Source organism: Rhinopithecus roxellana, chromosome 2, assembly GCF_007565055.1.
Source record: "Rhinopithecus roxellana isolate Shanxi Qingling chromosome 2, ASM756505v1, whole genome shotgun sequence".
Taxonomy (NCBI): domain Eukaryota; kingdom Metazoa; phylum Chordata; class Mammalia; order Primates; family Cercopithecidae; genus Rhinopithecus; species Rhinopithecus roxellana.
The window spans coordinates 81,793,028-82,081,385 of record NC_044550.1 but is presented as its reverse complement, the minus strand read 5'-3'; the positions used below and the strand labels follow the sequence as shown (position 1 = coordinate 82,081,385).

General features: G+C 38.5%; 3 protein-coding genes and 3 pseudogenes across 5 annotated transcripts; 4 read left to right on the top strand and 2 right to left on the bottom strand.

The window, feature by feature from the left end:
• The first annotated feature begins 21,985 nt into the window (after positions 1-21,985).
• On the top strand, positions 21,986-22,279 carry LOC104660786 (annotated as a pseudogene).
• A 23,952-nt stretch (positions 22,280-46,231) lies between these two features.
• LOC115893882 lies at positions 46,232-46,632 on the top strand (annotated as a pseudogene).
• Positions 46,633-53,774: 7,142 nt separating this feature from the next.
• Positions 53,775-102,563, top strand: OTUD4 (OTU deubiquitinase 4). 2 transcript variants are annotated; one of them, XM_030917407.1, is made up of 21 exons: positions 53,775-54,551; positions 59,922-60,005; positions 62,977-63,027; positions 71,381-71,427; positions 72,355-72,427; positions 73,856-73,937; positions 76,600-76,732; positions 79,399-79,456; positions 79,708-79,822; positions 79,915-79,979; positions 83,100-83,194; positions 84,841-84,944; positions 85,047-85,233; positions 89,366-89,528; positions 91,815-91,938; positions 92,248-92,303; positions 92,795-92,875; positions 93,890-94,028; positions 94,586-94,846; positions 96,207-96,247; positions 97,537-102,563. In XM_030917407.1, the coding sequence occupies exons 1-21, from the start codon at positions 54,393-54,395 to the stop codon at positions 98,755-98,757; spliced, it is 3,339 nt and encodes a 1,112-aa protein (XP_030773267.1). In that variant the 5' UTR covers positions 53,775-54,392; the 3' UTR covers positions 98,758-102,563. The 2 variants fall into 2 exon arrangements, with proteins under 2 accessions (XP_030773267.1, XP_030773265.1); XM_030917405.1 differs by having other exon boundaries at positions 79,705-79,822.
• Positions 102,564-106,947: 4,384 nt separating this feature from the next.
• On the bottom strand, positions 106,948-138,880 carry ABCE1 (ATP binding cassette subfamily E member 1). 2 transcript variants are annotated; one of them, XM_010361213.2, is made up of 18 exons: positions 138,632-138,880; positions 132,243-132,372; positions 131,081-131,166; positions 128,640-128,737; positions 127,542-127,659; positions 126,562-126,699; positions 126,357-126,426; positions 125,670-125,766; positions 124,386-124,475; positions 119,363-119,484; positions 116,003-116,224; positions 114,926-114,985; positions 114,768-114,826; positions 113,019-113,129; positions 112,793-112,935; positions 112,550-112,672; positions 111,065-111,176; positions 106,948-108,578 (listed from the first exon to the last, which is right to left on the bottom strand). In XM_010361213.2, the coding sequence occupies exons 2-18, from the start codon at positions 132,343-132,345 to the stop codon at positions 108,531-108,533; spliced, it is 1,800 nt and encodes a 599-aa protein (XP_010359515.1). In that variant the 5' UTR covers positions 132,346-132,372; positions 138,632-138,880; the 3' UTR covers positions 106,948-108,530. The 2 variants fall into 2 exon arrangements, with proteins under 2 accessions (XP_010359515.1, XP_010359524.1); XM_010361222.2 differs by having other exon boundaries at positions 132,243-132,369; positions 138,632-138,763.
• Positions 138,842-270,998, top strand: ANAPC10 (anaphase promoting complex subunit 10). The gene is made up of 5 exons (XM_010361250.2): positions 138,842-138,967; positions 140,968-141,094; positions 155,710-155,800; positions 173,260-173,380; positions 270,552-270,998. Exons 2-5 carry the CDS (start codon positions 140,980-140,982, stop codon positions 270,780-270,782), a joined length of 558 nt encoding a protein of 185 aa, XP_010359552.1. The 5' UTR covers positions 138,842-138,967; positions 140,968-140,979; the 3' UTR covers positions 270,783-270,998.
• LOC104660765 lies at positions 263,156-263,525 on the bottom strand (annotated as a pseudogene).
• Positions 270,999-288,358: the final 17,360 nt, after the last annotated feature.

The window sequence follows — 288,358 nt, the reverse complement described above, 5'->3', positions numbered from 1 at the left end:
GAAATAAATATTCTCTCAGATGTGCAAATAGTCGATCTTGATACACAAAAACTCCTGAGAGATTCATCATAATTTCAGAGAAACATTGGGGTTTTTTAAAAAAAGTCTGGAGAAAGGGGAGGAAATGGCAAAGGGAAAGATGAGTTTTTTCCAGGGGGCCATCAGTGTTCCTTTGCACCACAGTTTAGAAATTGCTGCTCCAGGTTATTTTAATTATTTTCTGTCTCACTTCAGACAATTATACTTAATAGATAAAGGTGAAAGTGAAGAGATAGATTAGTATCAGAAGATTAAAGCCTTATTGATAGATGAGGTTGTTAGCCCTTGGTTTATAAATCAGAGAACTAATGGATAACTTCCAGAGGATCCACAAACCTGGGAAAAAATATACTTTTTTTGTATGTCTTCCCCAATATTTAAAACTACAGTTGGAGGAGAAAAACTTTTTGTATAACATATTTTTATGAAAGCATTGTTTATAATAAACAAGTAAAAAGCAGTATGTAGAATTACAGTTTGTTGTCATTGGCCTATTATAATATCTACCAGGCCATTCTTTGACATGAATTGAAAATGAAACATTATGATTATAAACATCTGTTTATCTATACCTTAATATCAGTTTAGGCTAGGATATATCACCAAAAAGAGAATCTCTCTCTTTTTTTTTTTTTTTTTTTTTGAGACAGTGTCTCGCTCTGTTGCCCAGGCTGCAGTGCAGTGGTGCAATCTCACCTCACTGCAACCTCTGCCTCCGGGTTCAGGCAATTCTCCTGCCTCGGCCTCCTGAGTAGCTGGGACTACAGACGCCCGCCACCATGCTCGGATAACTTTTTTTATTTTTAGTAGAGAAGAAGTTTCACCATGTTGGTTAGGATGGTCTCGATCTCCTGACCTCATGATCTCCCACCTTGGCCTCTCGAAGTGCTGGGATTACAGGCATGAGCTACCATGCCCGGCAAGAATCTCTCTTTCTCTCTGCACTTGGATTTTGCTTGCATGGTTGAACATATTACCTATGGAAGTAGGAACTCAACAAAGCTGAAGTGATCCCTTACATCCTGAAAATACACTGCACAGTCTGCCTCTTTTGCCTTAGTAAAAGGGTCAATTGGAAAGCATTAAAAACTTGAATTTTCTCCAACACAAAGATGTACTGTCTTGAGTCATCCTGCAAGATCGCTTGCTGCACAACTAAATAAAAGACCTTGCTGAAGCAAAATGTCCTGGAAATGGTTACGCTGATTTGTAATTTGAAGAAAAATTTAAAAAGTAAAACAATGCTCTGTCAAATCTTCTCATCCATTCCAGAATCACTAAAATCTATTCCAATATTTTGAAGCAGATCGTAAAGGAATTGCTATTTCTCTTCATCGTGAAAGTATTGACCTCTGTTGGCAGAACCAAGTCCAGTTCACATGTTATCTGCATAAGAACAGCATCGAATGAGGATTTCTATTTTGGGAGCACTTTTAGAAAGTTCGAAGGCCTCCTGTGGTGTTGAAATTATAAAAACTTTATTTGCCAAACAAAATTTCAACTCAAAGAAACATTGGTACTATGCATGCTTGGAGAACTAGCAATGAGATTCATTTCACTCTAGATTGTCTCACATTAGTGTCAAAGGTAAATCCCAAATAAAATTTTGCTTACAACCACAAAAGTCTTCAACCTATTTAGCTTCAGAACCTTGCATTTCTGTCTTTTCAAGAAGTTTTCTTAGAAAAGCAGATTATGAAGTTGTCTTTTGCTTTATGGAAATTTATCAGCTGTCTGGAAGTTAAGTCTAATAGAACTTAATTGAACTTGGGGTAAGTAACTCTTCAATAACTTCTACTGAGTCTTAAGATTGCTGATTAGGCCGGGCGCGGTGGCTCAAGCCTGTAATCCCAGCACTTTGGGAGGCCGAGGCGGGTGGATCACGAGGTCAGGAGATCGAGACCATCCTGGCTAACATGGTGAAACCCCGTCTCTACTAAAAATACAAAAAACTAGCCGGGCGTAGTGGCGGGCGCCTGTAGTCCCAGCTACTCGGAGGCTGAGGCGGGAGAATAGCGTGAACCTGGGAAGCGGAGCTTGCAGTGAGCCGAGATCGCGCCACTGCACTCCAGCCTGGGCGACACAGCGAGACTCCGTCTCAAAAAAAAAAAAAAAAAAAAAAAAAAAGATTGCTGATTAAATAATGCTTTCTTATTAGTTAAGTCTCCATTATTTTTTCTCACAGAACAATGTACCTTTTCTCCGCAGCAACTTTACATGTGTGTTTGTGATTATTTGATTAATATCTGTCTTCCCCATTAGCTAGAGTCTGTAGTGGCCATCTCTGCAGGAAGAAACTACAGCAGTTGGAAACACTGTAAAACCCTGCTCAAAATACCATCTAGACAGTGCCAGTAACAAAGATGTTCTCAATGATCTGAGGGAAAAAAAAGGCATAAATAGAATCCAACTCAGAAACTGAGAATTCTGGTATTTTTTTGATACAAGCCAATCCTTACTTGAAAAAGCAAGCAAGCAATGGGAATTTTGATTCCATCTGCAATTGAAAGTCAAAGATTTCATAACTTTCTATCATTAGTGTTAGAGTTGACATCTGTGGAATGTCAAAGTTGAAAAAGTTGGCATGTTAACATGTCAGTGACTGCTCCAAAAGTTGTTCTTACTGAAGTTAAAAAAAAAAAAAAAAATCCATATACCTTTGGAAAGTCCTTGTTAACAGAAATTTCCTATTGAATTTCTTTTTTTTTAATTTTAAATACACAATTTCGATTTATTTTTTAAATTGTTACATATTGGCCACTATTTTTTCTGAGAATATAAGTGAAAAAAAATCAAATTCTTTATTTACTAAAATATTATCTGTCTCTGAGGAGGCAAAATATTGTACATAAATTTGTTTGAGTACTTAGATGCACATCTTAAAGTCTGTGACCCCAAAGGAATTAAGAACCACCAGTCTCTCTCTCTCTTTGTTTTTTGTTTGTTTGTCTGTTTGTTTGTTTGTTTGTTTTTGGTTTTTTTGAGACAGAGTCTTGGTCTGTCACCCAGGATGGAGTGCACTGGTGCAATCTCAGTTCACTGCAACCTCCACCTACCAGATTCAAGCGATTCTCCAGTCTCAGCCTCCCAAGTAGCTGGTACCACCATGCCCGGCTAATTTTTTGGCATTTCTTGACATTTCTAGTAGAGACAGGATTTCACCATGTTGCCCAGGCTGGTCTCGAAACTCCTGGCCTCAAGTGATCTGCCTGCTTTGGCCTCCCAAAGTGCTGGGATTACAGGCATAAGCCATTGCACCAGGCCTTCTTTTTCCTTTTCTTTTTTTTTAATGTATAACAAATAGAATTTGTTTCTCACAACTCTGGATGCTGGGAAGTCCAAGGTCAATGTGCCAGGAGGTTCTGTGTCTGGTGAAGTCAGCTCTCTGCTTCATAGGTGGTGCTTTGTTGTTGCATACTCACATGGTGGGAGGAAGATGGGCAAGAGGGCCTGACTAGTTCTCCCCACCCCGAAAGTCACTAATGAGAGCTCCATCCTCATGACCTAATCAGCTTCTACAGGCCCTCTACCTAATTCCATTGCATTGGGTATTTAAGTTTCAATATGAATTTTGAAGGGGACGCAAGCTTTCAAACCATAGCGCCTCCCAAATGAATAAGTTTCTTGTATGTATTTTATTTTTTCTTCCAATGCAAGTATTTCTGTTTCTATGAGCTCTCTAAATAGTGATTCAAGGACTCAGACTTCATCCATCTGTGACCTTTTCAAATTCAACATGTGATTCCTAACATCATAATAGTAAAGTTTGCCTTCATTCCAGCCAATTTAAAAAGGAAAAAGCATGGATGATCAAATATGCAGTTTTTCATGAGCCAAGCTTGAAAGAGGGATAAACCCTTTATACTCACCTCCCATTGGTAATACATTGAGACTCAATTCAGTCTCAATGTATTACCTACATAGAAGGGGACAGGAAATGTGCCTCCTGGCTGAGTGTTCGCTTCCCAGATTAATCTTACATTAGGAAAGTATAGAAAAAAAATTTGAGAACCACCAGTCTCTAGACTGAAACCATGTATTATGACTTTCTAGATCAGAAGTGACTAGTTTAATGCATTAATGTATAAGGAGAACAGGGTTTTGTTGGAAGTCTGTACGTGGATATTCTCTATGTGCTCCTCCAGACCCACTATCTATTCTTTCTGGCTCTTCTTTGAACCTCTGGTGACCGAGCTGTGCAGAATGTATCATGGATCCCTGTCTTCTGGCTTCCAGTTGGTTCCAGAAGTAACCAGGCAGGAGCAGAGGTCTGGCTAGCTTCCTGCAGGGCTGCAGTATGTCAATAGTTGTGTGCCTCCTGCTAAGATCCTACTTTAGTCTGGCAGATTCAGCCTTTGCCAGCTTCCAATTGCTAATCCCTCATATTGCCCCCTTAGCCCTTAGATTTATTTGACTCATAGTTCTGCAGACTGGGAAGTCCAAAAGCATGGTGCTCCAGCATCTGGCAAGGGTCATCCCACAGTAGAAGGCAGAGTGACAAGCAAGCATACAAGGCAGAGAGAAAATTAAGTCAAACTCATCTATTTATCAGGAGCCCACTCCCAAGATAATGGCATTAATCTTTCACCTCTTAGAGGCCCCACTTCTTAATACTGTTACAAAGGCAATTAAGTTTCCAACACATGAAATTTTGGGGGACACATTAAAACCATAATATAGGCATTTGCCAAAATGTATCTAAATTGGGGTTCCATTCCAAGACGGTTGAATAGGAAAACCTCCAGTCTGCAGCTCCCAGCATGATCGATGCAGAAGACAGGTGATTTCTACATTTCCAACTGAGCTCTGAAGAGAGCAGTGGTTCTCCCAGCATGGCTTTTGAGCTCTGAGAATGGACAGACTGCCTCCTCATGTGGGTCCCTGAACCCCCTGTAGCCTAACTGGGAGACACGTCACAGTAGGGACCGACAGACACCTCACACAGGCAGGGGCCCCTCTGGGACGAAGCTTCCAGAGGAAAGATCAGGCAGCAATATTTGCTGTTCTGCAGCCTCTGCTGGTGATACCCAGGCAAACAGGGTCTGGTGATACCTCCAGCAAACTCCAACAGACCTGTGGCTGAGGGACCTGACTGTTAGAAGGAAAACTAAGAAACAGAAAGTAATAGCATCAACATCAAAAAAAGGACATCCACACCAAAACGCCACCTGTAAGTCACCAACATCAAAGACCAAAGGTAGATAAAACCACAAAGATGGGGAGAAAAGTTGAAAAATCTAAAAACCAGAGCGCCTCTTCTCCTCCAAAGTATCACAGCTCCTTGCCAGCAACATAACAAAGCTGGATGGGGAGTGACTTTGACTAGTTGACAGAAGTAGACTTCAGAAGGTCAGTAATAACAAACTTCTCCAAGCTAAAGGAGCATGTTCTAACCCATCACGAGGAAGCTAAAATCCTTGAAAAAAGGTTAGACAGATGGCTAACTAGAATAAATAGGGTAGAGAAGACCTTAAATGACCTGATGGAGCTGAAAACAATGGCACAAGTACTTTGTGATCCATGCACAAGCTTCAATAGCCACTTAGATCAAGTGGAAGAAATGGTATCAGTGATTGAAGATCAAATGAATGAAACAAAGTGAGAAAACAAGGTTAGAGAAAAAAGAGTAAAAAGAAATGAACAAAGCCTCCAAGAAATATGGGACTATACGAAAAGACCAAATGTACATTTGACTGGTGTACCTGAAAGTGACAGGAAGAATGGAACCAAGTTGGAAAACACTCTTCAGGATATTATCCAGGTAAATGTCCCCAACCTAGCAAGGCAGGCCAACATTCAAATTCAGGACATACAGAGGAACATCACAGGGACACTCCTCGAGAAGAGCAACTCCAAGACACACAATTGTCAGATTCACCAAGGTTGAAATAAAGGAAAAAATGTTAGGGGCAGCCAGAAAGAAAGGTTGGGTTACCCACAAAGGGAAGCCCATCAGACTAACAGCAGATTTATCCACAGAAACCCTACAAACCAGAAAAGAGTGGGGGTCAATATTCAACATTCCTAAAGAAAAGAATTTTCAACCCAGAATTTCATATCCAGCCAAACTAAGCTTCATAAGAGAAGGAGAAATAAAATCCATTACAGACAAGCAAATGCTGAGAGACTTTGTCACCACCAGGTCTGCCTTACAAGAGCTCCTGAAGGAAGCACTAAACATAGAAAGAAACAACTGGTACCAGCCACTGCAAAAACATGCCAAATTGTAAAGACCATCTATGCTAGGGAGAAACTGTATCAATTAACGGGCAAATAACCAGCTAACATCATAATGACAGGATCAAATTCACACATAACAATATTAACCTTAAATGTAAATGGGCTAAATACCCCAATTAAAAGACACAGATTGCCAAATTGGATCAAGAGTCAAGACCCATCAGTGGACTGTATTCAGGAGACCCATCTCATGTGCAGAGACACACATAGGCTCAAAATAAAGGGATGGAGGAATATTTACCAAGCAAATAGAAAGCACAAAAAGCAGGGGTTGCAATCCTAGTCTCTGATAAAACAGACTTTAAACCAACAAAGATCAAAAGAGACAAAGAAGGCCATTACATAATGGTAAAGGGGTCAATTTAACAAGAAGAGTTAACTATCCTAAATATATATGCACCCAATACAGGAGCACCCAGATTCATAAAGCAAGTCCTTAGAGACCTACAAAGAGATTTAGACTCCCACACAATAATAATGGGAGACTTTAAAACCCCACTGTCAATATTAGATCAACAAGACAGAAGGTTAACAAGGATATTCAGGACTTGAACTCAACTCTGCACCAAGCACACCTAACAGACATCTAAAGAACTCTCCATCCCAAATCAACATAATATACATTTTTCTCACACTTATTCTAAAATTGACCAGATAATTGGAAGTAAAGCACTCTTCAGCAAATGTATAAGAATAGAAATCACAACAAAGTATCTCTCAGACCACAGTGCAATCAAATTGGAACTCAGGATTAAGAAACTCACTCAAAACCACACAACTACATGGAAACTGAACAACCTGCTCCTGAATGACTACTGGGTAAATAACAAAATGAAGGCAGAAACAAAGATGTTCTTTGAAACCAATGACAACAAAGACACAACATACCAGAATCTCTGGTACACATTTAAAGCAGTGTGTAGAGGGAAATTTATAACACTAAGCTGACAAGAGAAAGCAGAAAAGATCTAGAACTGACACCCTAACATCACAATTAAAAGAACTAGAGAAGCAAGAGCAAACAAATTCAAAAGCTAGCAGAAGAGAAGAAATAACTAAGATCAGAGCAGAACTGAAGGAGATAGAGACACAAAAAAAACCTTCAAAAAAAAAATCAATGAATCCAGGAACTGGTCTTTTGAAAAAAATCAGCAAAATAGATAGGCTGCTAGCAAGTCTAATAAAGAAGAAAAGAGAAAAGAATCAAATAGATGCAATAAAAGATGATAAAGGGGATATCACCACCGATCTCACAGAAATACAAACTACCATAAGAGAATACTATAAACACCTCTATGCAAATAAACTAGAAAATCTAGAAGAAATGGATAAATTCCAGGACACATACACCCTCCCAAGACTAAACCAGGAAGAAGTTGAATCTCTGAATAGAACAATAACAGGCTCTGAAATTGAGGCAGTAATTAATAGCCTACCAACTAAAGAAAATCCAGGACCAGAGGGATTCACAGCCAGATTCTACCAGAGGTACAAAGAGGAGTTGGTACCATTCCTTCTGAAATGATTCCAATCAATAGAAAAAGAGGGAATCCTACCTAAGTCATTTTATGAAACCAGCATCATCCTGATACCAAAGCCTGGCAGAGACACAAGAAAAGAGAATTTTACACCAATATCCCTGATGAACATCGGTCCAAAAATCCTCAATAAAATACTGGCAAACTGAATCCAGCAGCACATCAAAAAGCTTATCCACCATGATCAAGTCCGCTTCATCCCTGGGATGCAAGGCTGGTTCAACATATGCAAATCAATAAACATAATCCATCACATACACAGAACCAATGACAAAAACTACGTGATTATCTCAATAGATGCAGAAAAGGCCTTGGACAAAATTCAACAGCCCTTCAACTCTCTCAATACCTAGTTTATTGAGAGCCCTAAAAACTCTCAGTAAACTAGGTATTGATGGAACGTATCTCAAAATGATAAGAACTACTTATGACAAACCCACAGTCAATATCATATGAATGGGCAAAAACTGGAAGCATTCCCTTTGAAAACTGGCACAAGACAAGGATGCCCTCTCTCACCATTCCTATTCAACACAGTGTTGGAAGTTCTGGCCAAGGCAATTGGTCAAGAGAAAGAAATAAAGGGTTATTCAATTAGGAAAAGAGGAAGTCAAATTGTCCCTGTTTGCAGATGACATGATTGTATATTTAGAAAACTCCATCATCTCAGCTCAAAGTCTCCTTCAGCTGATAAGCAACTTCAGCAAAGTCTCAGGATACAAAATCAATGTGCAAAAATCACAAGCATTCCTATACACCAATAATACACAAATAACCAGTTCATGAGTGAACGCCCATTCACAATGGCTACAAAGAGAATACAATACCTAGGAATCCAATTTACAAGGGCTGTGAAGGACCTCTTCAAGAGGAACTACAAACCACTGCTCAACAAAATAAAAGAGGATACAAACAAATGGAAGAACATTTCATGCTCATGGATAGGAAGAACAAATATCATGAAAATGGCCATCCTGCCCAAGGTAATTTATAGATTCAATGCCATGCCCATCAAGCTACCAATGACTTTCTTCACAGAATTGGAAAAAACTACTTTAAAGTTCATATGGAACCAAAAAAGAGTCTGCATTGCCAAGACAATCCCAAGCAAACAGAACAAAACCGGTGGCATCATGCTACCTGACTTCAAACTATACTACAAGGTGACAGTAATAAAAACAGCATGGTACTGGTACCAAAACAGATATATAGACCAATGGAACAGAACAGAGGCCTCAGAAATAACACCACACATCTACAACCATCTGATCTTTTACAAGCCTGACAAAAACAAGAAATGGGGAAAGGATTCCCTATTTAATAAATGGTGCTGGAAAAACTGGCTAGCCATATGTAGAAAGCTGAAACTGGATCCCTTCCTTACACCATATACAAAAATTAATTCAAGATGTATTAAAGATTTAAATGTCAGACCTAAAACCATAAAAACCCTAGAAGAAAACCTAGGCAATACCATTCAGGACATAGGCATGGGCAAGGACTTCATGACTAAAACACCAAAGCAATGGCAACAAAAGCCAAAATAGACAAACAAGATCTAATTAAACTAAAGAGCTTCTGTACAGAGAAAGAAACTACCATCAGACTGAACAGGCAACCTACAGAATGGGAGAAAGTTTTTGCAATCTACCTAAAGGGTAATATCCATAATCTACAAAGAACTTAAACAAATGTACAAGAAAAAACCCCATCAAAAAGTGGGCAAAGGATATCAACAGACACTTCTCAAAAGAAGACATTTACACAACCAACAGACAAACTAAAACATGCTCATCATCACTGGTCAAGAGAAATGCAAATCAAAAACCACAATGAGATACCATCTCATGCTGGTTGGAATGGCGATCATTAAAAAGTCAGGAAACAACAGATGTTGGAGAGGATATGGAAAAATAGGAACACTTTGACACTGTTGGTGGGAGTGTAAATTAGGTCAACCATTGTGGAAGACAGTGTGGCGATTCCTCAAGGATCTAGAACTGGAAATAGCATTTGACCCAGTGATCTCATTACTGGATATATACCCAAAGAATTGTAAATCATGCTACTATAAAGACACATGCACACGTATGTTTATTGTGGCACTATTTACAATAGCAAAGACTTGGAACCAACCCAAAAGTCCATCAATGATAGACTGGATTAGGAAAATGTGGCACATATGTAGTCCCAGCTACTTGGGAGGCTGAGGCAGGAGAATGACGTGAACCCGGAAGGCAGAGCTTGCAATGAGCCAAGATCACGCCACTGCACTCCAGCCTGCGCAACAGAGGAAGACTCCGTCTCAAAAAAAGAAAAGAAAAGAAAAGAGAAGAAAGAAAATGTGGCACATATACACCATGTGCATACACTATGCAGCCATAAAAAAGGATGAGTTCATGTCTTTTGCAGGGACATGGATGAAGCTGGAAACCATCATTCTCAACAAACTATCACAAGAACAGAAAACCAAACACCACATGTTCTCATTCATAGGTGAGTATTGAACAATGAGAAATCTTAGACACAGGGAATATCACACACCAGGGCCTGTCGCGGGGTGGAGGGCTGGGGGAGGGATAGAATTAGGAGAAATAGTTGATGGATGCAGCAAACCAACATGGCACATGTATACCTATGTAACAAACCTGCAGGTTGTGCCCACGTACCCTAGAAATTAAAGTATTTTTTAAAAAGTATCGGCCGGGTGCGGTGGCTTACGCCTGTAATCCCAGCACTTTGGGAGGCCGAGACAGGTGGATCACAAGGTCAGGAGATCGAGACCATCCTGGCCAACACGGTGAAACCCTGTCACTACTAAAAAATATAAAAAAATTTGCCAGGCATGGTGGTGGGCACCTGTAGTCCCAGCTACTCTGGAGGCTGAGGTAGGAGAATGGCGTGAACTCGGGAGGTGGAGCTTGCAGTGAGCCGAGATCGCGCCCCTGCACTCCAGCCTGGGTGACAGAGCGAGACTGTCTCAAAATAAATAAATAAATAAATAAATAAATAAATAAATAAATAAATAAATAAAATAAAAAATAAAAAGTAACTGGACACTTAAAAAAATGCATTTATTATATTATTTTCTATTATATTATATATTATTATAACTGCTTTATTGAGGTATTACCTCTGTTTAAAAATAGAGATAACAAAAGACACACAATGTTGCAATTTGTTTTTAGGCAATGTTTATGTTTTTTCTAATGTAAAGTAGGTGAAGGGCACAATTAAGGTCAGTTTTACTAAAGAAAATGCTCAGGCATAAAAAGAAACCACCTTGTTGTTCAACAAATGAATGTGTTACTAGATTATCTTTTTTTGCATGTTTCCATAGTGTTATCTACAAAGTTTCTCAAAGACTTAAGATGGTAAAAATTGAAATTGATATTTATAAATTAAAAAATGAGTTATTCTGTAAGTTTTGTTATCCTTTTCAAGTATTTTTTAAATTATTTTATTTTTTGGTTTACACATGAAGGGGGTAAAAGTATAGGTATTTTACATGTGCATAACGTGTAGTGGTAAAGTAGGGGCTTTTAGTGCACACATCAGCCAAATAGTGAATGCTGTACTCAATATGTAATTTTTTCACCCCTCACTCCCCTTTCACCCTCCCACCTTTTAGAGTCTCCAGTGTCTATTATTTCAGTCTGTATGTCCATGTGTGTCTATTTCTTAGTTCTCACTTGTAATGGAGGACATGCAGTATTTCTGTTTCTGGGTTATTTCACTTAGAATAATAGCCTCCAGTCCCATTCTTGTTGCTGCAAAAGACATGATTTTATTCCTTTCTATGGTTGAGTAGTGTTCATACACATATATCACATTTTCTTTATCCAGTCCTCTGTTGATGGAGACTTAAGTTGATTCCATGTCTTTGCTGTTGTGAATAGTGCTGCAATAAACATATGAGTACTGGTATCCTTTTGATACAATGATTTCTTTTCCTTTGGGTATATACCCAATAATGAGATTGCTGGATGGAATGGTAGTTCTATATTGAGGTCTTTGAGAAATCTGCATACTGTTTTGTATAACAGTTGTACTAATTTACAGTCTCACTAATAGTGTACAAACATTCCCTTTTCTTTATTTTGTTTGTTTGTTTGTTTGTTTGTTTATTTATTTATTTATTTATTTTGAGACAGTCTCTCTGTGTCACCAAGGCTGGAGTGCAGTGGCACAATCTTGGCTCAGTGCAACCTCTGCCTCCCAGATTAAAGCAATTTGTGTGACTCAGCCTCCCAAGTAGCTGGGATTACAGGCCTGTGCCACCATGCCCACTAGGCTGGTCTTGAACTCCTGCCCCCAAGTGATCCACCTGCCTCAGCCTCCCCAGTGCTGGGATTACAGGTGTGAGCCACTGTGCCAGCCACCTTTTCTTCACATTCTCACTAACATCTGTTGTTTTTTGACTTTTTAAAAACATCCATTCTGACTGGTGTGAGATGGTTTTTTTTTTTTTTTTTTTTTTTTTTTGAGACGGAGTCTCGCTCTGTCGCCCAGGCTGGAGTGCTGTGGCCGGATCTCAGCTCACTGCAAGCTCCGCCTCCCGGGTTCACGCCATTCTCCTGCCTCAGCCTCCCGAGTAGCTGGGACTACAGGCGCCGCCACCTCGCCCGGCTAGTTTTTTGCAGTTTTTAGTAGAGACGGGGTTTCACCGTGTTAGCCAGGATGGTCTCGATCTCCTGACCTCGTGATCCACCCGTCTCGGCCTCCCAAAGTGCTGGGATTACAGGCTTGAGCCACCGCGCCCGGCCGGAGATGGTATTTTACTGTGGTTTTAATTAGCATTTCTCTGATGATTAGTGATGTTAAGCATTTTTTCGTATGTTTGTTGGTCACTTGTATGTCTTCCTTTGGAAAATGTCTGTTCATGTCCTTTGCCCACTTTATAGCAGGGTTATTTGCTTTTTTCTTGCTGAGTTGTTTGAATTCCTTGTAGATTCTGGATATTAGCCCTCATGGATGCATTGTTTGCAAAAAAAAGTTTTCCCATTCGTAGGTAGTCTGTTTATTCAGTTGATTTTATTTGTTTGTTTATTTACTTATTTATTTACTGCTGTGCAGAAGTTTTTTAGTTTAATTCAGTTCCATTTGTCTGTTTTTGTTGCATTTTCTTTTGAGGACTTAGTCATAAATTTTTGCCTAGGCCAGCGTCCAAAAGAGTTTTTCTTCTAGGATTTCTACAGTTTCAGGTATCGGATTTAAGTCTTTAATTGATCTTAAGTTTTGTATATGGTGAGAGATAGCAGTCCAGTTTCATTCTTCTGCATATGGCTCTCCAATATTCCCAGCACCGTTTCTTGAGTAGGGTGTCCTTTCTCCAGTGTATATTTTTGTTGACTGTCAAAGATCAGTTGGTTGTAAGTCTGTGCCTTTATTTCTGGGTTCTCTATTCTGTTCCACTGATTATTGTGTCTATTTTTATACCAGCCCCATGCTGTTTCGGCTACTATAATCCTATATAATTTGAAGTTAGGTAATGTAATGCCTTCAGCTTTGTTTTTTTTGCTTAGGATTGCTTTGGCTATTTGGCTCTTTTATGGTTTCATGTGATTTTTACGATTGCTTTTTCTAATTCTGTGAAAAAATGACATTGGTAATTTGATAGGGATTGTATTAAATCTATAGATTGCTTTGGACTTTATGATCATTTTAACAATATTGATTCTTCTAATCCATGAGCATGGGATATTTTTCCATTTGATTGTGTCGTCTACGATTTCTTTCATCAGTGTTTTGTAGTTCTCCTTATGGAGATCTTTCACCTCCTTGGTTAAATGTATTCCTAGGTATTTCATTACTATTTTTAGCTATTATAAATGGAATTGCCTTCTTGATTTGGTCCTTAGCTAGATTCGGTTTGGTGTATAGAAATGCCAGTGATTCTGTACATTAATTTTGTATCCTGAAACTTGACTAAATTTATTTATCAAATCCAAGAATTTGTGGTGGCATCTTTAGGGTTTTCTAGATATAAAATCATATCATCAGTGAATAGGAATAATTTGACTTTCTCTCTTCCAATTTGGATGCCTTTTATTTCTTTATCTTGCCTGATTGCTCTGGCAAAGACTTCCAGTAGTGTGTTGAATAAGAGTGGTGAAAGTGGGCATTCTTGTCTTGTTCCAGTTCTTAGAGGAAATGCTTCGACTTTTTCTTATTAAGTGTGATATTGGCTGTGGGTTTATCATACACAGCCTTTCTTATGTTGAGGTATGTTACTTTTAAGCCTAATTTGTCAAAAATTTTTATCATGAAGGGATGTTGAATTTTATCTTTTAAAATTCATTTTAGATGCATTTTCTGTGTCTATTGAGATGATCATATGGTTTTTGTCCTGAATTCTGTTTTTGTGATGTATCACATTTATTGATTCCTTTTCAAATATTTAAAAATCTCTAATTGGTTTAATGCAATTTCTGTCTTAGTATTATTTAAAAGGGAAATGGTTATTGATATATTTTTTAAATGCTAATAATTTCAATGCCCATATTTCAAAGTCAAACAGATCTCAATTTGGATCATCACTTTAATCATAGGTAGAGCCTCCTAGCTCATTTAGAGTACTCATCAATAAAAAAGAAAAAAACAATTCCTATTTTTTAGGGTTTTCATGAAGAGTAAATGTGGTAATTCATATAATATACTCAACAAATGTTAGTTCCCATTTGTTCCTCATAAGCATATTTTTCTAGTCCAGTAAATAATCTTCTATATAAATCATAGAATGACAAGTGGGATAGTTCCTGGGAATCTTAGAGGGTCCGTTCAGCCCTCAAATTTGAGATTGGTGATAAAAGTGGCCACACATTCAAAGAGAGAAATTAAACACATTCCTTTCAAGGTAGCCACACTGGTCCAACAACCATTGCCCACGAAAAGCCTAGTAATTCATTTGATAGCAGATTTCTTTCATGGAATCTGAAGGGTAGAGAATCACTGCAGATGCACAGACCCAAGGTACAACCAGATCACAATGCAGCGTACAGTAAGAGTTCTTACAGAAACGTGACACGTGCCCCCTGAAATTTGGAAGCACAGAAGCTGGTGCCTGGATGAGCCTCAACACAGGAGGATGCCTGGAGCTGCCAGCAACATCAGGGCCAGCATGCCAAAGAGCAGAGGGCCCACGGTCTTACATAGCTGTAAATATTCTGAGTTCCAATTAAACTAGTAACTTCTCATAGCAAAATAGGAATTGCTTTCACAAACCAAAGACAAACATATATATATATATACACACAAAATGGAAAAGGAGTTTAAGGTTTTATTATACTTTTCATCAATATTTATGTAATTCAAACATATATGGATAAAAAGTAATTAAACATGTTACTGCTATCAAATATGAATCCTTAGGTGGCTCTAGCTGGAGGCAGAAATATTTGAATATGTTATTCAATTCTTTGGAATAAAATTGTGCTCATTTCGGCAGCATATATACTAGAAACTGGAATAAAATTATATTTGAAGATAGGGGTACTTACTTTCCTTTATAGTATTTGTTCTGTATACAAGTATAAGTAAATAAAACCACAGAGAGTAATATCATTGAACTAATAAACTATTAGTTTAGTTGAATCACATAATTTCTATGATCAAAAGCTATTCTCTGTTCCCAGAACAACTAAATACTTCTGGTGCCTTGGGATAGGCTGTTACATAAATCAGCCAAAGATAGCCTCTGTACATTATCCCCAAAGTTGGTTGTTTCTCCACTGCAGGCTGAGACCCATTAGCTCAAAAGCCCACTGACACCAAACTTAAATTTTTACACATCCACTTATTTTAAAAATAGCCTGACCAAGAAAATGTTAGCCGCTTAAGAGCCTGTCTGCTTTACATACCCCGCAAAACCTCACCCAACAGCTGTTACTTATTCATAAGACAGGGCTGTGCAGTTATAAGGCCTCAAGCCAAAGCTGCATGTCAGGGCTCTCTGACCCAGAGACTCTATGTAAGCTTCCTCTCCAATCCCTCTCTCTGTTGTCCTCCTCCCTCACCAGTAAGGCTATGAGGGACTTCTCCTCTCATGCAACCCTGGCCAAGCACCAACAAACTTGTCACTGCCTCTCTTGCAGACATCCTTTTCCTTGATCAGCCCCATATCCCTTGAACCCCTACACAGACTAATTACAAATTCAGTGAAAAATTATAAGATGCTGCTGATTATAATGAAGATATAACTATAGAAAAGAAAAAAATTGTGAATTACATCTAAAATTCATTAATTGTAATCTGAGACTATTAAGAAAAGAAAAGGTATGAAATTTTATAAGGATTCAAAAGATGTTAATTTGGGATAGACAATGAAATACGTCTCAAACTTAAATAAATTCTTCCTATTTCCACATGTATTCAATAGGAATGGACCATGATCTTGATTCTCTCATTTACTAGTTGTGGGAATTTGAACAAGTTTTTCTTTTTGAAGAAAAATCTCTCTGAACTTCTAGTTCTGTTCCAATGAAATGGAATTAGTCGTTTTATTTGCAATGTTACTGTGGGTCACTGTGAATATTATTTGAGATAACAAGTGTAAGGCACTTGCCACATAATGGGTTTTCAAAGTTTGTTAGCTCTCCACCCTAGATATGATGAAAACACGTTTTTCTTGAAAAGAAAAACTTGGCCGGGCGCGGTGGCTCAAGCCTGTAATCCCAGCACTTTGGAAGGCCGAGACGGGTGGATCACGAGGTCAGGAGATCGAGACCATCCTGGTCTACACGGTGAAACCCCGTCTCTACTAAAAAATACAAAAAAAAACTAGCCGGGCGAGATGGCGGGCGCCTGTAGTCCCAGCTACTCGGGAGGCTGAGGCAGGAGAATGGCGTAAACCCGGGAGGCGGAGCTTGCAGTGAGCTGAGATCCCGCCACTGCACTCCAGCCTGGGCGACAGAGCGAGACTCCGTCTCAAAAAAAAAAAAAAAAAAAAAAAAAAAAGAAAAGAAAAACTATCACTAACATATATAGGAAATATTTCATTGATCTTTACAAACGAGTATTTTCAGGAGTAATTCATTAAAGAAAAAGCTAACATTCAAAAGGTAGAGATGGCTCAAGTCACTCACCTGTGAAAAAGGCTATTCTTACTGTTCCCTGTTCTTTCCTGAAAAGAAATCTTTATTTAAAAAGTGAGTTGAGGCCGGGCGCGGTGGCTCACGCCTGTATTCCCAGCACTTTGGGAGGCCGAAGCGGGTGGATCACGAGGTCAGGAGATCGAGACCATCCTGGCTAACACGGTGAAACCCCGTCTCTACTAAAAAATATTTAAAAATTTGCCAGGCGTGGTGGCAGGCACCTGTAGTCCCAGCTACTCGGGAGGCTGAGGCAGGAGAATGGCGTGAACCCAGGAGGCGAAGCTTGCAGTGAGCTGAGATCACGCCACTGCACTCCAGCCTGGGTGACAGAGCGAGACACAGTCTAAAAAAAAAATTAAAAAAAAAGTGAGTTGAAGAGTTTCCTTCCTGCTTTCAGCACTACTGTGGTTTCATTTGGAAGACAATGTGGTCTAGTGGGAAGACAGAACAAGGATCTTGGAGCCAGCCAATTCCAACACAGTGTAGAGGAGGCTAGCCACGAAGCCACCAACCTGAGACCCCAGGCAAATCCCTTGACCCCCGCAAGCCCCATTCAAACCCACGACAAGCAAGTAAAATGTGCTAAAATCTGCTCTCTTTTCCTGAAAGAAAGACATCTTTTAAAGGAACAAAAGTGCCTTGAGAATTTTTTAAGTGTCTTTCAGAAACATGAATTCTGAATGAAGTAGCAAAAAATGATAATATGAATGATAATATGTATGATTCCAAATACCAGAATCCATACAGATGGCAATTTCTCCACACCTTTTATTGCTAAATATTTGGCTTGCTTCCATTATGCCAACCACAGTAAATTCTGATGTCTGAAGTGTTGATTCAGAAAAATGGGTATAAGAGATTTCTTACATACATGAAAGAACTCCCTTTCAATCCAAATTTTTACAAAATTTGGGCCAAAGAATAGTTTCCATTTTGCTTAGAACCTCACGTTGAACTTCAAAACATTTTTAAGATTGTTGTTCTAAAATTATCTAATCCAAGGCAAAGAACTGGAGAATATTTGTTGTCGAACCAAAAGGAAGACATCATTTAGTCAGCATGAAGTTGCATAATGAAAGAGGTCTCAGGATGCCTAGCTTCTATATTAATTTATATGTCATTCTAGACCTCAAATAACATTTGGATCAGCTTTTAAGTCCATCAAGCTGTCAAAATATACATATACACATCCAAGAACCAAAAATCTCTGTAACACATGCTTAAGTATCTAATGCCACCTAAAGGCAACCGTAGCTAATTGCAAAAACAAAACAAAACAAAAAATGGATACATGACAAGATATTAAAACTTTTCTCCCTGGATATAAACATAAATGATATGTTCTTAGCTTAATACTCTCCTATGTTGCTTACAGTCAATATCTACTAAAGTCAATGACACATTTAGCATAATCAATATTAAAATACAAATAGCTACTCGGGGGGAAAAATGTGTGTGTTTGTGTGTGTGTGTATGTGTTCAGTATTACAATAAATCAAATAAATACAATTAAAACTAGGGAAGAGTCTTTTTAAAATTTGATGCTGAATAGCCAAAAGGTGAAAGCAACCCCAGTCTCCATTGAAAGATGAATGGAAAAACAAAATGTGCTATATACATACAATGAAATGTTATTCAACCCTAAAAAGGAAGGAAATTCTGACACATGCCACAACATGGATGAACCTTGAAGGCAGTTAATTAAATAAACCAGTCACAATGAGAGATATGATTCCACCCATATGAGGTACCTAGAGTAGTTAAATTCATACAAACAGAAAGTAGAAGGGGGTTGCCTGTGGCTGTGGGGAGAAGGGAAAGTTAGTGTTTCATGTGGATGGAGTTTCAATTTAGGAAGAGGAAAAAGTTCTGGAGATGGATGGTGATGGTGGTTTCACAACAATGTGAATATACTTAATGTCACAGAACTGTACACTTAAAAATGGCTAAAATGGTAAACATTATGCTACCATATGTTTATGGTATACTTCACCACAATAAAAAAATTCAATGCTGATATGAGAGGGATGAGATGCACCAATATATTGCTAATAGAAGTAAAAAGTGATGCAACTTTTCTGCAAAATGTGACAATTGCGGAGCAAGAAAATTTTAAATGCTTATATCATTTGATTAATTAATTCTATACCTAGGACTCTGGCCAAAATATATATATAACAGAGATAACATTCAAAGAATTATGTCCTAGGATGATCATCAAAGTCTTACTTGTAACAGAGAAAAGCAGGCCGGGTGTAGTGGCTCACGCCTGTAATCCCAGCACTTTGGGAGGTTGACGTGGGTGGATCACAAAGTTGGGAATTCAAGACCAGCCTGTCCAAGATGGTGAAACCCCATCTCTACTTAAAATACAAAAAAAAATTAGCCGGGTGTGGTGGCAGGCGCCTGTAATCCCAGCTACTCAGGAGACTGAAGCAGAGAATTGCTTAAACCCAGAAGGCGGAGGTTGCAGTGAGCTGAGATCGTGCCACTGCACTTCAACCTGGGTGACAGAGCAAGTCTCTGCTTCAAAAAAAAAAAAAAAAAAAGAGAAAAATAGACAATAGTCTACAAATCTTATGACAGGAGACTATAAAACTAAATTGTAGAAAAGCAATATGGATTTGTTTGTTACAATTACAACCGTATTTATAAAGAATACTCAATGACATGCAGCATTAAATGGAAAAAGGAGATTTTTGTGTATTTTATCAATATTCTCTAAGTATTTCTCATGACCAGTGGGAACAAATGTGTACGTATATTTAATAATTTGTAACATGAAGAAAGAGTTGAATTAATTTGCTCTTTGAAATATATCAGGAGGTTATTTTACTTAACTAAAGCCTAGGAACAACTCATGATCACATTATACTAATAGCCAAAACTATATTCTGTTTTAATTTAATGAGAAATATGTTGAGAATGTTTAAGAATTTTTAAGGCTTATGTTGAGATATTATTATCTTTTATTTTACAAAAAAATTTTTGAATTTATTAAAAATTCACATCATATCTACCACTGTAAGAATCCACTGTGAGTGGAAATGTAATAGGCCCTTAACAGATTAAAATACAATTTATTTAAAACCATCAACTCTCTCCAGCTACGCTTAGACTTCATTTGAACTTAAATGATATGATACAACTTTTAGATGAACAGAATGCTTGCTCTGTCACAACAAATAAAATAAGCATTTGTCTCTATGCCAAAGATAATGCTTTAAAACGTTGATTGCGAGCCAGATGCACACCTATAATCCCAGCTACTTGGGAGGCTGAGGCAAGAGGAAGGATCGCTTGAGCCCAAGTGTTCAAAGCTATTGTGTGCCATTATCACACCTGTGAATAGTCACTGCACTCCAGCCTAAGCAACACAGTGAGACTTTGTCTCTAAAAGCAAATAATTATAACAAAATATATGTTGACAGTTTTATTCAATCCAGTAACATTTACCAAGTATGATATAGGTATTAGAGCTATAGCAGTGATGGCAACAGAAGGAAGCCAAATGCCCAGGCAGATACGGGTGGGTCCCCAGTGAAACCACCTTCAAGCCAAAAAGAGCCTGAAGGCTGAAAGACCAGACTGCTGGTTCCAGATGGAACCTACAACCCAGAGAACTTCTGTTTCTGTTTGCCTGCCCTTTCCCAGTTGATTCTTTCTGAATAATGCCTTTTAACTAATCGAATATTGCCTTTTCCAATACTACTTACGGCCTGCCCCTCCCCATTCTGAGCCCATAAAAGCCCCAGACTCAGCCATACACAGGGCACTTTCCTGTCCTAAGGTAGGAGGACCACCCCCACATCCCCTCTCCCCTGAAAGCTATTTCAACACTCAAGAAAACTCCCCACCTTGCTTACTTTTCAATTGTCAACATATTCTCATTCTTCCTGGATGTGAAAAAAGAACTCGGGAAATGATGTGCAAGCATGACTTGGCCCAGACAGGCCAAGTGAGCAGGCCATCTCCTGCAGCAGGTAGCATGCCCCAAGCGAGGCCCAGGTAGGGGCATCACCAGCCAGAGGTCCTTGACTGGCAAAGGGACTGAGAAAAATCCTGCATCAGCAGTAAACAAAACAGACAAAAATCGTTGCTTTTACAGGATTTACAATCTAGTGAAGAAGAGAGAAAATAAATGAAATAGATAAGTAAAATAAAAAGTATGTTAGATTATGATAAGTGCTTTGGAAAAAGATAAAACAGAGTAAAAGAATACAGAGTACTAGAGGGGAGTAAGTAGTGTGATGAGGAAAAGTGACCTTTGAGGAGGCATGAGGAAAGTGAGGGATGTGTGTGTGTTAGCCCATTGCTATAAAGAACAGCCCACTGCTATAAAGAAATACCTGAGGCTGGGTGATTTATAAAGAAAAGAAGTTTAATTGGCTCACAGTTCTGCAGGCTTTACTAGAAGCATGGTTCTGGTGTCTGCTTCTAGTGAGGCCTCAGGAAGCTTATAATTGTGGCAGAAGGTGACCAGGAGTAAGGCATGTCACATGGAGAGAGCAAGAGCAAGAGAGAGATGGGGGGAAGTGCCACACTCTTTCAAACAACCAGACCTCACATGAACTCAGAGTGAGAACTCACTTATCACCAAGGAGATGATGTTAAGCCATCCATGAGGGAATCACCCCAGTGACCCAAACACCTCCCACCAGGCCCCATCTCCAACACTGGGGATTACATTTCAACATGAGATTTGGGGAGACCAATATTCAAACCACTTCACTGGGGATATTTGGGTAAAGGGCAAAGGCATTTCAGGCACATGAAAAGGAGCCTAGTGTGCCTGGAGCAGCATGAACAAGAGAGAGAACAGGGGATCAGAGAGGTGGGGAGAGTAGGAAATCATGTAGAGCCTCTTGTAGATGATCATAAGGATTTTGGCTTTTGTTCTACAAGACTGTCCATGAAGCCTGGAAACGTAAATAATTATGTGATTTTATTTTTTACAGATTGAAGATGTCCTGGATAGTATTATGTATATGAGCCTATGTTTTCAGACTCCATGAACACCTTGAAATGAGATAGAAAGTCATTTGGGGTCTCTCTGGTCTCAACTGCAGAAGCGAGATGATGAAGGGAACGTCATCGTTTGGAAAGCGTCGCAATAAGACACACACATTGTGCCACCGCTGTGACTCTAAGGCCTACCACCTTCGGAAGTCGACCTGTGGCAAATGTGGCTACCCTGCCAAGCGCAAGAGAAAGTATAACTGGAGTGCCAAGGCTAAAAGACGAAATACCACCGGAACTGGTCAAATGAGGCACCTAAAAATTGTATACTGCAGATTCAGGCATGGATTCTGTGAAGGAACAACACCTAAACCCAAGAGGGCAGCTGTTGCAGCATCCAGTTTATCTTAAGAATGTCAACGATTAGTCATGTAATAAATTTTTTTTTTTTTTTTTTTTTTTAAAAAAAGAAAAGTAATTTGGAGGGACAACTGAATGACACACTTCTGGTAGGTCCAAATGTTATCCTTCCTCAGGTTAGCCTAGGATGTTCCCATTGTGAAGGCAGAGGAACCAAACAGTGAGTGGAAATGTGCAAGCGCTTTTTCTTTTTTTTTTTTTTTTTTTTTTTTTTTTTTTGAGACGGAGTCTCGCTCTGTCGCCCAGGCTGGAGTGCAGTGGCCGGATCTCAGGTCACTGCAAGCTCCGCCTCCCGGGTTTACGCCATTCTCCTGCCTCAGCCTCCCGAGTAGCTGGGACTACAGGCGCCCGCCACCTCGCCCGGCTAGTTTTTTGTATTTTTTTAGTAGAGACGGGGTTTCACCGTGTTAGCCAGGATGGTCTCAATCTCCTGACCTCGTGATCCGCCCGTCTCGGCCTCCCAAAGTGCTGGGATTACAGGCTTGAGCCACCGCGCCCGGCCGCAAGCGCTTTTTCAAGCCCCTACTTGAAAAACATCCCATTGGTCATATCAGATCACATGGCTGAGACCAGAACAAAATCCCGAGGCAGATCATCTCATCCAGAATGGGAGGGTATTGCAGTTACAAGGACATGGATATAGGGAGGGGTGAAGCACTGGGGCCAATAATGAGCACAACTCCCTGAGGGAGGGAGCTACTGCAGGAACTTCTTCTTTCTCAGCCAGATGAGAGCCTAAGACTAACACTAGAGAACACCAATGCTAGAATGTGATCCATAGTTCCTGTGGAAACCGTGGCTCTCAAAGGTCAGCAGACCACTGGGAGGAAGGAAAATATATTAGGTCTAGCAGCCAAGGAGATTAATACTCAGAAGAATCCCTTATTAGAAAGAGAGTGACTGGAAGAGAGTTAAAAGTATCATGAGAACTCTTAAAAGAGTTTCATGAATAGCATGGAATGAACTAGGAATTCAGCATCTCAATTCAAAGAGATGTTTAAAATTGAAATTCAAGTTACTGGCCTGAAGTTCAAGTGAAAGAGATCTTGAAGCAAAGAACAAAATTACAAAGAGATGAAAATCATTAGGGAAATGATGAAGGATTCGAAGGATAGATCCAGAAGATTCAACGTGTAAGTAATAGGCATTCCATAGGGGAATAAAATGAAATAATGGAAAAAAGAAAATAATTAAATATAGAAGAAGAAAATTACCTTGAGCTGAAGAAAGATATGCATCTGCAGACTGTAAGGGCTCACTGAATTCCAGATGGTTTTAACAAGAAAACACACATTGCTGGGCATGCTCTTGTAAACTTAAAACTTCAAGAATGATGAAAAACTCATAAAACTTTAAGGCAGAAAAAAAATTTACTTATAAAGGAAGAAAGACAATCTCTCATTTGACTTCAAATCTACAATGTCAGAAGCTAGAAATTAGTAGAATAACATCTACCCATTACTGTGAGGAAAGGGCTGGCATGCTACTTTACATAGACAAAGAATAAAAACAAAGCAAAACAATTGGCTAACCAGGAAAGAAAGTTATATGCAGGGATGCAGAGAATGTACTACCCTTGTATTTGATCTGAGAACAATACTTGAAAAATAACTCTAACCAAGCAATACACAAATCAGACAAGAAGCCTTATGAGTGTTGAGCAAACAAGAAAAAATGACTACACAGCACACATATAGTTGCAATCATAGGAGAAGATTCATAGAAACAGAAATCTTAGGAATGTAGATTGTCCCATTGTCCACACATTCTGGGGCAGCACAGAGACTTCTGGCTGTGTCAGCCTGTGGGGAAAAGACCCCAACCCTTGGGCTATGAGGCCTTTTTGCTGCTCATTATTAAGGAAGCAATAGCCTCCTACTCCAAATCCCCATCCCCTACGAGGCATCATCAGAGCCTGGGACACAACAGCAATATGACAGAGCAGAAACATGGATCTAGCTCTGTTTTTCCAGTTCAGCACTATCCTCTCATCTCTTGTTATGAAATGAGTAGAGTCTGGAGTCCAAGCCTGGAAGCTATGTGATATGGTGAGTTGGTTGCCTAACTCAATACCTTAACATTCACAGTTAGGGGAGCACCAATTCATTCCCTGTCATAAATAGGATCGGGGAGCTTGGGTCCAATACTTGTCATTGGCCAATGCCTTATGCACTGAACAATAACCAATTTCCATAAAACTTTTCAGGAAGCCAACTCATTTTCTAAATGGCATCCTGCAAGGGGATTAATCTTGTACAAGTTGACCCTTACCTCTTAGTGCCTCCTCCTGCAACTCCGATCTCCAGGTTTGACTTCTACCATTAATACTTCACTCTGTTGGTACTCTGTTTCAGCCACAGGGCCAGTGAGGCTGGTCACTGACTTTGTAGGTTATACTACAGATAATTAGGAATGACCAAGGGTGAACCCTAGAGTACTCTGTACCCCAGAGCACAGATAATATGTACTCAAAACAGACAGAAGAGGCCATTTGTGAGAACAGCCTGAGAGGTACACATTATCCAGTCTGGAATGTAAAACAAGACAGCACACATTGCTTTAGTCCAGGGATACAGAAAGATTAGACAGAACCTGAGACCTTGCTGTCATGCCTCCTTCAATGATGGGGTATCCCATGTTGACTAGGAAGAGGAAGAGCCATCCTGCATGACTTGACCACCAATCTTTCCTATCTTTCATCTGTCATTGCTTACAGAACCATAAATAGAGTCAGATCCCAGCATGCTCTGGGGGAGAATTGCAGTCTGATCTGGGTGCAGATAGCCTATATACCAAAAGAATTGTCAAATCTTGCTGATTTTCATTAGAATGAGCCCAGGTAAAATGTTTAAAGATAATTTCTTTTCTTTCTTTTTTTTCTTTTCTTTTTTTTTTTTTTGAGATAAGAGTTTTGTTCTTGTTGCCCAGGCTGGAGTGCAGTGGCACCATCTCGGCTCACTGCAACCTCCACCTCCCAGGTCCAAGCAATTCTCCTGCCTCAGCCTCCTACGTAGGTGGGATTACAGGCATGCGCTACCATGCCAGGCTAATTTTGTATTTTTAGTAAAGACAGGGTTTCATCATGTTGGCCAGACTGGTTTCAAACTCCTGACCTCAGGTGATCCACTGGCCTCGGCCTCCCAAAGTGCTGGGATTATAGGCATAAGCCACCATCCCTGGCCTAAAGATAGTTTTTAGAGTGTTAGACCAAAGAGAATGGAATTTAACACCGAATCAAGCCAAATTTATCTATGAGTGCATTTATTCGGTATATAAGATTTGGGGTACATAAATGGGAAATGGCTTAACAGTGTCCTTGGTTGATTGGCTTAAACTTGTATTCAGTAGAGGCCTACCTTTAATGAAGTTAACATGCCAGAACTTCCCTTCAAAATATGGAAGAAGAAATTTTAAAAGCTTAGGGGTATAAGAATGTTGGAGTAGATTAATTCTGTGAAACTCACGCACCCTTTTCCCTATTTTCCTTATTTGCTACTTCACTGAGAAAATGCATTAGCAAAAGGTGCACTGGCATCTTGGAAAAACCTGGTGGTGGCTGTTCTCTGTTGACTGGTTAGGATGCTGGAAGATGCTGCCACGGGGATGAGCTCCACCACTTGAGTGGGAATAATTGGATCCTGGCATGACATAGGCCAGGCGAAAGCTCTTAACTATCAGAAACAAACTGGATGCAATTACCAGAATGAGCAGCAACAGGTGCAGAGTGACAATGAGAGTATTTTGACACCAAGGGATCTGTGGTGGTGGCTGACTGAACACAGTGTTCTTAGGAATGAAATAGATGGCAGCATACTAATATATTTCATCTATACTATCAGAAATATTCTAGGAATGAGGAGCTGAAACCTTACTTGATCACTGCAAAAGGAATTCATAGCCTCTCACATTTCCCAGATCTAAGCCAATTTGACAGTTTGGAGCCCTTTGAAAGGGAGAGTGGGTTTCTTTTCTTTTTTTTCTTTTCTTTCTTGAAACGGAATTTTGCTCTTGTCACCCAGGCTGGAGTGCAATGGCACAATCTTGGCTCACTGCAAGCTCTGCCTCCTGGGTTCAAGCAATTCTCCTGCCTCAGCCTCCCAGGTAGCTAGGATTACAGGCACCCACCACCATGCCCAGCTAATTTTTGTATTTTTAGTAGAGATGGGGTTTCACCATGTTGGCCTAGCTAGTCTCGAACTCCTGACCTCAGGTGATCCACCTGCCTTGGCCTCCCGAAGTGCTGGGATTACAAGTATGAGGCACCGTGCCCAGTCAGGAGAATGGGTTTTATCAGGAAGGATCTGACAACACTACATGCTTGTACTAGAAATCATCCTCCAAACCTACCCCAGTGAGACCTGCAGTCCTTTACCAGGATGACTGTACACTGGAAAAAGACAAGTATCCAAATTTGGGGGAATTAGTAGATTTGAGTTGATGCTAATCAAATTTGAGTTGATGCTAATCCCTGGGAAAAATCACTGTGATCCACCATTCAATCAGAATGGGGGCTTGTAGAGGTCAAGGGGTTAATGGAGTTTGGGGCCGAAACTATGTCACAGTGGGCCCAGTGGGCCCGCAGCCCTGTCCTGTGGTTATATCCTCTGTCTCTGGATAGTTGAGGTAGACATACCTAGCAACTACAGAATCTCACATGTAACTACTCAACTCAGGGTCCAGTAGAGGGGGAGCAAAAAGAAGATAATCGGCACAGCCTCTTTTCTCACCCGTCCTGGTACTTGATTGCATACAAAGTGACCATAGCAGTAGGGATAGAATCAATCATAACAGGGACTTCAATAACAGAGACTTCCCTTAACAAGGCTAATCTGGCTGTAGCCACTGCTGGGTGCCCAACCAGACAACAGCAGAGGCCAACACTGAGTCACTGATATGGCACATTTCCCAGAGAAGACCAGCCAGCTGTTTTGTGGCAGGTAGACAATAGTGAGCTCCTTCCATCACAGAAGGAACAAATTAAGCACATACTGAGGATATGCATTTGTCCTCAATGCCTGCAATAAATCTCCCAACACCATCTATGGGCTCACAGGAGGCCTTATTCAGTAGCATGGTATTCCTTACAATACGACTTCTGGAAACCATTTTACAAAAAACAAAAACAAAAACAAAAAAGAACAATTATTCATTACTCATGATCATGGAGTTCACTGGTCTTACTACCTAAATTATCAGCCAGAAGCAGCTGGCCTAATAGAATGGAAGAATAGCTTACTAAAAAGCCAGTTATGTCATCTGCCAGAAGACAACGTTCTATAATGTAGGGGTGCAGTATATCTCTGACCCAGCTCTCTATTTATGATGTGTTATTTCTCTCATAGCCATAATACATGGGATAGTCCAAGTAATAGAAATGGGAGTGGACTCTCTCCCCGTTAAGCTTAACCCTGTCTCAGAGGTTTTGCCTCTCATTCTCACTCTTGGACACTGCTAGTTTACAGGACTTAGTTCGCAAAGAGGAATACTGGCACCAGAGAATCCAACACAAGTCCCATCAAACTAGAAGCTGAGACTCACCAACAGATAGAGAAGGAAGTTGCTGTAGAGACTGGAAAACTTGATCTGATTAACACATGAAAACTGGGTGGCTGGTGCGTGGTGCCGGTAGGGAGGATCGTGTCTAGAACCCCAGGGATTCTCATTACTTCTGTCCAGTGTAAAGCCACCCAATAAAGTCTGAACTTCTATGGACTAAGATCCTTCAGTATAAAAGTCTTAGTCACCCAATCAGGTAAAGAATCCCAACAAATCCAGGTGCTATATTAGGACAAAGCAATCATGAAATGGGTGGTGGAAGAAGGAAGTAATAAATATCACTCTTGACCTTGTAATCAGTTACAGAAATAAGGATCATAGCAGCTATGCACATACACACACACAATATTTCATATGTGCCAATTTTTTTTTTCAGATTTTCCTGCTATTATCTTCCTTCTTATGTTGAATGAGAGTTGGTAGTGCCTAATTTTACAATTTAGTTCACTGGTAACCAGGAACTACAACAGGGAGGATTACAGGATTTTGTTATCACCTGGAAAATCTTGAGATAGATACTATGGCTCACTTTTCTAGGACTTTGTGTGTCCATTTTCTGGAAAGAAGACAACAGTATCTTTGTTTGCATGATGGATAGTAGACTCATGTTAGGCAGAATCATGGAGTTGCTGTTGTATTGGTATAAGGGTTTTATGGTTTGGTTCTGTGTCCCCACCCAAATCTCACCTTGGATTGTAAAAATCCCCATATGTCGTGGGAGGAACCCATTGAGAGGTAACGGAATCATAGGGGCAGGTTTTCCTCTGCTGTTCTCATGGTAGTAAGTCTCACAAGATCTGACAGTTTTAAAAAGGGGAGATCCCCTGCACACGCTCCCTTGCCTGCCAGCATGTAAGATGTGCTTTTGCTTCCCCTTTGCCTCTGCTATGATTTTGAGGCCTCCCCAGTCATGTGAACAAGTGAGTCCATTAAACTTCTTTCCTTTATAAATTATCCAGTCTCTGGTAAATCTTTATTAGCAGCATGACAACAGACTAATACAAAGAATAAGAATAGATCCTGAATGGCAAAACGGTTAGACTCTCATATAAATTTTCTGCCCTTTTTGTGCCCCATGCTATCTCAGAGGAAAGTACATTTTCCAGGTTCCTTCTTCCTCTGGCTTCCAGACAGGTTCAGCCAGTGAAAAACACTGGCAGAAAATTGAAGTACAGGAGGAAAGGAGAAGGTAAATTACTTGTAACTCTGCTAGGGGTGGTGGTAGCTTCTTGTGGAACCAGTCTCTTGGTTGCCTCAATGTCCTATGCTTAAATTCTCAGCTTTTGTTTCTGACCATTAATTCTCTGTATCAAAACTCCCTCTGGTGAAAGATCTTGAGTGGTTTATACTTTCCTTCCTGGACCTTGAATGAAACTGTATGTGTATATATATATATTTCATTATAAACTACTTCAAACTGTTTTGAAAGTAGGTAGAAGCTTTTTTAATTAAAAGATATTAAAATTGTACTTGAAATGTTGTAAAAATTATCTCTTTAAAAAGTCACAATTATTAATTTTATAAAATGTAAAAACAAAACTTTTTCCTTATATAAGCGAAAAAGTACTTTAATATAAGATGGTGTTATTATTTACATGAATATTGCTGAGTATTTTTCTTGTAATGCAGCAAAGAAATGAACTTTTAAGTTTAATCTCTTTATTTACACAATGAGTATAGATACATTTTTGATAAATAAAACTCCACAAGCCTACCCAAAGAAGTCTATTTTTCAAATTTCATATATGGCCAAGCCTTAAATATATTCTTCCAGGCATTTTATTTTTTCCCTTAAAATTGCATGTGGAGTTGCAAGTAATCCAGATATTACTGATTTGTTTATATTTAACAAGAATTATTTGCTACAAAATATTTAAAGGCCAAAATGCTTTTCAAATGTCGTTATTCTTAGAAAACTAAAGTTGAGTATTGCTGATGCTAAGTGAAACTTGAACTACACAAGGCTTAAGTCCAATGAACCTAACAATTTCCAAATTTTCACATGGCCCAAAGCTAAGTGATATTTTCACATCTGACTCTAGACACTAAGCCACCAAAGACTGGAATTTTTTTAAGTGGTTAATTCTATTCTTGTTGAAGTTCCTATTTTGTCACAAATTATATTTTAATGCCTGTGATTTTAACCAGATGGTTTCAAAATTACACCACATTGGAATGCAAGAATGCAGCCAACATATTTGGCCTCTTTATTCTGAAACATTTTTTACTGATCAAATGAGATAAACTAGTCATCAAATAATACCTATACATTTCCCCTCCCACTTATTCAATTTTATTGTGCTGATGTTCAGCCAAAGTTCATTGAAGAATTCAGGAAAGAAGAAAGAAGAATTCATTGAAGAAGAAAAGAACAGCAGTATGGCAGTGATTAAACACAAGTTTTTGAGTCAATAATACTTGGGTGTCTCTAGTGTTGTTCCTAGTTGTGTTACATCAATGTCTTCCTTCATAACATAATTGTACCTGTCTCATGGAATTGTAGAGATTAATTGAGAAACCATTTGTAAAGATCTGAGTATACTACTTGGCACATAACACATGTTCAGTTATCTACTACTATTTTATACATTTTCCAAAACATACTTTTTCAACGTTGGAAAGGCTTTTTATACAAGATGAAAGATGGAGATTATAAAGCATTCCTAATGGCTAGAACTAATGAAGATTTGTGGGTTCACCTGTGTATATTTAGTTTCAAATGATTTGTGTTTTGAATAGTTAGTACATTTACATGATTTGAAATTCAGAAAGTACTAAAAACTATACAGCGAAAGGTACACACTAAAAGGACCCCCTCCCACCTCTGTATGTCAGTTACCCAGTACCATTTCTCATGAGGCAATCAATGTTAGCACTTGCTGATGAATCCATCCAAAGATATGTTATGCATATACCAACAAATAAATATGAATACAATCTCTCTCTTTTACACAAATAGTAGCATACTCTACACTTTGATTTTTACTACACTCACTATTTTTGCTTCACAGTATACATCTTATACATCATTCCATATTGATATGGCTCTGCAGTATTCCTTATTTTATTTAACCTGTCTTTTATTAATAGAAATGTAGGTTGTTTTCAGGCTTTTGCTATTACAAAAATATGTCACAACAAATAACCTATGTGTGCATGCTTTAGCATGTATGTATATGCTATAAATATCTGTAGGATAAATTCTGTATGTCTGCAGCAGAAATTCCCAGAAGACCTGCGGGGTCATTGGGTATATATAATTGTAATTTTGATGATTATTTGCAAATTATTCCCCATAGAAGTTACATCATCATATATACCAACAAACAATGTATCTGGACATTTAAAATTCCTTTTTTTTGTTGAGACAGAGCGTTGCTCTGTCGCCCAGGCTGGGGTGCAGTGGCGCAATCTCAGCTCAGTGTAAGCTCCGCCTCCCATGTTCATGCCATTTTCCTGCCTCAGCCTCCCAAGTAGCTGGGACTACAGGTGCCCACCACCACGTCTGGCTAATTTTTTGTATTTTTAGTAGAGATGGGGTTTCACCGTGTTAGCCAGGATGGTCTCCATCTCCTGACCTCCTGATCTACCCGCCTCAGCCTCCTAAAGTGCTGGGATTACAGGCGTGAGGCACCACGCCCGGCCTAAAATTCTTTTTCAAAACTACTAACAGACCAAAGGTTCAGCTAGCTCAACAGTCCATGAGTCTGTCTAGATATACTTTGAGCTTCACATCCTTTTTTTAGTAATAAGCTCCACACAGGAGGAGATCTCGGAGAGATTTCTTTTTGTATCCATGGCAACACTTACCTACTTAGAAGCCTCAAATTATTGTTCCTAGGTTACAAAAGTAAAAACTCTGGATTAAAACATTCTGCCCACTCCATGTTTTAAATAGAAAAGAGATAAGAAAAATCTGTGTTGGAAAACAGTGGTACACACACTGCTTCAGGTACTTGAGGATTGCTCAATTTAGGCATTTTCTTAGTGCATTTTGGAATATATTTTTCTGCTTTCTGAGGCTCTCTTCAGTTTTGCTCTCTGGCTTTTGAGAAAGAGACTAATTTATTTGCTTTACTGGCTGAACATAGAGCAGGTCCAGGGTAGGAGTGGGATGATTATGGGTTTGTCCTGAATTCTTAGCCCCTCCTTTAAGCAGGTAAATGTGCTATACTGTGGTATGGTCCTCAATGACTTAAATGCATTTGAATTTATTTTTGCTACTAAGACTTAAATTGGAATTAACAGTATTATCCAAGTACAAAAATGTGTCTACTTATCCAATTATTTTTTATTTAAATAGTAATTAGAAAAAAATCAACTGAGCATTTGGAAAATCTCACAGGGAAGAAGTAAACACATGTATAATCCTTAGTGTTATTAGCTGCAGTTACAAAAAAACAAAGTCCCTTTAAGATGTCCTGCTTTGAAAACATCAGAGGCATGTATGTATGTGCTCCTGCCACTCGGAATCCACAAGTAAAAATCTGCCTATTTGCAGAAATGATTCAATTGACTGTAAACATATTTGTTTGCAACATTGAACAGCCCATTTGTGAATGTGTGCCCATCTCCAGATGAACTGTCTTGCACATAGGCCAAGTCATTGGAAGGTATTTAAAACCAAAAGTTTCTGTGGGGCTAGGCTCTCACTACAATCCACTTCTTTCACAGTGTTGATTTTAAACTCAAATTCAGCATTAAGTGAGGTCTGATTTAGTTGGTCCAGTTTTATAATGCTTTTCAGAGTGAAGCATCAAAAAGCATTGTTGTTTCCTTATTGGTACAAAATTAGTCTTTGAATTGTGGATAACTTGTAATTTCAGTTAAAAGAGAAAAATAAAAGCAAAACTAGCTTATTGTATGACAATAACTCAAATCAGTGATTTGCCACACATAAGAACAAAAACTTGACTGATGTAACAAATGTTTTTTGCTTTTTATCTATATTTTTTAACATCATAAATACAGCTACTGAAACATTTTCTGACTGCAAGTAATCAATACAGCCCCACTGATCTTTTCAAGGTTCTCTCCAGGAACTGATGTAGAGTTGAAACGTGAACTATAGCAAATGAATTGCGGTTACTTTATTTACATGAATAATAGTCCCTTTTTAAAAAAGAAAAAAGAGCCACAAAAACTCCAGCAAATAAATTTTTAGAATAATTGCTCAAAGTAGCTTAGGAAAAAAAGAAATTAATTGGTTCAACTAGCCAAACATGAAAAGTAATTTTGACTTATGACCTAAAATTCAATAACTCCATCTCCAAAGGCCTGGTAATTATTGAAAAAATGCTGCTCTGTGTATCTTTTCTTAATGTACAGTAAGCTTAATTTGACATAAAAATTGAAATGTATCAAACAAATTTTAAAAAAAGAATAAGAGAAGGCAATTTGATCAGAGAACATTCAGACAAGGCTACTTGTATATGTATTTTATTCTATATTTTTCTCAGAAAAATAAAACTAGCTTTAAATAGTCACTGGTTTTATTTCAGGACTATGACTGGAGCTTCTCTTCACTGCAATATAGAACAGCATCAAAGGCAAATAAGACCAATAGAATCACATTGCCAATGCTGCCCTCGTTTCATTGTGTGCACACCATCGAACAGGCAGATGAAGAGGATCCTTGTCTTGGGTAGATTCAGTAGTTTTTTAAAAAGTCCAACAGTGTTCATTGTTTAGTAATAATATTTTTGTACCCTGGGCTCTACCTAATTATTCTTCCTAAACCAATTTTTATATATAGGCAAAGGTTGAACATATACAATACACCTTCAGGGGTTTTCCTTTTAAAATATAATGTATCTACACTACGGGTGAAGCAGCATAGCATAGTAGATGAACTTAGGAGTCAGTGAAGCCTTGGTTCAAGTTTTGTCAAGTTAATATAATTTTAGTATTTTCATATTTGAAATAGAAATAATAAAACTTCCTAGAGTGACAATTAAACAAGATAACATATGCAAAACATAGTTCCTTAAATAAAATGGAGTGTTAACAAATAGAGGCTATCACTATTACAGTATGCTATCTGAATATTTCTTAGGCACCATATACCGTTGGCCCCCTGTATATCCGCAGGTTCTGCATTTGCAGATTCAACCAACCGTGGGTTGAAAATATGTGCAAAAAAAATTTTAAATAGCAATACACCGATAAAAAATACAAATAAAAACAATACAACAAATATTTACATGGCATTTACATTGTATTAGGTATTATGAGTAATCTAGAGATGACCAAGTATACCAGAAGATATGCATAGGTTGCAGGCAAATATGACATCATTTTATACAAGGGACTTGAACACCGTGGATTTTGGTATCTGCGGGGATCTTGGAACCAATTCCCCCTTTCCCGCTCCCCCACCCCATGCCATGGATACTGAGGGAGGGCTATTCTGTAGTACATATTTAAATTAGACCCCTAAAGGGAAACAACCACATCTGTAACGCCATGGAATTTCCATTCATCAATTAAATGGCAAACGACGTGCATGGCACTGTAACAGATGTGCCAATTGCCATCTAATTGGCAATAACAAAATGTATATATGCAAAATATGGCCTTAGATACCGTCAGCTAAAAATGTAAAATTGTGCCATATGGGCGGTTAGGGAAGAAGCACAGTATAAAGTAGCAAATGGTTAGTACATATAAAATATGCTGAAGGAATAAAGAGTGGAAGTGAGAATGCGGTCAAGGGTCCTCAGGAAAGTTAACATTTTAGGATTCTCAATTATAAGCGATAGAAACCTAACACAAAGTAGCTTAGGGGGAAAAATAAATTAGTTGGTACAAGTAACTAAACCGTGGTAAGGGTCAGGGCATATTTGCGCCTGTGGTAATACTAAAACCAGGCACTCTAACGCCAACATTTTTTTTTTTTTTTTCATTTTCCTCCTACTGTTGCTTTTCTCTATATGTCAACTTCATTTTCTTAGACTGACTTTTTCCACGAGGCTAGGAAATTACTAAGCAAAGGGAAAAGTCAAGCCAGGAACTAGGTCAGACAAACCTGCCTCCAATTTTATTTCTAAATAAGATAGCTGCAAAGCTACATACCTCCCTCACAATTTGCCCACAAGGAAATTCCTTGTGGGCCTCAAGATCTTTACCCTAAAACAGTTCTGTTGAACTTCATCCTGTTCGCTTACCTTCACAGATGTGAGCAGAAGCTCATCCCTCTGCTCACCTAAGACAAATGCTTCCTCTGCCCTAATATTCATGTAAAAATGCAGATTCACTGAGCCAGACTAAATTGTGTATTCAGTGAAAGGATGATCAAGGACTCAAAAAGAATGTAACCCTTTGTCTCTCATCTACCAGTGTCCTAGAAGCCCCTTGCTTTGAGTTGTCCCGTCTTTCCAGAACGAACCAATGTACATCTTACATGTATTGATTGATGCCTTATGCCTCCCTAAAATGTATAAAAGCAAGCTGTACCCCGACTACATTGGGCACATGTTGTCAGGACCTCCTGTGACTGTGTCATGGGTGTGTCCTTAACCTTGGCAAAATAAAATTTCTAAATTGATTAAGATCTGTCAGGTATTCTAGGGTTCATATCATGGATAGCAGGTTTAGGGAGTAGCCACTACCAACAGAACCAAGATAAGGAAGCCCATTCAGGGCTGACATCCAGACCTCGTAGAAACAGCAAGGACTTAGCTCACTGGATGGCAGAGAAGTTTGTGGGGGTGCCATACTGATGAAACTTGCTGGAAATCCACCTCATGAAGTGCTGGGGAAGCTGTTCATGGAGAAATACCTTGTTGCCCGCACTTCACTGTCAAGTCACCAAAGAGGTGCCATGAAGAGCTGTTCATAGGGAGGTGCCATATGCTAATAATCACTGGGTGCAACTGGGTGTGGCTGACTGCTGCAGGAGCCTGACAAGAAGAGAACACTGCAACCAGGGAGAGAAACTCTTTTCTTCCCCAGCCAGCGTCCCCCCAACACCCTGTACTGACAAAGCTTAACATCATGCCAACTGGCAAAGGAGAAAGTCCAGCTTCATTATTATGGCGCAGGCAGTGAAGGGTGGATTTGGAGCTAAGAAGCAATAAACTAGTAACTGACATGGAGTATTTATGGAATTTTCTTAAATACCCATCTTGAAGAAATACCATCCATCAGTCTTATGCTGCTCTACTTAAATACAACTTAGCCAGAGAAGGAGAAGGGGATAGAGTGTCTCAAAAGGCTCTGCAAATTCTGCAGGTGGAAGGAAACTACTTAAAAATTAAAAGAGGCCAGGCGCAGTGGCTCACGCCTATAATCCCAGCACTTTGGGAGGCTGAGGTGGGCAGATCACCTGAGGTCGGGAGTTTGAGACCAGCCTGACCGACATGGAGAAACCTCATCTCTACTAAAAATACAGTTAGCCAGCGTGGTGGTGCATACCTGTAATCCCAACTACTCTAAAGGCTGAGGCAGGAGAATCACTTGAACCCGGGAGGTGGAGGCTGCAGTGAGCTGAGATGGCGCCAATGCACTCCAGCCTGGGCAACAAGAGCAAAACTCCGTCTCAAAAAAAGAAAGGGGGGGGGGAAGAGAGAGAGAGAGAAAGAAAAAATTTAAAAGAAAGGGGGCCGGGTGCAGTGGCTCATGCTTGTAATCTCAGCACTTTGGGAGGCTGAGGTGGGCAGATCACCTGAGGTCAGGAGTTCGAGACTAGCCTGACCGACATGGAGAAGCCCTGTCTCTACTAAAATACAAAATTAGCCAGGCGTGGTGACACATGCCTGTAATCCCAGCTACTCAGGAGGATGAGGCAGGAGAATCTCTTGAACCTGAGAGGCGGAGTTTGTGGTGAGCCAAGATCGTGACATTGCACTCTGGCCTGGGCAACAAGAGTGAAACTCCGTCTCAAAAAAAAGAAAAGAAAAGAAAGGAAGAAAGAGAGAAAGGGTTAAATATCTTGCCACTAGAAGAGCTTTTTGGTTCAGGATAGATGACTGAAGATGGACATTTGGTAGTCTCTCTCTTTTATCTGGGGAGTGTTCTGGAAATATATTAATAGAACTTCTGCTCTACAAATAAAATTGGAATTATACTTCTATAATTTTTATTTTACAAGAATGTGTTACATACTCTAAGAAAAAGAGTCTTCAGCATTTATTTTATATGGAAATCCATTCATTAAGACAGGAGGCATTATAGGTGGTGGTTAAGCATGTTGAAAAACAAGTGTATAAGTTCAAACTGAGATGAAAGATGATTTGGGTTGAGTTAACCAAGGAGCAAAACTTAGCCATTTTTTCTTCTTTTTTGGTTCAGTCTTTACTCTTTATAAAAGAAGAAGGGAATGTTGCTGCATGTTACAGATTGCAAAGGGTAGTATTGTATCAGCCACAGTCCAGTCAGGAAGGAAAACAAACAAACAAAAAACAGTGCTAGGTATTTGAACAGGGGAGATTATAGAGAGAGAATTGATTACTCAAGTGCTGTAAAACTGGAAGAGCAAAAATGGAGCCCTGGGGTAACCCAGAGAGAACAGCAGAAACAACTACCTTCAGGTCTCAGGAAATAAAAGGGAAGATATTGAGATGACCACTCATCTCCTCGAAGAAAGGGCCTCCTGAGCTGGGGATAAGGCCTCTGAGAAGTGCACACTGCCTGGCACCTCTGAGAGGGTAATGAGGCTTCTTCTGGGGGTGACAGAAAAAGCTAGGCCAACATAAAAACAGCAAGAAGTCAGAAAAACGTCACTTCTCCTCCCCAACTTTCCAATCTCCCTCTTGCGCCTCGGATTTGCAGAATTTAACAGATTGCCAACTGGCGAAGGAGCTCGGGACATGTAATTTGCAAAGTCCCAGTCCTGGCATCAGTGAGCAGCTACAAAAGGATCTATTTGGGATCGAGAGGCAATAGGTGAATAGTTGTCTTAGTAAGCTCAGGAGCATAACTTACCATTTTTTTGTTCTTTCTTGTTTTTTTCTTTCCATGTTACAGTAAGGGAAGAAGTCACCACACATCCCAGGTGGAGGAGGGAACATGACTTTGGCTCACTTCAGCACCCTCACCATTGTTCCAGATATACAAGGCCCTCCTTGGACCTCAACAAGACTTAAGCCGCTGCAGAGACGGTGTAGATGTGGAGTGGCTGGTTGGGGACAGAGTGAAACTCCTGGAATCAGATGGTGATCTGCTGATAAGCTGGGTCCTTGCCAGCCAACAGAGTCCATGCGTGCAAGAGCCTGGAGTCTCCCCGTGTGAAAGCTTGGGGCTGGTTAGTCAGTAAGCCTCACAGTAATCCTTAGTCCTGTTAGATATGAGTTATAAATTTCTTTTCAAAGAATTAATATGTCAGTATGTTCAATTCTTTGCCTTTTACTTTTAAACTTAACTTCCTCATAAAACAACCTTTTCCGATTACCTACTCCTCCCTGACTCATTCCTATCACCTGCTCCACCCTAATTCATTCTGACCACCTGCCCCACCCTAACTCATTCTGACCACCTGCCCCACCCTAACTCATTCTGACCACCTGCCCCACCCTAACTCATTCTGACCACCTGCTCCACCCTACCTCTTTCCGATTACTTGCTACTTGCTCTGCCCTGACTCCCAGCAAAGCACTCACCCCGTCATTCTCTTTAAATTAGCCAGTTGGAATTAGTTTAGCCTGTGTGGTCTAACCCTAGCCAACAGCAGCCACCACCACGTTGGTCAGGGATACGAACCCCTTCCCCTCCCGTGTCCAACTGTGCACTCACCATTGTTCCATCTGTAAGGGCGCACCATTCTATATAGAAGTAACTTGCCTTGCTGAGAATTAAAAATATTCCAGTGCTATTTCTTTTGCAGCACTGAAACTTTATATATAATAGTCCCCTGCACTTCTTGCGCACCAGGCTCCTACTTTCTATGACATTTTTTCCTACGTTTATGTCCCAAGCACCAGTTCCTATCATCTCACTTCACATGCTTTCTGCTTTTTTTTTTTGTACATAGTAACACACAAATCAAATACCTATTCTTAATTTCTTTCGCAATAGATTTTGTTTTGTTTTGTTTTGTTTTTTGAGACTGACTCTTGCTCTGTCACCCAGGCTGGAGTGCAGTGGTGTGATCTCAGCTCACTGCAACTTCTACCTCCTGGGTTCAAGCAATTCTCTTGCCTCAGCCTCCCAAGTAGCTGGCATTGCAGGCGTGCACCACCACTCCTGGCTAATTTTTGTGGTTTTAGTAGAGACGGGGTTTCACCATGTTGCCCAGGCTAGTCTTGAACTCCTGGGCTCAAGCAGTCCACCCGCCTAGGCCTCCCAAAGTACTCGGATTACAAGCGTGAGCCACAGGCCCCACAATAGATCTTGATGGCTCATTAAAACTTGTGCTTAGAGCAATAGCTTTATAGGCTAGTGGTCAGTCTTCAAACAGGTGAGGGAAATACCTTCATTCCATTCTCAGGCGTGGCAGTAGATGTGCCTTTCCTGGAATGTGTTTATTGCAAAGAAAGAGAAAGAAAACATTAAAACAAGAAGTTCATGTCCTGCTACATTTTCTCATTTTACTAGTGTTTTATCTTTTCTTGTACTTTATTGTCTACTTCTTCATCTTAGATTATCTATGGATAAGATTTTTATAAAAATGGATAATTAGGGGACTGAATGCACTATTTATAAAGTTACAAGTATTTATCCTAGAAGATAATACCAGATAAGCTTATTATATTACCAAATAATGAGTTTAAACATGTTGACTGTTCTTGCTAATTGAGGAAAATGAAACAAACACTTACTGAATTGTTTGGAAACATGGTAGACTTTGGCACAAGAAAATGTTACTCACTTTGTACAACTGAGCCTCGTAGTAGACCCAAAAGCAAATACAGGAGTCTCCCTTTATTTCAGGTTTTGCTTTCCGCAATTTAAGTTCCCCACGGTACAGTACAATAAGATATTTTCAAAGAAAGAAAGGGAAAGACCACATTCACATAACTTTTATTACAGTATTTTGTTATAATTATTCTCTTTTATTTGCCAAGTTTATAAATTAAACTTTATCATAAGTATGCATTAATATGTATAGAAAAAAACAATAGAATGTATTGGTTTCGGTACTGTCTACAGTTTCAGTCATCCACTGGGGTTGTGGAATGTATCTCCCTCCCAGTAAGGGGAGACTACTATAATAAAATGCACTTTAAAAAATTTTAAGTTTATTTGAAATACTTACACTATTTATTTATTTATTTATTTATTTATTTATTTATTTATTTATTTATGTTTTTTGAGACAGAGTCTCATCTATCCCCCAGGCTGGAGTGCAGTGGTGCGATATCAACTCACTGTAACCTCCGCCTCCCGGGTTCAAGTAATTCTCATGACTTAGCCTCCCCCAAGTAGATGGGATTACAGGCGCCTGCCACCACACCTGGCTAATTTTTGTATTTTTAGTAGAGATGAGGTTTCGCCATGTTGACCAGGCTGGTCTTGAACTTCTGATATCAGGTAATCTGCCTGCCTTGGCCTCCCAAAGTGCTAGGATTGCAGGTGTGAGCCCCACTACACCTGGCCCATTTTTATTTATTTTTTATGGCAACTCTATTGAGGTATAATTCGTATCTCACAAAATTCACCTTTTTAAAGTGCACAATTTCACGGTTTTGGTATATTCATAGAGATGCACAACCTTTACCCTGATCTAATTTTAAAATACTTTCACCTGTCCTCAAAAATCTTACCTATTAACAGCCACTCCCCATTCCTCCCACTCCTCAACTCCCTCTACTTTCTGTCTGTATGGATTTGCCTTTTCTTGACATTTCATATAAAGGGGATCACACATGTGGCTTTTTGTGCCAGGCTTGTTTCATTTAGCATATTTTCAAGGTTCACCGTTTTGCTGTTGTATTTGTACTTTCATTTTAATTGTATTATACGGATATACCATATTTATTTATTAATCCATCAGTTGATGGACATTTGGGTTATCTCTACTTTTCAGTTATTATGAATAATGTTGCTATGAACATTAGTATACAATTTTTATCTGGACACATGTTTTTAATTATCTTAAATGTATACCTTGAAGTATAATTGTTTGATCATATGATAATTCTATATTTAAGATTTTAGGAAACTGGCAAACTTGTTTTCCAAAGTGACTGTAACATTTTACAATCCCTCTAGCAAGTGTGAGGGTTCCAATTTCTCCACATCCTTACCAAAACTTGCTATTGTTGCTATTGTCTGTCTTTTTTATTATAACCATCCTAGTATGTGTGAAGTGGCATCTCATCACGGTTTTGATTTGTATTTCCATGATAAGTAATGAAAATCTTTTCATGTGCTTATTTGCTATTTTTACATCTTTTTTGGAGAAATGGCTATTCAAATCTACTGCTTATTTTTAATAGGGTTGTCTTTTTATTCAGTTGTAGCAGTTCTTTATATATTCTCAATAAAATCTCTTACTAGATATATGATTTATAAATATTTTCTCCCAAGAATTATCTTTTGGGCCGGGCGCGGTGGCTCAAGCCTGTAATCCCAGCACTTTGGGAGGCCGAGACGGGCGGATCACAAGGTCAGGAGATCGAGACCATCCTGGCTAACACAGTGAAACCCCGTCTCTACTAAAAATACAAAAAAACTAGCCGGGCGAGGTGGCGGGCTCCTGTAGTCCCAGCCACTCGGGAGGCTGAGGCAGGAGAATGGCGTGAACCCGGGAGGCGGAGCTTGCAGTGAGCTGAGATCCGGCCACTGCACTCCAGCCCCGGCGACAGAGTGAGACTCCGTCTCAAAAAAAAATAATAATAAATAAATAAATAAATAAATTAGAGGATTAGCTTCTCAATTTCTGCCAAGGTAGCTGGGATTTTGGTAGGAATTATGTTGAATTTGTAGATCAATTTTTGTAGTATTGCCATCTTAACAATATTAAGTCTTCTGGCCAGGCACGGTGGCTCACGCCTGTAAACCCAGCACTTTGGGAGGCCGAGGTGGCCGGATCACCAGGTTAGGAGTTCTAGACCAACCTGACCAACATGATGAAACCACATCTCTGTTAAAAAATACAAAAATTATCTGGGCATGGTGGCGCATGCCTGTAATCCCAGCTGCTCAGGAGGCCAAGGCAGGAGAATCACTTGAACCCGGGAGGTAGAGGTTTCAGTGAGCTGAGATCGTGCCACTGCCCTTCAGCCTGGGTGACAGAGCTAAACTCTGTCTCGGAAAAAAAAAAAAATTAAGTCTTCTGATCCATGAGCATTAATATCTTTCTATGTGTTTATATCTCCTTTAATTTCTTTCAACAATGCTTTATATTTTTTAGCATACAATTTTCAAACTTCTTTTGTGAATTATTTTCTAAGATTTTATTCTTTTTGATGCTATTATAAACAGAATTTTTTAAATGTCATTTTTGGATTGTTTATTGCTAGTGTGTAGAAATACAATTGGTTTTGGATTGATCATGTATCTTGCAACCTTACTAAACTCATGTATTGATCCTTACAGTGTTTTGTGGATTCTATTTTATTTTTTCCAGTGTGAAAATGCACCTTTGGTATGTATGTCAAATATGTACTTCCTTCACTTTTAGGAAACTCTTTCTTGGCTGGGCGTGGTGCCTCCTGTCTGTAATCCCAGCACTTTGGGAGGCCAAGGCAGGTGGATCATGAGGGCAGGAGTTCCAGACCAGCCTGACCAACATGGTGAAACCCCATCTCGACTAAAAAGACAAAAAATTAGCCAGGCATGGTGGAGCACACCTGTAATTCCAGCTACTCGGGAGGCTGAGGAAGGAGAATCGCTTGAACCCAGGAGGCGGAGATTGCAGTGAGCCAAGATCGCGCCACACTCCAGCCTGGGTGACAGAGTGGGACTCCATCTCAAAAAACAAACAAACAAACAAACAAACAAACAATTTCTCTCCAGCTGGGTTTGGTGGCTCATTCCTGTAACCCCAGCACTTTGGGAGGCCAAGGCAGACTGATCACTTGAGGTCAGGAGTTCAACACAAGCCTGGCCAACGTGGTGAAACTCTGTCTCTACTAAAAATACAAAAATTAGCCAGGTGTGGCAGCGTGCGCCTGTAGTCTCAGCTTCTCAGGAGGCTGAGGCATGAGAATCGCTTGAACCTGGATGGCAGAGGTGGCAATGAGCCAAGATCACGCCACTGCACTCCAGCCTGGGTGACAGAGTGAGACTTCGTCTCAAAAGAAAAAAAAAAGCAGGGAAACTAGACTTCTTTTGTGGCCCAAACTGAAAAGTTTTGTGAACATAACAATACTCATTGTATTTGTTTTCAAATTTCTGCTTCTGGCCAAGTTGGAGTAATAGAGATCTTACTTACCTTTCCTCCTGAAATGACAAAGAAAAAAAGTCAAGAAAATATATGAAAGAATAATTTTCAAGACACTGGACATTAGACAACAAAGGACAGCAATCACAGAGGTGGGAAACAGATGAAGTAAGCCTATAATTACCTCAGCTTATTGCCTTGAGAGAGTTTTCAGACCATGGCACAGGGAGGGGAAATTCAAGTGAAATACAGGGACTCCCTGAGTTGAGTAGATGGCACTAAGAGTCCCAGAGAGCAAGGCAACTCCAATTCACTGGACACAGTACAATAGAGAAGAGGGCAGCATAGAGAAATAACTGTGACGATTTGTGGAGAATTCTTGTAACCAATGCATGCATGGGAGGAAACCACCCAAGGCCAGGGAAACAACCTCCTGAGAAGATTAGAGAAAACAATGTCCAGTATAGAGACAGTGTAAGGAGAGTGATGGTTCCTCCTAGCCACACTGGAAAATCTCATAATTCATGAGACATTGGTTAGAATACTCAGAAAGGTCTAGCCTCAGTAGTGGATATAAATTAACCCTAAGCTAAATGCTGCTCTGGTCCCACCTAACAAATCCTAAAAGCAAGAGCCCCACCAAACTGAATACTCAACCAAAGAAGAAATACAAATGACATACAAGTACATGAAAGGAGGCTCCACATCATTAGTCATTAAGGAAATACAAAGTAAAACTGCAATGAAATGCCACTGCATACTCATTAGAGTGGTTAATATTTAAAAAGTCTGTCACGCCTGTAATCCCAGCACTTCGGGAGGCTGAGGTGGGTGGATCGTGAGGTCAGAAGATCGAGACCATCCTGGCTAACACGGTGAAACTCCATCTCTACTAAAAATACAAAAAAAAAAAGAAAAAAAAAATTAGCCGGGCATGATGGCGGGTGCCTGTAGTCCCAGCTACTCTGGAGGCTGAGGCAGGAGAATGGCATGAACCTGGGAGGCAGAGCTTGAGGTGAGCCAAGGTCACACCACTGCACTCCAGCCTGGGCCACCGAGTAAGATTCCATCTCAAAGTAAATAAATAAATAAATAAATAAATAAATAAATAAATAAATAAAAAGGCTGACCATACCAAGTGTTGGAGAAGATGTGAAGGAACAGTACTCTTATGTACTGTTGCTGTAACCAATGAAAATAAAATGGTACAACTCACTTGGAACAGTTTGGTAGTTTTTTTTCATTGTTCTTAGAAAGTTAAATGTTCACTTACCATGTGACATATGACCTAGTCATTACACTTCTAGGTAATTTGCCTGAGAAAAGTGAAGAGTGCATTGTAGCTTTATTTTTATAGCCCAAACCTGGAAACAACCCAAATATACAACAGCTGAATGGATAAACAATTTGTGGTATGTTCATACAGTGGAATGCTACTCAGCCAAAAAAAAGAAAAAGAAAAAAACTACTGATACATGAAATGAACAGATCAGTTCAGAATAATTGTGCTGAGTGAAATGTCAGACAAAAAAAGAGCCCATATAGTATAATTCAATTTATATAAAAACTCTAGAAAATACAAACTAATCTACAGTAACAAAGAACAGATCAGTAGTTATCTGGAAACTTGAGGAGTGTGAATGTGTGTGTGTCTGTGTGTGTGTGTTTGTATGTGTGTGTGCATGTGTGTGTGTGATATACAGGGATTACAAAAAAGGATAAGGAAACTTTGAGGGGTGATGGATATGTTCATTAGTTTGATTGTGGTGATAGTTTCATGGGCATATCATTATATCAAGATATCAAAATTTTACACTTTAAATATATACAGTTTATTGTGTCAATTGTATCTCAAAGTTGTTAAAAATTATTTTACTCAGGTTTTACAGTGCTTTTAACAGTAAGACGTTCAGGGCCAGGAGCAGTGACTCACACCTATAATCCCACCAATTTGGGAGGCAGAGGCCACCAATGCCCAGCTAATTTTTTGTGCCACCATACCCAGCTAATTTTTTTTTTTTGAAATGGAGTCTTGCTCTGTTGCCCAGGCTGGAGTGCAGTGGCACAATCTCGGCTCATCACAACCTCTGCCTCCTGGGTTCAAGAGATTCTCCTGCCTCAGTCTCCTGAGTAGCTGGAACTATAGGCACGTGCCACCATGCCTGGCTAATTTTTGTATTTTCAGTAGAGACGAGGTTTCACTGTGTTGGCCAGGCTGGTGTCGAGCTCCTGACCTTGTAATCCACCTGCCTCAGCCTCCCAAAGTGCTTGGATTACAGGAATGAGCCACCATGCCTGGGTTTTTTTTGTTTTTTTTGTTTTTTGTTTTTTGTTTTTGTTTTGAGACAGAGTCTCACTGTTGCCCAGGCTAGAGTACAGTGGTGCGATCTCAGCTCACTGCAACCTCTGCCTTCCAGATTCAAGTGATTCTCCTACTTCAGCCTCCCGAGTAGCTGGGATTACAGGCGCCCACCTCCACACTGGGCTCATTTTTGTATTTTTAGTAGAGACAAGGTTTCACCATGTTGGCCAGGGTGGTCTCGAACTCCTGACCTCCAGTGGTCTGCCCCCCTTGGCCTCCCAAAGTGCTGGGATTACAGGTGTGAGCCACTGTGCCCAGCCTTAATTTTTGTATTTTTAGTAGAGACAGGGTTTCACCACATTGGCCAGGCTGCTCTCAAACTCCTGACCTCAAGTGATCCACCTGACCTCAGGGTCCGAGACCTCATCCAAGGTGATCTACCCACCTTGGCCTCCCAAACTGCTGGGATTACAGGTGTGAACTACCACATCCAGCCTGAAGTAGGATATTAAAAACCCTGTTTTTAAACTTTTTTATTATAGAAAATTCCAAACATGTACAAAGTAAAAGGAATAATATAATGAACTCACGTGTGCTCATTACCTAAGTACAATTATTAATTCATGACGGATCTTTGATTAATTCATCACCATCTTCTACCTTCAATTTCAGTAATCTGCGGTTTTATATAGTTTTCCGGATGATTGTGATATGACACACACACAGAAACATACACATTGTATTTGAAGGCTGAATAGTAATTGTATTGTAATTGTATTGACATATTAGAATGTGTTTGACCAGGGGTGGCATCGCAACTATGGGAGCTCCCGGGGGAAAGATCAACCGGCCCCGAACCGAGCTGAAGAAGAAGTTGTTCAAAGGCCGGCGGGTGCTGAATCGGGAGCGGCGTCTGAGGCACGGGGTGGTTGGGGCTGTGATAGACCAAGGGCTGATCACGCGGCACCATCTCAAGAAGCGGGCGTCCAGTGCACGTGCCAACATTATTCTGTCAGGGAAGAAGCCAGAAAACTCCTCCAGCAGATCCGGCTTCCCCAGAAAGAGAAGGCAGCCATGGAAGTGGAAGCCCCTTCAAAGCCAGCCAGGACTAGTGAACCACAGCTCAAAAGGCAAAAGAAGACAAAAGCTCCCCAGGATGTAGAAATGAAGGACCTTGAAGATGAAAGCTAAACCTCTTCCAGTAGAAGATTCTCAACTGGAGCCAGCCTTCAGACTCAGTGGTTGTTTCAGATGACTTTGACAAAAGCAGTGCCCCTTTTCACTCTCCAGATTTCCTCCTACCTAATGGCCTACTGACCTCCCCTAGAGGGATGTCTTTGGGAGGGAAGACAGTACAGAAGAAAGATTGGAGAAGGGCCTCTCTAGCAGTCAACTCTATTTGTAATAAAGCCCTAGCACTCTTAAAAAAAAATCATAATCATAATCATGTGTTTGACCAAGTCTCTATTTTTAAATTATCTTCAATTTGTTTGGTTAGGAAGACAGTATTAAGTATTACTTAACATATAATCTTGGTCCACTGTTCTATATCAAATATTTAGGCCTCAACCTACAGGTTGAGGTTCCATAACCTGTGGTTATTTATGTATTTTCATTTGAAATACTTTCTTCTTTGAGCATTTCATTGGGAATACATGAAATCATTTAATGAATGTTTATTGAATGTTTAATCTGAATATACAAAAGCAAATATACTATTAGACACTTGAAAAAAAGAATCTTAAATTCTACAAGCTACAGAGAGTTTACAATCCCATTGGGGAGCTAAAGTAAATACCTTGTAATGGGATTTTGTGAGTTTGCTTCTGTCAGGGTGGAATCAAGAGGTAGTGGTGGAAGGAGAGGTAAATGGTTGGAAGTATATGGAAGTTTTATTTGCAGAGATGATGGACTATGACTTAGCTACTAGCTACTTGTGTAAGAGGCTCAGTCTACTGTGAGGTTTATTAACTCATCCAGCTTGGGCATAGCAACATATGGAAGTCATAGCTCTAATAAGAAACTAAATCATAGTTTCACTTCTTTTCATACAGGTTATAGGGTCTCAGGACTGCAGTCCTAGCTCTGGGGTTTGAAACTTATTCAGTGCTAGCTCTGGGGTTTGAAAGTACAGATGGGGGCTCTTTTTTCTTTATTAGGATTGAGTAAGGATCTCATGGCATACACCAACTTCGGTACTACAGAACAGTCAAGCTACAAAGCGCTGGTACAGTTAAGTAACATGGCCAACAAGAGATGCTTCTTCATGTGGAGGCTGAATGGTGAGCTAGAAAGGAGTCAGATATCTGAGCATTTTCAGCCAAGCCCCTTGCAAGGTCCTTCTCTAGGTTAGCTCACTTGGCTGATAGATGGCACCAGGGTCCTGGCCCCTTTACCCTTCCTTGTACTTTCTTCCTTCTTTCCTTTTTTTTTTCTTTTGTAATTTTTTGAATTGATCTTGATGACAAGCCATAGTGAAACTTTAAAAATTACTTTAAAAACTAAGAAAAGTGGTCTTCTTTTCTTTCAAGCCTTGATCTTCAAACATTTTCCTGCAGTGAGAAGTATTTGCTTCCTGTTTTGGGAAATGATGTCTCTCCTCTGCCGTTCTTTTGATCCTTTTGCTGTAGTAAGGAAAAGGTAAACTAACTCATGCAATGTTAAAGTATTTTCTGCTATGCAGGAATGTATATTATTGAAGACTTAGAAGGCTTGTGAAGGACTTTGCTAAGATTGATATTCCAAGTTACCAGAGAAGGCAGGAAATGGGTATAGAATCATAGGTTTATTAGGTAAAGTCTTTTATTACCACCAGCCAGTTCCTCCTTGTGAATAGCTTGCAAATGAAACACAAAAGCTATAGCATACGTTCTCTTCTATCATTTCATTCGATTATTAAATTACAGATGAGATTATTTTTCTGAATGATCATTGCTCCAAAGTATAAATTGGAAATGTAGTCCCATTACATCAGTTTTTTCCTGATTTGACTGAGCATTTAACTAAATGATTTCATTTGCAAAAAGTTGGTTTTTATTACCTTGACTATAACTCCTTATTGTTTCTCATCTATTCCACAGAGAATGGAAAATGATTAAGCAAAAACAAGAGTTAGCTATCAAAATAAATGATATATCATTAAATCATTCAGCAAATGTTGTGTTTTTTGAGTATCTACTATTTAAACCTAATGCTTGATGTTAGAGTGGTTGAGGGGGATGGTTTTAAGAGAAAAATGAGTTTACTTTTAGAAATGCGTTTCAGGTAGAAATACCCTGCATGGACTAGAGATAAGATATTAAAGCTTGGAAAAGAGAACAGGGCTAAATAAAGTTAAAGCTTGAGACCTGGGGCACCCCCACACTTAAGAGATGAGGAGTGGGGGAGAAAAGGAATCAGCAAAGGAGATATAACCAAGACAAGATATTTAAATATCTTGACTACACAAGATATATCACCTTCACAAAAAATGAAGGAGAGTAACAAAATGAAAAGGTGGTCAACACCATCAAATGTAGCAGCTAAAGGGGAATGTGGGTTGGTGAGGCAGAAAGTCATTAGTTGAAATAACACCATTATTTTGATGTTAAAAACTTCATATTTTGAAGCCCTCTAACATTTGGAATCTTGCAATTAAGTCTTTGGCAATTCCCTAATTTCTCAGAAAAAAATTATGGGCTGGGTGTGGTGGCTCACGCCTGTAATCTCAGCACTTTTGGAGGCTGGGGCAGGAGGATTGCTTGACTCAGGAGTTTGAGACCAGCTGGGGCAACATGGCAAAAACCCATCTCTACTAAAAACACACAAAAAATTAGCTGGGAGTGGTGGTGCATGCCTGTAGTCCCAGTTACTCGGGAGGCTAAGATAGGAAGATCACCTGAGCCTGGGGAGGTTGAGGTTACCGTGAGCTGTGATGGCGCCATTGCACTCCCGCCTGGACAACAGACTCTGTCTCAAAAGAGAGAGAGAAAAAAAAGAATTATATTCTGCTCAACTCAGAAACTCTTATAAGTAAATTTAATTTGTCCCAAATATTATCACTTATTTAATATTGGAGGGGGAAATATGCTAGAATACATAGACTAAGTAGTTATAATAACAACAGCGGCAATGGTCAGTAAAATAAGTTTATTTCTCATGAACAGTCTGGAGAGGAGTGGTTCAAGGATCACAGGCTATGAAGTATTCAGGAGCTCCAGTCCTCCGTCTCATTGCTCTGTTATCTTAGGGTGTTGTCTTTGCATGATCAAAGCTGGCTAACTAGTTTCAACCATGTTTGTTTTTTTTTTCTGAGATGGAGTCTCACTCTGTTGCCCAGGCTGGAGTGCAGTTGCGTGATCTCGACTCATTGCAACCTCCACCTCCCAAGTCCACATGATTCTCCTGCCTCAGCCTCTGGAGTAGCTGGGATTATAGGCACCCGCCATCAAGCCTGGCTAATTTTGTATTTTTAGTAGAGACGGGGTTTCACCATGTTAGCCAGGCTGGTCTTGAACTCCTGACCTCAGCTGATCCGCCTGCCTCGTCCTCCCAAAGTGCTGGGATTACAGATGTGAGTCACTCGGACTTCAACCATGTTTTCAGAGCAGCTCATGGGAAGTAGGACAGAGAGTAGAAGGCAGGAGAATCCATCTTTAAGGAGATGAGCTGAAAGTTAAATAATTCTGCTTACATCCCATTGACCTAAACACAATCACAGGGTCACATTTAGTTCCAAGGTAGTTGGGAGATATAGCCCAAAGTTGGGTGCCCATGGGCCCAGCAAAAACTCAGGGGAAATCAAATGGGAAGTGGAGAATGGCAATTAGTAGCCTCTGGCAGGTAAGATACAGAAGATACAGGTCTTTTTTCATAAAATACATTTTTTGAGTAGGATTCCAGTACTTGAATTTTTGTAGAAAATGAAACAATGGCCGGGCGCGGTGGCTCAAGCCTGTAATCCCAGCACTTTGGGAGGCCGAGACGGGCGGATCACGAGGTCAGGTCGAGACCATCCTGGCTAACATGGTGAAACCCCGTCTCTACTAAAAAATACAAAAAAAACTAGCCGGGCGAGGTGGCGGGCGCCTGTAGTCCCAGCTACTCCAGAGGCTGAGGCAGGAGAATGGCGTAAACCCGGGAGGCGGAGCTTGCAGTGAGCTGAGATCCAGCCACTGCACTCCAGCCTGGGCGACAGAGCAAGACTCCGTCTCAAAAAAAAAAAAAAAAAAAAAAAAAAAAAAAAAGAAAATGAAACAATGCTATGTGGTAATAAAGACATTCTTTGGTTACTCTATTTTTGTTAGAGATTTTATAGATTTAAAAAAATCCTATTACTATTTTGACTCTTTGGTAAAATAACCCACCTTTTCATCTTTAGAATTCAGAGAACTGGTAAAACCACTGATACTAAACCAGTGATTATTTTCATGAATTGTCAAAATGCATTCATTCTCTATCTAGTAAAGACAAATAATGAAGAATTATATCTGTATTATTTATCTATTGCCATGTAACAAATTACGACAAAATTTAGGAGCTTAAAACAAACACTCTCTCACCCAGTTTCTGAGGTCAAGAATTTCAGAGCTTATCTGGGTAGTTCTGGGCAGGGTTTCTCCTGAGGTTGTAGTCAAGATTTTGGCCAAGGCTGGAGTTGTCTGAAAGCCTGACTGGGCTGGAGGATTCGCTTCAAAGCTGACTCACATGACTGCTGGAGGAAGGAAGGTTCCAGTTTCTTACCAAGGGAACCTCTCTGTCGGTCTGACACATAGCAGCCAGGTTCCACCAGCATGAGTGACCCATGAGACAGGGAGTACGAGAGGGCAGTCAAAATGCCAAAAGTGTCTCTTATAAACTAATCTCAGAAATGACATACCATTACTTTTGCTCTATTCTATTGGTCACTCAGACCAATCCTGTTACAAGGTGGAGGTGATTATGCGTGTCAATACCAGGAAGTGGGAATCACAGGGTGGGGGTCGGGGGTGGGGCATCTTAGAGGCTGCCTACTACAATACCTAACCTTAGGTTGGAAAAAACAAAACTCCATAAAATCTATCGATCTATGAAGTTTAAAAACAATTTAAAAAATTCTGTCTAGTACAATTATTAGTCCTAAAGTTTGTCAGAGTAAACAAACTTAAGGCATTGACTTTGCACAAGGAAAAAAAGTTGGTTGACTCCTTTGCGTAAGTTTAATTTTATAATTTCATTAGGTCTCAAAAGCATTGAATCTTTCAGGTATTGTTTGATTAAAATGATGTCTGCTTAGAGTTCTTTACACAGGCAGAAATGGCTTCCTTAGAATAAACATTCTGTCAGCTCTGGTTTGTTTTATTGAAAAGGTTCAGAAGTTAATGTCAACAAGTAAAGATCCTTTGAAAGTAAGTGAGTTTCTCTAAGTTTTGGTCCAGTTTAAAGACATAGGATCCTCTAATGTTGCTTTAACACTGAGCTATATTTGGGAAGTTGGCATACAGAGGGTCTATCTTGGATTAGGTCTCAAAATACCTAAAGGATTTCCTTAAACAGGCCCAGGGTCAGAGATAACAGGTGCATCACTTCTAATTTTGGAACCAGAAGCAGCCAGCTTAGAGTTAGGCTGTTCTACATTCATTCAGCAGGATTTTAGGTATTACTTTGAGTTTCTCTTTGAGTTTAAAAGGCAAGCTTTTAAACTCAAAAACAAGGGTAATCCATGTTTTAAGTAGTGGCAATACTCAGGATTTGTTTTTTTGTTTTTTGTTTTTAAGCAGAATGAGAAGTATATGCAATGTAAGTGTATTTTAAAAAGAAAAGCAACAGGTTTGACTTGAAACTATATTTTTCTTTTCCTTTTTTTCTTTTTTTTGAGACGGAGTTTTGATCTTGTTGCCCAGGCTGGAGTGCAATGTTGCGATCTCGGCTCACCGCAAACTCCGCCTCCCAGGTTCAAGCGATTCTCCTGCCTCAGCCTCCCGAGTAGCTGGGATTACAGGCATGCGCCACCACGCCCGGCTAATTTTGCATTTTTAGTAGAGACGGGGTTTCTCCATGTTGGTTAGGCTGGTCTCAAACTCTTGACCTCAGGTGATCGGCCTGCCTCCGCCTCCGAAGTCCTGGGATTACAGGCGTAAGCCACCATGCCCGGCTGAAACTATATTTTTCTAAACGTGATTTCAAAGCGTTTCTTTGCTACAACAAGTAAATTTGAGGCAGGGACATTTTTTTCATTTGGGTAACTATGACGTTTGTATTCTCTAAAAGAAGCATCATTTGAGATAGAGTAAACATTAAGAAATCAATTACGCTCCTAGGAAAGTGAATATATGACTGATTGCTTGCACTGAAAATACTGAAAAGTGTGTAAAGTAGTTTTTAAAAAATTTATGTCGTTGGACCCTCACCACCTGGCCTGCTTTGCCCCCATTCCAACGTATTTGACTACATGTCTAAACCTACAGTAACGCTCCCTTTTCTTCTCCCTCTCCTCCACCATAGCCTAAAGACTGAATTAGTTCTTATGATTAACCATGTATTTAAATAAGGACATCACACGTTGTATTTTAGCGAAATAAAATTCTGGTGCAACAGAAGCATGCTGGATTAATTCTTGGTTCTAAAGCATAATTTGACTTTGTCAATTCTCTGTCATTCATCATCGGAGGGTGGGAAGTTGAGCTGAAGCCTCGAACACTGGTGGAAGCCATGGCCAGTCCAGTTAGCATGTTATCAAGCAATTACAAGATGAATTTTTTAAGAAGGAAAAAAAAAAAACCCTAACGTCTTCCGACAGTGACATGTCTCTGTGATGGGGTGCTCAGCTACAGTGACAGGGTAAACAAAAATGTCTTTGGCAAAGCCTTCATCTTGCCGTACGTGAGCTGTACTTCTAATTTCTAATAGGAATCAGCAGTCCACGGTTGATTTATGGACAGAGTGTGTCGTCCCGCACCGTGTCAGTTCCCGGAGCCTCCGCCAATTAGCTCTATTTTCTGCTTAAGCCGTTAAAGCCACCTCCATGGAAACGCCAGGAGAGCAGGCCGGGGGGAAGGGAGCAGACAGGTGCGCCCTCTGGAAAGAAATACACAAAGGGCCGACACTGCGCCGCCGTGCCCTTGGCAACTCCACGCCAGCCCAGCGCGCGCGTTTCCCGCCGCGCAGCGGCAGGGTTGGCGGGCGGCGCGCGCTGCTAGCCCCACGTCGGCTGGCGGAGCCCCTCGGCCTGCTAGCGGACGCGGCGCCAGAGCAGCGCGAAGTCCGCTTGGGGCGGTGGCGGCGGCGCCCGCGCTGTAGGGACTTGTAGTCCGCGCGCCTCCCAGGCGCCTCCCCCGGGTAGGCCGGCCCGCGCGTCCCCGCCTGCCGCAAGCCGACTTCCTGCGGCTGCCAAGACTACACCTCCCGCCGTCCTCTCCGCTGTCGGGCGGAAAGCGAAAACAAATTCTGGGCTGCGAGGTGCTGTTCTCTCCCGGGCGCCCCCACCCGCTCCCCGCCCCTCCGGCGCCCTCCAGCGAGGTGGGGAAACGAAAGGCTGCGTCTTTCTTTTTTGGTTTCCTCGGCTCCCGGCGTGGGGAGTGCGCGGGGGACGCAGGCCTCGCTTCACCTGAGCCGGCCCAGCGTGCGCGCCAGGGGCGGGGGTTTTCTCGCTTCACACCGGTACGGACGAGGAAACTTGTGGGGGCGGCGAACCCCGGCCTGGGTCCTGAGTCAGGCAGCGAGGCCGTCGGGAAGTGACTGCTCACTCTCGGGGTTTTCCTTAATCCCGCTCCCCCCGTTTGTTGTGGGCGCGTGTTCGCTCTGAGGAGGCGGCCGCGTGCGGACAGCCATGCATTAGGCAGGGCTCCCCTATGCGCCCGGAGAGCGCGGACCGCTGCCTCGGGCCGCCGCCGCCTGCCGCCGCTCGCGGAGCCCGAGCCCCAGCCCGAGCCGCCGCCTGCCCCAGGCCGGGGCGTCGAGCAGCCGGCGGCCTAGCCATGTGGGGCTAGCCCTTGCCGCGCCTGGCCTGCAGCAGGACCAGCAACATGGAGGCGGCTGTCGGCGTCCCCGACGGCGGGGACCAGGGCAGCGCGGGGCCCCGCGAGGACGCGACGCCCATGGACGCCTATCTGCGGAAACTGGGCTTGTATCGGAAACTGGTCGCCAAGGATGGGTCGTGCCTGTTCCGGGCCGTGGCGGAGCAGGTAATTGCGGGGGGGGGGGGGGGGGGATGGTGCGAGGGGAGGCGGAGATGGCCCGGCGGGTCTGGGTGGGGAGGCAGCTACGGGCTGTCCGGGCCGCCCACGGCCGGGGCTGCGCGTGCCCTCGCTGTCGTCACAGCGCCCCATTGTAACGCCGGAGTGGGACGCTGCTTTGCGTCTGAAAGGTGCAAATTGAAACTTCAAAGCTCGCAAATTAACGGGGTGTCTCTCTTCTGATGAAGAGGTAATGGGTTGAGGACAACTTGTGAGGCCTGCTCGGAGCTTGTACAGTTGATTTATTGCTGGGGACCTGGCGACATATTTTTCACTTCTGTTCCGCATTCACCTTCCATCCCTTCGTTTAAGAAGCACCACGCTCACCCCACTCCAGTAAAACAAGTGTTTACTATAAGTGGTGGATCAAACTTGACTTGTGGAACATATTTTGGTTTGCTGCTGGACTTTGGAATGTGGGGTAGGCAAGCTCGCCCATGTCACTTGAATCAAATTTGGGCAAACTGCCGTTTGAGAAAATCAACCTTTTACAAATATAGAATATTTTGAAGGATTTGTCTTTGAGTAGGTTCCACCCTTTATTATGGTCTGCTGGGTTGTGTAGGTATACTAAACAGAACTGACTTTTTTAAAAAAAGCCTGTTTTGATGTTGGTAGTGGAAAGGGTACGTGTAACTGGAGCTTTTCAAAACCACTTTCTAACACAGTTGCTCAGGAAGATTTTTCTGATTTTTGTTTTTGAGCGAGCTTATTCCAGTTATATAACACTGTGTTGTAGGTGTGCTGTCACCAAAACCCATCCTGTATTGAAAAATAGCTGCCGAAGTAGCTGGATAAAAGTTTCTGCTCTGGTGTGTCTTTCAGACCTTTCACATGTGCTTTCGTTTGACCTAGGACCTGCTCTCCACACCCCATCGCACACCGCTTCCCTACCCCCCTGTGGGGTTTTTATGATGTTTCTGTTTTCTTTTCCCTCACCTTTTTTGAATGCTAAATAACTTAAAATTTCTATTTGTGAGTAAATCTTTCACTTAACATCTGGAGGCCAGTCCGTTCTCATATTTTTAAACATTAAAAGGCGAGCCATTTATTTGCCATGGGTAGCGGAAAATCTTTCTTTAAAACAAATTGATTTAAGGGACATAAACCGTTGCTTTATGTTGCGGACATTGTCGTTGAAACATTCTTCCAGAAGCTCCCCAAACCAGGCTCTGTCCGTTAGACTTTTCTCATTTTCAATGTTGCTGTGAGGTATGTTCACACCCACCCACTCCCTCCAGTCCTTATTAGTAGTAGGTAAATAGTTTGCCCCATTTGTGAATTTTCTGAGTCTGTATCTGTCTTGTTTCCTTGAACTCCTCAGCACCTCCAGAAGCCTAGGGAAGAGGTGGAAGTGAATTCAGCCCATATTTATTACGTACTGTCAGACCTAGCAAGAGTTTGGTAAGCAAGGAGGTAGAAATAAATGGCGGTAAGGGAAGCTTGGAATTTACTTGGATTTGAGTTATCTGAGTCCTAGTTTATATTGAAGCAGAAAGGTGTGCCTGATTTCCGTAATGCATACTTGGTGGCCTTGATTATACAGATTATACAGAAGCCTCTCTGTTATTGTAGTGGGATCTCTGTTTTTAACTGGAAAGGGGGCAAGAGCTAGTTTACACTAAGAACTGTTTGTTACATCGGGTAACACATTATATTGTGTTTTGTAGTGGGGCTTAGGTTAGGCATAAGGGACTACCCTTCCCAGTTACGTGACTTCGTTTTAGTCTGATGAGCTTAGCTCAAGACCTTGAATTTTGGGAGAAGTTCAGTTATTCAGTAGACTACAGGTATAGCCATCATCACTAAAGGCAAAGTGTGTGTGTGGGAAAGAGGAAGTAATACCAACGTCAGGCTTCCCTTTTAAAATAAGTACCAAGGATTTATATTTTTGCCAACAATTTCTTCTATAAAATCACAAATATTCATCATTTCTAAGAAGGAATCAGAGTAAATAATCTAAGTGGCAGTTTTTAAAGAGGGGAGGAGACTTGAGTTAGAATTTTGGTCTTTCTGTCCGAATTATCTGATTTAGATAGGCCATTTCCTTTTTACACTTGTGGATTTGGGCCTGCCGGAGGCCTGACCTGAATCAGCTCCACAGCCATGGAGCTAAAAATAGGGCACTCTTAGAGGACTTGCTAAAACAGTGTCTCAGCCTTTCCCAGTATTTATCACTATCTTGTCCCAAGTAAAAATGGGAAAGCCTTCTTGTTTGCTTTCATGTATATATTAATTTGCAGAGGTATTTGTCATATTACTTTAATTCTTCCGGAGTGTTCTCAACCTTGCACAATAATTTACATTTTAAAAAGTTGTCATTTAACCTTGCTTTTCTTGCAGTGCTTGACTTTGTAAATTACCAGCACTCTCACACTTTATAGAAGTTGCTAAGAGTTCTGCTTCTGAGCAAGGGGTTCAGATAGATTGTATGTGCCATAATCTTTGTTAAAAGAGGAGAAGAACCAATAAATATGCCTACCATTGTTTTTGATTGAAAATAAGCTTTACTAACTTAGTTTGCCACCTGTTGCTAGGTAAATGGCTTTAAGACTAGCTCCACTTTGCTAATGGCAGAGGAAAGCCCTATCAGATGACACTGTGGTTTATTTATACTAATAATACCTTGATTCATAATAGTGTCTAACATGGCTTCTGTGAAAGAAGTGTTGCTAAATGTCATTTGTTGAATTGGCAAAAAAAAAATTCTTTTTTTTTTTTTGAGACAGAGTCTTGCTCTGTCGCCCAGGCTGGAGTGCAGTGGCACGATCTCGGCTCACTGCAAGCTCTGCCTCCCGGGTTCACGCCATTCTCCTCCCTCAGCCTCCTGAGTAGCTGGGACTACAGGCACCTGCTACTGTGCCCGGCTAATTTTTTTTTTGTATTTTTTTTTAGTAGAGATGGGGTTTCACTGTGTTAGCCAGGTTGGTCTCAATCTCCTGACCTTGTGATCCACCCGCCTCGGCCTCCCAAAGTGCTGGAATTACAGGTGTGAGCCACTATGCCCGGCTGGCAAAAAAACTCTTTGGTGGTTATTTTTATATATAGATAGTTCTTTTGGTCACGGACTCTTAGAATGTATACGAATACAGTTTAATCGTGTCTGAGAATAGCAGTGAAGATAGAATCGGTTAAACTGAAAACCAGTTATTACAATGAAAACAAACTAATTGCTAACCTCAGTAGGTGCATCTTCGGTGTATCTCAGTGTAATAGGACATACTAGGCATCCAGGCAGTTGTGCCGGTTCTGTGGGTATAAATGAGCCTGGTTGTTACCAGGAGAGCTGTAGAATGCACAGCTGGAGCCTCCCTTTTCCCAAATTCTCTACTCACACTAAACGTAAAGGGAGAACCACTCAATTGGATCTGTAACTTTTTTTTCTTTTTTTTCTTGAAACAGTCTCACTCTGTCACTCAGGCCGGAGTGCCGTGACGCCATCTCGGCTCACTGCAACCTCTGCCTCCTGGTTTCAAGCGATTCTCCTGCCTCAGCCTCCCAAGTAGCTGGGACTACAGGCATGCACCACCACACCTGGCTAATTTTTTTATTTTTTATTTTTTTAGTAGAGATGAGGTTTTACCATGTTGGCCAGGCTAGTCTCGAACTCCTGACCTCAGGTGATCCACCCTCCTTTGCCTCCCAAAGTGCTAGGATTACAGGTGTGAGCCACTGTGCCCGGCCAGGATCTGTAACTCTTAAAGCTACTTTCTATTAATATAAATTCTTAAGAGATCTTGATGGTAGTTTGAAATGTGTTATTTTAAGTGTGTGTGTGTGTGTGTGTGTGTTTAAGCTATAACCCTTTAGAGTACAGGAATATGTTTCAGATACCTAGTAATAGAAAAGAATTTTAATCTCCTTTAAGCATGTTAAAGAATTGGGAGCTAGGCCTGGGCGCGGTGACTCATGCCTGTAATCCCAGCACTTTGAGAGGCTGAGGCTGGTAGGTCACCTGAGGTCAGGAGTTTGAGACCACCCTGGCCACCATCGTGAAACCTTGTTTCTACTAAAAATACAAAAATTAGCTGGACATGGCAGCACCTATAATCCAGCTACTCAGGAAGCTGAGGCAGGACAATCACTTGAACCTGTGAGGCAGAGGTTGCGGTGAACCGAGATTGCACCACTGTACTCCAGCCTGGGCGGACAGAGAAAGACTCTGGGGGGAAGAAAAAAGTTGGGAGCTAGCTAGAAGGAAGCATTGGATAAGAAATAGTTGTTTCAGGCTGGGTGCGGTGGCTCATGCCTGTAATCCCAGCACATTGAGAGGTTGAGGTGGGTGGATCGCGATATCAGGAGTTTGAGACCAGCCTGGCCAAGATGGTGAAACCCTGTCTCTACTAAAAATACAAAAATTAGCCAAGCTCTGTGGTGGGTGCCTGTAATCCCAGCTACTCAGGAGGCTGAGGAAGAATTGCTTGAACCCGGGAGGCGGAGGTTGCAGTGAGCCGAGATTGTGCCACTGCACTCTAACCTGGGCAACAGAGCAAGACTTCGTCTCAAAAAAAAAAAATAATTGTTTCAGTTCACCGTTTTAGAATATTGGTAAAAGACCACATGCCAGTAAGTTATCTTTTTGTTGAACTGGTTGTTTAATAGAAGAAAATGAAAACTACAGAGTGAGAGGATCTGGATCATACTTTGTAGGTTGGTACTTTACAATTTGGGCATAAAAACAAATCCCAAACCTCTTGGGATGACATCACACAACATTTTTGCACCCCTTGTGCTGCCTACTTGTATGTTCTTCCTTGTCTTGTAAGCTTGATCACCAGGGAAAGAATGAGTGCCTTAATTTTTCTGAAACCATAGTGGACTTAAATTTTTATATAGAGCGTCTAAGTGGATTCAGAATTAATGGGAAAAATAAATTGGCCTTTTACAGGCTGAAAGCTTCAAAATACATTCCTACTGAAGTTGCCAGTTTGTCTTTTTCAATATGTATAGGATGAGGTTGAGCGTGGCATAGCATGGATTTTGTTAGCTCTTCTTTGTGAAGAGTGAAGTTATTGTGGAGGGATGGCCAAGGGAAGAGAGCATCCTAAATTTGCAAAAATGTCCTACAGGAGAAAGGCTTTTGAAAATTCTTTTCAAAATTTGGCTTAAGAAGTAGTATTGTTTGTATATGTCATGTTTTTGCTGTGCTTGGTTAGAAGAAGAGGTAGGAATGAATAAAGATACCGAAATTTTAGAAAGGGAAATGGAGGAAGACTGATAATCTATTGGTTGTCAGATTATTTTGGGTGTAAAAGAAGACATTAGGTTCTAACTTTTAACTGAATGCTTAATAGTGTGTTTGTTGCCTTTTGTTTTTAGGTATTGCACTCTCAGTCTCGCCATGTTGAAGTCAGAATGGCCTGTATTCACTATCTTCGAGAGAACAGAGAGAAATTTGAAGCGGTAACTTGTAATTTCAAACATGTAATGGTGTCTTGACTTGGATTTACATTTTGGCTTTTAGAAGTGTTCTAGTAGAAATTTCATAGGCTGGATCTTAATGCAGGTTATGAAAATAACACATAAAAAAACTTCTCTATTGAACTTAATCTAGTTATTCAGTTACGTTATTTTCTAGGCTATTTTATGTTTTGCATTTATTTGGACATGTAGAAAGCTACTATGATGGATAAGACGTTGAGCTGTGGGGGATGAAAAGATGACCTGGACAAGGCTCTTGCATACTAAGAGTGGGCGTTGTCTGACATGGTCAGGGAATTGGGGGTGTTGTGATTAATAGTGGTTTCTGTGATTGGCAACTCCCTATAAATTAAAAAAAAAAATTCAGGCCAGGCATGGTGGCTCACGCCTGTAATCCCAGTACTTTGGGAGGTGAGGAGTTCAAGACTGGCTTGGCCAACATGGCAAAACCCTGTGTCTACTAAAAATACAAAAGAAATTAGCTGGGTGTGGTGGCCCATGCCTGTAGTCCCAGCTACTCTTGAGGCTGAGGCACGAGGATTGCTTGAACCCAGGAGGCAGAGGTTGCAGTGAGCCGAGTTGTGCTGCTCCACCACAGCCTGGGTGACAGAGTGAGACTGTCTCAAAAAAAAAAAAAAAAAAAAAAAAAAATTCAGACTTGCAGTGTAAAAAATACGCCGAGTGTAAGTAATGCTGAACGCTTAATTTTATCAGAAGGCATTTATAGGTTTTTAATTTTCAGGGTTCAATGTGAACTCACATATCAGAACACTGTAATTATGTAAGTAGTGATTAATAGTTAATAAAATGTTGTGTAACAGCTTAATACAATTTTTTCGGTAGTATGTGAAATAAGATGCCACAGTGACCTGTTCTCATTTTACATTCAAAGTCTTATAGGATTTATTACTTACTGGTTTGAAGACCTAGAATTATGTAACCTGACAACTTTGGATGTTGTTTCCCCCAGTTGACTGGTAGAGAACATTGATATAATACTTTACAAATGATAGGCTTGAAACCTTGTTTTATTAAAAAAAACTGGTAACGCAGAGGCTAGATAAGAGAGTACAAAGGTTACAAAGGTGTGGTAGAGAAGGGAAGTGGGGAGGTGGAGTGGTCTTTAAATTAATTCTTATTAATCATTGGCCCCAGAGGGTAAAACTGTTGATAATAATGGACATTGCTAACATTGGTTGAGGTGCTTACTATGTGCCAGGCATTAAGATTAAGTGCTTTGCGTATATTTTTTTAGTCCATATAATTTTTTTTTTTTTTTTTTGAGATGGAATCTCACTCTGTTGCCCAAGCTGGAGTGCAGTGGCGTGATCTCGGCTCACTGCAAGCTCTGCCTCCCAGGTTCATGCCATTCTCCTGTCTCAGCCTCTAAAGTAGCTGGGACTACAGGTGCCCGCCACCACCACGCCAGACTAATTTTTTTGTATTTTTATTAGAGACAGGCTTTCACCATATTAGCCAGGATGGTCTCAATCTTCTGACCTCGTGATCCACCCGCCCTGGCCTCCCAAAGTGCTAGGATTACAGGCATGAGCCACCGCTCCCGGCCTTAGTCCATATAATCTTTTGAGGTATGATCAGAGGTTGAAAGTTCCATGGGGAAAAGTTTCACTTTCTGTATACGAACGTTCAAGCAGTTTCATTTGTCCAGAATTGGAAAGAGATACTGTAGAAAGGATTATGCCTTGTTATGACATTGTTCAGCCATGGCATAGATGGACACTTTCTGCCCAGAAAGAAGACTCTCAAATAGGATGCAGGCTTGCGTCAGAATTCTGCACTCTCTTGTAACTTTAAATGGTTCTGTGTTTTTTTTTTTTCCTTAGACCTATAATCATCTAATATAGAACAGTAGCCCTTGATTGGTGGGCTCTTTAATATATATGGCTCTTTTATTATAAATATGTTTTGAAATTTAAGATTTTTTGGCAATTTGACATATAATCTATAAAAGAATCTCAATCTTAAAATCCAAGGGTGCTTAAAAGATTTTTATAGACTAGGGAGTATACTTTAATGTCTTTAAGTATATTACTTTGCTAAATCAACTGGGACTGTAATTTAAATGCAATTGAATTTGGTGGTTCAACGAATGACATTTGGAGATTTCTCAAATGAGTGCGATTGCTATGAAAGAAACGTAAGAAAGGTTGGGTTATTACACAGCTTGAATAAACTTTGTATTTATGTCAAAGTAACAATGAAGCAAGCTGTATTAGAAAAATCCTGTTGATGCTTCAAAATATTTTTAGCCTTACTAGTTCTCATCGCTCTTTCTAGTATCACTGAACTGAGAGACAATGAGTACTCTTATCTGTATTGTTAAGCTATACTATTTCTTAGCTAGTAAGTCAGCCTTTGTTTTATTCCCTTCCACACACTGGCCACTACCAAGTTAAAGAACTGCTTTCATTATATAATTTCTCAGTTCAGAATGTCACCTGCAGTGGCCTTGAATGGCCTTTCCCATCTAGCCTGTAAGTCCTTCCTGGGCTCAAGGCCCTCTGTAAATATGCCCCCATTTGGGTTCTTCTCCCCCTCAGTTCCACAACAGGTTGTCCTGCTCCAGCTGGGCAGATTGCTTGTCTTCCCAACACAGTGTTCCTCTTTCTCCTCATGCCACATTGGCCCTCTCTGTAGAGTATCAGCTGCCTGTTGCCATCCAGATCCTGTCCAGTATTCATCTTGAGTCACTTTTCTTTCAGGGAACCTTTCCTGACAAAATTTCCTTCTTTACATTCTTTTGCATGTTTGTGGTCTTTAGTGATTGCTATATGTTTTCATAATTAGATTATGTACATATTTTCAAATAATACTGAGGTATTTTAGGTTTATGTACAAACAGTAATTCACAGTGAATGTTGTTTACACAGTGAAGCGGTTAACTTTTGACATATATCTTAGATGACATTTCTAATAGATTTATTTTTTGCAGTTTATAGAAGGATCATTTGAAGAATATTTAAAGCGTTTGGAAAATCCACAGGTATGTCACAATCTTCTAGTATATTTCTATTTTTATATATCCAAATAATGTATTTAAAATTCATTAAAATGGAAGATTACTATTACAGTGTATAGAGAAGTGTAAAAGGCTGAAATAATACTGGGGTGATGATTTTCAGAATGCTACGTTGGTGTCTGTGTAACCTTGGACAGGGTGAAGTTTGATTTCTCTCTTTTTTTTTTTTTATTTTTTGAGACAGAGTCTCGCTTCTCGCCCAGGCTGGAGTGCAGTGGCCGGATCTCAGCTCACTACAAGCTCCATCTCCTGGGTTTACGCCATTCTCCTGCCTCAGCCTCCCGAGTGGCTGGGACTAGAGGCGCCTGCCACCTTGTCCGGCTAGTTTTTTGTATTTTTTAGTAGAGACGGGGTTTCACTGGGTTAGCCAGGATGGATTTCTCTCTTTTTTTTTTGAGATGGAATCTCACTTTGTTGCCAGGCTGGAGTGCATGGCACGATCTTGGCTCACTGCAGCCTCTGCCTCCCAGGTTCAAGCAGTTCTCCTCCCAAGTATCTGGGACTGCAGGTGCGCACCACCATGCCCAGCTAATTGTTTTATTTTTAGTATAGATGGGGTTTCACCCATCTATACCATTGGCCAGGATGGTCTCGATCTCTTGACATCGTGATCTGCCTGCCTCGGCCTCTCAAAGTGCTGGGATTACAGGTGTGAGCCACGACACCCAGCCTGCAAAGTTTTTCTTTCCAGGCAACTGAGAAGGCGGAGTTCTTTCTTTCTTTCTTTTTTTTTTTTTTAATTATACTTTAAGTTCTAGGGTACATGTGCACAACATGCAGATTTGTTACATATGTATACATGTGCCATGTTGGTGTGCTGCGCCCATTAACTTGTCATTTACGTTAGGTATATCTCCTAATGCTATCCTTCCCCCCTTCCCCCACCCCATGACAGGCCCCGTGTGTGATGTTCCCCTCTCTGTGTCCAAGTGTTCTCATTGTTCAATTCCCACCTATGAGTGAGAACATGCGGTGTTTGGTTTTTTGTCCTTGCAATAGTTTCCTGAGAATGATGGTTTCCAGCTTCATCCATGTCCCTGCAAAGGACATGAACTCATCCTTTTTTATGGCTGCATAGTATTCCATGGTGTATATGTGCCACATTTTCTTAATCCAGTCTATCATTGATGGATATTTGGGTTGGTTCCAAGTCTTCGCTATTGTGAATAGTGAGAAGGTAGAATTCTTTCATGCAGGTTCCTATCTCCATGATCATCTCGTAAAGAGGGAAGAGACTGTTGAGACAGAAAAGGATAGCATTTACCTACCAACTCCTGCTGCTATACTTTTTCAGTCACGATGTTAAAAGGATTTTTCTTAATTTTTTTCTGTTTACAAAACTAACGTTCTCACTGTAAAAATCCAGATACCTTGGAATGCCATTTAGAATGTTAAGGTAAAAATAACATTGGCAAAGAAGAAAGCTAAGAAAGTTAAGGAGTAAAGGGAATGTAATATAGGAACCAAGGGTGTTTGATTGATGACTGGTGTATCCATTTGGTTGCCTAACACTAATTTGAGTGCTTGTTATGGGCCAAGAATTCCTAGTCACCCTAGGGATGCAGAGATAACGTAGATGACAAAAAAGTTTCCCTATCATAGGAAAGAAGGTCAATACAAGCTGGAAAAGTGGATTTGTCAAAAGAGTTATATAGATGTGACGCCGTAGGCATTCAAAGTGTTATTTCTAGCTGGGTAGACAAAGCAACACTTTGAGAGTGAGTTTGTATTTGAAGTCTGAATAGATTCTAAATAGGAAATGCCTGGGCCGAAGGGCATTCCAGTCAGTGAAAACTGTGAGCAAGGCAGATTCAGAAAACAGTTCAGATTGTGTGGAGCGTTGAGCATGTGAAGGTAAGAAGCAGTGAGAAAGGAGTTGGAAGGCAGGTTGGGGCCAAACTGTGGGAGAGCCTTCAGTGTTAGGATCAATGGTTTGGAGCTTATGCTTTAGACCCGTGTTTCTCAAAGTGTGATCTGTAGTTTATCTGTATCAAAATCACTTGATGTGCATATGAAAATGCAAATTCCCTGGCCCCTATTCCAGACCTGAATCAGGGCCTCTGGGCCTGGGGCCTAGGCGTCAGGCATTGGGAAGCCATATAAGGTTTTGGGGGAAGTCAGAGTAGTGGTTACCCTATCTAAAATTGTAATTCTCAGCTTCCAACACATTCCCTGTATCACTCTCTGCTTTATTTTTCTCTGTAGTGCTTATACCATTTAATGTACTGTGTATTTCGTTTGTCGTCTTCCTACTTGAATTAAGCTCCATGAACACGGAGTTCTGTATGTTTTGTTCACTGCTATGTTCCTGAGCTGAGGAATTTTGTTGACTGAAGGGTTGGATGGCATTTTGATGACTGAATGGATAGATGAAAGAATATTGTGTAAAAATAGTTTGAGGTGGATGGGATCACAGGCGGAAAGACCCATTTTAAAATAGTTTAAAAAGTATTTAATATGGAAAAATGCTCACATATATTAAGTGTCAAAAGGAACAAGTATTACTCTGGTTTTGGAGACAAATACCATTGAAGGCTTTTTCTCTAAATCCAGTCCTGAATATATTTTTATGTAATTCTGAAACTGAATTTTGCCAATATACTGTGATCACATATGCATTTTCCTGAGGTTTGCATTTTTCTTAGTTTATAAGCCTCTTTGAAGGCAGGCATTGTGTGTATGTTTTTATTGCTTTGGAATTCTCATAGTTACCTTTAAGTTTGGGGTTCCTAATTCATGATCAGTTTGTCTGTGCAGAATGAGTGTTAAGTTCACGTCACATTATATGTAACAGATAGGGAAAATAAACACCAGGATATTAACCGTTGTTATCTCCAGGTGGCAAGTATTATACGTGATTTTTTTTTTTTTTTTTTACTTCCTTTAGAAAAAATGTAAAATGACAAAGGCCATTTATTACTTTGTATTAGGAAAAACCACACAGTGTTGTTTCACAATAATTTCTGTGCAGCAGGTCAGGCTGTTGGACTATGAGAATTTGAGCTAGGCTAGGCATAATGGGAATGAAGAGAAGGGGACAGAGGGAGGAAATGAAGCAGTGAACTGAACAGAGACGGATTTGATTTGGGGTTGTGGGAAAGGGAGGTGTTAATGTTGGTCTGGTTTAGAACACGTGGGACAGGTTGTACCTCTTCCTCACGGTGGAGACTGGCCAGGTTTCTTTCTGATAAACACAAGACTTCTTAGGATCTCCCCAGTCTGATCAAACCTCTTCTTGAGATGTCTTAGGTATCTTCTGAACAGTTGTTTCTTTTTTGTTACTAGCAACAAATATTTATAAATCTTCATTCTTATTTTTTTGCTCTCCTGGGCTGGGCACAGTGGTTTGTGCCCCTAATCCCAACACTATAGGAGGCAGAGGTGGGCGGGTCACTTGAGGTCAGAAGTTCATGATGTTCTGTGAAACCCCATCTCTACCAAAAATACAAAAAAATTAACCGGGTGTGGTGGCGTGCACCTGTGGTCCCAGCTACTCAGGAGGCCAAGGCAGGAGAATTGGCTCGAACCTGGGACGCGGAGGTTGCAGTGAGCTGAGATTGTGCCACTGCATTCCAGCCTGGGCACCAAGGTGAGACTCCATCTCAAAAAATAAATAAATTTTTTTGCTTTCCTGATACGTGGCTGTATAAAATGAAAACAGAAACCATTTGGCGGATAGTTGATGGATAAACTCAGTTGCTTCATCCAGTTCTCAGAGAAAGAATCTTTTTCTTCTTAAAATAATAAGTAACAGTGGAGCATTTTGAAAGGTACCTCAGACTTGTGCAAGAATATGTTTTTGTCTGCTTTGAGGTCAAATTGACATACAATGAAATTAATCACTTTTAAATGTACGATTTGATGAGATTTGACAAATGTATACACTTATGTAACCACCACTACAAACATCATAAAGGACATTTCCATCACTCCAAAAAGTTTCCTTTTGCCTTTTTGCAGTTAATTCCCTTCCCCCTGTCCCCTGGGTCCTGGCAAGCACTGATTTGCTTTCTAAGTTTTGCCATTTCTAGATACATATAAATGGAACGATAGAGTTTGTAGTCTTATGTATTTGGTTTCTTTAACTTAGCCTATTGGAAACACTAAAATTCATTCATGCATTTAGCAGTAGTTCCTTTTTATTGAAGAAGAATAGTCTGTGTATGTATCTATCACAAGCTATGTATACATTTACCAGTTGATATTTAAGTTCTTTACAGTTTTGTATTGTTAAAATTGAAGCTGCTAGGCCAGACGCGGTGGCTCACGCCTGGTAATCCCAGCACTTTGGGAGGCCGAGGCGGGTGGATCACGAGGTCAGAAGATGGAGACCATCCTGGCTAACACGGTGAAACCCCGTCTCTACTAAAAAACAAAAAAAAAAACAAAAAAACCCAAAAAATTAGCCGGGTGTGGTGGCAGTCGCCTATGGTCCCAGCTACTCGGGAGGCTGAGGCAGGAGAATGGCGTGAACCCAGGAGGCGGAGCTTGCAGTGAGCCGAGATCGTGCCAGTGCACTCCAGCCTAGGTGACAGAACAAGACTGTCTCAAAAAAAAAAAAAAAAAAAAAAAAAAAATTGAGGCTGCTGTGAACAATTGCTTATAAATCTTTGTGTAGACATGTGTTTTCTTTTTTCTTGGATTAATACCTTAGAGCAAAATTGCTGGGTCATCTGGTAAACTACATTTTTAAGAGAAACTGCCAAACTTTTCGAAGTGACTGTACCATTTTGCTTTCTGTTCAGCAATATTATGAGAATTTCAGGTTCTCCACATATTTTGCCAGCACTCTTTGTGATTTAACTTGAATTTTTCTAATGATGTTGAGCATCTTTTCATGTGCTTATTTGTCATCCATCTAATTTTGTTGGTGAAATGTCTTTTCATAGGTTTTTGCCCATTTTTTAATTGCTGCTGTTCTTACTGAATTTTACTAGTTCTTTATACTGGATATAAGTCCTGTATTGGATGTACATTTTACAAATACATTCTTCTAATTTGTATTTTGGCTTTCCATTTTCTTTTCTTTTTTTTTTTTAATTTTTAATTTATTTTATTTGTTTTTTTTTTTTTTTTTTTTTGAGGCAGAGTTTTGCTCTGTTGTCCAGGCTGGGGTGAAGTCGCACGATCTCAGTTCACTGAAACCTCTGCCTCCCCGAGTTCAAGCGAGTGCCCTGCCTTAGCCTCCTGAATAGTTGGGATTACAAGCTTGGCTTTTCGTTTACTTAACAATGTCTTTTGAGGAGCAAGAGCTTAATACTGATGACTATTTAAGAACCATATGTAATTTTGATATAATATGGTTAATTAGTTAAAGCATATTTTGAAGGAATTCTTTTTACAAGAAAGATGTATGTGACACATCAAAAATGCTGATTAAGCAAAATTATAGTTTTAAGGTGGCAGACAGTGGTAGTAGAATATTGATTTTTTTTTTTTTTAAATAATAGTGACACTGCTTGGGGAAGATTTTAGGATATCCATTGTTTACCTAACCAGACTACAAAATAACTTATTCTGAAGATTACTTATTAAAAAGTACATTATTCTCATGTAGCATTTTCTTGAGACTGATAGAATTTTTCATTTTTTATTTTTATTTTTTTTAGAGATGGAGTTTTGCTCTTAACACCCAGGCTGGAGTGCAGTGGCGTGATCTCGGCTCACTGCAACCTCCGCCTCCTGGGTTCAAGCAGTCCTCCTGTCTCAGCCTCCTGAGTAGCTGGGATTACAGGCATCTGCCACCACACCTGGCTAATTTTTCTATTTTTTAGTAGAGATGGGGTTTCACCATGTTGGCCAGGGTGGTCCTGAACTCTTGTCCTCAGGTAATCCACCCTCCTCAGCCTCCCAAAGTGCTGGGTTACAGGCATGAGCCACTGTGCCTGGCAGAATTTTTCATGTTTTTAAGTGATGTAATGCTTCTTGTATAAAAATTAGAAACGTAGCTCGGGTGTTTGATCTAAACAGACTCATAGCAGTGGACAGTTTCCTCTACACCAAAGGGTATCACTTCTAGCAGTTTGTGAGAAGCCGTGATTGTTAGGCTGAGGCCTATTTTAAGAGATCTATTTTAATATATGGCACCTATTCCATTTTGAAAATCAGAGCTAACTTTTAGGAACTACTGAAAAGTCTCTGGGGGAAAAGATTGTGCTGGTCTAAGATCAAAACATTGTTTAAAATATTTTCCTTATTTGAGTTTTTCTTTTCTTCCAAAGATTAAGTGGCAACATTCACTTACCCAGAGTTCATTGTTTTTGGTGACTTAATGTATTAAGTCTTTACTGACTTCACAGTACTATAGGAAAATATTCTTATGATAAAAGTTTTAAAATATAGATGTATATAGAATGAAGGGTGAAAATTCTTCATTTTTCCTCATGTTAACTTCCCTGTCTCTATTGTCAGTTTAGGATGTATCCTCCCCATCCACTTTCTATACACGCACGTGTACCAATATGCGTGTCTTTTTGTTTGTTTTTTACAAATAGGATTATTTTACCATGATTTACTTTTAAAATTTGAGTGATTTTTCTAGGTCATTTCATGTGGTTATACCTCATTCTTTTCAATGAATACATGATATTCTATAGTGTGGATGAAACATGAATTATTTATTTTTATTTTTTTTGAGACAGTTTCGCTGTTGTTGCCCAGGCTGGAGTGCAGAGGCGTGATCTTGGCTCACTGCAACGCCTGCCTCCCAGGTTCAAGTGGTTCTCCTCCCTCAGCCCCTGAGTAGCTGGGATTACAGGCATGCGCCACCAAGCCCGGCTAATTTTTTGTATTTTTTGTAGAGACGGGGTTTCACCATGTTGGTCAGGCTGGTCTCGAACTCCTGACATCGTGATTCGCCTGCCTCGGCCTCCCAAAGTATTGGGATTACAGGCATGAGCCACCGTGCCCTGCCTGAAACATGAATTATTTTACTATTCTGTAGGAATCTTAGGGAATTTTTTTTTCCTGTTTCTTTTTTTTTTTTTAACACTGTTACAGATAATCCCCAGTGACATCATTATTTTACGTACACTTTTGTAGACATGAAGTATTTCTTTATGATAGATTTATAGAAGTTGAATTGCTGGGTCAAAGGGTATATGGGACATTTTAAATTTTGAAATATACTGGCCATTTGTCTTTCAGAAAGGCTGGGACTTTTCTAAGGAGTGTAGAATTTCCCTTGTTTTCAAAACGATTGCTAGCACAGTGCTGTCTTTTGTACCTTCATTTACCCTGAAGATAAGAGACCTTCTGCCCTTTTTTATACTTCCCGATTTTCTGCTTCTATTCTTTTTTTTTTTTTTTTTTTTGAGACAGAGTCTCGCTCTGCCCCCAGGCTGGAGTGCAGTGGCGCGATCTCAGCTCACTGCAAACTCCGCCTCCCGGGTTCAGGCCATTCTCCTGCCTCAGCCTCCCGAGTAGCTGGGACTACAGGTGCCCGCCACCTCGCCCGGCTAATTTTTTTGTATTTTTTTAGTAGAGACGGGGTTTCACCGTGTTAGCCAGGATGGTTTCGATCTCCTGACCTCGTGATCCGCCCGTCTCGGCCTCCCAAAGTGCTGGGATTACAGGCTTGAGCCACCGCGCCCGGCCTTCTGCTTCTATTCAATATTTCTTTTTTTATTTTTTGAGATAGAGTTTTGCTCTTGTTGCCCAGGCTGGAGTGCAACGGTGCAATCTTGGCTCACTGCAACCTCCGCTTCCTGCGTTCAAGTGATTCTCCTGCCTCAGCCTCTTGAGTAGCTGGGACTATAGGCATGGGCCATTACACCTGGCTAGTTTTGTATTTTTAGTAGAGATGGGATTTCTCCATGTTGGTCAGGTTGGTCTTGAACTCCCGACCTCAGGTGATCCTCCCTCCTTAGCCTCCCAGAGTGCTGGGATCACAGGTGTGAGCCGCTGCGCCCGGCCTCCTCTATTCAGTATTTCATTTCCCAAGCTTATACCATGTGCCAGCCTCGCTCCTGGGGGCTAGGCTGGAAGATAACTCTTGCCTTCAGTAAGTTATCAACTTGAGCCAGGTGCGGTGGCTCATGCCTGTAATTCCAGCACTTTGGGAGGCAGAGGCGGGCGGATCACCTGAGGTCGGGAGTCGAGACCAGCCTGACCAACATGGAGAAACCCCATCTCTACTAAAAATGCCACATATTGTGATCTGCTTTACATAAACGTTTTTATAATATTCACAGTACTACTAATAATAATGAACTTTAAGAACTCATTACATATGCTGTATAAATGTGTGTATAGAAGTATAAAGTGTAATCTAAAAAGTGTGAGACACTTATATGCCACCTTTTTTTCTTCAATACAGGAATGGGTAGGACAAGTGGAAATAAGTGCCCTTTCTCTTATGTACAGGTAAACACCGTAATAACATAAGTAAAAGAAAATGTTACCAGTGGGAAATTATATTCCATTATATTAAAAATGTTAAAATAGCAAAGCTGTTTTATACTTTGGTTATGAAGCGTCTTTTCTAAGTTTTTTTTTAATCGCATCAATTAGATTTTGACATTTAGATAGGTCAGTGTTGAGAAATTTTAAATCTCAAAATACTTTGGAAAAGGGCACAGAAATTTTTCCGGTCTATGTTCTGTAAGATATCACTTATCAACCTTATAGAGAAATGATTTTCTACTTTCTCAGGGTCAGTGGCATTGAATGGGCCACTAGAACTGTACTAAAATACCATGTTACAAATTGAGTATTCCTTATCTGAATTGGTTGAGTCCAGAAGTTGTTGGATTTTGATTTTTTTTTTTTTTTTTTTTGGAATGTTTACATTACACTTACCCAGTTGAGCATCCCTAATCTGAAAATCTGAAATCCAGAATGCTCCAGTGAGCATTTCCTTTGAGTGTCATGTTGGTGCTCAAAAAGTTTTAGGTTTTGGAACATTTGGGATTTTGGCTTTTTAGATTTGGGATGCTAAACCTGTATTCAATTTTGCCACTTTTGCCCAGTAGAGAAGCAGGTAAATACTTTGTTTTTTCTTTTCAGAATGTTGTTTAAATTTCATCTTCAAAATTTCTTTGATTTTTGAAGTCTCCCTTTAGAATTATATCTGACATTTAAAATATAAACAACTTCGAAATTTTACATGTAAAAAAAGTTACTTTTGTATAGATATTTTACAACTTAGTTATCTCATTGTCTTTTGTATCTCCAGTGGTTGGGACAGTGCCTGGCACATATTAGGTCCTTGAATGAATTAATGAATGAATGATTAAATTCAAATTAATCAAGTATAGTCCATTATAAATAATTTCTAAATGTTATTTTCAGGAAAGATTTTGTAATTTATCGGGAACCAAATGTTTCTCCTTCACAAGTAACTGAAAATAATTTTCCTGAAAAGGTAAGAATTTTTCTTTTTTTTTTTTTTTTTTTTTTTTTTTGAGACGGAGTCTCGCTCTGTCGCCCAGGCTGGAGTGCAGTGGCCGGATCTCAGCTCACTGCAAGCTCCGCCTCCCGGGTTTACGCCATTCTCCTGCCTCAGCCTCCCGAGTAGCTGGGACTACAGGCGCCCGCCACCTCGCCCGGCTAGTTTTTTGTATTTTTTAGTAGAGACGGGGTTTCACCGTGTTAGCCAGGATGGTCTCGATCTCCTGACCTCGTGATCCGCCCGTCTTGGCCTCCCAAAGTGCTGGGATTACAGGCTTGAGCCACCGCGCCCGGCAAGAATTTTTCAAAGTGTTGTAAAATATTTAAGTAGAAGACCCACTTAGTTGCTACCATGACCTCATAAGCTATAATTTTAAATGATTTTTTGAAATATTTCCATATTAAGGTTATAGTATTCTGATTTCTTAAAAGTTCCTATTGTCAGTCGTATTATTTTGTATTTTTTTGCTCCCACAAATTACTGTTTTTAACCCTTTTATAACATTTTAGTAGAAACACTGAAAAGAGATGAGACATTAATATATACAGTGAATTAGAGTGTTAGTTTTTTGTCAATGTAAACATTAAGTACTACAATAACTTGTGAAAATAGGTTCTGCCATTACATCCAGGAATACTTTAGTAATCATATATATTTCCCTGTTGTAAATTTTACTCACAAGGGTGTCGTTGCATTATCTGTCATAAAGCAGAAGCAACTGAAAAATTTTGTGAAGCCTAGAAAGAAAGATCATCTGACTTATTATAAGAGAATTTTTGTCTTAAGTAGCTATTTTGGAGTCATGAAGGCCAAATTGAAGTGACTTGTGTTCCACCATTCTAGTGGTGGTAAGTTAGAGGGGAATTAAGTAAAATACTACTGTTAGAAGAGTTTTGGGGTTTCTGGGATGTTTTAAGGGATCTGGCTTTTTCAAAACAAATTTTGAAATATATTGTTATATTCTAAACAAAATGCTCATTTTTCTTTGTATATCTGATGATTTAGAAAATCACTTATACAAAGAAATTTATCTTTGATTATGCTTGTTTAATTTTGCTTGTTAGAGGTTAGCATTAATAAGGTTTTCAAATATTTTCTTACAGTGTCTTAATTTTCTTCTTTAAGTAGTTGAAAGCATGTTTTCATATATTACTTTTATTTTTTTGTGATCCTGTAAACATTTCCAGAAATCATTTTGAATTTTTTGATTCAATGCTTATATAACATTTCAACATATGGATGTACTGTAGCTTGACAATATTGAAGCTTTAGGTTACTTCTAAAATACTCACTGTCTGTTTGGAAATGATCTAGTAATTCAGAGGCATTGGAGACGTACATTGCTATGTAAATGTCATATATATGAGGGGCTGAAATGTTTCTTTTATTTTTCCCTTTCAGGTATTACTGTGTTTTTCAAATGGAAATCATTATGATATTGTGTATCCCATAAAGTATAAAGAAAGCTCTGCTATGTGTCAGTGTAAGTATCACCTTGTGTTTATATGGGAAATTATATTCCTGAACTTATAAAGTCTTAATATAAACAAATCAGAACAAATAATTCTATTGTGATATGAAAGTTACGTCCTAGAACCTTAAATTACCAAGAGTATTAATATTGTAATAAAAATGTGTTGCAGTAGGAGGAAAGGTAGCTGGGCATGGTGGCACATGCCTGTTTTCCCAACTACTTGGGAGGCTGAGGTGGGAGGATCACTTGAGCTCAGGAAGTCAAGGCTGCAGTGAGCTATGATTGTGTCACTACACTCCAGCTTGGGCAACAGAGTGAGACCTTGTTTCAAACTCAAACAAAACAAAACAAAACAGAAATTGGAGGAAAGGGAGCTTGTGGCTAGAGTTTGACTTGTAAATACCGACTGTTTTTTCCTACAATAATTTCAGTAATAAAGATTTGTATGCATTTTAAAAACTGTTAGTGTATAGCTTGAAAATCCAGGTGACTGAGCAAATCAAACATTTGATTGTGTTTGGCTCCAGGGCAGCATTTTGAACCTTGGCACTATTGATATTTTGGGCCGGATAATCCTCTGTTGTAGGGCTCTCTTGTGAACTTCAGGGATGTTAAGTAGCATCCTTGGCTTCTACCTAGTGGATGGCAGTAACACACACTCTCTCCCTTTGTGACAACTAATAATATCTCCAGATTTTGCCAAATGTTTCTTGGGCATATGAATTCCCCTTGTCCTTCTCTTTGAGAATCCCTGCTATAGAAGAGCAGTGACCCTTCCTACCAGTTTATTTTATATCATCTGTACTGGCAAAGCACAGATCAGTCATACAAAGCAGTGGTACTGGGCTTGTGACAGCTTTTTCCTCTGCTCTTAAGCTAGTGGTAACCAGTAAAGATATGTGCAATACACTATTTAAAAAAATTAATCCATTGTAAGATATGAAAGTGTAGCTTCTGTACCCTGGGGTATGTCTTCTCTCTCTCCTAGCTAGTCACAATCTGGACATTAAACAGCTCTGGGAAAGATAGCTCCTAGAGCTTGTCTTTCCTGTGCTTCTAAGTGCCTGTGGTTTGGGTGATATAAGGGCTGTAACTCCTGTTACTGGAATGTGGAAGAAAGATGGTCTATAAGAGGAAGTCTCTGTGGGAACTCATTTAGAGGTGGACACCCAATGTTTCTTTTGTTGTTGTTGCTACTTTTTTTTTTGAGATAGAGTCTCACTCTGTCGCCTAGTGCAGTGGCTCAGTCTCCGCTCACTGCAACTTCCGCCTCCTGGGTTTAAGCTGTTCTCCTGCCTCAGCCTCCCAGGTAGCTTGGATTACAGGTGCACGCCACCACGTCTGGCTAATTTTTGTATTTTTAGTAGAGATGGAGTTTCACCATCTTGACCAGGCTGGTTTTGAACTCCTGACCTCAACTGATCTGCCCGCCTTAGCCTCCCAAAGTGCTGGGATTACAGGTGTGAGCCCTACCACACCCGGCCTTTTGCTGTTTTTTTAAGACAGGGTCTCGCTCTGTCACCCAGATTGGAGTGCAGTGGCATGATTTCAGTTCACTGCAACCACTGGTTTCTGGGTTCAAGCGATTCTCCTGCCTCAGCCTCTTGAGTAGCTGTAATTACAGATGTGCACCACCACACTTTGCTAATTTGTATATTTTTAGTAGAGACAGGGTTTCACCGTGTTGGCCAGGCTGATCTCGAACTCCTGACCGCCAGTGATCTGCCCGCCTTGGCCTCCCAAAGTGTTGGGATTACAGGTGTGAGCCTCCACACCTGGCCCCATTGTTGGTGAATTCTTAGTACATTTGTTTTCTTAAAGCTCATCGTAATAAAACCAAATGAGAATCCTAAAATCCATGTATTTTTGAATTTTTGTTAAAATATATTTCCCTATATTTGAGACTGGAGTTTTAAAATTTTACTTTATTTAAAGCAACAGAGTTGTCTAAATATGCTTCTTTCATTCAGTGGCTGCTGAGAATATATTTTGTAACAGCTTTTTTTTTTTAGTTGCTTATGTAAAATTAAAATCTGGAGCTAGGTTATGTAGTCAAACATCCTCTTTTTCTATGGAAACCTGAGAAGTGCTTGTCCAAGGGTACAATTAGTGGGAAAGCTTAGACTAGCATCCAAGTCTTCTGAATTGTCAGCTAGTATGTACTATATTCCTCTTTCTAGCAATCTTAATGCTTCTTACTGTTTTTCATCCAAGTCTCTTAAGATTGGGCATGTTGTATGACGTACTTAAGTCTCAGTTTCCTTATCTCTACAATCAGAATAATGCTTCACTGTGCTGGGATTAAACGTAAGGATATATAGAGGTGCACAGTGTGTGGAATGTAGTAGTAATAATTGCTCAGTATGTGTGTGTTGGCTTTTCCTATTGTCCTACTTGTTTCACAGTTGTACCTTTTGGTGATGGTGTTAGTTTTTAAAATGGCACTGTCTTTTGCGATTATTTTAAACTACTTAACTGCACTTACAGAAATTTTAGTTGTACCCTGGGTAACTTTCTGATTAAATTATGTTATTGACCATAAGGTTTAGCAGGTATCTAGTCAGGATTTTAAAAGCCTGAGCAATAGAAAGTTACAATGTTACGGTCTGTTCCTGTTTTTAAAAAACTCCCTATAGTTAATGTTGGAAAATCTGTCTGTCATTAATTGCAGCTCTCCTTTATGAATTGCTGTATGAGAAGGTATTTAAAACTGATGTTAGTAAAATTGTGATGGGACTAGACACGTTGGAAGTAGCTGATGAAGACAACAGTGAAATATCAGATTCAGAGGATGACAGTTGCAAGTAAGAATGAAATCCTAAAATATTTTTCTAGTGCCATACAAGGAAACATTTAAGTAAATGTCTTTACATTTCAGTAAATGTCTTTGCATAAGATATATTGAGGTGTTAATGGTATTCATAAAATATAGCCGTCTGCTGAAGTTTCTTTATCCCTGCCACTATTTTTACCTAATTTCTATTATGGGACTGTTTGGATGTTTATATTAGGATATTATATTAGGATGTTTACTCTTTTATAAGAACCAACCCTATTGTATTCTTATTGAAACTAAAAGTATATATTGTTGTATGAGAGTATGAAAGGATTGTACTTGGTATGTTACACTCTGTGACACTAGAAATATAAATGGAACTTAAGCCTTAGGCTATCTAATTCTTTATTATAAAAATAACTTAAAATATATGTATATCTCTTGATTTGTAATTCCAAGTATTTATTGAATTAAAATTTTCTGATCCTGATTGAAAATTTGGCCACCATTTCTTTCTAACTTGAATCAGTGTCTGCCATTGTAAATTTAATTCTAGAATGGACTGACTTTGCATAGATAGAAATTTTGCTCTATGGTTCTCTCTGAGCACCATGTCATTGAGCATGGGGGGCATTGGAAGAGAGAATGACTAGCTTGTTACAACTTATTACCTGTGATTGGGGTTGGGGGACTTCTAGCACATCCAGCACGTGCCCTTTGGTTGCTGCTGGTGGTAATGGTATTAGAAACAACTGGGTCTTATATGGCATTTGGCAAATGAAGTACAGAGTAGGGGCTAGTAAGCTGGAGAAGTTTACTGGAGATGGTAGAGTAGGTGTATAAGAAGATGTGTTCACTATTGTGTTTAGTTTTTCTTTTTATACCGCACTCTTGTCCTTGGAATGTGGATTACCTTTACATTGCATTATTAAAATTCCTTTTTTTTTTTTTTCTGAGACGGAGTTTTGCTCTGGTTGCCCAGGCTGGAGTGCAATGGTGTGATCTTGGCTGACTGCACCCTCCTCCTCCCGGGTTCAAGCGATTCTCCTGCCTCAGCCTCCTGAGTAGCTGGGATTACAGGCATGCGCCACCAGCCCAGCTAATTTTGTATTTTTAGTAGAGATGGGGTTTCCTCTATGTTGGTCAGGTTGGTCTCGAACTCCCGAACTCAGGTGATCTGACCACCAGGTGATCTGACCACCTCGGCCTCCGAAAGTGCTGGGATTGCAGGCCTGAGGCACTGTGGCCTCTTTTTTATAAAACCATCAGATCTTGTGAGAACTCACGATCATGAGAGCAGTGTGGGGGAACCACCCATGATTCAATTATCTCCACCTGGTCTTGCCCTTGATATGTGGGGAGTATTACAATTCAGGATGAGATTTTGGGTGGGGGCACAAAGCTAAACTGTATCAGCCTACATCTCAACACTCATTTTTGCCTACTTATTTTTTTTTCCTTATTAACAGTTATCAGCATTTAACATACTCATTACTTACTAGTTTTTATCTGTTGTCACCAGATTGTACATTTCATGTAGGCAGAGTTTTTGTTCTCTTAAATGCTAGACCCCAGCACCTAATAATACAGTCATCCCTTGGTGTATACCAGGGGATTTGGGACTCTTGAGTATACCACAGTCTGCACATATTCAGGTCCTGCCACGGGCCCTGTGAATCTGTTTATATGAAAAGCTGGCCCTCTGTGTACTTGGGTGTCACATTCCAAGAATACTGTATTTTCGATCTGCTTTTGGTTGGAAAAAAAGCTGTGTGTAAGTTCAAACCTGTGTTGTTCAAGGGCCAGCTGTGTACAGTGCATGGCACATAGTAGACACTCAAGTTAGTTATTGAGTATATGAATGTGTAGGTATGTATGCGACTGTGAATTTAAAGGGCTGATGATGGTGCTTTCATTGTGCTGAACATTATTTGACGTAGAGTATTTTTTTTTTTTTTTTTTTGAGATGGAGTTTCGCTCTTGTTTCTCCGGGCTGGAGTGCAGTGGTGTGAACTCGGCTCACTGCAGCCTCCTCCCCCCAGGTTCAAGCGATTCTCCTGCCTCAGTCTCCCGAGTAGCTAGGATTATAAGCACGCGCCACCATGCCCAGCTAATTCTGTATTTTTAGTAGAGACGAGGTTTCTCCATGTTGGTCAGGCTGGTCTTGAACTCTCCAACTCAGGTGATCTGCCTGCTTCTGCCTCCCAAAGTGCTGGGATTGCAGGCGTGAGCCACCGCACCCAGCTGATGGAGAGTGTTTTTAATAAACGGGTTGTCGAATCTGCCTATAGATAATTTTGTTGTAAATGGATTTTTTTTTTAAATGGGTATATTGAAAGAAACTGGTATATTGAATTTACAAAACAATGTAAAAACTTGCTTTCAATATACACGTGAGTAAATTCAATTATTCTACCCACCCAAATTTCACTGTTTATTTCTGTTCTCTTACTGATTACTGAGCCAGTTAGAATTACTGTTGTCTTTGACTTCTATCTTATATATATACATTTACATACATATACCCTTTTATATATAGATACATTTATACCAAAACTTGTATGAGCTCACTGGAATATAGCTCTGAGTTTTTGGAGCATAGTTCTGACTTTGAAGACTTTTAGATGAGGTTAGAAGGTAATTACATGCAAATACCTTTTTTCTGCCCCTAATTATGGTTATCTTTCTTTGTAGGAGTAAAACTGCTGCTGCTGCTGATGTGAATGGATTTAAACCTTTGTCAGGCAATGAGGTATTTTTTTTAAAAGTGGTTTTAAAACTAGCTCTTTAATATAAGAAAGCATATACATTAAAATCTTAATTTTTTTTCTTTTTTCTGGTACGTTTCAGTCAAGTCAGGATCATCTAAGAAATTGATTTGGTGGCTTCCTAGTTTTTTGAAGTTTCTTTTCTTCATTTGACTTTAGTTTTACGTGTATCTCAAACAAAAATGTTTTAAAAGACTCGTGTTGATTGGACTTCCTGACTCTGTTTATTTAGCAGCTGAAGAACAATGGGAGCTCTACTAGCCTGCCTTTGTCTAGAAAGGTTCTTAAGTCACTCAATCCTGCAGTCTATAGAAATGTGGAATATGAAATTTGGCTGAAGTCTAAACAAGGTGAGTTAAAAATCTGCATTTTCCATAAATTTGCTTTGTAGCACTTGAAAATAAGTCAACTTTATATTATACTGACCTTTTTTTTTTAACAGCTCAGCAAAAACGTGATTATTCCATTGCTGCTGGCTTACAATATGAAGTTGGAGACAAATGTCAAGTAAGTGACTTATGTAAAATAAGAGATTTTACTTGAAACCTTGCTTTTTCTAATACGAATCGAGAAAACAACTGAGGTGTGAATATGTTGTTAATTTGGGATTTCAGAATATATGTATCATGTATATACATTTTAGTAGTTTACAAGTATTTAGCTTTTTGACTCATTTGAATACATTGTTAAAATTGTATGTATCTGAAACTGTGGCATTCCATCACATGATCTTTAGAAACAGTTCAGCCTGGCCGGGTGCGGTGGCTCAAGCCTGTAATCCCAGCACTTTGGGAGGCCGAGACGGGTGGATCACGAGGTCAGGAGATCGAGACTATCCTGGCTAACACGGTGAAACCCCGTCTCTACTAAAAAATACAAAAAAAACTAGCCGGGCGTGGTGGCGGGTGCCTGTAGTCCCAGCTACTCGGGAGGCTGAGGCAGGAGAATGGCGTGAACCCAGGAGGCGGAGCTTGCAGTGAGCTGAAGTGAGCTGAGATCCGGCCACTGCACTCCAGCCCGGGCGGCAGAGCGAGACTCCATCTCAAAAAAAAAAAAAAAAAAAAAAAAAGAAGAAACAGTTCAGCCTTTGGTGTTACTTGGTTCAAAGAAGTAACGATAATAACGTTTCAGATATTGAGGTTTTTTTTGTTAAAATTGACTGAAATTGTTTCAAAATTGACTATAGGTCATTTAGTTTTGTTTATGAAAATCATCTTGGATGATGTTGATACATAATGTTTATTGGACTGAGGAAGGAAAGTGAACCACAGAGAAGTTTTTGCCAATTAATTTGAATAAGCAGCTGCCCTGGGTTTGAGTAGCTGATTGTTAAAAGGAGAAAGTTGGATTAAAATCAATGTTTCTTAATCTAGTGGTTAACCCCCTCACTCGCCCCCCAGCCCCCCCACCCCCACTGAACATTCAGCAGTGTCGAGAAATTTTTTACTGTCACAACTGGGAGGGTGCTACTGACATCTAGTGGGTAGAGGCCAAAGCTGTGGCCAAATACTCTACAATGCATAGGACAGCCTCCCTCATCTCCCTCCAACAAAGAATACCTAGTCCAAAGTGTCAGTAATGCTTAGGCAGAAGAAATCCTAGGTAAGATAATTTACAAGGTCTCTTCTTGTTTTTTGTTCCTTGTTTATGGAAAAATATTGCTATTTCAAAAACAAAAACAAAGCCACATACACAAAAAATGTTATATGGAAGTTAATTCTCATCAGAAATTATTTCCATCAAAAAATGTTGCCTTTTAAAAAACTACTTTAAAACAGCCATTGACAAACATTTATTTTTGACTTACGGAGGAAACATTTACTTTATGATAAATTGGCTTATGTGAAGTCATCTGATTAGCCAGGATTTTATCTTAAGAACCTTTAATAGTTCTCGTTCTGGGGTATTTAAAGGTGAGGAAAAAGAGAACATGATTCATTCAGGTACTGCCTTATGGGATTGTCATAAATCTGCTCTAATTGTAGAAGGGAATTGTGGAAGCTTTTACTACATTGATAGGAAAACTTGAAAGAGAACAAACTAGATTAAATCCAGGGTTTAAAGGTCTCTCTCCTCACCCTTCTTGACAGAGAAGAGAAGATGGCTTATGCTGTATCACTAAAGTCATGTTATTTTAAGTGAAGCATATTTCCTTTGAGGTTGAAATTGCTTTTGGTAAAGTAGGTGCTTTTGATAAAGTAAATGGTAAAGCACATGCTTTTGTTTTTTTCCTTTTTAGAGTATTTTATTTCCATCTGTACTGCTTGACCATTTTATTTGGATAACATGGTCATTGGGTAATTTGGATAAAATTTTAAGAAACTGAGATGACTCTAAGGTGACTTTTGTTTACTCAAGTGTGTAAAATGTAGTTTAAACTTTTGATTAGAACTAAGTTCAGAAAAGAATTTTTTTATTGTGAAACTTTTGAAGGAAAAATGTCTTGTCATTGATGAAGAATGAAATATCAGCTTGAGGACTTTGGTTTACTACTAAAAGTGGGAGGTTGCTTAAAACATTGTCCTGTATGTTGTACTTGGCAGGTACACAATTCAGTGTGGGCAATTTAACAATAGGAAGAAAACTTAGGCTTATTTCCTCTTTTATCAAGGATTTACAATTGCGTAATATTAATTGTAAGAGAACAGTTAATGGATCTATTTTTAGGGATAAAACTCACAGTTGCACATTTTTAATATAGGAAAAATGGGAAGATAATAATTGTAATAATAGTTGCTCTCACTTGTAGAGTGGTTGCTGTGTGCAAGTTGGTATCTCTTATGTGTATCCTGTGCACCCTCATTCCATCTCCATGAGTTCTGTGACGTAGGTACTATTATTAGCTCCATTTTGCATTATGAGGAAACTGAAAGGAGAGAAAAATAACTTGCCCATGGTTATATTGCTGGCAAGTGGAAAAGCCATACCTGGAAGCCTGGGTTATGTGGGACCATAGCCCTGCCTTCAGAACCAGCGCATGTTGCCTCTTTTGTTTAGAGCCTTAACATATTGTGCTCCTACTTTTTGAACAATATAGAAAATCAGTTTAGAAAAGAATTTAGAGGGACAAAGAAGAAAAGGTTTTCTTTCTTTTAGGTGGGAGATATGGAGGTCTGGGAAGTTAAGGAGATGGATTTTATTGTAGACCTCTTTGTACTTACTTTGTTTTTACTGATAAACTTTATTTTCTGTTTAATTAAAGACAAAATTTTAAAATCTGGGTGTGGTGGCTCATGCCTGTAATCTCAGCACTTTGGGAGGCCGAGGCAGGTGGATCACTTGAGGTCAGGAGTTCGAGACCAGATGGGCCAACACGGTGAAACACTGTCTCTATTGCAAATACAAACAAAACAAAACAAAATAAATGTAGCTGAGTGTGGTGGCACGCACCTGCGATCCCAGCTACTTGGGAGGCTGAGACAGGAGAATCCCAGGCTTGAACTGGGGAGGTGGAGGTTGCAGTGAGCCAAGGTTGCGCCTCTGCACTTCAGCCTGGGTGACAGAGCGAGACCCTGTCTCAAACAAACAAAACAAACAAAAAAACAAAAAAACGCAAAAAACTGATTGATGCAAAGGAAGCAGGTGACTGATTTTTTTTTTCCTTTTCATTTTTGGAATTTTTAACAGGTGAGGTTGGATCACAATGGAAAATTTTTGAATGCAGATGTTCAAGGAGTTCATTCTGAGAATGGACCAGTTTTGGTTGAAGAACTGGGAAAGAAGTATGTACTACTCTTCAGCTAAGGCATTTACTGCCTCTTCCATTTAGCCTAATCATGAGCATTTTAAAATGGCTTTCTATATTTGCAAATTCAATGAAAGATATTGCCCATGTATAGAAAGTGTATTTGGGGGCCGGGGGCGGTGGCTCATGCCTGTAATCCCAGCACTTTGGGAGACCAAGATGGGCGGATCACGAGGTCAGGAGATCGAGACCATCCTGGCCAACATGGTGAAACCCCGTCTCTACTAAAAATATAAAAATTAGCTGGGCGTGGCAGCGTATGCCTGTAAATCCCAGCTACTCGAGAGGCTGAGGGAGGAGAAGGAGAATCGCTTGAACCAGGGAGGCAGAGGTTGCAGTGAGCTGAGATCGTGCCTCTGCTCTCCAGCCTGGTAACAGAGCTAGACTTCGTCTAAAAAAAAAAGGAAAGTACATTTGTTCTGACCTCTAGAAAAGCACTAAATGTGCAAATTTAGTATTTTGCACATTGTCTAACTTTAAATGAAGATTGTTTTGTTGCTTACTGTTTAAAATGTACCATTGTGTGCACAAAGGCAGTTTAAGAAATTGACTAGATCGTAATATGGGAGCTTTGGAGGGATTCATTTTAAATTCATTCAGTACTGCATTGTGTGTAATTAGTGTTCAGTCAGTGTTTGTCAGATGGAGTAGCAAAATATTGTTGGCTTACCTTATACAGTGTTATTTTAGAGCACCTTTGTTTCAGTTGCTGCTGGGCTTTATTAGAGAAAAAGGTAGTAAGTCATACCTTAAACTTCACTGTGGAAAAATTTGAACATACACAAATTAAGAATAGATCCCCAATATAACCAACAGCACAGTTTTTGAATCCCAGTATAACTCAACACCCATTTTTAGCAGCTCACAGCATTTTGACCAATTTTTTAATTTTTTTTTGAGACATAGTCTTTCCTGTCACCCAGGCTGGAGTGCAGTGGCGCAATTTAGGCTCACTGCAACCTCTGCTTCCCGGGTTCAAGTGATTCTTCTGCCTCAGCCTCCCAAGTAGCTTAGATTCCAGGCATGTGTCACTATGTCCGGCTAATCTTTTGTATCTTTAATAGAGACAGGGTTTGACCATGTTGGCCAGGCTGGTCTTGAACCTCTGACCTTGTGATCCGCCCACCTCAGCCTCCCAGAGTGCTGGGATTACAGGCATGAGCTGCCTCACCTGGCCTAGGCAATATTTTCTAATCTATTTTCCCTAATATGTTTTTAAAAAATGAAAATGAAATTGGCATATTTTGAAGGTAATCCAAACATCACACGATTTCTCCAGTGATGTTTATATGTTTCTCTAACAGAATAAAGACTTCCTTCCCTGCCTTAACTACAGTACCATTATCCTATCTAAAAGAATAAGTCATTCTGTATTTAACTTTTGCTTAGATTGTGATTTAGCCTTTTTTTTTTAAATTAGAAAATATGCTTTTGATTAATACCATTTTATTTCATTAGAATTACATCTGGATTGGTAAATGCTGTTTGTACCTTAATTCTAATTTATTTTAATGTAAGAAATAAAACCAGAAATTCTTATATAAGCTGAAAATAAATATGCAGAATATTTAAGTATTCTTACTAGGGTATTTTAAGCTATCACAAGTCTTTTCCCCTTTGAAGGCACACATCAAAGAACCTCAAGGCACCTCCCCCAGAAAGCTGGAACACAGTGTCAGGGAAGAAGATGAAAAAACCTTCCACTTCTGGACAAAATTTCCATTCTGGTAGGAGCACATCAGGCTATCATTCCTTTGGGATTGGGATGATGGTACTTGGGATTGTTTATAATATGAATATTATGATGTACTTTTGGGTTCTTATCACAGATATGGATTACAGAGGGCCAAAGAATCCAAGCAAGCCAATAAAAGCCCCATCAGCACTACCTCCTCGACTGCAGCATCCTTCAGGAGTAAGACAACATGCATTCTCTAGTCATTCTTTAGGGTCACAGTCTCAGAAATTCTCCAGTGAGCACAAAAATCTTAGCCGGACACCTTCACAGATCATAAGGTAACCTTGAATGCAAGAAAAGTATAGAAATCAAGTAAGAGGCATTTGTTGTATTTGCCGCATTATGTGCATTTAAATATTTATAACTTTGTATTCATATAATTGTTCCTACATTAGTATTAAGAGCATTTTGGATAAAACATCATGTGAGGATCTCAATTCTTTATAATTTTCTTCAAACAAAGCAAGGAAGTATATATAGAAAGACCTTTATTTTTTAGTATTTTTTCAAATGGTTTGGGAGATCTTATTCTAGCCCAATGCTATTCTGGCACTTAATTTTCTGGTGGCTTGTAATACGGTAAATACTGGATTCCAGATTGCATTTCTATTTCCTTGAGAGGTGAGGATACTCCCATTTGTACAGGAACTTAAAGCAGCCCAAAATTGTTTACTTTGATAAGTTTTGATTGTGGTAATGTCTTTTAATACTGAATGGGGCTACAATTTTAGGTCTGTGAAATTGTAAATATCAACATTCTAAGTATCCAGAGACAGATGAACTTTGAGCATCACAATTTTCCTGTGCTATGTGGATTTTAATTTTTCCCTAGTCTCCAGTTTCTGTTGAGTAACTTTATAACCCTTTGCAAGAGCTTTATTTGAGAGGCTGTGTCTTACGTTGAAGCTGTCTTTATCATGCAAATATGACTGTGTTTCCTGTGGAGTCTTCATAGGTAACCATGACAAGTACTTTTCCCATCAAAGCACCTTCTCAATTGCCCAAATTGCTGTAGCATCAGCTTATGTGTTTGCTAACCCTCTGGTCTTTAGTTCCTTTATATCTGGCATTTGGATGTTACCTTTTTTGTGAATGCACTTAACATTTTGTCACTGAAGATATATAGGCTGGTGTGAAGGTCATGAGTTATCTCAGTTGATTGTTCACAGTCAGTTACAGATCAAACTCCTTGTTCTACTCTTTCACCTTTTCTCACTACTGTAGTTGGCTTGTCTTAAAAAGAAAGGAAATCAAAAAATATGTTTTATGTAGCATCTTCAAGACAGAATTGTAGTTCTTAAGCTGACATTTATCAATACTATAAGCTGACATTTATCAATACTATTTTAGTTTCTTGGTGCTGTTGTAGCAAAATACCATAAATTGGTCATCTTAAAACAACAGAAATTTATTGTTTCACACTTCTGGTTGCTAGAAGTCTGAAATCAAGTTGTTGCCAGGGCCATGGTCTCTCTGAAGGCTCTAGGGGAGAATCTGTTCCATGCTTGCCTCCTGATTCTGGAGTTAACTGCAGTCCTTGAGGTTCCTTGGCTTGTAAGTGCATCACTCCATTCTCTGCTTCCATCATCGCATGGTGGTCTCCCCATGTGTCTCTGTCTGTCTTTTCTCATAAGGACATTAGTCATACTGGGTTTAGGTCCTATCCTATTCAGTACGACCTCATCTTTACTTGATTACATCTGAGAAGACCCTATTTCTAAATAAGGTCATGTGCACAAGTACTAGAGATTAGGAACATGAACATACCTTTCTGAGAAGCACAGTTCAATCCATAACAAATACTAATGATTCTAATCCGTTACATTACCTCTCCCAAACAGGATTTATGCCACTAATCAACTAGTTTATGGCTGAAGTTTGTTGTTTGGACATTGACCAAACTCTGGTAGCCCCTGGTGGTAGCTTACTCAATGCACGAAGAGTATCTAGATATTAACTTACTTTGAATGTTAACTTTGGAAACCTAGAAATAGAAAGTAACTATGGAAAGGTTATAGGCAGAAATTAATTGTTTAATAATATTCTCATTTTTTGATAGAAAAAGCAATATTATTTTTCCTTGAACACAAGGGTACTCTTTAGTGATTTAAAGATTTAAAAAGAAAATACAGATAGACTACAAAATGGCTAATTATTATGAGTTTATAATCCAGTGTGTTTCTGGTGTTTGATCGCTTGTGAATTGGTACAGTGCTCAGACAGATGTCTTGTACCAATAATACTTTCAATCAAGTTTTTTTTTTTTTTTTTTTGAGACAGTTTCGCTCTTATTGCCCAGGCTTGAGTGCAGTGGCGCAATCTTGGCTCACTGCATCCTCCGTCTCCCGGGTTCAAGTGATTCCCATGCCTTAGCCTCCCGAGTAGCTGGGATTACAGGCGTGCACCACCACACCTGGCTGATTTTGTATTTTTATTAGAGACGAGGTTTCACCATGTTGGTCAGGCTGGTCTTGAACTCCTGACCTTAGGTGATGAGCCCGCCTCTGCCTGATTACAAAGTGCTGGGATTACAGGCATGAGCCATGGCACCCGGCCTCTAATCAACAGTATTTTTAATACTATGAAATAGAGAAGCATATCTTATTAGGATCCTTTTATATATGTTAGCTATATGTGTTACTTGGTATATAAAAATACTTGATGATGTGTGACAAGGCAGTGATAATTAATACCACAAACATGAAACTTCAGAGATTTTTTGACATTGTGACTAATTACATTAGAACCTAGTGGTATTTGCAGTTTGTTGTTAGGTTAGTATGCCTTCTCCATTGTGTGTGAGATGCAGTTTGTTGTTAGGTTAGTATGCCTTCTCCATTGTGTGTGAGAGCGAATTTTACTAACGTATTAAAACAAATTTAAAAACTTTATTGAATATTTAAAGTAAGAACATTTAAAAACCTAGTCAGATTTTAGAATTTTATAGCTAACAATCTAATTGATTTAAGCCCAGTACAGTTAATCTTCACTGTATTTCTGATTTGTAACACATCACTTTTGAATTTCTTCTAGTTATAGAGCAAAAGAGAACTGTAGTGCTGGATATGAGACCTTCATGACCTCTTACTTTTTCCAGTTTTTCCTCATTGATAATTGTTTCTTCCTGTGGAGAAAACACAAAATATAACCAAAAACCAAGCAAGATTGCCATATATGCTTTCATTAATGTGGCTATCCAGGAAATACTGTGGCTATCCAGGAAATACTGTGACTGAATATCTATCTTCAAGCTAGATGAAAATAGACCGTGGTAGCTTCTCTCTGAGGATGAGATGAAAACCATACAATAGTGGTCATTTTTTTGGGGTGATAGGAGATGGTGACAAGGTAGTGCTAATTTGGCAGAGACTCCTGACAGTTGCTGAGTCCTCTTCAAAATTTTTTACCACTGGGATTTGGGAAGGATTAGTCTAAAATAGTGAGAGTCCAGATTTTCTGTCCCTCCCTTTTTTCATCAATACCATTGGGGTTGACATCTGTCCTATTGTAATTAGAGTGTGATTGTAAGTGGGACTGTGTAAGGACGTGAAATGGCTATTTATTTCAGCGGTAAAAAAAAAATCAGATGACATCATAGTGCTCTACTCTGTTGAGGAGGATAATATTTCTTTGTACTGTGACAAAGTATTTTTCTTACAGGTTTTAGATTTTCATGTTCCATTTTTGAAGAACTGTTAGACATGATAGAAATAGTATTCATACTGTCTTTAATAGTTATAAGCCATATAATACATTAGGGTTGGATTATAGGGTACTAAACTCTATTCATGAATTTCTTGTCATCCTTTTTTGACCAAAATTATGTGGAAACGATAGCAGTCTTATCTATGCAATTGGTATCCAGCCTGACATGTTTTAGTTTTTCTTTTTCAGCTCTCTATGTCCCTTGGTGGTGTCATAAACAAGTGGGAAGATGGTCCTTCTGTCTCATTGGACCTTTGGACCATTCCCCTTTACTTAGAACAGAAAGTGAGAATGCTTTTGAGACCTAAACTAATAATTTTCCCTTTGAGAATAAATTCTTAATGAAAATATTGGAATATGGTATAACAAGTATATACAGTTCTCACATTTCTTCCTTGATGAAAAGAAAAAAACCCTCACTAATTTTTGTATCATTTGAAAATAAGTTTTTTTTTCTTTTCCCCTCTACCTCCCATTGTTAAGTTTGTCTTCTTGACTCTCTGTAAGGTAGGCTAATGCTACAGGAGCTTCCATTTGCTGAACATTTATTAACTAGGCTGCCAAATGTTCTAAAATGTCAGTGTAGCTAAATTAGTAAAATGTTTGTATTGCAAAATAGATCATTTTATTTTAGGTACTCAGTACAGTTTGTCTTTTTTTTTTTTTTTTTTTTTTTTAATCTGACAAGAATGTTTTATTTGACAGAAAACCTGATCGTGAAAGAGTTGAGGATTTTGATCACACAAGTCGAGAATCTAACTATTTCGGCCTTTCCCCAGAAGAACGCAGAGAGAAGCAAGCTATAGAAGAATCCCGTTTACTCTATGAGATTCAGAACAGAGATGAACAGGCTTTCCCAGCCCTTTCGGTATGTATGAAAAGACAATTTAAAAGTTATTGTCTAGAAGTTTCTCTTAATACAGTTTTTAGATTAAGCCATAGTTCCCAAGGGTAAACTAATTTTTAAACTTTAAATACTTTAAAGATCACATTTTTTTCACATTTTTCACATTTTTCCTTTTCACGTGTTTAGTAATCTCTCTGGACCTAGAGATATTACTATAAGGTTGATAGACTTGAGGCAAGTAAACTGGTTTGTTCACTTGTAGTTATTCAGCATTTTCTTTTGAACTAAAACGTGTTTAATTTGTTAGCAAAAGTACTGTGTACTAGAGGTTCATGATTTAGTTAATCCATTACAAGATATGTGTGTAAAATCAGGAAGCCTTTTTGAGAGCTGTTTTTCAGGGTGTTTGCTGTTGGAGGTGGTAGCACATGTCATCCTGAGGCTTTGTCCTTTCTCCATGTGTCAGTCACTGGGCTGTGATGGATGCTTCTCTGATAAAAGAAGTGTTCTCTACCTTCAGGTTTCTTAATTCTTTTTGGGAAGTCAGAAGGGAAAACTGTTCTCATGTAGAATGAAGTATGTGCTCTCTGAGGTGGGTTTGTTGGCAGCAAAGAGGAGGGCTACCTAATTCATTCTCATGTCTGGGAGCCTGTGCCTGTGGTCTTTTACATCTTGGTAAGTAGTACCCAAATGACCTATGATCCAGAATGGTGGTTGGACACATTTTCTCTTTAGAGTAGATTAAATAAATAATGGACTGTTACGAGAGGTTACCCAGTATACCAGTATAAAACATTAAAGCCCCACACACTGAGGTCTGTCTGCTGGTCTCTCTGGACTTCCTTAGGAGACTTGAGGAGGAACTCAGTTGAAAACAGGTGATCTGGAATAGCAGTTTAATCTGGCACAGGCATTGGAGTTCAGGAATTATTGGAAGAAGTGCCCGAATCCATTTAGGAATAATTGAAGTGCCCAAATCCGTACATAAATAAGCATCGTTTATGTGCTGCGTACATTTATCTCTCATGTCATATGTTATTATATAAATAACAACTACAGATTGTTTAAGCTTGCATTCATACCTTTTTGCATCTTTTAGTTAGTGAATTGTAAAAGTACAACTACTGTAATGTGGGTACAGATTGTGAAATTTCTTTCTTGTTAAGAATGGGAGGCTGGGCGCGGTGGCTCAAGCCTGTAATCCCAGCACTTTGGGAGGCCGAGACGGGTGGATCACGAGGTCAGCAGATCGAGACCATCCTGGCTAACACGGTGAAACCCCGTCTCTACTAAAAAATATAAAAATCGGCCGGGCACGGTGGCTCAAGCCTGTAATCCCAGCACTTTGGGAGGCCGAGATGGGCAGATCACGAGGTCAGGAGATCGAGACCATCCTGGCTAACACGGTGAAACCCCGTCTCTACTAAAAAAATACAAAAATCTAGCCGGGCGAGGTGGCGGGCGCCTGTAGTCCCAACTACTTGGGAAGCTGAGGCAGGGGAATGGCTTAACCCCAGGAGGCGGAGCTTGCAGCGAGCTGAGATCCGGACACTGCACTCCAGCCTGGGCGACAGAGCGAGACTCTGTCTCAAAAAAAAAAAAAAAAAAAAGAATGGGGTCTTTCGTACTCATCATTTTTAGACTAAGGAGTTTAATACTGATTGCTTTTGATAGTGGCTCAAATTTGTTTTCTAGAAAACTCCTGTTAGAGAAGACCGAGATCCTCCTCTTAGCTGTGTGTAACATTTATTTAGAATACTAAAACAGGAACCTAGAACCTTCAATGATAATTTAGCTTAAAAACCTGACTTGTTTCAGTCCCTGATCTCATGCAGAGTTTAAGTGATTTGCTGAGAGTCAGTAAGCATTTCATTGATAAGAATCCTAGTGCAGTGTATTTGCTAATTTGCACTTAGGTTCTCCCCAACTCCCCACCAAAAAATATGGCACTACAATGACTTTTTTGGAAGGTTGGCACAGAAGATGTTGTTTTTGTAAAGAAAAGTTGTAGGGTAAAGGTTTGGTCAGGGTGGCTTCCTAGAAAATAGGGATATGAAGATTAAGTCTACTAATCTAGGCTGAAATCTGATTGCTTAATCCTTTCGACTTTGTGATAAGACTATTAATCTAGGATGTATAATTAATTATGGACCCTAGATTCTATCTTCTTTAGTTTCAGTTCAAAAATACAGGGCTGTGAATTTTGAGATTTTTAGAAGTATGAAGAATAAGGTTAAATACAGGATTTGTTCGTATATTTGTGGGTAAATCTTTAACACAAAATGTTGGGTTTTGTTCATTTTAAAGAGCTCATCAGTCAGCCAGTCAGCTTCTCAGAGTAGCAACCCGTGTGTCCAGAGAAAATCATCACATGTAAGTGATAGAAAAGGAAGCAGGCGGAGAATGGATACAGAAGAACGAAAAGACAAAGGTAAGTTATCTCATCATTCGAAAGCAGATGCTAGAGATCTTTTTAGATGACTAGCTTAGTGCCATATATTTGGGAAGGAACACTTTTTAAGTTGTTAAGTAGTTTATCTAATGTCACATATTTTGAATGTTGTAGAGAAGCATTGACTCAAACTAAAGCATGTTAAATGCTATTCTAACAACTACATTTTCACTGGCTAAACATGGTTCAAATAATACTTTTGGCTTCTTCTATCTTCGTATTTTGTTGTTCTGTGTTCAGACATGACTGGTGGCTTATGCTGTCTTTTTTAATCTTGATCTGCTGCAGACTCTATTCATGGACATAATCAGTTGGATAAAAAGCCTGAACCAAGCACATTGGAGGTAAAAGTTTTAAACACTACTTGCATCTTTTCTTTTTCTTTAATACTGTGATAGTACAGCAGGAAGAAGTGGAAGAAGGTGAAAATCAAAATTTTATAGCTATGTATTAGGAAAGTAGAAAAGCAGGGAAAAGATGATGGGGATTGAGAAGTCACTCACAAATTATGTCTTCAAGGTACATTAGGGTGCCCTGCCTGAATTGTTAGAAAGTAGCTTTTATTCTCTGTCCCTCTAGAGTGATATTTTTAAAGGAGAAGAGTATACTGTTTGAAGCCTTGCCCCCAGTGAAAACTGCCCAGTAGTTTGATATAATAAAGATGTTCAGGCGAAGTTAGCCTACTTGTTGAAGATAAGATATAATTGGAAAAAATACTCAGTGGTGAGAGGGTTCTGTCGGATACAGGTAGGGTGAATTATAAAAGGAAACCATCAATTATTCCAGAATGTGGGTCTCTGAAATACAAAACTTTGTTTTTTTTTTGCTTCCAAAGAATATTACCGATGATAAATATGCAACAGTTTCGTCACCATCAAAGTCAAAGAAGTTAGAGTGCCCTTCTCCTGCAGAACAAGTAAGTATATTGTTGTATTTAATATTGAATGCTCTACTCTCTGGGTTTCTTTGCTCTGTATATAGGATCATTTAACAACAGAAGACATCAGTATGGGAAATGGAGAATTTTTTCTAGCATCACAATTTGGCCGTGGTTATGATTTTTAAATGTATTCTGATGTTAGTCTAGAATGTTCTTGATATTTATGGAATGTTATAGAAATAACCACCATTTTCTGGACATTGAGACCATTCTTTTGAATTCATTTTTAGTATGTTTATATTTGTTACCGTTATAGTTGATACTTTGTATTACTTTGGTAGATTTGCTTGAAAATTAGATTTTTGAAGGGAAACTATAAATTTCTGCTTTATTTCAAAATTTAAAAGACTTGTCTGCATCAGTTATTTCACAGATGGGAGGGAATGTACTGATTGAAAAGATTTGACAAATCTGCATTAAAAAAATACCAATTTACAAATTTCATGATGAACCTGTGTTCTAGCAGACATTTTAGTTCTTGATCCTAATACAAGAGTAGAGAAAGTTAAATGTTAAATGCCAGGAAGCATATAGTTGTATGAGGAGTTTTTCTAAATAATCATGAATTTCAAGATTTCAATGATTTTGCTCACTTGCCTTAAAAGTATTGTGTTGTATTTAACTCTGCTAGTGGATAGGTGCAGTGACTCACGCCTGAAATTCCATCACTTTGGGATGCCGAGGCGGGTAGAGCCCAACTCTTGAGCCCAAGAGTTTTGAGACTAGCCTGGGCAACATGGTGAAACCCTGTCTGTATTAAAAAATACAGTCCTTGTTGGTAGGCAACCCTTGGTTAGGATCAAATTTGTTTGCATATTATCTTTAGCTTCTGTGTGTTTCTTTTACATTTCTAAGACTATAAAGGGCTATTTGTACTTCATTTGTATAAAAGGCAGGCAACTCAATATGTATCTGGTGGTTAGAATTAGTGTTAAAGTAAAATGACCTCTTGTCTTTTTCTGTCTTCCCCTATTCACCCCCTTCTTGAAGAAGCCAGCAGAACATGTGTCTTTGTCAAATCCAGCTCCCCTTCTAGTTTCTCCAGAGGTACATCTAACTCCTGCGGTGCCTTCTTTACCAGCCACTGTGCCAGCCTGGCCAAGTGAACCTACAACTTTTGGACCAACAGGTTAGAGAAGGGTTTAGAAAATCTAGCCAGCCAAAACACCTTTCTAGTCAGAGACTTCAAATTCTTGAGTGAAAGTTTGACCTCCAAGCAGGGTTAGGTATGTGGAGCCTCACAGAGCTTTCTGTGATACTCTGCTTTGCTCTGCTTCCAGTGTGGAAAGACCATGTTCATTTGGTGTTGTATTCATCTGACATACGCCCTCATAATCTCAGGAGCATGATGTTTGAGCTGGTTGCTTTGGTTGCTCAGCACTAATTAGCACCACGGTTTGATGCTTCCTTCATGGGCCAGCTCTTTATGGCCCCGTAATGAATCCCTTGACCAGCCCCATGTCTTACACGTGCCTGCAAGAGCTACTGTTAGAAGACATTGACTCAAAGCTTGTGTCCTGGGCATATTTCCTTCTTTATGTCCAGGAGGGCCCTTGGTTGATATTAAAAGGTACTACTTTAGATTGGCTATATCAGTTATATACCATTCTTTATAGGTTAATGTAAGCATATTTGTAAAGATTTTCATCTTTTGTCATTTTTTATTCCTTTTCTTCTTGTTTGTAGGTGTCCCTGCTCCAATTCCCGTTTTGTCAGTGACACAGACTTTGACCACTGGACCTGATTCTGCTGTATCCCAAGCTCATTTAACACCCTCTCCAGTTCCTGTGTCAATACAGGCAGTTAACCAGCCCTTGATGCCTTTGCCTCAGACATTGAGCCTTTATCAAGACCCACTCTATCCTGGGTTTCCTTGTAATGAAAAGGGAGATCGAGCCATTGTACCACCTTATTCACTGTGTCACACTGGGGAGGACCTACCTAAAGGTGAGCTCCTCCAAGTTCAAATTGACTATAATGTCCAAACAAGCTTAGTAAGAAATGAAAAGATGTAAGTAGAGGTCAGAGGTCTGGTTTCTTAGTAAGCTCAAGGATGGGAAGGACAGCAGAGGTTTAGCTATTAGTCATTCATTCTTGTTTCAGCTTGATTTATTAGAAAAATGTATTAGAATTTTTTTCTTTTTGAGATGGAGTCTCTGTCTGTCGCCCAAGCTAGAGTGCAGTGGTGTGATCTCGGCTCATTGCAACCTCTGTCTCCTGGATTCAAGCGATTCTCCCATTTCAGCCTCCTGAGTAGCTGGGACTACAGGCACCTGCCACCATGCCTGGCTACGTTTTTTGTATTTTTTAGTAGAGAAAATTTCTACTAACAGGGTTTCACCATGTTAGCCAGGATGGTCTCCATCTCCTGACCTTGTGATCCGCCTGCCTCGGCCTCTCAAAGTGCTGGGATTACAGGCGTGAGCCACCGCGCCTAGCCCAGAAAAAAATTTTTTTAATGTTTCTGGCATACTTGTTAATGCTAATATGCTAAGTAATGATACCTCCTTCTGTGTTTTTTACATAAACGGACTTGAAACCATTCTGAATTAAGATCATAATAATTTTCACTAATTAGATACCTAAACATGGGTCTGCATTTCAGAACTAACACATGCATCCATGAAAAAGTTACAGAGAAAAGCAAATATAGTATGTAGTGGCTGTTAAAGTACTATATTTAATGTCTTATTTTTGTTTAAAAATTCTTTTAAAATTTACTTTCCCCCTTTATTTTTAAGGAATTTGCCCCTCCCTCATTTTTAGTTTGCAAAATTTTATATCTGTAAATCTGAGTAATGCAATGACTACTATATGCTGTTTACCTGGATTATGTGAATGTTTTTATTAGTCAGTATGATGTTTGTGTTTATGGGTAACTGGCTCATGGTAAATGAATACTTGGAATAATATTATCCTAATGATGCTACTAATAAGTTAGGTTTTATGTTGATTTTACCATTCTCAACATTTTCATTTCCTAATTTTTAAACCCCCAGAAAAGTTGAGAAAGAAAGCACCTGAATGTCCTTTACCCAGATTCAGTTTTAGTAAGATAAAAATTTCAATGTAAGCCATTTTGGGATTTACATGCTAACAGACAAAGCATATTGAATCTGGAATTAACCTTTGGTAACAGCCTGTTTTTATGTTATGTTATTACGGTTTTTATCTGTGTTTTGTATCACAGGCTGGAGAAAACAACTATAGTAGGTAAAATTGTCTTTAGAACTATGTATTTAATGAGGATGATAAATAAAAGCTCTGCAGATAACATAATTTTAACAAATGATTACTTTATTTTTAGATAAGAATATTCTTCGATTCTTCTTCAATCTTGGTGTGAAGGTATTTACATTTTATCATGTTAAAGTCAGTTTATTCATTAATACTGTTTTAAATTATTACTAGTGTTAACTCTTATCCTGTCAGTCAGTAACCTAAAATTTGCTAAATCTCGTTATTTTAAAAACCAGCATTTTCAGTACTATATCGTTTGTTTTTAGTGCTAGTAGAGGCTCCAGTTTTACTTGCTTTTTCTCTTGACTGGGGTGGCTTAACCTGTGAGTATATTCAAGACATAGCTTCATCTTTGGGCAGCCTAATGGAAATGCCCTCACTTGGGAATTAATTAGATGCAAATCTAGGCTTGAAGTTCTGCTCCATAGCTGAATTTCCCTGGGCAAGCCATGTAGTGTATCTGGGCCTAATTTTTTCATTTATGAAATGGGGGTAATATTCTTCACCTGCCTCCATTATTGAAAAGATCAAAGGAAGTAACGTGTACATCCTCCTATATAAGATAGTGTGGTTGTTGACTAGAAGAGCAGAGGTTCCTTTGGGAAATGGTCAGTCTAGAAATAGCTTTTCTTAGGTTAGAGAACTCTGTCCTTGTTAAAGTTAGGTTTTCTCCTGTCCTACATTAGTTTCTGTGGGTTTTAGACAGTCAAACTATGAAATGAAGTACCCTACCTTAGCCTGCTGACCACTTTCATAAAAAGAAACTTATTTTACCATCTGCTGCATTAATTGGTTAATTTTATATTTAATGTTGATTTTAATTGGTTAGCCAATTAGCTAACCAGTTATACTTTCTTCATATTTTGGTTTTTAGCTGAAATCTTGCAGAGGAAGGATTTGGAATATTTAATTTTCAACATTATCCCTCCCTGATTAGAGGTCTAACTTAATCCTTACATTTGGAGTACTCTTGGGGGCTCCTAGAATTGTGGAGTCCTAACATTGGAGATCATCTACTCTCATACTGGCATTTTCCCAGTAAAACAAATTCAGATGTTAACTGGCCTGCATGGGGTGGCACAATGAGTTAGTGGTAGAGCCAGAATGTGAATGCAGGTCTAGCTAAACAGTCAGTGATGGAAATACTACCTCCTATCAACTTACGAGGACTTCACATTGGTTTTAGGACAGGAGCAAGCAATGGAGTCTTAAAGCAGTGAATTTTGTAATTCATTTTCATGTTGGTTATTACAGTGATTTGGTATTTGGACTATAGATTATGTGGTCTTTGTAGGCATGAGAAACTTACCTTGAGCCTAGTACTTGTAGATTGATATGCACCCAAACCTCTCTTTTTTTCCCTCTTTTGTTTATTTAACTGTTTTGTGTCTCTTTAGGCATACAGTTGTCCTATGTGGGCCCCACATTCTTACCTGTACCCGCTGCACCAGGCCTACCTGGCAGCCTGCAGGATGTACCCAAAGGTCCCTGTCCCTGTTTATCCTCATAATCCCTGGTTCCAAGAGGCTCCTGCTGCCCAAAATGAAAGTGACTGTACCTGTACTGATGCCCACTTTCCTATGCAGACTGAGGCCAGTGTTAATGGTCAAATGCCACAGCCAGAGATTGGACCACCGACATTTTCTTCACCTCTGGTTATCCCTCCATCTCAGGTGTCCGAAAGTCATGGACAATTGTCTTACCAGGCTGATCTTGAATCTGAGACCCCTGGGCAGCTTCTGCATGCTGATTATGAAGAGTCACTAAGTGGCAAGAATATGTTACCCCAACCATCTTTTGGACCCAATCCATTCTTAGGCCCAGTTCCTATTGCATCTCCTTTCTTTCCTCATGTTTGGTATGGGTACCCTTTTCAGGGATTCATAGAAAATCCAGTAATGAGGCAGAATATTGTCCTGCCCTCTGATGAGAAAGGAGAATTGGATCTGTCTCTGGAAAATCTGGATCTGTCTAAAGATTGTGGTTCAGTTTCAACAGTAGATGAGTTTCCAGAAGCCGGGAGTGAACATGTACATTCTCTCCCTGAAGCAAGTGTGAGCAATAAGCCAGAAGAAGGCCGGACAGAGCAATCATCCCAGACACGAAAGGCAGATATGGCATTGTCTTCCATCCCTCCTGTAGCAGAGGGAAAGGCTCATCCTCCCACTCAGATTCTAAACAGAGAGAGAGAAACTGTGCCTGTTGAACTTGAACCTAAAAGGACCATTCAAAGTCTGAAAGAAAAAACAGAAAAAGTAAAAGATCCTAAGACTGCTGCTGATGTGGTCAGCCCTGGGGCCAACTCTGTGGATAGCAGAGTGCAAAGACCAAAAGAAGAGAGTTCAGAAGATGAAAACGAAGTGTCTAATATTTTGAGAAGTGGTAGATCTAAGCAGTTCTATAATCAAACTTACGGAAGCAGGAAGTACAAAAGTGATTGGGGCTATTCTGGTAGGGGTGGATATCAACATGTGAGAGGTGAGGAGTCCTGGAAAGGACAGCCAAGCAGAAGTCGGGATGAAGGTTATCAGTACCATCGAAATGTCAGAGGACGACCATTTAGGGGAGATAGGAGGAGATCAGGGATGGGAGATGGCCATAGGGGACAGCACACTTGATGGTTGTTGCTGAAGTATTTTCTAACAGAAACTCTTAGGTGGAATGTTTCTGAACGCTTTAAAAAAATACAATAAAGTAAAACCCCAATTGGAACTCTTTCCCCTCCCCAGCCCCCTTACCTTCACTCCCATACTGGACAAGACATTTTGGACATGACTTCAAGGGGACAGGTTAATTCCTGGCATTGCCAGTTATCTTCATTCAGAATCTGTTTGATTTATTTATCAAGTGACTGTCCCCGTAAAAAGTAGAAGATAAGTTTGTTAAAGTATTTTTTATAAACAGCTTAATATAAAACATTATAGATTTAGTGTTTGGCTTTTTCCTTATAAGTTTATAAGTTTGATTTCAGATGTTGGAAATGTGTGCTTTATAGTGTTTACTAAAGTGACAAGAAAATATACCATTTGACACACTATAGATTCCAAACATAACGTTGCACCAAATAGAAATGTATATTTTATTATGCAATGCCTTAGTCATAAACTGGGCTCAAACAATTCTCAGCCTAAAACACTGTTGTCTTTTAAAATGCTTCCAACCCAAAGGCCTTTCATCTCAATATCTGTCAAACTTGAATAATGTCTTCTCTTTAATATTCACATAAGGCAGCCTATTAACTGTGTCTTAGCAATGTTGTATATAGTTCTTTTAATATTCATAAGGTATATTTTTGAATTTTGGTATTTGTTGAGATTGCATAGAAGAATAGTAGGAAATCCAATGAAATGGCTGTTTCCACCAAGAATTCTTAGCACTGGTGTAAATATCATGGTGCCTACTCGAAAGAAATGTAGATGCTATGCATTTTGAAAATAATCTGCATCAGTTAGAACTGCAGAAGTTTTTTTAATGCCACTTTAACACTAATGCACTGACAGATTCTAAATATTTTGTGAGAAGAAATGTTAAAAATTTTTAGCTTGACAGGTTTCTAGAGTTACTGTTTTTTTTTTTGTTTTTTGTTTTTGTTTTTGTTTTTTCCCCCTTGCACCATTGGTTGTGTATCACTTTCACTTTACACTTGCATGTTCTACTTGTCAGGGCTGGAACTATCGTATAGAAGATAATATGATTGTGACTTTCTAGTTCTTTTCTAGAGGATGCTGCTAGAAAATGGTTTTGCTTTGCATTTTATAGCTTGTTACCCTTAGGTGGGTAACAAATTCCATCCTGCTTTCTTCCAGTCTTTGCAGTATTCACTAGAGGTTCCCTTTGCATGTTGCACTCTTCTCATTTGGAGATTGGACTCTCTGAATTAACACAGTATTCACTCATCTGTGTTATTTGTAAAAATAACTGTAGCTTGTATTTCTTATTTGTACATACCAATGTGAAAATCCACTTTTATTATGTTGAGATTATCTTCTGATCAGGAAGTTTGAGTGCTATGCAAATAACACAGTAGTAATTTCTCTTTGCATGCCATGTGTAATATACCTAGCCAAAACCAGATGCGGTGACTTTCTTTTTTTGTAAAGCAAATTACTTAAGAAAATACAATTCACTTGAATTTGACAAACTGAAACAGATGAGTTTTCTGGGTTCTCTGATAACCTATGGGAATGTTTGGATGCCAGCTGGGCTCAGTGAATCGCCACTGTACTGTAATAATGGTTATTTACCTCTGTGCTGTTTTAATTACCTAACGTCTGTGTAACTGCTGATTTGAGTAGTGATTAGCATTTAGATAATGTAACAGGATCTTAGAGAGCACTTTGAAAGATAACATTTTATTATGATGGTGCTAGGTAAAAAATTGTAAAGACTGGGATGGTTGTGTGGAAAAAATTTTTTGAGAGAACCAGTTGAAAGGAATTTGTTGTCACCTTCTAAACTAGAATAGTTGTTGAAGGTACCGCTTAAGCCATTTTTTTCTTAACATCAGTGGCTCAGTTAAGGAATGAGAAGATAGAGGGTCCGCTACTTTCAGCTCATGCTTTTTTATGTAGGACTAGCTTACCTGATTTTAATGAAAATCACATATTGACATAAACACCAGATTTGAAAGTTCAATGTGTTTGATCTCAGGAGTCCAAAATAAGTTGTTGCTTCTAGTGTCCTGCATTTTATTGACTGGGGTTTGATTTCAGCTTCTGAAAATGTTTAAAAATTGGAAATACTATTCATGTCTTCATTGTTACTTTGTCTTACCTCAATTGAGTAACAGAATATAGTTCATGAAGGAAACACTGATTTGCTTTCTGTTTCTCATATCTCACCTCTTGGATATGATGGAAAAAGTGCTTGAAAGAGAATTTTAGTAGATGGTACTTTTCTCAGTGACCTCTGGAATAAAAGAACTGACTTTTGATAGTTTTAAAATTAATCTTTGCAGAAGGTTGGTTTTCTTTTTTTCCTTTGTTTTTAAATGTGTTAATTAGTCCAGGGGATTTTGCCTTATGCTGAGGTCAAACTAAGGCTAAGCAAGCTTTTGTCCTTCATTTTAACTGTTTATGTCATACTGTATGTTGACATATTTCTTTATAAGAGAATAGAGGCAAAAGTATAGAACTGAGGATCATTTGTATTTTTGAGTTGGAAAATTATGAAACTTCACCATATTATGATCACACATATTTTGAAGAACAGACTGACCAAAGCTCACCTGTTTTTTGTGTTAGGTGCTTTGGCTGAACTTGATTCCAGCCCCCTTTTCCTTTTGGTGTTGTGTATGTCTCTTCAAGTTCATTTGCTCTCAAATCTTCAACTCTTGCCCCATGTCCTCCTTGGCAGCAGGATGCTGGCATCTGTGTAGTCCTCATACTGTTTACTGATAACCCACAAATTCATTTTCATGGCAGACCTAAGCTCAGACCCTGCCTTGACCTGGCAAGAGTAGGTTTTCCCAGACCACAATGCCGATATATCTTATTTAATGCAGACTGTATTCTTGCAGTGTGTTGTTTTCTTTGTGACTCAAAGTTGAATTAAAATGCCTGTGAACTGCAAACTTGCTTATGATTGACTTGGTGCAATAAAGTTCCTTTCTAACCATTTCTGGTTTAGAAAACATTCAGCCATCCTAGAAACTAGCAATATTTATTTTTGCCTCTTTTATTTTACCTTCATTTTTAGATGAGGTAATGTTTTGTCTTTTACTTAAGGGTACTCAGCAAGGTCCACTCTAGTGTAGCTGAAGAGAATGCATATTTGGCTACACTATTTCTGTTTACTGTATTTTGCTCCCTACTTTATGTCTAAATGCTATTGTTTTTGTTTAAAATCCTAATAATGTCTCATTTTCCAATATGTTATTTTCAAATAACTAAGGTTTTGCTACTAGTGTCAGCCATTTACTCTCCCACTAATTGGGATTATTTTTTAAAAGAGGTCTTTCTCCCTGAAATAGAAGTTTTAGAAAATCTTAGAAGAGGGGTGGGTGCATGTCTTAATGCTGGGAAGCGGCAACTTTGGGGTTGAACTTACTTGAATGGATTAAAAATTGCATTGTGTTACAGAGCTAGAAAATTTTATGTATGAAAAACGATAATAGCCTTACACTGAGTACAAATAATACTTTAAGAGCATGTGAAGATGTGATCATTTGTGATGTTACTTGTAAAAAAAAGTATATATACATATCTTTTGAAGTGTTAAAAGGAAACTAGTACTTTATATTCTTTATCATATCACTTTTTGTAAGTGTTGAATATATTCCTGTTTATTTTTCTATGTTCTGTTTTGTAGCCTTAAGAAGTGTTTCAAACATATCTGAATGTATAAAATAAGAGTAAATGCCCTACATGGTGTGATGCTGCATTATACATAAAACTGTGTGCATATATTAAATTTTGTCTCTTGATTCTGCTTGTGATTCTTTGGTTCCAGGGTTAACCAGGTGTAATATAGCATGTAAATCTTAAGAATTTTTGTAAACTCCTTAAAATAAATGATTTCCATGACATTTTTCCAGCTAGAACACAAATCTCCTACATGCAACTAAAAGCCATGTAGAATTTATAATCTATAGGTACTGTAATTTCCCCTACTTTATATAATGAAACTGAGGCTAAGTTACTTGCTTAGGGTTATGCAACTAATAAGTGGTAGGACTTGTATTTGAGTCTAGTTTTAAGTGATTTTATAGCTAGTGCTACCATTTTTTCCTGCAATGACTAAATGGGAATGTGCAGAATATCTAAGAATATGGATTAAATTGTTTTTTAATGGTTTTTACATTTAGCATTCAGTGATATTTATGTTGGCTAAAGGTGAAGCAAATTGAATGTTTTGAAAACAGTATACTTACTTTGTATAAAGTATACTTTATACTCTGAAAACTCAATTTCTTAAAGCTTGTTTTCTTTATAAAAGTTACCACAGAATATTATCAAGTCAATACTTGCTTACATACAACATGAACTTTGTTAATCTGGCTTCCTCAGGAGGCCGAACCTGAAACAAGAGCCTCTTTCAGTTCAAGTATCTGACAGAAAAGTGAGTGATCTAGGGACAGGGTCAGCAAGCTGGGAAGGAGGATGAGCCATTTTAAAGATGATGAGAGTCAGCATGTGGAACTTTTATTTGAGACTGCTTTAGGAGCTGAGTAAAATATAGAACCTTGTGGGAAAGAGAGGAAGGAGAAAAAGGGGAAACATTAGTTTCTTGGCAGTATGCCGTGGGTTTATCCATGGAGTCAATAGAGAAGCCAGTGTGGGAGCTGGTTAGTAAGAGGTGTGTTTGTGGCTGGATGGGGGGCTCTTGCAGAACTGGTCACGCCAGAAGTGAATGGGAGTGACCCACATTCAGTCAGTGGTCTCCAAAGTGTCTGATACAAAGGGCCTGCTTTTCACTTTGAATAATTAAACTTTCACTTATCTTTCAAAGACTTAGGTCTGGGACTAGGGCATAGTATGAGAAGGTAAATAACTATGAAAGAGGAAGTTTAAACACAGCTTCCCTTCATAAACTTTTGCACCCTAACAATCTGTGAGTTCTTCATGAAACGCAGACCCCCAGAATAGTTTAATAGGGTTGAGTTTTCTAAGAAAAGCTACAGACATTGGTATAAACATTAGTTTTTGAAACTGATGTTTCTGTAATGAATTCATTAGAGAAACTGAGGCTTTAGAATACATAACATTCCTGTAATTATATTTTATTTTTCACATTTAGTAAAAAACATTATAAAGATGTTAATGGTAGGCCAGGCGCTGTGGCCCACACCTGTAATCCCAGCACTTTGGGAGGCCGAAGCAGGTGGATCACGAGGTCAGGAGCTCAAGACCAGCCTGACCAACATGGTGAAACTCCGTCTCTACTAAAAATACGAAAATTAGCTGGGCGTGGTGGCACGTGCCTGTAATCCCAGCTGAGGCAGGAGAATCACTTGAACCCGGGAGGCGGAAGTTGCAGTGAGCCGAAATCATGCCACTGCACTCCAGCCTAGGCGACAGTGAGGCTCCGTCTCAAAAAAAAAAAAAAAAAAAAAAAAAAGTAAATATAGATGATTGTGGTTCTTAAGGCCTCCTACCCCTATGAATAGTCTTAACTGGCAGGTTAACTGATAACAAAATTCTATGTAGTAAGCCAATTTCTTTTTTAAAAAATGAGAACCTTGGCTTTGGACTAACGCTAAAGTGCAATTTACCTATCTAGGGATATACTTGTTACTTGTTGCATCCTTCCAAACTAGTAGTAAAAGCATTTAAGTCCTTTATCGTTTTATAAGATACTTTTATAAATGGAGACAAGAAAACAGAAGCACAGACATAAAGTGACCATTGACGTGGGAGACTTATACTTAGGCACATGCAAGGTTGGGAGCTGGAACAAACATTTTCATTAAAGCCAGTCATCCCAGCGAAAAGGAGTCAAATTAAAAATTCCCAGACAAAACTATCTTGGCCTGGGATCCAGTTTCTTAAAGGCAAAAAACAAAACCACCACTGAAAATGTTACCACATTCATTTAGGTTTGAGGTCCTGAAAGTCACAAACTAGGAAAACTGAAAAGTGGTTCCAGGGTGGTAACACACTTGGCTCCGCTGGCAGAAGGCAAATGGAGAGCCTCTGAAGGAAAAGACCTCAGCCAGGGAGGTTTCTTGATGGCAAACAGGAAACCACTGACTTAACCAGGTTTAAACAAATAGGGATTTCTCAAAAAATGTGGAGAAGTGGCTACTGGCGCTTGTGCAGTTTTGATGTCAGGAGTAACATTTTTGTAGCTTGTTTTGCATTTCCCTTATATGTATCACCTTATGGGCATAAAATGCTTGCTCCATATACTACACCCTCAAGCAGCAGTACCAGATAATCATTTCCCTTTATTAGGAAAACGAGGTTTTCTTGAGATATTGTCTAGAAAACCCTCAAGAGGTTTCAATTTACTGGTTAGAACTCTTGCACTTAGGTCATATGGCTTAACTGCAAGAGACTAGGTAAGTGTGGAAGAGGATTTTCTATGTCTTAGACCAATTATGACCAACCATGTGGGACTGGGCATACTGTCTCCCTAACAAATTGGCAGAGGTGGTAGTGGTGGTGGTGAGTACAGGGCTGAGGAGAAATGGTATCTGCTACACAAAATCTCAGAATTTTCAGATACAGCCTCACTGAACATCTGCTCACAAACTGAAATACTACAAAGGAAACCATCTTCCAAGAGCAACAGTCAGCACAGTATGCACCCAAGTTTAGACCTGCATGTATTAAGTGGACAGAGTAGAAAGGTTTTAAAAAATTAAAGGGGTGAAAAATTAAAGTAGAAGCTCTGGAACAACTACTGTCTTGATATTTCTGCTTCTCTAACTGGCCTTGCTTTATCTCTTCAATTCCTACTTTCAGCATGTAAAAACTAACTTCAATCTGGAAGGCGCAGAAAGCTCATCACAATCAGCCTGTATCCATCATTTCCTTCCATTAATCTCTTAAAATGCCCATGTTCCTTTCTGCCTCTGACAGACATGTATTTTGCTTTTTGTGGATTATCTCACTTCTCCTTTTAACTCAGTAAGATGGCTGCTGTTACTGTTTCCTGGGACCTAATAACTTTATGTAGTCCTTTCTGATATTCCAACCCAGAATGATTACTTTCTCTCTGAACCGCTCACTGAGTGCTCACAATAGACTAGGCACTGGGGTTAAGGACTTGACATACCTGTATCCGAGTATATTGATGAACATGAAGGAAATTATAGAACACAGCAGTTTTGTAGTCTTCCTACTTTCTCTGAGACATGCAGGTTCATTCCTTCAATACAGTAGGCCACTACATGCCAGACACCATGCTATATATACTGAGTGTTAAGACAGATACAAGTCTGGACTTTAAAATGCTTGTAGACTAAAATTAGGTTAACCTAAATTGCAAAAAAAAAAATAGTTGCAGCATCAATACACTGCCTTTAAGACTACACGAAGTGAACACAGAAAATATGGATTATCCAATGATGATTTAAAAACTTCAATGGCCGGGCACAGCGGCTCATGCCTGTAACCCCAGGACGTTGGGAGGCCAAGGTGGGTGGATTACCTGAGGTTCAGTTCCAGACCAGCATGGCCAACATGGTGAAACTCCATCTCTACTAAAAATACAAAAATAGCTAGGCGTGGTGGCGGGTGCCTGTAATCCCAGCTACTGGGGAGGCTGAGGCAGGAGAATTGCTTGAACCCAGGAGGCGGAGGTTGCAATGAGTGCAGATCGCATCATTGCACTCGAGCCTGGGTGACAGAGCAAGCCTCCACCTCAAAAAAAAAGAAAAAAGCCTCAAGACAAAAAACAATTTCAATGATTTTTAATCACATGCAAAATGTAAAATTCAAAGAGTATTATGTATGTGTATATATAAATGTCTTTTTCTATTTGATCAAATTGTCCTTGTCAAAAGCAATCTGTGTCTTGAGTATTCCTTTGTATATTTCAATATTCTGTATATTTTCACAAAAATGGTAGTATATAAACTGCTCCAATTTTTTGTTTTTTAAGTATTTGAGACTTTTTCCAATTAGGACATATCAAATAGTCTCATTCTTTTTGCTAACATATGCACTGATGCTCTATGTAATACTGATTTTATAAACATTTTTCTTGTGTTAGCAATTGTAGGCCTTTCTATTGCTATGTAAAATTTTAAGATCCATATTTTAAATTTCATTTACATGAAAATACTTTTAATACATATTCTGTCATTAGCAGTAAGTAGAACTGTGCTCTTGTTATATCACAAGTACTTTAAGACAATCCAGGATCAGTAAATAACAATAGCTTTTGCTTATTTTATTCAATATATTTGAAATAATAATTCACAAATTTAACCTATCCTTAAAAATAGGCATTACTTATTTTAGTATAATCCCATTTGTGTACAAAACAAACCCTTTACATATACACACTTAGGTAAGTGCACAGAAAAAGGCATGAAAGAATATACATTATTAAATTCAAACGCTGGTAACCTTTGTGAGGGTAATAAAAGGAGATCTTTTTTTATTCCATTCTGTATATCTGAATTTTTTACAACATGTATTTATGGGTTACTGAAATTATTTTTTAAAAGGCATAATGGGGTCCAGTTAAACCATACTTTCTAGCCATTATTTGCATATTAATCAAGACTTCCATTATTTCAAGTAGCTCTTAAAGTTTGTCAAATACTTTCTAATTTCCCCTCAATTTTACTTGCCCCAGTCATTTATTTAGTAAACACTCTTCCTCACTCATAATTCCAGTTTAGTCAGAAGTACAACTTAAAGTGGCTCCAGGCAATCTTGTTCAAAATGCAGGAACTCAAGAAATTTAGATGGGCTTTTGGAACTAAAAAATGGTTTAGATAATGTGCTCTATATCCAAACTCAGAAATGAATATGTGGTACCAAGGGATACTTTGTATTGCTATCTGGGGACTTTTGCATTAATGTTGCCTTTAGGGACATGGTTTATAATCCTGGGCTGCCCACCAGAAAAATCTCTGGAACTTAAAAAAAATACATAGATGCTTAGGCACCATCTTTAAAGATTTCGAGTCGGTAGTTGTAAGGGAAGCAAATATTCTTTAGAAATGCTTTTTCCTAAATCTCTATCAGTGGTTATATAAATATATGTGTACAAAAATGACATTACCTAGAGAATGACTGAATACAGAACCTTATGGAATGCAAAAACAAAAATTCAGAGTAAAGTTAGGGGTTTTTGGGGGGGAAGGGAACTGAACTGGTTTTTGCTAAACGTGTTTAAAAGCACCAAAAAAAATTAAACACAATTAAAAAATACCTATTTTTCCAACAGTGGTGTTTTGTAGTAGATAATCTTCCTCGGAAACCACATACTGATAGTGCAAAGACTGAAAACAAATAATAAACATAATCCTGATGTTTATTTATCAAATGTCAATCAGTGGAATCTCTGACCAGCTTTTAAAACAAGGGCAGTTTCATCACACTGGCATACTTGGCAAACCAGGTAAGTACAGAAACCCTTTTCAAGATTTAAAAAATGGAGCAACACTGGTTAGCATTTGGTACGTGAATATAATACACCTACTGAAAATCTTCCCATACATCATGAACACTTGGAGGTAATTTGTATAGCTTGAAATGTCTTCATTTTAGAATATTATGCACAAAAGGGCCTCATCAGGAACAGAAAAGTGGCATTTTCTGTGTTTCAACTACAATTTAGAACCCAACTGGCTTTTTATGTTATATTAAGTAAATTATATTTCAAGTTCCAGAGTATGTGGGGCATAAAATCCCGATTGAAGTTTTACATGACAAAAATTCTAGCAAATATTCCTTTTAATAAGTGGCTTATCAATATCCTCAGAGTCAGTCTAATCATCCAGGAAAAAGTAGTTTCCACTCTTCTTTTGTTCTACATCCTAAAAAAGAAAACAAGCAACAAAAATCAGCAACACCATTCTACTATAGGTAAAGGTACACTTTCACTGATGGTATTACTTAGCAGTGTTTACAACATAAGGGCCTGTACAACCTGTTCTGCACACACCATCTGTTTCTGGATATTCCTGGGTCCACTGCTCAAAGGAAAGATAACTACCTCTGCCCCATCCTTAATGCTAGAATGACTCACTTGCAGCAACTCAAGCGAAGTCCCTTTATATAAGATGCCTTACATATATAAAATTTTGCTATGTATTATTTCTGGGAAAACTAATTCCGTTTTCATCAATGCAACTCTAATCTCCAGATCCAAAATGTAGCATACTGTCAGTCTGAGATCTGCCTATTACAGAAAAAAAAAAAAATATAATATAATATATATATATATATAATTTTTTCCAATACTGGCCAGTAACAATCTCACCTACCTACTTGTTGAGCTGTTCTCTTATTAGGATTAAGGTATGACTATCTTAAAGTGAGTAGGCATACAGAAATGATTAACTGATGCTGACTGAACCACGAGTCTATCTAAGAAAATGACAATACAAAGTGTCCTTAATGCTTCAGAAGAAATTCTTCTTTTCTACCCAATATGCTTTTCAAAACTGAGACAACTCTTCAGTTTTATGTGAGAACTTACCATTTCTCTATCCTGGCCAAGAAGTAATATCAATAATTTAAAAACAAAATATATAATAAAGGGTAAGGGCATCCAGACATACTGTTAGGTGCTTAAGAATACAATGACGTGCAAGATAACTTTGCCTCTGGCATTCCAAGAGCTCATGGTTTAGCAGCAAAGCTAGGACTTACAAATATGAAAATAAATGCCACAGCAGAACTATGTATAACATACTTCTAAAGCTTTTAAGCATTAAGGATGGATACAGTTATAAAATGTAAACACTTTGAGGCACTGCAGATATTAAACACAGAAATGATGGCCAGCATGGTGGCTCACGCCTGTAATCCCAGCACTTTGGGAGGCCAAGGCAGGTGGATCACGAGGTCAGGAGTTCAAGACCAGCATGGCCAAGATGGTGAAACTGTCTCTATTAAAAAAAATACAAAAAATTAGTCAGGTGTGGTGGCGGGCACCTGTAATCCCAGCTACTCAGGAGGCTGAGGCAGAGAATTGCTTGAACTCAGGAGGCAGAGGTTGTAGTGAGCCGAGATCACTGCACTCCAGCCTGCGTGACAGAGTGAGACTCTGTCTCAAAAAAAAAAAAACCCAAACGAAAACCAAAACCCAAAAAACAATGCAGAAATGCTTTCAGAGTTCATTTACTTTCTGTTTCTGAGTGATGAAGATTTTTGCCTTTTAATAAACAAAAACTATTTCACAGAGGAAATCAACTGTAGGGTGCACAACTGTGTACTACAAAGACAAAAACCATTGTCAATTAAGTCGACACAATGTTTTCCTCATTCCAGGAGCTTGTTTAGACTTTTAAAATATACTTTCTTTTTTTTGGGGGGGGTGTTGGGGGGACAGGGACAGAGACTCACTCTGTTGTCTAGGCTGGAGTACAGTGTGCATCTTGGCTCACTGCAACCTCTACCTCCTGGGTTCAAGTGATTCTCCTGCCTCAGCCTCTTGAGTAGCCGTGATTACAGGCACATGCCACCATGCCTGGCTAATTTTTTGTATTTTTAGTAGAGATGGGTTTTCACCATTAAGTTAGCCAGGATGGTCTTGATCTCCTGACCTTATGATCCGCCCACCTTGGCCTCCCAAAGTTCTGGGATTACAGGCATGAGCCACCGCGCTCAGCCTAAAATATACCTTTTAATCATGTATTAAAAAATATAACAGAAATTAGTTAAGGTATTCTTAAAAAATTCTTTGTTACAATGGTGAATTAGTGTAATCTTCCCCAAGACATTTTAAATGGTAATCAATATAGGTAGTACAACTGTGATACAACTTAGAGACAACAGGAACAGCTCTGACTTCACACAGCAATGACAGCTACGTTACAACTGCTGCCTACTGCAGACTAAAGTATGCCATTGGGTCTTAAATTGTAAACATCATAGGAATTTTAAAACAAAATATGGTGTTTTTCTGTTTTTGTTTTTATTTTTATTTTTTTAGATACAGTCTCACTCTTTTGCCCAGGCTGGAGTACAGTGGGACGATCTCAGCTCACTATAACCTCCACCTCCCAGGTTCAAGCGATTCTCCTGTCTCAGCCTCCCGAGTAGCTGGGATTACAGATACCTGCCACCAGACTCGGCTAATTTTTGCATTTTTAGTAGAGATGGGGTTGCACCATGTTGGCCAGGTTGGTCTCAAACTCCTGACGTCAAATGATCTGCCTGCCTTGGCCTCGCAAAGTGCTCGAATACAGGCGTGAGTCACAGTGCCCAGCCATATGTTACTGATTTTTAAATAGCCTTTCAGTCATTTACACTGAGATCAAAGTGATCCATGATTTAAGACAATTTTTCTACATACCTTAATTGAATTAAGTTTGTTTATTCGTGGCCTATAGTTGTTTGGATCTCTTCTGAAAGTAATTTCAAGCTGAGACAAAAATTTATTCATGCCAGCCAAAAGGGTTTGAGGACTAGAAGAAAAAAAAAAAAAAATCAATTTTGATTAAATTTTACTTCAGAAATGTAACTACCTTTTGGGATGAAGGGTTTTAAGAATTACTATTGCCTCAAATTCCCCAATCATAAATCATCTGGATAACAGTGTAACACCATACTACAAATCCTATGTTCAGAAATGGCTTTGCTTGGACTATATAGTTTTCTTGGCTATAATATTTTTGTGCAAAACAAAAAAATTAACCTGGATTTCTAATCTGGTGAAAGAAACATTTAAGACGAAAGTACTACTTTAGAAAAACAAGATCATTAATAAGTAGATTACAGAATCTCAAATTGCACATTTTTAGGGGAGATGAGAATCTTAAAAAGTTATATTTATATGAAAAATTTGTTACTGGAGGTAATATGTCCTCCTAATAGTGGTTTTCAGTGATAACTCCTTTCTAAATTTCTATACTTCATCGTTTTTACCCAAGCTAGTTCTTAAATCATGCCAAATCACAACATACATGTGAAACATTTTAAAATTGTGTAAATAGGTGGGATATCATTAGATGAACAAATAAACATCATATATACTAAGAAATTTCCTTGGCTCTTCAAGAAATATGTAATTCTCAATTTATAAAAAAAAAAAAAAAAAAAGGAATTCAGGGAAGAAGCCCAGCAAAATACTTTTATTTCTTAGATGAATTATTAAAATGGCAACTTCATTCCTTGCTCTCCAATACCAGAAAACATGCTGAAACCACATGAAACTGCTGGTTTTGTAGGTGAAAACTGAACACCAGTAATTTCATTTAGCTCAATCTAATAATACAGGCTTTAGCACTAAAGGTAAAATGAATTTCTCATAACCTGATCTGATCTGAATGTTAGGCTTCTCTATATTGCAAGTGCTCCTAATCAGGCTAACAAGGAAAAATGAGAAGAGAAAAGGAAAAAGGTAAAACCATTTATTTTAACTCTGCTATAGATCAACACTAGATATTTGGGATCCACTGTGAGCTCAATCACTGTCAGTATCAGTTGGACAAATCATGTATCCTCTTTGAACCTTGTTTTCTTTTTCTATCATGTATGAAAGCAATAGTTTTCAATCTTTTTTGGGAGATTCAAATAATAAAGCAAACAAAAGTTAAGCTGAAAGAAAAGGTGAGGGGCCCACAGCTTTTTATCTTCCTGGTGAAGGATTCTACACTGCAGCCTAAAAACTACTCTTTTACATGGTCCCATCCAGTCCCCAACACCAATGATCTCAGGAGTCACAGAATCAGGTCTAAAATTTCCAGCTTTCATTTTTTAAAAATTAAAGTCAGTGACTTTACTATTTATTGGAAAATTTAAAATGAATTACTTTGAACATATTAAAAAGTAATTTTACCTGTTTGCAACTGTGTTCTTAGATGGAACACCATCAAAAACGATGACACGGTCCGCTAGATAGGTGGCCATGATGAAGTCATGTTCCACAACAAAGGCTGTTTTTTTTGCATGGAGTATGAAACTAAAACACAATGATTTTGAAATCTTACAGCTTTATATCATAAAACATTCCACTGTTATATTAAGCACACTTGTAGGACAGTACACATAATCAAAATACTTCTATGAGCAAGATATTTACCGTTTGACAACTCGAGCTGCCATCAGTCTTTGCTCAGAATCCAAATATGCAGATGGTTCATCAATTAAATAGACATCAGCAGGTTTGCCCAAACAAAGGGCTAAAGCTACTCGCTGTAGTTCACCACCAGATAATGTCTGCACCTAATTGGAGGAGTTTAGCAAACCATGTAAAGGCATCCAAAATTCAAAATAATAATAAAATTTAAAAAATTATGTTAAAGTACCTCTTGATCGATGATGTTTTCAATTTGCAGAGGCTTCATTACATCTGTCACAAATTGTGGATGAGTATAAGCATCTCTTATCTTTTCATGTAGTAACTGGCGAACACTTCCCTGTTTTTAATAGAAAAAAGTATTTAAATGATAAAATTTCACTACAGAACTCAATGAATCTTGACAAAGTTAAGCTTCAGAATAAGAGTATATCAATATTTCACCAACAGATATCAATGTGTTTCCACCATCTATGACATGTTTTGAGATTTTCTATTCAAAACCCATCATGTACAACAAGTAAAAAGGGATTTTGTTTTTCTTTTGAGACAGGGTCTTGCTCCATTGCCCAGGTGTGCAATGGCATGATCAGGGCTCACTGCAGCCTCAACCTCCCAGGCTCAAGTGATCCTCCCACTTCAGCCTCTAGAGGAGTTGTAACTACAGGCATGTACCACCATGCTGAAGCAATTTTTTAAGTTTTTGTGGAGGCGGGATCTATGTTGGCCAGGCTGATCTTAAACTCTTGGGCTCAAGTGACTCTCCTGCCTCAGCCTCCCCAAGTGCTAGGATTACATGCATGAGCTACCGTGCCCAGCCTGCAACAATATATTTTTTTTTTTCCCCACTCCACAGCCCCTGCAATAATAATCTTAAAATTAGAAAGTAACAAGCAAATAATGTTTCAGGGGAAAAAACATTCAAGAGTAGAAATTCCAAAGGTCAAAGTGGGTATCAAGCAACATTAGGCAGTCAGTAAGAGAGAACACAAAATGCATGACAGTGTGTTAGGAATGAAGGGATGAATCCTAAGATAGCTTTTCCTTGCTGTTTCAGGATAAGGCTGAATTTTAGAATTTAAATCTAAGCTTATAGAGAGTATCAATGATAAAACTTTTATGATAAGCTAAGCCAAGTAGACAAAACATAAATTGAATGGTGAGGTACTGAGGAGTTCATTACAACACCTGCAAAAATCAAAGGAGGTTAACTTTAACATAATGGTTTCAAGGTTTATCCATACTGTGGCATTTGTTAATATTTCATTTCTTTTTATGGCTGAATAACTTAAAGACATTTGCTCATTTTTAATTGTAAGATTTCTTTATGTATGCTGGATACAAGTCCTTTAATGGATATATGATGTGCAAATGTTTCTCCCATCTTGTGGGTAGCCTTTTCATGTTCTTGCTGGTGTCACTTTGAAGCACAAAATACATTAGGTTTTTAATGATTTATTTAGCAAAAAGATGACATCCTTTTATGTTATTTTTTTGAGACAGTCTCGCTCTGTCACCCAGGCTGGAGTGTAGTGGCGCAATCTCCACTCACTGCAAGCTCTACCTCCCGGGTTCATGCCATTCTCCTGCCTCAGCCTTCTGAATAGCTGGGACTACAGGCGCCCGCCACCACGCTCGGCTAATTTTTTGTATTTTTAGTAGAGACGGGGTTTCACCATGTTAGCCAGGATGGTCTCCATTTCCTGACCTTGTGATCCGCTCGCTGGCCTAGGCCTCCCAGTGTTGGGATTACAGGCGTGAGTCACTGCGCCCGGCCAAATGTGACAAACATCTTTAAAGCACTTTCTTAGCAGTGGATATGAATCAAGGATTGGACTCTTAATAACTCTGTTAGAAACTACCAATAGAACTGTATAGAATCTAATTTGGAGAAAAATTTTAATACAGTAAAAGATAAAAGCTATAAGCATTATATACAAAATTTTCTTTAGTAACCATATAAAAAATAATAACTCACAGTTGATTTGGGACTAATTTTCTGTGGCTTATAACTGACATTTAGAACTGGTACTTCTCCTGCAAAATAATGAAATACATAAGACACTAAAAACTGCCCAGATCTTTAAAGTTTACTGTGTAGAACAGTGTAAAAAGACTCAACAATTACAACTGTACCTCCTTCATCAGGTTTAAGTCTTCCAGCAAGCATTCTGATAAATGTCGTTTTACCCGTTCCTGGTAACACAATATATGACAATTTGATCTGAAAGATGCTTGACATTTAAAGTAAAACACTATGTCCTATTTAGTTTTAACTGAGAAATTTGTTTTAAAGATATACACTGACATTATTGAATTCTGAAGTTTATATAGAAAAATACTTAGTCTTTCATGGTTCACCTCTGAAGTGTCATTCTAAGCTAATTAAGAGGAATAAAGACTAGTCAAAGCTTATATGACAATTTTAATAAATGGTATATCTATAAAGTTTAAATCCTGCAATAGTTTGAAAAGATTTACTTAGCTAAATTATGAGGGCACACAATTTATTAAGATAGTATAGACTATTTTATGAAAGATAACTGTAATCTTAAAAGTTTACTTATATAAAATATTTAAATTAATTGCAACTCAATTCAAAATTCCCATTATCTAAACACTGATACATTGTAACAATCTTATATAAAATTTATCTTCTATAGTTTTGTAAGCTGTAAGATTACAATTCAAATAGTTCTTAAATCATGAAGACAGTATCACATATTTAGTAGTCAAACTCATCTTATACCTATACTTATGACAATTTATTATGAAATATTTGTTGGTAATACAATTATTTACAAAGATAGATTGCTCTGAATTTAAAATAAAAAAAGTTCCACACTGAAGTATATGAGGAAAAAATTTTTAAAGCTGGATTGTTTCTGAATCACCATTTATCCTTTCCTCCTTAGTCAATTTATAAGATTAATAACTGCCTTATTAATTTACATGTAAAAAACCAGCTCACAAAGAACACCTTATTTTCACTGGAGGTTATAAAACAAAATAAGAAATATTAACCTGATTGAATTACAGTGCAACTGAATTACACAATGCCAAAAAACTGTGAAAGTACACTAAGAAAATTATGGGTTTAAATAAAACTCCATATTCTAGCCCTATAACATATGATTCAAATCTTTCCACAAAATAGTTAAAACTAATTTACTAAACAGAAAGATTTTTACTTATAACAAAACGAAAACTTACCATTTTCCCCCAGCATCACCATAATTTCAGAATCTGTAAACTCTCCAGCTACAATCGCCAGCTCAAACTCTCCCATTTTTTTCTTCATTCCTGGATATTTATACATACACATCTTTTTAACTTCTTCTTCATTTGCTGTCTCAGCCACTTTAAAAACAAGCGATGCATCTCTGAATCTCAAGTTTTCTGTTGGAACATAGCCATCCAAAAAAATGTTTATGCCTGTTGGGAAGAAAATTGTCAACAGGGAGAAATCATTAGAGTCAAAATCCTAAGCTCTCTTGGGAGCAATCTATAGATTATATACTCTAAATTTCTGTGGATTTTTGCTAACATGTTGGTCTGCATATAAAGAATTAACTTTTTTAAAAAACCATATTTGGGCCGGGCGCGGTGGCTCAAGCCTGTAATCCCAGCACTTTGGGAGGCCGAGGCGGGCGGATCACGAGGTCAGGAGATCGAGACCATCCTGGCTAACACGGTGAAACCCCGTCTCTACTAAAAAAATACAAAAAACTAGCCGGGCGAGGTGGCGGGCGCCTGTAGTCCCAGCTACTCGGGAGGCTGAGGCAGGAGAATGGCGTAAACCCGGGAGGCGGAGTTTGCAGTGAGCTGAGATCTGGCCACTGCACTCCAGCCTGGGTGACAGAGCGAGACTCCTTCTCAAAAAAAAAAAAAAAAAAAAAACCATATTTAATATAAGTTTAAATAATTCATGAATATATAGGCATGTCCCCCCCAACCACATGAAATACATCTTCTCATTATCCTGTAATTATTTTTTCCACCAGGTTTTATGCAAAAGAGAGCACATGACGTCCTTTTTGCTTTACCTTTAAGTGAAAATGACAAATATGTAAAAGTATTTTTAGACTGATATAATATTGATATAAAAGTTTGGGGGATAAATTTTTGAATATACAATTTGTTATCAGTATTCAATTTCACATGAGAGATAAGCACATATTTTGAGGTTATAACTTATTGCATCAAAAAATATAATCCTGCAGGTTCATAATGAAATTGAATATGAGCTAACTTCAGTTAACTTCTTTTTAATGGTTTCACTGTACAAAGATAATCACCATTATCTAAACAGATTTTAATAACTTAATCCAACATTGTATACAAGAACCCTCTGTAATAAAATTTTAAGATCTATAATAGCAAACTGAAATGAAAAGTATATTTGAGAAACAATGAATAATCCATATTTCAGTGTTTCCCATATTTAAGTGAAGAGAAAGCTGAAGCTTTTTGAAGGTCTTGACGTTATTCATTTTATTTGGAAGTGAGAGACACATCATGCAGCCTGTATCCTCATCCTAGAACACAGGTGTTCAACACATCTTTGCTGACAGAACAAATGAACAGATTACATTTATTTTGCCAAAATCTGCATTTTTTTTATCTTAAACTATCTAAAACATATAAATGTGAAGTTAAAAAATTAAATTAAAAAATTACATAAAAACATAAACTCAATGGAACCTTAGCAGCCACTTAGTCCACATACCTAACTTATTTTGGAAAATAAAGGCTCAAAGAACTAAGTGACTTCGTTTAAAAAACACACAGCAAGTCAGTCTTTATAGTCCTACTTCAATGTTTGTCTTGTCAATTTAAAAATGAGTTCAAACTATAACCACCTTTACAGTTTACAGAAAGCTTTTAAGTAATGCTGCACTGATTTCAATATATTAAAGGAACACAGAAAAACTGAAGTTTCTTAAGTTGTTTTAACAGATCAAGCACATTAAAAACCTTACTGGGTACCATTTACTGAATGGCATAGCCTCTAGACATGACATGCATAACTGGAGTTGTGAAGAATGACTGCCAAGTACCCATATCATTATCAACTTGATTCAAAGACTACCATATGGTATAGAGTAAGGTACTCAATACATATTTGTTAATTGACAAGAATAAAACATTAATAAATTGGTTCTGATGTCATCCCTTAGGACTACTGGCAAAAAAACTAGGTAACTTTGCAAATTTTTCTTTAAAGTATGCATCTTTCTCAAATGTATAAGTAGGTAAGTTACAACAATTTCTTCCCCACATCTTAATATCTATGTACTTTTTATAAATTATAAAAACTCCCATCATCCTTTTATGAAAAGGATTATAATGCAATATAAATTTACTTTTTCAAAAGAGCTTTTAGGTGTAAAAAAGATTCTTCCAAGATTGAAAAAAAAAAAAAAAAACAACCAAAAAACCTGCCACCACTTAGGGAACTACAGGCTACATGAATTTTTCTACTTCTAGGAGATAGTATTTTTTTTCCTGCGTAAACAGCCCTTTTGTGTTCTGAATTGTCAGTTTAAGACAGGTGGAGAGAAAAACAAAAAACAAAAACAAAAACAAAAACACAAGGAAGCAGCAAAGGAAAATGGGGAAGAAAAAAAGGAAAAGGTATGGAAGGCTGAGAGTACATTGGTACTTGTTTCAGGAGCCACTTAGTGGTAGGCTAGTTTCTGTTTTTGCTTAAATTGCACAGGTAAGGAGGAGACATGGAAGGGAGAGGCCAGGGAATCTGATTTTCTTGGAAGTACAAAGACTAAATACAAATTTTAATATACTTACTAAACTATCTTATTAGGCTTTTAGATAGCCTTAGTTCCAAAAACGTATACATATTACAGATAAATTTATTTTATTTTATTTTTTTTTTGAGACAGAGTCTCGCTCTGCCCCCAGGCTGGAGTGCAGTGGCCGGATCTCAGCTCACTGCAAGCTCCGCCTCCTGGGTTCACGCCATTCTCCTGCCTCAGCCTCCCGAGTAGCTGGGACTACAGGCGCCCGCCACCTCGCCCAGCTAATTTTTTTGTATTTTTAGTAGAGACGGGGTTTCACCGTGTTAGCCAGGATGGTTTCGATCTCCTGACCTCGTGATTCGCCCGTCTCGGCCTCCCAAAGTGCTGGGATTACAGGCTTGAGCCACCGCGCCCGGCCTACAGATAAATTTAAAACATGAAAACAAGGTGAATACTGAAAGCATTTTAAGAGTTTCATTACTGGTATTGGCCTGTCAAAGTTAATTTGAAAATGACAAATACTACAGTAATACCGCAGAAGCCAAAATGCAGAAGACTTTTACTGTAGCCTCCCAACCCCCCACAAAAGTAACACTGCATTTCTACCCATCCCCAGGAGAAAATTCTCCAAAATGAAAAAAATATATTTTGTATAACAACTGATATAAACACTCTGGTCAGTGATTAAATTCCAAGGAACTAGAGTTTTGGATGATATCAGAGCAATGTAAAACGACTTAATATCAATAATGTAGTTTACAAGCATTAGAGTAGAAGAGAATACAGCATATGTGAAAAAAATTTTTCAAGTTACCTTCTCTTACACTAAAAGGCATGGTGACAACTCCATAGGCGCTTGGTACACCATATAAACAGCAGATGAAGTCGGACAGATAGTCCAATACACTTAGATCATGTTCCACCACAATGATATATCTGAAAATCAAACCAGATTTTTATTTTTATATTTAACATAACATATATAATTAGTTAAAACTCTTACATAACTATTTTTAATAGTTGTAAATTTCAGAAAAATAGATACATCTAATAAAATTTAAGCATAAAGACATATGAGGCAAAAGCCATAAAACATTTTATCATTATCAATGCTCATATTTAAAAATGTTTTCCTGAACTAAAAGAAAGGAAAAAACCAGTCAATTTAAAAGTTTATTGATATATGAATTAAATGCATTCTGCTAATAAGAAACACATTTAGAAATACGTGTTACAAAGTAGAAACAATTATAATAGATTTAATTCAGGTGTAGCCTAAACTGTTTGAGTATTATGCTACTCAATTTATGTAAAGCCCTGTACCTGTCCTGTCCCATGCTAGCTGTAGAAGGTGATGGATGCATACACAAAGACAAGACAGAATCCTTAACCTGAGACGTTTCGATTAAGCTGGGGAAGACAAGGAATAGGTATGAAATGGTAACAAAAGATTCCATGGCAAAATATGCTCCACAGATAAAAAAATCAGTAAACATCAGAAAGAAAACAGGTTAGTGGGTACTGGAGCACTTTATGAATGAGAATGGGATATGTGAAGTTTAAGTGGCTATATTTGAATGAAGTGATACAGTATTGGCTGGAAAAGAAGCTATTAGGCAAGTAATAGTCATGAAGGTTTTATGTAGCACTTTATTCCCATTTCCATGTTGAACATAGTTCAACATGTCAAAAAGAAAATGTCCTGCAGACATCTCAAACGTCAAATTAATGTATCAGCTTCCTACACAAAAATTCTCCATATTTGTATTAATGGAATTATCATCCCCTAAAAAATGACATTTTATTCCCACTGATATTTTGTTTAAACTGTTAAAGTCTGTGAATTCCTTCTCAACAATGTCTTGTGTTTCAATTTCATCCTTTTTCTTCTTTGCCTAAATTCTAGTCCAGGTCCTCATATTTCTTTCATATCTCACTTTCTTTAGGTCCCCTGATGTGGGTCTCAATTCCAAATGAAATTAATCACTTTCATTAATTAGACGTTTTCAACATTTTCTAAAACTTTAGCTACTATCTTTCTATTACTTAGCTTATACACAGGAAACACTGAAGAATGCATCTTTTTTCTCAAATAAACCACTTCTCTACTTCTCTGGTGTCTAAGAAAGTATTCCTTTTCTAAGCAGTCTCCTGCCTAGATCTTTACCTGCTGAAATCCCGCGTAACCCTTTAAGGTCCATCTCAAATCCAACTTGCTACGGAAATACTTTTCTTAATATGCAAATGAGCTTCCCCCCTCACTCTTGAATACTGGTAACAAGTATTTGGACTGATACTTGGACTTCTATTATTTTTTAATTACCCCTATAACTTGCTCATAAACATCTTAAGGGAGACTCTTAATACTTTTAGCACCTCTGTGATCTTTAGTCTTACACAACGTACTAACAGACACCTAAAAAAGTTGATTTGACAAAATGAAGAATATGAGCTAAATTAATTGGAAATGAGGAAGATGGTAGTAGGTTCTGAAATAGGACTGTGCAGAACTTTCTACAATTATGAAAATGTTCTATCTCTCTGTTATCCCATATAGTGGCTACTAGCCATAAGTTGAATGTTGCTAGTTTGATGAAATAAAATTTTAATTTCAATTAAAATTTAAATAAGGATGTTTGTCTAGAGGCTACAGTACAATTCTAGAGTAAGGGAATGAAATGAGAAAACATTTCAGGAATAATCTGGCAAGGAAAAAAAAGTAAGAATGGAAAATAAGAGCAGGTCTAAGATGAAAAGGGAAAATTAAGAGGAAAAGTTTTCTACCACAATGGTGGTAGTTATCAACAAAAATGGCAAATCAGGTGAGCTGGTGATACTCATCTTGCATTGGTGTCTTTAAACTCCTATGTTTCCTTAAAGAGCCAGTGTGAGGGAGCATTGTATCATGTAGTGGCTTTTACTTCGCTTTGAAAAGAAGAAAAAAATAGGTCAAACTTCCTGCCCCCAGACCCAACCTTCAAATGGAGGTCATGGAGACAGAAGTCCAAAATACAAAAATGATTTAGGTCAGCCATTCTGTTTCCTGAGAAGTTGGGAAGAAACACAAATCTGTAGCATAGTAAGGAATCTAGGCTGTAAAAAATGTATACCCTACAGTTAATTTGGGGCTACCTCTTAGCCTTCAATGTTACTGATAATGTTCTGAGGTCAAACTCTATAAAACTTCTTAATCTCTATCCTTTTGTCCAATGTATCCTCTATTTTTCATTGTTTATCCAAGGATATGTTCTCCAAGATCTTTTTAGTATTAAAGACTCAATGTATGCCTTGACACACTGAATTTCAGAATGGAGATATACTTCCTATGACTCTTTATCATCAATCTATCACTACATAGAGATCTTAACCTTATACCTGTAAATAAAACCAGCCCATTTGTGAAATGTCTTAAAAATTTTCTCTATGTTGTCATGCCAATCTGTCTTACCATGTTATCCCTATTACAATTAAGGTTACTGTCCTCTCATAATATAGGAAAGTCTTGGGTAGTATTACTTTTCCTTACTAGTTTTTTTTTTTTTTTCTCTGAGGTCCATCTACACTATTTATTTCACTTTCCTATTACAACTATACAAAACATTTACTGATCTTTTAATTTTAAATTTATTCATTATAAGTGGATATAATAAGTACCTGATGCCTTGTTTTCTAGTGATGTGTCTAAACAGTTACTCCTTGAAACACTGGCTGTAAACTAGTATTTTCTTTCAGTTTTCCTCTTATTGTTAGGATGTTCTTTGATATCTTTAAAGTTTTATGTGAAGGTAGATATTATTTATGACTTTCATTTTAGTATAAAAAGGGGCTATAAAAATACTTTTTATAAAAAGTGACTTGAGAACTAGTGACCTGACTTTGTGTATTCCTTTCAAGACTATGGTACATGTGTATGCTTTTCTTTACCATAGGGTGTATTTTTCTTTGTGAAGTCCCTGAATACTGGGACTGTATTTTTACACTTGTATTCCCCAAAGAGCCTATCATAATGCCCAGGCTTTTAATGCCTGTGTATGAAGTAAAGATCATGGCTTCTATTTGGCTCACATAAGATTGTCTCTTTATCACTGATATTCTAAGTTTCACTTCAAAGTATCTACATGGATTATTTAGTATCTGTAGAACTTGTGCTCCTTCAATCTAAGGAGCTGAATTTTTCATCAATTCTGAACAGTTCTCAGCCATAATCCTTTCATGACTTTATTTTTCAGACTCTTAAGATATATGTAAATAGTTTCCTCACTACATTATCCAGGTTTCTGAACCTTCCTTCCACGTTTTAATTTTATTCTCTCTCTGCTATATTCTAGTAACTTCCTCAGATCAGGTTTCTAATGCACTTTTCTGCTGTCCCTCACCCATCTAATATGTTCAGTGAATCTGTAATGTCACCATGCTTTTAATTTTTAAATTTGTTGGGGTTTCCGAACATCTACCTATTGCTTTTTTGGTAGCATTATATCCTTAGGGTTTTGAATCCTTTTATTTAAAGATTTTATTTTGAACATTATTTAATAGCCTTCCTTAAAATTTCACCTAGAGTTCTTGAATCCTGCTGCCATATAATATCTGCTGGCTAATTTGTAGACTGCTTCCTCCTCTAATTTATAAATTTTATAATTTACAATTTGAGCTCGTCCTCGTGAGGCATTACCTATAGGAATCCTGTGCAACCAGGGTTGAAAGCATATTGGTTCGTTGCTTCTGCTATGTACCATAAAAGTTCCAGACCCCTTAAAAATACTACTTTCTCACTTTGAAGGGTTCACAGATTCCACTGGTTATATAAATTCCAATTCCACAGCCAGACGAGCTGCTGGCCAGTGAAGAGAGATTTGAAAGACAGTGATCCCTTCACTTCCAGGGAGCTCAGTGAATGATAGATATTTGCTTTCTTGACATTTCCGTGCAATGACAGAAAAGTTGTTTCCAATTTGCCCTTTTAGGGAGAAAGCAGTCCTTTGAAAGTCCTGGCACTTTACGTGTGAAAATCCAATACTAGACCTTGCTTCTTGCCCATGAGTGGATGTTAAAACCCAAGACTTATTACAGAAACCATCAACATCTGGTCCTATCACTTCTTTATAGTTCTAATGCTTCAGTTTTTCACCATTTGAGATGAGCTATGTATTTAAAAGGATGTTTATTAAATTGTTAAGTCAGAAGAGGCAGTATAATATAGAAAATGCTATACAGAAAAAACCCCTGGGGTCTGGTCACAGCTTTGTCATACAGTGAATTTGTAACCTAGAACAAACAACTAGATTTTTTATGTTATTCTTCATTTGCAAAATAGGAATACCATCTGAAGATTCCTACAAGATAACCATGAGGATCAAATGACGTAATGAATTTGAAAACTCTACAAACCACAAAAGCACCCTATAAACACAGGGTATTTTGAATACTAAGAGAAATTATGATGAATTTTCTTTTTTTTTGCCCAGTAAGATTCCGAACAACCAGAATTACTCTAGTGATTCTTACAATTCTAAGCCTGTGTGTGTTTATGTGTGAAAATGAGAGAGAGAGAGAGAGAGAAAGATAGCTGGGAAAAGCTAAGGGTCTACTTCCCATAAAGCTATGGAATTTGCAAATGATTTCAGAGTATTCCTAGGCTCCCTGGAAGCAGGGGTGTTAACAAATGAATCTTGCACTGAGAACGTCTGTTCTAGATAAAGGTAAATTTAGGTGGTAGCTATAAACAAAGAAGATTAAAAAATATGTACATGACATTGACAGACCCAGTGTTTAATCTTTACAAATCTGTAAAAATCTCCAAACAAAACAACACAGTAACATGCCAGATCTCTACTTACCTATCTGGATTTATTAGAGATCGTATAGTAATAGCAGCCTTTAAACGCTGCTTGACATCTAGGTAACTAGAAGGCTCATCAAACATGAAACTATGAAAAATAAAAATAAAAAAAAGCAAATATAGTAAGTCTGAAAGACAAGACATTCTACCTTGCATATTATTTTAAAGCACTGTAGTATCAAGAGCTTCTGATTTAACCACAACAAAAATCTCCAATAGTAATGAAGAGTCTACTTGTCATGGTAAAAATTTCTGTATTCTGTTCAGAAGTAGAAGGAAAAAATTACAGAAAGCATGATTATACACCAAGTTTGGAGAGCGTCTACCAGTTTAGGCTAATTTGCAAATTGGTAACTTCTCATAAAAAGTATTCTGATACAGTCTCAAGTAGTTTGGAGAGTTTTCTCTTAAGTCAGCTGCATGTAAGCACAGTTTTTTGGAGGGTATTGCAAGAATTTATAGAATACTTCGTGGAGAAGTTAGCCTTCACCAGACAACAGGGCAGAAATGTGGAAAAAGGAGCAATAAATATCTGGGAGGAAAGACATTAAACGTAGGAAGCAAATGTTCCTCTCCTCTCTCTCACATGGCATGCCAGAGTGATCTACGGTGATTTAAAAAACCTCGTGCTTTGCTTCAGATATTAAAAAGCTTGCTGGCCTGGCTGGAGGGCTTAAGTCTTAAAATCTTTTCACATAAAAAGAGGACTTAGGTCGGGCGCGGTGGCTCACACCTGTAATACCAGTACTTTGGGAGGCAGAGGCAGGCGGATCATGAGGTCAGAAGATTGAGACCATCCTGGCTAACATGGTGAAACCCCGTCTCTACTAAAAATACAAAAAAAAAAAAAAAAAAAAAAATTAGCCAGGCGTGGTGGTGGGTGTCTGTGGTCACAGCTACTCAGAAGGCTGAGGCAGGAGAATGGCGTGAACCCAGGAGGTGGAGCTTGCAGTGAGCCAACATCGCACCACCGCACTCCAGCCTGGGCAACAGAGTGAGACTCTGTCTCAAAAAAAGAGGGCTTAATGAATAACTGACTTTATATAAAAATTTCTGGCACCTATCAGTTATAAACTATCTAAATAAATAAAGATTTTCCTCTGTGAATATAACAGGGAAAATGGGTAGTGGATACACAACTGCTTCAACATCCTACCTTGAAATTAGGGCCTTAGATACTATTTCTATTAATTTCTCTCAAAACCATTCCTCTATTAGCAGCATTACAACTGAAAACTCTACAATATGGATGAATATAAACAAAAATTGTAAAGTAACCTACATATCAGCTTTCTGTATGCAAACGACAGCACAAGCAAATCTCTGCAACTCTCCTCCTGAAAGATCTTCAACATTTCGTTCTTTTAGGTGGGTTAAATCTACAAAGAACATAGAGGCATTGTGCTCAATGTATTTCACCTCTTCCAGGTAAAACGTATACTGCATGTCATCGTTTGAAGTTTGAATGCTATTTCAGTTGAAAATTGTTTAAAGCAAATATAACAATTACTGGAGATTTTCCCATTTATTTCAGGAATCCACATAAAGATGTGTACTTTCATCACTTAAGTTTGGGGCCTACTGAAATATATACACAAAATGGCTGGGCGCAGTAGCTCACGCCTGTAATCCTAGCACTTTGGGAGGCTGAGGTGGGTGGATCACCTGAGGTTGGGAGTTCAAGACCAGCCTGACCAACATGGAGAAACCCTATCTCTACTAAAAATACAAAAAATTAGCTGGGTGTGGTGGTGCGTGCCTGTAATCCCAGCTACTTGGGAGGCTGAGGCAGAAGAATTGCTTGAACCCGGGAGGTGGAGGTTGTGGTGAGCCAAGATTGCACCACTGCACCCCAGCCTGGGCAACGAGAGTGAAACTCCATCTCAAAAACAAAAACAAAAACAAAAACATACATATATATATGTGTGTGTGTATATATACACACAATCACACACACACAAACACTTACCAAGCTGTTGACATACAACTGCCTGTGTCTTTGTTTCATCTTTTCGGTCCAAAATAGATCCCACTGTCCCCTGCCACAATACAGCAAAAATAGTTACTATTTTCTTTCAATATTAAGAAAGAATCACAAAGTAAAACACATTTATTTTGATATGTCTTTTATACTTCTACCAATATCCATTAAATTCCCTCTATCAAAAACCGACCTTTGCAGCCTTAGGAATCTGGTCTACATATTGAGGTTTGATGATGGCTTTTAGGTCATCTTCTAGAATCTTGGTAAAGTAATTTTGTAACTCAGATCCACGGAAATAAGTCAAAATCTCTTGCCAGTCAGGAGGATCCTAAAAAAAAAAAATACAGAATCACGTGAATTTAGTAATACAAAGAGGATGAATGATATAGGAAATAGAACATATATGCAAATAGAATACTTGTGGCTTTTAACTTAAGATTGGAGGCGAACATAATTAATAAAAGTCTCCTTTCCCTGTAAGAGCAAAGAAAGAAAACAGAACAGATACTATGTTATTCAAAACCAGATTCCCAGCACCTAGGACATAGAAAGGCATCTAATAAGAGGTTAAACTGGAAGGAATGTTTCCTGCTCATATTTTCAAAACAAGTGAAAATGTTTTCAAGTATCCAAGAAATCTTTCTGGATACTTAACCAAGGATTCAGAAATGAAATGTAAAATACACTTATGATTTATTTGAACAATAGGGTGGCATTCACACTCTGGTGAAGCTCCATTTTATAATATCTACAAATAAAAATATCTAACTTAAGAACATTACACAGTGGCCCCTAAATTTCTTTATGTACTAAAGTTGGAAATTTACCATTCATAAGTCAAAAGCCTAATCAAACTATTCACTGCAACCAAAACTAATTGAGCTATTTTTACATTATTGGGACGAATTAAACAGAAACATGTGTAATACAGCAGAATCAAGCAGAATTCTGCTTCAGATCAAGGCTTAACAACTCAGAATTTTCAGTTAAGTAACATTAACAGATTTTTAGTTAAAAAGTACAAAAGAGCTTTATTTATAAATTTCGCAGCATTAATTCCACAAATAATCCTGAAAATAAGAATATTTTAAAAATACACATATCACCTACCCCACAAAATCTCATAAAACTGACTCATGATATTAATTTTTACAAGGTGATAATACGTACATCGTACTTTCCAAGGTTTGGCTTTTGTTTTCCTGCTAAAATTTTTAAAGCAGTTGACTTTCCAATACCATTAGTACCAACTAATCCCAAAACTTCACCTGGACGAGGGATAGGCAACCTGTTACAAGTATACAAAAATAATAAAACTCAGACTTACATAGAAAAAGCCACATAACATCAGAATGATATATTTTAATGCACTTCCACTTCACATACATCCATCAATAAGTTAAGAAACATATACCAGATATTATTGGCTATTAGAAAAAAAACAGCCAAGATTAACTTACGCTGTTAATTGTTAGAAATGCATCCATAAACAACATTATTCCAAGTTTTATTTATTCAGTTTTCAAAGTCCATTCTAAAGTAAATTTCTTCTTTACATGTAAGGCTCAGTTTTAATGTATAACAAAACGCTTTGGTAATAATTACATAGCAGGTGCACCCTCACAATGTCTTTCTTTTCTGGCCTGCCATTTACTTACTAAGGAGAGAAGTGCCACATCAACCAGAAATATTCTACTTCATTCTCCCTGCTGCAGTAGGCTCCTTAAAGCTGGCAGGTTAAGAAATACTTTTTTATTAGTAAAATCTAGACTCCTAGATTCAAAGTATTAGTGTTCAGCAGATAAAAATCCCAAACTAAGGATTTGTGACTTGTATTATTATGATGTCCAAATTCAAAGTGATATTCTCTGTAGCTCATCAAATTAATGGATAAACAAAATCAAAGGCAAATTCCTTTAAAAGTTATTCTGGGGATAAGGGTACTAGGAACAACAGTGACTCTCAGTCCTAGTTGTATATTAGAGTCACCTGGGACTTTTTAATATACTAAGGTCCAGACCCGACAATGTAATTAAACTGGGCTGAAAGCTGGGCATTAGTAGCTTTAAAAAGTCCCATAGATAATTGCAATGTTAGCCAGAATGAACCACAGACATATACAGTATGATTCTGCATGATGTTATAATATTGTATTTTCCTTTAGTGACTGGTTAATAGCATTTCCCCCAACTTCTGCATTTCTCTTAAAATCCCAAATGTATTTTACGCTTAACTCGACAGAAGAGGAATCTTGATGTGAATATATACCTGTGAAGTTTGAAGGCATTGGCACAATATCGATGTGTGGTTTCTTTTTCCAGGTTGCTTGGTAGATTGACAATTGATAAGGCGCCAAAGGGACATTTCTGTTATTTAAAAAATTAATTTTTGTATTAATTTGTAGACATATACACATAACTAAAATGGATTAAAAATATTTTTATAAGCAATCTTCTAAACATGAGGACTTTCATAAATATGTGAAATATTGTTACATTTCCTTTTACTATTTACTTAAAAATAAAAGGTTCCTTGAACATTAGAATCATATCAATTGTCTCTCAGTATATGCGGGGAAAATTGTTCCAGGACTGCCGAGTACACCAAAATTGGCACATACTTAAGTCCTGTAGTCAGCCCTGCAGAACCTGAGTAAAAGAAAAAGTCAGCCCTTTCTAAAACGGTTTTGCATCCTGCAAATACTCTATTTCCAGTTGGCATTTGGTTGGGGGGAAAAAATCCATGTGTATGTAGATCTGTACAGTTTGAACCTGTGATTTCATGGGTCAACTGTAACTTGATATTCCCTTTAGTGATGGGCATAATCCTATACATTTAAAGAGTGCTTAATACTTATTGAAAAACCTTATAGAACTTGAGGCTTTTCGTTTGGTTTTGTTAAAACATATTAGATAAAGGGAGGCTAAGAGGCAAGTCAACAAAAAAGTCACTGAATATATGACTTCATATTCTTTCCAAAACAGATGTTCTCCCTCTGTTTCCTTCAATTATTACTGCCTTTGTATGCTTCCTATTATACTTTGTAAAGTCGTCTGAGGTCACGGATCTTATCCTTTTTTGGGCTATTTCCATCCCACCAATAGCTAGCACATTTGCACAGACCAGGGATTAATGTCTTTCCATTATGACTTTTATCTATCCTATATGAAAAACATACTTGAATTCTCGAAGTCAATTCACATTAAAAAACAAAACACAACATGACAAAACAAAACATATAGGCTTATTCAAATAACATTTGACTGTAAGGTGACTGTCCAAGGAACAAGAATGACAAAAACAGGAAAGTCATTTAAGAATGGTAATGTGGCTAGAAAAATTTCTCGTAAGTACAGGCAACTACAGAGGTACATGCAAAGATTATAACCTCATATTACTAGAGATCTGCTCAGCAGACATGTTCAATGAGCTCAGGGGACCAATTCAAAGTTTCTGTGTTTAGAGATTCCAGGGAATTTCCATTTTATACATTACAAAAACAGAGAATTACTCATTTTCTAATAAAGAAAAAAATAATAAAGAAATAAAGAGGGTAATTTCCACCCTCTAACCAAAACTATTAAGTTTTTACAAATTATATTTTTCTTTCAGTGGAGTTACCTCCATTATCCTCTTCTCTTAAATGTACATAGAATGCTTATATGCTGCAAGTGATTTAAACTTCTTTAATTCTATAAGGAAAAAAATATCCACTGTTTATATATGAGGTGCATTATAATATCTTAGTGTTCAGGAATTATACATTACTTCCCCACTCTCAGAGAACCATCTCATCAGTATGTTTTGAGCCACTCGAGTGCATCCAAAATTTAAATTTTAAATTAATCTAATTTTCTTACAGCAGCAAAGAAAGAGAATAGATACGCTAGTGCTCAAAACCAGATTCCCAGCACCCAGGGTACAGGCAGGTATCCAATAAGAGATTAGTAAATATTTGCTGGAAGGAATGCTTCCTGTTTATATTTTCAAAGCAAGTGAAAATGTTTCAGGTATCCACAAAATCTTTCTGGATACTTAAACAAGGATTCAGAAACCAATGTGAAACATACATGATTTACTTGAACAATAGCGTGGTATCTGAACTCTGGTGAAGCTCCTTTTTATAGTATCTACAAACAGAAAGATCTAAATTAAGTACGTTACACATTAGCTCCTAAATTTATGAACTAAAGTTGGAAATTTACCATTCAAGGGTCAAAAGCCTAATCAAACTATTCAAGGCAACAAAAATTATTAATAATTGAGCTATTTTAAGTATTCTACCATTGGGAAAATTCAATAGAAGCACGTGTAATACAATAGAAGAAACACTTAAGAATTAGGCTAAATTTTAAAGTTTTTGGCTGTGTGCATTTGTGTTTAAAAGGTGTGAATTTAAAATTCAATATGGACTTAGAAGAAACATGTAATGTGATGGTAATGTCCTTATAAGAGGTGAGAAAAAGAGAAATTTTGGTTGGAAATGGCTTTATAGAGTACAGCAAGAGAAACTTTTAAAAGGGGCGCTTTAATTAATTTAAAAAAGCAACAATGTCACTGATATTAGAATAACACTTTCCTAAATTTACATTCTCTACTCATTTGCTTTATACTTTGCCTCACTTAAAGGAGTTAGAGCATAGTACCCAGAATTTTCAGATTTCAGTTTTAGGTTACACATTTGATCTAGTAAATAAAATATTACTTACCTTAATACAGATACCACAACCAATACAAAGAGTTTCGGAAATCCATGCTATTTTGCTCTGGGGAGTAACCTCTATGCATAATTTACCTGGTAAAGGAAAAGATATAATTAAGCCATTCCCCTTTATCTTCTGATTTTCCGAATACTGTTATTTAGGCAATGCTAGTTCTAAATTTCCATACAGAAGCAGATTTTCAAAAACAAAGGCCACACAAAGAAATACATTTGAGATAATGCCTTAAATCAGTGCTTTGTGGTGACAGATTTCTAATCACTTATATGAATATCCTTGTTTGATAACAGGGAGATGACTTTATATTTATTTTACTTAATTTACTACTGGGGAAGAAAATATGCCAGTAAAAATATGATATATCCTGAAATATTTTTAAGCTGATTAACCTAAATTTTAAATTCAAAAAACAAAATATGGCTTGAAAATGGTAAGACAGACTACGAAAAGAATGAACTACTGTAGCCAGATCAGTAAAACTCCAAAAAGGTATGCAGTCATCTAATATACAGCTAAAATTAAACATGATATTAGGGATAATGGAATTTCTGAATAGCAAAGGAGACAATAACAGATGACAACTAAAGTTTCTAAGTTTCACTAATTTTAAGATTCAGTAATTCTGTGCCTCATTCGTACATTTACAATTACTTAACATAGCCCTTAAGGACGACCAATAATTTTTCAATTGAATTGCTGGAAATTTATCTAATCTTCAAAGTATAGCTAACCTTATGAATAGTCATTCTTATTAAGTTCTTTGTTCATTTTTTAAATATGAAAATACTGTCAAAGTTTCTTGTAACCCATCTCCCATTAAATTACAATTAATTACTATATATAATATTAAAGTAATTATAAGATTTTGTAGATTTCAAGATCAGTAAGCTGAACTCTGCTTTGAGTTCACATCCAATACACTTTTAAATACTGATGTATTATTCTACAATTTGGTCTTTCTTTTCAAAATAGGATCCTTTAGTCACAAAGCAATAAAAGAAATTTAGAACAAACTAGTTTTCTTGTCTTCACAGTTTATGAAACTAACGGTGAACACAAAGTATATGCTAATACCCATAAAGAACTATCAAACCAGTTGATTTCTTTCATGATTTTCTTTTATACTTAAATGATCCACAGAACAGCTTACCCATTCGAACTACAGGACAACTCTTTTTGCATTCCTGTCGGCATTTCTTAGGTTTACATTTGTCATGGTTGACAATAGCAATTCTCGTTAATTTGTCTGCCATAACTGTGCGAAAGAATATCCAGCTCTTCTATGAAAGAAAAAATAAGAAATTCAATGCAATTAGTTAAGGGAACTAATTTGCATACATGAAAGACAGGAAAACATAAATGATCATTATACGGAGATGAAATGATTATCTGCAAAAAAATATAAATTTTGACAGTAAAAATTATAAAATAATCTATAATCTAGTAAGGTTGGGAAAATCAAATTTTACATATATACTTTAATCAGAAGATTTACATAAGAAAAAAATGCCATTTACAATAGCGACAAAAAGAAAATATCTAGGAATATACTCAACAAGATATATACACAAGAAAACTTTAAAACACCGAATGACATAAATGACCTGAAGAAATGACATGCTATCTCAGTTTTTATAATAAAGAATAGTTAATATCACAGATTTACACCCTTCCTGAATTCATATATTTAATTCAATCTCATGTGAAAAACCAAACAAAAGAACCCCATACATGTGGTGGTGTGTGCCTGTGGTCCCAGCTATTCTGGAGGCTGAGGTGGGAGGATTACTTGAGCCTAGGAGGTGGAGGTTACAGTGAGCTGAGATCATGCCACTGTACTCCAGCCTGGGTGAGACAGTGAGATCCTGTCTCAAAAAAAAACCCACAAACCAACCCAGACAAAGCAAATCTAAAGTTCTAATGGAAAAAGAAGTATTAATAGCCAGGAAAACTGAAAAAGGGGAAGCAGGATGGGGGAAATCCCACAAGCTCTTCCCCCAAACTAAGCATTACTTCACGTTGTGTATATCTGACTGTAATGACAGTGACAGAAATGGCAAATAATTATAATACCAATGAAACTAAAAGGAGACCAAGTAACTACATGTATATACTATGATTACTTTTAAAGCTTTTACAAGTCTTGATTTTCCAATTTAATCAATTACATAGCATTAACATCAAAGTGAACTTAAAAATCTTTTACAATATTGGGCTTAGTGGTTCAGAAATTAATTTCCTTAGAATGGTGATTAAAGTAAAAAATTACAAAAAGTGCCTTAATACTGGAGTTTATTCCAATATGTAATGAACGAATCTGAAACCAAGACTATCCATTTACAAAGACATCATGTCTTTTTTTTACTGTGATAATCAATCCTGATTTTTTTTTCTTTTTTTGATAGACTGCTTCCCTTTGTAGACATCTCAAGTCTTTTCACACCCATCAATATCATTAGGCTTGGACGGGGATAAGAGATCTTGCTCCTCAATGCTATCCTAGACTATTAACTCTCCCTCCTCCCTAAAAAGTTTTACGTCTCAACTATCTAACTGCTTTAGTTAGTAGTGACCACCAGATCACTCCCTTTCATTCTTTGAAGATTTCAGCCCCTCTGTCAACTTTCACACACTCTTTTACAACACTTGACATAGTTCTTGGTGATTTCAATATGCTCACAGATGACCCTCCTGTGCTCTCATTTATTAACCCCTCTCCTCAAACAGCTTGTCTTCTACCCTACCACAGCTATTCATTTTTTCTGGTTACATCGTAGACCTTATTATTACCGGTAATTGCAATCCTTCTATAACCTCAACTTCAAATACTCCATTCTCCAACCGCCATTCTTTATTTTTCAGTTCACCCTCTACTACAGAACAATCCAACAACCCTGACTCCTCCATTCTCCAAACCTTTCATTATCTCTTGAATCCACTGTCCCTCAGCTCTTGGTGTTTTTATTTTCCTTCTTAGCCAGCTAAATACCCTTAATCACAATCTTGGTTAAATTAGACTCTTTACCTGCACACATAGAGCTGAAAATGGGTAGGGAAAAAAAACACAAAGCCTGCTGACTAGTCTCCCTTTAAATTCATCATCTCAAATGGACCCTTATGCCAACCAGCAATCATACCATATGTATCTCCCTAGCTAAGACCATTTGTACACTAGAAGACAGTCCATAAGAATGTCCCAACAATTTTCCCTTCTGTCTTTAACTTCGGCAATTATTCTCTCCACTGGCTAATTCTTATCAGCATTCAAGCATTCTACTCCCTGACCCCATGGTCTCCCATTGTTTTATTTTTCCTTCTTCAAGACTATTTCAAAGAGTTGCTTATACTCAATGTCTCAAATTTCTTGCTACATGCTCTCTGGAATCCATTCTAGGCTCTAGAGCCCATCATTTCATCAAAACAACTTGTCGAGCCATCATTGTTCTTCACATGGCTAAAACAAATGTTTACCAGACCTTAATTCACCTGACCAATCAATTGCATCTGACACAAATAAACACTTTTCCTACTAGATAAAAACCCTTTAACTTGGTTTTAGGATACAACACTAATCCGGTTTTCCTACTACTTTCCCGGTCACTCATCTTCACCTCCCAGGCTTCTAAATGTTGAGAGTGCTCTAAGACTTGGTCATTTTTTTCCACATATACTCATTCCCCAAGGTGTTCTATTCTGGTCTCATAGGTTTAAATTCCATTTATATACTGCAAATTTCCAAATTTCTACCTTTAGTCAGGATACCTCTCTTGAACCCTTTCCTGCCCATTTAACATCTCTGGAAGGCTTAAGAGGAATCTCCCAAATAAGCTCCTGAAATCCTCACCAAAATTTCAGCAGTCTTGCCCATTTTGTTAGATGGCAACTCCTGTCTTTTTTTTGCTCAGGCCCAAATCCTTGAAGTCATACTTCTTTTCCACCTAATAATAGCAAATCCCGTTGAAGCTATAAAACATCCAGAATCTGATCTCTTCTCCTGAGTTTGGTTTAAGTTATCATTATCATTATCATCTCTTACCAGCATTACTCAAATAGCTTCCTAACAGATCTCTTTGCTTTTACCTTCATCTCTTTCTACTCTAATCCTCAACAGTTCATTCTCAACACAGGAACCGGAGTAAGCCTTTTAAAGAGTAAGCTAGATTATGTCACTCCTCTATTTAAAATCCTGCAATGGCTTCATTCTCAATCTGAGTAAATGCCAAAGTCCTGAAAATAATCAATGAGGCACTGATCAGCCTCTGTTAACTTTCTGATCTCATCTCCAACTACTCTAGCTCTTGTAGTATGGCTCCAGCTACCTTGGCTCTTTGTTGCTCCTAGCACATGACAGGCCTGTTCTTACTTCAGGATCTTGGCACTTTCTGCCTATAATGCTATTACCCCTAGAGAGTTACATGGCTTACTCCTTCCAATCTTTACTATTTCTCAGTAATTCTTCTCTAATTACACTACCAAAAAATACACTCAACTGCTTCTTCATCCTTCTTTCTTGCTTTTTTTCCCCAGCTCAACTATATGACACACTATATATTCCATATATATCTGGTGTATATGCACACATCTATTGTGCATGTGTGTATGTATATTCTGTCCCTCTACAAACACACATATTTTTCCCCTCCACAAGTAGAATGTACTCCATCCATCATAGGGTAGGACTGTTTGTTCATTCCAGTGGCTGAACCTGTGCCTAGCACACAGGAGATCAAACATTTCTGCTAAATGAATGAGAATATGAATTTAAATATAGTAAATAATTTCCCTGTAGGTATAACAACTTTAGAAATCTTGCAAGTTACCAATATTTTATAGTGACAGTTGTCCACTAAACTACATATTAAAAAAAAAAAAAACCATTCAAAAGAAGACTAAACATTCATGTAATAAATACAGGGTTTTTCCAATAAACAGGTTGACTCTATTCCTTCAAACACTGGTCCAGGTCTTGTAAAGATTAGAAGAGGAAGAAATTAGATGACTTAAATTGTCACAAAAAAGCTCTTACTGGGGAAATGACAACTTCCTCGGAAATGAAGATTCTTTAGTAAGCTATTAAAACTGGACCTCATGCATTCTAACTTAAATACTGAATGCCTTTGTACAAATTACTCAGTGAAAGAGTATAATGAATTCCCTTCCAGGGGATAAATCTTTCATCATGAAATTGCTTAAACTTTATTTTGTTAAACTCCTAAAATATTTAATTTTTCTTTTTTTTTTCTTCTTCTTTTTTTTTTTTGAGACGGAGTCTCGCTCTGTCGCCCAGGCTGGAGTGCAGTGGCCGGATCTCAGCTCACTGCAAGTTCCGCCTCCCGGGTTTATGCCATTCTCCTGCCTCAGCCTCCGGAGTAGCTAGGACTACAGGCGCCCGCCACCTCGCCCGGCTAGTTTTTTGTATTTTTAGTAGAGACGGGGTTTCACCGTGTTAGCCAGGATGGTCTCGATCTCCTGACCTTGTGATCCGCCCGTCTCGGCCTCCCAAAGTGCTGGGATTACAGGCTTGAGCCACCGCGCCCGGCCTAATATTTAATTTTTCAAACTATTTTAAAAACCAAAAGACTGTAAAAGATAATTAAAAAAATAAAATGGGGATCTTGCTATGGTGTCCAGGCTGAATGGACTGATCACAGGACACTACAGACTGGGACTCCTTGGCTCAAGGGATCGTCCTGCATTAGCCTCCCAAATAGCTGGGACTACAGGTGCATGCCACCACCCTGGCTTGATTTTTACAGAAGAATAAAAACATACCAGAAGTGGTTAATAAAACTGATTTATATAAAAATAGTGATAAATTGTAATGCATTTAAGAAAAATGAACATGGATTCTTTGTAGAACTGTTAATTAACTGTGTAAACACTTTTAATTCAATTTCTGTATCAGTTTCAATAACTGGGGCAAGGGGATTCTCTACTACTTTTTCAATAGAAAAGTAAGGCACAGTAAAGCTTGCAGAAGATTACAGTTAACAGGCTCCTGCAAACAAAGAAGTATTTGAGGATATTTCAGATTCGAAGACAAAAGTGTTCAAAATTGACACTAGAACAATGACCCTCAGTGTCATTCTTCCAGTTGAGAGGAAAAAAAGGAAGTGAGGCATACTTGGAAACATTTATAGTCAAAAGCCAAAATAATTGTAATACTGTGTAAAAGCATTTCAAAGATTGCTGTTAACTAATGATGTTTAGTATCACATGAAATAGTCTAACCCATGCTCATGGTAGTTTATTAGTCTTATAAAACACGTATAAGTTAGGAGAGGTACATGGCTCTGATTTCAAAGAGTTTTAAGTTTAAGGCATTTAGAAGGAACTCTAACTTAATATTGTTTTCTCCCCCTCCCTCCCAATTGTTAAATGCTTTTCCAAACAAACAAAAAAACTTCTTTTTAAAATAGGGGAGAACTAAGGTTTTAAAAAGCTCACAAACCCCAAACAGCTTTTGGTTCAAATACAGGTTCTGAGCCTTTGGTTACACTAACAAAGCATTATTGTCAGGTGGCTGGTATACAACGAATAGTCTCAGAATATGGGACAACCTACTGCAACATAAAATGCCACTATCATAAATGACTAGTTAGCAGTTCCGTTGGGAAAGAGTAAAAAAAAATAAAACATGTTATTTGGACAGTTCTTCTTCTTAGATATTTTTACTATCAAAAAAGAGAAAATAAACTGATGTAGTTAATGGGAGGTGGGAATTCGGCTTTGGCTGTCATTCATTCACATTACGTATTAAATGTCTACAATGTATGAACCCCTGAAGAGATAATAAAGGTATTCTGAGTAAAGACATCAACCTCGATCTCAATGAGTATTAGATACAATAAAGGGAAAAATGGGTAAGGGGAGAAAGTGCCAAGTAGTATAAAAGCGTACCAAAAAAACTATAGGATTTCTACTGGGAAACTACTTGGGACAACCCCAGTCATAGTTGCGTACACGCTGTTCTGAGAGAAGCAGAGCGACATGTGGGCATCATAAAACCTAGCAGTGAACAGGGAGTATTCGACTTCATGGCGGCAAGATGCCATGACTCATTCCACTCACCGAAACGTGAAAGCCACGACTTCCCACAACCAAATATGCACATGTGACAATATATCCATTTTAGGGTGCTGGAAGAGTGTGGGGGTAATAGAGGGTGCTGTGGGTACAGAGGGTGCTCTAAGTTCTAAAGGTGACTTCCTCTCCAGCAGGTTTAGCTCCAGGGCCGGAGTGGGGTAAAGGGGGAGTGGAGACTACGGCATCTAGGTCCATTCTCGAAGTCCCTGGCGGGCGTGGCAGGTAACAGCGGCGACAGCCGGGTCGGCTGGAGGGGAAGACTGAGGCACCCCCAAGGTCTCGGCGTCGCCCGCGCTCCGGCAGTTCCAGCTGTCCCGCAGGAGCCGCTGCCACGCGCTGCTGCTGTCTCCGCCACCTAAGGCCTAACCAAAGGCTCTCGGAGAACGTCCCTACAGTCTTTGCAACCTGACAGATGGTAGCTAACAGTCAAACCTCTCTGGGCTATTCACTTACCTGGGGAAAACAATCCCCTTCCGGAGGGGAGCACACAGGCCAAATCTGCTCTTGCCTTCACTTTTCAGCCGCACAGCGTGTTCTCACGGCCACCGGCCAAAATGGCGGGGCCCAGCCGCCGCTCGCGCAAGCCATAGGACGTAGTGCGCGCGCGCGCGACATAGAGCGTGAGGCGGCACCCTGGAGGTAGGTAGGGAGAGATGACGTCATTGTGCTGCGACCTTGTTCAACGCCGTTGGCGAAGCCAGGCTGTCCGAGGAAGCCGAGTGGGAGTGGCACGGAACTGCTGGGGGTCCTGAGAACCTGAGTTTCGGCAAGCAGCCGGGTCTGGAAACTGTGAGTGTGTGGGCTTTTTTTCCGACGTCAAGTGTGGTCCTAGCGTAAACAGATGCATTCACCTCCCCGGTTTCAATCTTTTTTTATGTTCGCGCTTTCCTCAAGGCCCGTGGGTCAGGAGTGGAGCCTTAGTTATTCTAGCACGCTAGAGGTGTCAATAGGACCAACAGAGTATGGTCCCGACACGGCTTGCTGTTGCGCGCTCTCCTAGGCCTCAACTCCCTCTCATCTGTGTGGTCAGTTCAAGGCCTGGAATCCAATCTTTTCCGAGCTCCGTATTTTATCCACTTGGTGGCGTCCAGTCCCAAGTCCGGCAGTTGAATTCTACCCTAAAGATGGGCTTTCTTTCTTTCTTTTTTTAGATGAGAGGACATTCAGTTAGTAATGATCATTGCAGGTTAAATAGTCTTGCCCTAGATGTCACCTGACTTGCAGGCAAGTGACAAATAACTAGTTCATGACTGAACCTATTCACCTATTTATTCATTCAGTAAATTACTTATTGAGCGTTTAAGCCTCAGGCCTTGTCAACGTTTACAGTCCATTGTCTCTGCTGTTATTTAGTATCAAATGCTTGTTTGCCGATTAGAGAACAACTTCGGATACAATGGGAGGTGTCAGAACTATTGCACCTATTTTGAATAGCGTATATAACGATGTTCAGTAGCAGTGACTGCGCTACCAAAGCAGTTTTACATATTGTTCGTGATCCGATATTGAAGTGTTTTTTCACGTATGAATGGACTTACGAAAATTAACAAAAGATGTGAAAGATGAGGTCATCCTTTTTAGAATGGGCCAGTTATTCACTTCAAAATCTTGAAGCCATTTTCTTGACCTTATCTTCTATGGTAAGAGCATTTGTAAGTGAACTTTTCACATTTTTTCTTTTCTTTTCTTTTTTTTTTTAGGACAGAGTCTTGCTCTGTTACCCAGGCTGGAGTGCAGTGGCACGATCTGGGCTCACTGCACCCTCCGCCTCCCAGCTCAGGTGATCCTCCTGCCTCAGCCCCTCTGGGACTACAGGTGTGTGCCGCCACACCAGGCTGATATTTTGGAATTTTTTTAGAGACAGGGTTTCACCATATTGCCCAGGCTGGTCTCGAACTCCTGGGCTCAAGCAATCCACCTGCCTTGGCCTCCCAACCTGCTGGGATTACAGGTGTGAGCCACCGGGCTGGGCCTTAAATAAAACTTTGACAGTTAGAGGGCAGGTATGACTGTTCTCTGCGTCACTTAATGAATATTTAAAATGAGGATCTTAGGGGGGCAATGGGATCACATCTGTAGTCCCAGCAACTTGGGAGGCTGAGATGGGAGGATCGCTTGAAGCAAGGTGTTCAAGACCAGCCTGGGTAACATAGCTAGATCCTGTCTCTAAAAAAAGGAAATTAAGTAAATAATATGAGGATCAATATTTATGTATTCCTAGAATAAGAGTATTTCAGTCTGACTTTTCTAGGGCTAAAAGTCATTTGAATTTTCAGTCATAGAAGTATAGAACTGCATAGCATTGTAGAATTAAAAATCATCAAGTGAACCTATTTGACAGGAAAGGAAATAAAACCCAGACCTATTCAAAGTCTAGGCTAATTAAAGGAGATACTGAAGCCAAAACTTTGATTCTGTGCTCTTTTGACTACTGTAACTCCCTGCTTTGCATATCTGGTCATATGAAACAAAACCTGAATTCCTAAGATTTTTATTTATTTAAAAATAGAGGTGGGGTCTTGCCATGTTGCCCAGGCTGGTCTTGAACTCCTGGGCTCACATGATCCTCCTGTCTCAGCCTCCCAAAGTGTTGGGATTACAGGTGTGAGCCCCCATGCCCAGCCCCTGAGATTTAAATTACAGTAATTTAATTATATTAACTGCATTCTTCAGAATAAATGATTAATGTCAGGGTATATGAGTTCCATTAAGTTTCTATTGGTAAAAACCCTTATGTAGAAAGATGCCCAATTCCTGATATAATGTGTGCATTCTTTTTTTCTACATAGAATATCTTAAAAATGACCACACCAAACAAGACACCTCCTGGTGCTGACCCTAAGCAGTTGGAAAGGACTGGAACAGTACGGGAAATTGGGTCACAAGCTGTTTGGTCACTCTCATCTTGCAAACCAGGTAAAAACAAAAAAGCTGTTGGAAATAGTCACTTGCAGTTTCCTTGTACAATCCTCTCCCCTTATCCCAGGGGATACATTCCAGGACTCCCAGTGGATGCCTAAAACCATGGATAGTACTGAACCCTTTCTATATTAATACTATGTTTTTTCCTATACATAAATATCTGTGATAAAGTGTAATTTATAAATTAGGCACAGTAAGAGATTAACAATAATAGCTAATAATAAAATAGAACAGTTATAACAATAGAAGTAATAAAGTAATAAAAGTTTTGTGAAAGTGGTCTCTCTCGCTCTGAAAATATTGTATTGTATTGTACCCTTCCTCCTGTAATGAGGTGAGAGATAAAATGTCTATGTGATGGGAGCGAGCAAGGCAAATAATATAGGTGTTGTGATGTAGCGTTAGGCTACTATTAACCTTCTGGCAATACTTCAGAAGGAGGAGCATCTGCTTCTGATGATTCTGGATCATCAAGCCATGATTATATTGAATTGGATGTCAGGAGCAGATGATATTGATGACGAATGGTCAGGTAATATATACAGTGTGAATATGCTGGACAAAGTGGTAGATATGCTGGACAAAGGGGTGGATATGCTGGACAAAGTGATGATTTATGTCTTAGGTGGGATGGAGCAGGATGGTGAGAAATTTCTTCACACTACTCAGTGCACAGTTTAAAACTTGACAATTATTTCTTTCTTTCTTTTTTTTTTTTAAATGGGACTTTTTTTTTTTTTTTTTTTTTTTTTGAGACGGAGTCTGGCTCTTCTGGCTCTGTCGCCCAGGCTGGGGTGCAGTGGCCAGATCTCAGCTCACTGCAAGCTCCGCCTCCTGGGTTTACACCATTCTCCTGCCTCAGCCTCCTGAGTAGCTGGAACTACAGGCGTCCGTCACCTCGCCCGGCTAGTTTTTTGTATTTTTTAGTAAAGACGGGGTTTCACCGTGTTAGCCAGGATGGTCTGGATCTCCTGACCTCGTGATCTGCCCGTCTCGGCCTCCCAAAGTGCTGGGATTACAGGCTTGAGCCACCGCGCCCGGCCACCAATTATTTATTTCTGGAATTTTCCTTTTAATGTTTTGAACCGTGATTGACCAAGGGTAACTGAAACTGCGGAAAGTGAAACTGCAGATAAAGATACTACAGTACACTGGTCTGATTTTAATATTCCTTTTGTTTAGATGCTTTATTTTAATTCTGATGCACTGGATTTTTTTTATCTTATATCTCTGTCCAATTTCTTTACTAATCCCTTGTTAGATTTAACTACATATGTCATAAGGTCTCCTCTTTTCCTCCTCTCTCTCTGCTATGATTCAGTTGTTATTTAGGTTTTTTTTTTTTTTTTTTTTTTTGCCATTTCTCTCAATTGGATAAGTGAGTGATAGCATATGTCAGAATACTTTCCTTTTAGTCTTCATTGGGATAGAATTCTTGGGTGGCCGTCCTTTTCTCTCAAAAATTTATGAATGCTATTTCACTATCTTCTTTTGGCATGTTGTGGGTAGAAAGGCCTATGCCTACCTCTCTTTTTTTTCCCTAAGTAACTTGTTTTTTCTGGAAGCATCTAAGGTTTTTCTCTTTATTGTTGAGTTCATGGCATTTGCCAGGATATCTTTTCTCACCCTTGTAATCCATAATTTGATAGGCAGTTTTCATCTGCAGACTCAAGCTTGGAGAAATTTCTTTAGCTTGAGGAACTTTATAATATTATTAGTTTAGTAGTCTTTCAGAAACTTTTATTATTTACGCTTTATGACTGCTGTATCCATCCTCTCAACCAAGCCTCTTCTGTTTCCCCTCAAGATTCCCTTTTCTCTCTTTTTATGAGTACTTTATTGAGGTATAATTTACATACTCTAAAACTTGTCCTTTTTAGGTGTACAGTTCTATGAATTTTTCAGACATGTACAGTCATATAAGCAGCATTATAGTCAAATATGTAACGTTGCCATCATCCCACAAAATTCCCTCATGTCTCTTTATGGTCAGTCTTCTGGGCCTTTCCAAGCCCCTGACAGCTCTAATCTGTTTTGGGTCCCTTTGGTTTCAGCTTTCCCAGAATGCTAATATAAATGTAATCATATTGTGTAACTTATTGCTTCTATCATCTTTCATTTAATATAATTCACTTGTGAGTTTTGCTATTGCACATATCTGTAGTTTGTTCCTTTTTATTGTTGATTACTGTTCCACCATATGGGTGTACCTGTTTGTTCATCCATTCACCAGATTTGGAGTAGGTAGCTTTCAGAATGGTCCCCAGTTTTCTTGCCTTCTGTTATTCATGCCCTTCTGTGGACCCCTTCCAGACTGTATCAGGATTGGTCTCTGGGACCAGTAGAATAAGGCAAAACTGATGGTATATGACTTTTGAGACTAGATTGTAAAAGACATTGTGTCTATTATTTCTTCAATTATTTCTTTTGCCCTATTCCTTCTCTATTAGAATCTGGGAATCTAATTATACATGTGGTAGACCAGTTGGTATTATCCCACAGCTTTTGGGTACTCCATTGGCCTGTTTTCAAATCCGCTGCATTTGTCTTTGGCTTTATTGAATATACTGATAATTCTGCCTAAGAAATTTTTCATCTGTGATATTTTTTATTTGTAGCTCTTCCATTTGACTCTTAGAGTTTTCATTTCTATTGAAATTCCTGTCTGTTAACACAGTTCATCTACCTTTCTAGGTTTTTTTTTTTTTTTTAAACATCTTAGTCATAGTTATCGTTATTTAAGATTCTTGTCTGGTAGTTCCAACAACTGGGTCATCTCTAGGTCTGTTTCTATTTATGATAATTCTGTTTTTCTTTCTGTCAGTCATTTTTTTATGTGCAGATTAGTAGATACTGAGATAAATAGTATTTACACCTTGAAATGGATGCCTTTTTTCTATCATTTGTCCTTTATTGTGGTATTTGCATTAGTTAGGAATTGAGCTGAGTTTGAGTTTTGTTTTGCTGTGGTTACCTTCAGTGTCTCACAGGCTTCAAATTCCTCTAAAGATATCCTGTGCTTATTGTGGGACCATTGTGCCAGAGACATTTTCTTATTTTTCTGTGTAATAGTTTCACTCCAGTTTTCCTGTGCTCTGGCGCACACTTGTGCTACAGAGGGTGCCTCTCGCCATGCTCTTGCCCTACCTACAGCTGTAGAATACTGTGTTTTGTTACTCAGTTCAGGGTATGAGAGGCAGGGTGGTTCTCTGTTTTTCTAGTGCAGCAGCAGTCTTACGTAGGCAGTATGTGCCTGGCCTCAGCAATTTGGCCCCTCCTATTCATGACAGCCTTGTATCTGTGGTTGGTCTTTTGTGGAAGAGTTTTCTGCCTCACTTTGAGAAAGGACTGTTGTTTGCCCCTCTCTCAGGTGTAGAGGATTGTTTTCTTTTACTCATCATTCAGCAAGGATGGATGTTTATTTGTGTCCTGGCGTCAACAGGGTTGATTTTCCTCCTACAGCAGCTTAAGTCCTTTGTTCTGTGGGAGAGAAGGGTTTGGAGGGAGGGTAGAACTTTTTACTTTCCTTCAGTGGTGGTCAGTTGCCTCCTGTATACCTGTACCACTGACTTAGGCTCTTTAGTCTCTTGCCCTCTCCCAATCTTTATGTGTAAAGTGAGCACCCTTGCAAAAGAGTCTGAGAGTCAGTGTGAATTCACCTTGTGTTTGGGGCTGTCAGTGTTGCTGTATTGTTATGTTGGCCTGCATTTGGTCTTTGTCAAGTGATGAAAGTTATACTTGATTTCTTCTTATGTGTTTATTTGGTCTCTGTTCCTTCCTCCTATGCTCTACCACACTTGGGACAATCTGTAATCTTTTTTCTCCTGGGAATGGGGGCTGCCCCATTCTTGGATTTCAGGCTGTCTTGTAGGAGTTTGTAGTTTATCCAGCTTTTTCTTGTTGTTTGGAGGGAACTGATTTTTTTAAATTTAAATTTTAAGCTTAAGTTCTGGGGTACATGTATAGAATGTACGGATTTGTGACATAGGTAAATGTGTCCCATGGTGATTTGCTGCACCTATCAACTTATCACCTAGGTATTAAGCCCAGCATGCATTAGCTATTTTTCCTAATGCTCTTCCTCCCCCAGCCCCATCCTGACAGGCTGTAGTGTATGATGTTCCCTTCCCTGTGTCCATGTGTTCTCATTGTTTAGCTCCCACTTATAAGGGAGAACATGTGATGTTTGGTTTTCTGTTCCTGTGTTAGTTTGCTGAGGATAATGGCTTCCAGCTTCATCCATGTCCCTGCAAAGGACATATCTCATTCCTTTTTTGGCTGGATAGTACTCCACGTGTTTACACTGTTGGTGGGAATGTAAATTGATTCAGCCATTGTGGAAGACAGTGTGGCGAGTCCTCAAAGATGTAGAACCAGAAATACCATTTGACTCAGCAATCCCATTACTGGGTATATACCCAAAAGAATATAAATTATTCTGTTACAAAGGTACATGCACATGTATGTTCATTGCAGTACTATTCACAATAGCAAAGATGTGGAATCAAGTCAAATGCTCAAAAGACTGAATAAAGAAAATGTGGTACATATACACTATGGAATACTGTAGGGTGATTTTCCCCTTCCCCCATTTTTTAAAAGCTTTTCCAGCTTCCTTTTAGGTTGCTTTGGAATTCCTTAATATCCATTATCATATCAAATATTCCTATAAATATGCTTAAATTGAACATCTTTCACTGTTTGATCTAATAGTATAACTAGACTGGGGCTATATTGTGTCAGTAATGAGATATGAATCAGTGCTAGTTGAACTCCTTTGGTAAAGTTTACCTTCTTTGGTAAACTAGCACTGATTCGTACCTCATTACTAACACAATATGGCACCAGTCACTGGTTTGAAGAGAGCAACACATGTCACCAGTTCCCTGAAGATGCCCCACTGCTTTGACATCTTGGAGGTGCAGAAGAGATAGTTATTGCTACTACAAGAGTGTCAGGATCACTTAAAAATTGTTGAGTATGAAATTCATGAAGTTCATTAGTGCAATGTCATATGTCTTACTTCACGTGATTTTGAGCTTTGAGTCCATCAGTGAAATATCATATGATTAGCACTTTACATATTAAGGATGACTACTCTTTATAAACAGGAAGCTGCATGAGAAAGTGATTGCTCGATCTTTGCTTCTCTAGGGTCAGATATTTTTCAGTTTAAGTCAGCAGATGGTGCTGAGATTTGTAACTCAAATTTGTTAGAGATTGAAAGACAAAAAAGACACAATCCCTTACTGTCAAGGACTTCACAATTTAGTGGAGGAAGTATAGCTTTAAACTATTACTACACAATGTAATAATTAATAACTTTGATTTAGTGCTTGCTGAGTGATAGGTTCTGTTTTAAGAACTTTTTACATGCATAAAATAACCAGTTATCTCAGTAAAGTTTTCAAAAGTTATATGAAGTTGTACTATTTCTTTTCTTTTCTTTTTTTTTTTTTTGAGACAGAGTCTTGCTGTGTCACCCAGGCTGGAGTACAGTGGCATGATGTCAGCTCACTGCAAGCTCCGCCTCCTGGGTTCACGCCATTCTCCGCCTCAGCGTCCCAAGTAGCTGGGACTACAGGTGCCTGCCACTCCCCTGTCGCTCATTTTTCGTATTTTTAGTAGAGACGGGGTTTCACTGTGTTAGCCAGGATGATCTCTTGACCTCGTGATCCACCCACCTCGGCCTCCCATAGTGCTGGGATTACAGGCATGAGCCACTGCACCCAGGGAAGTTGTACTATTTCTTTTACCATTTTCCAAATGAGGAAACTCTAGTACAGAAAGATTAAGTAGTTTGACAAAGATCACATGATAAGCAGGAAATTCTGGAATTCAAGACAGACTCCACTACATAATACTGCTTTTCACTAAGTATGGGCTCAGTGTAGAAGTAGCCCAAATAAGAAAGTGATTTACTTTGCTTGAAAGGATCATGGAAGTCTTCATGGAGATGATGCTTATTCTGTATGATGAAGCAAGAATAGGATTTCACTAAGGAGATAAAAGCAAGGGAAATGGGACAGTTAGCCCTCTGTATCTGTAGGTTCTAATTTCATGGATTCAACTAACTGAAGATTGAAAATAGTTGGAAAAAACCCACAAAAAATAACAGTACAACAACAAAAATAACACAAATAGAAAAACAACACAGTACAACTTTTTACATATTTACATTATATTAGGTATTATAAGTAATCTAGAGATGATTTAAAGTATACAAGAGGAGCCATTTTAAATAAGGGACTTGTGCATCAAAGGATTTTGTTAACCACAGAAGTCCTGGTACCAATCCTTGTTGGATGCCAAGAAATGATAATATGTGCAGAGGTATACAGCTTAAACAAAACATGGCTTATTCAATGAATTTCTTTTATTAAATGAGACTAGAACATAGGGGAATGGCATATGTGAAGCTATATAGTCAGGTAGATGCCTGATTATAGAGGGCTTTATTAAACAGTTCATACTTTACTGTATAGATAATATGAGCAGTTGAAAAGGTAAGTAACGGAGTAAAACAATCAGTGTTTGTTCATATTGGAGAAGTGTGGAGGATAGATTGAAGTGAGGCAAGATTAGAGGTAAAAAGGAAATCAGGAGACATGCTATAAAGGAAGTGATATAAAGGAGAATTTTAAGAAATTTTCAAAATGTTGATATCAGCCTTTGGGAGATATAAATTTACTTGCCTGCTACAGGATGGTAGTTGGCACATGGCTTTGCAGAAATCTTTTTGTATCTTTGGAAATAATGGTTCAATATTTCATTCTGATTAAAGTTGGAATGTGTTTAGTAGATTCAGCTTAGTTGAACACACACCACAAAACAATCTTACAATTCAGCACAGTTGTTAAGTCTCTGCCTAAGAGACTGGAAAAACAAAAGAACAAATTTGTGTTATGACTGCTGCCACGTAATAGGGTCTTTTAAAATAATTTAATCATTTCATAAGCACCAAATTCATCCAATGTTGAAAAACAAATTTAGGGGAAAAATAGGTACATCTGCTATGCTTAACTATATTTGATACAAATAAGGGATTCAGTATGGCTGTATTTTGTGAACATCTTACAGGACTTATATGCTATTTGTTCCCTGGTTTTTATGAAGACATTGAGTTAATTTTAAGAAACATAATGGGATGTTGTAAGTTCCGTTTTTCTTAAAATAAAAACTCACTAAATTTTTACTGAAGTTCATGCTATAACTGACAATTATGGGCCTTTGAGTTAAAGGATTTCTGAGTTGAATAGTGATATTTGCTTTGCGGAAAATAAGACAGCAGTATAATAGAAAATAACTTTTAAGTGGGAGGCTACATTAGATTGTGGGATTATGGGAGGCCTCTTTTATAAGTGAAATTTGCACAGAGACATGAATGTTAAGAAGAATTTATTGTGCAAAGATTTCAGAGAAGAACTTTCTTGACACCAGGAAGTTAGTTCAAAGGCTCTAAGTTAGTTGATTTGGCATTTTAGAGGTTCAGAAAGAAGGCTGTAGGGGTTGGAGAGTAGTGAGTAAGGAGGAGAAATGGTAGATTAGATTGGAAGTGTAATTAGACATAAGCCAGATTATATGAACTCTTATAGGCCCTGAAAAAGAGTATTGATATTAAGTACAAAGGGAAACCACTGGAGGTGTTAAGCAGGAGAGGAAGATGATCTGATACAGAGTTTTTAAAAAGTCACTCTGTCCACTATGGATAATGTTGGTAGTGGCATAATGGTAGAGACCAATGGAGGAAATGATATTATAGTAATTTATGTTAGAGATGATGTTTATTTGGACTAGACTTAAATGGAAAGAAATGATGGCTTTGGGATATATTTTTAGAGGTGGAATAGTTATGATTCATTGGAGGAAACCTTCAGAGTGACCTTTCTGGCAGAACAACTCATACTGTTTCCTGAGTTGAAAAAGAAGGAGGGAGAGGAGAGAGTAAATAGATATTGGGTCAAAAAATAAATGATTTATATATGTTAATTTTGAGATGCCTAATTATTTTTCTAGTTGAAGTGTTCAGTAGGCAATTGACTATAGAAGCTGGGAACTCTGCTTAAAGTTCTGGGAGATATAAATTTGAAGGTCATCAGTGTGCCGATGATATTCTAAGGGAACTGGACTATAACTCACCGAGGGAGCGAATTTAGAGGAAAGAATAAAGCTTTGGGACACTTCAAGATAAAGAGATCTGGCAGAATAGTGGAAGAGGTGTCAACAAAGGATACTAAGAAGTAGCTAGTGAACTAGGAGGAAAACCAGGAGAGTGGGAAATCATGGATAGAAGTCAGGAGGAAACAAGTGTTTCAGGAAGTTAGTTAATTCTTCATCTCTCTTTTATTTTTATTCTTTGAGATGAAGTCTCCCTCTGTCGCCCAGGCTGGAGTGCAGTGGTGTGATCTCTGCTCACTGCAACCTCCACCACCAAGGTTCAAGTGATTCTCCTGCCTTAGCCTCCCAGGTAGCTACAATTACAGGTGTGCACCACCACACCCAGCTAATTTTTTATATTTTTAGTGGAGACAGGGTTTCACCATGTTGGCCAGGCTGGTCTGAAACTCTTGACCTCAAGTGATCTGCTCGCCTCAGCCTCCCAAAATGCGGGGATTATAGGCATGAACCATTGCACCTGGCCTCATCTCTTTATTGTTGCGCTAATACTTCATATTATAATTTATCTGCTTAAATCTATCAGTGCTGTCCATTAGAACTTAGTGCACCATGCAATGAGGTAACCACTAGCTACATGAAACTATTGAACATGTCAAATGTTACTACTGTTACTGAGGAACCAAATTTTTAATTTTACTTAGTTTAAATGTATATAGCCACAGTGTAGGTCTAGTGCAGGATATAGATGAACTTCTCTACAGAGACCATTTGTTATCTATCTTTAGGTCTTCAGAGTTAAGACATTTGCCTCAGTTAAAATAGCCCCCTAGCAGAGGAGGTTGAGGCTGCAGTGAGCTGTGATCGTATTACTGTACTCCAGCCAGGGCAACAGGGTGAGACCCTGTCTCAAAAAAAAAAAAAAAAAGCCCCTTAGCGAATGTGAAAGTAGTTGTGTTAATAGATATGCTTGAAAAGAGAGTGACCGTTTGATTCATAAAGGCAGTCTAAGCTGGGCTGCTCAAATATATCTCTACTGGTGTTGTATTAGTGCTCTCACTGCACTAATGCTGCTTAGCAAACAACCCTGGTCTCTCAGTGGCATGATCAACCGAATTTACTTTGTGCTTTGGTGATGGCTTGGCTTTAGGCTGTGACTCAGGTTCAGATCTGCTCCATTTGTCCAGGCATATTCTCTTAGTGGAGTGCAGAGCATTCAGAAGACCAGGCCAGACTTTGCAAGCACATTTACAACCTCTGCTTGTGTCACAGTGTATTGTAAGTCGTAATTTAGCCCCAATATTGACTGGAGTGCAGAATCATATCCCTCCCATGAAGAGTGGGGAGAGAAGCATTAATATTTACCAAACAATAACAGTAACCGTAGATGAATACTGATTTTTCTTTTCTTTAGGGCAGTTGTTCTCACCAGGGGATGCTTGGGATGCTTTTACCCTCCAGGGTACAAAGTCTGGAGATATTTTTGATTGTTGTGATTACTGGGGACATAAGGGTGGGGGGAGTTGGGGAGTTGGGGGAGTGTTTCTATTGGCATCTAGTGGGTAGAGCCCAGGGATACAGCTAAATACCTTTCAATGCACAGGACACCCCCTGTACCAAACAAAGCATTACTCAGTCCAAAATATCAGTAGTGCCGTGATTGAGAAACCTTGCCTTCGAAGAGTAATTCTAACATTTTAGCATGCATCAGAATCACCTAGAGGATTTATTAAGACATAAACTCTCAAAAGGGCTGAGCTCTCAAAGTTTCTGATGTATATCTAGAATTCTTTACAAGTTCCCAGGTGATAATGATGCTGTTGGTCTAGGAATGACACTGTACGAACCACTGCATTAGAGAACCAGTACATCATATAAAAGTTTTTTTTTCTGTGTAATATTGTTATTTGTGTGGATTTTCCTGATACCTGTTAAAGTAGTTATTATTGATATGTCTTTGTTTTAGTTCTTTTGTTTAAATTAAAATAATTCAGGGCCGGACACGATGGCTCATGCCTGTAATCCCAACACTTTGGGAGACTGAGGCGGGTGGATCACTTGAGGTCAGGAGTTTGAGACCAGCCTGGCCAACATGGTGAAACCTCATCTGCACTAAAAATATAAAAATTAGCTGGGTGTGTTGGCCGGTGCCTGTAATCCCAGCTACTCTGGGGGAGGCTGAGCAAGTCTTCACTCTTGCGACCTTCATATTTTAGACTTTTATTTTTTGAAGCTCTGCCCACTTGCAAAGGTGAGCTTCAGCTACCTGCAACAGTCGCTTCTGGGAATTGCTTGAACCCAGGAGATGGAGGTTGCAGTGAGCCGAGATCGTGCCACTGCACTGCAGTCTGGGTGACAGAGCTAGACTCCATCTTAAAAAAAAAAAAAGAAAAAAGGAATTCAGATGCAATACTGAGTGGGAAGCTTTGGAAAAGAGATTGAGACATGGCATTGGCACATAAGCAGATGTTTGTAAGAGGTTCTGTTTGTAAGACGTATCGAGGAAGCAAAAGTTGGTGATCATACTTAGTATTTCAGGCATAAAGATTTAGACTAATCAGTACTTGAAGATATTAGACCTGCTTAGTTGTACTACGATACTTTCTAAGCAGTAACTTAGAGACAAATTTTAAATGATCAGTTTTGAATTATAGGACATCGCTTATCCTGAATAAATTATTCAGATTTTTGTTTAATGTTTTTAGCATTTAAAGAACAAATACTGTTTTATGAACCTTTTTGAGCACATGCATAATAAAGTTGTGAAATGAAGGAGAAAAAAAACCTGGCTGAGGTAGCTAAAATAAAATCAGTGGGAAAAAAAAAAAAACATTTTAATCAATAGAACATTAAACTGTGGAGCTTTTAAGGAACAATTGTGATTTAGTTGTCCTTTATTAGGGAACTCATAAACCAGTACTAAAAAGAAAGAGAGTTAAGATCTATAACTCTTTATATTGGAGGTAAAAGTTGTTTTTTTTTGTTGGGTTCTCGCACTGTTGCCCAGGCTAGAGTGCAGTGGTACAGTCATGGCTCACTGCAGCCTTGAACTCCAGGACTCAAGTGATCCCCCTGCCTCAGTCACATGAGTACCATCACACCTGGCTAAGCTTTTTAATTTTTGTATAGACAGTGTTTCACTATGTTGCACAGGCTGGCAAAACAGCTTTTTATCTTGTAACTTGCATAACTCAATATTCTGGATTAGCTTTAGCAATATTGTATAAAGAACGAAGCATGATTTGAAGCATCACTGTCCAATAGAACATGTAATGTGAAATATATATACAAGTTTCATGTGGAATTTTATAGTAGCTACATTTAAAAGGGCTAAAAAATAAGTGAAATTAATTGTAATAATATTTTTTAATCTAGTATAACTGAAATATTATTACTAATGACGTATTTTACATTTTGTCCTAATCTTCAAACCAGTGTGTATTTTACAGTTATAGCACATCTCAATTTGGATTTGCTATATTTCAAATAGCCACATGTGGCTAGTGGCTACCATATTCGACAGTGCGTATTTAAGAGTTATGGAACAAGTAATAGCCCAATTTTTACATTTTATGGACGTATATGGCCCAGGACGGCTTTGAGTGTGGACCAAATTAGTAAACTTTCATAAAACATTATGAATTCTTTTTTTTTTTTTTTTAGTTAATCTGCTATTGTTAATGTTAGTGTATTTTATGTGTGGGCCAAGAGAGTTCTTCTTCCAGTGTGGCCCAGGGAAGCCAAAAGATTAGACGCCCCTGGTCTATGTGATCTGGCTCCTTTCATATGTCTGGCTCATTTCCTGCTTCACACCAGTGTATAGCCTTAGCTCTTGAAGGACCCACTGTTGTTTTCCATATATACCATTTTTTTTGATTTGTGACATTACGTGCTTATCTCTCTGCTGAATGCCCTTGAATCTTACCATTCTACCTCTTTATCTAGCTAACTAGTACTTTGAAATTCAATGCAAAACTCATTTTCTCTGGATAAACTTCTTTTATCCACTAGTATGTGCAATAAAGGCAGCAGATGCAAAGTTAAGATACACATCCATTCATGTTTGGATTACGTGGAACAGACATAGTGTTAATATCCATAATAGTGACTGACTGTGGTGGCACATGCCTGTGGTCCCAGCTACCCAGATGACTGAGGTGGGAGGATTGCGTAAACCCATCAGGTCATGGCTGCAGTGAGTTTTGATGGTGCTACTGCATTCCAGCCTGTGTGTCAGAGCAAGACCCTGTCTCAAAAAGAAAAAAGACAAGATCTGTAATAGTAAAAAGTGTTGTGAATAATTAAAAGACCAAAGTTTATTGAAGATATAGGAGGATATGAATAAGCATGAAAATATAAATATTAATAAATGTGAAATACAATTTTTTTATCTCTCAGGTGAGTAAATATTTAAAAGATTAACTGCATTTTTGCATGGTTGCAGAGCAGTGCTTTCCAACAGAAATGTAACACAAACCACGTATGTAATTTAAAATTATCTAGCAACCACATTAAAAAAATTTTATAAAAGTGCAGTTATTCTATTTTTCTCAGTATGTTCAAAATATCACTTCAACATATAATCAATGTAAAAACATTAAATATATATTTAAAGTTTTTATCATACAAAGTCATCAAAATCTAGTATATTAATTTCAGAACATATCAACTTTTACTAGCCATTCAGAGGGAATAGATATTCTTTTACACTTTTGGTGAGGAAATGTTTTGGAGGACAATTTGGCAATATTTATCAAATTAAAGATTCAAATGACCCAGGATTCTATTCCTAGAAATCTATTCTCTAGAAATAACATATATTTAAAGAATATAGACAGATAGGTATTTTTTGCAGTATTGTTTGTATAAGCAAAACATTGGAAACAACCCAAATGTTCTGCAGGGGTGTGGTGAGATAATTATGATATTTCCAGACAGTGGTGGACTATACAACCTTAAAAAATATGGAAGCTGTTTATGTCGAGTTATGTGAGCTAATAAATATTAGATTATTTAACATATATAAAATGTTTAGAATGTGCCTGGCTCATAGTTAATGTGATATCAGTGTTTGTTATTATTATGAATTTATTGATATGGAATAAATATTCATATGGAAAAAAATCTCCAGATATGTTAAGTAAAATTAAAAAACACCAACATACAAAGCTATTTATTATATGCTATCATTTGTGTAAATAAAGGGGAATAAAAAGAATACATATATGACTGCTTGTATATGCATATAGTATCTGTGGAAGGGCATGCAATAAACTGAGAACATTAATTATATTTGGAGAGGAGAATGAGATGGTAGATAGTGACTTTTCACTGTGTCCTGTTCCTTTTGTATTTGTTCCATAATGAATATATTACTTAGTGTAAAATTGAAATGTAAATTAAACTTATTTCTCTTATTGAAAAGTATGCATTTTACAATTAAATCAGGTTCATTTCTAGAATTAGTATGAATTATTGTGGTTTTAATCAGGAAAAATCACAGGATTGTACAACTTCATTTATCTAGAATGGCTGGAGAATGTGGAATTCTGGGTAAATTTAATTTTGAGTAATCAGAATTTTAATCAGAAACATTAGGTTTCAAAATATATATGCCTTTTGAAAATATTTCTAAGTCATCCTTTTTCTTGTCTCAGTAAGTATGGCATATTGAACTTACCAGAATGTGTTGATTTTTGAGGATTTTGTGCTTAGTCATTCTTACTATCAGCTTGCAAAAGCATAAGAAACTGAGTTTGAATACATACATTCTTTAAAATATATCCGGCTGTACGTGGTGACTGACGCCTGTAATCCCAGCACTTTGGGAAGCTAAGGCGGGTGGATCCCCTGAAGTTGGGAGTTCGAGACCAACCTGACCAACATGGAGAAACTCCTTCTCTACTAAAAATATGAAATTAGTTGGCCATGGTGACACTTGCCTGTAATCCCAGCTACTTGGCGGGCTGAGGCAGGAGAATCACTTGAACCTGGGAGGTGGAGGTTGTGATGAGCCGAGATTGTGCCATTGCATTCCAGCCTGGGCAACAAGAGTGAAACTCCATCTCAAAAAAAATAAATAATATCTCCTAGAAAATGTTTTTTAAAAAGGTGACAACAAAATAACTCGATCCTAATATAGGCTTTGTATGTGCAAGTGATATTTCTTTAAGAGTTGAGCTCTGAATAAAAGGGTAGAAGAATTCTGGTTAATTTAAATTTCACAGCTGGGTGCTATGGCTTATGCCTGTAATCCCTGCACTTTGGGAGGCCAGGGCAGGAGGATCACTTGAGGCTGGGGGTTCAAGGCCAGCCTGGGCAACACAGCAAGACCCTGTCTACAAAAGAAATAAAATAAAATAAAAAATAAATTTAATATTTCTGACTGTTCTGTTTATCAAAATTTCTGGACAAGTACATATGTTAATTTTATATTTTTCATGTATAGTTCTTGCTTTTTCACAGGCATTTATTGACACTTTTGGTGTTTTTAGGATTTGGAGTGGATCAGTTACGAGACGACAATCTAGAAACTTACTGGCAATCAGATGGTTCCCAGCCTCATTTAGTGAACATCCAATTCAGGTAATACATTTTCAAATTTTTCATCTAGTGTTGGTTATAGACAAAGAAATCTATTTTATTTACATAAAAACTAAAGATAGAAATTACAATGAAATACACTTTTTAAACTCTGAAGTCTTAGAGATTATTTTTCTGTTCGGTTAGATCATTAGCATTTCAAATTTACTCTGTCTTATTTTTTATGAATTTTCTTATGGTATGTTGCATAGTTCCTTTTATGTAGATATTTCTCAAATATACTTTTCAATATAATTTATTTTTTGAAGGTACTTCCAGTAAAATATGTTTTGCTTGTGGCCCAATACAGTGCCTTGATGTATCATATTAAGTAAACCCTGAGTGGTGATTGTAAGTTTTTTAGCTATGGAGTATTCATATAACTTCTCAAATTTTTACTTTTATTTGGGAAAAAAAAATTTAACTTAGAACCTTTCAGGACATTTTCCTTTTTATAATGCTTTTTGAGGGGAAAGGAAAACAGCCACATGTTTGTCAATGTTTTGAATGTATTTATTATCAAATTTTTAAAATTTTAAATAGAGACAGTTGACCACTATGTTGGCCAGGCTGGTCTCGAACTCCTGGCCTCAAGCATTTCTCCCACCTCAGCCTCCCAAAATGCTGGTGTTCCAGGCATGAACCACTGGGCCTGGCTGAATTTATTGACATAGTTGGAAACCAGTTGACTCGGCTATCTTGTTCCATTTACACCATCTTTTTTGTTTTGTTTTGTTTTGTTTTTGAGATGGAGTTTTGCTTTTGTTGCCCAGGCTGGAGTACAATGCCGTGATCTCGGCTCACCGCAACCTCCGCCTCCCAGGTTCAAGCAATTCTCCTGCCTCAGCCTTCCAAGTAGCTGGGATTACAGGCATGTGCCACCACGCCCGGCTAATTTTGTATTTTTAGTAGAGATGGGGTTTCTCTATCTTGGTCAGGCTGGTCTCGAACTCCTGACCTTGTGATCCACCCGCCTTGGCTTCCCAAAAGTTCTGGGATCATAGGCATGAGCCACTGCACCCGGCTTATACCAGCTATTTTAACGTTCTATAGCATTGTATTTTTAGTTGTTTGTTTTTGTTGTCCTAGAGTACAAATCAACAAATTTCCAGCAAGCCAGATAGTGAATATTTTAGGCTTTGTGGGCCATCTTATCTGTTTTGCAGCTCCAGTGCTCAGTTCAAGTATTATAGCACAAAGGCGGCCCTACACAGGCGTAAATGACATAATTTAGGTGTTCTCTTTAAATTTTATCTTACAAAGGCAGACGTTAGGCAGGATTTATTCATTTTCCTTCTGACTTCTATTTTAGGTTAAGGGAGTACATGTGCAGGTTTGTTACATGGGTAAATTGCCTTTTGCTGGGGTTTGGTGTACAAATTATTTCGTCATGCGGGTAGTAAGCATAGTACCTGGTAGGTACTATGCTTACCTGATTCGGTCCTCATCTTCTTCCTTTCCTTTACCTCAAGTAGGCACCCATGTCTGTTGTTCCATATTTTGTATCTATATGTATTCAATGTGTGTTTCTTTTTTTTTGAGATGGAGTCTCACTCTGTTTCCCAGGTGGAGTGCAGTGGCACGATCTCTGCTCACTGCAACCTCCACCTCCCAGGTTCAAGCGATTCTCCTGCTTCAGCCTCCCAAGTAGCTGGGATTACAGGTGCCCGCCCGCCATCACGCCTGGCTAATTTTTGTATTTTCAGTAGAGACAAGGTTTCACCATGTTGGCCAGGCTGGTCCCAAACTCCCGACCTCAGGTGATCCACCCGCCTCGGCCTCGCAAAGTGCTGGGATTACAGGCATGAGCCACCGCACCCAGCCATGTATTCAATGTTTAGTTCCCACTTTTTTTTTTTTTTTTTTTTTGAGACGGAGTCTTGCTCTGTCGCCCAGGCTGGAGTGCAGTGGCCAGATCTCGGCTCACTGCAAGCTCCGCCTCCCGGGTTTACGCCATTCTCCTGCCTCAGCCTCCCGAATAGCTGGGACTACAGGCGCCTGCCACCTCGCCCGGCTAGTTTTTTGTATTTTTTAGTAGAGACGGGGTTTCACCGGGTTAGCCAGGATGGTCTCGATCTCCTGACCTCGTGATCCGCCCGTCTCGGCCTCCCAAAGTGCTGGGATTACAGGCTTGAGCCACCGCGCCCGGCCTAGTTCCCACTTATAAGTGAGGACATGCAATATTTGGTTTTCTGTTTCTGTGTTGTCTTAGGATGTCAGCCTCCAGCTGCATCCATGCTGCTGCAAAGGACATGATTTCGTTCTTTTTTATGATTGTGTGATGTTCCATGGTGTATATGTACCATATTTTATTTATCTAGTCCACTGTTGATGGGCATCTAGGTTGATTCCATGTCTTTGCTATTGTGAATAGTGCTGCAGTGAACATGTGTGTGTATTTGTCTTACGGTGAAATGATTTAAATCCTTTTGGGTATATAACCAGTAATAGGATTGCTTGGTCGAATAGTAGTTAATGTTTTAAATTCTTTGAGAAATCTTCAAGCTGCTTTCCACAATGGCTGAACTAATTTACATTCCTACCAGCAGTGTATAAGCATTGCCTTTTTTTCACAACTTCACCAGCATCTGTTATTTTTTTGACTTTTTAATAATAAACATTCCGAGTGGTGTGTGAAATGGTATCTCGTTGTGGTTTTGATTTGTATTTCTCTAGTGATTGGTGAGGTTGACCATCTTTTCATATGCTTGTTGACTGTATGTATACTTTTGAGGAATGTCTGTTCATGTCCTTTGCCCATTTTTTAATAGAGTTGCTTTTTTCTTGTAAATTTAAGTTCCTTATAGATTCTGGTTATTAGACTTTTGTCAGATGCATAATTTGCAAATATTTTTTCCCATCCTATAGGTTATCTGTTTACTCTGTTAATAGTTTCTTTTGCTGTACTGAAGCTCTTTAGTTTAATTAGGTCCCACTTGTCAATTTCCATTTTTGTTTTAATTGCTTTTGGAGTTTTTGTCATGAAGTCTTTATTAAGTCCTATGTTCTAGGTATTTCTAGGTATTTCCTAGGTTTTCTACCTGGGACTTTATAGTTTTTGGTTTTACATTTAGGTCTTTTATAAATCTTGATTATTGTATATGGTGAAAGGGAGGGGTCTAATTTCAATCTTCTGCATATGGCTAGCCAGTTATCCCTGTACAGTTTATTGAATAGGGAGTTCCTTCCCCATTGCTTGTTATTGCCAACTTTGTTGAAGATCGGATGTAGATAATGCAGCTTTATTTCTGGGTTCTCTAACCTGTTCCATTGGTCTCTGTGTCTGTTTTTGTACCAGTACCATGCTCTTTTGGCTACTGTTATTTTGAAGTATAGTTTGAAGTTGAGTAATGTGATGCCTCCAGCTTTGTTCTTTTTGCTTGGTATTGCTTTGGCTATTGAGGCTCTTTTTTGATTCTATATGAATATTAGAATAGTTCTCTAATTCTGTGAAAACTGTCAGTAGTTTGATTGGAATAGCATTGAATCTGTAAATTGCTTTGGGCAGTTATGATCATTTGTTTTTTAAACAATATTGATTCTTCCTATCCATGAGCATGGGATATTTTTCCATTAGTTTGTGTCATATCTGATTTCCTTCAGCAGTGTTTTGTAATTCTTGTAGAGATCTTTTGCTTCCTTGGTTAGCTGTATTCTCAGGTATTTTATTCTTGTTTGTGGCTGTTTTGAGTGGAATTGTGTTCTTGATTTGGCACTCAGCTTGGATGTTACTGGTGTATAGAAATGCTATTGATTTTTGTATATTGATTTTGTATCCTGAAACTTTTCTGAAGTTGTTCATCAGATCTAGGAGTCTTTGGGCAGAGACTATGGGCTTTTCTAGGTAGAGAATTACATTGTCTGCAAACAGAGATAGTTTGACTTCCTCTCTTCCTATTTGAATGGCTTTTATTTTTTCTCTTGCCTGATTGCTGTGGCTAGGACCTCTAGAACTATGTTGAATATAAGTGGTGAGAGTGGGCATCCTTGTCTTGTTCTGGTTCTTAAGGGGAATGCTTCTTCCAGTTTTTGCTTGGTATGATGTTGGCTGTGGGTTTCTCATAGATGGCTCTTATTATTTTGAATTATGATCCTTCAATGCCTAGTTTGTTGAGGATTTTTAACATGAAGAGATGTTGAATTTTATTGAAAGCCTTTTCTGCATCTCTTGAGATGACGATGTGGTTTTTGTTTTTCGTTCTGTTTATGTGATGAACGACATTTGTTGATTTGTATATGTGGAGCCTGTCTTACATCCCAGGAATAAAGCCTCCTTGATTGTGGTGGATTAGCATTTTTTTTGATGCGCTGCTGGATTGAGTTTTCTAGTATGTTATTGAGGATTTTTGTGTCGATGTTCATCGAGAATATTGGCCTGAGGTTTCTTCTTTTACTGGGTCTGTCTGCCAGGTTTTGGTATCAGAGTGATGCTGGCCTTAGAATGAGTTAGGGAGGAGTCCTTCCTTCTCAGTTTTTTGCAATCATTTCAGTAGGATTGATACTAACTTTTTCTGTACTCTGGGGTTCTCTGAATTTCCTGAATTTGAATGTTAACCTCTTTAGTGAGGTTGGGGAAATTTTCATGGACAATAACCTCAAATATATTTTCCAATTTGCTTGTTGTTTCTCCCTCTCTTTCGGGGACCCCAATGAGTTGTAGGTTTGGTCTCTTTACATAATCTCTTATTTCTCCGAGGTTTTGCTCATTTTTAAAAAAATTCTTTTTAATTTTTGTCTAACTGAATTGATTTGAAGAACCTGTCTTTGTGCTCTAAGATTCTTTCCTCAGCTTGGTCCATTCTTCTGTTAACACTTCTGAATGTATAATGAAATCCTTGTAGTGAGTTTTTCAGCACTATCAGATTAGTTTGGTTCTTTCTTAAAATAGCTATTTCGTGTTTCAGCTCTTGATTCATTTTACTGGATTCCTTAGATTCCTTGTATTGGGTTTCAACTTCCATCTGCATCTTGATGTTCTTCATTGCCATCCAGATTCTGAATTCTGAATTCCAAATGTCTGTCATTTCTGTCATTTCAATCTGGTTAAGAACCATTGCTGGGCAACTAGTGTGCTCATTTAGAGGTGAGAAGACACTCTGTCTTTTAGACTTGCCACAATTCTTGCTCTGTTTTTTTCTCATCTGTGTGGGAAAATGTTCCTTTAATCTTTGAAGTTGTGGTCTGTTAGATGGGACTTCTTTGCTTTTATCTTCTTTGATGTCATGGAGGATTTGATGGTGGTGCAAGTTGGGTTTGGTTGACTGGCTCCATTTCTGGATGATTTCAGGATACCAAGGCTCAGCTCAGCACTTGTGGGTTGAATGCTGTAATCCAGAGGGCCTTTGACCAGACCCAAAACCTTGTTCTCTGGCCCTTCAACTTAAGCAACTGCTGTACTGGAGGGGCCACGATGTTCCCAGTCTGCTGGCAACAACACTCCAATGAGGGGTGCAGTCAAAGCAATCAGGGGAAGTCTGTGGGCAGACGTATTCTGGCAGCAGCCCATCTGCAAAAGCTTTCTGATGGTTAGGTGGGGTCTGTTGGTGAAAAAACTGTGGCAGTGGCTGCTGGGAAGCACCCCAGTAGGTCATCTGAGGCTGTGCTGCAATCAGACATGGCCAAGCAGGGACCCTGGGAGAGACTGGCAGATAAGGTGTTGCTCAGATCAGACTGGCCCCATTCCATGGGTAAGATAGCCCTATCTTGTCCAGGTCCAACAGTCAACAAAGGCCAAAGCTACCTAGAGGTACATGGCAATCCTTAGGGGACAGGGATCCCTGACTGTGCTCCACTGCAGCCATTCTCATGCCCAACCCTCTGGGCTCCACACAGGCTGGGGTCCTGTGCCTGCTAACTCTCCCAAGCAGCACTCCCTGCTGGTTCAGATGCCCGTGGGGGTTGTGCGGCCTCCTGCAGCTAGAATTCTGGGGATACATGGTGAGAGTGGACTACTCCATGCCTATTTAATTAATTCCTTCCCCAGGAGCTGCTCAGGGCCAGAAATGAGTCCTGGTGCTCAGCAACCCCATTCAGTGTTCCTAGCTTACTGCCCTTTGAGCCCAGGGTCTGCTTGGTCCTCCCTCTGTCCACTCTCAGTGCCTTCCTTCCGACAGTCTGCTCAGAGTATGCCTGTGTTCTTGATGGTCTGGTCTCTTGGTTTATGAAGCTCTTCCTGGCCGCATCTAGTTGGCCACCTTGGCTCTGATCAACCCTGAGGTTCTTTTTAAATAAAAGTTTTATTTCTTAAGATGGTTGCTAAAATTAAAATGACAGTTAAGTACTAGTCTCTTTATAGTAAATAGTAAATGTATTATAAAGTTATAGTTCTATATTTAATCCACTTCTCCTCCTTCCTTTTGAAGAGTGTAAACTCAAGATGGGAAAGGAGGACAAAGCCAGAAGTGTGAAAGATATTTAAGTAGTTTTAGTTGACAGTGAGTTTAGTTTCAGTTAACAGCGTGATGTGATTGCTAAAAAAGCTAGTATGATTTTGGGGTGCAATAAAGTAAGCATAGAATCTATGAAGAGCTCCTGGTGTGTTGTATTCCGTGTCAGCTTCCCTTGCTAACACTGATAAAGAAGGTCTAGGATGTGCTCAGAAGAGAGTAGGCAGAATAGGGGATTGAAGCCAAACCATAATAAAAAATAATTTGGAACATATGGTCTGCCGAAAACTTTGGGGGACATGGTAGCTTTCTTTCCATAATTTGAAGGATTTATACTTTGTGGAGGAATTAGATTTTTTGTATGTGTCACCTCATAAGAAAAAAACTTCATCCAAAAGGTAAGAGCTACACAAAGACCAGTTATGGCTTAGTATAAAGAAAACTTTTTTTTTTTTTTTTTTTTTGAGACGGAGTCTCGCTCTGTCACCCAGGCTGGAGTGCAGTGGCCGGATCTCAGCTCACTGCAAGCTCCACCTCCCGGGTTCACGCCATTCTCCTGCCTCAGCCTCCCGAGTAGCTGGGACTACAGGCGCCCGCCACCTCGCCCGGCTAGTTTTTTGTACTTTTTAGTAGAGACGGGGTTTCACCGTGTTAGCCAGGATGGTCTCGATCTCCTGACCTTGTGATCCGCCCGCCTTGGCCTCCCAAAGTGTTGGGATTACAGGCTTGAGCCACTGCGCCCGGCCAAGAAAACTTTTAAAAATTGGAACTGATCAAAGATAATTTATCTGCTTGATATTAATAGTTGTTACCTGTCAGAAAAATTTTGAACCTGGGTATTTATTGGAATAAATGATGGTTAGATATGTGATCCTCTAAGCTCATGTTTAGTCCTAATGGTTCTGATTAGGTCTAATTAAAATACATTATGCTTCACTTACTGAATGTTTAGCATACTTTTTTTTGTGAAATAGCTTTAAATGTTAGAATATGAACATAATTTAAAGTATGAAGTATTTCCAAATTCAAGAATAGACACACTAGCAATTAAGTATCACAGGGCCTATACATGGAAAATCTAATTTGGAACATTTTCATAGTTCTTGATTTTTCTTTGGAGGAATCTCCTGTTCTGTCAGCCATGCAGAAATTACGAAGAAATAATCTTCATAAAAATTTGAATAGAATATATTAAAAACTGTTGCCTATTACATAAGTAAATGAAGGGAAAAAGCCCTCTGCCCTCCTCAAAAAGAGAGGTAATTTTTCTTGGCAGTTAGAAGGAAAAAGTCTTAAGGGGGAAGGAAAAAATATAATAAGAAAATGAAATGTTCTTTGAGTGTATAGTTTTGTGCTTAAATGGAAAATAGAGAAGCTTTTTGCTCTTATGAAAGATAAAGTGAATTATTTTCTATTTGTAAAGGGCTAATTCTCTTGGGAAGAATTTCAAAATTTGTTAATAATTTTTTGAGGAAAATTGGGGAGTAATTTAATTTAATATGGATTATATGGATTAATGTACTTGTTTGCTGATTTAAAATACTGTTGGCTGATAAATACTGAAATATTAAGCTGAGTAAGAACAAAGCAAAATTTGCGCTTTTGTTTGATCTGCCTTCATCAAAATTCCTACAAATTTTATTAAATGTAGTCTTGATATTTTTGTCATGGTAATAACAATGATACATTTTTAAATTATATTAAAATGATTTCTGTGTCACAAAGAAATTTATTGAAATAGAAAAGGATAGAAGAATGCTGAGGAAAATATCGAAAAGTTATGCTGGTTTGCTTCATTTTCAAGAGAAATTTTGATAGTTTGATAATGAAAGATAAATTATAAATTTTAAAAAAACCTGTATTTCCTAAAACCTGGGTTGAATGAAAACGTTGATAGCAATAAACTCCATTATCATTTAAAGCACTTTGAACAGAAAGTACTTTATAAATTTAATAAAATCCTATATATACTTAAATACCAACGTATGTATGGGTGTAAATTGCTTAAGCCAAATCATACAAATTAGTTTATTTACCCTCAAATTACACTGTTGATAAATTTTAAACTTTATAATTTTGTGAAATTTATACTTTTGCTTGGTCATCTCTTTGCATTAATTTTAGGTTTTTAAAAAGTATCAGGTAACAGGTGAACAACAGGACCTATTACCTGGTAGCACTAGAGTTTCAGCAGCTTAGGTATCTTTGTAAAAAAGCATGTGTGCAATTATAGAATACTTTATTGCATTTTCCTCTTATTTTTAAAAGTAGAACAAATGGAAAAATTAAAGTGCTGATGTCATTTAAAAAATAATAGGTTGGGTTCAGTGGCTCACGCCTGTAATCCCAACACTTTGGGAGGCTGAGGTAGGAGGATTGTTTAAAGCCAGAAGTTCAAAACTAGCCTAGGAGATAAAGCAAGATTCTGTTTCTACAAAAAATTTGAAAAATTACCTGGGTGTGGTGGTACACACCTGTAGTTTCAGCTACTCAGGAAGCTGTCATGGATCACTTGAGCCAAGAGTTTGAAGCTGCAGTGAGCTTTTGTCATGCCACTGCTCTCCAGCCTGGGTGACAGAGCGAGACCCTGTCTCCTAAAAAAAAAAAAAAAGATACATAATAGATGCTAGGCTTAATCACAGTATATTAATACTTGTGAATACATTATAAATCATTAGACTCAACTAGATATTCATTGGACTTTCCTAGTCACCTACATATTGAATTATGAACACCACAAGGAAATGTTAAATATTTATTGTCAAAGATTGTGACTGAACCATCTGGTATAATTTAGGATTGTGATTTAGGATTGGGTAGATTTTTTTAGCGCTTGAGAACTAACTTTCCTACCTTTATTATATAAATTCAGTATTCAGCTTTCTTCCATTTGATCTTCATCCATGTTTTCATGAACTTTATTGAAAAAAATTGTATTACAAACAAGTTTGAAAGAGGTTCAATTTGGAGTTTATATTTTGTTAAACAAACTATTTGGTTCCTTAGATGTTTTTTTCTTCACATAGAAGATAAGCAACTCTTGATTTATGTAGCAGTTTCTCAGCTAGTTGAGCATGTAGGTTTTAGAAATAATTTATATGTATTACTGATCTGTTAAGGTGGACATATATTGTAACATATATAAAGTAACATTACTTTATATCTCATTGTCTTTTTAAATTAGAACAAGCTCTTTCTCTGCTCTGGATGAGGACTTGGTGGGGAGCATATAGCACATTTTTTGGTAACATACCCAGTTTTCTGTTTATTTCAAATGGCAAAATATATTTTAGAAATAGAAGTGTTCAGTTCTAGTGAATACTGAAAGCCTCAATCTTGCTTTAAAGTTTCTTTTAAGGTTTATTCCTCTCCCTAAACTTGGGCCTGTTGCAAGTTGGGTGTAGTTTGCTTCACTTACCCTGCCTAGTTTTTTTTTGTTTTTTGTTTTTTGTTTTTGTCCTTTCACATTTCTGAATTTGTTAGATCTGCTAGTATGGGAACGAAGAAGAGGTAAGGACAGTCTGTAATTGCCAGTTCTGTCTTGGTGATATAGCATTGGTGTTCTCTGTACCTGGCTATATATTTAAAGCTGACTGTTATCTTATGGATGCTTTTGTGGGTTCAGAGAATCAGCCACCACATTCACTTAATGCTATGGATGATTCATCTGCAGTTCTCTTATCAAGGGTATATTAATCATCTTCTTTTTCACATGGTAGTGCCTCCAGCTTCCTGATGAGGATTATTCATCCTTTCTAGAAAGAAACTAAGGTAACCCTTCAGTTTATCAGGTTATGAAGTTCCCTTTTCCCAGTTTCCTGAGACATTTTTGGATTTTCTCAAATGCCTTTTCTGTATCTATTCATACGGATCATATGGTTTTTCTTTATTCTGTTGAGATGGTGAATAATCAAATTCAATATTTAATTATTTAGTGTTTATTCTGTTGAGATGGTGAGTAATAAACAATAAAGATTTTTTTTATTTGTAGTAAAATATTTAATATAAATTTACCGTTATAGCCTTTTTATTTTTATTTTTTGAGACAGAGTTTTGCTCTTGTTGCCCAGTCTGGAGTGCAATGGCATGATCTTGGCTCACTGCAACCTCCGCCTCCTGAGTTCAAGCGATTCTCCTGCCTTAGCCTCCCAAGTAGCTGAGATTACAGGCATGCGCCTCCACGTCCGGCTAATTTTGTATTTTTAGTACAGACGGGGTTTCTCCATGTTGGTCAGCTGGTCTCAAAATCCTGACCTCAGGTGCTCTGCCCTCCTCAGCCTCCCAAAGTGTTGAGATTATAGGCGTGAGCCACTGTGCCTGGCCAGCCATTTTTAAATGTACAGTTCAGTGGCCTTAAGTACATTTACAGTGTTGTGCAACCACTACCACCTCTATCTTCAGAACTTTTCATCATCCTGTGTGGAACCCATTAAATCATAACCACCCAATTTCCTCTTCTCTCCAGCCCATGATAATCAGTGTTTTATTTTCGCCTCTATGTATTTCACTGTTCTAGGGACCTGATATAAATGGAATTATACAGTATTTGTCCTTTGGTGTCTAACTTATCTCACTTAGCCTAATGTTTTCAAGGTTCATTCATGTTGCAGCATGTGTCAGAATTTTATTCCTTTTTAAGAATGAATAATATTCCATTGTATGGCTGTGCCACATTTTGTTTATCCATTCATTTATCAGAAGACATTGGGTTGTTTCTACCTTTTGGCTGTTGTAAATAATACTGTTATGAACATTGGTGTGCAAATATCTGTTCAAGTACCAGATTTCACTTTTTTTTTTTTTTTTTTTTTGAGACGGAGTCTCGCTCTGTCACCGAGGCTGGAGTGCTGTGGCCGGATCTCAGCTCACTGCAAGCTCCGCCTCCCGGGTTCACGGCATTCTCCTGCCTCAGCCTCCCAGGTAGCTGGGACTACAGGCGCCGCCACCTCGCCCGGCTAGTTTTTTTGTAGTTTTTAGTAGAGACGGGGTTTCACCGTGTTAGCCAGGATGGTCTCGATCTCCTGACCTCGCGATCCGCCCGTCTCGGCCTCCCAAAGTGCTAGGATTACAGGCTTGAGCCATCGCGCCCGGCCCACTTCTTTTGGATATATATCCAGAAGTGGAATTGCTGAATCATAAGGTAATTCTATGTTTAAGTTTTTGAGGCACCTCTATACTGTTTTTCACAGCAGCTGTACATTTTACCTTCCCGCTGGTAATGCACAAAAGTTCCAGTTTCTCCACATCCATGCTAACATTTGATAATAGTCATCCTAATGAGTCTATCTCATTATAGTTTTGATTTTCATTTCCCTAATGATTTGTGATATCAAGCATTTTTTCATGTGCTTCCTGGTTATTTGTGTATCTTCTTTAGAGAAGTGACTACTTAAGTCGCTTCCCTCTTTTTACACTGGGTTGTCTTTTTGTTGTTAAGCTGTAAGGCTTCTTTATATGTCCTGCTGCAGTTGCTCAACTTTGCCATTGTAGTGTTAGCTCCCATAGACAATGTGTATATGACAGAGTATCACTTGGTTTCAATAAAATTTTGTTTATAAAAATAGGTGGTAGTCCACATTTGGCCTGCAAGCTGTAGCTTACCAAGCCCTGCCTTAGAGCAGTTCTCAAACTTTTTAGTCTCAGTACTGCTTTAAACTCTTACTGAGTACTCCAGAAATCTTTATATATATCTCTCATTATTTACTATTTTAGAAATTATAGATTAGGAACTTTAAATTATTTAGTTATTCACTAAAAATAAACAATAATTAACCTATTATATGTTAACAACATAAATAACAATTTTATGAAAAATAACTGTCTCTTCCCAAATATACAAGAACAAAAAAATAGAAGAGTGTCATTGTTTACATTTTTTCGTGAACCTTTTTGGTTCACAAAAAAATAGCTGGAGTCTCATTTCTGCTTGTTCATTAAATCTTTTACAACATCCCATGTCAGACAGCCTCCGGAAAACTCTACTACATATTGATAAGAGAATGATTCTGAAAAAGGCAAATTACATCTTAATAATATTAAGAAAATAGTTCTGACCTTGCTGATCCTCTGAAAGAGTCTTGAGGTCCTCCGCAGGTCCCCAGCCTACTCTTTAAGATCATTTCTCTTGGGCAAGATTAGCCTCATTACTAAGACTTGACTCGTATGGGATCGCAAACGAGTGTCTTAGGTATTTAAAGAGGACTTTCCACTTCGGTTATTGGGAGCTTTAATGATTCACAGTCCTCTGTGCCCGCTGGAAATTGTTTAGCTTACTGCTTTCCAGTAATTGTTCTTTCCCCAGTGCTTGTTCTTTGCCTATCCTTGTGAAGTTTTGCTGTATGCATGTTCATATTGTGTTCAGGCATAAAATGAAGGGGACCTCATGTATATTTCTGGAGTTTTCCTTTGTGTAGCTCCTTCCTCATCAATTCAGTAGACTGCCAGATTCTCTTTGGCTTCTCCCTCTTCACATTGCAGTCCCGAAATTGCCTGCAGCCAAAAACCTACTTGTTTGTAGGTCTCACTTCTTGTGTTTCCTTTCTCTCAGGACCTAGAGGCCTGTGCTGCCTGTTGCTCAGCATCTGTGGGTGCTTCATATATGTTCTCCAGTATTCTAATTGTCTGTCGTGGGAAGGCAAATTATGTAGCAGTTAACCTTCATGAGCAGACATCTCGGACTTTGTTTTATTTTATTTTACTTTTTCTTAAGACTGTATCTGCTGAAAATTGTGCATTTGGTCTCATATATACTTTCAAAACATAGTCTTTGTTGTTGTAGTCTTCAGTGAAAACTTTCATTTTAGCATCTTGTTAACATTGATACAGAGGACATTTTTCACTTTTTTTTTTGAAATGGAGTCTTGCTTTGTCACCAGGCTGGAGTGCAGTAGCGCAATCTTGACTCACTGCAGCCTCCACCTCCTGGGTTCAAGCAATTCTCCTGCCTCAGCCTCCCCAGTAGCTGGTACTACAGGCACACACCACCATGCCCAGCTAAGTTTTGTATTTTTAATGGAGACAGGATTTCACCATGTTGGCCAGGATGGTCTCAATCTCTTGGCCTCATGATCTGCCTGCCTCCGCCTCCCAAAGTGCTGGGATTACAGGCGTGCGCCACTGCGCCCGGCCCGCATTTGTCACTTTTATACCAGGAACATATATGGAAGAATATAGTTATTTATAAATATTTGCTTCTGATTTAAACAACTATGTGGACTCTGTTTATTTTGTCTCAACCTCCTGGTAATGTATCTAGCATATTAAGAAGAATGATTTTAAAAACATGTTTTGTAACTATTTTGTTTTTTACATTTAACTTTAAATGTAAAGCTATCATCTATCAAATACATTTAGCTTTAAGTTTTGTACCTTAGGGTTTATTAGTTACTCTTATATAATGTTGTCACGTAGACCTGGATTAAGTTCTGGCTCTATGGTTTACTAGATGTGTAAACAAGGACCACTTGCTTAACCTGATGTGAACCTCAGTTTCTTCATGTGTAATACAGACGCAGTAATGCTGTATTAATTAGAAATCAGAACTTCTAGTAACAGAGCTTTTGATAATGGTGTTTTCTACAAGGTGGAAATTTATTTCTTCTACCTCTTTGTGTAAGAGGAGCCTGGCAGTCCAGAAGTGGTATGGCAGCCTCACAGTGTGTTTGTGGACCCAGTTGCCTTCTCTTTTTACATTCCTTCATTCTTAGCTTGTAGATTTTATCCTCAAGGTTGTCTTATGGTTCAAGATGCCTACTGGAGTTCCACCTATCATGTCCATATCCCAGGCAGCAGGAAGGAGTAGATGCGAAAGGTAAAAGGGGCATGTTTTTCTTTTAAAGAAACCTTTAGTACACACCATCATTTTGTTTAAATCTTACTGGCCATAACTTAGTCATATGGCTATACCTAACTTTAAGGGAAGTTGGATCTTTTAGCCAGATATTATGAAGAAAGAGGGGATAAAGGGATTTTAGGCTAGGCATCTAGGAATATCTGTCACTAATGTCTTCCATTGGAATTTCATGGGTTCCAAACCTGATGAGAAATTATTCAGTAGGTGCTCGTATATGCGGTAGCAGGAGGAGGCCAAAATACCAACTTTATAAAATGGACAGAACTGATGTTTGAGAAATATAACTGCATTATATCTTCAGTCAAGTGTGTTTCCTATTATTGAACCCTAGAATTAAACAGTCTTACCTATCCAGTTATACCACTAGACCAGGTAGCATGTGCCTTTATTAAATTGGTGGCCTGAAAGAACAAAGCAAATGTTTGGTTCCTGCTAGAAGCTCTTTCTCAGGAGAAAGGGTGTAGTGAATGAGGGGATAGAGAGCGTCCAGGAGTGTTACTTATGTCTTCAGAAATAGGGAAGTATTGCCCTCTTCCTTCCCTGCTCTTGTAATATCTTATGCTACAAATATAGCATGATGCCTGGCATATAGTGAACATTCACTATGGAGTGATTATTATTATATTGATGGTTTTGAGCAGTTTTAGCTACTGCCACTATGTGTAATAGTCTGTACGTTTAATGTTATCACATACATTGCTATTTGAAAAATAGCATGTTTTTCCATGAAATACTATTTTTAAAATTCATCATGAGATAAAATTGATCAATGGTTTTAAAATTTTTTACTCTACCTTTTAATTGTTTTAAACTTTTGGTGAGGTCACAGTTTCCTATGCAAATTTAATGAAACTATTTATATAGCAAATTATACATACGATTTCTGTATGTGAACCTTACGATAATAACTCATGGCTTAGATAAAATTTAAAGAACTACAGACAACTACCTATTACTGTAAACTTGTATCAATGACTATTGAATGAGCCAAGCACAATTAATTAAAAGGAAGTTTTGGTTAAAATCATGTGAGGTAGACAGACACATTTTTTAATTTCAACTGTGCCCTCCTACTAGCTTTTTGACCTTAAGCCAGTTACTAACCTGAGTGTTATGGTTTTTTTTTTTAATCAGAAAAACAGAGATAATAATAGTTCCTATTTGACAACATTGAGAAATAAAAGAGACAATATGTATAGAGCATTACTTCTGGGTCAGACACAAAATATTCACTGGCTCTTTGCTGTTACTGGTTTTCTTATCATTAGTATTTTTAGTATTCTTTGCTTTTCTAACCTTGCCCTGATCATCTTGAAGGTAGTGAATAAGTGTACCTGAATTTCACAATTTAGAAATGTAATTATTCTGAGCAAAAAACTTGATCCTTTAGATCTGCCTTTCTTTTCTTCCTTAAAAAAAAAGTTCTTAAGAGCCATCTTCGTGATCTTTGATCTCTTCATAAGAAGAAAGATCATTTACTTCCTGCTTATGGCTCATCAAGGAAAAAGGTCTTCAAAAATTTCCTTTCTTTCTTTGCTTCCTCTCCTGTCTCCTTCCGGGCTCAGCAGAGAGAAAGATGTCAGTTTGATACCTTTGGCCTCTTTTAAAAACCTAGTAATGGTATTTATCCTGTCAGCAGTTCCTAGGTATTTAGTGTTTTACCTCTTGATCTGAGGAAAAGTCTTTGACTTTCCGTATTGCTTTCTAAAGAATAGCTTAGGCTGCAGAAGTTTGGTCTCCTTACTAAGCGCTACAGAGCCCCTGCTGTTTTTATAGGCTGACTTTTGACACAGACTACTTCTGTTCAAGGAGCTCATTGTTACTAAGTTAGTGCCAGTTTATACTAGAACTTAACTTTTAAAGCACATGTAAATGGATTTCTTAATGGGTTTTTGGGTAAGTTTTTAAGATCACCTAGATATATATATATATATTTTTCCTGGTGGCCAAATAGCACATGCGCATTTTGAAAAATTGTTCAGAAAATATAAAAATCGTAAAGAAGAAAATAAAGATCTCCTATGGTCCCATCCCACGAAAACAGTCAATTTTACTATTTTTGGGTAATTCCACCTAGGTCTTTTTCTATACACGAATATAGATTTACATGCCTTTAAAAAATTGTTGTTTTCCCTCAAATGTGATTCTTCTGCATATGTTGTTTTATAATCTTCTTTTTTCTACTGTAACTATATATGTACATGATTTTTTTAAACAGTTGTGTAGCAGTTCGTTGAATGGATATAATGTAACTTATTTAACCAATTCCCTATTGCCATGGATATTTAGGCTGTTTTTAATTTGTTAGTGATTTAATCACAGGACAAGATTTTTCTGCATCCATTTTTTCTCCAAGGCCAGCCTTCATTAGACATCAGTTTTTGAGTGTTTGTGTTACTGTATTTTAATGCATTCTCAGAAGTTTGAATTAGTGGGTCAAAGGTTGTGTTTCTACTAACTGGCGATGAAAGCACCCTTTTCTAATTAAATTTGAGTGTTATCAGTCATTTAAATATTTTCCAATATGATGATAAAACTAATATCTCTGTGTGTTTTAATTTCTTTTTCTTTATTAGACGTTGAACACATTTTCATGTTTTTTTTTGGCCACTTGCATTTTTTCTGAGGTTCATTTTCTATTATATATTTCTTCTTTCCCTAGGATATGTATGTTTAAAAATCAACAGCAAAAGAAAGAAAGAAAAAATCAACAGCAAAATTATGTTTCTTGCATTAAAACTAGGTTGTTCTATTTTTTAAAAAAGTAGTTTTCTCTTTGCTGGACTCAGTTCCTCACTTAGCTAGTTATTTTCTAGTATTAATATAGGAAATGAAGTAAGTACCTAGCAAAGGAAACCAAACTTATAAGAATAATTTCTTTGTCTAAAATACAAATGAAGAGGATGGAAATCCTTAATGCTTGTTTGCATGATAAAGTACCTAATTTGGCTTAACTGATCCTTCTTTGCTTGCATCTGGCTCTTGGCCATGTTCTACATAGGAGATGTCTGTATAATAAACATATTATCTGGACCTATATTTAACATATTATCTGGACCTATATTTTTACATTTTTCATTTTTATTGTTGAAATTAAAAGATAGGAAAATGTTGATTCAAATACTGCTTTTAGCAAACTATGATTTTTGAAATCGGAAGATAAGATGCATTGGAAATCTTTTCATATGACGAAGTGCATGTCATTTTTACTTTATTGCTTTTAGAAGAAAAACAACAGTGAAGACATTATGTATTTATGCAGACTACAAATCTGATGAAAGCTATACTCCAAGCAAGATCTCAGTCAGAGTAGGAAATAATTTTCACAACCTTCAAGAAATTCGGGTATGTCTTTCAAACTTTTGAAAATATGTCATCCTTTAACTTTTACTCATTAGAAGATAGTCACAGTTGACATTACATTAGATAGGTTAAAATGTTAATATATAGAAGGAAAATATTGGAGAAAACATGTTTGAGTGTAAAATTTATTTTCTTCTGAATTCTGATTGTTCTCTTTATTTTTTCTATGATATTTTATTATTGAAACTATCAGACCTACAGAAAATCTCAAAGAATTGTACAGTGAACCCCAACATACTCATCTCCTAATTTCTTCAGTTGTTAATATTTTGCTATATTTGCTTTATTACAATCTGTCCATCTAATTTTTTTGTGCGTTTAAAAATAATTTGCGTGTATTTGCCCATTTCACCCCAATTACCAGTGTGATATATTGGTAGATTTATCAACATTTGCTTAATTTTCATTTTTTAAGATAAAATTTATGCACAATTTTGCATAATCTTAAGTATATTGTTTGGTGAGTTTTGACAAACACATACATTTATGTAATCCCAACTCCTGTTAAAATATAGAACATTTCCACCATTCCAGATAATTCCCTCATATCTGTTCCCAGTCTTCATCTCTATCTTACCCTCAGAAAGAACTATTATACTGATTTTATAGATTGATTGATTTTTTTTTATCATAGATCCATATTGCCTGTTTTACAATGTCATATGAACAGAGTCATACAGGATATAACTTTTATGTAAGGCTTCTTTCACTCAGCCTAGGGTTTTTGAGATTCGTCCATGTAGTTGCATGTGTCACTGCTTCATTCTCTTTTACTTCTGAGTTGTATTTCACTGTTTGAGTATACCACAATATATTTATCCTGCGTGAAGTTATTAGGACAGTGCTTTAGTCCTGAAGTATTTCAGAGGTGTTTTCAGTAACTTTGAACTACATAATTGTCAAGCTCTGGCTGTTGACATTTTTGGGTCAGAAAATCATTAAGCCCAAATAATCATTAAAATCTGGTGGTTCTGAGAGATTTGGGAAGCACTTGTGATCTTTGAAAGGCCTCCAGTTAATTTGTGGTCTTGGTTCTTATTTGACTTAGTGTTTATATTAAGATTGTGTCTCTAAATTTATATTTCTTATCGGAGTTAGTAATAAAATACTTAATACAAATGACATGTACTGCATATGTATTGACAGATAAGAACAGGTGAGGATATTGTCCAAGATATTTTTGTTGTTGTTTTGTCCTTTGAGATATTCATTGTTTTTTAAAAAAATTATTAAATAAAAATTGTATGTATCATGCACAGTATGATGTTTTGAAATATGTATACTTTGTAGAATGGCTAAATAAAGCTAGTTAGCATATGCATTACTTTCACATACCACTTTTTTGTGGTGAGAACTCTTAAAATCTACTTTCAGCAGTCTTCAAGAATATAACACTTTGTTTATTAATGTAGTCACTATGTTATATACTGGATCTCTTGATTTTATTCTTCCTATCTAACTGAAATTTTGTACCCTTTGACCAACATCTTCCCAATCTCTCTTTCCATTATAGCCCCTAGAAACTATCATTCTCCTTCTGCTTCTGAGTTCAACTTTTTAATATTCTATATATAAATAAGGTCATGTGGTATCTATCTTTCTGTGCCTGGCTTGTTTCATTTAACAATAGTGTTCTCCAGTTCCGTCCATGCTGCTGCAAATGACAGGATTTCCTTCTCTTTAGGGCTGTATAATATTCCATTGGATATATATATACCCCACAGTTTATTTACCCATTCATTCATTCATTCATTCATTGATGAATACTTAGGTTGATTCTGTATCCTAGCTATTGTGAATAATGCAGCAGTGAACATGGGAGTGCCATCTTGCTGACATCTGAACTCAAGTTGTTTGTTACTTTGAGATAACTTTTTGGTCTTGTTATAGACAATTATCTTTTTTTTTTAAGACGGAGTCTCGCTCTGTCGCCCAGGCTGGAGTGCAGTGGCCGGATCTCAGCTCACTGCAAGCTCCACCTCCCGGGTTTACGCCATTCTCCTGCCTCAGCCTCCCAAGTAGCTGGGACTACAGGCGCCCGCCAACTCGCCTGGCTAGTTTTTTGTATTTTTTAGTAGAGACGGGGTTTCGCCGTGTTAGCTAGGTTGGTCTCGATCTCCTGACCTCGCGATCCACCCGTCTCGGCCTCCCAAAGTGCTGGGATTACAGGCTTGAGCCACCGCGCCCGGCCAGACAATTATCTTAACATACTTTTTTTTTTTTTTTTTTTTTTTTTTTTTGAGACGGAGTCTCACTCTGTTGTCCAGTCTGGAGTGCAGTGGTATAATCTTGGCTCACTGCAACCTCTGCCTCCCAGGTTCAAGCAATTCCCATACCTCAGCCTCTTGAGTAGCTGGGATTACAGGAATGTGCCACCATGCCCAGCTAATTTTTTCTATTTTTAATAGAGACAGAGTTTCGCTGTGTTGGCCAGGCTGGTCTAGAACTCTGGCCTCAAGTGATCTGTCTCTCTCGGCCTCCCAAAGTGCTTGGATTACAGGCATGAGCCACATGCCCGGCCCTTACTTTTAAGAAACCTTTCTTGAAAACTAATTTCAGCTTTTGAAAATTTGAAAAATTGTTGTAAATTAGATAGATTTCTTTTAATTTAAAAATATTTCTTCTTTTGTCTGACAGGCCATACTGGTTGATCTGTACTTCCTGTGCTTGAATAGATTAACAAATAAATCAGCTTGTAGTTTTCTTAAGTTCTTCTGTTCACCCAGCGCTTTTTAAATTCAGAATATTTAAAATTTTTTAAAAATCATAATCAATTTTTTTTTCCTTTTTTTGACAGAGTCTTACTCTGTCACCCAGGCTGGAGTGCAATGGCCTGATCTCAGCTCACTGCAACCTCTGCCTCCCAGGTTCAAGTGATTCTCCTACCTCAGCCTCCTTTGTACTTTTAGTAGAGATGGGGTTTTGCCATCTTGGCCGGGCTGGTCTTGAACTCCTGACTTCAAGTGATCCACCCACCTCGGCCTTCCAAAGTGCTGAGATTACAGGTTTGAGCCACCGCACCTGGCCTCTTATTTTTGGACCAATTGACAGTCCTTCTTTTAGTCACATATCTGATACATTTAATTAGTGTTTGATTCTTTGATGACTTGACATATTAAATTGTACTTTATTAAAAATTTCACATTATCAAATGATGAGATCACTCATATTGATAAGCCTTTTGTAAGTAGAGTTGGCTTCTTTTGATTTATAACTAAAGATTTATCATATAGCTCCTCAGGCAGTTGTGATAAGTGAAACACTAGCAATAAAATGTTTTGATTTGATATACATGGTATATATTTGAAACATCCACTAGATGTCACTGTTGTCCTTTATTTTCTAGTTTCATAGCCTATTTGTAGTAAGTTCAAGACCTCAAGTAATCTTAGTTGTACTAGTTTTTCCTAGAGAATATATATGCAAGAACTCTTTGATGCATTTTTGGGAAGTGTACATATTCATGTGAAATTTCTAGGTATTTGTATTAAAGATGTTTTGTATTCTATTGTAAATTTTACTAACATTAAATGAGGATTTTGGGAAGTTAACAGGAGAAACTTTAAGTGATATTTGGACCTTGTGAAATACTTTTAATCTAGTCTTTGCTTCTATTATGTCATCTAAGTGCTGAAACATTAGCCATATAGAAAAAGAGCTCTTATAGGTAGTCTCTTAATTTTTTCTAAGTGTTTATATTTCTGTTTAGTGACCACATAGCCTCATGAGACCAGTAATAACAAAATATTACCAGGTGATAATGTGAGTTGTTTTCCTGGAAAACTTAATGAACATACTACTTTTCTGCAATAGTTCTCACTAAGGAACCATAATTTTTGGATGTTTCTTTAAATTATTAGTGCCTAGCTTTTGCAACTCATGATATGAATACTTTTATCTTTTAATTATACATCTTTGTATGAGATTTATACTGTTTACCTTTTTTTTCTTTCTAAGTTAAATAAGAGCCTGATAGCACTTTGCTTTTTAAGGAAAGATGAAGCAGATCATGATTTTATTTTTTCTGTTATTCTACCACAATATCTAAATATATATAAAAAATCTTTGCTGCTTCTAACTCAGATACTAAAACAAGTAATTAAAATAGTGTGAATTTTTTATGAAGTTTTTAGAGTCATCATTTAATTAGTTATAGTACTGATTTAAATGAGTAGAAAATCCACCTAAATCTTTTTATATTTTTCCATGTATACTTGCCCACTGGAGGGTGTAGTGTAGTGTGTATTGAAATGTTTTAATAGATTTTCCTTTTTTTTCCCACTAGAAATTATGAATTTGTTTACTTGAAATGCTTATTTTTTGTAATTGTTGATTTGAAGTAATAACTGAAAAAATAGTCTAAGATGAGAAAAGCTAATAGCTACCTTATTTAGCAGTAAATTCTTTTCTATCCTATTTTCCTTCATTTTAGTTATGAAGCATGTATTGTATCTAGATCTTTGTTACTTCTATTGATAACTCTCTACAAAGGCATCAGACCCTTCCTTTAATACCCTAGAATGTGTATTTTAACCACTATACCAGAGGACTTAAATTGAACTTTCTGCTAAGTAGTCACAAGATATTAAAACTGAATTTGGCCAAACAGAATATGTTTAATGACAAAATTGAAATTATTTATGCTTCCCATTGTACTTTCTTGTATTCAAAATATCCCATTCCACATAAATTGAAAACCAACAATTTAAGAACATTTTATAAGATGTTTGCAATTTATTGCTTCTACACAAGAGATTGTTTCCATGTAGAAGTGATAATTTAGCATTTCTGAGTCTACATTGTCTTTCTTTGCAGAATGCCTCATCTCAGTTGGGTTACTTCTGTGTATGAATTCATGTTATTCAAGAGAAATTTTCAGATCAAGATGGTAGTTTTTAAATTCTTAAATCTTTTGCATTTTAGCATTATGTTTTGATATAATGTTGTTCTTTTCTTTTGCTCTCAGAAGGGAAAATAATGTGTGAGATAATTTTTTTTTTTATCATTTAGAGCAATGGACCAAAGAACATTATATTTTAGATGTGACCATTATAGCATTTTAGAAAATATCTCTAGCTGAAATTCAAGGATACTTAAAGTCCTTTTCAATTTGCTAACTAGTTATTGTTGTTTTTAAAAATTATTGTAGAATATTTTGTACTTAAATATGAAACTAAAGTGTTTTTTTAGACATACTGTGACAGTTCTCAAATTATTTCTATATTGTTATATGAGAAACAACTTGTTAAGGTTAAGTAGATACTTTCAGCATATGTGAAAGTTGTCCTTTGGTTTATTGCTTCTAAAATTTGTGGCCACGAAAGAATAAAATATTGATAGAGCACAAGAGCACAAGATCGAGTACTTAAGTGAATTTTAAACCTGTTTTTGTCTTCAGATAATAAAGCTGTTACCAAGTGATTTTTTTTTTTAAAGAGGCTTGAAATAAGTCTTCAGTGTTAAAGAAAGCTGTAATGTTTTCCCATGGTTTCATGTGGCCTTTCGCTCTCTACTTGTGTCCTTATTTCAGTAGCACAACCATGTGAGTCCATATATGGTACTTTGACAGAAGTGGTTCATGTATCAGTTCTTTTGATAAAATAATATTTCCTATTATAATTTGAGTTCCACTAATGTATGTGATAGAGTAAGAAGATGCAACAAAAGCTCTGGCTCTATTCGTTGATCCCAAAATCTACTTATATTTACTTTCTTATGAGGGGCCTATTTTAAACAATTTAATATAAAGTAGAATGACTTAGGCAGTATCTATAAATATCAATTGGTTTGATAAGACAGAAAGTGTAATTTATCAAGTCTTTGGAAAAATAGTTTTTGTTGAATTTAGCCAGTTTAAAAGATTTTTTTTTTTTAATTAGTTTCATAACTAACTTTAGTTCATCTTTGAAATCATTGTAGAGTATTTTGGTGTGATACACATAATTTTTAGGCCAAAAAATGTTATCTTCTAACTTTCTCTGGAAACAATATATAGAATTTTTGAAAACGTTTATTTGTTGTATGCATCACTTATTTCTAAAATGGAGCTGAGCAACTATGCATTTGGGGTATATTTCCTTTTGGAACTAAAATATGTTATACAGAAAAGTATCATCTGTATTTTTAAGAAGTATCATCTATATTTTAAAGAAACTTCATCTTGTTTTTGTTTGACCACAAACTTATACTGTAGATTATTTAAGAGATGTAGTCTGGCATTTCATACAAAACAGATTCATGCTTTATTCTGTGAATAATGCTGTGGGGCCTGCCAAGTGCCAGGTACTAGTTAGATACTGGGGATACAATAAAGTCACAGTTTCTGCCTTTGAGCACTTCATAGTCTCATGGAAGAGATACGCAAAAAATTCTCAGTTGCCATATAGTATAGTAAGTACGTGGAGGTGGCTATGGGAACACAATGGAATATTGTGTTTAGAAACACAATATTGTTTTGTGGTTTTAAAAGCCCAGTGGTTTAAAAAGCTGAAGAGGTTGATGGTTCAACTGACTGTTTAGGATAAATACAAAGCCTATTCAGGTGCAAAATCAAGTGGAGGCATTCTAGCAGGGTCATGATGTACATAAAGGTATGGAAGCACAGTAGCATGGTATAGTGACAGAAGTGCAAGTAATTCAGTCTGCCTAGAAGCTGGATAGGTCTGAGGGAGTGATAAGAAAGACTGAAGAAGTATTTATTCATTCAACACATTTATTGTGATGTAGCATGGTTCCCATACTTAAGTTTACATTCTTGTAGGGAAATAAATATAGTATATAATTGTTTCAGTGAAAATGTATAGTCGTTTTATACATAATGTCAGACATTAAATGAGGAAACATTGACACAGCTTAATCATGGGAATGCTGGAGCTGGAGCACCTAAAGACCAGGTAGGTATAATATTAGCCAGGTAAAAATTATGAGGATTTAATTAAGGCTACGGCAGTTGGGTTCCAGAGGAAAGGATATATTTGAAATAAATTAAAAGGACTTGTGACTGATTGCTACCTGGGATGTATTCAGAATATTGCGTAGAATTCGAGTAAGTAGAAAGTAGAAAGGGGCATCTAGAATTCTTTTTTTTTTTTTTTTTTTTTTTTGAGACAGAGTCTGGCTGTGTCGCCCAGGCTGGAGTGCAGTGGCGCGATCTCGGCTCACTGCAAGCTCCGCCTCCCGGGTTCATGCCATTCTCCCGCCTCAGCCTCCGAGTAGCTGGGACTACAGGCGTCTGCCACCACACCCGGCTAATTTTTTGTATTTTTAGTAGAGACGGGGTTTCACCATGCTAGCCAAGATGGTCTCGATCTCCTGACCTCGTGATCCACCCGCCTCGGCCTCCCAAAGTGCTGGGATTACAGGCTTGAGCCACCGCGCCCGGCCCATCTAGAATTCTTAGCTTAGGCAACTGGTTGAAAGTTGGCATTTACTAGAAATGGCATACAGAGAAGGAACATTCTGAGGGGGAGGGGCAGAGAGAAAGGGGCTTCGATAATAAGATTAATTTTGGTCACTGATTTCTGGTATCTCTTCAAATGGAGAGATTTTCAGTAGGTAGTCCATGGATAGTAGGGTATGGTATATGGATCTGAACCTAAGGAAAGAAGTCTGGGTTAGAGGTATAGATCTGGGAATCATCAGTGTGTAAATCGAAGTTTAGATATAAAATAAAAGTTCTAGGGCTGGGACCATGAAGATGCCAATATTCAATAATTGGATAGGAAAAAGTTATCCAGTGACGAAAGCTGAGAGGAACTCCCAGAAAGATGAGAAGAAAATTAAGAGAATATGTTGTCACAGAAGCGGAAAGAAGTCAGGAGTATCTAGGCAGATAGGGACTGAAACATTTCCTGTATTTCATGTTTTAAAAGGCAGTTTGCTTAATGTAATTTACTTAATGCAATTCTGAACTAAGGTAGTTCTTGAAACTTGTTTAAGCACTCTTTGGAGTAATTGTTTCTAAATGTATAGATTGGGAACTAACGAAATGATTTAATAGCAGGAATTCCATCTTTTCTAATTATAACATTTGTGCCAAATAAGATGATTCTGAGGAGGATTCTTGTTTCATAATGTGTTGATTTGGAAGGTTTTGTGCTGCTAATGCATACTTAAAGTAAACTTAGAAGTTGATGAATTTTCTTACAAGAACATTGTCCTGTAAAGGTTACTTTTTTCTAGTGATCTTTTGCAGCAGTTATAGAAGACCTACACTGTTTCTTTTAGGCAAAATGGCAATGGTAATAGCTTAGGGCAAAGAAGACAAAAAAACCCACAAAATCTAAATTCCCTTTATTTAACCATATGACAGAATATAATTCAATAGAAATATGCATTTTACTTATGAAAATGAAAATGACATGGTTTTAGAAATGGAGATTATCAACCCCTCTTATAAGGAAAACATACTGGGAATATAGCCTGCTGATCAGAGCAGGGGTGGGCACCTGGCTGAGAACCTAGCATAGTGTCTGAAACAGTAGGTATTTAATTAAAGTGTTGTTAAATAACCATACTGTTACAGGGCCCCGCCACTTACCCAAACTTGTTAACTTTTGGGTCGGGGGTTTCTGCACTACAGTCTCTCCAGTGGTCGCCAGAAAGATGTTACAAGAAAAGGGGTCCCAATCCAGACCCCAAGAAGGAGTTCTTGTATCTTGTGCAAGAAGGAATTCAGGGCACATCCATAAAGTGAAAGCAAGTTTATTAAAAACGTAGAGGAATGAAAGAATGGCTACTACATAGAGCAGCCCCGAGGGCTGCTGGTTGCCCATCTTTATGGTTATTTCTTGATGATATGCTAAACAAGGGGTGGATTATTCATGTCTCTCCTTTTTAGACCATATAGGGTAACTTCCTGACTTTGCCCTGGCATTTGTAAACTGTCATGGCGATGGTGGGAGTGTAGCAGTGAGGACGACCAGAGGTCACTCTTGAGACCATCTTGGTTTTGGTGGGTTTAGGCCAGCTTCTTTACCGCAGCCTGTTTTTATTAGCAAGGTCTTTATGACCTGTATCTTATGCTGACCTTGTATCTCATCTGGTGACTTAGCATGCCTTAACTGTCTGGGAATGCAGCCCAGTAAGTCTCAGCTTCATTTTACCCAGCTCCTCTTCAAGATGGAGTTGCTCTGGTTTCACACGCCTCTGACAATACCAGCAGTTCATAGGCTTGCCGTTGACTCATGCTTGTGTAGTTTGCTTCAAAAAGATTATCTGGGCAAATCAGATTCCCTGTCTCAGACATTTTAAAAACTTTTTTAATTGCAAAAAACATATACCATAAAATTTACCACCTAAACCATTTTTTATGTACAGTTAGTTCGGTAGTGTTACATATATGGTATTCACGTGGTTGTGAATACACATTTCCAGAACTTTTTTGTCTTTCAAAACCAAAAATCGTTGTCATTAGTAACAACTCCCAGTTTCCCCCTTCTCCAGGCCCTGGGGAGCACTATTCTAGTTTTTGTTTCTATGAATTTGACTGCTTTAGATACCTCATATAAGTGAAATCATACAATATTTGTCCTTTTTTGACTAGCTTACTTCACTTAGCATAATGTACTCAAGCTTCATGTTGTATCATGTGACAGGATTTCCTTTATTTATTTATTTATTTATTTATTTATTTTTTTGAGATGGAGTCTCGCTCTGCCGCCCGGGCTGAAGTGCAGTGGCTGGATCTCAGCTCACTTCAGCTCACTGCAAGCTCCGCGTCCCGGGTTCACGCCATTCTCCTGCCTCAGCCTCCCGAGTAGCTGGGACTACAGGCGCCTGCCACCACGCCCAGCTAGTTTTTTTTTTGTATTTTTTAGTAGAGACGGGGTTTCACCATGTTAGCCAGGATAGTCTCGATCTCCTGACCTCGTGATCCACCCGTCTCGGCCTCCCAAAGTGCTGGGATTACAGGCTTGAGCCACCGCGCCCGGCCCTTTATTTATTTTTAAATTTAATTTATTTTTTATTTTTTGAGACAGAGTCCAGCTCTGTCACCCAGGCTGGAGTGCAGTGACATGATCTCAACTCACTACAGCCTCTGCCTCCTGAGTTCAAGTGATTCTCATGCCTCAGCCTCCTGAGTAGCTGGGACTACAGGCACATACCACCATGCCTGGCTAACTTTTGTATTTTTAGTGTAGACAGGGTTTCACCATTTGGGGCAGGCTTGTCTCGAACTCCTGACCTCAGGTGATCCACCCGCCTCGGCCTCTCAAAGTGCTGGGATTACAGGTGTGAGCCACCTCAGCAGCCTCCTTTTTTTTTAAAGACCAAAAAATATTCAGCAGGTACAAAATATATGTACTTCATTTTGCTTATCTATTCATCTCTCAGCGGTCACTTGGGTTGTTCCCACCTCTTGCCTAGTGTGAATAGTAGTACTGTGAACAGTGGGTGTACACGTATCTTAAGATCCTTTATTCATCTCTTTTGGGTATATATGCAGATGTTGGATTTCTGGATCACAAGGTAGTTCTATTTTTAATTTCTTTGCTTAGAAATTTAACTCAGAAGAAACAGAGGCAAAGTTAGCATTGGCAAGATCTGATACTGAGAGACAGTGATATGGAAAAGGATGGGTAAGATGAAGGGCCATGAGCAAACTGAAGTTATAAAGTAAAAGAGTACAACTATAAGATACGGGAAGACACAGAATGGTGTAGAATGAATAAAATAGATGCAAGAGTAGAGACATAACAAGGAGAAAGAACAATAAACTTGAGCCAGTGTCTGGTGTCTCTGATAGTCTTCATTTACTGACCTCTTTCATACTTGACCACTTTTCCCTGAGTTCCATGTACAAACATATGCACACACACACACATGCACATGTGCACACACACATACACTATTCGGTATGTCCCCTCATCCTGTGGTAAGTTTTTTTTTTTTTTTGAGACGGAGTCTTGCTCCATTGCTCAGGCTGGAGTGCAGTGGCGCAATCTCGCTAACTGCAAGCTCCATCTTCCGGGTTCATGCCATTCTCCTGCCTCAGCCTCCAGAGTAGCTGGGACTATAGGCACCCGCCACCACGCCTGGCTAATTTTTTGTGTATATTTTTTAGTAGAGATGGGGTTTCACCATGTTGGCCAGGATGGTCTCGATCTCCTGACCTTGTGATCCGCCTGCCTCGGCCTCCCAAAGTGCTGGGATTACAGGTGTGAGCCACTACGCCCGGTGTGGTAAGTTTGGAGTAAATATTTCTGGCAACTAGCATGTTGCTGATTAAAACAGTAGTAATCGGGCCGGGCTAGGTGACTCAGGCCTGTAATACCAGCACTTTGGGAGGCCGAGGCAGGCAGATCACGAAGTCAAGAGATTGAGACCATCCTGGCCAACATGGTAAAACCCCATCTCTACTAAAATTAGAAAAATTAGCTGGAAGTGTTGGGAAGTGCCTGTAATCCCAGCTACTCGGGAGACTGAGGCAGGAGAATTGCTTGAACCTGGGAGGCAGAGGTTGCAGTGAGCCGAGATTGCGCCACTGCAGTCCAGCCTGGTGACAGAGTGAGACTTCACCTCCAAAAAAAAGGAAAAAAAAAAAAAGAAAACACACAGTAGTAATCAGTTGAAAGAGCTGCAGTAAATCTTGCTGAAACTACCTACTGAAGTATTTTATCATAATTTAAAAGTATATCTTGAAGATGGCCGAATAGGAACAGCTCCAGTCTCCAACTCCCGGCGCGAGCGACACAGAAGACCGGTGATTTCTGCATTTTCAACTGAGGTACTGGGGTCATCTCACTGGGGAGTGCCGGACAGTCGGTGCTGGTCAGCTGCTGCAGCCCGACCAGCAAGAGCTGAAGCAGGGCGAGGCATTGCCTCACCTGGGAAGCGCAAGGGGGAAGGGAATCCCTTTTCCTAGCCAGGCGAACTGAGACACACAACACCTGGAAAATTGGGTAATTCCCACCCCAATACTGCGCTTTAAGCAAACGGGCACACCAGGAGATTATACCCACACCTGGCCGGGAGGGTCCCACGGCCACGGAGCCTCCCTCATTGCTAGCACAGCAGTCTGCGATCTAACCGCAAGGCAGCAGCCAGACTGGGGGAGGGGCGCCCGCCATTGCTGAGGCTTAAGTAGGTAAACAAAGCCGCTGGGAAGCTTGAACTGAGTGGAGCTCACAGCAGCTCAAGGAAACCTGCCTGTCTCTGTAGACTCCACCTCTGGGGACAGGGCGCAGCTGAAAAAACAACAGGGAAAGCAGCAGAGGCCTGTGCAGACGCGAACGACTCTGTCTGACAGCTTTGAAGAGAGCAGTGGATCTCCCAACACGGAGGGTGAGATCTGAGAACGGACAGACTGCCTGCTCAAGTGGGTCCCTGACCCCTAAGTAGCCTAACTGGGAGACATCCGCCACTAGGGGCAGTCTGACACCCCACACCTCACAGGGTGGAGTACACCCCTGAGAGGAAGCTCCCAAAGTAAGAATCAGACAGGTACACTCACTGTTCAGCAATATTCTATCTTCTGCAACCTCTGCTGCTGATACCCAGGCAAACAGGGTCTGGAGTGGACCTCAAGCAATCTCCAACAGACCTACAGCTGAGGGTCCTGACTATTAGAAGGAAAGCTATCAAACAAGAAGAACACCTATACCAAAACCCCATCAGTACGTCACCATCATCAAAGACCAGAGACAGATAAAACCACAAAGATGGGGAAGAAGCAGCGCAGAAAAGCTGGAAATTCAAAAAATAAGAGTGCATCTCCCCCTGCAAAGGAGCGCAGCTCATCGCCAGCAACGGATCAAAGCTGGTCAGAGAATGACTGACGAGATGAGAGAAGAAGGCTTCAGTCCATCAAACTTCTCAGAGCTAAAGGAGGAATTACGTATCCAGTGCAAAGAAACTAAAAATCTTGAAAAAAGAGTGGAAGAATTGATAGCTAGAATAATTAATGCAGAGAAGGTCATAAACGAAATGACAGAGATGAAAACCATAACACAAGAAATACGTGACAAATGCACAAGCTTCAGTAACCGACTCGATCAACTGGAAGAAAGAGTATCAGCGATTGAGGATCAAATGAATGAAATGAAGCGAGAAGAGAAACCAAAAGAAAAAAGAAGAAAAAGAAATGAACAAAGCCTGCAAGAAGTATGGGATTATGTAAAAAGACCAAATCTACGTCTGATTGGGGTGCCTGAAAGTGAGGGGGAAAATGGAACCAAGTTGGAAAACACTCTTCAGGAGAACTTCCCCAACCTAGTAGGGCAGGCCAACATTCAAATTCAGGAAATACAGAGAATGCCACAAAGATACTCCTCGAGAAGAGCAACTCCAAGACACATAATTGCCAGATTCACCAAAGTTGAAATGAAGGAAAAAATCTTAAGGGCAGCCAGAGAGAAAGGTCGGGTTACCCACAAAGGGAAGCCCATCAGACTAACAGCAGATCTCTCGGCAGAAACTCTACAAGCCAGAAGAGAGTGGGGGCCAATATTCAATATTCTTAAAGAAAAGAATTTTCAACCCAGAATTTCATATCCAGCCAAACTCAGTTTCATAAGTGAAGGAGAAATAAAATCCTTTACAGATAAGCAAATGCTTAGAGATTTTGTCACCACCAGGCCTGCCTTACAAGAGACCCTGAAGGAAGCCCTAAACATGGAAAGGAACAACCGGTACCAGCCATTGCAAAAACATGCCAAAATGTAAAGACCATCGAGGCTAGGAAGAAACTGCATCAACTAATGAGCAAAATAACCAGTTAATATCATAATGGCAGGATCAAGTTCACACATGACAATATTAACCTTAAATGTAAATGGACTAAATACTCCAATTAAAAGACACAGACTGGCAAACTGGATAAAGAGTCAAGACCCATCAGTCTGCTGTATTCAGGAGACCCATCTCACATGCAGAGACATACATAGGCTCAAAATAAAGGGATGGAGGAAGATCTACCAAGCAAATGGAGAACAAAAAAAAGCAGGGGTTGCAATCCTAGTCTCTGATAAAATAGACTTTAAACCATCAAAGATCAAAAGAGACAAAGAAGGCCATTCCATAATGGTAAAGGGATCAATTCAACAGGAAGAGCTAACTATCCTAAATATATATGCACCCAATATAGGAGCACCCAAATTCATAAAGCAAGTCCTTAGAGACTTAGAAAGAGACTTAGACTCCCATACAATAATAATGGGAGACTTCAACACTCCACTGTCAACATTAGACAGATCAACGAGACAGAAAGTTAACAAGGATATCCAGGAATTGAACTCATCTCTGCACCAAGCGGACCTAATAGACATCTATAGAACTCTCCACCCCAAATCAACAGAATATACATTCTTCTCAGCACCACATCACACTTATTCCAAAATAGACCACATAATTGGAAGTAAAGCACTCCTTAGCAAAGGTAAAAGAACAGAAATTATAAGAAACTGTCTCTCAGGCCACAGTGCAATCAAACTAGAACTCAGGACTAAGAAACTCAATCAAAACCGCTCAACTACATGGAAACTGAACAACCTGCTCCTGAATGACTACTGGGTACATAACGAAATGAAGGCAGAAATAAAGATGTTCTTTGAAACTAATGAGAACAAAGATACAACATACCAGAATCTCTGGGACACATTTAAAGCAGTGTGTAGAGGGAAATTTAGAGCACTAAATGCCCACAGGAGAAAGCAGGAAAGATCTAAAATTGACACTCTAACATCACAATTAAAAGAACTGGAGAAGCAAGAGCAAACACATTCAAAAGCTAGCAGAAGGCAAGAAATAACTAAGATCAGAGCAGAACTGAAGGAGATAGAGACACAAAAAACCCTCCAAAAAATCAATGAATCCAGGAGTTGGTTTTTTGAAAAGATCAACAAAATTGACAGACCGTTAGCAAGACTAATAAAAGAGAAAAGAGAGAAGAATCAAATAGATGCAATAAAAAATGATAAAGGGGATATCACAACGGACCCCACAGAAATACAAACTACCATCAGAGAATACTATAAACACCTCTACGCAAATCAACTAGAAAATCTAGAAGAAATGGATAATTTCCTGGACACTTACACTGTTCCAAGACTAAACCAGGAAGAAGTTGAATCCCTGAATAGACCAATAGCAGGCTCTGAAATTGAGGCAACAATTAGTAGCCTACCAACCAAAAAAAGTCCAGGACCAGATGGATTCACAGCTGAATTCTACCAGAGGTACAAGGAGGAGCTGGTACCATTCCTTCTGAAACTATTCCAATCAATAGAAAAAGAGGGAATCCTCCCTAACTCATTGTATGAGGCCAACATCATCCTGATACCAAAGCCTGGCAGAGACACAACAAAAAAAGAGAATTTTAGACCAATATCCCTGATGAACATCGATGCAAAAATCCTCAATAAAATACTGGCAAATCGGATTCAGCAGCACATCAAAAAGCTTATCCACCATGATCAAGTGGGCTTCATCCCTGGGATGCAAGGCTGTTTCAACATTTGCAAATCAATAAACATAATCCAGCATATAAACAGAACCAAAGTCAAGAACCACATGATTATCTCAATAGATGCAGAAAAGGCTTTTGACAAAATTCAACAGCCCTTCATGCTAAAAACGCTCAAGAAATTCGGTATTGATGGAACGTACCTCAAAATAATAAGAGCTATTTATGACAAACCCAGAGCTAATATCATACTGAATGGGCACAAACTGGAAAAATTCCCTTTGAAACCTGGCACAAGACAGGGATGCCCTCTCTCACCACTCCTATTCAACATAGTGTTGGAAGTTCTGGCCAGGGCAGTCAAGCAAGAGAAAGAAATCAAGGGTATTCCGTTAGGAAAAGAAGAAGTCAAATTGTCCCTGTTTGCAGATGACATGATTGTATATTTAGAAAACCCCATTGTCTCAGCCCGAAATCTCCTTAAGCTGATAAGCAACTTCAGCAAAGTCTCAGGATACAAAATTAATGTGCAAAAATCACAAGCATTCTTATACACCAGTAACAGACAAACAGAGAGCCAAATCATGAATGAACTTCCATTCACAATTGCTTCAAAGAGAATAAAATACCTAGGAATCCAGCTTACAAGGGATGTGAAGGACCTCTTCAAGGAGAACTACAAACCACTGCTCAGTGAAATAAAAGAGGACACTAACAAATGGAAGAACATACCATGCTCATGGATAGGAAGAATCAATATCGTGAAAATGGCCATACTGCCCAAGGTTATTTATAGATTCAATGCCATCCCCATCAAGATACCAATGAGTTTCTTCACAGAACTGGAAAAAACGGCTTTAAAGTTCATATGGAACCAAAAAAGAGCTCGCATTGCCAAGACAATTCTAAGTCAAAAGAACAAAGCTGGAGGCGTCACGCTACCTGACTTCAAACTATACTACAAGGCCACAGTAACCAAAACAGCATGGTACTGGTACCAAATCAGAGCTATAGACCAATGGAACAGAACAGAGTCCTCAGAAATAATACCACACATCTACAGCCATCTGATCTTTGACAAACCTGAGAGAAACAAGAAATGGGGAAAGGATTCCCTATTTAATAAATGGTGCTGGGAAAATTGGCTAGCCATAAGTAGAAAGCTGAAACTGGATCCTTTCCTTACTCCTTATACGAAGATTAATTCAAGATGGATTAGAGACTTAAATGTTAGACCTAATACCATAAAAACCCTAGAAGAAAACCTAGGTAGTACCATTCAGGACATAGGCATGGGCAAGGACTTCATGTCTAAAACACCAAAAGCAACGGCAGCAAAAGCCAAAGTTGACAAATGCGATCTAATTAAACTAAAGAGCTTCTGCACAGCAAAAGAAACTACCATCAGAGTGAACAGGCAACCTACAGAATGGGAGAAAATTTTTGCAATCTACTCATCTGACAAAGGGCTAATATCCAGAATCTACAAAGAACTCAAACAGATTTACAAGAAAAAAACAAACAACCCCATCAAAAAGTGGGCAAAGGATATGAACAGACATATCTCAAAAGAAGACATTCATACAGCCAACAGACACATGAAAAAATGCTCATCATCACTGGCCATCAGAGAAATGCAAATCAAAACCACCGTGAGATACCATCTCACACCAGTTAGAATGGCAATCATTAAAAAGTCAGGAAACAGGTGTTGGAGAGGATGTGGAGAAATAGGAACACTTTTACACTGTTGGTGGGATTGTAAACTAGTTCAACCATTATGGAAAACAGTATGGCGATTCCTCAAGGATCTAGAACTAGATGTACCATATGACCCAGCCATCCCACTACTGGGTATATACCCAAAGGATTATAAATCATGCTGGTATAAAGACACATGCACACGTATGTTTATTGCGGCACTATTCACAATAGCAAAGACTTGGAATCAACCCAAATGTCCATCTGTGACAGACTGGATTAAGAAAATGTGGCACATATACACCATGGAATACTATGCAGCCATAAAAAAGGATGAGTTTGCGTCCTTTGAGGGGACATGGATGCAGCTGGAAACCATCATTCTTAGCAAACTATCACAAGAAGAGAAAACCAAACACCGCATGTTCTCACTCATAGGTGGGAACTGAACAATGAGATCACTTGGACTCGGGAAGGGGAACATCACACACCGGGGCCTATCATGGGGAGGGGGGAGGGGGGAGGGATTGCATTGGGGAGTTATACCTGATATAAATGATGAATTGATGGGTGCTTACGAGTTGATGGGTGCAGCACACCAACATGGCGCAAGTATACATATGTAACAAACCTGCACGTTATGCACATGTACCCTAGAACTTAAGGTATAATAATAAAAAAATATATGTATGTATATATATATATATAAAGTATATCTTAATAGAGGTGAGCTACTCAGGAACCTCATTTTTTTTTTCAGCCTCATGTTTTACATGTGGTAAATGAAGAATCAATGAATCTCAAGACTCAGTATAAAGGAATGAGAATATTGAAGCAGAAACTGCAAATAAAAGACAATGGATACTTTTTTGTGTCCATTTCTCCTTCATAAAGGAATGAAGAGAGTTCTTCATACAAGGATTTGTAGATATTTGGGAATCTTTCCTCTTGTATTTGAAATTACAGTTGATCTTACCAAACAAAAACCGTAGCTTAGCAATCTCACCACTTTTTTAGAATCAGTTGCCTACTTTGTAATTAGATAATTAATTAAGAATGATAGTTAGCTAATTGGATGGCCTACAACTAGTCTTGATTTCTGATAATTAAGTAGGACAGAGGCAGTATGTAGAGGAAGCTTTCAAAGAACTTACAATGAGAAAAGATCTAGATTTAGACTAAGTGGTACCATAAGTATGAGGCAATAGTAGGGAAATTGTTCAGATAATACGTTAGCTATCTATTTTAATCTTTGTTGAGCATAAAGTCTTTAGATTTAATCTTGTTCCAAGTTAACATGTTTCCTGAGTAGCTATGTGAATTTTCTGTTACTTAATTTTGATAATGAAAAGATTAAATTTTTGTTCTGGTTCTTATGTATCTCCTAAGTTCCCATTCTTTGCCACCAGATAAACAAAACATAATGGCAGGTCCCTCATATTGAAAATATATAATCTTCTCTACATCTTCTTCCTCATCAGTCAGGATACGGTTTCTTAGGGTTTGCCTGGCACACTTAGCTAAAATAATAATTGTATTTATAGTACACTGGCAACTGCTGTTTTTCCTACTTCTTCCCTGAGACTGTATATATGCTGCAAAAAAAATGAGATTTTTATGATAAATGAGTGTCCCAATTTTTTTTTTTTTTTTTTTTTTTGAAACAGAATCTCGCTCTGTCGCCCAGGCTGGAGTACAGTGGTGCGATCTTGGCTCACTTCTACCTTTGCCTCCCAGGTTCAAGCGATTCTCCTGTCTCAGCCTCCCGAGTAGCTGGGATTACAGGCATGCACCACCACACCCAGCTAATATTTTGTATTTTTAGTAGAGATGGGTTTTCACCGTGTTAGCCAGGATGATCTTGATCTCCTGACCTTGTGATTCGCCCATCTCGGCCTCCCAAAGTGCTGGAATTACAGGCATGAGCCACTGTGCCCAGCCCCCAGTATTTTTTTAATAGGAAAACCTCTCTAATTTTATAATAGAAATCAATATAGTTGTTTATAAATGAAACTTAGAGCCAGTAACAACTAAAATACTATTTTATTGTATTAGTATATCTATTTTATCTGTGAGAACAACTGAAATTAGAAAATATGTAGATTCCACCTCTGTAAACTGGTTAGGCTAGTGTTATTTTACTAATTTTTAAATTTAGCTTTTTAAAATTGACAGAAAATTGTGTATATTTATGGTGCTCATAATGATGTCTTGATATTTGTATACATTGTGGACTGACTAAATCAAGCTAATTAACATAGGTAATACCTCACATATATGTCATTTTTTGTGGTGTGAATGCTTAAATCTGTCTTAGCAATTTTCAAGTATACAATATATTGTTATTAATTATATTCAGTGATACACAGTAGATGACTTGAACTTATTTCTTATGCCTCACTGAAATTTTATGTCCTTTGACCAACATCTTCCAACTGTCCCCATTACTCGTAGCCCCAGGTAACCATCATCCTACTCTCTGCTTCTGTGAGTTCACCTTTAGATTCTGTGTATAAGTGAGAACATGCAGTTCTTTTTCACTCCAATTTTTTAAAAAACATTACTTAAAATCTTATTTTCTGTAACATACAGTTTTTCAATTTTGTAGGAGTTAACTAAGTAATCAGACTATGTGAAATCCTCTGAGGTTGACTAAAAGGTACTCTGTGATTATTTAATAGTGTCCTTAGGCTAAATTAAATTTTTCAGGAAAATTATAATATCCTTCAAAGTCCTGTTGGCTCCTTCTCTCATTTCACTTAATTATGCTGAATCTGGCCAATCCATATATATAATTTACATAGAATGTCTCTTTACAATAACCGTATGCAATAATAACTATGTGGCTGTTGGCCTATTCCTCTAACTGCATGAATTTTTCATGAATTCTTTGAGATTCATGAAAAAAATGAATAGTTCTTTAAAAATTACCGCATCCATTTTCATTGTCTGCTAAGAACTACACAGGCCTACCTCATTTTATTGCTTTTCACCTTATTGTACTTTACAGATACTGCATTTTATTACAGATTGAAGCTTTGTGGCAACCCTGTGTCAAGGAAGTCTGTTGGCACCATTTTTTCAGTAGTGTGTGCTCAATTCCTGTTTCTATCACATTTTGGTAATTCTCACAATATTTCAAACCTTTTCATTATTATTATAATTTTTATAGTGATCTGTGATCAGTGATTCTTAATGATACTATTGTAATTGTTTTGGGACCCCATGAACCATGCTCATATAATATAGCAAACTTAATTGATAAATATTGTGTTCTGACTACTCCACCAACTGGCTGCTTCCTTACCTCTTTCTCTCTAATTGTGCCTCCCTAATCCCTGAGACACAACAATATTGAAATTAGGCCAATTAATAACCTAATTAATTGGCATAATTCATTTAGTCCTCTAACTAATGATGATGGTCTCTAACTATTTAAGTGAGTTTCACATCTCTCACTTTAACTCAACAGCCAGAAAGAATTAAGCTTAATGCAGAAGGCATTTTGAAAACCAAGATATGCTAAAAACTAGGCCTCTTGCTCCAAACAGTGAAGTTGTGAATACAAGAGAAGAGTTCTGAAGGAAATTAAACATGCTACTCTAGTGAACACATGAATAATAAGAAAGCATTACAGCCTTATTACTGATATGGAGAAAGTTTGAGTAGCCTATATAGAAGATTAAACCAGCCACAACATTCCCTTAAGCCAAAGCCTAATTCACAGTAAGGCCCAAATTATCTTCAATGTTAGGAAGGCTGAGAGAGGTGAAGAAGCTACAGAAGAAAAGTTTGAAACTAGCCGAGGTTGGTTCATGAGATTTCAGGAAAGAAGCTGTCTCCATAACATAAAAGAGCCAGGTGAAGCAGCAAGTGCTGATGGAGGAGCTGTAGCAAGTTACCCAGAAGACCTGGTTAAAATAGTTGATGAGGGTAGATACACTAAGCAACACATTTTCAATGTAGACAAAAAGACTTCTACTGCAAGATACCAACTAAGACTTCCATAGCTGGAGAGGAGAAGTCAATGCCTGGATTGAAAGCTTCACAGTGCAGGCTGGCTCTTTTGTTAGGGGCTGATGCAGCTAGTGAGTTTAAGTTGAAGGCAGCCCTCACTATTCTAAAAATCCTAGGGCCCTTAAGAATTATGCTAAATTTATTCTGCCCGTGTGCTCTAAATGGAATAACAAAGCCTGAATGACAGTGCATCTGTTTAGAGCATGGTTTCCTGAATATTTTAATCCCATTGTAAAGACCTACTGCTCAGAGAAAAAGATTTATTTCAAAATACTATGCTCACTGACAATGCATATAGTCACCCAAGAGCTTTGATGGAGATGTACAAAGAGATAATACAACATGTATTCTGTAGCCCATGGAGCAAGGAATAATTTTGACTTCCAAGTCTTATTACGTAAGAAATACATTTCTTAAGGCATTAGCTGCCGTAAATAGTGGCAAATGATCTGATGGATCTAGGCAAAGCAAATTGGAAATCTTCTGGAAACAACTTACCATTCTAGATGTTACTGAGAATATTTGTGATTTATGTGAAAAGGTCAAAATATGAACATTAACAGGAGTTTGGAAGAAGTTGATTCCAGTCCTCATGGATAACTTCGAGGGTCTAAAGGCTTCATTGGAGGGAGTAACTGCAGATGTAGTGGAAACAGCAAGAGAACTACAGTTAGAAAGGGAGCCTGAAGGTCAGGTGTGGTGGCTCACGCCTGTACTCCTAGCATTTTGGGAGGCTGGGGTGGGAGAATCTCTTGATCCCAGGAGCTCAAGACCAGCCTGGGCAACATAATAAGACCCCCATCTCTACAAAAGAAATTCAAAAAAATTAACTGAGTGTGGTGGTGCACATCTGTAGTCCCAGCTACTTGGGAGGCTGAGGTGGGAGGATTGCTTAAGCCCGGGTAATGGCAGTTCCAGTGAGCCATAATCATGCCATTGCACCTCAGCATGGGCTACAGAGAGAGACCCTATCTCAAAAAAACAAAAATGGAGTCTGAAGATGTGACCAAATTGCAGCAATCTCATTATAAAACTTGAACAGGTGAAGAGCTGCTTCTGATGAATGAGCTAAGAAAGTAGTTTTTAGTGTGTGAAGGTGCTGTGAGCATTCTTGAAATGACAACAAAGAATTTAGAATATTGCATCATCTTAGTTGATAAAGCAGTAGTAGCACAGTTTGAGAAGACTGACTCCAATTTTTAAAGAAATTCTGTCAGCGAAATGCTGTTAAATGGCATTGCATGCTACAGAGAATATTTTTCTTTCTTTCTTTCTTTCTTTCTTTCTTTCTTTCTTTCTTTCTTTCTTTCTTTCTTTCTTTCTTTCTTTCTTTCTTTTCTTTCTTTCTTTCTTTATTTTTATTATACTTCAAGTTCTAGGGTACATGTGCATAACGTGCAGGTTTGTTACATATGTATACTTGTGCCATGTTGGTGTGCTGCACCCATCAACTCATCAGCACCCATCAATTCGTCATTTATATCATGTATAACTCCCCAATGCAATCCCTCCCCCCTCCCCCCCCATGATAGGCCCCGGTGTGTGATGTTCCCCTTCCCGAGTCCAAGTGATGTCATTGTTCAGTTCCCACCTATGAGTGAGAACATGCGGTGTTTGGTTTTCTGTTCTTGTGATAGTTTGCTAAGAATGATGGTTTCCAGCTGCATCCATGTCCCTACAAAGGACGCAAACTCATCCTTTTTTGTGGCTGCATAGTATTCCATGGCGCACCCAGATTCATAAAGCAAGTCCTTAGAGAATATTTTTCATGAAAGGAATATTGAATAAATGAGGTAAACTTCAGTGTTGTCTTATTTTAAGAAATTGCTTTAGCCACCTCAGCCTTTAGTAACTACCACCTTAATCTGTCAGTAGCCATCATCATTAAAGTGAGATCCTCTACCTCCAAAAAAATTATAACTTGCTGAAGAATCAAGGCATTGTTAGCAATTTTTAGCAGTAAAATTTTTTTTGTGAGAATATGTGCATTGTTCTTTAGACATGCTATTGCACACTTAATAGACTACAGTATAAGCATAATATATGCACTGAGAAACCAAAACATCATATGACTGACTCACTTTATTGTGATACTCACTTTATTGCTGTGGTCTGGAACCAAACCCACAATGTATCTGGGATATGCCTGTACTTATTTTAGACATAATTGCTAAAACTTCAAAACTTTATCTTAAAGTTTTATTTTCCTATTTATAAATTAGAGCAAAGAGGTATTACACACAAAACTTGCATAAGAAATAACTGAGAGGCTGATAGTTTCAATTATTCCTATATCTTTGGACTATTCCTCCAGTGGTTGAATTTCCTTTTTTTTTTTTTAAAACTGGAGCTGCTTGAAGAACATGTTCTTTAGCAATTTTGAATATGACTCTTTGGCAGCATTGTTTTATAAAATTGTTTTCATAGAATTTCTTCTTAGTATCCATGACCTATATTGAGGGAGGTTGGGGAGAAATATGTCAGCTCTGTCAACTACCAATAGATGGTATTAGTAGTTGCTTCTATAGTTAGAAATTGACACATGTGATTAAGTACTTAATGATGACCCTTTGGAAATGAATCTGTAAGTAGAAGAATCTCTATGCTGTGTCAGAACCAGTACTGATACCCACTTCGTGTTGACTGATACCCGCTTCGTGTTGAAGCTTAGAACCAAATTTGTGACCCATATGGTAACAATTGTGTATATTTCTATACCCTAATCTTGGCCCTCAGTCATTTGTTTTGTCATTTTATGGCATATTTCTTTTCAGGGCCCACAAATGTTTGATGGCTTTCATTAGAACAAGGACATTATCTGTCTTGATCACCCGTGTGGCTGAGTACCTACCACATAGGTGCTCAGTTAATATTTGTACAATTTATTTCTGCAGTGGCCTTTGATATTTATTTTAAAGATAGTGGAGGGGCATCTGTGTTAGCTTTACTGAGGAAAAGAGTCCAAGGCAGATTAGTTCTAAAATTGATTCTACTCTAGCAGCCTACTTTCTGTTATCAGCATGTGATCTTAGAGAAGATAATAATGACCAAAGGGAATGTAATATAGCTTTGGGGAATATAGGGCAATACTAATTTGCCTGTTATCATAGCCCAAAGGTATGAGCTCTGGCTAAGTATGATAAGGAAGGTACTTTAGGGGATAAAGAGAGACTGAGGAATGAGAAGAAATCTCTTTCTGCCTTCACTGTTCTACCTTAGTATTTAGGTAGCCACTACACGTTTAAGGTAACATAAGGGTAAAAGTTGAGTCAGAGTTGTCAGCCAGTTTGTAAAATCTAGTTGAACAATAGCTTTATCAATTTAAAAATTTTATCATTTCTCTGAGGAAATTTAATGAAAGGCATTGAGAAGTGTTCCTGACTTTAAGAAACTTATTTTGAATGAAGAGTTGCCTTGTGTTGAGAGGGAATTGTCTAAGTCAGATATGGAATTCAAATTTGAAACTTTTCTGTTAACCAGATTCAGGATTATCAGTAGCATGGAATTATCATGACTCACTGAACTCCATTTAACCTGAAGTTATAGTCATTTGAAACTTGCTGATAGTCCCCCAGAGTCATATTGTACTTGCCATTGAACGCAGAGTTCTCTGACCTTGGCTTACAGACGGAAAAACCCAGTCTGTTTCATAACCTGCAATCTGGGTTTTAAATATTGTTTTCAGAGTAGGACAGAAGGGTGAGACCTAAGCCAAATAAAGGAACATGTTTCTAGATTGTCTTTGACACATGCTGCTTTAATCATGGGGTTTGTTGTCTGTCAGATCAGAGTTGGAATCTTGGTATTATCATTTCTTTGAGAGAGAGTACAGTTTCTCTGTTTTTTCTGAGCCTCTGTTTATTTACTTTAAAAAATGAAAATTACAATGCCTGTCTTGTTAGGGTGGTTGTGAAAATTAGATAAGCTGTGTAAAAACATCTACCATGAACCTAATATATATAGATTTGTAGTCAATATAAGTCTATGCCCTTCCATAGTACTTTTCTCCATTAGCTTTGTGATGGCTACTTGCTTTATCCTTACTCGTACATGACTGTACACGGTTGGAAAGTGCTAGATAAATGTGTCTTATGTATATTAAGACATGCTCAAGTTATAAAGGATGGATAGGTAGTCTTGGATTCAATTCCTTATTATCAGATCTAAGCATGAAGTGTTTTTTTAATGTTGATATTTGGCATTTCAATGTCAGCGTTTTCTCTGTTGCAACTGGACAGAGAGAACAACCTATGTAGGTTGTTTAGGTTTTTTTAAAAAAATTATTTTAATGAAATTTCCCTTGGCATTGGAGTAGATATACAGATTTAATCCTTTGAAACTACAGCATCAGTGGCATTATTTTTTGTGGCATATGTAAAGCAAGAGTTTAGCAATTTTAAGCTTCCTAGTATTTAGCTAATAACTTCACATACTGGAGCACATCTTCATCCATTGTGTCAAAATATCAGATATTTTCTAAGGTAATAATTTTACTAACATGGATACTTCCTTTGATTTTGTTCTCCGTTCTTGAAATTTTTTGTGCTTATGGAATTTATTTTGATATATTTTAAAAAGTAAACAAAGCTGACTTTATAATATAGATGACTTTGAATTTTACTTCTTAGCCCTTCTCTGCAGGATGTATTTTTAAAAAGAAATACAATATTTACAGGAACAAATTTTTAGAGTAGGGGGTATAAATGGGCATTTTAAAAGTTATTTATATACGTCTTAACTGCCATGACTTTTAGCCAAGCCAATATTTTCAAGAAAGCGCTGTCTATCTTAATTACACAAATATTTTTGCAAACTTTTCCATTAAGCAGTGAATGAAGCCCTGAAAGTCACTGTAGCTAATGTGAAGGCTGAGGATTTCAGAGTAGTAATGGATATTTAGGAGTGCTCAGGGTGCGCTCCTGTAACAGGCATTTGCTTTTAGGGCAGTTTGGCCCAATAATTGAACAAATTAGTTATGTTTGAAAATTTATAAAGCAAAAGCATAGATAATCATAATATAATTTTTGCTAGAACATATGTTAAGTTGGCTCATTAGGTCAGATAGTTTTTTTTTTAAATTACAGTATGAAAAAGTTATTCAACTTATGTTAAAATTCTCCTTTGCAAATAAATTGATACCTTGATACCCATGGCATTAAGATGGCTTTTTACTTTTTTGTGGGCTGGCATAATGGACAGACAGTACTTTAGCCTAGGAAATCAGGAGTATTGGTGGGTGACAGTTTAGATGAGTATGTGTGTATGTGAGCAGGTACTTGTGGGTACAAGCATGTGTGTAGAAGATCATATATGCATTCATATATGTGAGACTGCATTTGGGTTAGAAGTGATATTAAAAAAACTGGAGTATTGTATCTTAGTAATCTTTTACTCTCTTAGTAATCTTTTACTCCTTCATTAATCTCCTTCAAGTTGTTGATCATTAACGCTTGGATATTCTTTTGTAGAATGGCTTTCGAACTTGGCAGTATTCTGTGATCCAGTTTTATAAGATGACATGGGGAGATGACCAAGGAATTTTCTCATATTTTTTTTAGGCCAAGTAATGTTGAAAGACCACAGTTTGGCTAAGTAGACAGATCTGGTTTCAGATCTTAGTTTTGCCACTTACTAGCTGTGTGAATCTTGGAGATATATTTGGCTCTTTTGAAGCCTCAGTTTCATAGAATAGGTGAACATACATAGAATAGGTGAACATACATAGAATAGGTGAACATACATAGAATAGGTGAGCATACATAGAATAGGTGAACATACATAGAATAGGTGAACAATGTCTGTCTTATTGAATTCCTGAAAGAATTAGTAGGATAAAGTTTGCAAAGTACTTATTCACATTACCTGGTTACGTAGTAAACACTCAGTTAATGCAAATTCTCTTTTTGGGTGTGTTTTTTAAAAGATAAATAATATTTTACAACTTTAAGCCCTTTTTGAATATTTGAAGTAAAATGCAAATTTATTTTTACATTGGCTTTTGGAGAGTATTAGTGCTTTCTGCATCTTGGGAGAAATCTTATACTTTTATTTAGTTATATAAACATATAAGCATATAAATAATCAGCATAATAACTGATTATTGTTTTTATAAAAACTCCAAAATGTTTATGGTGAACTTCTATAAAATGAAAATTACTCTGTGTAACTTATGTAGCATAATTTACAAATCAGTTCAATTTGGGGAAAATGTAATTTATATTAAATAATATACCACCAATTTTGGGGAAATTATATTATTATAGTGTAATATAATTATAGTGTGTTATTAAGATAAACTAAAAAGCCCATTAGATAGCCACTATTGTCATGTTTCTGAGGTTAATTGACTGCGTTCAGTTATAGGTTATGAACAGTACCCACTTGAATGATCCACCAAGCTATCAGGCAGAAAGACTGATAGTTCACAAGACTAATTGACCCTGTCAGTATAATAGAACACTTACAAATAAAATTCTCTTTGCAAACAACATTGCGAATGAAAACCCCAGAAGAAACTGTTATGTCCTGTAACTGTCCTGGAATGCTATGATTCAGTTAGCAGACTGTGGGTGGAGGTGGGTCATGGTGGGTGGGAGTTGGGGGGAAGAAAATGCAAAAGATAGGAAGGAGAATTTTGGAGGGAAATTAATCAGGCAAAATGTTAGAGAGAAACACACATGTTTTGAAATGATTTTAACTTCCTTGAATCTCTAAAAAGTACTGTCTTTAAATTTTTCATTTTTTTACGCTTCTTGTTCTGTATCGCAAGCCCTTTTGTTAGATTTGATAGTCATTGTTGCAGTGAGCTCTTTTCTGAAAGGTAAGAATGTATTTTTTGTCAAACACATTGCTATAATGAGTATGATGTGTACCTGCCATTCTGCAGTCTTTCTTCATTTACGTGTATTATCAATATAAGGCAAATACTGTCAAGGGCAACTTTATCTCCTTGAATCTTTTTTTTTTTTTTTTTTTTTTTTTTTTAAACATAGGTTTGTATTTGTGCTGGTGCAGGAGGAAAGGGGAAAATGTTGGGAAGAAACATAGAAAGAATATTTATTTTCTAACAAATTTTGACAATTTGTTTTTCTCTTTTTTTTTTTTTTTGGTAATGATCAAAATTATGTATTAAAGAACTTCCCAAAGCAACATATCAACTTTTATTAAGGAAAGCAAATATTTTCAAATGCTTTAAGAAACTTGGTGAACTCTAGTATAAGGGTTTGGTTTTCAAAGGAAAAAAAAAGAATTTTATCTGGAAACTCATTTTAGGTAATATAGATCCTCCAGTTAATCTATGGGAAATTGTGCAGCAGATATCAGCCTTCATTTGTAATACTGTAGGAGGGTGATAACTTTCCTGTTGCATTTTCTTTTTGTAAAAGGCATCTTTTACTTTGTCAGAAAACAACAATCAAGTTGTAAAAGGGCTTCAAAAATAGTAATAAAAAAAGATTTATAATGGAAAGAAGTGATAGTATATTTCACCTAAAGTAAGAAAGACAATGTGTAATAAGGGATTTTGCGGTTTTACAGCTCAGTGCATGTGTTTGAAAGCTGTTCTCTCAGCAACGTGGGTGGCAGGTTATGCTACCATATAATGTATTGTAGTTGGCTCTCCACACTTGTCAGGGTTAGTGTTCAACCATTCGGAAAATTTTCCCATTGTTCTATCATGTGAACCAAGACTAGTGTTGAATTCCCAATAACTTACAAAAAAACGATTAATTAGAAGGTTTGAAATTTGATTACTTATTGTTTTAATACAGTACTATGTATTTAGTATTTTATCTATAATTAGAATTGTTTTTTAGTCAAAATAATGTATGAAAATCAAAACTTCATCTTATTTTTTAATAGATTTTACAGAAATTTGTATACTGAATCCTGCCTCTTTTTTTGTATTAACACTGTTTCCATCTTAAGCATTTTGCTTTAGATGGACCATAGCTCTTGGCAGCTAGTGCATTTTTAGCAAATAATACTGTTTCTAGTAAGAGTTGCAGAGAAAAAAAAACTTTGTGTGAGGTCCTTGTAAACTGAACCTTTGGAACGTTACTTTATTTCTTTTTTTCCCCTCTTTTGTGCTGCTTCTCTATTTGTGTAATGGTTATAAATTATATCGTTTGAAAAGAAGAATTAAAAACACTTTGTTTTTTTTTTTTTTTTTTTAGTTAATTTTTTCTTTACCTGTTATTTTAAAGATATACAGAGAAATAAGCAGTTATGGTATTGAAATTCCATTGTGCCAGCACCTCCAGAGCATAATCCAAAAAAAACAGAAAACCGCCTGCTGGGTTGTCTGCAGTATGCTTGTGTGAACATCAGTGTCTGCTGTTCACACATCATTTTTTTACTGAAAGTTCCTCTTGGAATAAAGACTCTGTGTTTTCTGAGTGTAGTGAAACATTTGTTGGTTCTTACATTTTTCAATTTGTGAGGGATTCTGTTTATAGGATAAGTTGTCATGGCTGTATGTTGCACTAGTGTTATTGGCACATCAAAGAGTAGAGAAAAGTCTTGTGTATTTATATACAATAAAAAAATGAAGAAATGAAATTAGAAAGTATTGAAGGTGAGAAATTTTGTCGAAGATATATGTGAAGAAGGATTGATTTAAATATTGACGTTTGCCCTTTAAAATCTATTTTATTTATAAAGTAAAGTATATCTTGGCTAGATTATACATCTGAAAATATCATAAATGTCCTGTATTTCACTTGGAATTCAGAATCTTAAGTACGTTGGCTTCTTGATAATATTGTTTTGAGTTAGTCAAGTTTTTCAACTGACCCTGGGTAATCAAGGAATGTTCAGGAAGTATATTTATGGACGCTTAGAATAATTTTTAATTTTTGATTCTGTTTCACTTCATTTACTTTTACTCTTATGCTGCTGAGTATCACGTTAGATACAGGCAGCAAACTTGTGAAATGTTGTCTAGTGTGTTGGCAGTCTCAGCCTTCATTGAGATTCATACAACATCAAAACAAAAAATTATTTACCAGGTAATAGGGAACTTCAGGTTTAAATTTGGTAAAATGGATGTTATGGTCCACAGTGTCCCCTAAGGTTTATTGGAATTATTCAACTTTTTTTTTTGTTTGTTTGTTTTTAACTTTCTATGTAGAAGTTAATAAAGGAATAAATATACATATCTGAAACTGGGTTTTTACCATTTTGACTATCTTTTCTAAAGATATAATTTCAGATTTGTTCTCTGAATTTCACTCTGAGTTTCTTGATCAAAATTCAAATACACGTTTACATTTCATAATTGTTGTACAAATCTTTTAATTATTGTTTCTTCTGGTTATTTAGGATAATATTGCTGTATATCTGGGACCATTTATTAAATTTTAGTCACTAGATCCAGTAGACAATGATGCTTACTCCTCAGTTTGCTTCTTATTAGTTGTCTTATTCTCTTGTTGAATTCAGAATATGGAAAAGATTGTCATCTAATCAAGGCGTATCTTGCATATGCCTTCTAGAAGGGGAAGTGAAAGCACCAAGTCCTTAACATGTTAGTTTTCTAAGGGCCTAAGATGTCTGAATTTCTTGATTGCCACGAAGCCTAATTCTTTACAGGGCAACCTGGCATACTGCCATTTCCACGCTGGGCTGTTTGTTGGTACTTGTGAATAGAACAAAAAACGTCTTTGCTTTTTCTTCTCAGTTATCAATGATTATAGTTTTTGGAAACAAGTTAACATTTTTCTCAAAATGATGGTAATTCACATCAAGATGAAGTCAAACTTCATGATATCTAAGCCGTAACTAATAGAGTTAGTTCAGTATTTTAAACATTTATGTAAAATAAAATTTGTTACTTCTGACTCCAAAATATTCATTTTGTAAAATTTCACCTTAACCCTTGTTAGACAGGTGTTCTAGATTTAGCTAAACACTTCTGAAAGTAAATTATGAGGTGGGTTTTTGGCTAATTTTTATACTTCTATAAGTAAAATCTGTTATATGTGAATTACAGGACCAATGGAAGTCATAGATCTTACAAGCAAAGAGTTTGTGGGTCATTGGGTTGGGGAGTTACTTTAGCTGTTTGTTTAATCTAACTGGAGGTGTATATTGAAGTTTTACCTCTACCTAGATCTGTACTAAGAACTTTATTTGTTCCCATTGTCATGCATTATTTCTATGCATATTAACTAATAATAAAACAATAAGTATTATGAGACTTTCACCCAGTTGAATTAGTTTCTTCCTTCTCAATCCCCTTCAAAGTTCCACATCTCTTTATAGCATATATAGAATTAAGGCTTTTTGAGTTGTCGATATTTATTGACTTGTACTCATCTTAGAATATGTTCTTTTATTTTTATTCTAGGCGTACGTACTTTAAGGTTATTGCTTTGGTGATGTTCAGGATTTTGCAGGATAATTACTTTCAAATCCTGGCTGGCTAGGTCCCTAGCTAGGTGACCCATGGGCAGATTGTATAACCTCTCTATGAACTTAAGTTACTTATAAATTAGCTATAAATTAGAGATATGATGTTGGGATGATTGCAATAAATGTTTTAAGTGCCTGGAACATAGTAGCAGCTCAGTGAATGGTAGCTGAAAGGAGCAAAGCCATTAAAATTGTTATGTTTTTATAGGTCTTAAAAGCATATAATAGACTAGGCACGGTGGCCCATGCTTGTAATCCTAGAACTTTGGGAGGCCAAGGTGGGTGGATCACCTGAGGTCAGGGGTTCAAGATCAGCCTGACCAACATGGAAAAACCCCGTCTCTATTAACAATACAAAATTAGCCAGGTGTGGTGGCACAGGCTTGTAATCCTAACTACTCAGGAGACTGAGGCAGGAGAATCACTTGAACCCGGAAGGCAGAGGTTGTGGTGAGCCAAGATCATTGGCTCAAGTACCATTGCACTCCAGCCTGGGCATGAAGAGCAAAACTGCATCTCAAAAAAAAAAAAAAAAACTGCCCCCCGCCCCCCCACCAAAACAAAAGCATTCGAAAGTTTGCTTTCCTATATAATCTCATGAAATTAAGAGTTTTCATTACCTCTAACTATTTATTTCTTTGGGTTGTTAAAGCTCCAAGAGCATGGGCTTTGGAGTTATCTGCTGGGGTTTGAATTCTTGCTCTGCCATTTAACCATGAACCTTGGAATGTTAGCCTCAGATATCTAGTATCTAAAATGAAGATTAAAAGAATGTCCCTTGGCTGGGTGCGGTGGCTCATGCCTGTACTTTGGGAGGTTGTGGCAGGCGGATCCGGAGGTCAAGAGGTTGAGACCATCCTGGCCAACATGGTGAAACCCCATCTCTACTAAAAAATACAAAAATTAGCTGGATGTGGTGGTGTATGCTGGTAGTCCCAGCTACTCGGCTATTCGGGAGGCTAAGGCAGGAGAATTGCTTGAATCTGGGAGGCGGAGGTTGCAGTGAGCCAAGATCAAGCCACAGAACTCCAGCTTGGCGACAGAGCGAGACTCTCTTTCAAACAAACAAACAAAAAAGGTGTACCTCATAGAGCTATTGCAAGGCTGGAAAAAAATCAGTACATCTATAGTTCTTACAACTGTGCCTGCCAAAGAATAAGTACTTCCAAAATGTTAATTGTTATTTATTATTATCTCATAGAAAAGGCAAAATCATAAAGCAAGAAAACTTGAATGGAGTCAGCCTTAATGATGTCCCTTTAATCCACTCGTATATAATTCACACTACTTTTCTTCTCAATCTCTTTCAGAATTCCACATTTCCACAAAGCATATTTAGATTATATTGAAGTCAGAATTCTGCATCTGATTCATTACCTACACAGGATTGTGACAACCTTGCAGTAAGAATCACTTAGCTGTGGAATTCTAGTTTGAAAATAATTTTCCTTAGAATTTTAAACACATTTTCCATTGCCTCATTATTTTCGTTGTAAATGTTGAGAAATACAATGCCACTTTTGATTTCTGATGCTTTGCATGTGACCTATTTTTCTCTCTAGAAAGTGATGTCTCTTGATCAAAAGTATCTGTTGAATTTGTTGCCTGCTTCTTATAGGTTTTGCCTTAGTTAGGTTTTGTTGTTGTTGTTGTTGTTGTTGTTTGTTTGTTTTTTTGAGACAGAGTCTTACTCTGTCACCCAGGCTGGAGTGCAGTGGTGCGATCTCTGCTCACTGCAACCTCGGCCTCCCAGGTTAAAGCAATTCTCCTGTCTCAGCCTCTTGAGTAGCTGAGATTACAGGTGTTCACCACCACACCCAGCTAATTTTTACTATGTTTAGTAGAGACAGGGTTTTATCATGTTAGGCTGGTCTCGAACTCCTGACCTCAAATGATCGTCCTGCTTCAGCCTCCCAAAGTGCTGGATTACAGGCATGAGCCATTGCGCCTGGCTGCCTTAACTTTTTTTTCTTTGAGACGGAGTCTCACTCTGTCATCCAGGCTGGAGTGCAGTGGCACGATCTCAGCTCTCTGCAACCTCTGTCTCCTGGGTTCAAGCGATTCTACTGCCTCAGTCTCCCGAGTAGCTGGGATTACAGGTGTGCACCACCATGCCTGGCTAATTTTTGTATTTTTAGTAGAGACAGGGTTTTGCCATGTTGCCCAGGCTGGTCTCGAACTCCTGACCTCAGGCGATCCACCCACCTTAGCCTCCCAAAGTGCAAGAATTATAGGCATGAACCACCATGCCCTACCTTAGTTAGCTTTTTAGTAGTCCTTTTGAAAGCAGCTTGATTCTGAAATGACCTTTTATTTATTTACTTTTATTTTTATTTTGTAGAGATAGGGTCTCACTATGTTGCCCAGGCTGGTCTGGAACTCCTGGCCTCAAGCTATCCTTCCCCTTCTACCTCCCAAAATGTTGAGATTACTGGCGTGAACCACCAGGCCCACTTGTAAAATGGCCTTTTTAAGGCTTCATTGTTGTCAGTTGTTTAAAAGGTAACTTGGTCTTCATGTATCTTTCTGCTTCAACTGGAATTTTTTGTTTTTTGAGACGGGGTCTTGCTCTGTCGCCCATGCTCGAGTACAGTAGCGCAATCATGGTTCACTGGGACCTAGACCTTCTAGGTTCAATCGATCCTCCCGCTGCAGCCTCCTGAGTAGCTGAGACTACTGGCATGCTACCATGCCCTGCTAATTTTTGTGTTTTTTGTAGAGAGAAGGTTTTGCCATATTGGCCAGGCTGTTCTGAAACTCCTGGACTCCAGGATCCGCCTGCCTTGGTCTCCCAAATACATGGGATTATAGGTGTGAGCCATTGTGTCTCGCCTTTATCTGGATTTTTAAATAAGCAATTGTTTACTTAATAGTTAAATGACTTATATAAAAAGTGTTTTATAGTGACTTTTTGGCATTTTAAATTTATGATTCCCCCACCTGTTTCTCAGTGGGTTATAATCCAGTGGCATGATATCAAATAGCCTGTTTTCTTAGATACATTTCTGACATGTTTACTTAAAGGCTAGTTTTAACCTTTCTTTGTTTTCAATACTTATTTACTGTTAAAATTTATGGTGATAGGGCTGGGTGCAGTGACTCATGCCTGTAATCTCAGCATAGTAAAACATTTTTAAAATTATGGTAATAGAATGATAGTGTGTACTTTTTAATTTGCTATACCTTAAAAATTACTCATACATGTGATCAGTCTAAATTTCTATGTATTTGATAAGATTTTCTCATACCTGCCATACATACAATTCTGTTTCATTTTTGTTCTAAGATAAAAGATACATTTCAATATGTTTATTTATTTTAGAGCTCACATAGCAGCAAATCGTGATGTTACCTGGAGTATGAAGGACTTGGTAAAAACTAAATCTCGTGGATAGCATGAGGAACTCCACAACTGTGCTCTGGAGTTTCTGTTGTATCCTTAGTGTTTCCCTGCTCTCCAAAGTCCATAAAACACACGTGCATGCATGCACACATGTACACACACACACACACACACACACAGACACATATCTGTTTGGTATAAGAAATAGAACATTATGAGTATCTCAGTTCCTGTCACAAACCTTCCCCTACCCTTTAGGGAAAACTATGATCCTACCTTTTTATGATAACTTTCTTAATTGTCCTTATAGTTTTATCACCTGTGAATATGCACCTCAGCATTGAGTGCTTGTTTTTGAACTCTAAGTAGTTTAGACTTGATATTGTTCAGTTTCTGCCTTTCTTTTTTGTTTTGCTAACTCACTAAGTCATAGTTTTTTTATTTTCAATTATACTAACTTTGAATTTTCATAATTTAATGCTTCTTTTTACTACAGTAAAATATGTATGCTGGTTGAAAGTGTGAAAGAGCTGGGTATGATGGCATGTGCTTATAGTACCAGCTACTTGGGAGGTGAGGCAGAAGGATTGTTTGAGCCTTGGAGTTCAAGGCCAGCTTGGACAACCTAGCAAGACCCCATCTCTTAAAAAAAAATAGCGTGAAATACTTGCAGTAGCACTTGCAACAATCATACTTCTCACCCTGCCCCACACTCTTGCCTCACTCCTTGGGAGCAATCCTGTTAGCTCTGTTAGCCATTTTTTGTTAAAAAACTGTAGAAATATTTACTTTCATATTTCTAAATGCATGTACGTAGATACCTGTATTAGATGTGTACAATTCTAAATAAAGTGTACATATCTATATTTAAAGCTGTGATCTAATCATATCTGCTATAACACATCAGGATTTAGCTCTCTAATCCCATTCCTTCTCTCATCTGCTTTGCTTATCTTCGTCTTACTAGTGTAGGTTTTTGTGGTATTTGCTGAAATCATTATGCATGTTTTCATTATTATGATCACATAAGTGTTTTTATGCCTGAATCATATCATGTCCTAATGCTTACGTTTTTTTAGGCGTTATTTTGTTTTCCTGGAATTGATACTTACCTCCTTTGTTTCTTAACTTTTAAAATGTTGGTTACCAACATGTCTCTAAATTTTCTGACAGTTACAGAAACTCTTTCTTGAAACAGCAACCCTTAACTCCCAGTTCCACATTTTTTCCCGGTAACATCCCTCCTGGACTTCCAGCTCATCTGCTGTCAGTGGAAGATTCCTCAGAAAAGCAGAGAGCATTGAGGGAGACCAGGGGTGTATAGTAAGGGATTTACTACAGGGATTCTACCTTTCCCAAGTAGAAGTTGGTTAAATAAATTCTGTAAGACTATAGTTTTCACATCTGACGTAAACAGATGAGCTTGAAGTCCATAGGGCAGGCAGGAAGTTGAAAGTGAAGATTTATGTAAAGTGGTGGAGAGCAAGAACAATCTGGAACCTATGAGCACAGGCTGGAACCCATGAAGATGAACTGGAATCATCCATGCTCACTGCCTCCAATCTTGTGACGAATGTCCCGCAGAAGAAGTTGATAACCTTTTTTCTTAGAGCTACACATTCACCTAACCTAGGAGTTAGAGAGCCTGCAGGAAGATCTAAGGGAATGAGGGTCAGTTGTAGTCCTGGTTCCCGCCCCATGACAGTGGTGTGAAGCAGTAGATAGTGACATTGTATATGATCTATAAAAGCGCCTGCTTGTCTTCAGTGTAAAAATAAAATGGCTGCTGCCTCTCTTCTGCTATCCAAAATCTTGAGAGCTTGCTTGGGGATTCTGTGAGGGAAGCACAGCTACTCGTATATTCTTGACCAAAGAGTGGTCCTCCTTTATCAGGGAGGGTTGTCCTCTTTGACCAAGCACACAGCTTTGGGAGGGATGCACATAGAGCAGTGAGGGAGGAAGGTGATACCAATCTAGCCAACTACATCTGCTGAATCAACCCTGGTGATTAGTAGGGTGACAGACGTCGCAGCCAGATAGCCTTCACATCCTGCTCTCCAAATCTTGCATGAAAAAAACTCTTGTGTCTCACCTAACTAGAATTGTGGGTAAGGGAATCTTGAGAAACATACTTTAGACTAGCTTGAGTTGACACATTACAAAGTTGCCACAGGTGACCATGAGAATGCTCCTCTCAGATCTCTGCCCACAAACAGTAACTGACTGATGGCTCCAGCTGCTGCTCTCTGAAATCCATCACCATGTTTGTTCCAAGGCTATGCTTCCCAGATTCTGACCCAGTCAGTGACTGAGCACAACAGGGACATTAAAGCAGGCTCATTCCTGGGAGACGTTGAGTCATCTGACGGACAGTTTCATCAGATTTTCCTTAGACTGGCACTGCGGCCTAACACATATCCACCCAGCCTGCCTTTCTTCCCTGTCTCCTTCCCCTGGGTCGAACCTGTGTCACCATCTGTATCAGTCAGAGTTCTCTTAGAGGGACAGAACTAATAGGATTTATATATATATATATATAATTTTTATTCTATATATAGGATGAATGTTTATCCTATATATAGGATGAACGTGTATCCTATGTATAGGATATTATATATATAATATATATTGTATGTTATACATATATAGGACATGTATGTGGTATATATATATAGGGGAGTTTGTTAAGTGTTAACTTGCACAATCACAAGGTCCCACAATAGGCTGTCTGCAAGCTGAGGAGCAAGGAGAGCCAGAACAAGTCCCAAAACTAAAGAACTTGGAGTCTGATGTTCAAGGGCAGGAGGCATCCAGCATGGGAGAAAGATGTAGGCTGGGAGCCTAGGCCCATCTCTTCTTTTTATATTTTTTCTGCCTGCTTTATATTCACTGGAAGCTGATTAGATTGTGCCCACCAGATTAAGGGTGGATCTGCCTTCCTCAGCCCAGTGACTCAAATGTTAATCTCTTTTGGCGCCACCCACAAAGGCATATCCAGGATTAATATTTTGTATCCCTCAATCCAATCAAGTTGGCTTTCAGTATTAACCATCGCCAATCTACCCCTTGTCAACTTGAACCTATACACATCTCCTGAGATCCTACATAATCTTCATATAAAGACAATAATGGGTCATAGTTACACCTAACATGATACAGCTATCCTTCATACAGCCAGAAATGCATCAATTCCCAACCCAAATACTGGTACATAAAGTTAGCAATACTTAAATGCTGATGTGAAGTCTGTAAATCTTATGTCACATGATAAAGGAAAAGGAAATAAAATGAAGATATTTTCTTAGTACAAGTCTATACATGCACAAACATGTTTTTAACAAAAGCAGAAGGAAATACTCATGACAGTTACAGTCCTCATTTCTGCAGCTGGTCACATGATCGTAGCTGGTATTGATGACTACCTTCTTCTACTACCTATTCTGTATTCCCTTTGCCTTCAGCAAGTGCCTCAGTAGGTCATGGATTTTTTTCCTGGTGGAGTGACCCAAAGTTTGTTCCTGAAGAGTCTGGGTCATTTGTAGTCCTGCCTAGGTTGGGCTGTTGTAGTTTCCCATTGACCTTAATCACAGGGCATGGTAATACTAATAGTTGTCCTAATGGATCTCCTGTATTCCATGCATACTCTTCCTTACCTCCACTGTGGAGTAGTAGACTGATTTCATCTTGATAGTCCAGGTCAGTCATCCTAGCCAACACTGTAACTCCCTTCTTAGCTTATTGACTTAAAGATAGGAGGAGCCCAAAGTGTCCAGGTGGCAATCTTAACTTCCAGTTTAATGGAATCGTTGTTATGTCTCCAGGTCGCAGTGTTCTTCCCTCTGAAACTAAGACCTCTAGGCCAGCAGAATGTAATGTTGTGGGAACAGGAAGCAAAACTGTTGCCAGTGGATCACTAGGGGTGATGGTGGTACCATTTTCACTTCCACCCCTTGATTCCTGGACCTGTGAATCCTGGCTATGGGAGAAACAGTACCATATATTGGACCCTGATTCAGAACATACACAGCCTTCTGGAGAACTTTGCCCCAGTCCTGCAAAGTGTTGTCATCTAGCTGGCATTGTGATTGTGACTTCAAAAGGCTCTTCTATCCAGCTGCTTCAGGATGATGGGGAACATGGTAAGAACAGTGAATTCCATGAGCATGTGCCCACTTCCACCCTTCTTTAGCCATAAAGTCAGAGGTAATGCTGTGTGGAATACCATGACAGTGGATAAGGCATTCTGTGAGTCCACAGATGGTAGTCTTGGCAGAAGCATTGCATGCAGGATAGGCAAACCCATATTCAGTAAGTGCCTATTCCAGTGAGGACAAACCTCTGCCTTTTCTATGATGGAAGAGGTCCAATATAATCAGCCTGCCACCAGATAGCTGACTGATGGTGCCGCATCAAGGGCTCAGTCTTGGTCTCTGCTGCTGGCAAATTGGGCACTCAGCAGTGGCCTTAGCCAGGTCAGCCTTGGTGAGTGGAAGTCCATCTTGCTGAGCCCATGTGGAACCTCCATTCCTGCTACCAAGGCTGCTTTGTTCATAGGCCCATTGGATGATGACATTGGTGCTTGGGGAAAGAGGCTATGTGGTGTCCACAGAACGGGTCATCCTATCCACTTGATTATTAAACTGCTTCTTTGCTGAGGTCACTCATTGGTGAGCACTCATATGGGATACAAATATATTTAGCTTTGACCACTCAAGAGAGGCCCATCCACATACCTCTTCCCTAAATTTCTTGGTCACCAATTTGCCAATCATGGTTCTTTCAAGTCCTTGACCATCCAGCCAGTCCATTGGCTACAGCCCATGAATCAATGTAAAATCACATATCTGGCCATTTCTCCTTCCATGCAAAGTGCACGACCAGGTGCACTGCTCGAAGTTCTGCCCACTGGGAAGATTTCCTTTCACTGCTGTCCTTCAGGGATGTCCTAGAAAGGGACTGTAGTGCTGCAGCTGTCCACTTTTGGGTGGTGCCTGCATATCATGCAGAACCATCTGTGAACTAGGCCCTAGTCTTTTCTTCCTCTGCCAGTTGATCCTAGGGAACTCCCATGAGGCCATCAGTGTAGGTTGCGGGAGAGAAGTTGGGGTGGCGGGAGTGGAGACCGTGGGCATTTGAGCCACTTCCTCATGTAACTTGTGCCTTCTGGACCTGCTCGAGCCTGATCATGTATATACCACTTCCATTTGTTAATGGAATGCTGCTGTGCACAACCCACTTTATAGTTAGATGGGTCAGAAAGCACCCAGTTCATGGTAGTCAGTTCAGGTTGCATGGTGCAACGTTCCATAGTCAAACGTTCAGTTTCCACCAAAGCCCAGTCAAGAGCTATCTCTCAAAAGGGAGAGTAGTTATCTTTGAAGAAGATGGCAGGGCCTTGCTCCAAAATCCTAGAGCCCTCCACTGTGATTCACTATGGGGGCCTGCCAAAGGCTCCAAACAGCATCCCTATCTGCCACTGACACCTCAAGCACCATTGCATCTGCTGGGTCATATGGCCCAAGTGGCAGAGCAGCTTGCACAGCAGCCTGGACCTGTTGCAGAGCCTTCACCTGTTCTGGACCCCACTCAAAACTGGCAGCCTTTCAGTCACTCGATAAATGGGCTGGAGGAACATACTCAAATGAGGAATGTGTTGCCTCCAGAATCCAAATAGACCCACTAGGTGTTGTGCCTCTTTCTTGGTTGTAGGAGGGGCCAAATGCAGCAACTTATCCTTCACCTTAGAAGGAATATCTCAACAAGACCCACACGACTGGATCCCTAGAAATTTTACTGAGGTAGAAGGTCCCGAAATTTTAGTTGGATTTATTTCCCATCCCCTGGCATGCAAATGTCTCACCAATAAGTCCAGTGTATTTGCTACTTTTTGCTCATTGGATCCAGTCAGCACAATGTCATCAATATAATGGACCAGTGTGATATCTTCCGGAAGGGAAAAGTGATCAGGGTCTCTCCGAATAAGATTATGACACAAAGCCAGTGAGCTGATACACCCCTGAGGTAGGACAGTAAAGGTATATTGCTGGCCTCACTAGCTGAAGGCAAATTGCTTCTGATGGGCCTTATGGACAGGAATAGAGAAAAAGCCATTTGCCAAGTCAATGGCTGCATACCATATACCAGGAGATATATTAATATGCTCAAGCAGTGAAACCACATCTGGTACAGCAGCTGCAATTGGAGTCATCACTTGGTTAAGCTTATGGTAATCCACTGTCTTTCTCCAAGATCCATCTCTCTTCTGCACAGACCAGATGGGAGAGTTGAGTGGGGATGTGGTGGGAATTACCACCCCCTCATCCTTCAAGTCCTTGATGGTGGCACTAATCTCCACAATCCTTCCAGGGGTGTGATACTGTTTTTGATTTACTATTTTTCTAGGTAGAGGTAGCTCTGTTGGCTTCCATTTGGCCTTTCCCACCATGATAGTTCTTACCCTACCAGTCAGGGAGCCAATGTGGGTGTTCTGCCAGCTACTAAGTATGTCTGTGCTAATTATGCATTCCGATACTGGGGAAATGACCACAGGATGAGTCTGGGGACCCACTGGATCCAGTGTAATTCAGACCTGAGCTAAAACTCCATTGATTACCTGACGTCTGTAAGCCCCTACTTTAACTGGAGGACCAAGATGACGCTTTGCGTCCCCTGGAATCAATGTAGGCTCAGAGCCACTGTCTAGTAGTCCCCAAAATGTCTGATCATTAGCCTTTCCCCAATGCAGAGTTACCTTGGTAAAAGGCCAGGGGTCTTCTTGGGGAAGGATGGGAGAAAGATTCACTGCATAAATTGTCGGTAATGTAGTAGGGTCCTTCCTTGAGGGTCCTTCCACAAGGGTCCTGGCCTCCCCTTCCATTCAAGGAGTTCTGGTCTGTAAACTGGCTCAAGTCTGGAAATTGAGAGGCCGTGATTCTCTGTTTTTATAATTCAGATTAGTACTTTGTCCATTCGACCTAGAAGTTTTCTGTTTGTAAAAGTTAAGTGGGAATGCAGTTGGCTTCCTATCAGTTTCACTTCTAGGAACACCATGATTAATTAGCCAATGCCAGAGCTCTACACAAGTCAGACTATTCTGATTGCTGCTTTGTCTCTGCTGTCCATTATGGTAGCTACGCCCACCTTGCCTTGATGACTGAGTGCTGCCACTTGGCCCCTGCCACCTTGGGATTCAATTATTCCCATTTTATTTAAATTTTGTAGTTGAGTGACTGTGGTTCCCATCATTAGATCTGACATACAGAGAAGAGCAGTTACAAGACTCTTTAAAAATGCAGTTGCTGCCCTCACAAATCTGTTTTGTAAGTCTTTGGTCAAGGGTATATCTTCTGGGCTCTCCCAGCTGGAATGAGTAGGTCTAAAGTGACTAATCCACTACCCCATCCCAATCTCCCTAAGCCTTTGGATCCCTTCCTCTACATTAAACCAAGGGAAATCAGATATTTCTAGCTCTTTCACAGTGGACCATTTTTGAATCCATATTTCAGCTAACTAAGCAAATAAACTATTAGAACCTTTTTTTAACTCCTTGAGCTGCAACATTAAAAGCAGAGTCCCTACTTACTGGACCCAAATCAATAAATTCAGCCTGATACAACTCTGTGTTCCTTCCACCATTATCCATACCCTTAATATCCATTCCTATGCTTGTTCTCCAGATTTCTGTTTATATAAATTTTAGAGAACTTAAACAGTTCTTTTCAATTGTAGCACACTTCCTCATGGGTCACACTCTCAACTTCACCTCCAGGAGCCTACCAGGACTTTAGCCTAGCTATAGGTCTAGAAGCAAACAGGGGTGTTGGGGGTGGCTTCTGAGAAGAATCAACATTTTCTTGCCTGGCAACTACCTCAGAGGGGGTCATCATTGTTGCCTCAGGCAGCACAGGGTTTATCTCCTCAGACAAAGGTGGAAAGACTGATGGCAGTGTGGGTCGGGGAGGGCTGTTGCCACTACTGGGGATGGGGAAGCTGTTTCTTTTGGCAAAAGAGCCTCATCAGAGTTTACAAACTCAGTGTCCCAAGCTTCATCAGGGTCCTCCCACTCTTCCTTATTTCAAGTTTCCAATCAATGCCCTCACTTTAACAGTAGACACCTGGCAAGGCTGTACATGCATCTTTCGTTGCAGGTCAGCCACTCACATGATAAGAGCTTGTGTCTGTTTTTCCACAATTTCAGCTCTTTCTTTAACAGGGATTAAAACTCCCACTCAGGGCAATCTTAGCAGATTTGAGGCTCAGTACCTGCTTCTGAAGCCAGGAGTTAGGTTCCCTGAGTTCATCGTTTTCTTAATCACTTTGTCCACTGAACTTAGGAGCAACCAACCAGCTTCATTATGTTCCTTGGTTCTCCACATATGGTCAAAAGTATTATGTGTAGAGTCACTAAACTTGCCGCTCACGAGTGGCGAGTCAAGTGTTAAACGCATTTATTTTGCATAACTCTCTAAACAGTTTACGCCAAGGACTATCAGTGTTTTCCATACTGTTAGAAGTAGAGTCCTTAGCATTTTTGGGTCTAATCATATTAAGCAGCCAACTCCAGAAACCTCAAAACCAATAAAACAACCCATTCCTCTAGAACCACTCCTGGTACCAAAAGCTGTATTAGTCATGGTTCTCTTAGAGGGAAAGAACTAATAGGATATATGTATGTATGTATGTATATATATGAGTTTCTTAAGCATTAAGTTACACACAAGGTCCCACAATAGGCTGTCTGCAAGCTGAGGAGCAAGGAGAGCCAGTCCAAGTCTCAAAACTGAAGAACTTGGAGTCCTATGTTCGAGAGCAGGAAGCATCCAGCATGGGAGAAAGATGTAGGCTGGGAGGCTAAGCTCATCTCTCCTTTCACAATCTTCTGCCTGCTTTATATTCACTGGAAGCTGATTAGATTGTGCCCACCGGAGTAAGGCTGGATCTGCCTTCCCCAGACCACTGACTCAAATGTTAATCTCTTTTGGCAACATTCGCACAGGAACACCCAGGATTAATACTTTGTATCCCCCAATCCAATCAAATTGACACTCAGTATTAACCATCACACCATCTAACAGCTCTTTCAGCCTCCCCTGGCTCCCTCCCCATTTTCTCTTACAGACATTTCCCCTACTAAATTTCTTGTATTTCTAACCCTGTCTTGGTGTCTGCTTCTCAGACACAGCTGTATTCTTAAGACATCCCTTTAAGATCATCCTGGGAATTTCCTTCACTTTTTCTTTTGGGAGACCTCTTATTTCTGGATCCCAGGTCTTCCTCATTTTTGGTTTACTTCCTTTATTGGTGGAATACATCCTCCACATGGGAGGTAAATTGTTGAAACCTTGCATGACTGAAAACTTTATTTTAATCTCACCCTCGAGGGATGATTTGGCTACGTATGGAATTCTAGTTTGGAAATAATTTTCTTTCAGAATTTTAAACACATTCTCCATTGCCTCATAGTTTCAGCATAAATGTTGAGAAATACAATGCCACTTTTAATTTCTGATGCTTTGCATGTGACCTATTTTTCTCTCAAGTAGCTTTTATAATCTCTTTTTTCTTGATGTTGTGAAATTTCATGATACTGTGCCTTATTGTGTGTGTGTGTTGTTTATTGTGCAGGGTGCTCAGTGGTTTCTATCAGTTTAGAGATACCTGTCCCTGAGTCCTGGAGACACTCTTGTGTTCTTTGATAGTTTTTAATTGTTTTCTCTGTGTTGTCTATGTGAATTCACATTTATTAGCTATGATAACTTCCTGCATTAGACCCTAATTTTCTCATTTTCTATTTCTTTTGTTTTCTTGTCTTCCAATTCATTTAACTTCTATTAAATTAAGAAGTTTTTGGCCAGGTGTGGTGGCTCATGCCTGTAATCTCAGCACTCTTGAAGGCCGAGGTGGGCAGATCACCTGAGGTGAAGAGTTCAAGACTAGCCTGGCCAACATGGCAAAACCCCATCTCTACTAAAAATACAAAAATTAGCAGAGTGTGGTGGCACTTGCCTGTAGTCTCAGCTACTCAGGAGGCTGAGGCATGATAATTGCTTGAACCCAGGTGGCAGAGGTTGCAGTGAGCCGAGAACGTGCCACTGAACTCCAGCCTGCAAAACCAAAAAAAAAAAAAAAAGAAGTTTTTGCCTGTGTGTGTGGGTGTATATATAGGCAAAAATGTCTTATATATATGTGTATATATATATATACATTTCTAAGACCTCTTTTTGTTCTTTGACCATTTTAAAAAATTAACATTCTGTTCTTGTTTCATGGATGCAATATGTTATATCACTGAGGATGTTAATGATACTTTGTTTTGTTTTTTTAAATTCTTGTGCTTCCTTTACTGCCTTTCTTTGGAGTTACTTTTTTTTTTTTTTTTTTTTTTTTTTTGAGACGGAGTCTCGCTGTGTCGCCCAGGCTGGAGTGCAATGGCCGGATCTCGGCTCACTGCAAGCTCCGCCTCCCGGGTTCACGCCATTCTCCTGCCTCAACCTCCCGAGTAGCTGGGACTACAGGCGCCCGCCACCTTGCCCAGCCAGTTTTTTTTTTTTTTTTTTTTTTTTTTGCATTTTTTAGTAGAGACGGGGTTTCACTGTGTTAGCCAGGATGGTCTCGATCTCCTGACCTCGTGATCCGCCCGTCTCAGCCTCCCAAAGTGCTGGGATTACAGGCTTGAGCCACCGCGCCCGGCCTTGTTTCTTACATACCAGGAGATCCTTGACTATTTTCTCTTATTTAAGAGTGAGGCACAAATAATAAGTTTGGAACAGTTTGTGTTCATAGAATTTGTTCTTAGTGGGCCTTCTATAGTGTAGTCAGGCTGGAAGCCTCACCTCCTTCACATCTTTGCACACATCACCTTCTCATTGAGGCCTATTCTGACCACCTTATTTAAAGCTGTACACACCTGCCCCTAATACTTCAGCTGTCTTTTCCTGCTCTGTTTTTCTCCCGTGCACTTTTTTTTTTTACCTGATATGCTATGTAATCACTTATTGATTACATTTATTACTAGAACATCACTTACAAGAGAACAGGGATTTTGTTGTTGTTCTTGGTTTCATTGATATATTCCAACCAACGAGAATAGTGCCTGCACAAAATAGACATTCAGTCAATCAATAAATGTTTGTTAAATTGAGGACACTCACACATCATTATGTATCGGTCTTTTCTTATGGATTTTCATTTTGCCCAGAAAATAATAATACATTCTCTGGCCTGGGGCACATGGCAAGGGATGGGAGGTGAGATATGTAGGAAACTACAAAGTGTTCTGCCTAGGAGTCAGTGTTCTTGTAACTGAGCAAGAGGAAGGGAGGTGAGATTTTACTGTGAAATGTGCAGATGTACAGTTCTTTTTATATTCAGGTGCTGCCATCTAGTCTTGTTTTACCTGAATCTAGACCCTCTTTAATCTGTCTAACTGGTAAGACCTTATTTTTCTGTAAGAGTGGGAAAGGAAACCATCAACTGCCTGCTCACGCTGGGGGCAGGTAATAATCTAGGGCTTTATTCCTTATACTACAGACATATCTCATTTTATTGCACTTCACTTTGATAAAGATTGTGTTTTTACAAATTGAAGATTTGTGGCAACCCTGCATTGAGCAAGTCTATTGGTGCCATTTTTCCAACAGCATGTGCTCATTTTGTGTCACTGTCATGTTTTGGTAATTCTTGTAATATTTCAAACTTTTTCATCATTATTATACCTGTTATGGTCATCTGTGATCAGCAATCTTTGATGCTACTTTTGTCATTGTTATGGGTCTCCACAAACTAAGCCCATGTAAGATGGCAAACCCAATCGATAACTGTGTGTGTTCTGTTTGCCATCTCCCTCCCTCTCCTTGGGCCTCCTTATTGGTTGAGACACAACAGTATTAAAATTAGGCCAATTAGTAACCTGACAATGGTCTCTAAATGTCCAAGTCAAAGGAAGCGTCTCACGTCTCTCACTTTAACTCAAAAACTAGAAAGGATTAAACTTAATAAGGAGGGCATGTTGAAAGCCAAAATAGGCCAAAAACTAACCTCTTGTTCTATTGGGAAAGTTCCTGAGGGAAATTAAAAGTGCTACTCTAGTGAACACATGAATAATAAGCAAGCAAAACAGCCTTATTGCTAATATGGAAAAAGATAGAAAATCAAACCAGCCACAACATTCCTTTAAGTCAAAGCCTAATCCACAGTAAGACTCTTAACTCTTGAATTCTATAAAGGCTGAGAGGTGAGGAAGCTGCAGAAGAAGTTTGAAGCTAACAGAGGTTGGTTCATGAGATTTAAGGAAAGAATCTATCTTCATAACATAAAAGAGCCCAGTGAAGCGTAAGTGCTGATGGAGGAGCTGTAGCAAGTTACCCAGATCTGGCTAAAATAGTTGATGAGGGTAGATACACCAAGCAATACATTTTCAATGTAGACAAAACAGCCTTCTGCTAGAAGAAGATGCCAACTAAGACTTTCATAGCTAGAGAGAAGTCAATGCCTGGCTTGAAAACTTCACAAGACAGGCTGACTCTTTTGTTATGGGCTGATGCAGCTGGTAACTTTAAGTTGAAAGCAGCACTCACTGTTCTAAAAATCCTAGGGCCCTTAAGAATTATGCTAAATCTATTCTGCCCATGTGCTATAAATGGAAGAACAAAGCCTGTATGATAGCACATCTGTTGAAAGCATGGTTTCCTGAATATTTTAATCCCACTGTTGAGACCTACTGCTCAGAGAAAAAGATTTATTTCAAAATATTACTGCTCATTGACAATGTACCTAGTCACCGAAGAGCTTTGATGGAGATGTACAAGGAAATTAATGTTGTTTTCATGTTTGCTAATACAACTTCTGTTCTGCAGCTCGTAGATAAAGCAGTTATTTTAACTTTCAAGTCTTATTATTTAAGATGTACATTTCATAAGGCATTAGCTGCCATAGTGATTCCTCTGATGGATCTGGGCAAAGTAAATTGAAAGTCTTCTGGAAAAGATTCATCCCAGATGTCATTAAGAAATTTATGATTCATGTGAGAAGGTCAAAATATAAAAATTAACAAGAGTTTGGAAGAAGTTGATTCCAGTCTGCATTGACAACTTTGAGAGGTTAAGACTTCAGTTGAGAAAGTAACTGCAGGTGCATTGGAAATAACAAGAGAACTAGAATTAGAGTTGGAGCCTAAAAGATGTGACTGAATTACTGTAATCTCGTGATAAAACTTGAAATGATGAGGAGTTGTATCTTATGGATGAGCAAAGAAAGTGGTTTCTTGAGGTTGAATCTGCTCCTGGTGAAGATGCTGTGAACACATTGTCAAAATGACAACAAAGGATTTAGAATATTACATCAACTTATTTGAAAAAGTAATGGCAGGGTCTGAGAGGACCGACTCAAATTTTGAAAGAAATTTTACCTTAAGTAAAATACTATTAAACAGCATTGCATGCCACAGATGAATTTTCCATGAAAGGAAGAGTCAATCATCGTGGCAACCATCATTGTTGTCTTATTTTAAGAAACTTCCACAGCCACCCAAACCTTCAGTGACACCACCCTGATCAGTCAGTAGCCATCAACATTGAGGCAAGACCTTACACCAGCAAAAAGGTTATGATTCATTAAAGGCCCAGATGATTGTTAGCACTTTTTAGCAGTAAAATATTCTTAAATTAAGGTATGTGCATTATTTTCTTGGATATAATGCTATTACATACTTAATAGATTCTAGTATAGTGTAACACAGCTTTTATTTGCACTGGGAAACCAAAAAATTGTGTGACTTGCTTTATTGCAATATTTCATTTTTTGTGATAGTTTCAAACTGAACCCTCAAAATCTCTCAGGTATGCCCCTGTAGACTTTCAACTAGTTTTCTTGTTCGCTTGTTTTTTTGTATTTTTATCCTAACTTGGCACCCCTGCTTGCAGAACTACCTGGTACTTCAAATTCGGAGATATTAGGGTGCTGTGTACCTTGCTTCTTGTTGACCTCCTCCTTGCTGCCCTCTTCCCCACCGTCCCTATTTCTACACATCTCAGGGACTAAACAAAGTGGAGAAAGATAATATGTAAGTTTTTTTTTTATCACAAATCTCTCTTTTTTTTTTTTAACCACCTCATCAGTTTTTATCTTCTATTCCCATTGCTTTTGTGGATTTGTATATTTTTCAAATGCCTCAGCTGTCATATTAGTTGAGTTTTGAAAGCAAGAAGGAAAGGATACTTACTCAGTTCAGTTTCCTAAAGTACTTTTCCAAAACACTTTCAAATTAATCAGTGGTGTTTCAATTATAGCTCGTTGCACGCTCAAAGTTCTGGGCTTAAGTGATCCTTCAGCCTCAACCTCCTGAGTAGCTGGGACTGCAGGCACACATCACGATGCCTGGCTAATTTTTTTATTTTTTGTAGAGATGGGGTCTTGCTATGTTGCCTAGATTTATCTCAAACTCTTGGCCTCAAGCAGTCCTCTGGCCTCAGCCCCCCAAAGTGTCGGGATTATAGGCGTGAGGCCCTGTACCTGGCTGAACTTGAGACTTTAAAGGGAAAGTTAGGGGACTGAGGTCTCATATGACAGACCAAAAGTCCCTATAATTATTCTTATATTTACATGTATAAAAATAATTTTCTAGAGAGTATCCAAGATGTAATCCATTTTAAATGATGTACAATTAATACTTTTTGGCCATTTGTTGATCTTTGGAATACTTTCAGAATCTGCCTTCTTCACGGTATAAAATTATTTTTGCATTATTACAGACTATATAGGTAAAATATAGTTAGGCAAAGGACAGTTCAAGATAAAGCTGAGGAGGTAAGCAGAAACCAAAATTGTGCAGGACCTTGTCAACTATTTTAAGGATGTGGATTTATTCTTATGGTAATGAGAAGCTTATGAAAGATTTTTCGAATTTACATTTTTATCAAATGACTGTGGCTACTAAGCAGAGTTTACATTTGGAGGAAGACAAAAGCGACTATGGCAAAACTAGTTAAGAGACTGTTAATAATAATTTGAGGGCCAGGCATGGTAGCTCATGCCTATAATCCCAGCACTTTGGGAGTCCAAGGTGGGAGGATTACTTGAGCCCAGGAGTTTGAGACCACCCTGGGCAGCATGGTGAGATCGCATTTCTATAAAAAATACAAAAATTAGCCTGGCATGGTGATGGTCACCTATAGTTCCAGCTACTTGGGAGGCTGAGGTGGGAGGATTGCTTGTGTCCAGGAGGTCGAGGCTGCAGTGAGCCGTGAGCACGCCACTGCACTCCAGCTTGGGCAATAGAGTGAGACCCTGTCTCAAAAAAAATAGTAATCTGAGGTGACAAAAATTTGTGGTTACCTATGCAGTGTTCCTCTGTGTTTCTTCCTTGCCAACAGAGACTACTTTTCATCATAAAAAGAAAATGTCAGATATTCCATTAGCAAATTTCCTTTCAGTTACTGCATAGGATGTGATCCAGGCATGACCAATGAGAAATCTGATAGCTTCTGAGAAATATTTTCTTTTGTTGCTAAGAAAGGAAAACGCCTTTTTGGACATTGTTATATGAGAGTGTGCTTATAGCTGCTGCAGGCATCACATTCAGAGTAGATCTTTTCTTAAAAAAAACTTTATTTTTATATAGATACAGAAAAGTTCATGTCATAAGTTAACAGCTTACTGAATTTTCACAAATTGAGCACACTTATGTAACCAGCAGCCAAATAATAAACCTAGAAATGCTGTTTATGTCTCCTTATACTTCCTGAAGGCTAACCATTATTCTGACTCTATAGGATAGATTACTTTCACCAAGGTTTTGTCTGTTTTTATTTGTTGTTGTTGTTGTTGTTTTACTTTACATAGATGGAATCATATTGTGCATACTCTTTCGTGTCTGACTTCTTTTATTCAACCTTATGTTTGTGATAGTCGTTGGTACAATTGGGTAGTTAACAAATTGTTCATCCTCACTGCTATATAGTATTGCATGTTGTAAATGTACTCCAATTTATCTACTTGACTATTGGTGTGTATTTTGATAATCTGGCTTTTACAACTAGTGCTCCTATGAACACTTTAGTACATACTGCATTTCTGTTGGATTTATAACTTTTTTGATTTGTAGTAGTTCTTTATGTATTCAAAATAGGTGTCCTATGGTGGATAGATGCATAATACTTCCCGGTCTGATGCTTGTTTTTTTCACTTCCTTAATGGTATCTTTTTTGATGAACAAAAATTCTTAACTGTAAGATAGCTAATTAATGTTAGTTGATTGGTGCTTTTGTGATCTATTTAAGAAAATGTTACTGGCTCCAAGGTCACAAAGATGTTTTATTTTCTTCTCAAAACTTTGTAGTTTTATCTTTCATATTTAGATCTAAATTCATCTGGAGCTTATTTTTGTTTATGGTGAGAAGTGTAGGGGTCAAAAATCTTTCCCCCCACTGAATGGAAATTAAAATCATCTAGCATCATTACTTGAAGAGACCATTTCCTATTGTGATGAAATGTCATCTTTGACAACAATCAAATGACTATAAATGTGCGGATCTGTTTTTGAACTCTAATTAGTTTCATAATCTATTACTCTGTTTTTGCACTAATTCCATACTGTTTTAGCTTTATAGCTTTATGTTGACTTTGTATCCAGTGACCTTGTGACATTATTTTGTTAATTTTAATAGTTGGGAGATTTTTTTGGATGTTCTAGATGTGCAATCATACAATTTTCAAATTTAATTTTCAAATAGTAATTTTTTTTCTTCCCTTTCAATCCTTGTCTATCCCCTCCTCTCCCACTTAGTTCTTTTCCCATTGTTGCTCTCCTTTTTCCTTGCCTTGTTGCATTGCTTAAGACTTCAGTACAATGTTAAATAGAAGTGGTGATAGCGGATAATCTTGTCTTGTTCATGATCTCATTGGGAAAGTTTTCAACGTTTCACTACCGTATATAATGTATGCTGTAGGTTGTTCAAAAGATGCTGTTTTTAATTTTTTTTTTTTTTTGGTTTGACAATTTTTTATAAAGTTAAACTTGCCTGTGACAGAACAATTCCAGTATTAGGTATTTATCCAAGAGAAATGAATATGCATGCTCACAGAAAGTTCTATACATGAATGCCTATATATGCTTTTAAGTTTTTTTTTAATTTTTTAAAAATTTTTTCCATAGATTATTGGAGTACAGGTGGTGTTTAGTTACATGTGTAAGTTCTTTAGTGGTGATTTGTGAGATTTTGGTGCACCCATCACCTGGGCAGTATACACTGCACCCTGTTTGTAGTCTTTTATTCCTCACCCCCCATTTTCCCCCAACTTCCCAAAGTCCATTGTATCATTCTTATGCCTTTGCATCCTCATAACTTAGCTCCCACATATCAGTGAGAATATACGATGTTTGGTTTTCTATTCCTGAGTTACTTCACTTAGAATAATAGTCTCCGATCTCATCCAGGTCACTGTGAATACTGTTAATTCATTCCTTTTTATGGCTGAGTAGTATCCCACAGTTTACATACATACATACACAGTTTACAAGTATACATACCACAGTTTCTTTATCCGCTTGTTGACTGATGGGCATTTGAGTTGGTTCCATGATTTTGCAATTGTGAATTGTGCTGCTATAAACATGCATGTGCAAGTATCTTTTTCATATAATGACTTCATTTACTCTGGGTAGATACACAGTATTGGGATTGCTGGATCAAATGGTAGTTCTCCTTTTAGCTCTTTAAGAAATCTCCATACTGTTTTCCATAGTGGCTGTACTAGTTTACATTACCACCAGCAGTGTAGAAGTGTTCCATGATCACTGCATCCCCAGCAACATCTACTGATATTTTGATTATGGCCATTCCTGCAGGAGTAAGGTGGTGTCACATTGTGATTTTGATTCTCATTTCCCTTATCATTAGTGATGCTGAGCGTTTTTTCGTATGTTTGTTGGCCATTTGTATATCTTCTTTTGATAATTGTCTATTCATGTCCTTAGCCCACTTTTTGGTGAGATTAATTTTTTTTTTTTTGGCTGATTTGTTTGAGTTCATTGTAGATTCTGGATATTAGTCCATTGTCAGATGTATAGATTGTGAAGATTTTCTCCCACTCTGGGCTGTTTACTCTGCTGACTGTTCCTTTTGCCATGTAAAAGCTCGTTGGTTTAATTAAGTCCCAGCAATTTATCTTTGTTTTTATTGCATTTGCTTTTGGGTTCTTGGTCCTGAAATCCTTGCCTAAACCAATGTCTAGAAGGGTTTTTCCAATGTTAATATTCTAGAATTTTTATAGCTTCAGGTCTTAGATGTAAGTTCTTAAGCCATCTTGAGTTGATTTTTGTAAAAGGTGAGAGATGAGGATCCAGTTTCATTGTTCTATATGTGTCTAGTCAGTTATCCCAGCACCATTTGTTGAATAGGGTGTCCTTTCCCCACTTTATGATTTTGTATAGTTGTTGAAGATCACTTGGCTGTAGGTATTTGGGTTTATTTCTGGGTTCTCTATTCTGTTCCATTGGTCTATGTGCCTATTTTTATACCAGTACCATGCTGTTTTGGTGACTGTGTACTTATAATATAGTTTGAAATCAGGTAGTGTGATGCCTCCAGATTTGTTCTTTTTGCTTAGTCTTGTATTGACTATGTAGGCTCTTTTTTTTGGTTCTATGTGAATGTTAGAACTGTTTTTTCTAATGCTGTGAAGAATGATGGTGGAATTTTGATGGGAATTTCATTGAATTTGTAGGTTGCTTTTGGCCGTATAGTCATTTTCACAATTTTGCTTCTACCATTCTGTGAACATGGAATGTGTTTCCATTTGTTTGTGTTGTCTATGATTTCTTTCAGTGGTGTTTTGTAGTTTTCCTTGTAGAGGTCTTTTGCCTCCTTGGTTAGGTATATTCCTAAGTTTTTTTCTTTTTCTTTTCTTTTTTCTTTTTGCAGCTATTGTAAAAGGGATTGAGTTCTTGATTCGATTCTCTGCTTGGTTGCTGTTGGCGTATGGGAGAGCTACTGATTTGTGTACATTATTCTTGTATCTGGAAACTTCGCTGAATTCTTTTGTCAGTTCTAGGAGCTTTCTGGAGGAGTCTTTAGGATTTTTGAAGTAAACGATTATATCATCAGTAAACAGTGACAGTTTGACTTCCTCTTTACTGATTTAGATGTCCTTTATTTCTGTCTCTTGTCTGATTGCTCTGGCTAGGACTTCCAGTACTATGTTGAAGATGAGTGGTGAGAGTGGGCATCCTTGTTTTGTTCCAGTTCTCAGAGGGAATGCTTTCAACATTCAGTATCATGGTTGCTGTGGGTTTGTCATAGATGGCTTTTATTACATTGAGGTATGTTCCTTGTATGCCGATTTTGCCAAGTTTTAATCATAAAGGATGCTGGATTTTGTCAGATGCTTTTTCTGCATCTGTTGAGACGATCATGTGATTTTTGTTTTAATTCTGTTTATGTGGTGTATCACATTTATTGACTTGTGGATGTTAAACCATCCTTGCATCCCTGGTATGAAACCCACTTGATCATGATAGATTATCTTTTTGATATGTTATTAGATTTGGTTAGCTAGTATTTTGTTACGGATTTTAGCATTTATGTTCATCAGGGATATGGGTCTGTGGTTTTCTTTTTGGTTATGTCCTTTCCTGGTTTTGGTATTAGGGTGATGCTGACTTCATAGAATGAATTAGGGAGTGTTCCCTCTTTCTGTATCTTGTGGAGTAGTGTCAGTGGGATCGGTACCAATTCTTCTTTGAATGTCTGGTAGAATTGTGCTGTGAATCTGTCTGGTCCTGACCTTTTTTTTGTTGGTAATTTTTAAATTACCATTTCAATCTTGTTGGTGGTTATTGATCTGTTTAGGGTATCTAATTCTTCCTGATTTAAGCTGGGAAGGTTGTATGTTTCCAGGAATTTATCTGTCTCTTCTAGGTTTTCAAGTTTATGTCCATAAAGGTATTCATAGTAGCCTTGAATGATCTTTTATATTTCTGTGGTGTCAGTTGTAATGTCTCCTATTTCATTTCTTATTGAGGTTATTTGGATTTCCTCTCTTCTTTTCTAGGTTAATCTTGCTAATAATCCATCAGTTTATCTTTTCAAACAACCAGCTTTTTGTTTCATTTATCTTTGTGATTTTGTTTGTTTGCTTTAGTGTCATTTAGTTCTGCTCTGATGTTGGTCATTTCCTTTCTTCTGCTGGGTTTGGGTTTGGTTTATTCTTTTTTCTCTAGTTCCTTGAGGTGTGACCTTAGAGTGTCAGTTTGTGCTTTTTCAGTCTTTTTGATATAGGCATTTAGGGCCATGAACTTTCCTCTTGGCAGCACCTTTGCTTTATCCGAGAAGTTTTTATAGGTTGTCACTATTGTCGTTCAGTCTGAACGTTTTATAATTTCCATCTGGATTTTGTTTTTGGTCCAGTGATCATTCAGAGCAGGTTATTTAATTTCCATGCGTTTGCATAGTTTTGAAGATTCCTTTTGGAATTGATTTCCAGTTTTATTCCCCTGTGGTCTGAGAGAGTCCTTGATATAATTTCAGTTTTCTTAAATTTATTGAGGCTCGTTTTGTGGCCTATCATGTGGTCCATCTTGGAGAAAGTCCCATGTGCTATTGAATAGATTGTGTATTCTGCAGTTCTTGGATGGAATGTTCTGTATATAGCTCTTAAGTTCATTTGTTCCAAGGTCTAGTTTAAATCCATTGTTTATTTGTTGACTTTCTGTCTTGATGACCTGTCTAGTGATTTCAGTGGAGTATTCAAGTCCCCCACTGTTATTGTGTTGCTGTCTATCTCATTTCTTAGGTCTATTAGTAATTGTTTTATAAATTTGGGAACTCCAGTGTTATGTCCATATATGTTTAGGATTGTGGTATTTTCCTGTTGGACAAGGCCTTTTACCATTATTTAATGTCTCTCTTTGTCTTTTTTAACTGCCATTGCTTTAAAGTTTGTTTCGTATGACATAAGAGTAGCTATCCCTGCTCACTTTTGGTGTCCATTTGCATGAAATGCCTTTTTCCACCTCTTTAAATTTATATGATTCCTTATGTGTTATATGAGTCTCTTGAATGCAGCAGACGGTTGGTGAAATTTTTTTTTTTTTAAGATTTTGAGATTTTGAGATTTTGAGATGGAGTCTCGCTCTGTCACCCAGGCTGGAGTGCAATGGTGCGATCTCGGCTCACTGCAAACTCTGCCTCTCAGGTTAAAGCAATTCTCCTGCCTCAGCCGCCCAAGTAGCTGGGATTACAGGTGCCTGCCACCATGCCTGGCTTATTTTTTTATATTTTTAGTAGAGATGGGGTTTCACCATATTGGTTAGGCTGGTTTCAAACCCCTGACTTCAAGTGATCTGCCACCTGAGCCTCCCAAAACATTGGGATTACAGGCATGAGCCACCGACACCCAGCCGTTTGGGGATGTAGTACATCTTTTAAGTGGAGCATTTAGGCCATTTACATTCAATGTCAGTATTGAGATGTGAGGTACCATTCCATTCATCATGCTATTTGTTGCCTGTATACCTTGATTTTTTGGTTTTTGTTTTTGCTTTTTAAATTGTATTTTGTATTATAGGTTCTGTGAGATTTGTGCTTTAAAGAGGTTCTGTTTTGATGTGTTTCCAGGATTTGTTTCAAGGTTTCAAACTCCTTTCAGCTGTTCTTGTAATGGTGGCTTGGCAGTGGTGAATTCGCTCAGTGGTTGTTTGTCTGGAAAATACTGTATCTTTCCTTCATATATGATGCTTAGTTTCACTGGATACAAAATTCTTGGCTGATAATTTTGTTTGAGGAAGCCGAATGCTTAGTTTCACTGGATGCAAAATTCTTGGCTGATAATTTTGTTTGAGGAAGCTGAAGATAGGGCCCCAATATCTTCTAGCTTATAGAGTTTCTGCTGAGACATCTGCTGCTAATCTAATAGGTTTTCCTTTATAGGTTATCTGGTACTTTTGTCTCACAGCTCTTAATATTCTTTCCTTCATCTTAACTTCACATAACCTGATGACAGTGTGCCTAGGTGATTATCTTTTTGTGATGAATTTCCCAGGTGTTCTTTGTGCTTCTTGTATTTGGATGTCTAATTCTCTAGCAAGGCCAGGGAGTTTTCCTTGATTATTCCCCCAAATATGTTTTTTCAGCTTTTAGATTTTTTTTCTTCCTCAGGAACACCGATTATTCTTAGGATTGGTTGTTTCACATAATCTCGGACTTCTTGGAGGCTTTGTTCATATTTTCTCATTTTTTTTTCTTTGTCTTTGTTGGGATGGGTTAATTTGAAGACCTTGTCTTCAAGCTCTGAATTTCTTTCTTCTACTTGTTCATTTCTATTGCTGAGACTTTCCAGAGCATTTTGCATTTCTATAAGTGTATCCAATGTTTCCTGAAGTTTCATTGTTTTTTCTTCATGCGCTCTATTTCCTTGAATATTTCTCCTTTCACTTCTTGTATCATTTTTTTTTTTTAATTTCCTTGCATTGGACTTCACCTTTCTCTGGTGCCTCTCAAATTAGCTTAATAACTAACCTCCCAAATTCTTTTTTGGGTAAATCAGGGATTTCTTTTTGGTTTGGATCTACTGCTGGTGAGCCAATATGATTTTCTGGGGGGTGTTAAGGAGCCTTGTGTTGTCATATTACCAGGGTTGGTTTTTTGGTTCCTTCTCATTTGTGTAGCTTCTGTCAGAGGGAAGGTCTAGGGCTGAAGGCTGTTGTTCAGATTCTTTTGTCCCATGGGCTGTTCCCTTGATGTAGCACTCTCCCCCTTTTCCTATGGATGTGGCTTCCTGAGAGCCGAACTATAGAGATTGTTGTCTCTCTTCTGGGTCTGGCCACCCAGCAAGCAAGTCTGCCAGCCTCTGGGCTTGTACTGGGCATTGTCTGCACAGAGTCCTGTGATGTGAACCGTCTGTGGGTCTCTCAGTTATGGATACCAGCACCTATTCCAGTGGAGGTGGCAGTGGGTGAGATGGACTCTTGTGAGGGTTCTTAGTTTTGATGGTTTAATGCTCTATTTTTGTGCCGGTTGGCCTCCTGCCAGGAGGTGGTGCTTTCCAGAGAGCATCAACTGTGGTAGTATAGGGAGGATCAGGTGGTGGGCGGGGGCCTAGAACTCCCAAGAGAATATGCCCTTTGTCTTCAAATACCAGGGTGGACAGGGAAGGACCATCAGGTAGGGGCAGGGTTTGGTGTGTCTGAGCTCAGACTTCCCTTGGGTGGGTCTTGATGCAGCTGCTGTAGGGGATTGGCATGAGGTTCCCAGGTCAATGGAGTTATGTACCTAGGAGAATTATGGCTGCCTCTGCTGAGTCATGCAAGTTGTCAGGGAAGTGGGGGAAAGCCAGCAGTCACAGGCCTTATCCAGCTCCCACGTAATCCAAAGGGCCAGTCTTACTCCCACTGTGCCCCCCACTAACAGCACTGAGTTTGTTTCCAGGCAGTGGGCGAGCACAGTTGAGAACTTGCCCCATGGTACCCACCTCCCAGCTGTGAAAGAAAAGGGTTTTAGGTCTTCCTCCACCTGGGGAGTCTGCATGCTGGATGCTAGATTCGAGCCCTCCCCTGAGTTCTGGCCAGGAGGCTTCTTGACTGGTTCAAATTGTTAAAAAATTCAGCCAGAGACTTCCTTCTCCCTGTGGCATTTTCTCCGCACCGCTGGCCACCCTCCTGAAGGATCCCTGTGAGGCCAGGCAAGAATGGCCTGCTTGGGGACACAGCAAGCTCCCAGGGCCTTTTCCACTGCTTCCTCTACCCCTGTATTTCACTCTGCTCTCTAAATTGATTCAGGCCCAGGTAAGGTCAGAATCTTCTCCCTCAAACGAGACCTTCAGTTTCCCCAGTAGGGGTGTGTGCTTGGGGGTGGAGGATCTCCCTTTCCCACTTCCACAGTTTGGGTACTCGTAGTATTTGGGGTGTCTCCTGGGTCCTGCAGGAGCAGTCTGCTTTTTTCAGAGGGTCTGTGGGTCTTCTTGGAATTCCTGATATATTCCTGCAGTCACTGTGGAGCTAAAATTCACCATGCGAGTTTTCACATGCTGCTCTGTTCATCTGAGTCAGAGCTGCAATCTAGTCCTGCCTCCCATCCACCATGATGATGTCTTTGATTATATATCAAAAGATGCTGCTTTTTATTGAGGAAATTGCATTCTGTTTCCAATTTGCTAAGAGTTTTAAAATCATAACTGAGTATTGAATTTTGCCACTGTTTTTTTTTCATATAATGAAATGATAGTATAAGTTTTTTCTACTATTAACAAAGTCATAACATTGGTTGATTTTAAAATGATAATCCAACCGTGCATACCTAGAGTGATGTATTATCCTTTTTATATATTGCTGGATTAGATTTGCTAATATTTGTTCTAGATTTTTTTCATTTGTGCTCATGAGAAAGATCAGTTTGTAAATGTTCTTTCTTATACTATATTTATCAAATTTTGGAACAAAAATTATGCAGGCCGCTGTTTTGTTCTCAGATTGCTATAAAGAAATTCTTGAGGCTGGATAATTTGTAAAGAAAAGATGCTTAATTGGCTTACAGTTCCACAGGCTGTACAGGAAGCATGTCTGGGGAAACCTCAGGAAACGCTGAATCATGGCAGAAGACAAAAGGGAAGCAGGCACGTTTTACGTGGCTGGAATTGGAGGAAGAGAGGGAAGGGGGAGGTGTCACACACTTTTAAACAACCATATCTTGTGATAACTCGCTTACTATCATGAGAACAACACCAAAGGGAAAATCCACCACCATGATCCAGTCACTTCCTACCAGGCTCCCTCCATCACTGGGGATTACAATTTGACATGAGATTTGGGCAGGGACACAGACCCGAACTATATCAAGGCCTTATAAAAATAGTTAAAAAGTATTTCTCCCTTTTCTATTCTCTGTATTTGTGCAAAATTTAGGTCACTTTAAAAATATTTAGAAGAAGCCAGTCCAACTGATAACGCCATCCAAGTTTGGAGTTTTGTTGTAGATTTTAAATTATGAGTCAGTTTCCTTTTTATTATTATTATTATTATTATTCGTTAAGTTCTAGGGTACATGTGCACAACGTGCAGGTTTGTTACATATGTATACATGTGCCATGTTGGTGTGCTGTACCCATTAACTCGTCATTTATATTAGGTATATCTCTTAATGCTATCCCTCACCCCTCCACCTCCCCACAATAGGCCCCGGTGTGTGATGTTCTCCTTCCTGTGTCCAAGTGATCTCATTGTTCAGTTCCCACCTATGAGTGAGAACATGCGGTGTTTGGTTTTCTGTTCCTGCGATAGTTTGCTGAGAATGATGGTTTCCAGCTGCATCCATGTCCCTACAAAGGACACAAACTCATCCTTTTTTTATGGCTGCATAGTATTCCATGGTATATATCTGCCACTTTTTTTTTTTTTTTTTTTTTGAGATGGAGTCTCGCTCTGTCACCCAGGCTGGAGTGCAGTGGCCGGATCTCAGGTCACTGCAAGCTCCGCCTCCCGGGTTTACACCATTCTCCTACCTCAGCCTCCCGAGTAGCTGGGACTACAGGCACCCGCCACCTTGCCCGGCTAGTTTTTTGTATTTTTTAGTAGAGACGAGGTTTCACCGTGTTCGCCAGGATGGTCTCGATCTCCTGACCTCATGATCCACCCGTCTCAGCCTCCCAACGTGCTGGGATTACAGGCTTGAGCCACCGCGCCCGGCCTCACATTTTCTTAATCACTCTGTCACTGATGGACATTTGGGTTGATTCCAAGTCATTGCTATTGTGAATAGTGCTGCAATAAACATATGTGTGCATGTGTCTTTATAGCAGCATGATTTATAATCCTTTGGGTATATATCCAGTAATGGGATGGCTGTGTCAAATGGTATTTCTAGTTCTAGATCCTTGAGGAATCGCCACACTGTCTTCCACAATGGTTGAACTAGTTTACAGTCCCACCAACAGTATAAAAGTGTTCCTATTTCTGCATATCCTCCCCAGCACCTGTTGTTTCCTGACTTTTTTTTTTTTTTTTTTTTTTTTTTTTTTTTTGAGACGGAGTCTCGCTCTGTTGCCCGGGCTGGAATGCAGTGGCCAGATCTCAGCTCACTGCAAGCTCCGCGTCCCGCGTTTATGCCATTCTCCTGCCTCAGCCTCCCGAGTAGCTGGGACTACAGGCGCCCGCCACCTCGCCCGGCTAGTTTTTTGTATTTTTTTTTTTTAGTAGAGACGGGGTTTCACCATGTTAGCCAGGATGGTCTCGATCTCCTGACCTCGTGATCCACCCGTCTCGGCCTCCCAAAGTGCTGGGATTACAGGCTTGAGCCACCGCGCCCGGCCGTTTCCTGACTTTTTAATGATTGCCATTCTAACTGGTGCGAGATAGTATCTCATTGTGGTTTTGATTTGCATTTCTCTGATGGCCAGTGATGATGAGCATGTTTTCATGTGTCTGTTGACTGCATAAATGTCTTCTTTTGAAAAGTGTCTGTTCATATCCTTTGCCTACTTTTTGACGAGGTTGTTTGACTTTTTCTTGTAAATTTGTTTGAGTTCTTTGTAGATTCTGGATATTAGCCCTTTGTCAGATGGGTAGATTGCAGATATTTTCTCCCATTCTGTAGGGTGCCTGTTCACTCTGATGATAGTTTCTTTTGCTGTGCAAAAGCTCTTTAGTTTGATTAGATCCCATTTGTCTCTTTTGACTTTTGTTGCCATTGCTTTTGGTGTTTTAGTCATGAAGTCCTTGGCCATGCCTATGTCCTGAATGGTATTGCCTAGGTTTTCTTCTAGGGTTTTTGTGGTTTTAGGCCTAACATTTAACTCTTTAATCCATCTTGAATTAATGTTTGTATAAGGTGTAAGGGAGGGATCCAGTTTCAGCTTTCTTTATATGGCTAGCCAGTTTTCCCAGCACCATTTATTAAATAGGGAATCCTTTCCCCATTTCTTGTTTTTGTCAGGATTGTCAAAAATCAGATGGGTGTAGATGTGTGGTATTATTTCTGAGGCCTCTGTTCTGTTCCATTGGTCTATATCTCTGTTTTGGTACCAGCAACATGCTGTTTTGATTACTGTAGTCTTGTAGTATAGTTTGAAGCCAGCTTTGTTCTTTTTGCTTAGGATTCTCTTGGCAATGTAGGCTCTTTTTTGGTTCCTTATGATCTTTAAAGTAGTTTTTTCCAACTCTGTGAAGAAAGTCATTGGTAGCTTGATGGGGATGGCATTGAATCTATAAATTACCTTGGGCCCTATGGCCATTTTCACGACTTCCTATCCATGAGAATGGAATATTCTTCCACTTGTATATGTCCTCTTTTGTTTCGTTGAGCAGTGGTTTGTAGTTCTCCTTGAAGAGGTCCTTCACATCCCTTGTAAGTTGGATTCCTAGGTATTTTATGCTCTTTGAAGCAATTGTGAATGGGAGTTCACTCATGATTTGGCTCTCTGCTTGTCTGTTATTGTTGTATAGGAATGCTTGTGAGTTTTGCACATTGAGTTTGTATTGTGAGACTTTGCTGAAGTTGCTTATCAGCTTAAGGAGATTTTGGGCTGAGATGATGGGGTTTTCTAAGTATACAATCATGTCATCTATGAACAGGTACAATTTGACTTCTTCTTTTCCTAACTGAATGCCGTTTATTTCTTTCTCCTGCCTGATTGCCCTGGCCAGAACTTCCAACACTATGTTGAATAGGAGTGGGGAGAGAGGGCATACCTGTCTTGTGCTAGTTTTTTTTCTTTTTTTCTTTTTTCTTTTTTTTTTTTTTTTTTGAGTTGGAGTCTCGCTCTGTCCCCCAGACTGGAGTGCAGTGGCACAATCTTGGCTCACTGCAAGCTCTGCCTCCCGGGTTCATGCCATTCTCCTGCCACAGCCTCCCGAGTAGCTGGGACTGCAGAGGCCCACCACCACGCCTGGCCAATTTTTTTCTTGTGCCAGTTTTGAAAGGGAAGCCTTCCAGTTTTTGCTCATTCAGTATGATATTGGCTGTGGGTTTGTCATAAATAGCTATTAGTATTTTGAGATACGTACCATCAATACCTAGTTTTTTGAGAGTTTTTACCATGAGGGGCTGTTGAATTTTGTCGAAGGCCTTTTCTGCATCTATTGATAATCACGTGGTTTTTGTCTTTGGTTCTGTTTATATGATGGATTACGTTTATTGATTTGCGTATGTTGAACCAACCTTGCATCCCAGGCATGACACCACTTGATCGTGGTGGATAAGCTTTTTAATGTGCTGGTGGGATTGGTTTGCCAGTATTTTATTGAGGATATTCACACCAATGTTCATCAGGGATATTGGTCTAAAATTCTCTTTTCTTGTTGTGTCTCTGCCAGGCTTTGGTATCAGGATGATGTTGACCTCATAAAATGAGTTAGGGAGGATTCCCTCTTTTTCTATTGATTGGAATAGTTTCAGGAGGAATGGCCCCAGCTCCTCCTTGTACCTCTGGTAGAATTCGACTGTGAATCCGTCTGAACTTTTTTGGGTTGGTAGGCCATTAATTATTGCCTCAATTTCAGAGCCTGTTATTGGTCTATGCAGGGATTCAACTTCTTCCTGGTTTAGTCTTGGGAGGGTGTATGTGTCCAGGAAGTTATCCATTTCTTCTAGATTTCCTAGTTTATTTGCATAGAGGTGTTCATAGTATTCCCTGATGATAGTTTGTATTTCTGTGGGATCAGTGGTGATATCCCCTTTATCATTTTTTATTGTATCTATTTTATTCTTGTCTCTTTTCTCCTTTGTTAGTCTTGCTAGCAGTCTATCAATTTTGTGGTTCTTTTCAAAAAACTAGCTCCTGGATTCATTGACTTTTGACTTTTTGTTTTGTTTTGTTTTTGTTTATTTTTTTGTTTTGTCTCTGTGTCCTTCAGTTCTACTCTGATCTTAGTTATTTCTTGCCTTCTGCTAGCTTTTGAATGTGTTTGCTCTTGCTTCTCTAGTTCTTTTAATTGTGTTGTTAGGGTGTCGATCTTTCCTGCTTTGTCTTGTGCTGCTTTAAATGTGTCCCGGAGATCCTGGTATGTTGTGTCTTTGTTCTCATTGGTTTCAAAGAACATCTTTATTTCTGCCTTCATTTCATTATGTACCCAGTAATCATTCAAGAGCAGGTTCTTCAGTTTCCATGTAGTTGAACGGTTTTGAGTGAGTTTCTTAATCATGAGTTCTAATTTGATTGCACTGTGGTCTGAGAGACAGTTTGTTGTGATTTCTGTTCTTTTACATTTGCTGAGGGGTGCTTTACTTCCAACTGTGTTGTCAATTTTGGAATAAGTTTGTGTGGTGCTGAGAAGAATGTATATTCTGTTGATATGGGGTGGAGAGTTCTGTGGATGTCTATTACATCTGCTTGGTGCAGAGCTGAGTTCAAGTCGTGTATATCCTTGTTAATCTTCTGTCTTGTTGATCGGTCTAATATTGACAGTGGGGTGTTAAAATCTCCCATTATTATTGTGTGGGAGTCTAAGTCTCTTTGTAGGTCTCTAAGGACTTGCTTTGTGAATCTTGGTGCTCCTGTATTGGGTGCATATATGTTTAGGATAGTTAGCTCTTCTTGTTGAATTGATCCCTTTACCATTATGTAATGCCCTTCTTTGTCTGTTTTGATCTTTGTTGGTTTAAAGTCTGTTTTATCAGAGACAAGGATTGCAACTCCTGTTTTTTTTGTTTTCCATTTGCTTGGCATATCTTCCTCCATCCCTTTTTTTGAGCCTACGTGTGTCTTTGCACATGAGATGCATCTCCTGAATACAGTACATGGATGAGTCTTGACTCTTTATTCAGTTTGGCAGTCTGTGTCTTTTAATTGGAGCATTTAGCCCATTTGCATTTGAGGTTAATATTGTTATGTGTGAATTTGATCCTGTCATTATGATGCTAGCTGGTTATTTTGCCCATTAGTTGATGCAGTTTCTTCCTAGCATCGATGGTGTTTACAATTTGGCATGTTTTTGCAGTGACTGGTATGGGTTGTTCCTTGTCATGTTCAGTGCTTCCTCAGGAGCTCTCGTAAGGCAGGCCTGGTGGTGAGAAAATCTCTCAGCATTTGCTTGTCAGTAAACGATTTTATTTCTCCTTCACTTATGCAGGTTAGTTTGGCTGGATATGAAATTCTGGGTTGAAAATTATTTCCTTTATGAATGTTGAATATTGGCCCCCACTCTTTTCTGGTTTGTAGAGTTTCTGCCAATAGATCCACTGTTAGTAGAATGGGCTTCCCTTTGTGGGTAACCCGACCTTTCTCTCTGGCTGCCCTTAACATTTTTTCCTGCATTTCAACCTTGGTGAATCTGACAATTATGTATCTTGGAGTTGCTCTTCTCGAGGAGTGTCTTTGGCATTCTCTGTATTTCCTGAATTTGAATGTTGGCCTGCCTTGCTAGGTTGGGGAAGTTGTCCTGGATAATATCCTGAAGAGTTTTTTCCATCTTGGTTCCGTTATCCCTGTCACTTTCAGGTACACTAATCGGACGCTGATTTGGTCTTTTCAGAATCCCATATTTCTTGGAGGCTTTGTTCATTTCATTTTACTCTTTTTTCTCTAAAGTTGTCTTCCAGCTTTATTTCATTCATTTGATCTTTAGTCACTGATACCCTTTCTTCCACTTGATCAAATTGGCTACTGAGGCTTGTGCATACATTGCGTAGTTTTCTTGCCATGGTTTTCAGCTCCATGAGGTCATTTAAGGTCTTCTCTATGCTGTTTATTTTAATGAACCATTCGTCTAATCTTTTTTCAAGGTTTTTAGCTTCTTTGCGATGGGTTTGAACATCCTCATTTAGCTCTGAGAAGTTTATTACCGATCATCTGAAGCCTACTTCTGTCAACTCATCAAAGTCATTCTCTGTCCAGCTTTGTTCCGTTGCCAGCGAGGAGCTGCATTCCTTTGGAGCAGAAGAGGCGTTCTGATTTTTAGAGTTTTCATCTTTTCTGCTCTGATTTCTTCCCATCTTTCTGGTTTTATCTGTCTTTGGTCTTCGAGGATGGTGACATACAGATGGGGTTTTGGTGTGGATGTCCTTTCTGTTAGTTTTGCTTCTAACAGTCAGCACTCTCAGCTGCAGGTCTGTTGGAGTTTCCTGGAGGTCCACTCCAGACCCTGTTTGCCTGGGTATTACCAGTGGAGTCTGCAGAATGGCAAATATTGCAGAATGGCAAATGTTGTTGCCTGATCCTTCCTCTGAAAGCTTCGTCTCAGAGCAGCACCTGGCTGTATGAGGTGTCATTCGGCTCCTACTGGGAGATGCCTCCCAGTTAAGCTACTTAGGGGTCAGGGACCCACTTGAGGAGGCAGTCTGTTCATTTTCAGATCTCAAACTCTCTGCTTGGAGAAACACTACTCTCTTCAGAGCTGTCAGACAGGGACGTTTAAGTCTGCAGAAGTTCCTGCTGCCTTTTGTTCAGCTATGTCCTGCCCCCAGAGGTGGAGTCTACAGAGGCAGGCAGGCCTTCTTGAGCTGCAGTGGGTTCCACCCAGTTCCTGCTTCCCAGCCACTTTGTTTACCTACTCAAGCCTCAACGATGGCGGACGCCCCTCCCCCAGCCTCGCTGCTGCCTTGCAGTTCAATCTCAGAGTGTTGTACTATCAGAGAGTGAGGCTCCATGGGCATGGGACCCTCCCAGCCAGGCGCGGAATATAATCTCCTGGTGTGCTGTTTGCTAAGACCGTTGGAAAAGCACAGTATTACAGTGGGAGTGTCCTGATTTTCTAGGTACTGTCACGGCTTCCCTGTGCTAGGAAAGGGAATTCCCCGACCCCTTGCACTTCTGTGGTTAGGCGATGCCCCACCCTGCTTTGGCTCACACTCTGTGGGCTGCACTCACTGTCCAACAAGCCCCAGTGAGATGAACCCGGTTCCTCAGTTGGAAATGCAGAAATCACCCATCTTCTGCTTCTCTCACGCTGGAGCTGTAGGCTGGAGCTGTTCCTATTCGGCCATCTTGGAATTGGCACCACCCAGGAGATATATATTTTTGAATCATCAGCATATAGCCACTCGAGGTACCAGAAATGATGAACCTGGACAGTTATATGATTAAACCCTGTATCGTGGGACTAGTTTTAGGACAGAACTATGAGGAATGCAACGTTTAAGGAACACAGAGAGGAGTCTCTGGAGATACAAGGGAGAAATGAGAGAGGTGGGAGGAATACCTGAAGAAGGTGAAATCACAGAGGTAACGAGACAAGGACATTTCAGTAGAGAGGTTGCACCAAATACTGACAGAAAAAAGGCTAAGAAGGTTCAAACTGAAAAGGATCCCATGGACTTAGCAATAATGAAATTTATGTTATCTTACTATCTTACATTTCTGAGGAAAATACAACAATTATACAGAAATAAAATTATCCTTGTTTTATTTTTGACCTACAAAAATGACAAGTTGATATGATTCATCCTAACAGATGGAGAAATAAAGGTTGGCTAGCAGAGGTAATTTGCTTCATTTCCTGATGAGAAGTGAAATTCAAATCTAGGTCTTCTTCTATCATCTGGTCTGATGTTCTTTGTACTGCACTACGTTCTTTTATTCATTGCTATCATTCCTTGATTATTCATCATTTGAAGACATGAATTTAGGAGACCCATATCTCATGCAGTGACACCCATAGGCTCAAAGTAAAGGGATCTGCCAAGCAAATCCCTTTATGTTTGCCAAACACATTCCTTTTATGTTTTCCACTTGATTGGCAGATTTTTCAGATAAAAAGGCAGGGTTGCTATGATTTCAGACAAAGCAGCCTTTAAAACAATAAAGATCACAAAAGACAAAAAAGTGCATTACATAATGGTAAAGAGCTCAATTCAACAAAAGGACCTAACTGCCCTAATTATATATGCACTCTACGCAGGAGCACCCAAATTCATAAAGCAAGTTCTTAGAGACCTATGAAGAGACTTAGAAAACCACATAATAATAGTGGGGAGACTTTCACACCACACTGTTAGTATTAGATCATTGAGGCAGAAAACTAACAAAGATATTCAGGACCTGAACTCAACACTTAACTAAATGGACCTCATAGGTACCTACAGAACTCTCCACCCCAAAACAACAGAATATACATGCTTCTCATCTACACATGGCACATACTATAAAATTAACCACACAATCAGACATAAAACAATCCTAAGAAATTCAAAACTGAAATTATGTCAACCGTGCTCTAAGACTACAACACAATAAAAATAGAAATCAATACTAAGAAAATCACTCAAAACCATGCAATTACTTGGAAATGAAACAACCTGCTCCTGAATGACTTCTGGGTACATACGAACTTAAGGCAGAAATCAGGAAATTCTTTGAAACTAATGAAAACAAAGATAAAATATACCAGAATCTCTGGGACACAGCCAAAGCAGTATTAAGAGGGAAGGAAGTTTATAGCACTAACTGCCCACATCAAAAAGTTAAGAAAGATCTCAATTTAACAACCTAACGTCATAACTAAAAGAACTAGGGAACCGAGAGCAAACCAACCCCAAGGCTAGCAGAAGACAAGAAATAACCAAAATCAGAGCTGAACTGAAGGAAATTGAGACGTGAAAAACCATACAAAGGGTCAGTGAATTTAGGAACTGGTTATTTGAAAGAATAAGATAGACTGCTAGCTAGACTAATAAAGAAAAAAAAGAGAAAAGATCCAAAGTACAGTCAGAAATGACAAAAGGGATGTAACCACTGACCCCACAGAAATCCAAAATCCCTGAAAGACTATTATGAACACCTCTTTGCACATAAGCTAGAAAACCTAGAAGCAGATACGTTCTTTTTAGCCAGGTGTGGTAGTTCACGCCTGTAATCCCAGCTACACGGGAGGCTGAGGTAGGAGGATGGCTAGAGCCTGGGAGGCAGAGGTTGCAGTGAGCCAAAAATGGTGCCACCACACTCAAGCCTGGGCAGTAGAGCCAGACCTTGTTTCAAAAAAAGAAGAGGAAAAAGAAATGGATACATTCTTGGAAATATAATCTCTGAAGATTGAACAAAGAGATTGAATCCCTAAACAGATCAATAATGATTTCTGAAGCTGAATCAATAATAAAAAGCCTACCAACTAGGAAAAGCCCATAACCACACATATCCATAGCCAAATTCTACCAGTTGTGTAAGGAAGAACTGGTACTAATCCTACTGAAACTTTGAGGAGGAGGGACTCTTCCCTAATTCATTCTGTGTGGCCAGCAGCATTCTGACACCAAAACCTGGCAGAGACATAACAACAAAAAAGAAAACTTCCAGCCAAAATCCTTCACGAACATAGATGCAAACATCTTCAACAAAATACTAGCAAACTGAATCCAGCAACACATCAAAAAGCTAATTCACCATCATCAAGTAGGCTTCATCCCTGGAATACAAAGTTGGTTCAACACATGTAAATCAATGAATGTAATCTGAAAACAAAAAGCATGTGATCATTTCAACAGATGCAGAAAAGGCTTTTAATAAAATTCAACATCCTTTCATGATAAAAACCCTCAACAAATCAAGCATTGAAGGAACATACTTCAAAATAATAGGAGACATCTTTGACAGACCCACAGCCAACATCACACTGAATGGGCAAATGCTGGAAGCATTCCTCTTAAAAACGAACAAAACAAGGATGCCCTCACTCACCACTCCTATTCAGCATAGTCCTGGAAGTTCTAGCCAGAGCAATCAGGCAAGATAAATAAATAAAGGCATCCAAATAGGAAGATCAGAACTCAAACTATCACCGTTTGCAAATGATACAATGCTAGACCTACAAAACAGCATAGTTACTCTGCCCCAAAGCTCCTTGATCTGATAAATGACTTCAGCAAAATTTCAGTATACACAATCAGTGTACAAAAATCAGTAGCATACCTATAATCTAACAACATCCAAGCTGAGAACCACATCAAGAATGCAGTTCTATTTACAGTAGCCACAGAAAGAAAAAACTACCTGAGAATACAGGTAACAAGGAGGAGAAATGGGAATTACAAGACACTACTCAAAAAAAAAAAAAAAAAAAAAAAATTCAGAGATGATCCAAACACATGAGAAAAACCTTCCAAGCTCATGGATAGGAAGACTCAATATTGTTAAAAGGCCATACTGCCCAAAGCTATTTACAGATTCAGTGCTATTCCTATCAAATTACCAATGACACTGTTCACAGAATTAGAAAAAAACTTTTGAAATTCATATGGAACCAAAAAAGAGCTTAAATAGCCAAGGTGATCGTAAGCAAAAAGAACAAAGCTAGAAGCATCACACCTGACTTGAAACTAGTATAAGGCTACATTAACAAAACAGCATGATAGTAATAAACAATAAACAATAGCAGGCACACCAATGGAACAGAATAGAGAGCTCAGAAATGATGCTGTACTCCTACAACCATCTGATCTTCAACAAAGTCGACAAAAACAAGCAATGGGGAAAGGACTCCCTATTCAATAAATGGTGCTGGGATAACTGGCTAACCAAAGGCAGAAGATTGAAACTGGATCCCTTCCTTACACCATACACAAAAATCAGTAACACTGCTGTTGGGAATGTAAAGTAGTTCAGCCATTGTGGAAAGCAGTTTGGCAATTTCTCAAAGAGATTAAAAATGGAATTACCATTTCACTCAGCAGTTCCATTATTCAGTATATACCCAAGGTAATATAAATCATTCTACCATAAAGGCATATGCACATGTATGTTCATTGTAGCTAATAGCAAAGACATGGAATCAACCTAAAAGCCATTCAATGGTAGAGTGGATTTTTAAAATGTACATATATCACATTTTGGAATTCCAGATTTCACATAATGGAATACTATGCAGTCATAAAAGAGAATGAGATCATGCCCTTTACCACAACATGGATGGAGCTGGATGCCAGTATCCTAAGCAAACTAACACAAGAACAGAAAACCACATACTGCATGATCTCACTTTTAAGTGGGAGCTAAACATTGAATACACATGGACACAAAGAAGGGAACAATAGGCCGGGTGCGGTGGCTCAAGCCTGTAACCCCAGCACTTTGGGAGGCCGAGACGGGCGGATCATGAGGTCAGGAGATCGAGACCATCCTGGCTAAGACGATGAAACCCCGTCTCTACTAAAAATACAAAAAAACTAGCTGGGCGAGGTGGTGGGCGCCTGTAGTCCCAGCTACTGGGGAGGCTGAGGCAGGAGAATGGCGTAAACCCAGGAGGCGGAGCTTGCAGTGACCTGAGATCTGGCCACTGCACTCCAGCCTGGGCGACAGAGCGAGAGACTCCGTCTCAAAAAAAAAAAAAAAAAAAAAAAGAAGGGAACAATAGTCGCTGGGACTTACTTGAGGGTGGAAGATGGGAGGAGGGTGGGGATGGAAATCTACCTATCGGGTATTATGCTTACTACCTGGGTGACTAAATAATCTTTACACCAAATCCCCATGATATGCAATTTACCTGTATAATAAACCTGCACATGTGCCTCTGAACCTAAAATAAAAGTTAGAAAAAGATATTTAGCCTTTTACAACAAAAGTAAAGAATATTTTATTATGTATATAATTTTGTAAGTTTTAAAAATTTTTATAAATTTTTATTATGTACATATATATGTAACTTTTTAATTATAGTTAAATATGATTAATCTGGAAATAGTTTTCCTTTTTCAGTCCAAAGATTTTCTGTAATTTCTTCTTAAAATGTGTTTACTATCTTGGGCTTTTGATAAAACTATTCTTTTTAATTGACATTGACTTCAAATTTATTCAGAATTGTTCATGCAGATTAGTAGAACACTATCTAGTTGTTCTTTTGTTATGCCTTTTTTTTTAAAAAGCACATTACTTTAAGACTAGTTAAGCTATATAATCTTAACTCTCCAGGAACAACTTCTGGAGTAGTTTCTCTGTATAGAAACTTTTCTGATTTTCTAGTCCAAAATGAATGATTTGAACATGTGTAGTAGGGTGACTGATTTTGACTTTCAAAGACATCTTCATAGGTGGTCGCATTCTTCACTAGGGGAGAAGAGCTTGCCTTCCATAGTGAGCCTTTTGAGTTGGCGTCTGTCTTTCTTCTTAAGCTGCTTTTGTGGTAGCTGCTTCCTTTTAACACATTTGGAACTTCTGAAGTTTCTTTTGGATCATATTAGACCTTTTTCCTCCAGAACTAGGTCATCATTAATGTTAACTTGTTCGGTTTCTTTCTAAGTGAAAGGATGGTTAAAATTCTAGAATCTGCTGCTTCATATGTTGACAATTCTCGTAGTAAGATTCTGGAGAATTTCATTAAGTCACAGCTATGGTTAGTAAAGGAGAAGTACTGAGAGTAGGGAGAAAAGAGCAACTCCTGAAGCAACTATCAAGTGGTTTTTCCTTCCTTCGTTTATTTTCCATGGATGTGTGATTCGCAGTAGGAAAAGACACGTAAACAATTTTGTACTTAATATTTGACATGATTTTTATTGATGAATTACTTCCTTTTTATAATGTAAGCTTTGTTTATGCTGCAGTTAATACTGTAAATCAGTGCATGCCTAGCGGGTTACATCTGCTCTTAAATAAGTCACAACCAGAGTAGATAGTCACTTCAAGGTTGCTAATAGGAAGCAGAAGATCCAGAAGCCAGACTGAAAGATGTCAATGTCTTCGTAGAGAAACTCTAATGGATCCTGTTTACAACATTGTAGGTTTACACCATTGTTATGATATCACCATAGCAGCTGATATCAAGGAAAGAGTATTGAGTGATGGGAAAGGTGGTGGGTGGTCCCTATTCAGAAGTGACCTGGTAGTCTTTGGGTTGGCAGTAGTGCTGATTTTGTGACCCATTACGTAACTTCTCCTAATGTTAGTACAATAGTATTTAATCTTACAGTGTTTAAGAACTATACATCTTCAAAGTTCTTCATTTTGTAAAACTTTAGCTCTCTATGTTTTTAACAATAATTTTCCATTTCTCTTTCCCCTTGGCAACCACTATTCTACTTTCTGATTTTTGACTACTCTTAAGTACGTCATCTAAGCAAAATCATGCAGTATTTGTCGTTTTGTGTCTGTTGTATTTCACTTAGAATAATGTCCTCAAGGTTCATCTACCTTGAAGCACATGTCAGAATTTCTTTTCTTTTCTTTTCTTTTCTCTTTTCTTTTCTTTTCTTTTCTTTTCTTCCTCCCTCCCTCCCTCCCTCCCTTCCTTCCTTCCTTTCTTTTTCTTTCTTCATTAATTCATTCATTGTACTTTAAATTCTAGGGTACATGTGCACAATATGCAGGTTTGTTGCATAGGTATACATGTGCCGTGTTGGTTGGCTGCACCCATTAACTCATCATTTGCATTAGGTTTTTCTCCTAATGCTATCCCTCTCCCTGCCTCCCATCCCACAACAAGCCCTGGTGAGTGATGTTCCCCGCCCTGTGTCCAGGTGTTCTCATTGTTCATTTCCCATTTATGAGTGAGAACATGTGGTGTTTGGTTTTCTGTCCTTGCGATAGTTTGCTCAGAATGATGGTTTCTAGCTGCATCCATGTCCCTGCAAAGGACATGAACTCATCCTTTTTATGGCTGCATAGTACTCCATGGTGTATATGTGCTACATTTTCTTTATCCACTCTATCATTGATGGACATTTGGGTTGGTTCCAAGTCTTTGCTATTGTGAATAGTGCTGCAGTAAACATGTGTGCCTGTGTCTTTATAGCAGCATGATTTATAATCCTTTGGGTATATACCCAGTAATGGGAATGCTGGGTCAAATGGTATTTCTAGTTCTAGATCCCTGAGGAATTGCCACACTGTCTTCCACAATTGTTGAACTAGTTTACACTCCCACCAACAAAATAAAAGCATTCTTATTTCTCCACATCCTCTCCACCATCTGTTGTTTCCTGACTTTTTAATGATCTCCATTTTAACTGATGTGAGATGATATCTCACTGTAGTTTTGATTTGCATTTCTCTGATGACCAGTGATGATGAGCATGTTTTAACGTGTCTGTTGGCTGCATAAATGTCTTCTTTTAAGAAGTGTCTGTTGATACCCTTTGCCCACTTTTTGATGGGGTTGTTTTTTTCTTGTAAATTTTGTTTAAGTTCTTTGTAGATTCTGGATATTAGCCCTTTGTCAGATGGTTAGATTGCAAAATTTTTCCTCCCATTTTGTAGGTTGCCTTTTCACTCCAATGATAGTTTCTTTAGCTGTGCAGAGGCTCTTTAGTTTACTTAGATCACATTTGTCAATTTTGGCTTTTGTTGCCATTGCTTTTGGTGTTTTACACATAAAGTCCCTGTCCATGCCTCGGTCCTGAATGGTATTGCCTAGGTTTTCTTCTAGGATTTTTATGGTTTTAGGTCTAACATTTAAGTCTTTAATCTGTCTCGAGTTAATTTTTGTATAAGGTGTAAGAAAGGGATCCAGTTTCAGCTTTCTACATATGGCTAGCCAGTTTTCCCAGCACCGTTTATTAAATAGGGAATCCTTTCCCCATTTCTTGTTTTCGTCAGGTTTCTCAAAGATCAGATGGTTGTAGATGTGCGGTGTTTATTCTGAGGCCTCTGTTTTGTTCCATTGGTCTATATAATCTATTTTGGTACCAGTACCATGCTGTTTTGGTTACTGTAGACTTGTAGGATAATTTGAAGTCAGGTAGCATGATGCCTCCCTCCAGCTTTGTTCTTTTTGCTTAGGATTCTCTTGGCAATGTAGGCTCTTTTTTGGTTCCATATGAACTTTAAAGTAGTTTTTTCCAATTCTGTGAAGAAAGTCATTGGTAGCTTGATGGGGATGGCATTGAATCTATAAATTACTTTGGGCAGTATGGCCATTTTCACAGTACTGATTCTTCCTATCCATGAGGATGGAATGTTCTTCCATTTGTTTGTGTCCTCTTTTATTTTGTTGAGCAGTGGTTTGTAGTTCTCCTTGAAGAGGTCCTTCACATCCCTTGTAAGTTGGATTCTTAGGTGTTTTATTCTCTTTGTATCAGTTGTGAATGGGAGTTCACGCATGATTTGGCTGTTTGTCTGTTGTTGTATAGGAATGCTTGTGATTTTTGCACATTGATTTTGTATCCTGAGACTTTGCTGAAGTTGCTTATCAGCTTAAGGAGATTTTAGGCTGAGACAATGGAGTTTTCTAAATATACAATCATGTCATCTGCAAACAGGGACAATTTGACTTCCTTTTTTCCTAATTGAATACCCTTTATTTCTTTCTCTTGTCTGATTGCCCTGGCCAGAAGTTCCAATACTATGTTGCATAGGAGTGGTGAGAGAGGGGATCCCTGTCTTGTGCCAGTTTTCAAAGGAAATGCTTCCAGTTTTTGCCCATTCAGTACGATATTCGCTGTGGGTTTGTCATAAATAGCTCTTATTATTTTGAGATACGTTCCATCAGTACCTAGTTTATTGAGAGTTTTTAGCATGCAGGGCTGTTGAATTTTGTCAAAAGCTTTTTCTGCATCTATTGAGATAATCATGCGGTTTTTGTCTTTGGTTCTGTGTATGTGATGGATTATGTTTATTGATTTGCGTATGTTGAATTAGCCTTGCATCCCAGGGATGGAGCTGACTTGATCATGGTGGATAAGCTTTTTGATGTGCTGCTGGATTCAGTTTGCCAGTATTTTATTGAGGATTTTCACATCAATGTTCATCAGGGATATTGGTCTAAAATTCTCTTTTTTTTGTTTCATCTCTGTCAGGCTTTGGTGTCAGGATGATGCTGGCCTCATCAAATGAGTTAGGGAGGATTCCCTCTTTTCTATTGATTGGAATAGTTTCAGAAGGAATGGTACCAGCTCCTCTTTGTACCTCTGGTAGAATTCGGCTGTGAATCCATCTAGTCCTAGACTTCTTTTGGTTGGTAGGCCATTAATTATTGCCTCAATTTCAGAGCCTCTTATTGGTTTATTCAGAGATTCAACTTCTTCCTGGTTTAGTCTTGGAAGGGTGTGTGTGTCCATGAATTTATCCATTTCTTCTAGATTTTCTACTTTATTTGCATAGAGGTGTTTATAGTATTGTCTTTTTGTAGTTTGTATTTCTGTGGGATCAGTGGTGATATCTCCTTTATCAGTTTTTATTGCATCTATTTGATTTTTCTCTCATTTCTTCTTTATTAGTTTTGCTAGCAGCCTGTCAGTTTTGTTGATCGTTTCTAAAAATCAGCTTCTGGATTCATTGATTTTTTTGAAGTGTTATTTTTTGTCTCTGTGTCCTTCAGTTCTACTCTGATCTTAGTTATTTCTTGCCTTCTGCTAGCTTTTGAATGTGTTTGCTCTTGCTTCTTTAGTTCTTTTGTGTTGTTAGAGTGTCGATTTTAGATCTTTCCTGCTTTCTCTTATGGGCTTTTAGTGCTATAAATTGCCCTCTACACGCTGCTTTAAATGTGTCCTAGAGATTCTGGTATGTTGTGTCTTTGTTCTCCCTGGTTTCAAAGAACATCTTTATTTCTACCTTCATTTCGTTATATACTCAGTAGTCATTCAGGAGCAGGTTGTTCAGTTTCCATGGAGTTTGGTTTTGAGTGAGTTTCTTAATCCTGAGTTCTAATTTGATTGCGCTGTTGTTTGAGAGACAGTTTATTGTGATTTCTGTTCTTTTACATTTGCTGAGGAGTGCTTTACTTCCAACAATTTGGTCTATTTTGGAGTAAGTGCAATGTGGTGCTGAGAAGAATGTATATTCTGTTGATTTGGGGTGGAGAGTTCTGTAGATGTCTATTACATCTGCTTGGGGCAGTGCTGAGTTCAAGTCCTGGATATTCTTGTTAACCTTCTGTCTCGTTGATCTGTCAAATATTGATAGTGGGGTGTTAAAATCTCCCATTATTATTGTGTGGGAGTCTAAGTCTCTTTGTAGGTCTCTAAGGATTTGCTTTATGAAAATGTGTGCTTCTGTATTGGTCGCATATATATTTAGGATAGTTAGCTCTTCTTGTTGAATTGATCCCTTTACCATTATGTAATGCCCTTCTTTGTCTGTTTTGATCTTTGTTGGTTTAAAGTCTGTTTTATCAAAGACTAAGATTGGCACCATTATTTTTTTGTTTGTTTGTTTGTTTTTGTTTTTTTTTTTTTTTTTTTTTTGCTTTCCATTTGCTTGGTAAATACTCCTCCATCCCTTTATTTTGAGCCCATGTGTGTCTTTGCACAAGAAATGGATCTACTGAATACAGCACACAGATGAGTCTTGACTCTATCCAATTTGGCAGTCTGTGTTTTTTACTTGGGACATTTAGCCCATTTACATTTAAGGTTAATATTGTTATATGTGAATTTGATCATGTCGTTATGATATTAGTTGGTTATTTTGCCCATTAGTTGATGCAATTTCTTCCTAGCATCGATGGTGTTTGCAATTTGGCATGTTTTGGTGTTTACAATTTGGCATGCAGTGGCTGGTACTGGTTGTTTCTTTCCATGTTCATACTTCCTTCAGGAGCTCTTGTAAGGCAGGCCTGGTGGTGAGAAAATCTCTCAGCATTTGCTTGTCAGTAAAGAATTTTATTTCTCCTTCACTTATGAAACTTAGTTTGGCTGGATATGAAATCCTGGGTTGAAAATCTTTAAGAATGTTGAATATGGGCCCCCACTCTCTTCGGACTTGTGGAGTTTCTGCCGAGAGATCTGCTGTTAGTCTGATGGGCTTCCCTTTGTGAGTAACCCGACCTTTCTCTCTGAGTGCCCTTAACATTTTTTCCTTCATTTCAACCTTGGTGAATGTGATAATTATGTGTCTTGGGGTTGCTTTTCTCGAGGAGTATCAATGTTGTGGTCTCTATATTTCCTGAAATCGAATGTGGGCCTGCCTTCCTAAGTTGGGGAAGTTCCCCTGGATAATATCCTGAAGAATATTTTCCATCTTGGTTCCATTCTCACCGTCACTTTCAGGTACACCAATCAAACGTAGATTTGGTCTTTTCACTTAGTCCCATATTTCTTGGAGGCTTTGTTCATTTCTTTTTACTCTTTTTTCTCTAAAGTTGTCTTCCTGCTTTATTTCATTCATTTGATCTTCAATCACTGATACTCTTTCTTCCACTTGATTGAATCAGCTATTGAAGCTTGTGCATACGTCACGTAGTTCTCCTGCCGTGGTTTTCAGCTCCATCAGGTCATTTAAGGTCTTCTCTACACTGTTTATTCTAGTTAGCCATTCCTCTTTTTTTTTCAAGGTTTTTAGCTTCCTTGTGATGGATTCCAACATCCTTGTTTAGCTCTGAGAATCCATCCTTGTGATGGATTCCAACATCCTTGTTGTTACCGACCTTCTGAAGCCTACTTCTGTCAGCTCATCAAAGTCATTCTCTGTCCAGCTTTGTTCCATTGCTGGTGAGGAGCTGCGTTCCTTTGGAGGAGAAGAGGCGCTCCGGTTTTTAGAATTTTCATCTTTTCTGCTCTGGTTTCTTCCCATCTTTGTGGTTTTATCTGCCTTTGGTCTTGGTTGGTGACGTACAGATGGGGTTTTGGTGTGGATGTCCTTTTTATTGATGTTGATGCTATTCCTTTCTGTTTGTTAGTTTTCCTCCTAAGAGTCAGGTCCCTCAGCTGCAGGTCTGTTGGAGTTTCCTGGAGGTCCACTCCAGACCATTTGCCTGGGTATCACCAGCGGAGGCTGCAGAACAGCAAATATTACACAACAGCAAATATTGCTGCCTGATCCTTCCTCTGGAAGCTTCGTCCCAGAGGGGCACCCAGCTGTATGAGGTGTCAGTCTGCCCCTACTAGGAAGTGTCTCTCAGGTAGGATACTCGGGGATCAGGGACCCACTTGAGGAAGCAGTCTGTCTGTTCTCTAAGCTCAAATACGGTGCTGGGATAACCACTGCTCTCTTCAGAGCTGTCAGACAGGACCTTTAAGTTTGCAGAAGTTTCTGCTGCTTTTTGTTCAGGTATGCCCTGCCCCCAGAGGTGGAGCCTACAGATGCAGCAGCCCTTGCTGAACTGCCATTGGCTCCACCCCATTCTGCTTCCACAGCCGCTTTATTTACCTGCTCAAGCCTCAGCAATGGCGGATATACCTCCCCCTGCCAGGCTGCTGTCTCACAGGTCATCTCAGACTGCTGCGCTAGCAGTCGGCAAGGCTCCGTGGGTGTTGGACCTGCTGATCCAGGCGCAGGATACAATCTCTTGGTGTATCGTTTGCTAATACCATTGGAAAAGCGCAGTATTTGGGCAGGAGTGTCCTGTTTTTCCAGATACCATCTGTCATTGTTTCCCTTGGCTAGGAAAGGGAAATCCCCCGACCCCTTGTTCTTCCCGGGTGAGGCGATGCCCCGCTCGCCTTCCGTGGACTGCACCCACTGTCCAACCAGTGCCAATGAGATGATCCAGGTACGTCAGTTGGAAATATGGAAATCACCCGTCTTCTGCGTTGATCACGCTGGGAGGTGCAGGCCAGAGCTGTTCCTATTTGGCCATCTTGGAATGGACCCAATTACCTCAGAATTTCTTTCTTTTTAAGGCTAATACTTGGTTATATGTTTATACCACAATTCGCTTACCCATTCAACTGTCAGTGGATGCTTGGTTTGCTTCCATGTTCTAGCTATTATGAACAATGCTGCTATGAATGTGGTCTGCAGATATCTCTTTGAGACCCTATTTTCGGTTCTTTATATGGCCAGAAGTCACATTTCTAGAAATATGACAATTCTTTTTTTTTTTTTTTTTTTTTTGAGACAGAGTTTCACTCTGTTGCCTGGGCTGAAGTGCAGTGGCCGGATCTTGGCTCACTGCAACCTCCACCTTTCGGGTTCAAGCAATTCTCCTACCTCAGCCTCCCAAGTAGCTGGGATTATAGGTGCCCACCACCACGCCTGGATAATTTTTATATTTTTAGTTGAGATGGGGTTCCACCATGTTGTGCAGACTGGCTTCGAGCTCCCCACCTCCGACAGTCCACCCGACTCAGCCTCCCAAAGTTCTGGGATTATAGGCGCGAGCCACTGTGTCTGGCCGATATATGACAATTCTATTTCTATTTTATTATTTGTAAATTGAAAGTTTCCTCACAGTTTTAATGTCTTTATTGCACATGTGTGTTTAAAATATTGTTTATGTCCCTTAGAACTTTTTCTTCCTAGCCTTATTGAGATATAATTGACATTTAAGATTATATTCATTTAAGGTATACAATATGATGGTTTGATATACACAGATATTGTGAAATGATTACCACAGGCAAGTTAGTTATCATACCTATTTCCATCACCTCACATAGTTACCTTAAATGGGAACATTTAAGGTCTACTCTCTTAGCAAGTTTCAAGTATCTGATACAGTATTAACTATAGTCACTATGCTATTTATTAAATCCCCAGAATTTATTCATCTTATAACTGAAAATTTGTACACTTTTACCAGTATCTCCTTATTCACCTCCCTCTCCAGCTCCTGGCAGCTACCATTCTACTCTCTTTCTATGAGTTTCACTTTTTTAGATTCCACCTTTTTCCAACGTATTACACTTAGTGTAATGCCCTCAAGGTTCATCTGGATGAGGAACCATCATACTGTTTTCCATAGCGGCTGTACTATTTTATATTCCTACCAACAGTGCATGAGGGTTTCAGTATCTCCACATCCTTCCCAAATCTTGTTTTTTTTCTTTCCTTTTCTTTTTTTGATAGCCATCCTAATGCGTGTGAGGTGATATCTCATTGTAGTTTTCTTTTGCATTTCCCTAATGATTAGTGATATTGAGCATCATGTGCTTATTGGCCATTTGTCTAACTTCTATGGAAACATTTCTGTTCAAGTCCTTTGCATATTTTTGATTCAGATTTTTTGTCTTGTTGAGTTGTAGGAGTTCTCTTATATTTTGGATATCAATTCCTTATTAGAGATATGATTTGCAATTTTTTTTTTCATTCTGTGGGTTGCCTTTTTACTCTGTTGAGAGTGTCTTTCGATGCACAAATTTTTAGTTTTTAAAAGTCCACTTGGTCTATGTTTAATTTCATTGCTTGTGCTTTTGGTGTCATATCCAAAAATTCATTGTTAAATTGAATACCCTGAAGCTTCTGCTTGTGTTTTCTTTCCTTTTTTTTTTTTTTGAGATGGAGTCTCGCTCTGTCGCCCAGGCTGGAGTGCAATAGCCGGATCTCAGCTCACTGCAAGCTCCGCCCCCCGGGTTTACACCATTCTCCTGCCTCAGCCTCCCAAGTAGCTGGGACTATAGGCGCCCGCCACCTCGCCCGGCTAGTTTTTTTGTATATTTTAGTAGAGACGGGGTTTCACCGTATTAGCCAGGATGGTCTCGATCTCCTGACCTCGTGATCCGCCCGTCGGCCTCCCAAAGTGCTGGGATTACAGGCTTGAGCCACCGCGCCCGGCCTTGTGTTTTCTTTTAAGAGTTTTATAGTTTTAGGTCTTGACTTTAGGTCTTTGATCCATTTTGGGTTAATTTTTGTATATGGTGTCAGATAGGGGTCCAGCTTAATTCTGTTGCATATGGATATCTTGTTTTTCCAGCACAATTTGTTGAGTAAACTGTCCTTTTCCATTGAATGGCTTTGGAACCCTTGTCAGAAATCATTTGGCTGTATATGTGAGAGTTATTTCTGGTCTTTCTATTCTGTTCTCTGGGTTTATGTCTGTCTTTATGCTAGTACCACACTGTTTTGATTACTTTGGCATTATAGAAAGTTTCAAAATAATAAAGTATGAGTCTTCCAGCTTTGTTCATCTTTATCAAGATTGTTTTTGCTATTTGGAGTCCCTTAATCTATGAATTTTAGAATAGGTTTTTTTATTTCTGCAAAAAAAAAGTCATTGAAATTTTGATAGAGATTGCATTGAATCTATAGATTGTTTGGTATACAAGGTGGATGTATTTTTAAGCAGAGAATTTCAGGTATCTTATCTAGCTTAACATTAACAAGGCTTAACTTGATTAGCCATTAAATTTATTTATCTTTACTGAGTTACCAGTTATATTCTCTATCATTTACAATCTTCTCTCTTTAGTAAACCATGTCACATATTTGTGTACAAAACTATATATTAAAATGTTATGTAAGAATTTTAAAGCCTTAAAATTTAAAATATGAATAGGCTTATTCAAGCACATCTTAAATAAAATATGTATTACAATAATTACCTTCTTTATATCAAATAGTTCTTAGAGAGAATTTATTTGGCAAGGTTTGGGTTACTGGTGACTTTGACAAGATTGATTTCAGTGGTGGTGACAAAATTCAGATTGGAAGAGCAGGTGAAAAATGAAGATATTGACTACAGTTTTTCAACAGGGTGTAGTGGCTCACATTTGTAATCCTAGCACTCCGGGAGGGCAACGTGGGAGAATTGCTTGAGCCCAAGAGTTTGATGCTGCAGTGAGCTGTGATCATGCCACTGCACTCCAGCCTGAATGACAGAGTGAGACCCTGTCTCTAAAAATAAAAAATAAAATTGACTACAACTTTTCAAGGAGTTTTGCTGTGAAGTGGAACAGAGAATTAGGGCAATAGTGGAACAGGATGTAGGATTGAGAAAAGGCTTTAGTTTTCATTTTTAAGATGACAAATATTGCAGCATGTTTATATGTTGATGACAGTGATCCAGTGGAGAAGAGAAAATTACTTAGAGAATGCCTATTGTGGGAATAGAGTATTTGGCTGGGAAGGAAAGGATGGGACTTATTGAGTTAATGGTGGGACTGACGTCAAAAAGGTAGAGGGACAGCTTAACTACTTTATAACAGCATATGAGGTGATGATATTCTTTTTCTAGGTTATCATGTTTTCTTAGTGAAATAAAATGCCGTCAACTTAGAGAGAGATTAGAATAGTTATTAGGATTTGAGTAGAAGCTCAAAAATAGCTATCCCAGAGACAGTGGGAAAGCAAATTTTCTAAGGGAATATAGTAGGAATTTTGTACAGGGCTAAATATGCACTTGAAATTAGTTTTCTCGGATCTAAAGTGAGACCAGTCAGTATGGTTATATTTCTTTTAGTCTAAGTTCCCTTTGTATATTTTTGTTTTTATTGTGTTTCCTTTTGAGGACTTAGTCATACATTCTTGGCCTAGGCCAATATCCAGAAGAGTTTTTTCTATGTTTTCTTATAGAATTTTTGTAGTTTTTATTTTTTATTTTTTTTATACTTTAAGTTCTAGGGTACATGTGCACAACATGCAGGTTTGTTACATATGTATACATGTGCCATGTTGGTGTGCTGCACCCATTAACTCGTCATTTACATGAGGTATATCTCCTAATGCTATCCCTCCTCCCTACCCCCTCCCCACAATAGGACCCGGTGTGTGATGCTCCCCTTCCTGTGTCCAAGTGATCTCATTGTTCAGTTCCCACCTATGAGTGAGAACACGCGGTATTTGGTTTTCTGTTCTTGCGATAGTTTGCTGAGAATGATGGTTTCCAGCTGCATCCATGTCCCTACAAAGGACATGAACTCATCCTTTTTTATGGCTGCATAGTATTCCATGGCATATATGTGCCACATTTTCTTAATCAGTCTGTCACTGATGGACATTTGGGTTGATTCCAAGTCTTTGCTATTGTGAATAGTGCCGCAATAAACATACGTGTGCATGTGTCTTTATAGCAGCATGATTTATAATCCTTTGGGTATATACCCAGTAGTGGAATGGCTGGGTCATATGGTACATCTAGTTCTAGATCCTTGAGGAATTGTCATACTGTTTTCCACAATGGTTGAACTAGTTTACAGTCCCACCAACAGTGTAAAAGTGTTTCTATTTCTCTACATCCTCTCCAGCACCTGTTTTTTCCTGATTTTTTAATGATTGCCATTCTAACTGGTGTGAGATGGTATCTCATTGTGGTTTTGATTTGCATTTCTCTGATGGCGAGTGATGCTAAGCATTTTTTCATGTGTCTGTTGGCTGTATGAATGTCTTCTTTTGAGAAGTGTCTATTCATATCCTTTGCCCACTTTTTGATGGGATTGTTTGTTTTTTTCTTGTAAATTTGATTGAGTTCTTTATAGGTTCTGGATATTAGCCTTTTGTCAGATGAGTAGTTTGCAAAAATTTTTTCCCATTGTGTAGGTTGCGTGTTCACTCTGATGGTAGTTTCTTTTACTGTGCAGAAGCTCTTTAGTTTAATTAGATCCCATTTGTCAGTTTTGGCTTTTGTTGCCATTGCTTTTGGTGTTTTAGACATGAAGTCCTTGCCCATGCCTATGTCCTGAATGGTATTACCTAGGTTTTCTTCTAGGGTTTTTATGGTTTTAGGTCTAACATTTAATCCTCTAATCCATCTTGAATTAATTTTTGTATAAGGAGTAAGGAAAGGATCCAGTTTCAGCTTACTGAAGTTATAAGTTATGGCTAGCCAATTTTCCCAGCACCATTTATTAAATAGGGAATCTTTTCCCCATTTCTTGTTTTTGTCAGGTTTGTCAAAGATCAGATGGCTGGCTGTAGATGTGTGGTATTATTTCTGAGGGCTCTCTTCTGTTCCATTGGTCTGTATCTCTGTTTTGGTACCAGTACCATGCTGTTTTGGTTACTGTAGCCTTGTAGTATAGTTTGAAGTCAGGTAGCGTGATGCCTTCAGCTTTGTTCTTTTGGCTTAGGATTGTCTTGGCAATGCGGGGTCTTTTTTGGTTCCTTATGAACTTTAAAGCAGTTTTTTCCAATTCTGTGAAGAAAGTCATTGGTAGCTTAATGGGGATGGCATTGAATCTATAAATTACCTTGGGCAATATGGCTATTTTCACAATATTGATTCTTCCTATCCATGAGCATGGTATGTTCTTCCATTTGTTTGTGTCCTGTTTTATTTTACTGAGCAGTGGTTTGTAGTTCTCCTTGAAGAGGTCCATTATATCCCTTGTAAGTTGGATTCCTAGGTATTTTATTATCTTTGAAGCTATTGTGAATGGGAGTTCATTCATGATTTGGCTCTATAATTGTCTGTTACTGGTGTATAAGAATGCTTGTGATTTTTGCACATTGATGTTGTATCCTGAGACTTTGCTGAAGTTGCTTATCAGCTTAAGGAGATTTTGGGCTGAGACAGTGGAGTTTTCTAAATATACAATCATGTCATCTGCAGACAGGGACAATTTGACTTCTTCTTTTCCTAACTGAATACCCTTTATTTATTTCTCTTGCTTGACTGCCCTGGCCAGAACTTCCAACACTGTGTTGAACAGGAGTGGTCAGAGAAGGCATCCCTGTCTTGTGCCAGTTTTCAAAGGGAATGCTTCCAGTTTTTTCCCATTCAGTATAATATCGACTATGGGTTTGTCATAAATAGCTCTTATGATTTTGAGATATGTTCCATCAATACCTAGTTTATTGAGAGTTTTTTAGCATGAAGTGCTGTTGAATTTTGTTGAAGGCCTTTTCTGCATCTATTGAGATAATCATGTGGTTTTTGTCTTTGGTTCTGTTTATATCCTGGATTATGTTTATTGATTTGCATATGTTGAACCAGCCTTGCATCCCAGGGATGAAGCCCACTTGATCATGGTGGATAAACTTTTTGATGTGCTGCTGGATTTGGTTTGCCTGTATTTTATTGAGGATTTTTGCATTGATGTTCATCAGGGATATCGGTCTAAAATTCTCTTTTATTGTTGTATCTCTGTCAGACTTTCGTATCAGGATGATGTTGGCCTCGTAAAATGAGTTAGGGAGGATTCCCTCTTTTTCTATTGATTGGAATAGTTTCAGAAGGAATGGTACCAACTCCTCCTTGTACCTCTGGTAGAATTCGGCTGTGAATCTGTCTGGTCCTGGACTTTTTTTGGTTGGTAGGCTATTAATTATTGCCTCAATTTCAGAGCCTGCTATTGGTCTATTCAGAGATTCAACTTCTTCCTGGTTTAGTCTTGGAGAGTGTAAGTGTCCAGGAAATTATGAATTTCTTCTAGGTTTTCTAGTTTATTTCATAGAGGTGTTTATAATATTCTCTGATGGTAGTTTGCATTTCTGTGGGGTCAGTGGTGATATCCCCTTTATCATTTTTTATTGCATCTATTTGATTCATCTCTCTTTTCTTCTTTATTAGTTTTGCTAGCGGTCTATCAATTTTGTTCATCTTTTCAAAAAACCAGCTCCTGGATTCATTGATGTTTTAGAGAGTTTTTTGTGTCTCTATCTCCTTCAGTTCTGTTCTAATCTTAGTTATTTCTTGCCTTCTGCTGTGTTTTGAGTGTGTTTGCTCTTCTCTAGTTCTTTTAATTGTGATGTTAGGGTGTCAATTTTAGCTCTTTCCTGTTTTCTCTTGTGGGCATTTAGTGCTATAAATTTCCCTCTACACACTGCTTTAAATGTGTCCCAGAGATTCTGGTATGTTGTGTCTTTGTTGTCATTACTTTCAAAGAACATCTTTATTTCTACCTTCATTTCGTTATGTACCCAGTAGTCATTCAGGAGCAGGTTGTTTAGTTTCCATGTAGTTGTGCGGTTTTGATTGAATTTTTTAGTCCTGAGTTCTAGTTTAATGGCACTGTGGTCTGAGAGACAGTTTGTTATACTTTCTGTTCTTTTCCATTTACTGAGGAGTGCTTTATTTCCAACTAAGTGGTCAATTTTGGAATAAGTGCGATGTGGTGCTGAGAAGAATGTATATTCTGTTTATTTGGGGTGGAGAGTTCTGTAGATGTGCATTAGGTCTGCTTGGCGCCGAGTTGAGTTCAATTCCTGGATATCCTTGTGAACTTTCTGTCTCGTTGATCTGTCTAATGTTGACAGTGGGGTGTTAAAGTCTCCCCTTATTATTGTATGGGAGTCTTAGTCTCTTTGTAAGTCTCTAAGGACTTGCTTTATGAATCTGGGTGTTCGTGTATTGGGTGCTTATGTATTTAGGATAGTTAGCTCTTCCTGATGAATTGATCCCTTTACCATTATGTAGTGGCCGTCGTTGTCTCTTTTGATCTTTGATGGTTTATCAGAGACTAGGATTGCAACCCTTGCTTTTTTTTTGTTTTCCATTTGCTTGGTATATCTTCCTCCATCCCTTTATTTTGAGCCTATGTGTGTCTCTGCATGTGAGATGGGTCTCCTGAATACAGCAGACTGATGGGTCTTGACTCTTTATCCAGTTTGCCAGTCTGTGTCTTTTAATTGGATCATTTAGTCCATTTACATTTAAGGTTAATATGTGTGGACTTGATCCTGCCATTATGATATTAGCTGGACATTTTGCTCGCTTGTTGATGCAGTTTCTTCCTAGCATCGATGGACTTTACATTTTGACGTGTCTTTGCAATGGCTGGTACCTGTTGTTCCTTTCCATGTTTAGTGCTTCCTTCAGGATCTCTTGTAGGGCAGGCCTGGTGGTGACAAAATCTCTAAGCATTTGCTTATCTGTAAAGGATTTTATTTCTCCTTCACTTATGAAACTTAATTTGGCTGGATATGAAATTCTGAGCTGAAAATTCTTTTTTTAAGAATGTTGAATATTGGCCCCCACTCTCTTCTGGCTTGGAGCGTTTCTGCTGAGAGATCTGCTGTTAGTCTGATGGGCTTCCCTTTGTGTGTAACCCGACCTTTCTTTCTGGCTGCCCTTAACATTCTTTCCTTCATTTCAACTTTGGTGAATCTGACAATTATGTGTCTTGGAGTTGCTCTTCTCGACGAGTATCTTTGTGGCGTTCTCTGTATTTCCTGAATTTGGATGTTGGCCTGCCTTGCTAAGTTGGGGAATTTCTCCTGAATGATATCCTGTAGAGTGTTTTCTAACTTGATTCCGTTTTCCCCGTCACTTTCAGGCACACCAATGAGACGTACGTTTGATCTTTTCACATAATCCCATATTTCTTGGAGGCTTTGTTCATTTCGTTTTACTCTTTTTTCTCCACACTTCTGTTCTCACTTCATTTCATTCATTTGATCTTCAATCACTGATACTCTTTCTTCTAGCTGTTTGAGTCAGTTACTGAAGCTTGTGCACTTGTCATGTATTTCTCGTGTTATGGTTTTCATCTCTATCAGTTCTTTCAAGGTCTTCTCTGCATTAATTATTCTAGTTATCCATTCATCCATTCTTTTTTCAAGGTTTTTAATTTCTTTGCGCTGGTTATGTAGTTCCTCCTTTAGCTCTGAGAAGTTTGATCGACTGAAGCCTTCTTCTCTCAACTCGTCAAAGTCATTCTCCATCCAGCTTTGTTCTGTTGCTGGTGATGAGCTGCGTTCCTTTGGAGGGGGAGATGCACTCTGATTTTTTGAATTTTCAGCTTTTCTGCACTGCTTTTTCCCCATCTTTGTGGTTTTATCTGCCTTTGGTCTTTGATGACGGTGACGAACTGATGGGGTTTTGGTGTGGGTGTCCTTTCTTTTTGTTAGTTTTCCTTCTAACACTCAGGACCCTCAGCTGTAGGTCTGTTGGCGATTGCTTGAGGTCCACTCCAGACCCTGTTTGCCTGGGTATCAGCAGTGGAGGCTGCAGAAGATAGAATATTGCTGAGCAGCGAGTGTTGCTGATTCTTGCTCTGGAAGCTTCATCTCAGGGGTGTACCCTGCCGTGTGAGGTGTGAGGTGTCAGCCTGCAATGTAAGGTCTTACCTTGAAGTCTCTAATCTATCTTCAGTTAATTTTTTTATATGGTGAGAGAGATGGGTTTAATTTTGTTATTCTGCATATAGCAGAATAATAAATAAAGCCTCCAATTTTCCCAGCACTATTTATTCAATAGTGTACCCATTTCCCAGTTTATGTTTTTGTATGCTTTGTCAAAGATCAGTTGGATGTAGGTATGTGGTTTTATCACTGGGTTCTCTACTCTGTTCCATTGATCTATGTGTCTTTTTTTTTTTTTTTTTTTTTTTTTTTGAGATGGAGTCTCACCCTGTTGCCCAGGCTGGAGTGCAATGGCACCATCTCAGTTCACTGCAACCTCCACCTCCTCGGTTAAAGCGATTTTCCTGCCTCAGCCTCCCAAGTAGCTGGGACTATAGGTGCGCACCACCACACCTAGCTAATTTTTTTGTATCTTTAGTAAAGACGGGGTTTCACCGTGTTGGCCATGGTGGTCTCAAACTCCTGACCTCGTGATCCACCCACCTCGGCCTCCCAAACTACTGTAATTACAGGCATAAGCCACCACTTCTGGCCTATGTGTCTATTTTTATACTAGTACCATGCTGTTTTGGTTACTATAGCTTTATAGTGTAATTTGAAATCAAGTAATTTGATACCTCCAACTTTATTCTGTATTCTTAAATTTACTTTGGTTATTTGGGGCCTTTTTTGGTTCTATATGAATTTTAGAATTTTCTTTTTTAATTCTGGGGAAAAGAATGTTGATAATTTAATAGGGATTGCATTGAAACTGTAGATTGCCTTGGGCAATATCATCATTTTAGCAATGTTGATTCTTCCAATTTAGGAGCTTGGGATGTTTTTCCATTTGTTTGTGTCATCTGCAATTTCTTTCATCAGTGTTTTGTAATTTTCCTTATAGAGATTGTTTACCTCCTTGGTTCAGTATATTTCTAAGATTTTTTTTTTTTTTTTTTTTCTGGTAGCTATTGGAAATGAGATTACCTTCTTGATTTGGTCCTTGGCTAGATCATTATTGTTATATGAAAATGCTGCTCATTTCTCTATATTAGTTTCTTATCTTAAACGTTTCTGAATTCATTTGTCAAATCCGAGAGTCTTTTGGTGGAGTCTTTAGGGTTTTCTAGATAGATCACGTCATTAGCAAAAAAGGGTAATTTGACTTTCTCTTTTCCAACTGGATGCTGGTTTTTGTTTTTTGTTTTTTTTTCTCTTGCCTGCTGATTGCTCTGACAAGGACATCTGGTACTACTTTGAATCTGAGTGGTGAAAGTTAGCATCTTTTTCATGTTGCAGTACTTAGAGGGAATGCTTTCAACGCCTCCGTATTAAATCTGATGGCTGTGGGTTTTGTTATTTTGTTGTTGTTGTTGTAGTTGTTCATTTTCGTTTGTTTGTTTTTTCTTTTCTTTTTTTTTTTCTCAGTCAGCTGTGCTTTATTGACTCAGGCCTTGACCGCGTGCTACCACAGCGGGTACAGCCGCTCCTTCCACTGCTGCTTCTTGGTCTTCAGGTTCTCCTCGTGCTTGTTGAGCTGGTGGCGCATGGCGCGTGTCTTCTTAGGCCGCAGGTCCAGGGGCATGTACTTCTTGCCGGTTGTAGAATTTCCTGAGGTTTTCCTTCTGAGTCTGGTTAATAACTGTGAGAACACGCGCAATGGATTTGCGGACGACTTGGACCTTAGACAGCTTGGAGACCCCAACGCCTGTCACTTTGGCGATGCGCAGCTGGGACAGCTCCACCTTCAGGTCATCCAGCTGTTTCAGCAGCTCCTCCTTCTTCCCGCGAAGACCTCGAGCCTTGATCTTGGCCATTGCTGCACAGGCCGCAGCCACCGCAGCTGCCGCAGCCGCCGCAGCCGCCACAGCCGCCCGCTGGGAGGGAAAGAGCTGTTTGTTTTTTTCTTTTAAGACACAGCCTCACTCTGTCACCCAGGCTGGAATGCAGTGATGCTATCTTGGCTCACTGCAACCTCTGCCTCCCAGGTTCAAGTAGTTCTCCTGCCTCAGCCTTCCAAGTAGTTGAGACTACAGGTATGTACCACCACACCCAGGTATATGTACTACTACACATATATATATGAGTGTGTGTGTGTGTGTGTATATATATATATATATTTTTTTTTTTTAGTATAGTGGAGTTTCACTATGTTGGCTCGACTGGTCTTGAACTCCTGTCCTCAGGTGATCTGCCCTCCTCAGCCTCCCAAAGTGCTAGGATTACAGGCATGAGCCACTGCACCCAGCCTTGGCTGTGGGTTTGTCATGTATGACCTTTATTATGTTGAGGTATGTTCCTTCTACACCTAGTTTGTTTAAGATTTTTGTACTGAAGTGATACTGAATTTTATCAAATGCTTTTTATGTGTCTATTGAGATGATCATATGTTTTTTGTCTTTATTTTTATTTATGTGATGTATCATGTTTATTGATTTGCTTATGTAGAACCATCCTTGCATCCTTGGGATAAATCCCACCTGATCCTGTTCTGTTATCTTTTTGATATGCTATGGGATTTGATTTGCTAGTATTTTGTTGAGGAGTTTTGCATCTCTTTTCATCATAGATATCAGTCTGTAGTATTTGTTGTTGTGTTCTTGTCTGGTTTTGGTATCAGGGAGATACTGGCTTCATAGAATGAGTTAGAGAGAATTCTCTCCTCCTTGATGTTTTGGAATAGTTTCAGGAGGACTGGTGTTAGTTTTTCTTTGTATGTTTGGTAGAATTCAACTGTGAATTCATCTGGTCTTGAGTTATTTTTTATTGGGAGATTTTTTGTTACTGTTTGTATCTTACTACTTATTATTGGTCTGTTCAGTCTGTTTTCTTGCTGGTTCAATATGGGGAGGTAGTATGTTTCCAAGAATTTATCAGTTTACTCTAGTTCTTCTAGTTTGTGAGCATATAGTTTTTTATAATAATCTTTGATCTTTTGTATTTCTCTGATATCAGGTTTCTCTTAATCCATTCTTCCTCCTTTTTCATTTATGATTGTACGTATTTGGATTTTCTGTCTTCTTGGTTAGTATAGCTAGTGGTTTATCAATTTTGTTTATCTTTTCAAAAAAGCAACTTTTCATTTCATTGATTCTTCAAATTTTTTTCTGGTCTTTTAATTTTTTTCTTTGTATCTTTTTCCCTTAAGATGTGATGTTAGATTGTTAATTTGGGATCTTTTTACTGTTTTGATATAGGCATTTAATGCTGTAAACCCCCCATTGGCACTGCTTTTGCTGTATATGTTGTCCTTTCATTTTTTATTTCAAAAAAATTTTACCTTCCATCTTAATTTCTTCATTGACCCAACGGTTGTTCAGAAGCATGTTGTTTAATTTTAATGTATTTGTATAGTTTCTGAAGTTCTTGGTGTTGATTTCTAGCTTTATTCCACTGTAGTTTGAGAAGATACTATATATGATTTTGATATTTAAAAATTTGTTAAGACTTGTTTTGTGGTCTAAGTTGTAGTCTGTATCTGTTAAGTCCATTTGATCTAAAGTCCAATGTAAGTCCAATGTTTCTTTGTTAATTTTCTATCTCGATGACCTGTCTAGGGCTGTGAGTGGGATGTTAAAGTCACCCACTATTATGATATTGCTATCTGTCTCTTTCTTTAGGTATAGTAATATTTGTTTGGTGAATTTGAGTGCTCTGATATTTTGTGTGTGTGTGTGTGTGTGTGTGTGTATTTAGAATTGTTATATTCATTGGCCAAGTTGACTCCCTTTGTCATTATATGATGATCTCCTTTGTCTTTTTAAAACTTTTTTTTATTTGAAGTATGTTTTATCTGATGTATGTAAGTATAACTACTCCTGCTCACTTTTGGTTTTCATTTGCATGGAATATCTTTTTCACCCCATTATTTTCAGACTATGTGTCTTTATGAGTATGGTGAGTTTCTTGTAGGCAGCATGTAGTTGGATTATGTGTGTGTTTTCTTAATCCATTTCACAAATCTTTTAAGTGGAGCATTTGATCCATTTACATTCGAGGTTAATATTGACATGTGAGGCTTTGTTTCTGTCATATTGTTAATTGTTTTCAACTTGTTTTACAGATATCTTTATTGCTTTTTCTCTTTTTGTTTCTGTGACTTGATGAAATTCTGTTGTGTTTCCATTTGTTTCCTTTCTTTTCCTCCTTAGTATGATTGTTTTATAAGAACAGTGAGTTTTACATTTCTGTATGTTTTTGTGATGGTGAATTCCAACCTTTTGTTTCCATGTTTAAGACCCTTTTGAGCATTTCCTGTATGACCCATCTAATTGGTGACAGATCCCCTCAGCATTTGCTTCTCTGGGAAAGACTTTATTTTTCCTTCATTTATAAAACTATTCTGACAGAACATAAAAATCTTGGCTGACAGGTTTTCCGTTTTGTTTGTTTGTTTGTTTGTTTGTTTAACTTTCAGCACTTTGAAATTGCCATGCTGCTCTCTTCTAGTCTGTAACGTTTGTGTTGAAAACTTTGCTGTTAGTGTGATGGGGTTTTCTTTACTGGTGACTAGATGTTTTTCGCTTGCTAATTTTAAAATTCTTTATTTTGCTTTGATTTTAGATATTCTGAATGTAATATGCCATGGTGAAATCCTTTTTGCAATGTATTTTCCTAGGAGTCACTGGGCCTCCTTTATCTTAATAGACTCGGGAAGTTTGCTTGATTATTTCCTTAAGCAGGCTTTCTAAACTTTTTGATCTCTCTTCCCCCTTGGGAATACCGGTAATTTGTAAGTTCAGTAGCTTTATGTAGTCCCAGACATTTTGAAGGCTTTGTTCATCCTTTTAAATTTTTTTCCCTTATTTTTGTCTGACTGGATTCTTTCAAAAGATGTGTCATCAAGTTCTGAGATTCTTTCTTCTGTTTGCTCTACTCTATTATTAAAGCTTTCAAATGTATTTTTTATTTTCTTCAATGAATTTTTTGTTTCCAGAATTTCTGCTTTTCTTTTTTTTAAAGAGATATCGATCTCCTTGATAAATTTCTCACTCATATCCTGAATTGATTTACTGATTTATTTGTATGGTTTTCAGATTTCTCCTTCATCTTATTGAGTTTTAATCAATATTTTAAATTATTTATCTGGTATTTTATGGATTTTTCTTTTTAATTTAAAATTCTTTCTTTCTTTCTTTCTTTTCTTTCTTTCTTTCTTTCTTTCTTTCGTTCTTTCTTTCTTTCTTTCTTTCTTCTTTCTTCCTTTTCGTTTTCCTTTTCCTTTTACTTTTCCTTTTCCCTTTCCTTTCCTTTCCTCCTTTCCTTTCCTTCCTTTTCCTTTCCTTTTTCCTTTCCTTTTTTTCCTTTTTTCCTTTCCTTTTTCCTTTCCTTTTTTTTTTTTTTTCCTTTCCTTTTCCTTTCCTTTTTCCTTTCCTTCCTTTCCTTTTTTTTTTCCTTTCCTTTTTTTCCTTTTCCTTTTTCCTTTCCTTTTTCCTTTCCTTTTTCCTTTCCTTTTTTTCCTTTTTCCTTCCCTTTTTCCTTTCCGTTTTTCCTTTCCTTTTTTCCTTTCCTTTTCCTTTCCTTTTCTTTCCTTCTCCTTTTTTTCCTTTCTTTTCCTTTCCTTTCTCCTTCCTTTCTCCTCCTTTCTCCTCCTCCTCCTTTCTTTCTCCTCTCCTTTCTCCTCTTTCTCTCCTCTCCTTTCTCCTCTCCTTTCTCCTCTCTCCTCTCCTTTCTCCTCTCCTTTCTCCTCTCCTTTCTCCTCTCCTTTCTCCTCTCCTTTCTCCTCTCCTTTCTCCTCTCCTTTCTCCTCCCTTTCTCCTCTCCTTTCTCCTCTCCTTTCTCCTCTCCTTTCTCCTCTCCTTTCTCCTCTCCTTTCTCTCCTCTCCTTTCTCCTCTCCTTTTCTCCTCTCCTTTCTCCTCCTCCTTTCTCCTCTCCTTTCTCCTCTCCTTTCTCCTCTCCTTTCTCCTCTCCTTTCTCCTCTCCTTTCTCCTCTCCTTTCTCCTCTCCTTTCTCCTCTCCTTTCTCCTCTCCTTTCTCCTCTCCTCTCCTCTCCTTTCTCCTCTCCGCTCCTTTCTCTCCTCTCCTTTCTCCTCTCCTTTCTCCTCTCCTTTCTCCTCTCCTTTCTCTCTCGCCTTTCTCCTCTCCTTTCTCCTCTCCTTTCTCCTCTCCTTTCTCCTCTCCTTTCTCCTCCTTTTCTCCTCTCCTTTCTCCTCTCCTTTCTCCTTTCTCCTCTCCTTTCTCCTCTCCTTTCTCCTCTCCTTTCTCCTCTCCTTTCTCCTCTCCTTTCTCCTCTCCTTTCTCCTCTCCTTTCTCCTCTCCTTTCTCCTCTCCTTTCTCCTCTCCTTTCTCCTCTCCTTTCTCCTCTCCTTTCTCCTCTCCTTTCTCCTCTCCTTTCTCCTCTCCTTTCTCCCTCCTTTCTCCTCTCCTTTCTCCTCTCCTTCTCCTCGCCTTTCTCCTCTCCTTTCTCCTCTCCTTTCTCCTCTCCTTCTCCTCTCCTTTCTCCTCTCCTTTCTCCTCTCCTTTCTCCTCTCCTTTCTCCTCTCCTTTCTCCTCCTCCTTTCTCCTCTCCTTTCTCCTCTCCTTTCTCCTCTCCTTTCTCTCTCTTTCCTTCTCCTCTCCTTTCTCCTCTCCTTTCCCTCTCCTTTCTCCTCTCCTTTCTCCTCTCCTTTCCTCTCCTTTCTCCTCTCCTTTCTCCTCTCCTTTCTCCTCTCCTTCTCCTCCATATTCTCCTCTCCTTTCTCCTCTACTTCTCCTCTCCTTCTCCTCTCTTTCTCTCTCCTCTCCTCTCCTCTCCTCTCCTCTCCTCTCCTCTCCTCTCCTCTCCTTTCTTCTTTTTTTATCTAGTCCTAAGTTTTGAATTGAGAAATTCTTTTTGACTGTAGTATATCGCTGAACAATTGTGGTCCTTTGGAGATGTGATTTTTTTCCCTGCTTTTTCATGTTTCCTGTGTCCTTCCATTGATGTCGCCACATCTGATTTAGCAGTCACTTGTTCCAACTATTTGAAGTTGCTTTTGTAGGGGAAAATATTTTTCTGAAGATGTATGGGTGTTACTGATTAAAATACTTTGACTTGTATTTTGTGTGCCTGTGGTAGTGTGATCTTTGTATGAATTTTGTGTCAGTACACAAGGTCAGGGATATCTGTGATTTCCTTGGTGGCTTAGGATTCAGTTATTAGTTGATATTGTAGTGAAGTTTAGCTGAAGACTTGGATGCCACCTGAGCCAGTCTTTGGGCCCTAGTGGTGGCCACATTATGGTATGTGTGCCTATGTTTAGGCCCCAAAGCAACTTACCTTTGTTCTACTGTTAGTGAGTCCTTGAGGGCTGATTCTTGGGCCTCCAGGTGGCTTGTTTAGAAGCTACTAGTGGGGAGGGTTGGCCAGGTGTTTGGGTCCTCAGGCTCATGTTCAGCTGGTATGGTGTGGGTGATGGCAGTAACAATGGTAGAACAACCCTGCTGCCCATGTTGGTGTTGCTGGAAGCTGCAGTGGGTTGGCCAGGCTAGTCCTCAGTCCCACAGCCACCCATGGCAGGGCAGAGGGTCTTGTGCTAAGTTTTCTTAGGAGAGCTTGGTCTCTTCTGTCTGTCCCCTGACTGAGTGGCAGCTGTAGCCACCATGCCTATTACTCAGCCTGAGGCTGGGGCACAGCTCTGCACCTTAGAACTGCAGCCAGGGAGGGCAGGGCCCCTCCCAGGCAGGCAGCATGGGCATGAAGCAATATGGAGTATAGTCCACTCAGCTCAGTTTCACAGCAGCCCATTGCAGGGTGTGAGTATTGTTCTAGATATGCATAGGAGGGCCTGGTTTCCCTGTTTCTCCTTGACTGGTTAGCAACTGCAGCTATGTCAGCCCGATCTTAACCCGAGGTCAGGGTACAGCCCAGTGTTAACCTCTCAAGATGGCACCTTGGGCTGGGAACCAAAGAGGGTGGGTTCGTCCCAGGCAAGCAGCATGGGCAAGAAGCTGTGGGGAGTGTGGTCTTCTCATGTCTGTCTCAACAACAGCCTGCAGCAGGTCAGTTGGGACCTTCCCAGGGGTACATGGGAGCTCCCAGTCTTCCTTCTCCCTCCTTAGAGCAGCACAGCAGCAGCAGCCATGTCTCTAGATCTCCAGTATCTAGATTCTCCAAGTGGCGCACAGCTGAGGTTGCTCCAGGATCTGTGGGATGCCTTTGGGATTCTGAGGTTCCTTTCTGGAGTAACGTCTCTTTACAGTCTGTAGACAGCTCATTATGTCAGGCCCAAGGCCCTAGTTGGTAGAGGGTTTCTCTCATCACTAAGATCCCAAGCCTGTTTCAAAGCGTAGAGCCCTGGGGGTATCTCCATATCTCTCATATTGTTTCCCCATATCCAGGAGCCCCTCCTGGCTCTCAGTGAGTTCCCTGGCTGGGCAAGCTACCTCGAACCCTCTCCTTACTTACTTCTGGTACTTCCCATCTCTTCTCTGATGAATCCTAGCCTTCTTTCCTAGATTATCGGTTCAAAATATGAGTATCTACTTACTATTCTGGTTTCTCTTCATGGAAGAGACACATACTACCTGTGTGTAATCAGCCATCTGTGTTTCATGTATTTTTAAAAGTTGTGAGACATGTGCTTTCTAGTATGTTTGGTTTATTCTGGCAGAGAGTACGAGTTGTATAAGTTGTACAAGTTCTGTAAACATGAAGCACATCTATTTTTATTTTGTCTACTAAGATGATACATGTAAAGTGCTTAGCAACTATAAGTAGACCATGGTAAAAGTGACCAATAACTGGTAGTGATTATTGTCATATTATCATTCTTTCGTTGAGCAAAATGTTAATTATAAGTTAATTTTATTACAGAATGCATTCATTATTATAAATTATATTCATTGAATAAAAGCATAATCTGGTATTTTTTTCCCTTGGCAGCAACTTGAATTGGTAGAACCAAGTGGCTGGATTCATGTTCCCTTAACTGACAATCATAAGAAGCCAACTCGTACATTCATGATACAGATTGCTGTTCTAGCCAATCACCAGAATGGAAGAGACACCCATATGAGACAAATTAAAATATACACACCGGTGGAAGAGAGCTCCATTGGTAAATTTCCTAGATGTACAACTATAGATTTCATGATGTATCGTTCAATAAGGTGACTTTAGAATGAGATGAAAATCATTAAATGTATCTTTGTTTTATCCTGTATTTAAATAGTATATTGGGTACCTTTACTGAAAAAAAGCACCGGTTATTTGTAATTTTGTATATGTTTAAAAATATTTTATTGTAACTTTGAAAAATAAATTTGGGGTCATATTATCTTTATTTTCTTTAACATATAATAAAGCTCACATATTTTACATTACTAAAAATGGATTTGAAGCTAATCATTTATTTTCCCTTATACCAAAAGAGTTGAACTGAAAATTTCAATATATACACAATTATAATAGGTGATTATTTCATTAGTTTTCATACATTAGAGTAATGGTTTATTGCATATTTGGGAACAAGACTGCGTTTTATCGTATACATCATCTTTAATAGGTCAGAATTCCTATTTTTTCTACCCAGAGGAAGTTTATTCTTTTAATACTGGATCTTTTTAAAAACAGTGTCAAAATAAGCTTAGTATTAGGTGTCTGATGAGAACCAATCTAATATGGGGAATATAATTAATCGTCTCATATTTACCTTCATGGGATACTTACAGCCTTAGGGTTGTCTGTATCCTAATGATATTATATAAAGATTGCCTGTATAATCTCCTGTACATCTCAGTTCTAGCAGTACTTATGGAAGAGTTATTTTTAAATTTGTGTCTGACACTGTAGCATTCCCTGGGCAGTCATATATCCCATAAAATCATAAAAGTATGTGAAATTTTTTAGATATATTAAAAGGTTTTAAAGAGATACGTGGAAATATGTTTTTTCCCATGGTTTAAAATGAGTAGATTTGATTTTGTACACTGTTTTCTGCAAATGTATTACTTTTTCGGGGGGGATAGTTATTTAGCCACAGAATTTACCTAGATTCACTCTTGTTTGGAAGAGATTGTTCTCTGTGGTTCATTCATTTCTGGGTACACTAAAGTATTAAATAGTGAATATTATTTAAAAATTAGTGTGTTTTCTTTATTCTGGCAGAGATTACTAATTTAGTTGGATACTATAGAAAAAGGTTTCACTTTTTCACTCATTAAAGACTCTGCTCTTCTTCCTGTAAGTTCTGGGAAGAATTGTATTATTACTTTCATTTTGTTGTCTTTGAAGTAAAAAACATGATAGGCTATCTATAGGATCACCAAAAAGTCTGTAGCTAAAACTTATTTGGAATCACCAAATTAAGCACATTATACATGTCAGATGCTGGGGAGGGTAGAAGAGAGGATTGAAGAAGACGATGAATAGGGACTAAAGGAAATGGAGAGAATGAAGGAAATAAGAATAGAATTATACACTAGGCACTGATGTTTTCCTTTAGTCTGATAAGGAAAACAGTCATGTAAACAACAGGGTCTTAGTCTGAGAGATAAAAGAAATCTAATTTTTTAAAAGTACAGGAAGTTTTATTAATAATGTTACTTCTTACCGCTTATTTATTAAGTTTGCTTAACACAAAAAAGGAGGAAGACTAATTATCACATATACTATCTAGTCTCTTATCTCCTACTATTAGTAGTTTGTTAAGAGACTCCTAAAATCAGGAGGTATTAGAAGGATGTTGAGAAAATCAATATGTTTTCTACTTTTATTCTCCTTACCTATTTTTCATATGCCAGCTGGCTATCTTATTAGGCATGGGAAAACTTGGTAGCTGAGGATTATGGAGATAATGCTTCCCCTTATTAATAAGGAAAATTTAAAATACAGATAGATTATGTGTTATATTAACAAAGCATAGTTATCTAAAATAGTTTTACTTCCTAAAATGCAAATTATGTATTTGACCAAGGTATATTTCTAGAATATATAAAAATCCCTTAAAACTCAGCAGTAGGAAGAAAAATCCAATTTAAAAATGAGCAAAATATTTGAACATTCACTTTACCAAGGAAGTTATATGATTGGCAAGTAATTGTACAAAAAGATGCTCAACTTCATTAGACACTAGTGAAGAGCAAATTAAAACCACAATGAGATACTACTATACAGCCACTAGAATGACTACAATGAAAATGATTATTCCAAGTGTTGACAACAATGTGGAGAAAATGTACTTCACACTGCTGGTACAGGCATATCCCCAGAGATGCTGCAGTTTCAATTCCAGACCACCACACAATAAAGTGAATACCACAGTAAAGTGACTATCACAATAAAGTGGGTCACAGAAACATTTTGGCTTCCCAGTGCTTATAAAATTGTTTACACTATATTGTAGTCTAAAAAAACAATATATGCATACCTTTACTTTAAAATACTATTGCTAAGTGCTAACAATAATCTGAGGCTTTAGCCAAGTTATAACTTCCATGCAGGTGGAGAGTCTCATGTAGGTGTTGATGGCTGCTGACTTACCAGGATGGTGGTTGCTGAATGCTGACGGGGCTGTGGCAATTTCTTAAAATAGGACAACAATGAACTTTGCCTCACTGATAGACTTTTCTTTTCACAAAAGATTTCTCTGTAGCATGTGACGCAGTTTGGTAGCATTTTACTCACAGTCGAACTTCTTTCAAAATTGGAGTCAATCCTCTCAAGTCCTGCTATTGCTTAATCAACTAAGTTGATATACTCTTCTAAGTCCTTTGCTGTCATTTCAACAATATGCACAGTATCTTCACCAGGAATAGATTCCATTTCAAAAACCCAATTTTATTCCTCATCCACGAGAAGCAGCTCTTCAACCATCCAAGTTTTATCATGAGATTGCAGCCATTCTGAGACATCTTTAGGCTCCACTTCTAATTATTGTTCTCTTGCTATTTCTACCACATGTGCCATTACTTCTTCCACTGAAGTCGTAAACCCCTCAGTGTCATCCGTGAAGGTTGAAATCAATTCCTTCCAAACTCCTGTTAAAGTTGCTATTTTGACCTTCTCCCTTAAATCAAGAATGTTCTTATGGCATCTAGAATGATAAATCCTTTCCAGAAAGTTCTCTGTTTTGCTGAGATCCATCAGAAGAATCACTTAGCTGCTAATGCCTTATGAAATGTATTTCTGAAGCAGTAAGGCTTGAAAGTCAGAATGACTGCTTGGTTCATGGACTGCAGAATGGATGTTGTGTTAGCAGGCACGAAAAAAAACATAACTCTCCGTCAGAGCTCTTGGGTGACCAGGTATATTGGCAATGATAAGTAATATTTTGAAAGAATCTTTTTTTCTGAGCAGTGGATCTCAACAGAGGGCTTAAAGCATGCAGTAAATTATGCTCTAAACAGAGGTACTGTCATCCAGGCTTTGTTGTTCCACAGGCAGAGCACAGGCAGAGTAGGTTTAGCGTAATTCAGGGCCCTAGGATTTTCAGAATGGTAAATAAGCATTGGCTTCAACTTAAAGTCACCAGCTGCATTAGCTGCTAATAGAGTTATTCTGTTCCTTGAAACTTTGAAGCCAGGCATTTTTTCTCTAGCTATGAAAGTCCAAGGTGGCATCATCTTCCAATAGAAGGCTGTTAATCTACATGGAAAAATCTATTGTTTAGTGTAGCCACCTTCATCCCTTATGTTCTAGATGGGGGTATTCAGTCTTTTGGCTTTCCTGGGTCACATTGGAAGAACAATAATTGTCTTGGACCTCACATAGAATACACTACACTAACAATAGCTGACGAGCTTAAAAAAAAATATTGCGGGCCGGGCACGGTGGCTCAGGCCTGTAATCCCAACACTTTGGGAGGCCGAGGCGAGCAGATCATGAGGTCAGGAGATCGAGACCATCTGGCTAACATGGTGAAACCTCGTCTGTACTAAAAATATAAAAAATTGGCCAGACGTGGTGGCCGGCGCCTATAGTCCCAGCTGCTTGGGAGGCTGAAGCAGGAGAATGGCGTGAACCCAGGAGGCGGAGCTTGCAGTGAGCCGAGATCGTGCTACTGCACTCCAGTCTGGGCGACAGAGCGAGACTCATCTCAGAAAAAAAAAAAAAATTGCAAAAAACTCTCTTCATGTTTTAAGACAGTTTACAAATTTTTATTGCATCTCATTTAAAGCCATCCTGGGCCACATGCAGCCTATGACCCACGAGTTGGACAAGCTTGTTCTAGATCTTCTGGATAACTTGCTGCAGCTTCTCCACCAGCACTTCCTACTTCACCTTGTTCTTAGCAAATCTTTACTATTAGGTCGATGCCTCCTTTTTGTCTCTATGTGGTTCCTTAAGCCCAGGTTCTCCTCTGCTCTAGTAAATTATTAGAGTGCTGCCTGTTTTGAATGGGGGACTTCCCAAAAGGATTATTCTGGCAGTATGGGAAGGCTGGTAGTGGTTTGTGCCCAAAGGACCTGTGGGACATACCTCCTACAGCATGCTGCTGCTGCGGAACAGCCACTCTGATGTGGCGTCTCCTTTGGCTGAGTTACAGAGCAGAGTTTCCATTGCTGGGGATGGTAGTCCTACCTCCCTAGTTTGTCTCTGCTTGTCCTCAGGGATATTTATACCTTCAGGCAGTCATGATGCTTCCTGTGTGTTAAGGCAGGTACGGGTCTCTTGCGAGGGAATCCAAGATGATGGGAAAGCTGACTGATATGGTTTGGATGTTTTTTCCCTCCAAATTTCATGTTGAAACATAATCCCCAGTGTTGGAGGTGGAGCCTGGTGGGAGGTGTTTGGATCATGGGGGTGGATTCCTCAGGAATGGCTTGGTGTCGTCCCCTTGGTGATAAGTGAGTTCTCACTCTGAGTTCACAGGAGATCTGATTGTTTTAAAAGAGTGTGGCACCAACTCCCTTTCTTGCTCCTGTTCTCACCATGTGATGCTGGTTCTCCTTGGCCTTCCACCACGATTATAAGCTTTCTGAAGCCCTCACCAGAAGCAGATGCTGGCACCAGCTTCCTGTACAGTCTGCAGAACCATGAGCCAATTAAATCTCTTTTATTTATAAATTACCCAGTCTCAAGTATTTATTTATAGAGAGGCAAAAACAGACTAACACTTCCACCTCCATCTCATTTTTTTCCAGTGTAGAAATTGTGAGCTGGGGGGAGGCTTTTTGCAAGCTTGTTGCAGGGCAGAATTGTCAGGAAGGTCGCTGCGGATGTGGAAGTCTGATTCTCCTATCATCTGCTTGAAGTTTTTTCACTTCTCTGTGGTCCTGGGATCTGTCTCATCCTCATATGTGAGTTGTGGATTGTTACTGGTAAAAATCTTGGCACTGTGTATTTGTTTTTGGTTTTCTGTTGAGGGAGTGAGGCCAACTTGCTCCTATGCTACTAGTTTATTTATTTTTTTCAATTTTTTTCTTCAAAGGTAGGCATAGAGATATACTGCCATTTTAAAACCCCTTCACCTCACACTTTTATAGAGATGACTTCTGTCCTTAACCTTTCTGATGCAATCTCTGCTAGCTTCAAACTTTTTTCTGTAGCTTCCTTACCTCTCTCAGCCTTCCTAACATTAAAGAGAGTTAGGGCCTTATTTTGAATTAGGCTTGGCTTAAAGGAATGTTATGGCTGCTTTGATCTTCTATTCAGACCACTCAAACTTTCTCCCTATCAGTAATAAAGCTGTTTTGCTTTCTTATCATTCATGGGTTCACTAGTGTAGTACTTTTAATTTCCTTCAAGAACTTTTCCCTTGTATTCAAAACTTTGCTGTTTGGAGAAAGAGGCCTAGCTTTCAGCCTATCTCAGTTTTCGACATGTCTTTTTCATTGAACTTAATCCTTTCTAGCTTTTGTGTTAAAGTGAGAAACTGGTGACTCTTCCTTTCACTTGAACACTTAGAGGCCGTTGTAAGGTTAATTGGCCTAATTTCAATATTGTTGAGTCTTAGGGAATAGGGAGGCCTGAGAACAGGGAGACAGACAGGAACAGCTGGTCGATAGAGCAGTCAGGGACATATGACATTTATGTAGTAAGTTTGCCACTGTACGTATGTGGGTGCAGTTTGTGGAGCCCCAAAACAATTGTAATAGTATGGAACATCAGAAATCACTGATCACGCCGGGCGCGGTGGCTCAAGCCTGTAATCCCAGCACTTTGGGAGGCCGAGACGGGCGGATCACGAGGTCAGGAGATCGAGACCATCCTGGCTAACACGGTGAAACCCCGTCTCTACTAAAAATACAAAAACTAGCCGGGCGAGGTGGCGGGCGCCTGTAGTCCCAGCTACTCGGGAGGCTGAGGCGGGAGAATGGCACAAACCCGGGAGGCGGAGCTTGCAGTGAGCTGAGATCCCGCCACTGCACTCCAGTCCGGGCGACAGAGCGAGACTCCGCCTCAAAAAAAAAAAAAAAAAAAAAAAAAAAAAGAAATCACTGATCACAGATCACCATAAGAGATATAAGAATAATAATAAAGTTTGAAATAGAGAATCACCAAAATGACACAGACACAAAGTGAGCACATGCTGTTGGTAAAATAGCGTTGATAGACTTGCTTAATGCAGGGTTGCCACAGCCTTCAATTTGTAAGGAATGAAGTTATCTGTGAAGTGCAATAAAATTAGGTATGCCTTGGGCAAGGACTTCATGTCTAAAACATCAAAAGCAACGGCAACAAAAGCCAAAATTGACAAAGGGGATCTCATTAAACTAAAGAGCTTCTGCACAGCAAAAGAAACTACCATCAGAGTGAACAGGCAACCTACAGAATGGGAGAAAATTTTTGCAATCTACTCATCTGACAAAGGGCTGGTATCCAGAACCTACAAAGAACTCAAACAAATTTACAAGAAAAAAACAACCCCATCAAAAAGTGGGCAAAGGATATGAACAGACATTTCTCAAAAGAAGACATTCATACAGCCAACAGACACATGAAAAAATACTCATCATTACTGGCCATCAGAGAAATGCAAATCAAAACCACAATGAGATACCATCTCACACCAGTTAGAATGGCAATCATTAAAAAGTCAGGAAACAACAGGTGCTGGAGAGGGTGTGGAGAAATAGGAACACTTTTACACTGTTGGTGGGATTGTAAACTAGTTCAACCATTATGGAAAACAGTATGGCAATTCCTCAAGGATGTAGAACTAGATGTACCATATGACCCAGCCATCCCACTACTAGGTATATACCCAAAGGGTTATAAATCTTGCTGCTATAAAGACACATGCACACGTATGTTTATTGCGGCACTGTTCACAATAGCAAAGACTTGGAATCAACCCAAATGTCCATCAGTGACAGACTGGATTAAGAAAATGTGGCACATATACACCATGGAATACTATGCAGCCATAAAAAAGGATGAGTTTGCATCCTTTGTAGGGACATGGATGCAGCTGGAAACCATCATTCTTAGCAAACTATCACAAGAACAGAAAACCAAACACCGCATGTTCTCACTCATAGGTGGTAACTGAACAATGACATCACTTGGACTCGGGAAGGGGAACATCACACACTGGGGCCTATCATGGGGAGGGGGGAGGGGGGAGGGATTGCATTGGGAGTTATATCTGATATAAATGACAAATTGATGGGTGCTGACGAGTTGATGGGTGCAGCACACCAACATGGCACAAGTATACATATGTAACAAACCTGCACATTATGCACATGTACCCTAGAACTTAAAGTATAATAATAAAAAATAAAAATAAAAAATAAAAAAAATTAGGTATGCCTGCAATTAATATATAACTACTTTGGAAAACTGATAATTTTTTAAGAAGTTAAATATCCACCTACTATGTGTACCAGTCATTCCACTTCTATGTATTTACCCCCCAAAATATAAAACATATATCCATACAAAGGCTTCTATGTGAGTCTTCATAGCATCTCTATTTGTAATACATCAAAACTGTACAATCTAAATGTTGATCAACAGGAGAAAGACTAAACAAATTTTGGTATATGCATATAATAAAATGCTACTCAGCAATAGAAACGAACTATTGATACATGCAACAGCACAGTTAAATGTCCAAAATAATTATTTTAAGAGAAGCTGTACAAAAAAGAGTACATATATGTGGTTTAATTTTTTATAAAATTCTAGAAAATATAAACTAAGTGACAGAAAGATCAGTTACATAGGATGAGGAGTGGGGAGAAGTAAGAAGGTATGAACTATTTGGGGGGATGGCAGAAATATTCATTGTCCTGATCATAGCCATGGTTTTATGGGTCTGTACATATGCCAAATCTCATCAAATTATACACTTTAAATAGGCACAGTTTATTGTGTATGAATTATGCCTCAATAGAACTGATTTTTAAAATAACTTATTATATTTGTTTTACGTAAGAATCACCTAAAATATACTAGATTTGAAGTAACAATATTTCTTACTGTATAGAACCTGTGAATAAAAAAACCAAGATTGGAAAAGCCATTTTAACAGTTCAGAAAACAATGACAGCAACTTCACTGATTCATTTGCAGTCAGTCAGTGCTTTGGAGTATTGGACAAACCGTGCAGTTATGAAAAATTCTCATTTCACATATAATCTGGGTATAAGACACTTTCAAAATCAGTTTATGAGCTGATTACTAGAAAATTTATGTAAAAATTGTGGGGGCCAGGTGCGATGGCTCACATCTGTAATCCTAGCACTTTGGTTGGGAGGCCAAGGTGGGAGGATTGCTTGAGCCCAGGAGTTTGAGACCAGCCTGGGCAACATAGCAAGACCTTGTCTCTTCAAAAATGTAAAAAATTAGCCAGGCATGGTGGCATGCACCTGTAGTCCCAGCTACTCAGCAGGCTGACAGCAGGAAGATCGTTTGAGCTCAGGAGGTTGAGGCTGCAGTGAGCTATGATTGCACCACTGCACTCTAGTCTGGGTGACAGAGATCCCGTCTCACAAACAACAACAACAAAAACAAACAAAAATTGTTGAATTTAAAAATACACAGTCACACAACACTAATAAATACACAACTCTAAAAGGACTTATTCATTCAACTGTGTTTTGGTGTGTGCATATCTATTGGGTTTAGTTAAGATAAATGTAGTAAGGAAACCAAGATAAAAAGGTAAACCTTGCCTTCCAGTTGCTTACAGTCTACTGAGGAAACAATAGGTCTCTAACCAACCAAGCCAGAAATTAGAAAGTCGTGAGCTCTCTAATCAGTGAATGGAAGTGTAGGGGAGACGAGAGTTTACTTCCTACTGAAGAAGATAGAGGTGAAGCTAATGAAGACATTGGCGAGGAGCCAGAATGTTGGAAAGACTATTTGTAATATCAGCTAGTTATTTGCTTCTCAAGCTTAGTCTTGAATCCAGACTATCATTGTTTTTATATGAGTAACAGTAATTTATTTGAAACAGATGACTTTTGTATTCAGAACCAAGTGATGTTTTATACATTTATTCTCATTTGAAAGTGTTCAATGATTAAAACACTGACAAATCTTGAAAAGTAATTTTAGCAACCATGCTATCTGCTCCTTTTGCCATTATGACTAGTAATTTAGGACAGATTAATATATTACAATATAAATTTTTATCAATAAAATATATGAAATACTTGATAACTTATCTAGTGTTTTAGAAAATTGTTGCTACTATAAAATTCTTAGTAAAATTATTGTATTTTATTTTTAAGTGAATTCTAGGTTATTTTAATTTATCAATTAGCTTTTTAAAGTGATAAAATTTGCAAAATATGTTACATAAAACATTAGGGAATGTAATTAATGTAGTTATGGTTATATGTGAATATTTTTGCTTTGCAGATCTTTTAAAAACAGGATTATCTTCTTTTGCCCGTATTATTTTGGCCTTCCAGTCTTCTACTATGACTCCCTGGAGTACGGTATTTGGAAGTCTTTGCAATACAAGGCTGTTTACCAGTCTTCTACAAGGAAGCTGCCTGTATTTCGTAGCCTGCCATTTAGTTGGGCTTGTTTTTACGCAGTTTTATCCAGAAAGCCTTGGAGAGAGGGAGATGATGAGAGAGAAAACCTCTTGGGTCAGCTTATTAATTGTTCATGATCATGATTTATCCTACAGGAATAAATCTTAAATCTAGTAATTAGAAAACTCCCCACTATAAAATCTAAGAGAATGTCTATAATCCATGGCAATTTTATGTGAAAAGTTAAGGTTATTTTTTACTACTATTAACCAATCTATATTGTAATATTATATATTCCATTACTATCTCCACCACCATTAAGTGTCCCTCTTTTCTGCTAAGTAGAACTAACTTGCTATTTTGCAAACAGAAGCAAAATTATAATCAGACCAATTTAAAATTGTTCTATGTTCTTGTGAAACATTTTGAGTGAATTTTTATTTCAGGAAATGGTATTTCACAGTATTATGTTAGAAGCACTAGCATTTACCATCTCAATTATTTTAATTACTGAGTTTGTAGCCATGAGCTTTCCACTGATGCAGTTCAGTGATCACTATAAGATGTTCTTCCACTATGTATTCACTTTTTCAATGTTGAGGGCAAATTACGCTTCTCTCCCTGTGGTCCTAGAAATAATGACCCAAACTGTTTTTCATACTTTCTTCTTAGACTAGCTCTCCTCTTTATGCTGGCATTCATCTGTGGCTAGAGATCCAGATTTTAACAGATCATTTCCTGTTATTACTACAACAATATCAAAATACTGATCACTTACCAAGAAGCAAAGTATCCAGAAGACTGAAGCAGAGAGTTCAGCCAGCTATTTGTTTTTCAACTGCTGAAATTTATAAGAATCACATGTTAAATGGATATGGAGACAAAATAAAATAGAAAGTAGCCTTGGCAAAAGGAGGATAACAAGCCATCAGCTACTAAGTTATAACACATTCAGGTGTTTACCAAAGACAGGGGAAAGGGATTTTACTGTTTATTAAAAAATAGTGCCTATCTTTTTAGAGTAGTATTCAGCAACTAATAGAATACGCAAATAACCTATTCAGGAATTTTCTTTTTTTTTTTTTTTTTTGAAGTCATCTGGGCAGTTTAGAACAAAATTTATTTCTGTCTTGAAATTTTTAATTGTTAGATTGGTAACTGGGTGTAATTTTGACTCCCCTCCTTCTGTTTATACTCAGTAACCCTGAGTCCTGCAGCTATTTTCTCCATATTACCACTTTTAGTTTCACCCCTTTCACATCATTCTAGGTCAATTGAAGGAAGCTCCTAGCCGGACCACTGGCCTTTATTTTATGCTAAAATAAAGTTATCCTAATGATATTCCATCCCATGGCATTCTGTAATTATTGGTATCTGTACTAATTCCATATTACCTACATAAATTAACCTATGTAAGTAAATACAAAGTCCTCTGGCATCCCTTCAAGCCCATACACATTTCCTGACTTCAAAAACTGTTTTTCATTATTCTCAGCCTTTTGGCTGCAGCCAAGCAAATACAGTTGTCTACTTTAACCACATAACTCCCTCATTCTTTTACTTTTAAATGGGTAACATCTGATGGCCTGTAATCTTGTCACTTTTCTACCAGTTTATGTCACTCAAAACTCACTCCCTGGAAGCCTTTACTTGCCTGACTTTAATGCTGTATGTTTTTATTTATTTTTATTCTAAATCCCTTCAGCATTTGTGTAATCTGCCAGTACTATGCAGGTTGAGTATCCCTTATCCAAAAATCTAAAATCTGAAATGCTCCAATGAACATTACCTTTGAGCATCATGTTGACGCTCAAAAAATTTCAGATTTTGAAGCATTTTGGATTTCAGATTTTCCACTTTGAGATGCTCAACCTGCATTAATTTATGAATATTTTACTGTGTATATTGCTAACTCTTGAAGGCAAGGTATTAGTCTTATTTATCTTCTGTATTTGTTTTATTACAATTCTCAGCATCTAGTAGGCATGCAGTAAATAATTATTTTTATTTGTTTATATTTTATTTATTTGTTTTGAGACAGATTCTCACTCTGTTGCCCAGGCTGGAGTGCAGTGGCACGATCTCGGCTCACTGCAGCCTCTGCCTCCCAGGTTCAAGCAATTCTCTTGCCTCAGCCTCCCAAGTAGCGGGGACTACAGGTGTGCGCCACCACACCCAGCTAAGTTTTCATATTTTTAGTAGAGACGGGGTTTCACCATGTTAGCCAGGATGGTCTCGAACTCCTGACCTTGTGGTCTGCCTGCCTTGGCCTCCCAAAGTGCTGGGATTTGGCCTCCCAAAGGCATGAGCCACCACATCTGACCCAATACTTATATTTAAATAAAACCTTTCACTAACAAATAGTTTCTCCTATCTCATTTTCACAAAATCACTGTTGGGATTGCATTTAGCTATGAATAACAGAAACCCCTACTGCATTGACTTAATTAAGTTTCTATATTTCTCATATATTAAAAAGTCTGGGGGTTTGTGGTTACTTCATTGGTCCAGCAGTCTACTAGAGGCTTTCTGATAATTTTTAGATCATTATCTCATGGTCCAAAGATTGTTGATATAACTATCACATTGGCACTTGAGAGAGTAAGAAAGGAGAAGAGTGACACTGGCCACGTTGTCCTCTTGATAGGAAGGAAAACGTTTCCGGAACCTGGAAATATTCAGCATACTTCTTATGTCTCATTGGTAAGAACTGGCTCACACAACCACCTCCATCTAGAAGGAAGCAAATGTGTCTTGAAAATCAGGGAACAGGATTGTTATTGTTGACTTAGGCAAATCGCCGTTTTCTAGAACTAAACACATAGCCTACCTGAAAACAAACAAACAGTATTTTTTATGCAAGGAAGAAGGCAGCCTGGGTATTTGGCAGACAGTGAACAATGTCTGCCATGCATAGCCTCTCTAAGCCTTGGCATCCTCATTTGCAAACTGGAAATAGTAGCAATATACCTCAGAGGACTGAGTGAGATGACAACTGTAAGCACTTAGCACAGTGCCTGGCAAATAGTAAGTATTCAGTAAAAAGTAGCTGTTGGTCGGGCGCAGTGGCTCACGCCTGTAATCTCAGCACTTTGGGAGGCCGAGGTGGGCAGATCACGAGGTCAGAAGTTCGAGACGAGCCTGGCAACATGGTGAAACCCCATCTCTACTAAAAATACACACACACACACACACATGCAAACACACACACACAAATTAGCTGCATGTGGTGGCACACGCCTGTAATCCCAGCTACTTGGGAGGCTGAGGCAGGAGAATTGCTTGAACCTGGAAGACAGAGGTTGCAGTGAGCCGAGATCGCGCCACTGTACTCCAGCATGGGTGACAGAGCAAGACTCCATCTCAAAAAAACAAAAAACAAAAATAAAATAAAGTAACTGCTATTCCATTTATGACAAACCCACAGGCAATATCATACTGGATAAGTAAAAGCTGAAAACATTCCCCTTGAAAACAGGCATAAACAAGGATGCCCTCTCTCACCAGTTCTATTCACCATAGTATTGGAAGTTTTGGCCAGGGCAATCAGGCGAGAGAAAGAAATAAAGGGTATTCAAATAGGAAGGGAGGAAGTCAAATTGTCTTTGTTTGCAGATAACATGATTCTGTATCTAGAAAACCTCATTGTCTCAGCCCAAAAGATTCTTAAGCTGATAAGCAACTTCAGCAAAGTCTCAGGATACAAAATAAATGTGCAAAAGTCACGAGCATTCCAATACACCAACAACAGGCAAGCAGAGAGCTAAATCATGAATTGACTTCCCATTCACAATTGCTACAAAGAGAATAAAATACCTAGGAGCACAGCTAACAAGGGAATTGAAGGACCCCTTCAAGGAGAACTACAAATCACTGCTCAAGAAAATCAGAGAGGACACAAACGGAAAAACATTCTATACTCATGGATAAGAAGAACCAATATTGTGAAAACGACCATACTGCCCAAAGTAATTTATAGATTCAATGCTATTCTCATTAAACTACCATTGACATTCTTCAAAGGATTAGAATAACCTATTTAACAATTCATATAGAACCAAAAAAAAGCTCATATAGCCAAGACTATTCTAAGCAAAAAGAACAAAGCTGGAGACATCATGCTACTGGACTTCAAACTATACTACAATGCTACTGTAACCAAAACAGCATGGTACTGCTACAAAAACAGACACATAGACCAATGGAACCGAATATAGAACCCAGAAATCAGACTGCACACCTACAGCCATCTGATCTTTGATAAACCTGGCCAAAACCAGCATTGGGAAAGGGTTCCTATTTAATAAATGGTGCTAGGAAAACTGGCTTGCATATGCCAAAAATTGAAACTGGACTTTTTCCTTTTACCTTATACACAAATTAATTCAAGATGGATTAAAGCCTTAAATGTAAAACCCAAAACTATAAAAACCCTAGAAGAAAATCTAGGTAATACCATTCAGGATATAGGTATGGGCAAAGATTTCATGACAAAAATGCCAAAAGCAACCATGACAAAAGCAAAAATTGACAAATGGGATCTAATTAAACTAAAGAGCTTCTGCACAGCAAAAGAAACAATCATCAGAGTGAACAGACAACCTATAGAATGGGAGAAAATTTTTGCTATCTATCTATCTATCTATCTATCTATCTATCTATCTATCTATCTATGAAAGGTCTAATATCCAGAATCAACAAGGAACTTAAACAAATTTACAAGAAAAAACAAACAACCCCATGAAAAAGTGGGCAAAACATGAACAGACACTTTTCAAAAGAAGACATACATGCAGCCAACAAACGTGAAAAAAACTCAACATCACTGATCATTAGAGAAATGCAAATCAAAACCACAATGAGATACCATCTCATGCCAATCAGAATGGTTATTATTAAAAAGTCAAAAAGCAACAGATGCTGCCGAGGTTGTGGAGAAAAAGGAACACTTTTACGCTATTGGTGGGAGTGTAAATTAGTTCAACCGTGTGGAAGACAATGTTAGGAATAACACTCAAAATCCTAAAGAAATTGAACACTCAAAGGATTCTTAGCAAAGCAATTTTACTTCTGTGCAGAGGGGTGCTGCCTTGGCCAGTCACCATGAGAGCACATCTGAACAAAGGGCATGACAGTCTTTATTCTTGATGCAAGTCATGCCCCTGTACCCTTTCTCCAATGGCCAGGGTTGGGTTGTACAATATAAACTAATCCTGGTTGGCTAAACATTTGAATTTTTTTTAGATAAGGTGGGCATGTAAAAGAAAGTGGAGAGGAAGGGGAAGGGGTGTCAGTAATGAGCTAGAAAGTCAGTCCTCTTTCCAAATAAGGAAAGGAATGGAATGTGAGCTGGTACTGATAATGCCTGGTACTGTGGCATGCCTGGGCATCTAACAAAGGCAAAAAGGAAAAAAGGAGAAAAAGGAAAAAGGGAGGGGGATACTATGAATTAAAGAATAAAAGATTGATCAGATTATTAGAAGAGAATCCTTATCATATCCCACAACAATGTGGCTATTTCTCAAAGACCTAGAGGCATAAATACCATTTGACTCAGCAATCTTATTACTGGTTATATATCCAAAGGAATATAAATAATTCTATTATAAAGATACATGCACGCATATGTTAACTGCAGCACTATTTACAGTAGCAAAGACATTGAATCAATCTAGATGCCCATCAATAATAGACTGAATAAAGAAAATAAGGTACATATACACCATGGAATATCATGCACTTATAAAAAGGAACGAGATCATGTCCTTTGCAGGGACATTGATGGAGTTGGAAGCCATTATCCTCAGCAAACTAATGCAGGAACAGTAAACCAAACACCACATGTTCTCACAACTGCGAGTTGATCAATGAGAACATGGACACATGGTTGGGGCAACAACACACACTGGGCACCTGTAGGGGGGCAGGGGGAGAGCATCAGGAAGAATAGCTAATGTATGCTTGGCTTACTACCTGTGTGATGGGATTATCTGTGCCGTAAGCCACTATGGCACACATTTACCTATGTAACAAATCTCCACATCCTGCACAGGTACCCTGGAACTGAAAATAATAGTTGAAGGAAAAAAAAAGTTTATATTTTATTCTTCAAAGAAAAACCCCAAACCCTTTATTTCTTGAGTTTTCAATCTTACTTTTTAGTAAGATCAAGGAATACCTGATAAAACTTTCTAATGTTGCAGTCTGGAATAGATCATGAGCAACGCTGTAAATTATTTAAGACACATGCTCATTCCCAGAAATAGGCACTGAGCAACATGCTAAAAGGACACTCTAGCAATTCTTACTGTATCTAACTTTAGTTCTAAGCCACTCTGCTAGAACCATTTTTTATTCTTTTTTTCCTCTCTATTTTTTTTTTAGAGATAGAGTCTCACTTTGTCACCTAGGCTGGAGTGCAGTGGGATGATCCTAGCTCACCACAGACTCAAATTACTGGGCTAAAGGGATCCTCCCAAGTGGCTGGGACTACAGGTGCAAACCACCATCACCACACAATTTTTAAAATTTTTTTAGAGATGGAGTCTCAATATGTTGCCCAGGCTGGTCTTAAACTCCTGGGCTCAAGCGATTCTCCCACCTCGGCCCCCTAAGTAGTTGAGATTACAGGCATGAGCCACCATGCCCAGCTGCAATACAGTTTATAAATACTTACTTAAAAGGGGAATGATCAAAATTGTCCGTTTTTAATTATTAAAAATAAAATTATTACTCATCCCTATCAAATAAACAAAATGTTTATAACCCTGTGATCAATTGCATTACATATAGTTCCAGGAGGAAAACATTGCAGCTTTTTTCAAACAATCAATGCGTATTATTGAATTTCTTAAATCCTGTGTAGAACATACATAAGTAGAAAACATATTCAGAAAGAACTTAGAGTCTAGCTAATGAGATGACTAGGAACACACAGAGACATTTACACATACTCAATGTAAGTTGTTAGTGAGTGAAACAGATAATAAGTATTATTTTATTTTAATAAGGACAGATATTACCAGTGCCCAGTGTAGTCAGTAAGCTTCTTATGGGAAAGATAGAAATTCATATATGTAGAGGTATATGAATAGATCCCCTTCCTAGGTTCTGTACAAGTTGAGAAATGAAACAAATAGTGAAGATGAAGGCAAAATATTACCTTCCTTCCTAATGCTGGTTGCACTGACTAGGCGGGAAGCTTTTTAGAAGGAGGGTAGTGCTGAGCCATGTATTCTCTGTTATTCTTTCCATACTTTCATATCAGATAATTTTACTCCCCAGGGATGGGGTGAAGGGGTGAGAGAGGCTCAGGGCAAAGAAATTGAGATTCCTTCCAGTTGGGAATCATCAGGAGTGGGGAAGAAGTGTTCTTAAATTTACACTCTGCTTCCAGAACAACGTGCAGATTTAAGTATAGATAAATAACACGAGAGGGTATTTTAGGCATGGAAAATGAAGAAGTGTGGAGTGTGAAGTTTATATTCAGACTGCACTACAGCACAGTGTTAACACGAGTAATAGAATTAATGATATGGGTAGAAGAGAAGGGTAGAATGAGGTGAAATTTATCTTACCCTGTTATATACAGAGGAGTTGTCATTTTATAACTAGACCCTTATAAAATTTGTATATATTGTATATGCTATACTAAAGCATTGGAGGAGAAAAGGGGCAGTAAGTGTGGCCTATCACCCGCCATCCATTATTATATGTTGTGAAAGAGACTCTGGAATAACAAATACATTTTTTGAGGCAATAATTTGTGTAAATCAAACTATTTAGTTAATATTTGTCATATATAAATTATCT

Bases quoted from the DNA above. Each gene is read 5' to 3' on its own strand.
- OTUD4 (XM_030917405.1), top strand. From the start codon at position 54,393: ATGGAGGCGGCTGTCGGCGTCCCCGACGGCGGGGACCAGGGCAGCGCG. The intron at 92,876-93,889 runs GTAAGTATATTG...CCCTTCTTGAAG, and splicing joins GCCCTTCTCCTGCAGAACAA to AAGCCAGCAGAACATGTGTC. The intron at 94,847-96,206 runs GTGAGCTCCTCC...CTTTATTTTTAG, and splicing joins TGGGGAGGACCTACCTAAAG to ATAAGAATATTCTTCGATTC.
- ABCE1 (XM_010361213.2), bottom strand. From the start codon at position 132,345: ATGGCAGACAAATTAACGAGAATTGCTATTGTCAACCATGACAAATGT. The intron at 116,225-119,362 runs GTAACTTGAAAA...TCTTCCCAACAG, and splicing joins GCCTTTTAGTGTAAGAGAAG to GCATAAACATTTTTTTGGAT. The intron at 112,936-113,018 runs GTACTTTAACAT...TCCTCCAATTAG, and splicing joins AAAACATCATCGATCAAGAG to GTGCAGACATTATCTGGTGG.
- ANAPC10 (XM_010361250.2), top strand. From the start codon at position 140,980: ATGACCACACCAAACAAGACACCTCCTGGTGCTGACCCTAAGCAGTTG. The intron at 141,095-155,709 runs GTAAAAACAAAA...TGGTGTTTTTAG, and splicing joins ACTCTCATCTTGCAAACCAG to GATTTGGAGTGGATCAGTTA. The intron at 173,381-270,551 runs GTATGTCTTTCA...TTCCCTTGGCAG, and splicing joins ACAACCTTCAAGAAATTCGG to CAACTTGAATTGGTAGAACC.